At 42.0% G+C, this 288,358-nt stretch overlaps 5 protein-coding genes and 3 long non-coding RNA genes across 21 annotated transcripts in view; 4 read left to right on the plus strand and 4 right to left on the minus strand.

Annotated features, from left to right (window-relative positions):
- The first annotated feature begins 6,414 nt into the window (after window positions 1–6,414).
- Window positions 6,415–72,882, plus strand: CDKL5 (cyclin dependent kinase like 5). 4 transcript variants are annotated; one of them, XM_081199556.1, is made up of 18 exons: window positions 6,415–6,560; window positions 21,037–21,253; window positions 23,686–23,720; window positions 31,113–31,158; window positions 34,644–34,780; window positions 36,738–36,858; window positions 37,296–37,355; window positions 40,134–40,224; window positions 47,068–47,257; window positions 49,992–50,072; window positions 50,850–51,001; window positions 51,454–52,480; window positions 54,938–55,043; window positions 58,116–58,239; window positions 58,879–58,975; window positions 62,234–62,356; window positions 63,512–63,631; window positions 65,740–72,882. In XM_081199556.1, the coding sequence occupies exons 2-18, from the start codon at window positions 21,190–21,192 to the stop codon at window positions 66,127–66,129; spliced, it is 2,964 nt and encodes a 987-aa protein (XP_081055682.1). In that variant the 5' UTR covers window positions 6,415–6,560; window positions 21,037–21,189; the 3' UTR covers window positions 66,130–72,882. The 4 variants fall into 4 exon arrangements, with proteins under 4 accessions (XP_081055682.1, XP_081055681.1, XP_081055683.1 ...); XM_081199555.1 differs by having other exon boundaries at window positions 6,420–6,701; XM_081199557.1 differs by having other exon boundaries at window positions 6,420–6,701; window positions 58,134–58,239.
- A 7,241-nt stretch (window positions 72,883–80,123) lies between these two features.
- On the minus strand, window positions 80,124–117,417 carry RS1 (retinoschisin 1). 2 transcript variants are annotated; one of them, XM_081199474.1, is made up of 7 exons: window positions 117,278–117,417; window positions 101,987–102,096; window positions 89,591–89,616; window positions 87,511–87,616; window positions 85,352–85,493; window positions 83,685–83,880; window positions 80,124–82,143 (listed from the first exon to the last, which is right to left on the minus strand). In XM_081199474.1, exons 2-7 carry the CDS (start codon window positions 102,036–102,038, stop codon window positions 81,991–81,993), a joined length of 675 nt encoding a protein of 224 aa, XP_081055600.1. In that variant the 5' UTR covers window positions 102,039–102,096; window positions 117,278–117,417; the 3' UTR covers window positions 80,124–81,990. The 2 variants fall into 2 exon arrangements, with proteins under 2 accessions (XP_081055600.1, XP_081055599.1); XM_081199473.1 differs by lacking the exon at window positions 117,278–117,417 and having other exon boundaries at window positions 101,987–102,268.
- PPEF1 (protein phosphatase with EF-hand domain 1) lies at window positions 115,172–148,243 on the plus strand. 4 transcript variants are annotated; one of them, XM_081199439.1, is made up of 17 exons: window positions 115,172–115,640; window positions 119,242–119,464; window positions 123,073–123,200; window positions 123,731–123,791; window positions 128,317–128,474; window positions 130,985–131,099; window positions 133,987–134,033; window positions 136,443–136,609; window positions 137,465–137,501; window positions 138,323–138,472; window positions 139,418–139,747; window positions 141,046–141,231; window positions 142,767–142,909; window positions 143,369–143,475; window positions 146,324–146,487; window positions 146,681–146,765; window positions 147,700–148,243. In XM_081199439.1, the coding sequence occupies exons 2-17, from the start codon at window positions 119,413–119,415 to the stop codon at window positions 147,891–147,893; spliced, it is 2,124 nt and encodes a 707-aa protein (XP_081055565.1). In that variant the 5' UTR covers window positions 115,172–115,640; window positions 119,242–119,412; the 3' UTR covers window positions 147,894–148,243. The 4 variants fall into 4 exon arrangements, with proteins under 4 accessions (XP_081055565.1, XP_081055566.1, XP_081055568.1 ...); XM_081199440.1 differs by having other exon boundaries at window positions 119,258–119,464; XM_081199442.1 differs by lacking the exons at window positions 115,172–115,640; window positions 119,242–119,464 and adding an exon at window positions 120,805–120,849.
- A 2,030-nt stretch (window positions 148,244–150,273) lies between these two features.
- Window positions 150,274–154,494, minus strand: LOC308589915. The gene is made up of 2 exons (XR_014009546.1): window positions 150,920–154,494; window positions 150,274–150,880 (listed from the first exon to the last, which is right to left on the minus strand). It is a non-coding gene; the product is annotated as an uncharacterized lncRNA (long non-coding RNA).
- Window positions 154,495–158,320: 3,826 nt separating this feature from the next.
- On the minus strand, window positions 158,321–211,789 carry PHKA2 (phosphorylase kinase regulatory subunit alpha 2). Of its 3 annotated transcripts, XM_081199408.1 has the most exons (34): window positions 211,294–211,789; window positions 207,877–208,071; window positions 200,554–200,712; window positions 199,404–199,451; window positions 198,026–198,194; window positions 196,923–197,005; window positions 196,181–196,261; window positions 194,989–195,087; window positions 194,387–194,533; window positions 194,156–194,209; window positions 193,396–193,518; window positions 192,509–192,604; window positions 192,180–192,287; window positions 191,721–191,799; window positions 189,322–189,456; window positions 187,337–187,446; window positions 186,780–186,924; window positions 185,696–185,774; window positions 184,338–184,501; window positions 182,938–183,111; window positions 181,700–181,788; window positions 179,940–180,073; window positions 178,474–178,630; window positions 177,126–177,205; window positions 176,214–176,292; window positions 175,967–176,096; window positions 174,475–174,576; window positions 174,243–174,361; window positions 173,513–173,542; window positions 169,616–169,669; window positions 166,736–166,909; window positions 165,225–165,278; window positions 159,712–159,912; window positions 158,321–158,513 (listed from the first exon to the last, which is right to left on the minus strand). In XM_081199408.1, exons 2-34 carry the CDS (start codon window positions 207,952–207,954, stop codon window positions 158,340–158,342), a joined length of 3,708 nt encoding a protein of 1,235 aa, XP_081055534.1. In that variant the 5' UTR covers window positions 207,955–208,071; window positions 211,294–211,789; the 3' UTR covers window positions 158,321–158,339. The 3 variants fall into 3 exon arrangements, with proteins under 3 accessions (XP_081055534.1, XP_081055535.1, XP_081055536.1); XM_081199409.1 differs by lacking the exon at window positions 173,513–173,542; XM_081199410.1 differs by lacking the exons at window positions 169,616–169,669; window positions 173,513–173,542.
- Window positions 211,790–214,002: 2,213 nt separating this feature from the next.
- LOC308589924 lies at window positions 214,003–216,830 on the plus strand. Its single transcript, XR_014009559.1, has 2 exons — window positions 214,003–215,632; window positions 216,022–216,830. It is a non-coding gene; the product is annotated as an uncharacterized lncRNA (long non-coding RNA).
- On the minus strand, window positions 216,671–271,772 carry ADGRG2 (adhesion G protein-coupled receptor G2). 4 transcript variants are annotated; one of them, XM_081199406.1, is made up of 27 exons: window positions 271,638–271,772; window positions 259,401–259,519; window positions 257,506–258,123; window positions 251,718–251,771; window positions 249,948–249,980; window positions 249,579–249,632; window positions 249,284–249,325; window positions 248,504–248,574; window positions 247,158–247,225; window positions 246,170–246,209; window positions 246,032–246,066; window positions 245,399–245,493; window positions 243,907–243,979; window positions 243,020–243,483; window positions 241,465–241,645; window positions 240,543–240,699; window positions 233,601–233,744; window positions 233,389–233,511; window positions 233,026–233,068; window positions 232,481–232,584; window positions 228,886–229,013; window positions 227,084–227,352; window positions 220,193–220,292; window positions 219,272–219,555; window positions 218,569–218,670; window positions 217,627–217,779; window positions 216,671–217,535 (listed from the first exon to the last, which is right to left on the minus strand). In XM_081199406.1, exons 2-27 carry the CDS (start codon window positions 259,516–259,518, stop codon window positions 217,351–217,353), a joined length of 3,738 nt encoding a protein of 1,245 aa, XP_081055532.1. In that variant the 5' UTR covers window position 259,519; window positions 271,638–271,772; the 3' UTR covers window positions 216,671–217,350. The 4 variants fall into 4 exon arrangements, with proteins under 4 accessions (XP_081055532.1, XP_081055530.1, XP_081055531.1 ...); XM_081199404.1 differs by having other exon boundaries at window positions 245,399–245,496; XM_081199405.1 differs by lacking the exon at window positions 271,638–271,772 and adding an exon at window positions 270,770–271,206 and having other exon boundaries at window positions 245,399–245,496.
- Window positions 271,773–272,492: 720 nt separating this feature from the next.
- The window catches only part of LOC308589920, a 29,124-nt gene continuing 13,258 nt past the window's right edge, over window positions 272,493–288,358 (plus strand). For both annotated transcript variants that reach the window (XR_014009554.1, XR_014009555.1), the window contains exons 1-2: window positions 272,493–272,580; window positions 272,906–272,952. This is a non-coding gene — a long non-coding RNA (uncharacterized lncRNA). The remainder of the gene's footprint in view (window positions 272,581–272,905; window positions 272,953–288,358) is intronic.

Raw genomic sequence — 288,358 nt, forward strand, 5'->3', positions numbered from 1 at the left:
ACCAGAGGTACCACTGTAATTTTATTTCACATTAACACTTTAAAGTAGTGGTTCCCAACTGGTGGTCCGTGGACCCCAGGGTGTCCACATAACCCACCCAGGAGGTCCATAGCACCACTCACATAACGAAAACTACCACAGAGATGTCAACATTTTCAAAAGTAAGGGGTACATGGCTTGGCTTTTGAAAAACAGGGTGTTCATATTACTTAGCTAATTGGGAACCACTGCTTTAGAGCACAGGGGAGTGGTCAGCTTAGCTAACCCAGTGTGTTTCTCGGCTTGTTCTCCCCAGCTGTTCACATCAGCACCATTTCATTAGTGTCAGATTTGTTTCTGTGTACACTAAAGGGGGCATTGGTGGTTGGGAATGTCCATCCCCTATGCAAAGGTGTTCACAACTCAGTTTGAGATGAATTAGCAATGGCTTAAGGACTCCTGCAATCTGAAGCTGCTTTGAGAAACTCAACAAACTGTAGTATTTTATAAACAATGCAAGATACGTTTGCATTTTGCAGAACATCATATGAACATTGGAAACCCAGCACTAGAAATGCGGTGAGTGAGCAGTAAACTGAAGTGTGAGCACAGGCATGCAAGTACAGACCCATTTCTCCTGCTCACAGATTTAGCTTTCTGCTCTGCCCTATGGCCCCAGGGACTGTAAGATTATGTCCCATTTTTGTCCCTATTCAGCTGTTAGATTGTGTGCTGGTTTGGCTGTGCTTCCTAGCCAATACCACCAAGAGAGCAGTAGGCAGGCATGGACTGATTCACGTAGCTTAGGTTATGTGATGCTACACATGGAAATAAAATAGGCAGTTTTGGTCCTAACAGTAAGATAAAATCAGAATGTTTTGATATGAATGTAAATTTCCAGCAGATGCAATACATTTGTTCTATAGTGTCAAAGTGAACTGAACTCGTTTATGAACAGTGCATAAAAGCAGTTTGACGTCTGAATATTTAATGTATGTATATTATATACCTTAACCGACTTTCAATAAAACATTGCCAGTTTGTTCCAGTGGTTTAGTAAAGAACTTAAACTTCAGAGTACAGCATGTATGAGTACAAATATGAAATTAGTGCAGCTTTTATTAGTTTTTCTGTGAAAGCTATCTTTTAAAAACAAACAACAACAAAGAAAACAGTAATTCCCAAAACTGTAACCCTTCGAACTGAGGTATGCTAGTCCAGAGAAATAAAAGCTATGGAGTTGCTTTTTGTTTTATTGTGAGGTACCAAGGGGAAAAAAGAAACAGTGAGAACGAATAATGACTAGTTTGGTGTTGTCTTTGTGCCAAGTCCTGCTGCTTTTATTCATACAAAACTCCATTGATCTCATGCATTTAAGAATGATTTCACATGCAGCAATAGCTGTGATCCTTAAAAATGCTTCTTATGTAATTATTTTTACACCCGTGCAAAATAGACATCTAATTGGAGTTCTTTGATTAAAGTACTTTCATAATACTATGCTGTTCCCTGCAGGCATTTATTTACACACACACAGGGCTGCTGCTTCTGCTCGCTTGACTTGCCCACACTGCCCACCCCACCCCCTCTCCAAAACTATTCCCCCTGATCATAAAGCTCAGCTAAACCACCTCACATTTCCTTGGAGCTTCTCCAAGTCACCACCCTCCCTCTCCCATTACACCTCACAGCTGCTGTGGGAGATGGGAGAGAAAAGCCTCCCTGTGCTGCTTGCTCACTTTGCTGCCCACCTGCTGTTCCAGTGGTATATTGCAGTTTGGTGGCCAAGCGAACTGCAGCATGATGACATCCTTACACACACACACACACACACACACACACACACACACACACAAAATGTGCAAACTGCAAAAATAAGTTCAGACATATTAGTTGAGTCCAGATTAACCATTAAGCCACATACAGTGTGCTCTAGAGCTGTAGCAGAGTTCCGGCCAAGATGGATTAGTCAATGTCCCAGTATATGCCTTTCAGTAGGTCATCCCATTGGAAGAAGCCACTGGTAGCCAGAGGAGCTCTTCATCCTCAAAGCACCTGTAAGTAGCTATGGCCCAAGGTACCCCTCTAATGATCTCCTGTCGCTATGCATCAGGCAAGAGGAGAACTGCCACTCACACATCATCATGACAGTGTATGTACTGCCTTTCAGTTTTGGCTGGTGGAAACAAGGACAGAGATTTTGTGGTTCTCTTTAGTAAAATAAAAGAAAAAAGATGCTGTATCAGGAGAGTGATGAGCAGTGATGGTACTTCTTTGTGCCTGAAAAGCAGCTGGGACCTGACAGCACAGGTACCTTTTGTTTTGGCAACCAGAAGCTACTGCAGCCACTAAGAGATTTCATATTTTTGTTTGATGCCTTGTTAAGCGACAAGGGTAGGAACCAAAGGTAAGAGTGACTTGGCTTGCAGAATAAAAAAAATTCTTCCAGTAGCACCTTAAAGACCAACTAAGTTAGTTCTTGGTATGAGCTTTCGTGTGCATGCACACCACACGAAAGCTCATACCAAGAACTAACTTAGTTGGTCTTTAAGGTGCTACTGGAAGAATTTTTTTTATTTTGACTATGGCAGACCAACACGGCTACCTATCTACTACTGGAACCTTGGCTTGCAGAGTGAGCTTGTTCTGTTTCTCCTCTTAGGCTGTAGTTCCTTTTAGATCAGGCATAGGCAAACTCGGATCTCCAGATGTTTTGAGACTACAATTCCCATCATCCCTGACCACCAGTCCTGTTAGCTAGGGATGATGGGAGTTGTAGTCCCAAAACAAATGGAGGACCGAGTTTGCCTGTGCCTGTGTTAGATTATAGAATCCTTGAATACAGCCAGGGGTGATTTGATAATGATGTTCAAATTGCTATTTGCATTTCCTGTAGCTTTTCATAAGTGTGTCACTCTGTTGTACATGCTAAAAGTTAGTGTATTTGCATTCTTAATTGTACTATCAACACAATTTTCTGGTGTAGGAGAGAATATACACACACAGGTTTATAGCTGTTGTGCATCTGGCCCACAATAATACACATCTTTAAGACTGATCACAGAACACGCATACAGACATTTTGAATTTAAGACCTAATTTTCCAGGGTCTGTTATTTAATCTAATCCAAAAATGGCAGTTCCCAATATGTACCATGTCACACACATGGATAAATTCAAAATTAATGTGCACGAGAGACAAAAAAAATGCATTATTAATGTAGTTTTTGAAAGAGCCCAAAGGTATGATTAAAATAAGTGTATTGCATGTTAAAGCATATGAGAATGTATCTCTACATTCCTCTTATTATTAGTTTTAGATATTTTGCAAGGATGAGCATCTGAAAGTAGTTTTTTTGGGCGGGGGCAGGTAGGTAAATGCTAAAAGGGAGGATCATGCCAATTTCACACAAACACGTGAGAGTAGTATCTGTACCTTTTGCCTTATATCTCAGGTTTTACAAATGATAGAAACTTGTCCTTTTCTAAAATAAATGAAAGCTGGGAACCTGGGGATTATGGTTCATCCAAGGAGACCAGTTCTCCTCCCCCTGTGGACACCTGTGCTTGAAAGCCTTCCTACACACATAGGATCTATGCTAAAATTATGAAGACTATGTTATAGGTATCCTGGCAGGTGGCATACCCAAAGTGGATTGTGTTTAAAGGTTTTTTGGCAGCATTCTTATACTCATGTGGGAGTGCAATACAATACACATCTACTTAGTAGGAAGCCACATTGAGTTGTTCCCAGCAGGTGAGTGTTCACAGGGGCATATTCCTAGATAAGTGTGCCTAGGATTGAAGTCTTAGAAACACATTTGATATCCATGGCTGTGATCCAGATCCATAACCATCAAACGAAGAAGGAATGTTGCCCTAGGTCACATGAGAAAGCACCTGTGTTTTGTTTTTCTTGGGTTGCCTTAGTGTGTGGCTTGGCTACCTGCCACTGTTATCATCATCATCATCATTTATACAGCGCCCACCATGTACATGGCACCTTACAAAGCTTACACAGGCAATCAGTAATTACAGTACTGTTCTCTGTAAGCACCTTACTGCTCAAACCTAAGTATACACATTCAGAATACCTACTGAGTTCAGTAGGTCTTCCTAGTAAGTATGGTTAGGTTTGCAGTTGTGATGTGCCTTGGTTTTGGCTTGCTAGAAGGCAGATACTATCTTGCTGCAATTAGCTAGACTAGATGGCCTGCTGTTTCCATTATTTCCATGAGAGCTTGCACAACCAGTTGCTGGAAAAATACGGGTGGGTGGTATTGCCCTCATTTTCTTTTGTGGGTTCCCTAGAGGCATTTGGCAGGTCACAAGAGGAAGCAGGACTCAGCAGGACTCTCTACAGTGTCGTGGGGGGGGGGGCAAGCTGGGTTTTTTTTTGCCTCAGGTGAAGCCTCCAGAGGGGCACCATTGAGGCTCCCAGCCTCTCTCTCTCTCTCTCTCTCTCTCTCTCTCTCTCTCTCTCTCTCTCTCTCTGTGTGTGTGTGTGTACACAAATGCGTGGGAGGGGGGTATGCCAAACTGGGTCTTTGACCCAGGTGAAAAAAACCTTAATTTTCACCACTGCTCTCTATATGCTCTTAAAATTGTCTTTGACAAGCTGGTGCTCTCCAGATGTTTTAACTGCAACTTCAACCAGGCTGGTGGAAGTTGTAGCCCCAAACTTCTGGAGAATGCAAGCTTGGCAAAGGCTGCCTTTCAGCAACTTGTGTGGAACTGTCACATACTGAACCATTCAGACACATGCAGACTTAAATTGATATGATCATGTATCATGCAAGTCCTCTGGATATATATGAATTGTATAATTTATTTTATTGGTGATGGTGAGGTAAATGTTCTAGTTATCTAACTTGGGGGAGACACTATAGCTCATGCATTGTATCCAGAATACACAAATCCAGCACGCGCCCTTATAATTCTCACAATCTAATATTCAAATTATCTGAACATTTTGGATGTCAAACCCACAAACTACTTGAATAAAGGAGGCTATTCACTGATAGCTGCTTTCAGGTAAGGAGATTTCAGACTTTTGTCAGAGTACTGTGTTGAACAGGAGTTGCTTCCAAAGAAATGTTTTGAGGATTACACCCTCAAAGGTCAATCTTGCTTCAGTTGAAGTAACAAAACACCTATTACAATAAACAGGGAAGTTAATGACTGGAACCCTAAGTATCCAGACCCAAAAATAATTTCCACTGTTTATGAATTCAGCTTGACTTAACTTCCTAATTACTGTAATGGGTTTACAATTCAGTGTACTGATATCTGGTACTAGGGCTTTGTACACATTCCCATCCAGCGTGCTCCTCCTCCCACCACCGGTTTGGGAAGTGATGCACACACCACGGTTTGCCACAATCCATACTGAGTGTACCTATCCTGTCGTTTCTTACGAAGTAATACCCACCAGCTTCGATCCAAATGGGGAGGGCGCGCGCGCAAGAATGATCTATCTGCAATTTAAGTCAGTAATTTGTACACAGCCCTGTTTGCGAGCTACGGGGGGGGGGGGAGAATCCACCAAGAAAGGATGCATTAATGAGGAAAGCCTGTGCATACTACTGACCTACACTGCAAACATGCTTAGCAGTTTCCTGCACGTTGCATCCTTGGCGCCTCTCCCCTCCCCTCCTCCCTGGCACATGCAACACTAGTCATAAAATGTGGGGAGGGGGACGAAAGAGCATCCACCCTGAGGGGAATCCGTGGTAGAGATCGACGAACAAGATGAATATATATATATATATATATATATATATATATATATATATATATATATATATATATATATATATATATATATATATATATTCTTCTCCCCTGCCTGTTTTGAGCCCCCACCTGTTTCTGCCTGTGTCACATACGCTGCTTAGTCATGACAGCACCAGCTGCTGGTGCTGCTTATGCCTCCCTCACGAGCACCCAGCCCCCTCCCTGCCCCTCTCCCCACCCTTCCCTCTCTCCTTGGCAGCAGCAGCTGCTACTTCCCAGTCACGACTCCCCTGCTGCTACCAGCCCCCCTTTCCCCCTCCATTTCTCCCTCTCCCGGCTCCAGCTGCCAGGCAGCGGCGGCGGCAGCAGAGGTAAAAGCAGCAGCATTAGCCGCCGCCGCCTCCTCCGTCTCCATCACGGCCCCTGTGGTTGCTCGGGAACTGCAAAGCCAACCGAGCCTGGGCGTGCAGTGGGCGGGGCCAAGCCGCGAGGAAAAGGCGGGCGTGGGGGTGGAGTCACGGTGGCGAAGGCCGCGGAGACTCCCGCCCATCTCCAGCCCATCGTGGCGCAAAGCGAGCGCGGTGTGTGTGGGGAGGGGGGAGAGGAGGCGGGCGCTTAGCCCCATTGGTTTCCATGGGGCTAAGGGCGTGGCCTCCTCCGGCCCGTGCTCCTTTCCCATTGGCGGGGGTGAGTGTCAGTGGACCAAACGAGAGCGCGGGCGGTAGGCAAGGGGAGGAGGGAAGGCCCGTGTCGGTAAACACCTCCCTCCAAGCCTTGCAAGCGGGTAGCGGGTTTGGCTGAGAACGAAGCGAGCGAGCTGCGAGGCAGAGAGAGGAAGGCGTGAGGCAAGTGCGGGGAGGAATTTTTCTCTTTTTTTTCCACGCGGGCGGGCAATAACGAAGGCGGCGCAAGGGAGGCGGTGGCGGCGGCGATAGAGGGAGCAGCAGCAGCGCTGAGGGACGGAGCGGCGGGGGATGCGAGGCCCGGTAAGCCGCGGGCACTCGGGAGTGGAGGCGTTTACCTGCCCCACCTGTCGCCCACATTGCAGTTTCCCCTCAGCCTCCCTCGCCTCCTCCCCCTTCCCATAACCGCCCCCCCTTTTCAAATCCCACCCTCAGCCCCCTAGAACACGCCGTAGTTGCCACAGATGCCGCCTACTTCATCGCCTCTCTCTTCTCTCTCTCCCTCCCCCCCACAACCCCACCACCTCCAAATTCCCTTCCTGCTGTTCCCTTTCCCCAACCGAAGCGCAAGTCCCATTGGGCATTTCCCATCCCCTCACCATCCATTTCCCCACAGGGCTGCTGCTTCTTTTTAAAGGGGGGGGGTATTCTGGTTGTGGTTGTTAGGGGTATTTTCCCTGCCACCATCGCCACCCCACAAGTGCAGCCGCCACCGCCTCTGTCTTCAGCAGCAGCAAGACCAAGGGCTTGCCAGACCCCCGCATCGATTAATATGTTGTACTGGGAGTGATGGTGGCGTTGGAGACCTCGGCATGATCCATCTCGCCGGGCTGCTTTTATGTGCTTGGTATTCTCGTGGTGCTTTGAGATGAAGGCAAGAGGAGCCAGCCCAGGCAGCTTTTCCTCCTTCGCTGCTTCTCCTTGCCTATTTTTATTCTTCTGGTATGTCATACATGTGGCTTTCTTCCCTCTCTCTCCCCCCCCCCCGTCTCTTCTCCCCCAATGAGTTAGGTGTGAGCAATATTATGTATGCAATTTCGCTGCAGACTCATGTTCTGTGCTGTGGCTTTTCCTTCCCTGTCCTGTTAGTAAAAATTGCAATTTGGGCTGAAAGCCCCATTCTATGCCATGCTTTACCTCTGGGTGCTTGACATACAAGGTTTTGTGCACCTTTCCCTTGGCTCCCTGTGGAGATGTGTATTTGAATAGGCACAGATGTGGGGGAATGTTAATTCTTACACATCACAGGTTGGCTTCAGTTCTCCCCCCCCCCCCCGCACATCTTTTGTGATAGATTTTTTAAAAGTAAAGGTGTCAAAGATTGCTGTGAAGAGAATGGTACATGCAGCCTTAGGCGGAAGCTGAATGTAATGGCAAAATCCTGATGAAGCTCCGTTAAAAAATTCCCTCTGTAAGATAGGCTCTGGGATTCCCCTTATGGTGCCATTGCTTGTCTTTGCTTTATAGTGCAGCTTCTGTGTCCATCACATTGTGGTCAACTAACAGACCCAGTAGAATTGAAAGTATAATTGAGTAATCTGTTCTTCGTTAGAAATTTTTAAAAATAATTTGTCTGAAGCTATTTCTTGTGAAAGGATTGGGCTTTATAATAATGCAGGATATGTGTGTGCATTGCTTATATAGGGCAATATGTTTGAAATTTTCAAAAACGTAATTCTATTTATTTGGTCAAGATAAAGCATTGTATTTGCTAAACATACTCAATGTATACATCCATGACTGAAATACTGTAATTATAGTTTTAATTATTAAAAGCAGACAACATACTAAAAAATAGATAAAAACAGCCCTTTAATTACTCAACAGCCCTATTGCAAATTAAATTTGAAGTTTTGAAAGAACAGGATTGAATGAGATGTTTAATTTTCAGTTGCTCATGTCTTCTACCTTCTGTTGGGAAGGTTCAAAACCCCTGGCCTGCTTTTTCTACTTGTACATATATATTGTAGCTGCTGGCAGTTTTTAAGGATTGCTCTTATATGAGGCACTTAGAATGAAATCAACAATTGTTATATAAACTCATTGGTATAAGGTGAAATTTGGGCAACATTTACACAAATGCACACACATATATATATCTTCTGCTTTCTCCTTTTTGGTGAGGGCTTAGTTTAGGAGCTCTTTTCCTTGCCTTAGCTTATGTGATGAAATGACTTTTAAAAAGAATACAATTCATCATATAATAATTGCATTCTTTTGTGAAGAAAAGGTTATGTGAGTTTGTGTGTCTTCCCTGCCTCTCCCCGCTGCCCCCTCCCACAGAATGCTGTTTTGGATGAATGGTGGAGGCAAAGCTCCTAAGTTAGCTCAAAACAGCCATAGGTTGCATAGGTTGCATACCTACCTGGGGTAGGGACTAAACCTTTGAACTTAATGACACTTACTTCTGAATAAAAATGAACAGAATTTCAGTGGCAAAGTGTATAATTATTAGACTTTCAATAAAGTCTCAAAATTAGCACTTGGAAAAAGCAAATTTAAATGCTAAATATCTGTAGTTGCTTATAACATTAATTATATCTGATATGTATATATATTTAATATATGCATAGTGCTTTAATGTTCAAAGTACATAATTGATCTTTACAACAATCTTTTAAGGTTGGTAGAATTGTTGTCTCCATATCACTGCTGACAAATAGTATCTTTAAGTCAAGTAGCTGGATTTGAAACAAGGACTCTGGCTCACGGCTTAGATCCCACCAATCCTATGTCTACTCAGAAGTAAGTCCTACTGCATTGTATGCTGCTTACTCTCAGTGAAGAGGGGTAATTAAGATTAGGTGTCTTAATTAGGAAAGTGTTTGTAGTAGGCTTGAATTATGCAACCTTTGGGATTTGACGTGTGCTCCTCCTCAAGCAGAACCTTAGTAAGTCAATTTTAGATTGGATTCCTGTTGCAGAGATACCCTAGGCCACTGATTAAATTTTATATTTTGGAATTAAGTAAAAATTGAGTCAATGCTTTAAAAAAATGTATAAAGTCCTGTAGTAGCTTTTTACCTCAAGCTTTTTTATTTATTTAGTTTCATTTTCTTTTATTTCTTTTATTTTTACTTATGCTTGTTAATACTGACCACATTGTAGTGTCTTGGGGTGCAATCTATGCTCCTGTTGCTGATGGAGTGGCCCATGCTGGAAAGGGGGGCAGTCCAGATCAGATCAGATGCCATTGTGTGGTGGCAGTGAGTTTGGTTTGGGATTGAGCGGATTACATGTTGGTTTTCCCTTGCTCTCAAAAAGAGCCTTTTGAGGGGGTGGGGTCCGCTGGGCTCTGCCAGTAGGCCACCCACCCACTCATTCAACAGATGGAAGGGAAAGACTGGTGAGGATGAGAGGCTGACTCACAAAAAACCTGAATAAGAATATTTTTTAAAAAAAATACAACCACAGACATGGCATCATCAGGGGTTGGATTGCTCATCCTTTCTTATTTCTATGTGCCACATCAATATTGTAAGTTTTTATAATGACTAACTTTTCTGTATCATTCTAACAGTATTATGGTCAAATCTTTCTAATGTATTGTATGTCATGGTGGGACGCGGGTGGTACTGTGGTCTAAACCACCTAGCCTCTTGGGCTTGCTGATCAGAAGGTCAGCTGTTTGAATCCGCACGATGGGGTGAGCTTCTGTTGCTCTGTCCCAGCTTCTGCTAACATAGCAGTTATAAAGCATACCAGTGCAAGTAGATAAATAGGTACTGCTGTGGCAGAAAGGTAAACGGCATTTCTGTGTGCTCTGGCTTCTGTCGTGGTGTTCTGTTGCACCAGAAGCAGTTTAGTCATGCTGGCCACATGACCCTGAAAGCTGTCTGTGGACAAACGCTGGCTCCTTCAGTCTGAAGTGAGATGAGCACCACACCCCATAGTCGCCTTTGACTGGACTTAACTGTCCAGGGGTCCTTTACCTTTTACCTATAGTACAGTGGTACTTTGGGTTATGAACGTAATCCATCCCGGAGGTCCGTTCTTAACCCGAAACGGTTCTTAACCTGAAGTGCACTTTCGCTAATGGGGCCTCCTGCTGCCACTGTGCTGCCACCATGCAATTTCCATTCTCATCCTGGGGAAAGTTCTCAACCTGGAGCAGCTGCTTCCGGGTTAGTGGAGTTTGTAACCCAAAGCGTTGGTAACTCAAGGTACCACTGTATGTCATGTGTGGAAGCTATTGTATTACTGATGCACTTAAGTATGACTTTGCACTTTTCCATGGCTTGTATTCAATTCCTCATTTAAGACTATATTTTTATGTATTGTGTAGAAGTGTAGCTTGATCCTATGCATGTTCACTCAAACAAGTCCATTTCAATGAGTTACTTCAAAATTAGTATGCATGGGATTGCAGCCCTACTATTTTTTACACTGCCTTGTTCAAGATAAACAAGATTTCTTGTTGATAACATTCGTATCTTTGAAATCATATTTATTGAGATTTATTCAGGTTAAGAACAATGATTTATCAGAATCTCTTGCTCGGTCTTTCAGTAAACAGTTTCTTAAAAAAACTATTTTATAGGGAGCTGTGCTTGTTGTCTCATGTGACTACTGATTCAAAGAATACTATGTTACTTGATTGATGTAATACACAAATTAGTAAGCAAATATGTAGTGTACATACATAATTTCTAAGTTTATGCACAGCCTGATCTGTGAATATTTATCCATTGTATTCAATGCGACTTGCTTCCAAATAAGTGTTCTTAGGATAGAAGTTTGTAGTAAGAAATGCTGTTTAGTAAAGTAGTTCATCCTAGAATGATACTTTGGCTTTTGTAAATTGTCACTCCTAGGGCAGAGCTTATGGCTTTGTGTTAGCATATCTGAGTTGACAAATGGTGTTGAAATCTATCAGTAACACAGTGTGACTATTAGTTTTTTCTGTTAATGCATGGACAAAGACCAGCCAGCTGGGTAGGTAGGCGGAATGAGAAGGCAACCAACCTAAATTCTCTCCCTTCTTCATTTTTTTTTTTTTTTTACAGTCAAGTTAGGAGGGAAACACTAGTGGTGCATCTTATTCAAAGATGGGAATAAAATGTCTATAAACTGACCTTCAAAACCTATACAAGATGCTCCTTGATAGTAATCCATAGCCAAAGTATGCATGGATGAATATACAGGGCAGCCCAACTTTTCATACCAAGTGGGCCGCAAGAATACTTTGACATGGAACCCACAGACTGCACACTCCCTTGTTGTACTTGGGGGGTGGAGCGAGGCCAAAATTTGACACACACCCCCCCCCAGCCCTCATGCAGCCTTGATACCCTGTCACAGTTGTAGCATTCTTGGCAGGGCTTTCACTGCTGTTATCCCCTCCACACAAGCAAGGGGGGATGGGCAGAGATGTAGGATGTTGGTAGTTAGACAGAAGGCTGTCTTTGTGGTAGTGATCAAATTAAGACACTATTTCCCTAGGCACATGTGTGCATGATGCCATCACTGCTATTTTTAAACACCATGTGACCTCTGACCTGTTCTGCTATGTTTTTTGTTTTTATTTAGGATATGTTCTTTGGCTACTTTATCTACTATTCTCATTTTTATGTTCTTATTGGTACCTCTATACTGCCTTGGTTCCTAAAATAACTTAAGGAAGTCAATGAAATGAAAGTTTTGCATCTCCTCCTTCCCACTGCAGCTATGTGTGTCGCTTAAAAGTCTTAATAGAGGATCAAGGGACTCCTGAGCAATTGGGAAGGGAAGTGGTGAGCTGCAAAGGAGGGGATAATTGGGCTTGGATCCAGTAGCCCTCCCATTCCCACATCTGTTCAGCATAGACCTCTTACCATTTAGAGAGGGTTTTAGAGGTTGCAGGTGGCTTCACATGGGATGAAAGAATGCAAAAATGTTTTTTATGTGCACTAAAGTTACAGATAGGGTTTTCACTATTACAATTTTTTGTCAGTTGATTTCACATACATATGAATAAATACTAGTTTCTAATAAGAAACCTATCAATGCTGTAATGCTGTTAGTTGCTAACAATCCCCATGTTGCAGGTCTGGTTTAGGCTGCAAGGGATTGTTGTACAGCAACCCTATGCATACTCTGCTATTAATATCTCCATGGTTATAGATTATAACTCTCATATAATATAGATGATATATTATAATCTTGGCATTTTACAAGAAGCTTGAGGTTGCCAGTGGTTTATAACAACCATCTAATAAAACCATTTAAGCTCAGTTATAAAACATCTGTATTGCTGCAAAATAAAGTTTTATCTATCTACACACATACATACAGTTACAGGTTTCTCCTATGATACTACATGGTATACCTCAGTTTTTAAGTGGGAATTGTACCCTCTTCCCATCAATTGGGTTAGAGCTGCTATACAATAGGCAAGCTACCGGAAATCCTCTATTCTCAGATTATTGAAAGGGAATTGCCTGTCCTTCAGAGATTTCTCTTTTTCCTTCCTTGTAGGCAAATTCGGTGTAGTTCTGTTCTGTCAAAGTCAAGCTGCCAAATGCTCTTCATCCTCTCAGATAGATGGAGGGGGGAGCAGATGTACCACCTTCCCCTCCTTTTTTCTCACCCCAAGCAGGCTCCACCAAACATACAAAGTGTGTTTGGTGGAGCCTGGGTTTAGATGGGTATACTGTTGGGCTTGCTGTTATCTTAGTCATGGTCGGTGGGTTTGTTATTTCCTCTATATATCTAGTATCTTACCTATGTTTATTGCACTGACTTACTGTGCCTTATTAGAATACTTTATATATATTAATGTTTGTCTTTATATTACTTGCTGCCTTAAGGATTTTTCTAAAAGGTGGGATATGCATTTATTCAAGGAAATAAATGAATAAGTTTAAAATACTGCTAGAGGATGGGAAATGGTTCCACAGCTTTGGTTTGCCTTGGTAACCAAGCCTCACATACCCTGCCTTGATAGCTGCAAGTTTAAAACAGGAAAGTGGGGGCTAAATGGCTTGGATACTCTGCAATCTCATTCCCACTGTGGGCATTTGTCCATTCAGAAATGGTGAAGGCGCTGACCATTTTCTGGTTTGGCTACTAGTAGAGGCTAAACACTCTCCAGCCTTTCTGCTATCTTCTCCTTAGCCTTGAGGTTGGAAGTCCAGTTCTCAAGAAGTGGGGGCAGGAGGGTGTCACTGATGGTGCTTGTATCACGTTCAAGCAGCACTGACAATCAAGACCAGACAAAAACAATGTGTACCACTCTGTAATAAAAAATGTCCAAGATAGTTTTACAATAAGTTGCAAAACTCAGTGGATGGAACCCAGAGAAACGTAGGTATAAAGGAACTAAGGTAGTGGTAGCTAACCCATAGGCCAGATCTCCCCTTCCCCGAAAAAGACCCTCCCAGCACTTCTACTACCTCAGCAGAAACCAGGGAGTGTGAACTGTCATCTGCATGGTGATACCAAAGCCCAAAATTCAGGATAACCTTGTTCTCAAAGGTTTCAGGTAAACTTTGAAAAGCATAGGGAATAAAATGGAATCCTGTGGCATCAGTGCCATGGAGCATGGCAGAAGTTCCCAAGCAACACCTTTTGGAATTGATGCTATTAAGGCATGGGGCAGCAGAAACTGTGGCTCCCCCGTTCCTAATAGAGCCTATCTAGAAGGAGAGCATCCTTAGAAAACTTCTAAGAGAGAAATAGGGAACCTATGATCTGCAGGTCTAACTAGGCCTGCCAAACCTCCTTATTTGGCCTGCTAGGCCATTTTGGCTGAGCTGTTCCCACCTGCTCTATGTCAGCTGCTGGGCAGGTAAAATACCTGGTTTAGCCAAAGAGAGAGGTGCTGATCTGTGATGCTTAAAAAGTCCTTTCCAAGGGACTTCATAAGATAATGCTTTGTAAACTGTTCTGTAAGACCTGCGTAGGCAAAAAGGTTCTGCAAGACCTGAGTAGGCAAAAAAGTCACCTGATGCTATCGTGGCACCAGACGGTGGAAAGGAGGATGGTCATGACTAATCAAATCAGGGATGTAAGGGGTGGGATAAGATAACTTTGTAGCTTGCTGGTCAGATTCAGTTCTCTACTGCTGCTTTAAGAGATCCAGGTCACACTCCCCTTGTCCGTCTCCTATTACAGGTCAACCATTGTGACAACTGAGGCAGTTTCTCTGCCAAAGCTAGGCAAAGTTGAAATACAGGTGATCAGGTCCATCCAAGAGTGTCTGGAGTTGCATGGCAACCACTCCCTTGAGCAGCTTCCTCAAGAAGTGAATATTTGCAACTAGCAAACAATAATGTCTTCTAGTGTGGCATTACCATTGTTTTATTCAAGATAGATGGCACTTTCCCCCTTGTTGCCTCCTGAATCCATATGGTCAACTCTCCTGCTAGATGTTAGACTAAGAAGGTGAATGGTTGAGTGAATGTTGTAGGCCATAACTTGTTTTCAATACCTGAAATTTAATTTATAGCTCAGGACTAGACTGTCCACCAGACACCTTCATAGACTGAACTCCTATAGTAGTGGATGTTACCTGCTTAGACAAAATCTTTATATCTGATATTACCCTTAGTTTTAAGCTTTATTTGGGCTATTTGCTAAAACTGTTTCACATAAATCGATAAGACCAAGAGCCTGCAAGCAATTTTGTTCATCTTGTGCAGGTTGCTTTGACTGGTTTGTGTGCTTTTTGTTTGTTTCATTATACAGTGGTACCTTGGGTTACATACGCTTCGGGTTACATACGCTTCGGGTTACAGATTAACCCAGAAATATTACCTTGGGTTAAGAACTTTGCTTCAAGATGAGAACCGAAATTGTGCAGCGGCGGCACAGCAGCAGCAGGAGGCCCCATTAGCTAAAGTGGTCTTCAGGTTAAGAACAGTTTCATGTTAAGAACAGACCTCCAGAACGAATTAAGTTCTTAAGCCGAGGTACCACTGTAATAATATTGTTGTTTAGTCGTGTCCGACTCTTCGTGACCCCATGGGCCAGAGCATGCCAGGCACTTCTGTCTTCCAGTGCCTCCCGCAGTTTGGTCAAACCTATGTTAGTAGCTTGGAGAACACTGTCCAACCATCTCGTCCTCTGTCATCCCCTTATCCTTGTGCCCTCAATCTTTCCCAATAATAAGGATAATAGCAATTGCAATTTCTTGTTAAGTCGTGCATTTTTGTCTTTAAAAACAGTGCCTTTATATTTAAAGCTGCCTTTGTTTGCTGTTGTATACTGTAACCACCAAGAGTTGGTGTACAAAGAACTTTTGTTAAACTCGTTGAATTGTATTTATTGTTCTTGCATGAGTGTACAATACAATCAGTGGCTCCTAAGAATGTTTCTTACAAACCAGCTTTGTATAGTGTCAGGTGATGGGTTATCTAATTGAATATTGTGTCCCTTGACTTGATTGCCTCAGAACCTAAACAGATGACTTTTCTAGTGAATCCACCTGAGGTAGCTTGACCAGAGATACTAGGGACTGAGATGGAGACATATATAAAGTGTATGTTTTGCCAGAGACCAGTGTTTGAAATTAGCCAGGTGCCAGGCACATTTTGCACCTGGCTTTCGATCACTTGCAACCAAGTGACTATGCCTGGATGGTGTCTGATATCTTCACCATCTGGAGGTGCATGCCTGGTGATCATTGGATCTGGACTGTTTTCACACACTAATATCCCATTCTGTAGAATTCTATCAGTTATATTTTATCTGCACAATCAGAATGAATTTCCAGTACCAAAATGCTTCTCTAGTGCATCCTGAGCAGGAGCAGTCACCAGTAAGAAATAGAGGTTGGAATAGGCCAGTATATATGTGGACTGCCCCTGGATCAAGCGACTTTTCTTTTTAAGTTCTCAAAGCTCAAAGTTGTCATCTGAACTAGCCAGATGTTTAACTGAGAATCAACCACACTCAATCCATCATTTGAAAAATAAGACTTTAGAACTGTCTTGCCCAAAAATGGCAACTAAACATTCCGTTTTGGCAAATGTAACCTTGGTTTAAGGAGCCATTTGGCACCCGGCTTATATATATGAGTTTCTAACACTGCCAGGGACACCTTGTGAGATGGTGCAGATGGTAAAATGTTGCTGCCATGTGAATCCAGGCCTTTGCTTGCAGATATAGCTTGATGCCAATAGCAAATTGCAAATGAAGTCTAGTAAAGTTTATGATTAGACTAGGGCTGTGCCAAACTAAAACCCGTTCTCCAGTTTCTTGATGTTTTGTTAGCCTGTAAGAGCCTTCTGTTTTTCATTTGTGGGGTACATAGAATGTTATAATTTTGGTTGGTGCAGGGGTGTTTTCAAATTGGTGTTTTTAGGGGTTAGAATGCACATTCACCCAAAAATCGCAGAGTGACATGTTAAGATGCTCTCCTCTCAATTGGTTAATATTCATTCATATAAGGAGTTTGATAATTTGTGTTGACAGTCCCGTAAAACCAGTTTATAATTTGCTTGTAAAAGAAATATTCTGGAGGCAGAGTTGGAGAGTATACATTCAACAATGTTGAATAGATTCACATTCTCTAATGCATGCCAGTTTGAGTTCAGCTGTGTTGCATTACTAAAAATAAATGTACCCTCTCTGGATTGAGCATTCTGGAGGAGGGATAAAGAAAATGAATTATCTGTCTTGTTAATGTACTAAACATTTGCATTTTAAGTAACTTCATAATGTGTATTCCCTTCTGGTTTGAACCATAAGATGGCTTAGTAGAAATTACATGAAACAAGCTATAGCTAGAGTTGATCAAGTGCTTGGGTAGGGGCCTATGCAGATTAGAAATAACCATGACTAATATGGATAGAGTTGTATTTGTGAACTAGGAGCAGGAGGCATGAAGAGAGTTGGCTGACAGGAGGGAGTAAGTAACACTGTGGCCCATTCCCAGTCCAGATCAAGGGAACACCAATGTCTGTACAAGATTTGCTTCATCTTTTTGGATACAGAATTTTGTCAAACAGATCCCCATCTGCCATAAAATTCAGTGCAATTTTAAAGTCTCCTTCAAAAAAAGTCTTTTATCTTGATTAGCCTGGGATGATCAGTCTTTTTCACAACCTCTAGTTCAGTTTCATCAGCATATTGAAGAAACTGCATTCTATAAACTCAACAACCTACAGCAATTTCATGTAGACATTAAAAAAAAAGAAATACAGTTAAATAGGAAATTGTTTTAGAATTGGTAGCTGCTCCACTTCCATTCCACTCTGATAGTAGGAACCAGCAAGGCTTCATATGCAACAGTTGTCTGCTGCTCTGACCTCCCCCCGCCCCAGCTAGGATTGCTCTGTTAGTATGTTTTTATCTACCTTTGTTAATTGAACTTGCTGTTGATTATAATAAAAGGATTGGAGACAGAACTAATCCCTGAACAACTCTCAGGGGAAGAAGCAATAGTCAGCAACATTGTTGCATATATACTGACTGCCAAATATAACCAGTTCTAGCTTTACTGTATTAGGATAAGCACAACTTTGCAGGTTATAGTTTTCACCTTCCAAAAACAACAAAAAAGCAAAAGAAAAAAGAAGCCCCACCCCTTTTCTGAAAAGTGGGAATAATCTTAGACCTTAAGAAGAACATGTTAAAAACACAGCTGTTCTGGTATCTTTTTAATGTTTGTTTGTTTGTCACTTTCTTTTTAAAAGCTGCTTTGTCATTTTCATAATACGTAAACATAATCAAAAAGAAAAACTCCTTCCTAACCACCTCCCAAGCCCCAGTCCCATTCAAATACACACAGATAATTCTCCTTCAAATAAAAGTATATTTCCATATTTCCCCATAAGTTGCTGGTGGTCCATAGCTATGTTCTTTTGTAGTTGCTTAGTACAGTGTTTCCCAACCTTTTTTGGGCAAAGGCACACTTGTTTCATGAAAAAAATCTCGAGGCACACCACCATTAGAAAATGTTTAAAAAATAAACTCTGTGCCTATATTGACTATATATAAAGTAACTCTCTTTAATAGGAATCAATGAAGGCATATTCTACATATGTAGCTGAAATAGTCGAAAAAATTCTGAGTTGTAAGAATGGGCTTGTATCATGCCAGATGGGGAAAGGTCACTTTTTACTTATGTAAATAAAAAATAAAAAAATAGTAACAGCATAGAAGGTAATGGTTAGGCTAGCATCCCTCTTCCAAATATGCTAGGTTTTTATTTGCAGGGACTGTTCTACATGGGAAAGCATTCAGCACTGTCATTCTCCCATCTGCCATCTGAATTGGTACTATTCTGGGTCAACTTACTCTGCTGCATGTGTAGATGAAAATGGCACCAAGTGTGGGGGAGGGGGCAGAACAGGTTTCAGATACAGGATATTAAGCATACACGTACTTCAGATTGAACTGGTTGCTTGCTTTGCAAGTTTTCATTTCCCAAATGATTGCCTTGGCAAGCGCAATACCTACCAGGCTCAACACCGGTCTCGCGCTGCCGCTTCCCGCGCTCTCAAGGACCCGGGAGGAGGAAGGCGTGAAGGGAATCCCGAAGGCGCGAAAACCTTGCGCATGCGCAGGCCTTCCGCCTGCGACAGCCCAGTAGGCCGGCCGAAGCGAGCGGCGATGGGATGTGGGAGGGAGCTCGCTCGCCGCCCCGCGTGTGCCTATGTGGGGCACGTTACAGCCCCGTGACGTCAGCGTCACGCAGGCAGCCAGGCAGGCAGACGGCGAGAGCCCCGCGCTGGGCGGCCTCTCCTCGCCGCCGCCGCCCCGCCTCTCGCCGCCCGACTCGCCCCTCCTCCCTCCCACGGCACACCAGGCAACGTCTCGCGGCACACTAGTGTGCCGCGGAACACCGGTTGGGAAACACTGGCTTAGTAAATAAAGCTGAACCATGTTTATAAAATTTGTCTGATCGTGTGTCATTCCTTTGGTCTTCAGCTTTGTAAGTCAGTTTTTCCATTAATATCAAGTCCTATACCTGCTTAAACCACATTTAAAACAAATCAGCATTTAGAGTTCTCCAGTATCAAACAGTTGTAAGGTCTTCTTCCATCGTAAGGTAAGTTACAAGGTCCTTCTGAATGAGATCCACAATGTCTGTAGAGTAGATGGAACGAAGAGAAATCCTGTGGTCTATATCACTCATTTGAGCCATGATCAATTCAGTTTCCCAATAAACTTTATAATGACCACCACATATGAATAAAATACCCAAGCTGCAACCGTTTTTCCAGCATTGTGACAGGATGCTTTTGTTAAATTTATTAAGCAGGGAGGGTTGTTTTTTTAAAAAATAAATCCCAGATCAGCTAGGTTTTTATTTTTTTAAAAATAGGAAACCCGAGTGGTTTCAGCACAATAATTGAGCTTAAAAACATGTGAAGTACCGGTAATTTACCTTGAAGCATTAGTAAAGTGCTATTTTACTTTTAAGTAATATTAAGCAATCCTTCCAGGCCAGTGTAAGATGCTATACCTTATTGATACTGCAGCATTTCATTTAAAAAATGAAACGTTGTGCATTGAATCTCACTCCATATAAGTTACCAAAAAAATTATAAACCACCTACTGCATTATGTTGGTAACTGCTGATTTTGGTTGTATCTGATAGGGTTGTAAATAAATTGTAAATAAATGTGCGTAAGTTACCCATTACCTGTATTTGAGTGCACTAAAAATAGTAATGCAGCTTTGTTTTTAGGGTTGCAAAGCCCAACAGATTGGTTCATTGATCTATATGCATATGCTTATTTAATTATTTAGATTCATTCCTACCCTCAAGTCTTGTTTCACATGAGCTTCTCTGTTTCCACGGCAGATATGTAAAGATAATTTGTTCCTCAGTCAATTTGGTTGATTTCTTCCTTTGTGTAAAGCTTTACTTTAGCTTTGATTTTGTTACAAAGTGCCCCCCTCCCCATTCTGCGCTTAAAGAGGTCATATTGTATGATTTTATTGTTTTACTTTTAAAATTAAAACCATGGTATTGGTCCAGTTGTGTAAAATGTTTTATTGGAATGATGCTACATCTTATAGTTTTTAAAGTTAATTTAACTTAATAATGACACTTATCTTTATGTATTCTCAAGCTTTAAAAATACAGTATCAAACTTTTTCATGGTTTCTTTAAAACTATGAATTAATATTAAAACATTTTGGGATACTCCTAGCCACCTCCTAGGAGTAGCATGCCTTGCATATACCATGCAACTTCAGATGTCCTCTTTTCCAAAGCAACATTACAGTCTGCCTTCAAATACAGGTGGAATTTTAGGCGCATCCAACTGATGCATAATTTCCGACGTGTGGGTCCTTTTGGACCCAGAAGAGGGCAGAATGGGGTGTGGGTGGTATGGGTAGGCAGGAATGGAACCCCCACGTGAAATAGTTACTGCCTGTACAGGATGGCTAATGATGCACTTGAGGCATAAGCATCATGACAACATCTGTACACCCAGGCCTTTGTGCACTTCTGCAGGAACTCTCTAGCTCTTAACATCTTGAATGATCAAAGGACAGCATGCTGTGCTTCTGTTTTAACCACAGTGTAAAATTGGGCTGAAGCTTCTTGAATTATTTTTCTGTAAAAAGTGTGTGTCTCTCTTGATGGGGTTTGAGTCATAACTTCTGGAGTGCAAATAATTGCCGATATAGTGAATCTGCCATTGATTGTGTTGTGAAACAGTGTTAGCTGATGCCACTTATTTTATTTCTGCACAGGAATCTCCCACAAAATTAAATACATGACTGTAAGAAAGAAGAAATCTATATTGATAGACTGTACTATCAAAAACCTTCTCTTCAGTCTGCAAAGCCTTCAGCTTTTCTCTATGCCATGTTGTGTGACTGTTGTCCCATGAGGAATTTGTCTTCATGAAGATTCCTAATATTGGTAATGTGATGAATAAATTTGAGATCCTTGGGGTTGTTGGTGAAGGTAAGCACATGTTTTATTGTGTTTTTAATATTTTGTTGCGAGCCACCTAGAGTGCTTGGGGCAACCCAGTCAGATGGGTGGCATATAAATAATAATTTTGTTGTTGTTGCATCCTTTTTCAGTTCATTTTGGGACTAAGTGCATGATGGTGCACAGACATAACTAGAGGGAGAATATAAATAAGATGGTGTCTACAGGAATCTCTTTTGGACCTCCAAATATGGTTATAGTTAGGGACAAGCTTTTTTAAAAAAAAATTTTTTTATTGCAAATCACTTTACACAAAACATTAAAGATAAAAAAAACAATTAGGACATATAAACAAAAACAAAGAAATACCCCAATAACACCTCTAAACTTTAACTAATAACACAACATCTAACATCATGCACTCTTTTGATTTCCGAATCACCTCTTTGTGCTTTCAACGTATTCTTAATAGTTAGGGACAAGTTAATGCTTTTTTTAGAGAGAGCTAATGATGGTATGAGGAAGCTACTGGTGCACAGACTATGCAGACTCCTAGGTATCTGCCAAAATAATTTTTAAAAAACACTACAAGCAACCTACAAAATCTTTTTTCTGGGGAGAAGGAGAATAACTGTCCACTATGGGAAGCATTAACTATCATACAGTCTTCAATTTTTTTCCCCTCTCTCTCTCTAACGGTATCTATTGATAGCATATTCTCTTCTGACAGACAATGTTCTGTTACAACATTAGTGTGATAAGGCCCTAAACAGCTTGGGACCAGGTAGCCTTAGGTAGTCTCATCTTGGTCCTTGGGATCTCTGCAGGGAGGTCCTTTTGTCCATATCACCATACCATACATCCAGGAATGATGTGGAGGGGTTTTCATGGAGGTGGTAGCTATCATGTGGAATGATCTCCCCACTGAGATTAGACAGGCACTGATGCTGGCCTACAATTAAAACTATTTCTATTTAGTCCTGACCACTACTGCTACTTCTGGATGTCCCTCATTTACTGCGATTGATTTTTTTTTAAATAGAAAAATTGATTGTGTGTGTTATATCTTTATTGTGATTTTTATGGCTGTATAAAGAGCTTTGGTATATATATTAGAAATAAAAAGTGGTGTGTACACCCCCCCCCACACCCCCCACACCCCTACCTACATACCATAGTATATATATTCTAATAGCTAATAGTGTTTCTTTATTTCCCAGCTCTAAATCTTGGTGTATGAAGCAGGGAGGGAATTCCCCTGCTTCTCTGAAGCCTAGAAAAGGATGGGGCCTCTCCTTAATCATAATCACTCAAAACAAGCTGTCTCACTGTTTTATACATTTTCATGTAAGCTCAGGAAGAACCCGTCTGCTCTATCAAGCTTGCAAAGTATGCAGTGCTTGCCTAATGTCCAGAAACCCTCAAGAGACAAGGCTGTTCCTTTTCCTTTTGCAAAGAGAATGTTGTTGCCAAGTGCATTATTTTCCTGGCTCCAGTTTTGATCCCTAGCATTAACATGCATTTCTTTTTTGTGTAACAGTGTGTGCAAAGCACATGTCAGTAGTGAATAAACTAATTCAAATTTCTAGATGCTTGCTTCGCCAAACCTTTTTTAGGCATTACAAATATAGGCCATCATAAAGCATCCATATGTAAAATTTTAAAATATATACCAATAAACAGCCATGTAAAAATATGTAATAACGAGGATTTTCATTGGAGTTTCTTCCTGCTAACTAGTGCCATTCACCACTCTGAGAGATACTATTAATAAAAACTCAGCCACCCTTGCAGTTACTTCCGGGTTAATGTCAGACAGATAGAATCCGATATTTTCATTGTGCCGTGATGTTAGACTACCCAAGAAAGGGGACAGCACGCATTTGAGTTGCTGGTTGTACAATGGACAGTAGAAAAGGATATGTTCTACTGTGTCTGGCAGATTGATTTCTGGATGCAGACTCATCTACTTAATAACGTAGCACTTTGGTACTAATTTCTGAAATGCTTTTAGACACTTTTAATGTAAAGGAAAGTATATATTATTGTTGGACAGCCTAAGCTTCCCTGCGTAAGCGTTGCTGGTCCAACGTTTGCTCATTACTCCTTAAAAATAAAGCTGATGATATAACAGCATTTCTATCACCTCTGTATTTTTATGCTGCAGACATTTAAAAGTATATTTGTGTGCATGTCTTTATTCCTTTATAGAGTTCTGCTTTCTATTGAAAGATACAAGTATCCATGGTTTCAAACTATGTAAAAGAATCAAAGAATTTGAAAACTTACTAGCCAATTTTAAGTATATTCAGAGTCGCCTCATATTACTAAATGTTACAGCATTTGGTCTAAATAATGAGGAGGGGTGTATGGGTATATTTTATTTGTGTATGCTTGTATATATATTCCTGCCTTCTGGTGGCTAACCTCTTTTTTCCCTCTTTTTAAAAATGGTGATCTAGGAGCCTATGGAGTTGTTCTTAAGTGCAGGCACAAGGTAAGAAAAATACTTTTAAGCTGTGTAATTCAAGTTCCCATGATGAAATTGTATAGATGAAATTTAGAGTAAATTGCTACCATATGCAGAGCTGATTTGGCATCCCTTCTTCCCTCTCTTCCTAGTTTGAGGCAACCCATTGTCTACTGTTTTGTCTGAACCAAACTAATATTTGATTCTGGTTTGCAGAGCAAGCACAAATCATAAACTAGGGCTTGTCTCAGTAGAGGGAAGGGTTTTGCTGTGAGGTAAAGGCAGAAGGGAGTTCCTTTAAGACTTGTTTATATTTGTGTGAAGGTATCCCTTCCTTCAGGGACTTGCTGGGCAAAACACTCTTCCACTCTTTCCCCACATGCTGTCCAAGCCCTTGCACAGAGGACTCATTGCTAAGGGGACTCATTGATTGAATCCCACCTGTTGTTTTGATTTGTGTTGGACCAAATCCTAAGTCCTCCAGAGGATTTTACAGTAAGCTCCTTGTGGTAGCTAAGTTTCAGAGAACATTAGGGAAAAGGAGGAACCATGTTTTTAAAAAAGAAAGCTGTGTTTTATAAAGTTTCTGATTCATGATAAGGAACCATTGCTTTTTTTTTAAAGTAAGAAGTTCCACTTTGTTATGCAAGTCATCACTAGTCCTTAAAGGAGAATTTTCTTTTAATTGTGCACAAGCTATGTGTATAATTCTGAACCTTGTGTTCATTTTTTTGGTTGCCTTCTTTCAAAAGTATGGGTGAAATAGCCATGTATATCTAACCTCATAATATTGGGGGGGGGGGGGATAGAAACATAAGCCTTTTGATGTTCAATCACAATCTCACTGTTTGTAGTCTGATTTGCACAGACGAATTTTTCATGTCTTCCACCTGCTTAGCATTTAAGTTACTCAGCAGAAGACTGCTGAGTTGCCTGCAGTTCCATGAAAAATAACATCTCTGATTTAAAAAACTGCTCAAACCAGTCAGGCTCAAAAGCCACTACATATCTTATGTTAAACAAGATGAAAAGACCTAGTCCAAAAGCTAGCTCCTGTGAAGTTACTGAGAACATAAAATAATCGCATGCAGTGAATGTATTGAAGAGCACTGATTCTCAACATTTATATCCAGATCCTCAGCTTATTTATTTTGGATTTAAACTGGTTTTAAATCCCAATGTAATATTTTCTAAGCAAGTGTGCCTAGGATTGCAGCATTAAGGTGTGCGAAAATGTTTCCACAAACACAACTGGTGTTGCATGTAATACCGGAGGTGCTGCTTTCAGTAAATGTAGTTCAGTATACGTGAATGAAGCTTTAATCTGAAGTTCTGAGAACAATATGAAATACTGTGATTAGCACATATCTGCATCTAATCAGCACTAGTGTTTACTCTAGCACTTTGTTCTTTCATATGAAAGAACCGTACCCACTTTCTGCTTCTGAATGAAGCTAATATAAAAGAGTACAAATACTGGAAAGATAAAATGTTAAGTTTCCAGTAAAATAGGCCAAGAAAGATTTGAAAAGCAAATCACTAACAATATGAAAGCTAGAGATAAAACAGTATTGAAGTACATGACAGATGAAAATATGACCAGATAGCCACTAAAGACTGTAAGAAGACAAAGATATAAATTAATCTGTCATAGAAAATAGGATAATTGTTCAGAAATGTAGTGCATTCATTTGTAAGTTTAATTATTTATTTTTAACTTAAATTATTTTGCTGACTTCACTGTGCTGAGACAGCCTATCAAAACTTTTTGAGGTGTTTATATTGAAATTATTGTGTAATAGAAATGGCAAAAGATGAAGATTTAGAAATAATTTAAAACTAAATAGAAAGCCACTCAACCAAGGGTTGTAATTAAATGTAAAACAGAACAGTAGACACGAAGAAAAATTATTTCTGCACACTGTGCATAATCTTTTTACACCTTTGTTGTGTTATTCCCTCACCTCAATTGTGCTCCTTTTTTCTAAACTAGAAAGTTTAGAACCTTTCATTACAGGGGACTTTTTTGGCCCAAGGAGCCTTTTGGGTGCCCTGTTCTGCACCTATTTGAGCTCAACAATATCTTGAAGTCAAATCATTACTCTTTGAAGTCAAATATGAGTATGTTGGGCTTAAAATCCCGGAGAAATGTTTTGACTAACTAGCCTCAGGCAACAGCAGGATGCCTGGATTTTGAGCTAATGGAGGTTTACACGCAATCTTCAGAGGCAGCCCTATGCTCAGTACATTATAGTAGTCAATCCTCGGTATTGCCAAAGCTTGGATAACTGAGACCAGGCTCTCTGCCTAATGTGAGACCATAACTTGTTCAGTGTCTAAAATGATTGAAGGTGCTCCTTGCCACAGAGACATGTGGCCTCTCTTGGCAGTATTGAGTCCAGCATCGGTCTCCCAAACTACAAATGCAATCCTTTACAGAGAGTGCAACCCCATTCAGAACAGGTTGAACACCATCTGTCAGAGTAAAGAAACCACCAGCCCATTTTATCATGAATGAGCTGCAGTTTATTGGCCTTCATCCAGCCTCCTTCTGATTCCAGGCACCAATTCAGCACTTCCATTGCCTCGTTTGAGTGTGAGGGAACTGGGTGTTGGCACTGCCCTTTTAAATTTTATCCCTGTGAGATTTTGTGTGATTGGTAGTGAATAAATTGTAAGGTGGTTGGAAGAAGATAAAAATATTCACTGGGTGTGTTTGGTGTGGGTTGGTTTTTTTAGTAGGGGAAGAGAAGTGTGTATGTGACAATTTTACTTTTTATTGAGTCCAGTTGAGAATGTTTTATTATATGATGAAGAAACTGAAAAATATCTCAAGGATGTTATCTGGTCACTTTGCTAGACAGGGATTGTTGTGTTCTTGGCCTTCTGTTTTATAGAAGACATAATCCTTTTCTCCCAAGCCGCTTGATAAAACCTGCGTTTTGACTCTGGGAAAGACTTTGCATTGAAGTGCTTCTTGAGATGCTCAAGGACATTTGGAGCTGGCTTGTATATAGTGCTAAGTGTGCAAGCTAGAATGAGCTGTAGTGAAGGCTTGAACTCATGAGCTCCCTTCTCCTCCAGAAGAAGAATTTACGCCACGTTTAATTTCAGATTCCATAAATCTTGACTGCTTTCGTATGAATTGAATATTTGTGGCTTAAAACAGGTTCACAATCCATCGTTTGCAGTGGGCTTGTTTTAGTTGTAAGAGTTTGAACCATGGTCACAGAAGCATAGAATTGTAGAGTTGGAAGGGACGCCAAATCCAACTCCCTGCAGTGCAGGTATGCAGCCATTCTACTGTACATTATTGGTGTAAACTGAAAGTAGGCTAGGCAGAAATCTTTTGTCCTGCAATACAGGTGCTGAGGTGGATTTGGACTCTCACAGAGCACTATGCCATGAGACATGTATAACTGATACCTTCTTGCTTTAATCAATTTAAACTCATATAATCAATATTAATTGCAGTCTTTTCGCAATCTGTGTTCATGTTATGCCAGACCAAAGATACACTGGCAGAGTGGCCAGTGTCCCCTGTGTCTGGTAGTGGGGAAACTCACAACCAGAAAATGGCCTATATACCCCTGGGATCTATGGAAAAGAATGCAGCTGCCCACTGATCATAGTACACTGATCACAGCCACACAATACAGACAGAATGCAAGATAACATATAAGGCCCACTGCCACAGTTAGCAGTTACCCCTGTACAGTGGTACCTCTGGATGCAAACGGGATCCGTTCCAGAGCCCCGTTCGCATCCAGAAGCGAACGCAACCCGCGTCCGCATGCATGCACGTGCATGGGTTGCGATTCGGCGCTTCCGCACATGCGCGTGACGTCATTTTGAGTGTCTGCGCGAGCGGCGAAACCTGGAAATCTGTTACTTCTGGGTAGCCGCGGAGCGCAACCTGAAAATATTCATCCCGAAGCTACTTCAACCCGAGGTATGACTGTATTGCTAGCCTCTACCTTGAATACCCTTTATGCTACTCACAGCCACTGTTTTTGAGTAGAATACAGAGAGCTTACATAGCTCTCTAGGCAAGAGCCCTGGAGAGGTGCTTTCACAGCCCTCTGTGGAACAGGGGGTCAAGACCTACTGAAGGGGGAAAAAGATTTTTATCAAGCATCCATTGGGAGGGGGCCAGAATATACAGAACTCTTTCAGGAAGGGAGTCTGAGGAACCCAAGGCAAATAGTGGCAACAAGAGGCATAATTAACAATTGCTGGAATGCTACCTGGCAGGGCTGGCCTATCAGTCAAAATGAAGGAGGTGGCCTGCTAGGTGGCATTCCTACAGACCTAGACACCCAGGCACACCTAGGTCAATTAGTACTGTTGCATAAAATAATAGTCTGCCTCCCCCATGGGACAACCAGCCCTTTTGGCCCACCCCCTCTCTTGGCAACCCACATAACCAGCCCAGCCCTTCTCCACCAGGCTGGCTCATATACCCTGGCAGCAGTACCCACCTATTTGTGCACTCTGAGAGGACTGCTCCCTACTTTTTATGTTGAGATTCATAGAGACACCATTGACCCTTTGCTGAAGAGGCTCGCCAATCTTTCAGACAAGTCTAAACTTAATTCTCTCCTCTTAGGCAAAGATCATAAGATGACCTGGCTGGTAGCCAGATTCTGTGCCCAGATTTGTAGGCACAGATCATCCTCTAGAATAAAATAGCTCACTAGGGAAATGCTGAAGTTGCCCTTTGGGGCGCCTCAGGGTCAATTTTTTATGGTAGCCCAAATCTCAGTTGTACGGGTGTATGTATATATCTCAGTTTTAACTCATGAGCTATTGCTGCAATCTGTTACGACTGTATATTTTATCTTTATGAACGCTGTTTTTTATTGTGTTATGTTATGTGAGCTGGTCTTTGACCGTAATAAATTATCTAGAGGACTGCCCCCTCTCCTCACAGTACAGGGTACTTGATTGAGCATGGAGAAGAGGGACTACTACTTCTGAGCTCATCATGGTTCATGTTCAGTCCACCCACTCAGAATCCTATTCCGAGGCCAGGTGAAGCTAAATCATACTAGAGAGGGTGTGGGGGGAAAACCCATGTGTATCAGTGCCTGCTGACAGAGAAACAATACATGGGATGTTCAAAGCCTTTATTGGGTTAGAATCAGTATATTATGAATAGGAAATAACATGATCTGGAGCGTTGCCAACTGGTCATCTCAGCAGTGGTCATCTCCTGTTCCTTGGACAAGGGCTCTATAGACAGTAGAGTAGCAGGTGCAGTGTCTCTTACTACACTATTTCTTAAATGATATGTCTGTTCAGGGTGTGGCCCTTAAGAGCTGCAATTTCTTGGCTTTTTGGAAGCTGGGTGAATAGGGAAGCCTTTTAAAACACAGCTTGTTAAACAAAAAACTTTTTTGTTAAATGATTCTTATATGCCACCATCTTCAACCTGGATAAACACAGGGAAGTTATGTGTGGGATGGGCCTGTCTTACACTTGAAGGATCACAAGATTAGCACCAGAAGTGACCAAAAGGCCAGAGTGTATGAATTCTGGTGCCGGGGGGGGGGGGCGGCTCCCTAGCCAAAACAGGATTATTAAAAGTCAAGAGCTTGCCTACTAATTTACAATCTTCCATAGCTTACATCTTCACCAAGTGTAGAACTTGTCTTCCTGAAACTAATTAACATTTATTGCAAATATGGAATACTGCCATGATTATGTAAAGAGTAATTCACAAGCAGTGCCATCTGTAGATTGTTATGACTTTCTGGCTAGCTTCTGATAAAGTAACTTCCTGTGCAGTTCTTGTATTTCAGCTTTTGCAGGGAGTAGTTAGTTATTGGAACAGCATCAATAATATATATTGTTAATTGTTTGGTTTTTACTCTATATGCTTTTGATTCTTTAGTAAGAAATCACCTTAATTCTCAGTGTTGCTACTGTGCAACCTGTTTAGCATGAATAGAAGCTCACAGCTTTTATACCATAGTCTGTGCAATTTGAAGAGAAGACTCACTATTCAGAACTAGGTAATTAATATGGTAGAAAGTGGCAAAGTGATTCTGTTCAGTGTTAATATTAGTTGGATCATTTCTTTCGAATGTTCTGGTAGAAAGGGACGTGGAGCCACTTTTGGCCAGAGAGCTGGATCCTGTTGTGGTCAGCCTTCTACAAGCCAAAACTGACATCAAATCACCTGACATTATACAATGGTGGATCTGACTATGGCTTTGAGTCTTGTATTTGGCACCCACTTGAAACAGTGGAAGCCTTTTGTTTGCAAAGGAACAAACAGGAGCATACTCTAGGGTTCTGGGTTGTTGTTTTTTATAGCCATAGCTTTGCCTGTCCCTGATTGTGGCTGGGGGAGACAGCCTGGTGGGCCACAATAGGCCGACCTGGTGACTTCAATTTGGCCCAAGCACCAGAGGTTTCCTTACTTGTATTCTAGAAGAACCACACATACATAAAATAACCTCCCAAAGTGGCATCCTGCTTTATCCAAAGGATCTAGGATGGTATTTTGTTTTAGATAAGTAATCCCAATTGAATAAGCTTCAAATGCTTGTGATGCTTATCTCATATTATGAACCTTTATTTAATTCTCAAAAGATTGATTTAATGCCAGGTTTCAATATAAGAATAGTAATATATTCAGTGTATCCATATATTGCTTTGCACCTGGTGATTAAAAGTATTTTTTCCTTCTAATTTAATTTTTAATTTACTTTGTTTCTTTGAAAGTATGTTTACTATTGTTTTAATTTCTGTGCCACATCTCCAAGGCTCATGGTGGCTTACCAAAGAAAACAAAAACAAAAACCCAAACACCCTCCCATAACAACAGCAACCACCCATGGCATGGGTGTAAGTAGAGTTTTGGTGACATTAAAAGGCTTTCACACCTTCCTCCTCCTCCTGCAGCCCTGAAAGAGCTGGAGAGCCCTCATGTCATAACATGATATGGTGTGATGGCTGCAATGAGAGGAGGACTTGGTAAAAAGTCTGGAAGGAGTTCCTCCCCTTGCACTAGCTGAAAGGTGTTCCTGTATGCAACAGGCCCTTTGGATTCGAGCAAATATAAAACCTCTTAAAAAATAACATAATGTCTATTTAGTTGATCCAGAAAGACTAGCCAGCCAGCTCAGATGCCAAGTGAAAAAGCTGATCTTTACATTCTCCACTAAAAATCCAATACATTGGAAGAACTGCAGACCTCTGAGCGAGAATTTTTCTTGTAACCTTGGGGACAGCTATAAAAGCCCTGCTTTTAACTACAACATTTCTAGGCTTTCACAGATTTGGAACACAAAGTAGCACTAGATACTAACTGAAAGTAAGCGTTTATTGCAGAACCTTGATGTTTATTGGATGGTGGGATATTTGTGTGGTTTGACAAAGAGCTGATTTTGCTGCCTTTTTTATTTATAGGAAACACATGAAATTGTGGCCATTAAGAAGTTCAAAGACAGTGAAGGTATTTTTTTCCACTTGTATATATCAATGCATTGGTGATGAAATTCAGCAGGCTTTGTGTCTTAAGATAAAAATCTGTCCCATTATATAATGCTTATTTTAGTGTCGTTTGTGTTAAGCATTGACTATTTCCGAGACTCACAATAGCTACTTAAAAGCTAACTCTTTTGTGTGGCAAAGGGGACCTAAGGAGATTTGTTCCAAAGCTTCTGCTGAGACAATGCTAGATGTTTAATGTTAAACCTGTATGCTTTCCACATTATGAACAGATTTTAACTTTTATTTTTGGTACTTATGGCTCCCTTTAATTTATTCCAAGTAGTTAAAATTATTTTCAGGGAGGAAGGTTAAACTTTTTGTTGCAAATAATAATAATAATAATAATAATAATAATAATAATAATAATAATAATAATAATTATTATTATTATTATTATTATTATTATTTATTTATACCCCCATCTTTCTGTATGTCATGTAGATCTTCAAACTTACTAAGAATGATTTAACTGATGCAATTAGATCTTATAATTTTGAGAAACTTGCTTTCATATCCAATATAGAAATAAACTCTTGTCTTATTAATCTTCAGTTCTTGAATTTTTAACTAGAGAACATGGGACTCTTGATTTTGATAGGGCCGTTGATATGCTACTAGTTTATTTCATACAGATTCACAGTTTTTAACTACTTTGTATCATCTCAAAAGGCCTTTTTCATTATCAGTTTGTCATAGATGCTGACATAGTCTACTGTCGATGTCACACACACTCCATCACAAACATAATTCAGGGGAAAGCAGCAGGCATATAATTGATCGTCCCAGATTCACAGAATCATGAATTAAAGTTGTGACTAGCTTACTATGTTCCCGATTTCTTTGTGTAAATATTCGGGAGTGAAATTCTCTTTTATCCTATGTGAGATAAAATAATAATAATAATAATAATAATAATAATAATAATAATAATAATAATAATTTATTCATTCATTCATACATACATACATACATACATACCTGACCCATCTGGCTGGGTTTCCCCAGCCACTCTGGGCGGCTTCCAACAGAATATTAAAATACAATAATATATTAAACATTAAAAGCTTCCCTAAAGAGGTCTGCCTTCAGATGTCTTCTAAAAGTCTGGTGGTAGTTTTTTCTCTTTGACACCTGGTGGGTGGGCATTCCACAGGGCAGGTGCCACTACTGAGAAGGCCCTCTGCCTGGTTTCCTGTAAGACTGGTGAAGTAAGGTACTTTTTTACCTCCTCCAAGTGCAATGCCCAAAACTATGGAGACGTACCACCTGAGACCTACATGTGTATGAGAAAGAATTGCTTTTAAGATTAGGAAAACACATCAATTTGCTCATAAGAAGTGGATAAAGGCCTGTACTTAGTGTAGGCACTTATACATCACCAAAAAAGAGGATATGCACCAACAAAGAAGAGGACTTAAATGGGGATAGAATTTGCATGTGCAAATTTAGAAATAATGACTAGAATTCAAATTTCATTTAGATAAATCATTTAATTCCTATCCAGATCACCTGAAATAAGATTTTCAATTTGCAACCCACCCATATTTCCCTTTCAAATCAGACCTTTACAAACTACCCAATTGATTTCCAATCAAAATGATCCTGTTCCATAATTTTACTCTTAAATGGTCTACTTTCTTCAATTAGGCAGCTTTAAGAAACCATACTATTTTTGATAAATGGAAATTGAAACTTGGGCTGCCATCCTAAACACATTTAAAGCAATCTACACCTGACACCTTGGAGTTTCAGCCAGAGCTATGTTGGGATAAGTCTTTCACCCTGGCTCAGCGGGTGGAAGTTAAGGTGGTGTAAGCCCCCCAGAGGGGTGTTCTGAGGCTGTGGAAGGGTCATCTTTTAGCTGGGTTCCCTGAACTAGTACCCTAGTGGAACTTAACCTGCAAAAAAGAGCAGTGTACGTCAAATTCTTCCCAAATGGAGTTTGTAATGGTGGTAAATTAACCTGGGGTAAGTTGTGCCAGCTTACTGAAGCTAAAATTGCTCTGTTACTCAGGTTGGTGGTGTGTTGCTGTTCTCTCCTGCTGCAGTGGGTGAGAGGCAGGGTACATATTTGATGGATATTCATCAGGCAACGCCCCTCCTTCCTGGTACAGCATTTCCTTAACACATAAACTCGCCTGCTGACATTCCGCCTGTCAGGCAGTTGTTGAAAGTAGAACAGTAAGCAGTATTACTTGTTCTTACTCTCCACTTGAAAGCTCTCCTAGCTTTTCCTTTTCACTCAGACTGATTCTTCAGAGTCAGAAAGGCATGGGTTCTTCACAGCGAGTGTTTAGGGCAAAACAAAATGTGATGTTAATTGCATGATTGTGGTTTGTTGGCAGTAAACAAACCACAGGTAAGCCATTGGGAAAGGTTTGGATGACCGAAAAACTTCAACCTATTTCAGAGCATGTTTCCTTGGAAGTAGTTTCCTCTTAAGTTGAGTTTCACCTATCACAAGCATGTTTAACAGTGTAGCTTAGCGCAAAATTCAGCAGTTACATATAATGATAGACTTCTCAATCACAGAGCATACTTGGGAGGGAGTGTTCTAGCAGAGAATGGTTGTTTAGCCCTTCATGCTGTCTGCTTTCCCATCCCAAAAAAGTTCTTCTTGCAACTAATTTTTATTTTATTAAATTAATTATTAATTATTAGTTTAAATAAACTAATTATTTTGTTAAATTTGTATACTGCCCTTCATGAAGATCTCAGGGTGGGTGGCAACATAAAAATACAAAATGGGAACACAAAATACATAATAAAACAAAACAAAGCAATAACACTCTCCCCAACACATTTGGAAGGATATAGAGTTTTAATTAGCCAAAGGCCTGGTTAAAGAGGAATGTTGTCTTCTGGTGACTAAAAATGTATGATGGACCTAGCCGAGATGGACCTACATGGGGGTTTGTTCCATCTTGCCTGCCATTCCTGTTCCTCTAGTTTCAAACCCAGTTCTTGCTCCCACGTTATTTTAAGACCTTTTGTACCATTCACTTCTGATTTCAATAGACCACGGTACAGTATTGAAATTAATCTCTTAGTATTACCACTTGAGTGCTTCATAAAACCTTCAGACTCTGAAAGTTTATGTGTTGCCACGTCTCTAATACCTTTTGAATGGAAAAAGGAGAGTTCTCTACCTCCACAGTAGACTTGGCACTTGTATCTTTCTAGTTTTTCTTTAGTTTATCCTCCGAGATGCGAACATTGTCTATGTAAAAATCATAATACATTTCCTTAGCCCTAGTATAATAATAGTTTTTAAGAATATGCTTTCGTACTAACATTGATGGAGTACTTGTAATGTTATATGAATAGAGGATTGATAGTGGTAGACTTTCCTTGGTGTCAAAATTTTAATGAATCTCTTTCTATACAAGGAGGCTTTTGTTTTGTTTTTTAAAGTTAGTTTTACCAACTTTCCTTTTTAACTTTTAGAAAATGAAGAGGTCAAAGAAACTACTTTACGAGAACTTAAAATGCTCCGTACTTTGAAACAGGAAAACATAGTCGAGCTGAAAGAAGCTTTCAGAAGAAGAGGAAAACTGTATTTGGTGTTTGAATATGTAGAAAAAGTAAGTTTAAAAAAAAATTAGTTTGGGTGTTCCTAAACCTGAAACTAAAAAAAGAAGTTATTTTTATCCATCAAAAATTGTTACAGTTTTTATTCTTGCAGAAATAATATTATGAACAGCTCCTACTTGCTTGATTACATTATTCCACAAAAGTAGATCCATCTCTAGCCAGAAGATAGCAAAATCAGTTGGGACTAGGAGGATTTAAAGTTGGACATGTGGGCTTGCAGGAAATAACCAAATTATTAGTGCATTCTTGAACAATAAATGAAGATACTCTTTTCTGACCAAGTAATTCTTAAATTAAGCCACTATTCAAATGTGGCAAAACTTCTTTTTTCTGATCCTAACTAGTAGCTACTTCTACATTCAGTTATTTTTCTAGGAAATGTTTGTTTCTTAACCTGTAGTTTCACCACCTATAGATAAGATTTGTTTTGCAAGAACAGCTAGTATACAGGGTGAGTCTTTTAAAAGAGGATACTCTGTATCCACGGGGCCTCTTTTAAAGGACTCACCCTGTATTTTTACTGTCTGTTGGAGACTGATCTTACCTATTTGACGTAACCAATGACAGACAATAGATATTAATTGACAGACACTTCCAGCATCTTGTAAGCCTTTCAGTAAGGAAAACTAGAAACCTCTGACTAAAGTCTGGAGAACACAAGTTTGTAATATAAAATATAATTTGACTAAATGGTGAATACCTAATAAATCCATATCCAAAATCCTTCATAGGTTATTAACTAATTATTAATCATCTAGAGAGAAAGGGACCACTTTCTGTTTGACTTTATCCTGCACTCATTCCGTTCAGGAGGAGCATGTAGTCCAAGGCTCACCCCTGATCACACCATGGGTCTAATCCTGGCGACCAAATAATAGTCCATGGATGATTAATGTAATAGTACTTACTTCAAAGTAAGCATGCATGGGATCACAACTTTAACATGTGTATGGTTTTTACCGTTAACCAGAGCTGGTAACAAATTGTGATATGGGATATGATTTATAAAGTTACCCCAAGCAGTTTGCTAATTAAAAACAAGAGTAAAACCATGCACAGCAATTTGAAGCAAATATAAAAAAAGAGGAGGAACTAAAAACCCATTATCTACACAATTGCTTTCAAAAACCTGTTTAAGCAGACATAACAATGGAACAAAATAAAACTCTGCACTCTCTATAGAAAGCTGTGCAAAAGCACCTGCAGCCAGGTATAGGCAAACTCGGCCCTCCAGATGCTTTGGAACTACAACTCACATCATCCCTAGCTAACAGGACCAGTGGTCAGGGATGATGGGAGTTGTAGTCCCAAAACATCTGGAGTGCCAAGTTTGCCTAAGCCTGACTTCCAGCCATTGCTTCAACCTCACCATTGATTTTGTTCCTGGATGGTCAACTAGTGATCAGAATTACTTTTGCACAGCTTGGGCTGGTGTGCCAGCAGTACACTTCAATGGAAAAAGTAGATCTGGTCGCTATATGTGTCTTGATTACATTCTGACTGTTGCATTGTGATACACTTTATGTAAGGCCGTCTCTGAAAATTGTAGCTGGTACAGAATACCAGTCTTTTCAGACCCAGCTTTAGAGAAGTTTCTGCTTTGTTCTGCCGTACTGTAAATTTGTCCTTTTATACTATTTGTCTTTGTTTTAAGTTACAAGTAACTTAAACACTATTGCAAGTATTCTTGTTAAGTTTTGTGAAAGCAGAACCGATTTCTGTCGTCTTGTATCAGAACCAGAAGTCTTAACTAACTGCCATATTCTGGATTATTGTAAAAATTGAACGTGTGTAGACTTTTCTCTGAAATGAAGTTAGATTAACATATCTGTAATATTAATAAGTCATGATGTTGTTGCATAATTAGTTTTTTAAAACTTTGCAATTATGGTAGTAATCTAGATTAACTTTTTTTAGCCTCTAATATAATTATGCTTTCACTCATAGAATATGCTTGAATTGCTAGAAGAAATGCCAAATGGAGTTACACCTGAAAAAGTAAAAAGCTATATTTATCAACTAATAAAAGCAATTCATTGGTGTCATAAAAATGATATTGTTCATAGAGGTGAGTATATCAGAAATAAGAACACGTGTCAACAAACTTAGCTTTCCTCTAATGCATATTTTTGCCTCTCCTTACCTTGTGAACCTCATTACCCTGGCCTTGGACACTGAGATTAGGACCCATCTTATTTTCTGGGACTGTATCCCCCCCCCCCGTATGCCCCAAAATATGTAACAGTGAGTCTCCCAACCCTCTAGAGCAGATTTTGCCAGTGCATAAATGACTGCAGGGAAGGGCGGGGGAGGAAGGTCTGTTGCAAAGTCTGTTGCAGGAGCAGGCCAGCAGTATTTGATACAACCCCAAAAGTAGAATTTGTTAACATTTATTTTTTTGTATTTCAAATAAATAGTGTGAAAAATAACTAATAAATCAATTAATAATGCAGAACTAGTGAAATGCTATGATGCTAATTTTTTCCTACACATTTAATATTTCAGATATCAAGCCAGAGAATCTCTTAATAAGCCACAATGATATTTTGAAATTGTGTGACTTTGGTAAGGATTTTCATTTTTTTAAGCACACTCTTATTTTAAAAGGGTGTCTTGTTTTTATGTTCTGTATATTATGACTTTAAATTTGTAATTTGAACTATGTTTGTCTTTGTTTTGCTTCATCTGAAAAACTTTTCTTTTTAACATGTTTTGTAGGATAATTAGTTTCTACAATAAAAACAAAAATGTTTTCTCTTTTGCTAGTAATAAATAGTCCAGTTCTTTGAATGGTTTGCCAGTTAGCATTTCAGTGCAAAAACAGATGCATATACACTCATACGCACACATCCATTCACCCCACAGTAAAAGTTGGGGCATGAATGGCAGAAATTGTAGCTCCACCTGACTGGGACTCGACACCATTGAATTAAAGGAATTCTGAATATACATAGGATTGTGGCCTAATTTTGTTGTGCTGATACAGGAGAATTACTTGAGCTGCCCTGAAATGCCTAAGTGTGTGAAGATATAAGGTGGAATTCAACATCCGGCTATGGCATTCTATCTAGTATTCAGAGACATAGTGTATATGATCTTGAAGGTAGTAGGTACCATCCATGACTAATAGCCATTGGCAGCTTTAGTCTCCATGAATAGGTCTAATTATCTTTGAGAGCCATCTCCACCGCCTATGGAAGTGAGTTCCATAGTTAAAATACCCACTGTATAAAGTACTTCCCTTTCTCTGTCCTGCAAATCCCACCATCCATTGGATGTTCCTGTGGTTTTAGTACAATGGTACCTCGGGTTAAAAACACTTCGGATTATAGACTCCGCTAACCTGGAAGTAGTACCTCGGATTAAGAACTTTACCTCAAGATGAGAACAGAAATCACACGACAGCAGCACAGCGGCAGCGGGAGGCCCCCATTAGCTAAAGTGGTACCTCAGGTTAAGAACTGTTTCAGGTTAAGAACGGGCCTCCAGAATGAATTAATTTTGTAACCAGAGGTACCTACTGTATTATGAGAGAGAGAAAGAGAAACTGTTCTTTACCCACCACGCATGATCTTATATACCTCCACTATGCTCCCCTTAATTGACTTCTCCTAAACTAAAAAGCCCCAAATGTTGTAACTTTCCCTCACAGGGGAGTTACCTCAGACACGAAACATTTTGGTTGCTATTTTGAGAGCTCTGTCATATAAGTATTCCTGGAACAGCTACAATAGCCAATAATTGTGGTATTCTTAGCCAAAATACTCGTCAGTATTCTATTCATCATCAGACTCAGGATCTGAAGCATTGAATTTGAAAGCAAAATATATCAGTGTTTTTGAGCTTTTAGAACATTAAGGCAGTAATCCTGTACCTGAGAATAAGCTCGGTTGATAACAGTGAGACTTACTTCAGAGTAGACTTGTATAGGACCGTGCTGTTGTAAGTCTGTGTTTCTTAGCTTCTTTTGTAGAAGCAGTTTCCATTCTGTGATTCAGGAACACACACACACACCCAAATTCTTTGGAAATTTACCAGTTTCACAGTAAAAAGGACAGATAGGCTTTTCTGAAAGATTCCTTACAGATTTTTTTTTTGCCTGTGGGAAAGATTTTCTTTTTCCACTTAGTTTCTTACTATTATTAAAGAAAGAGTCCAAAGCTAACACATAAGTGCTTTTTAGAAGTGTTTGTCTGCTATGCCTTAAATATACTGTGCTTTGTACTTATACAATGTGCAGTAGCTGCTTAGACATGTATTGTGCAGGTGCGATTTCTTGCTAGTAAAAATGTTGAGAGAAGAGTACTAAGCATAGACTAATTGTGACAGATGCACTTGGCTATTATACTATGGTGTTTCATGCTCTAGTACATCTGCTCTGTTTTGAGACTGTTTCCCTCCCACAAGATTAGGCTTACTCATTTGGGCAGTTATGTAGAAGTATGCAGGGTTTTACTTAGACTACTGAAATATCAAATGTGTTTGCAAATTGATAAGTATCAAATAGTTCAGTTGGAAATCCATATCAGAGAAGTGGCCTCTAGCCCCATCCATAAACAAGAATTCATGGTAAGAATGCCCATGTTCTACAGCAGAAGCATATTAGGGCTAAAACTCACTATTCTGTAAGTTTGGCTTTTAAGAGAAGCAGCTCCCTTCCTAGGCAGTAGTGATATACTTGTTACCAGCAGTAGAATCCTGATAGAACGAACATTCGTGTTCCTACTTAACTGGATGACCCACTTCATACATTCCATAGAAGCAACAAGAAATAGAGCCAAATGACTTTAGCTTCCTTTCCCCACACTTCCAGGACTGTGACGAAAGCAAGAGATGCATACTTGAATCCCAGTTTGCTGCCTCTCCCCTTCCACAGAAGGCCTGGAAAGGAGGCGGGGCGTGAACTACTAATTATATTTCTGTTTATGCTGCTTCTTGGTTAGCATACAAATGCCTTCTCTGTGGATCTGTTTTTCTGCCACTTAATGTTACATTACTCTTCGTGGAATAACCTACAGGACTTGACTTAACTGGAAAAAGAAGATCCCTTTGCACAAAAATTTGAAGACTGCTAATGTTGAATAACTAGTGGCAAGGTGGCTTTTGTGTGGAATGCAGTAAAACTGACATGCAAATAGCTCATAAATTTCTTAAAAAAGAGCATTTAACTTAAAATGCTAAAATTTTCCTTTTCTGTTTTTGTGTTTCATTTTGCTTTGTGGTTTGTGTTATTACGGTGGAAAATTTAATAAAAAATTATTTTTAAAAAATGAAATGCTAAAATAAAATGCTAAAATAAATGTATATTCACATTCAAGTCATTTTCAAATTACCCTGATACAGGCTTTGCACGGAATTTATCAGAAGGGAGCAATGCTAACTACACAGAATATGTGGCCACCAGGTGGTATCGTTCACCTGAACTCTTGCTTGGGTAAGTAATCTATCTGTAGGTAGTGTACCATTTGCAAATCTTATCCACTAACTAGCATTTGGTTGCTAAAGTTTTAACCTTCAATAAGGAGCATATTTAATTATTATTTTCGTTGCTTATTTCCATTGCCTAGTTTCATAATCAGTACTAAATTGAAGCCTAATTTAGTCATTTCATCGTTCAAAAAAAAAAAAAAGCAAAAATGTTTTTATAGGATTGGATTCTAATGAAATCTGTTAGCCTTACATGTTTTGGGCCACAGATGGTCAACTTCTGCAGCAACTAGACTGTATATTTTGGCATCCGTTTGGAGCCCATTCATTTGAGCATTCCATAGAGCCCAGGAATGTGTGTGTGAAGAGCCCTGCCCAGCAGATATTCATGTGGCCTCCTGGTAGTCGAGCTTCTGATACCTCTGATTTATAGATTCGAAAACTGGGTCAGTTTTTCTCTCACTTTCTTGGTTTTTCTTTTATATACACATTCTCCAAGCATCTGGTCAGTTTGTGTGTCTTATTTCCTTACATGTTACCACATTATGTACCAATTACCAGCATCTGAACTTCCTGCATGCCTTATCCTCTTCCATTCTGGTCAGCGCTGTGAGAGTCACTATGAGACTGTCATTCACCATATGCAGTATTGTAGCTCAACCCTGGGGATTGTTCTGCCCCTCCCCATATTCTATTGTCTCTTACCTCTTGTCATTTCTTTAAGTCTTGGTCCATCTTAGATCTGACTTTAAATGTGTCTCTGCATTTTATTTATTTATTTCATAAAATTTATACACTGCTTTGATTGCAAAAACAAACAAACCTCAAAATGGTTTACAAAAAGATAAAACACTAAAATCAAGGAAAAAAATCACAACCATACAAAAATTAAAATACTAAAAGAAATTAAAATGATCTCAACTCAATTCAGCTAGCTGCTGCTGTGAAAGGTAAATTTAACCCCTTTCTGCCTTGCTGCACTCCTGAAGAAAATCTCTTCTCTGAAGTTGCCGTTTCCATCAGGGAAGAAATTCTGCATTGGTGCCATTGTGGGTTTTCCCCTCTAAGCTTTCAAATGGGGATTTTCCTCAGGGCCACAGCAGAGGAGGAAATCGTCCTTTGATACCTGCAATCCCATTGTTCCCATTTTTATTTGCACATAAAAAGACCTGTTAAATTGAAAGGTGCATTTAACATCACCATGCGTTTCTGCTTAAAGGCTGTTCAACTCAAGAAAAAATGGTCTGGGCAATAATTATTGTGAAATGGATGAGTAGGGCCCATAAAATCCCATTCTCCCCCCCCCCCCAAATTAAAATTTCTGGGTAAGGTAATGCAGCTCTTGAATAAATTTTAAATTCATTTGAATACAATTTAAATGACACATATAGCAGTGTTTCCCAACCGGTGTTCCGCGGCACACTAGTGTGCCGTGAGATGTTGCCTGGTGTGCCGCGAGATGTTGCCTGGAGGGAGGCGGGCGAGGGCGTTTGCTTCCCGGAGGACTTGTGGGAAGCCGCCCCTTCCCTGGGCGACGCGCCGCCTCGCGACTCCGGAGTCAGTCCCGAGGGCTCTCGGAGGGACTCGCGAGCGATGGCGCGGCGGCTCCGGGGCACGCTCAGCCGGGCCGCCGTGCGCCCCCGCTGCAGCTGCCCGGCGTGGAGCGCGACGCGGAGCCGGCCGGGCTTGGAGGCGCCCAGGTAGGGCCGGGCGGGGGCGGGGAGGTCTCGGTCTGCTGCGGGCGCAGGAGGGCGAGCGGGAGAGGGGGAGCCGTCAGGTCTCCTGGAAGGAAGCGAGGCGGCGGCTGAGGGGGATGCAGCCCCGTCCCCAGCAACAGGCGCTCCTCGAAGTGAGGCCACAAGTCGGGGCTTGGACAGGACCTGGAAGCAGCGGCTCCGGCTCTTGGGAGCGGAGAAGGGGACTTCGAAAGCGGCCTGGAGGAGAAAAGCCCCGATGCAGCGAGAGCGGGGAGCGTGCTGCCTTGTCCAGGCCTCCTCGCTTTGTGCCGTCCGCTGCCGGGAGCAGGACACGGGGGCTCCTCGTTCGCATGCTTTCCCGGGTGATCGGTGAGGGTTAGGGTTAGGGTCCCTCAGTCCCTCGCTTTGCTGCCTCCTCCCCCCCCACCCCCAAAGCTTGGAGGTTCCCCGGCAAGGGGGAGGGGAAAAATTGAAAACTTTCACTTTCGTGCGTCCCTCCCGGCGTGACGCTGCGCGCTGACGTCACGGGGCTGTAATGGTGGTGTGCCGCGAGATTTTTTTCATCAAACAAGTGTGCCTTTGCCCAAAAAAGGTTGGGAAACACTGACATATAGTATATGTATGCTGCAGTGTATATTAAGATACATCAAATTTCACTATTTCTTGAGTTATGTGCTTCCAAAGTGTGACTTTATTTTAATATGGATAAAGAAATAATTTTAGATGCACCAGGTATAGCCCACACATCTTTCTTTCTTTGTGGTTATGATTATAATTAATATGGGTCATTTTTTGCACTTTAGCTATTTTATATTTTTTTTCCTGAGTGTTGAAAATATAAGAGTTTTGAATTCCTTATATGCTACAGTGCCATTTTAATAAGCCTGAAAGAGAGCAGGGAAACCTGACAAATAGCTAATTATACTGTACTACCAAATATTTTATGACTTTTTCCCATGGTAATAACCTATAATTTCCCTTGACTTACAAGAATTGTAAAGCTTTTACTAGCATGACAATGAAGAGCTTCCCCTCTTACATTCCTGTTCATTCTTAAGATAATTTGTATTTTAATTATTTTTAAATAGCTTTCATGGTTGCATTTTAGTTGTATTTGTTTTGTGAGTTCACAGTATTATTGAAAACCTTCGTTACTCTGTAGTAATATAAACTTAATAAGAGATAGCTTATTCCACTGCTGATTGAATTGGACATCTGTGCAGATATTATCCTTAGGGGGGTGTTATCGGGAGTTGCTTGCTGTAGCTTCAATTTTAACATTTCTATCAGCAGGAGTAACTTCTTGGCTTTGGTGCATGTTTTGATGCGCTTTGCAGACTGTAGTGGGGATAGCAGAGCAAACCAAGACTAGTCCTGATTTGGCCTTTATACGCCTATATTTCTGTGTGGTAAATGTGAAGAAAGCAACTGAAAATAAACTTTCAGCATCAGGGGGCTAGTGTACTGCAGTATAAGGGGAAAGAGGTATACCCATCAACTGTTGCTGTTGATGTAAATTTGGGATTTATTTTTTGCAAGGGAAAAGAGAGTGGTTATTTTTAAATGTTTTTTTTCCCATTGAAGTAGAAAGCAGCAGTTACTTGTAGTTGGTTAGAAGGACAGAGGGACGACCAAGGTCAGATAAACATGGGCAGTGGAAGAACACTGTTGACTTTTCAAACACATAATGTGAAAGTAAAATACCGTATTTTTCGCCCTATAAGACGCACTTTTCCCCCTCCAAAAATGAAGGGGAAATGTGTGTGTGTCTTATGGGGCGAATGCAGACTCCTTGGCTTCAGCGATAGCAACGCGAAGCCTCCGAAGCCTGCGCTCCGGAGGCTTCGCGTTGCTTCCGCTGAAGCCAGGAGAGTCTGCTCTTTGAGGCTGGCGGCGGGGGGAAAGCAGCGCTTCCCCCATCGCCAGCCCCAGAGGATGGGGGGCAGCGGGAAGGCACGCAACACCTTGCCTCTACTCTCCAACCCGGCTTCGAGGCTGGCGGTGGGGAAAGCAGCGCTTCCCCCATCACCAGCCCCAGAGGATGGGGGGCAGCAGGAAGGCTCGCGACGCCTTGCTGCTACTCTCCAACCCGGCTTCGAGGCTGGCGGTGGGGAAAGCAGCGCTTCCCCCATCGCCAGCCCCAGAGGATGGGGGGCAGCAGGAAGGCGCGCGACGCCTTGCCGCTACTCTCCAACCCGGCTTCGAGGCTGGCGGTGGGGAAAGCAGCGCTTCCCCCATCGCCAGCCCCAGAGGGTGGGGGGCAACGGGAAGGCGCGCAACGCCTTGCCGCTACTCTCCAACCCGGGTTTGAGGCTGGCGGTGGGGAAAGCAGCGCTTCCCCCATCGCCAGCCCCAGAGGATGGGGGGCAGCAGGAAGGCGCGCGACGCCTTGCCGCTACTCTCCAATTCCCCCACCTCCTAGAAAAGCCTGCAGGAGCTGCGCACCCTTTAAAGAGCGTGCCGGTCTTGGGGGCTTTTCCCCGAGGAGGGAGGAGGGACTGACTGGCCGTTTCAGTCCCTTCTCCCTCCTGGTCGAAAAGCCCGCAGGAGTCATGCGGGGCTCCTGTGGGCTTTTGCGGGAGGTGGGGGAATTCCGCCACCTCCCGCAAAAGCAGGGAGAAGGTCTTGGAGTAGCGCACAGGCTGCGTGCAGCCTGTCCACTGCTCCCAGAGCTGCGGGGGGGGGATCATATTTTTTCCCTTGATTTCCCCCCCTGGAAACTAGGTGCGTCCTATGGGCCGGTGCGTCCTATAGGGCGAAAAATTACAGGTAGCAATAATGGTTACAGGTAGCAATAATAGTTACAGACAGCCATGCCTTAAAACAAAATCATTCCAAGCACAGAGGAAACACTGGCCATGGATTGTTATATACCAGATTTTCACCTTTTGAAATATAGCAACCCTATTAATGTAAGCTCTTGCCAGGTAATCACATAGTTTGCTCAGATAAAACTCAAGTATTTTGTCTCTTGGCTGTTTCTCATTTATGAGATCTACATACTATTTGCAATTCTGGCAGCAGCAAATTGAACATATGCACATGCATATTCAGTTTAAACATGAGTCTCTTTTGTATCATTTAAACAATATTTGCTAGGAAGACATTCTGGCCATTCAGGTTTTTATTGTGTGGAATGTACCCATGAGAGTACATTATGCTTTGGTCTTGCTTGCAAGCTTCCCATGTGCATCTAGTTGACCACTGTGAGAACAGAATGCTGACCTAGATGGACGAGTGGCCTGATTCAGCAAGGCTGTTATTATGTTCTTATTACCCAATGTTTTTTTTCTGGGAGTACACAGGGGTACGCATACCCCTAAACATTTTGGGAATCTTTGTACTTTTGTTCATTTACTGTATTTATTTTCCCCGATTTGAACTATAAAATGATGATTTTCTTGAGTCAAAATGAGAGTACCCCTAAACATTTTATTTTTTTTTAAGAAAAAAGCCCAGTTATTACCCATAGAAAATGGAAGGAGAGACCAGAAAGGCTTTCTTCAACCACCTCGATTCTCCTAAAAACACCATCTTACTTTATCCTAAAAACACTATCTTACTTTCCGGATATGTAAGGCTTGATGCAGTACCTTTCTGCTAAGGTTGCTGCTTATGGTTAAGAAACTGGAAGTATAGAGTAGGAATAAATGGACAGTTCTCCCAATGTATGAATGTAGAAAGTAGAGTCCCGCAAGGATAAGTTCTGGGACCTGTGCTTTTTAACTTGTTCGTTAGGAGTTAGGAGTGCGTTGTGAAGTTTGGTGACGATACCAAATTGCTCGAGGTAGTTAAAACGAAAAGATTGTGAGAAGCGCCAAAAGAATATCTCCAAACTGGGAGATTGGAAATAAATGAATGGGAGATAAGATGAAAAATGCAATCTGGTGTGAGTTTGTGGATTGAAACAACAAAACCCAAATCTCACATATATGCTAATGAAGTCTGAATTGACAGAGACTGGCTAAAAAATGGACCTTAGAGTCATTGTTGATGAAGATACCGCTTCTGCGGTAGTAACTACAGCTGTGGCACCCTTCTTGGAGGCCAGATCTGCTGCCTCCTTAGCAGCAGCACCCCCAAGCCACATCTACAGAGGCCTTTTGGTAAATAGGAGGCACTGCTGGTCTCCTCCCAGCCTTGTTCCCAATGAAGATATTTCTTTTCCCCTTGTTCCTGATGTGTTCCTGATGCAGATCTTCACTCACCCCTTCTTCTTTGGCGGGGGTTGTGTGTGTGCTATTTTGTGGTTAGCCTCAGGTGCCAAAATGCCTTTGCCTGCCTGGCCCGGATGCCTCTGAATACAGTCATACCTCGGGATGAATACGCTTCAGGTTGAGCGTTTTTGGGTTGTGCTCCATGGCGACCCGGAAGTAATGGAACACGTTACTTCCGGGTTTCGCCACTCGCACATGCACAGATGCTCAAAATGACGTCATGTGCATGCGCGGAAGTGGCGTTCGCATCCAGAGGTACCACTGTACTCCTGGCTGGGAATCATAAATTGGGAGAATGCTGTTGCACTCTGGTCCTGCTAGCAGGCTTCTCAAAGAGATCTGATTGGCCACTGTGGAAACAGAATGCTGGGCGAGATGGGTCTTTGGTCTAATAAACTAGGGTTCTTAAAAGGAAATGTTAGATTTTTTAAAACAAATAAATTTTAATTTTTAATACATTTTTGAAGAGTTTATTGCTGTTTGAAATATCATTATTGGGTTCTTTTAGCTTAATTAATGGAATAGATGTGACTAACATCCTGACCTACATGTTCAGTGTACCAAAGACATTTTGTTCAGTTCAGTTGTAAGATCAACAAGAGCATTAGTAATTCTGATTTTTTTGAGTGAATTCCTATAAAAAGGCTGGCAGGTTTTGTCAAATTCAAAACCAGTTTTTCAGTGGAAGCATGTACAATTACTATATTTTCCTCTGTATATTACCTTAACTATTGGTGCTCTAAGGAAAAGCCATCTATTGCAGCGAAAGGTGGAGGAGTGAGCAGAGAGCTTTTTTCTCTAAAGGATGAGAGACCCCTGATACTGAATTTCTTCCTAGATACAATACAGGGGGAAACATTAAAACATTGATTTGTTAAATTTAAAATGTGTATTAGTGTGCAAAGTAGCAATAACTTCCATGTGTTTTCTTTTCAGAGCCCCATATGGCAAGTCTGTAGATATGTGGTCAGTAGGCTGTATTCTTGGGGAACTTAGTGACGGACAGCCCTTGTTTCCTGGCGAAAGTGAAATTGACCAACTTTTTACAATTCAGAAGGTGCTAGGACCACTCCCTGCAGAGCAAATGAAGCTTTTCTACAGCAATCCCCGTTTCCATGGGCTGCGGGTAATGCTTAAATTAAGTTTTTCATCCATGTTTCCAGGTGGTGAATTGTTTGGACAATATGTGTGTACCAAAATAATCGCCCTGTTCAATAAATATTTTTGTAATGAGGTAGATATTTATAAATGTGTTTCCATTTCTGTTTTTCACTACTAACGCAAGTGTGTAATTATGATTCATTAACATAGGTCCCTATACACAAGGTCTAGTCGGTGGTGGGGAAGAGAGATTTCCTAGTATTCTGTTCACAGCAAATTTGAAAATTACAGATTGGAAGGATAAATAGTCCATACTATATAGTGAATTAAATATGTATATTTCACAGATAAAATATGTATGTTTCACATTTAAAATAATTAATTTAAGATAAATAAATATTTCTTTTTTTTAAAAAAAATGGATAAATATTGCTTGTTCTATACTGTGTAAGAGTTTCCAGAAGTGTCAACGCAGCAAGTCAAAACAAATTTTAACCTGTTAGCCTCTGTTAACCAGATTAGAAAGAACATAACTTTTGAGCAGGACAGGACAGGTGGCAAAAGTCAACTTACCAAGGGTAATTCTGGAGATTAATAACAAGAGATGGCAGCATAAGCAGTGTTTATCTTTGGCTGGGGGCAATCACTCCTTCATAAAAAGCCCATTATATTTATGATGTTTAGGGAAGTTTTTAATGTTTGACATTTTATTGTGCTCTGTTGGGAGCCGCCCAGAGTGGAAACCCAGCCAGATGTGCAGAGTATAAAAAATAAATTGTTATTATTATTAATTTATATTTGATGCAGCTTGTTTTACCATCTTCCATATAATAAAAAGTTCCATCCTCAGAAAGATTTTATCTGGACAGCCAGAAGAGCCCATCTGTTGGGGAAATCTTTTAAGATATTCTAAGACTTCACTGCATATTTAAAACATTAAAATAATCTGCAGTAGCATAGCAACTTGGGTCTGCTCTGAGTATGACTAATGTTGAACATCACCCTCTTAGTTAGGCAACTTGTAAAATTAATTGCAATTAAGCAGATACTAAGTTGCAGTAGTTCCTGTAATTTAAATGAAGAGTGCAGTAAGAGATCAAGCTCTTCACCCTTTGAAGTTTTGTGAAACCCTGCTATTTGAGATATATGATGACTCCCTTTCCAGTATGTCTTCTTACAACAGCTCTCCTTCAGTTTTTAACATTATTAATCAAGGGAGACAAGCAGTCTGGAATGTTGTATGCTAGTGCTGAAAAGTTATGTAATTAAAGCTATACTTGGGAAGAACTCTCACTATTAAGCTCTCAAACCATTTATATGACCTACTTTTGGATCTAGGATATTGTATATGCAAGACATCTTCCAGAGCAAGAAAATTAGCAGTTTGTAAACTCTGGTGGATCAAACAGAACCAAATATAATATTTGCTAGGAGCTGCCCCTCCCCCCACTTGCATTGCTCCCCACCCCTCACCTAAACTCCCATCCCCTCACTGCTCCTTCAGCACCCCCAACCAACCCCCGCATCGCCTTTAAATTTCTACTCCCACCTACCCGCTGCCCCACCTACTCCCTCACCCTGCCTACCTTCTACACCGCCACCTTGCTGCCAGCGTCCATCCCCTAAGAGCTCCCCCCTCTGAATCCCCTCACAGCTCACTCCAGTCCCAAGATCCCACTTCCGCCACTTCTTACAGAGGAGAGGTGAGACAAACAAACAAATAAACAAACAAACAGGAGAAGGTGTTTCACCTCATGCCACCACCAACAGAAGGAAGCATATATTTAATATTGCACACTTCCTTCTGGTAGCGACGGTCGAAGGGGAGAAGGACTTTCCTTGGCGGCGGCAGCCGTGACAATAACAAGGAGCAAATGAAGGCCTTCTTGGGCTGTCTGCTCATTCACTCTTCTGGACCACCTACTCGGGATCACTTGCTCAGCTGGGCCACCTGTTCACTCAGACCCCGGACTTCCTTTGCCCTCTTGTGCATGCCTTTTAGTGAGCGGGCACACAGGTGGCAATGACAGTGATAACAACGCCTGCCTGAACTTCCAGTTGGCCCACTTATTTGCCTCCTCTGCTGGCTTGCTCACTTGCACTTCCCACTGTTGTCATGCTGCAATTCACTTGGCCACCTAGTGGTGGCCACACAAACTTGCAGCATGATGACTTTTTCCTTACAAAAATATTATATAGAAAGCAATGTACCTGTGGAAGCTTACCATTGACATATTGTCTTTGTTCAATTCTTGACAAACAAAAAACTGAAAATAGTGCCCTGAAACTTTACAACCTTTAGTGGAATATTTTACCTATGTCCAAACTGCATTTTATAGCATTTTGTGGTTGACTATGTAGCTACTGTGTGATTTTTCAAGAGCCGAACGCTACACTTTGTAGAAACTTTTGCAGTTTGAGGGGAATTTTAATTGGAAAAAATAGGGGCATTAACCCATCTTTTCCTTCCCCTCCAGCACAATAGTCCTGGTCTGACTTCCTCCCTTTTCTATTCCTCCCTGACTGCACAAGTGCTATTAATCTTTTTCAAAACATAGAGTGCATTTAGTATGACCTTAATAAGGTGATTATCTTTGTGGTTTTCTAATGTGTGTGATTATTTCAAGAGGCCAATCTGTATTTAAGCTATCTATGCTATTGTATGTTGTCCCAGGTATTTTAGGCAGCATATACCACAAACAGTACTTTGATGACTTATAAATGTGCCTTCCTAATGTATGGAAATTATTTTTATACAGTTTCCTGCAGTTAACCATCCACAGTCTTTGGAAAGGAGATATTTAGGAATCTTAAGTGGTGTTTTACTTGACCTTATGAAGGTAGGAGTATTGTTATTCTATGTATTATTGTTTCTATGTTCCACTGCTGTTCTGATGTTAGTAGTAAATCTGTGTGATGCTGATTTCTTTTTCAAATCAGCTTCAAATATTTGAAACGGTACCAGGGATACTTCAGGGGAATTATGCCTTTTGCTGAGTATTACTCTGTTTTTAAAAAATAGAAAATTGTATTTTTCATTCATTATTTTTGTCTGTGAAAGCAGTGTAATTCTCCTATTTACCACAATGTAGACCTCTTTTCAGGTGATACAAAAAACTGAATTTAGTCCACATTAATATAAATAATGTGTTAACACATTAGCAATAGAGATAATGGTGTTTATTTCAGTAAGTGCCTTCTCCAGCTTATTAAAATAAATGAATAACCAGAGGAACAAAATGGTTTTGTGAAACTTAAGTTTTTTAGGAGCCAAATAGAAAATAAAATCTATTTCCTACCTTCTGCAGCAACCCAACTGCTTGTTATCAGGCCCAAATGTTATAGGTTCCAGTGGGTACTGGGCCCTAGGGTTATTCATGCTGAATACATCTACATCAGTTTGTAGCTTGAGTTTTTCACAATAGTTATAGCACTTAGAATCAATGTTTTAAATACAAGATAGAGGAAAAATAGGCAAATAGTTTAAAATAGTTTTCAGTTGCACAAAATACTTCTTAGAAATTGCAGTGTTTAAATATTAATTGGCCAAATACTTTTTGCTTCCAAATGGTATACAACTCAGCTTTATTACTTAAACCCGAATTTCTGTTCAAAAGAACTTACTGAAACTGGATCCAGCTGACAGATACTTAACAGAGCAGTGTCTGAACCACCCAGCATTTCAAACTCAGAGGCTCTTGGATCGTTCACCTTCACGGTCAACTAAAAGAAAACCTTACCATGGAGATAGTAACACCTTATCCAACAGGTAAGTGCAAACCATCTCTTGCCACCGGGATATTGGGATATTGATGCCCTAGCAATTCACATGTTCACTGGATTTAATGGAAACTGTTGCCTGTTAACTGGGCACAGTGACTCATGTGAAGAGTACCTTCTGTGTTGATGACAGTTGCTGTTCCATTTGTGTCTTTGAGCCTCCTATACCTGAATCATATCAGGAGTGAACAAAGTACTCTTCATTGCTTCTTTGTTCATTTTGATTCTGTGCATCTTTTACTTTTGAAAACTTGATCTTGTGGGTTCTCCTTTAATTGTTCTAACTTACTAGGCACTTGGAACAAACAAGTTAGCCATCTCAGTGCCAACAGTCTCCAGTCCATGCTGTATGTAAGCAAATCTTAAACACCAAGTTTACTGAAGCAACTGGTGTTTAAAGGTAGAAATTAACATGTGTTTTCTCTGTGTTTTATAATATAGAACTCAAGCTAGCAAAAGTACTGCTGTACAGTCTCATCACAGATCAAACAGCAAAGATATACAGAATATAGGAGTTGGATTGCAGAGAGAAGAAGTTATTCCATCAAATGAAAGCTTTCTAAATGGAAATATGCCTGTTGCTTCACATAGCCCAATGCTTTCAAAAAAGCCAACTAACGCTCCTGGATCTGGAAGCAAGGATCTAGCTAATAACAACATCCCACACCTCCTCAGTCCAAAAGAAGCAAAAACAAAAACTGAGTTTGATTTTAATTCGGATCCCAAAGCATCTGATGGTCCAGGTACAAAATACTTGAAGTCAAATTCCAGATCTCAGCACAACCGCCACTCATTTATGGAGAGTTCTCAGAGCAAAACTGGCACGCTGCAACCAGGCGAAAGGCATAGCCGTCACAGTTACATTGATACTATTCCTCAGTCTTCAAAGAGTCCCTCATATCGAACAAAGTCAAAAAGTCATGGGGCTCTGACAGATTCCAAATCTGTGGGTAATCTTTCCGAGGCCAGGGTTCAAGTTGCAGAACCAAACAACAGTAGGTATTTTCCATCCAGCTGCTTGGACTTGAACTCTCCTACCACACCAACACCTCCACGCCATGCTGACAACAGGACTTTGCTGAGTCCTTCTGCAAGAAATAACAGAAGTGACGGTACGCTTGAATCGCGAAGACCATCTACAAGACATTCCAAAACTATGGAGGAGCTGAAATTGCCAGATCACATGGATGGAAGCCATTCACACTCTTTATCTGCTCCCCATGAATCTTTTTCTTACGGTTTAGGTTATACAAGTCCCTTTTCTTCACAGCAGCGCCCTCATAGACATTCTATGTATGTGAGCCGGGACAGAGTGAGGACCAAGGGCTCAGAGGGTGGCTTAAGCGTAGGGCAAGGGATGGCAGCCAGAGCAAACAGCCTGCAACTATTATCTCCACAGGTGCAGCATAAGTCACTCACAAGATCTGTTGGCTCCTCCCGTGAAGACTGTACAGAAGATACCAGTAGGGTTAGTTTGTATTTTGACTGTTGGAGAGACTCCCCATTTTGTATGTCTGTCATGAGTGAGCATATAACTAAATTGTTAAATGTAGGAATTACCCCACCCTGGGAGCGCCCACTTTGATATCCATTTAGAACTTTTACTTTATTATAAAAATAGGTGAAACCTGTTGTGTGAACATAAATGCTTGAAATTATTTATTACATTTATACCCCAGCCTTCTTCCAAGGAGCTCAAGGTGATGTGCATTGTTCTCCGTAGCCTTCACAATCCTGAAAGTTGCATGTGTCATAAGGCTATTACTTTGTGTTGATAATAGTTTTACCCAGATTTTTGAATACATTTTTTTAAGAATAGTTTTGAACAGTAGTTGATCTTGGGATAAGTACAGGCAGATTTTAGATATGAGAAATTCAAAGAAATTATGGGTATTTCTTCACCTTTCCTTCGAAGAGCAAACAACTAGGCTACGCCTAGCATAGGTTAAAACAGCCCATGAAAACTTTGCCATATGTCAGGCATGGGGAAACTATGGCCCAACAAGGGTCCTAATTTGGCCTACAAGGCAGTTTTTCAGGTGTGGTCACAACTCCAAAGGAACAGTCGGGAAAGTTAGTGCACTCATTGTACATCTGCAAGCAAGGCTTGCATTTCAGCAGCCTTTAATTTTTTTGCCGTATACAAACTGACTAGGAAGAGCTCCACTTGAATTCAAGCCAGGGATTCAAAAGATCTTCCAAGCTGTGCCTGCAAAGGAAGAAATGAAATAATTGGGTGTGCTCTTGATTCTTTCCATTGAAGTTTAGTCACTTGATGTCATGGTGACATCAGGCGACTGACAGGTCAAAGTGGCCAATGGGGTAGGGGATCTGAGGATTCTACTTACTGGCCAGGTTCTGTTCCTCACTCCTGCCATTGGCACTTGTACTTAAAGAAAGGATAGAATTTCCACAGGTTTTTAAAAATGAGAGACAAACAGCAGGGAAGAGCACTTGGAAACAGGTTCACTAGCTGATACCTTGGTATTATCTAGCAGGGATGCTCTTACATAGTCATTGGTCTGGGAGTTGCAATATGCTGGAGAGGTAGCAGGAAGAGGAGAAAACAGGAAGAAAGGGGAAGCGATGGAGTCTAGATGATGGGAGCAGTGGGGGGTTTTATGTTTGGGAAAAATTGGTCTAGCTAGAGGAAACACTCCTAAAATAAAATCTTAAATCTGTAATTTTATGCGGTAAGCAGGCATAGCCAAACTCGGCCCTCCAGATGCTTTGGGACTACAATTCCCATCATCCCTAGCTAACAGGACCAGTGGTCAGGGATGATGGGACTTGTAGTCCCAAAACATCTGGAGGGCTGAGTTTGCCTATGCCTGGGTAATAGCATTTGCTTTATCCATGTACCTTGTGATAGTTTTTGAGTGGGGGGGGGGACTTTGAAGGTGTCTGATTTACAAAACAGCACAGGTTGCAACTACAAACCATTCAGAGGGGTGCTGTATTGACTTAAGATCCTTCAACTTGGTTAATTAGACAGTCTTTGTATGTTTAAGAAACGCATCTACTTCAGTGGGTAGAAACTGTGGGTTAGGAGTGCAAACAGTATCAGACTCCTGGAATTTTAAGTAGTTTTTCAAAATATATGCAGTTCTATGCAATTGCACTTTTAACTGGTAAACACAGCCAGTAAATGTGAATTGGCTTCAGTATTCAGGTGTTCCCATAAAACAATACCAGAACTATAAACAGGCATTGTTGTGAATACAGGCAACGACTGTTTTAGGCACGTCTAATTGACTGCACGCGGGCATCACATTGACCCCCAAAATGGCTGGAAAAGAGGGCGGAACGGGCTTACACATGTTCCGCTGATGTGCACAGGGACCAGGAACAGTACCCCTGTACAGAACGGTTGTTGTTGCCTGTAGAGAATATATGATGGTCACTGTAGCAAACTGTATGGCAGTTGTTGTCATTGTCATCATCTATTTTTCAACTTTTAACCAGCCTTTTCTCTCACTTATTAGTGGAATTTGTGGAGGTGTTAATATTTGTTCTAGTTCAGGCTGTTTTTAAGACAATATGGGGGCATATTTTAGATATGGTATTCCTCTGTTACCGAGCCTCCAGGTTGGGGTGGATTTAGTAATAAGTAATTGTGTTTTTCTTTCATTGTTGTCACCGGACTGTCCAGATTTGATTTCAGTTGCAAGAGCTCTAGGGTAGGTGCTGTGCGCTTTTTAATTCATGAAAAAATAAAATCTAGTCACTTTACAGTTCTTAACATACGGCTTTGGAACAAATATCATTTAACATAATCCTTTTGTTTTTTTGTGGAGGCAAGTTTCATTTTAACAAATACTCATAAATGTAGAATGAGGTTATGGGCAGATTCCTTCTTGTCCTGTTACATACCAATGGAGAACAGAGCTCTTTGGCTTAACAAATTGATTGTTCTTTTATTTAGGGTGGAGCATATCATGATCAGCACACAGATGATGGAGCATCCACAAAAGAAAATAGACTTCTATATAATGATCCTGTACCTAGGAGAGTTGGTAGCTTTTACAGAGGTATTTTTATCTCATGGAATTTGATCAATATTTCTTCCATTGTTCAGATAAAAGATACTACCTATTTAACTTGAGAACTGATTTCACTCTTTCCCCAGGCAGACAAACTCAGGACAGGTGGGAGGAGCCTTCTGTCCTTTTAAAGCTAGGCAAAACTTAAAGATGAAAGTCCCTTTTGCTTTAGTAGAGGTTCCTTCCCTTCTTCTACAACTTTTGCTTCTACTTGTGGGTAGATATGCAGGGTTTGGCTGCACCTTTAGACTTGTGTTCAGTTAAGTAGTCTTACAGACCGAACCTAAGCGTGTTTACTCAGAAGTAAGTACTATTGTGTTCAGGTTGCATACTCATAACATATGCATAGGACTGCAGCCTTGGTTATAGCTTTTTATGTTGCACCTTTTTGAGAGTGCAGCTTAGAAATAATACAACAGAGGTTTTTTGTATTAACTTACTGGCGACATTCAGAAATACCATCATATCTTGGTTTGCCGTTACGCGCAGTTTTTCACATTTAGATAAAATTGCAAACTGTGGCTTGCAGCAAATTAGAAATGGAAACGGCTAACGTCTGCTTTCAGGGAAGAGTATGTATGATTACAACAGCTCCTATGAATTGGGCCTTAGTCTAGGCTCTGGACCGATGAACTTCTTTTCAGACATGACTGCAGCTACAAGAAATAATTGGTGTGATTCATCCACATTTTTGAATGCTGAAATCCCATTGTCTTTAGAGGGAAAGGTCAGCCTGTCCCATTGAAATTAGTGGTATTTTAAAATACCAAACTTTCTATTCCTTCCAAATATATACTTAAATTTGAAATATTTTACTAATGGAATTTATGTATATGTGTGCAGTATTTATGAAATGGAATGGCTTTAAGCTAAAATTTAAAGTAGTCCTCTGAATTCGCTTTGGTTTTCCATCTCAGTATTTAGTTTATGCCTGCTTGTAACCTATTGAATATATTTGGGTCCTGTTCATTTGGTATTGGATACAAGGGTTGCACCCTATCTCTCATTTTTCTCTGTCACTTGTATATGCATCATTGGTAGGTCAAGATATTGTACGACTTCAGCTTATCCAGATTTTTTAAAATTACTCTAAATATAGACATATGAGCAGCTCTGACAGGTTATGTTTGGATAAAAATAATTTGACCATTCAAACTCATAGGTAGTATTTGTCCAAAACCATAAATTTTGGTTTATAATTACAGAAAGGAGCCTATGTAAGACTAACACATGCATGCTGTTTCTTCTCCAGTGCGGCTGCAAGGAGGAGACTGGAAGGTTTCACTTCCATTTTAAGTTAACCACAGTTTACCCATTATGCAGTAAATCTTAGTTATGGTTTATTGAAGCAAGCTAGCTTGGAGGAACACAATGACTTTTTTCAAAAACTGTTGCTACCCTTTGATACCGAGGGGCTTTATTCTCCCTATCCTGTGTCAGTATTGTAATACTTTCTAAGAGGGTGATATTAAATGTTGAATATCGAGACTGAAGTGCCTAAGTAATATAGGCTTGGAAATTACAGGCATGTCCATCTTAACTTTTCTAAATTGCCAACAATCACACACAGCATGGACACACATTAATAATATCCAGGAATTGACACTGTGCAAGAATCTGAAGATTCTTATTAGAGTTAAAATAGTGTAATTAAGGGACTGGTTAGACAAACAAATTACTAAATTATTGGGATATTGAAGAAAATGATTTTAATTTCTTCAACTTGAGAAGTTTAGTTTGCTTTTTGTGGCAATGTAGCAATGTCATCAACATCATAATTTATTAGTTACATTTCTCACCAAAGTGACCCAAAAATATTTACAGTGCCTTCAGATTTAGTCTAGAGGCCTGTAGTCCGTTGGAACCAAATTCTCTCTTGTATTATGCTGAGTATTTGAATAGAATACTTTGTCCAGCTGTTGGTGCTTAACGTTATTACAGATAAATTGCTGTCAATTGCCCATGTAAGAACCTATGCTCTACAGTAGAAGGTGATTCTGAATTCAGTCAGAGGCCTCAGATCTTGTTGATTCAACAGAAAATTCTGCCCGTTCACACTGGCCTCCTAACCTGTCTGCTCAAATGCGAGCTTTGTGCATATGTGTTGGAGCATCCCTACATGAAGTGAAATATTGTAGTAATTTTTCTTTATCCTTTTTCTTTCGGTTTTGCTCCATCTTTATGTGCACTTTCTACAAAGTCACATTTTATTGGTTCAGTGAGATTCTTTGGTGGCAAAGAGGTTGATACTTAACACACTTGAAATCCCTCCGTTCTTTTTGTTGAGCAGTGGGCAGAGGGAGGTCAGTGTGTAAGGACAAACTTACTTTATGGAAGAAAAGTCACATACAAATTTTATTTGGCAGAAGTATGGATTTGTTTCAGTACTAAAGCTCAAGTACTTCCATTAGTTTTTGATTTACCTACCTTTCAACTCTTTTTGTCTTTTGTTTCCTACCCTCTTTTCTTCTTTCTCTTCTCTCTACTGATGTGTCCTCCCTGTCCTCTTTGTAAGTTTCTCATTGTCTCTTGCATTGTTGTTTTGCTTGAATTGTATTCATTTGTTAAAGTTAAAGGAATAAATATCACCAACTTTTAAAAATGTAACTTCAGGGTTGTAAAAATGCACAAATCCATAAATGGCATTTACGTGCTGCTATATTAGTTCTATGTTTTGTTCATACTCATTTAAATGCAGTAAGTTGCTTATGCATGCTTATACATTTCTTATTATTAAGCCCTTCGTGTTTGTTACTAGTTTTATTTCATAGCTGAAATGCTTCTTTCAGAAGTAAACTTCTCTTGAAAGTTTTCAGCCGTATTTCCTGAAGAGGTTTCGGCTGCTATCCTCCAATTTGCCATCCGACTTACAGGAGCAAATTGAATAAGCCGGTTATGTTTTCCACATGCTAAAACCTAGTGACTTTTCATTCATTTCTCAATTCTGAAAGGATGTCATGCTTTGTAAATAATCAGCATGGTAAATAGAGACAAAAGCTGGTGAGAGTCAGATGATGATGGATATATGGCAGTTTTGTATTTATTTATTTTCAATTACAGTCCCATCTCCACGCCCAGAGGGAACATTCCTAGATAATAGTGCCTCAAACAGAATACCTTCGCTACCAGCAGAAAGTAGTAGTGTAACAAGCCACTCAAAGAGACAAACTGCTTTTGATCCCTGGTAAGTTGGTGTGTTTAAGGGATGTTTTAAAACAGAACAGGTGATGGGAAAGGGTTTCACTTAACAATTTCTATTTTCTTGAACCTTTTATTGCTGCGCATTTCATTGGTATTCCTATATTATTAACATGTTTAAGTCAGACTCATGGTGAATTATTTAGTTTCCAAAACTAAATCTTTTAAGTGAAACGGTCAAGTGTTTTTCTGAATTAGGCCTCTAGGCAAAGTAATGTTAATATAATCAGTCAACACAAAAAAATTATTGGTAGCACATGTAGGTTACACAAAACCCCTGAACAGTGGTCTGAGCTAATGTCGTCAGCCCTTACATGTGCCTAGAGTTCCTTAGCAAATGCACTGGGAACACCTTCCAGAACTCATTGTGGGTTTGGGTAAGTCTTACTCCTCACCTCTGGCCCCCAAAATTTGCTTTCCTTTTTGCACTGCTTATTTTCTATCATGAAAATCTAGATCAGAATTCAGGTGCAGCCCTATATGTTTTAGGACTTTTGAGGCCTGAGGAGATTCTTCATACCCATTCCTGTGAAAATGATGACTCCATAAGATAATCCAATGTAAAAAAAATTTTTTTTTGCTAAAGTTGGCTTTCTGTTTGTTTGTTTTTCCCCTCTGTGTTAAGGAAAAGTCCTGAAAATGCTCATTCTGAGCAACTAAAGGAAAAAGAAAAGCAAGGGTTTTTCAGGGCGATAAAGAAGAAGAAAAAGAAATCTCAATCTGTAAGTAATTTCAGTTTCCTATTTTTAAAAAGTTTGTTTTTATGTCATAGTTTTATCAAGCATCAGTTTTCCTTTTCAGATGTTTACGCTTATCTGCATATAAACATTTTAGGCTGAAATCTGTAGAGCTACTTAGACTTACATAATTGGTTTATGCTGACCAGCAGAATTTCTCACTTTAGAGAGTTGACTCCAAGATGATCACAAGTTGCTTTTGAAGCTCATAATATCAAAAGCAATTTACTATGTGGGCAAGGGAAGTAGAGTGCTGTAATTCAAGAAAAATACCTAAAGCCACCCCCGCTTGGGCTCAGGAAACTAGTTTCACAGTTGTCAGCTATATAATTATTCATATCTGAAAACAAAAGTATCTGAAGGATTACTTCCGTGGAAATATTTTCTTTTGAAGTCTATATGGCAAGACTAAACAAAGAATGCTAACAAGCTGAGTCTTCATCCAGACGAGGCAGAAGTACTGCTGGTCAATAGACAAACTGATCCATGAGTAGAAGTACAAAGTGTTCTGGATGGGCTTGCGCTCGCTCTGAATAACCAGTTTCATAGCTTGGGAGATGCTTCTAAATATGCTCTCTGTTCTGGCTGGTTGGTGTGGAGAGGAGGGGAATGATTGGTCTTATCATACCCACATGCATAACCTTCAATCTTATTCATTATCAGTACACCATAATAGTATCCCAGATCATGATGATATGCTGAACAGATTAAAATGCATTTGATAAAAACAGTAAATACCAGTTAGTGCAGTATTGTTCGAACAATAAATTCTTTCAGCAGATATAATGAAGGTAGCTTAAAAGGGGGATTTCTGCATTTTTTAAAATGTTGTATTTAGCATTGTATGCGTCTGATTTTTAGATATCTCCAATTAATTTACAAAGAAAGGCATTTATGCAAACAGTTGAGCAATAAAATAGCTAAACTAGAATTGGAATGAGGCAGGGTAGACACAGAAAATAATTTATTGCATAAATTTTACAGGGTAATGTTTTAGGAATTAACTAATTAAAAAGCATATTTTTCTATGAGAATGGGTGATGCATCTGCATGCATGCATATGCTGTTTTAATATCAAATAATGAGTGCAGTGAAAGCATGTGGTTAGAATTCATATTATCTGGTAAATGGTATTTAATTTACATAGAAATAAGTGGCATTAGTGTTTATAGTATTGTAATACCTGCAGCAATATAGCTGATATCTTAAATGATTATTGTATTTAGCATGCTGAATTCTCATTTGGAAACACAACTTTGAACATAGTTTGGTTGAAATTCCATTGGATTTCTTTTTTCTAACTGTTACTATATACCAATTTAAGTCTGGATAAAATGGATAACATGTTTAATATGGCTTCATAATTGCCATGTTTTGGGTGAGCATGCTACAAGTCACACTCATGTGAATGAGCATTATCTGGTCTTGTGATATCTGCATTCTCACATTTAACCACTTTCGTTAAACTCTGCAGTCTCATGTCCATTTCCCCCATTTTCTGCCAACCCACCTTTGTTCTTGTGAGCAAGTATTATTGCATGGATACAAACCCATAATGTAGTGCAGTTAGACAAAATTAAAGCTGGGAAATGTTTCCTTGGAAATTGCTGATGTGGGTTAAAAATGAGTTGAAAGGAGAATTTAGCTTCTGTTGCATGTATCTAACATAATGGAAATATCTATAGTTAGATATTGGCAAAATTTTACCTATTGTTTCAGTAAAGGATCATAATCTGCTAAGACATTGTGACTCAACCCAAGATACTGGTCTGTGAGACAGTTTAGATCAAAGCTTCTGTTCACCATGGCTAGATCAGTGTGCAAAGCTGTCATATGGCACAGAAATGAGAAAATAAGCAATATGCTGTGCATAGAATCTGGGGCTTTTTGTGTGCCAATCTGTAAAATTTTGGCCATTATGGAGCCAGCTACAAATCAGTGTGCCCGGTTATTGTAATGAATTATTGTACAGTAATAAAGACCACATAGCTGTACATAGAAACTGGTGTAAATCAACAGCTATAGGACGTCAGCATAATTGCCGCAACTGCTTCATATTCAGCAGTGAAAATATTTTGTGCTAGCTTTATTTCCCTATTTCAAGCTAGCAGAATGCTTTGCCATAAGAACATTTCTCACTGGTTTCTTTCTGAAACAGAGGCAAAGAGAGTGGCTTAGTTGTTAAAATATGTTGGAATAGCACTAGGGAGAACTCAGGTTAAATATCCAGTCTTACCTACTTCACAGGATAATTGTGAGTGCAAAATTAGGGAGAGAAGGGGGAATTATAGTATGGAATATATATTTGCAGAAAAAATAAAAGAATAACAAAACAACAACAATCACCTCTATTGCAGTCACTTTGGATCCTCCCTACTGCTATGAAAAGAAGATTTCAGGATGCTAAGTAGCAAAGCTATTTTTTCTGAGCAGTTTTATTTGAAACTGCTGGCCTGTGATTAAGAATTGGCACATAACACTGTAGTGCACCTAAGTTTTTCATAGCCTGCAGATAATTTATTTCTCCCATATAATTCCTTCTGAAATACATATGTCAGCTACAAGGCATATGCAGAGCACAACTCCTATACATATGTACTTCAGATTAAATTCACTGTGCTCAGTGAGGTTTATAGCCTAGGAATTAGGATTGCAGCCTTGGACATGCATTTTCATTGAAGGGTGTATTTCTCTTATTGTTTGATAATTAGTTTAGTTAATAAAATGAAACTAGCTATAACTTTAGTTAAGTGCATACTAGGAGTCAGTTGCTACTTTGCATGCAAGTAAACCTTTTCTAATTTCTCTTACCACTTGCTGCATCTGGATATAATGATCTTAAACAATAATGATATAAAACCCTACATTGTGTAAGTAAACTGATAAACTGATAAACATTTTATGCACCTTACTACATGCAAAATCAGCTATCATGATTCTGCTAAGAGTTCATATGCTAAATTCAAAAGCCTGGTTAAATCAATTCATTCTGAACATAAAATACATGCATTTTGACAGACACATTCTTGAAATGTGTTAAGTGGGCAGGTGTGTTTCTTCCATAGACATTTTTTTATTCAGCAGAGCAATTAATCTTCTCTTGCCACAATTATATAACAGCAGATTTGGCATAAGAAATGGCTAACTTATTAAAGTGTTCATATATGTGCAGATAAGAGACATGGGTAGCTCTCCTGAATTATACTGTTATTTATGCAATTAGTCTTTTATCTTATATTGCAGACAGAATCCAACAAGGCGGAGAATCCAAGCATCAAGAAATCACTCTTTCCACTTTTTAGTACAAAGAATCACTTAAAGCATAGCTCTTCTTTGAAAAAGATTCCTGTAGTCACTCTACCTATGGTATTGACTTTTAAAAATGGTAGCACTGAATTAAAAAAACCAAAACCAAATACTTCAGTAAATTTATTTTACTGACCACAACAGCATGTATTTTTCCCATGGGATCACAAGCCTCTTCATGCAAGCTAAGCATCTTGAGCCAGTTCCACAAATTCAAAGATTTTTTAAGTTTTCAAAACTTCCAAGAAGTGTGGCATGGTTATATTTTGAAAAATTAGGAATAGATGTTTGTAGCAAACCATTAAATGCAACATCATCTGAAATCAGTCACATGGTACTAATGTTCAAATTATCCTTTCTTTATATTATTTAGTTGAGTCTTGTTTACATGGTTTGCCATTTCTTTCCTTCGGCTTAAGCAAAAAGAAACCTCCTTTGAAAAACGAAGCAACCTCTTATTAACTTGATTTGCCACAGAACTCTATATTGGTCTGTTTTTAATAGCTTTAATTTCCTTAGGTTTTGTGGTAATTAGCCGCCTTGTTGTTTTGATTGGCAGAATAAAGGCTAAGCTCCCTACATTTAATGTCTTAACAAGTTTTTAATCCTAAAATTTAGTTGCTGAGAAAACACTATCTAGCCAATAATTTCTCGTCCCTCCCCAATAATTCTATGAATACTCAAACCATCCTGGTGATGGGTTCAGCCATCATTTCCCCTTGCAACTAGTGTAGCACTACTTAGCAACCTGTGTGATTAAAAACTTCATTTTACTTTGGTGGGAAATAAATTATGTCCTTGCACAAATAATGTACAACTAACAGCCTGATAACTCTCAATTCATATATTGATCTTTTTTCTTTAGAAGAAAGAAAACATGTTTTGTTTTTGTCTTTTGTGGAGGTGGCTCATGATCTTAAGAGCAGTATGGAATGCTATGGAAATGAGGATGAAACACAACAATGCACTTATTTATCTGCTCTTTCTCTCTTACAGTGATTTCACTAACAGCATGTGAATGCCTTAAAGGTGGAGGTTGTAACAAATCTGCATGGCATCTACAAATGTGATTATTAATATGGACATATTAAAGGGGCATTGCAATAACAGGCTTCACCTGCATTGCTTTGATCTGGGAAGCTGGGAGAAGGGAAGCAGTTTGGAACATCTACTGCTTAGGAATTGATCAGCCCCCAAAATCTTTCTGTGTTGCAGATGCCTGGGAGTGATAGTCAGGATCTTTTGGCATTACAGAAAGCTATGCACTCATCTAATCACCCTGGCAGCAGGCAGAAAGATTGGCATTCTGATAAGATGACAGAAATCCAAAGTCATGTAAGTGAAATTATTGCTTCATTCCAGTTTAAGGTCAGGGGAATAGTAGGTAGGTCTGCTAAGTTGCAACCCAAAGTACCAGTATATACCTTTATATCATAGGATCATATGAAGCTTATACTGCATTCAGGTCATTGGTCCATCCACTGAGTACAGTACATGCTGACTGAATCTACTGCTTCTCTAACCCACTTTTCTCTGGGTTTTTAGTCCAGCCCTACTCTCTCTTTCAAGCAAGTATCTAGGTATGCCAAACAACAGGATGGGGCGGATGAAAGAACCAGAGAAATGCTGAAGGGAGAAGATAAAGCTGCCTTGTGTTTTGATGTCACTGTCTTTCCTTCTCTCCAGAATCAACCTAGAATAGTTACGGTTGCCAGTCTCACAACCCAGAGGACCATTTTTGCTTTAATTCCCCTTTTGCTGCTACTCAGCAGTAGTGGACAGGTACTATCTCCACCCCTGTTCTTTACTGATGACATTGGCAGCTTCAAAGGAGAAATAGTTCCCCAAGGTTCTGACCTGGCTTCTTTAATAACTACTCCGTTTGCCAATTAGTGGCATACTTTTTTGGATGATTTGATGTCCTTTACATTCCGTGGTAAAATATAAGAATAGCCCTAAACTTCTGCTTCATTTCACTCCTGAAGCATAGGTGAATTATTTGCCAGATCCTATAACTGCTAGTGAGCTATTGGCCACATTCACATGTCACTCTAAACTATGGTGTGCAATGTGCACGATCCACACTGAGTGCTCCCCCTTTCTTCCTCCTACATGGCCAGTAAGATTCAATCAGATCCTTTCACTTCTGCTTTAGTTAGCCAGTTTGTTGTGTGATCCAAGCTTGGAATTGTGGTTAACACTAGCTGTGGTTAGTTTCAACAAGCCAGCTTCAGAAACCGTGGTTTAAAATTGCCTTGTTTGAAATGAACCGTATTTCCTGTTTGCCACATTGTGTTACACCAGCAACAAAAGTTTCTGAACTTCTTATCTCAGACTCATGGCCAGGAGGAGTCAGAAATCTCATAAGGATAGATAAGAAAGAGTACAGGAGAGGTTTCAGTTTCAAATGTGAGGTGATGAACTCTCAAAACACACATGAACTCCGTTCAGCTAGATGTAAATTGATTTGCCATCTGCATTCCATCCTGTCCAGCAATGCTAAAATGACCTCAGGAGAGGAGGCTAAAAGCACACCCCCTTAACTCATATGGAGAACTGGAGGTACTGGGAAGCCATAGCTTCTGAGAAGTTCAGAGCATGGCTGTTATGGTATTATCCCATATGTTGTACTAGATTGAAGTACATAATTTAGAAATGTCTTGTGGAAATTAGTCATTCAAGACAGATGGATGTTCAGGGATCTTACATTGGAAATATTTTGAGTCTTAGCAACTGTTTTTAAAAGTTTCATTATTTATAAACTTATTTCAACTGTTATTTGGGTATTTTTTAATTAATTGAATAAAATCTATATGAAGCTGTTGCATCTATTAGAAGGCAGCTAAAACTAACAATAATAAAGTGGTACTTTGGTTTTCAAACATAATCTGTTCTGGAAGACTGTTCGGCTTCCAAAACATTCAAAAACCGAGGCGCAAAGGGCGGTCTGCAATTGCAGTGGAGAAAATTGAAAAAAATGCAACGGAAGCCGTTCGACTTCTAAGACGCGTTTGAAAACAGAAGCATTTACTTCTGGGTTTCCAGCATTCAAAAACCAAAATGTTCGGCTTCCGAGAGATACCACTGTATAAGAAATCATCAAACCTGGTGGAAGAGTGAAGAATAATGTTTATCATTTATATCAAAATTTGAGCACAGAATCTTCAAGTAGAGAAATGTTCATTCTGCATGCAGATGCTGAAAATGCAATAGTGTTTAAAGCTATAGAATATTATAAAAACATACTGGGGCACTGTATTTCTAGACTATACTTTCTTGAGTGAAAAGCTGAAAGTGGATGGAAAAAGAAATATATTGTAAATAATATACTTACAGCTCAAAGCATTATTGAACAAAGGCTGTTTTCAGTGTTTATAAGCAGAAAAGGGAGTACAAATAAATAAAAATAACAAGGCCCATGAAGTTTTCTTCTTTTTCTCTAGAGCCAGCCTTTAAAATCCCTCCGCAAGTTGTTGCACCTTTCTTCATCCTCAAACCATTCAATTCCTTCTGAACCTCGATTCCAGCCCTTACCAAGTCAGCCAACTAAAACATCTTTTTCTGAAGTTCGAATTCATCCCATAAGTCAAGTTTCCTCCAGTAGCAGCAGCAACCTACGGCAGGAGTCCCAGTCAAAAGGCAGAACCACACTCCAGATCCCGGGCCAGATGGAACCCAGTTGGCATGTTTCCCCAGTGAACAGGAGTGCCAATGATGGGACTTCATACTCTGATCAGATGCCTTCTAAGAGTGGGCAAAATGGTCATACTTACAACCGAACAAATAGATCCCGAATGCCAAACTTGAATGATTTGAAAGAGACAGCTTTGTAATAATACTCCAGGAAATGCTATTGCAGGGATTTTATCAGGGGGCATGGCAGTGCTGGTGATCGTGGTGGTAACTGAATTCTCAGCTTTATAAAAGGTGTGCAATATTGAATACGTGGAGCTACTGTTTGGTGCCACACCAATAGGGATCTTGCAGTGAAATTATTAATTGCCATTCATCTAATCTCATGACAAAAGAATGTGCACTTCAGGGAGAATGAACTTTTTTGCCCTTTTCTCTCATTTTACATTCCAGCTTAGTGCACTCCTCCGTCTGTATAGGCACTTCGGAGAGTTGAAAGAAATGTCTTTAGACCTGTGCCCTTATGGAAAAAAAATTTGCTGCCTAGATTTAATTTTTTTTTAAAGAAACTGTGGGGTTTATGTGAAACACTTGTATCCCTAATAAGTTGTATGTTTTTATTTGTTTTTTAAACTTCCATATTTGATAGGGTTTGTAATATTTATTTATGATCTACTATTGTATTGTTATAATCATATCTTATGTTACAATGTATAGTTATTTTGAGCTGTTTGAAACATTGTGATGCAGTGCAACAGCTACAGTAGTTTCTATAAAAACTAACATACATAGATCGCATCAGGAGTATTTTATTATATACATAAATTATATATATGAATATATATATATATACACAGATATATATAAATGGTAAATAACTGTCTTTTTAAAAATATACTCATTTAAAAGAAAAGTATTGTTATGACACTATCTGCCATATTTTTATACATTTGTGATATAAAGTGCAGTATTATACTTCTAATAAAAGGGAACTGAATGTGGATTGAAGTGTGAACTGTAAGAAGTTTTGCCCAGCTAGTACTAGATGCAGTGTCGTTGCTGACAAACAAAATACAATAGTAATTCTCAGACTTTGCTCTTAGCTTGTTTCTGCAGGTAATGGCTTATCAAAAATGGAAACCCTTAAAGTCAATTGAAAAGTGATATATTTCCCCCTAAATGTGTGCTTAGCTTTCCCCATTACTCTTAATTGAAGATGGGCATCTGCATTATCGTGGTAGAATCCCACCTTGTTACAGTCGTCCATGCAGAAAAACTAACGTGTAACAAGTTAACGCAGATTCTCTTCTGTTCAATATGTGAGGTGAAGACCAAAGAGCCACAGCAGGAGTTGCAAGTGGCAAGCCAAAGTTGGCATGACTTAGCACTGTAAATCATGGTGAAAGGTTTTAGGCCTCTATGTATTCTTTGCACTTTGCTTGAAATTGTACCGACAAGAAAGTAAAATATTGTATTTAAATGTAAGAGAGGATGTGGCACTTCTATTTTGTTTCTAAGATTTAATAAAAACTGTGACATAATATTTGAATATGGAAAGCAACACTTTTTCTGCTAAGTTTGATTTTCCCCTATATCACTTATAAGAATATCTATGTGGACATTAAAGCTTCACTCTCTTCAGAGTGCTGGATGTTTTCTAATTTCCTATAGAATATTATTTTTAAAAAATCAAGTGGACTTATAGCAGAGTGTATGTAGAGTCTAATATTCCGTTTGCTCACAATTACTATAACTCAGGAAAAAAGATAATTGGAAAAATGTTGGCCCATTATGGAGCTGGTATAAATGAAAAAAGAATGAGACAATAGTGTCAGAACAATACATGTTTTAAGTCTTAACTCCTCAGACTTACACAACTCTTGAAAGCATAGCTTAGTCAACTAGTTGTTTTTCTAGCAGTTTACTGCTTTGTCCTCCAAAAGATTACCTGAAAAGCAGAAACTTGCTGGTTTACGCGGATATTTAGAAGTACAGACGAATGGAAGAGATGTACTCTTAGTTTGCAGTACATTAAAGGTATATGTGAATTTTTAAAAACAGCATCAGCAGACTTCATAGCAGGAACAAAATGTTTTTCATTGCAAAAACCAAAAACTTGAGTTGGAAGGATAGTATATGTGTCTGTTTCCTATTTAGAAAACAGGTATTAGAACAATACATGAAATAATGAGTGTGTTGTGGGGAATATGAGACCGTATGATGGAGTTTGTTTAGTAACTGGGTGTCAATTTGATTAATAGAGTATCTATCTTCTAACAGTCTCCTTCACCCACCAGCTGCCAAATTGGCCTTACTATTTGTTTTGAGACTGCAGCTCTGAGCAGTACTGTCTGCGTTACACTAGTTGTAGCTGTTTAATTATTGCTATACCCCATTTTGTTTACTAATACTTATTACACTGCAGGCAATTTGCACACACAATTTTTTGAAATGCTATTTCTAGCTCGTGTGTGGAAGCCCTCTGCCTTGAAAAGATTTAGCATCAAAGTTAAGTATATCAGAAAATCATTAATTGTATTGTTGCATTTAAAATTAGTATTGCCATTTTCAAGGATAAACCTGAAAGTATCTGTCTGACTTTCAGGAGAGAGTGAAGAAATAATATAATTTTCTCTTTTTGTTAAAATAAAAACTGTACACCATGCTTGAACACACACAGTTTCCAATCTGTTAATATAAAGAGTAAGTCTTATTTCAAAAGCCTTGCACTTAATTTGGTTTATGTAGTCAACTTGTAATATGTTAGACTTGTAAATATGCTAAGACATCCAAAAATCTTATTAGGCTAATGGAGATTTGCTAGCATCAGAAGAAGAGCAAAGCCTATTACACATTAAACTATTATTCAAGTGTGAGCTTTTCTCTTCGCTGAGATTAGAAAAGTAATTTGCTGTACTCTCTGTAGCTTTACCAAGGATAGAGCAGCTAAACTTAGGTATGTGTTTTGCTCTCTGATGGTATTCCTAGTGTAAAATAATCAGTGTCATGTATACTACTGGAAGGCAGCATACATTTTCCTGTGGGATTGTACGGATATTTTAAATAGGGAAAATAAAACCTTGATATATTTAACAATATCTGTGGAACAAATCTTTGATACTTTTGCAAAATTGTCCATTCAATAGCATTTCGTTTGAAAGTGCCCATATTCCAATAAAATGCATTAAAACCGGCCTAAACAGTTTATTGAAAGTAGAATTTGGTAAACATGCTGCTGAGATTTTCATTTTGGTAAACGTCGATGATAGTAAAAAGAGAAGCAAGTTAAATTTTGCTTGATTCTCAGAGAGTGGGGAATGAGCATATTTTTAAGTTATTTTTTTTAAAAAATTGTAAGTCGTGTTTAAAATTTGAAAGGTTACAGAGATTTATAACTGAGATCTAGCATGTTTAGTGCAAGAGGTTTGAGAGCTGACATTGCACAAGCATAAACGGACAAGCTTAACTGTGACCAACTATAATAATAATGGCAGTTGCGCTAGTTATCCTCAACCATCAGGCACCCACTGGATTTGGCTGTTGCACTACACTGCTAATGAGACTCCTACTAGCAGACTGGCTTGTCACGTGAGCAGGTTGCCACAATTGGATATCTCCCTTTTTAAAGAAAAACAACACCACTACTTTGAGCAACAGACAAGATCACTGGGGAAGGGCAATGGCAGTCACTCCTGGTTTCTTGGATTTGGCATACATTTATTAAAGCATTTCAACCCAAGATCAGGAGGTATGGTTTTCAGGTGTGTTTTTAAAAAAAACCATGTTCTGTTTTTAAACTCCTATATCAGAAGGCTTCCCATATAAATCCCCAAATAGTATTGGGATCAGCCTCCCGCTCCTGATTCGTAACTATTTTTTTAAATATTCAAAAAAAGATCATTTATGTCCTAGAAGAGAAGTATTGATACAGTCTTTAGTATTTCATTTGGCTTTTGTATAGAAAACATAGTTATTAAAATGTTCTCTTTTCCATTCCGCCATCCCCCCACACCACAAAAGTATGAGTAATTCAGTTTCCAGCTGCCTTAAATATATCCAACTTTTATTTTTTACACTGTATGGTAATTCAGCTAAAACTGAAGGCATTTGTAAAATAACCAACAGAGAACAACCAGGAATCTAAATATTTTAAGGCTCCTTAAAATACCAAATTGAATTATGACCGAGAGCAAATGTGAAATTGGCAGAGAACAGGTATATCTGTGTCACAGTTCTATTTGAGTATTGGACTAGTGTTTGTTAGTTTTGCTCTGAGGTAGAATAATAAAACTTAGTCAGACTTTTGCCTAAAACACTCTCAACTGAGAATGTGAATGTGTAGCCTGACTCTTGCATAACAGTAATGCTATGATAAGTTTTTGTGTATTTGTTTTGTGTGGTGGCGCAACTATTCAGGCATTAGATGAACATGCACAGGGAGTGTACAATGGTTCTGTCTTATAGTGCAGTTATTTGAGCTAGGCTTGGTGTATGTTGCAAGGAAAGCATATTACAGTAGTCTTCAATAAACATTCGAACAATATTAAAGTATCTGTAAAATTAAGATTATTTTAGAACCGCCTTCCTCAACCTGGTTCCCTTCAGATGTTTTAGAGTACACGTCCCATCATTCCTGATGATTGGCCTTGCTTTTCTGGAGCTGGCGAGAATTGTAGGCCTCAACATCTAGAAGACACCAGGTTGAGAAAATGTTCTAGAAGAAAAGGTGCCTTTCCGTATCCAAATTCATTCTCCTGTTATTTTTTATTATGCCAGCTGGCTTACACATGAGAATTAGTAGCAGATAAGGACAAAAGCCATTTTTCCTAGTGTCTAGTATAATCCAGCTGCTGTTTAAGAACTTTTAATACAACACAGTTGCATCCAGACAAATTATCAAAATAAATTAAGGTATCTTTATTTCCCAGTGAATTCTCTTCATTCAGCTACCGTAACAACAGTGTGAGAGCCTTTCCTCACATGTCCACTTGTGTCTGCTAACACAAACTCACTTATCAATATTCTGCATTATAGAATAAAAGTACCATGAAAACAAAACTGACCAGTTTGTTAACAAAATCCTTATATGAATTTTATATGTTAGCTGAACACAGTTCCATTTACTTTTAAGAGTAATGAATAAAAGTTGACGTCACTCGCTTCAGCGTAGCGGTGTAGAAGATTTGCCCACTCCTATGAAGTTTACCACTAAATGAGCAGTGCTTCTGGAAAATGTAGATTAAGTTCATTCAGCCAAATAAAGGTGACCAAGCTCTCCTAAACAAGCTGCTGCAATACAGTACAATTGCTTCTTGTGGCTGTTCGTAGAGCATGTTTACTGAATGTATAGCTAAATAGTTGTACACAGTTGTTGTTTGCTAGGACATTGCTCAACACAGGACTTTTCAGTTACCTCTCTTGGTCAGTTAATTACAAATTATAATATGGTGTTTGCTTTACTTTCTTTTTGAAGAGTCCGGTCTTTCGGAGTTTTGGTCAGGAATGGGGAACCTGTGGCCCTCCAGATGTTGTTGAACTACAACTCCCATCAACCCTGGCCAAATTCCAGCATGACCAATGATCAGGAATTATGACATTTGCAGTCCAGCACCATCTGGAGAGCCACAGGCTCCCCATACCTGTTTTTAGACCGTGCTTATATTAATTTTAAGCTGCTCAGTGCATGCCCATTGTTAAATTGCTTTAAGGTCTTCCTTTATTTCTTTATGCTGGATTGCCCTTTTTGTTTTGTTTTTCGCTCCAGGGGGGACGGACGTGAAAATATCTTATTTCCCATTCTGAAACAATTGTTAGACCATTGTTAGATTTTGTCCAGGATGTTCATTTGCTCATTTATTTGCTAGATTATCCAAGACATGCATTTTTAACTCTCATCATATTCCAGCATAACCATTATCTTAAAATGTGCTTTAAAAAAACACAAAAAAACACAAAAATTTAGTCCACAGGACATAATGTGGAAAATACATCATGTGGGGGTTATTATTTTTGAAGAGTCGGTAAAATGCATGGTGGCTTAAGAAATGTATGGAACATCACAATTTAATATTTGCAAATAGAATCACCTGAGATGTGTGCTAATTCTAAGACTGCAAAATATACATTGCTGTAATGAATTCTACTGGGAGGATTTAGAGTTCATAAGTGGCGGGAAATCTACCCCCTTTAGATTATTTTTCTCCAACCTCCATGTTAGAAGAATTAAAGTGAAGGACATACTAATTCCATAGTAGTACATTTTGACCTATAAATTCAGGTTCTCTGGAGAAGGGGGGGAAATGCCAAATAGAGGTCTTCAGGGAGAAATAGCTTTGGCTATTTAATATATTTAGAAATCCAGGACTGCTGAGATCTCCACTGTCAAAATATTGAAGAAGAATTGTAGATGAAAAAATAGGGGAGAGGATATCTCCTGGAGAAGTTAATAGCTTTAGGAAAGTCAAGGTAAACCCAAAAGATCTAATTAAAAAGGCAGATTTCTTGGCTTTTGAAGCATTATAAGTAAAGATTACCCACTTTCACTATCCCTTTTTTAGAAAATCTCAGATGTGCAAACTTAAAACCAACCTTGCTTTCTGTTATGAAAAAGACGTTATGTAAATCTTTGAATTAAAACTGATTTTGAAAATATGTTGGGTATTTGAAGATTTCATTCCAAGTTAATAAACCATCTGTAAAGTGTTTATAGAACTCTTTGTATCATGTTGTGCTTACACCGTATCAGATTGTTTTCAGGCATGTATTCCATTTTTAACTCCTGTATAATTTTTATTGTTTATGTAAATAGTATGAGAAAGAGAGAAAGAAATGATCCTATGTTAAATCTTTAATTATCAGCATGGGAATTATTCATTTTTACTGAGCACAATGTATTTTTGAATGGGCCTTCCAAAACATGTCTTTAATAAAAATGCAGGTTTTGCACTAGAAAACTGAGGTTGTCATCCCTCCAAAGCATTTCGTGCATCTGTAGTAAGTTTCCTCCAGCCTTGCTGATCTTTTATTTACCCTTCTGTGCTTAGCTTTTTTTGAACCTCTAGCTCGTTGAATGTATTTGCCAAGAAATATTTTTGACTTGTCTGAAACATTTAAATGACACCAGTTTATGTACATTACTTTTGAGTTCAGATAGTACCTGTTTTATCTCAAATGGACACTGACCTGCTTTTGGACATAGCCGTATAGCTGACATAATATGCCAGTGTTCCCTTTACATCTTCATCCCATGGGGTCACTGAGCTACAGAGGTCACTAGAAGAATCTGTCCTGGAAAAGAATATCAATTTTCTCTCTGCTTCATTCCAGAACAGCCCACAAGTGTTTCATCTACTTTATTACTATGATCTTATAATTTCCGCAAGCAGAAAAATTGCCAAGAGAACAGAAAGAAGTGTACAGATACATGTCAGCATCAGAATACTAGTATTCTTCTTAATTAAACTGACTTCTTTGGTTTACGTATGGCAAGGCTAGAGCTAGACCATGAATCTCAGATGAGCAAGTCACAGTAGGCCTATTCACACATGTACAGGAGGTCTGTGTGTGTCCCATTAGCCCAGCCATAGCCAGTGTCCATACACTGAGCAAGGTGTGCAAAAAGGAGCACCTATATGTGTACAATTGTATTTCCATGGGAACATTTTTTCATTCAACATGTGGGTAAGAACCTAAGAGCCTTCTGGAGCTGGCCAGTGGCCCATCTAGTCCAGTATCCTTTCGACACGGTGGTGAACTAGTTTCCCATAGGAAGGCTACGATCAGAACCTGAGCCCAACAGCGCTCACTACTGGCAGTTCCCAGCAGTGGATATTCAAAGACCTACTACCTCCCATAGTGGAGATAGGACATAGCCACTGATAGCCTCCTCTTCCAGGAATTCATTTACTCTTAAAACCATCCAAGATGGGGCCATCACTAGGACAACATCAGGAGTGGGTATGTTCCTGTTCCCCTCCACACATTAGTGTGAAGCATATGTAAACACAGCTTAACTTGCTGCCCAGCTTCAAAGATGGTTGTGTAGGAAAAATCAGGACTGTCAAACACTAGTCCAGACTTGGGCTTAATGTCCACAATTCCTTTTCTGTATCTGGGAGAGCCTTTTGTTTTCAATATTTTCTTCATCTCTTTGTCATCCTCTGCTTCACTGAGAAATAACTATTGCTCTCAACATTGATTTGGAAATGTTTGTCAGCTAATGTATGCTCACTGATTTTGTGTTTCTAGCAGATGAGCCAATTGCTTGTGGCAGCAATGCTGTGTTGCATATTAACCCATCTAGTTCGTCAAAATCTTGATAACTGCCATTCCAAATGGTATAATCATGGTCAGCGGTTTGTGTTCCACATCATTTCAATCATTTGGATATACAGTATGTTTGAAGTTTTCCATTTCCTTTAGGTATCTCTATTGCTTGTTGCCATCACTTTTGGGGGATTTTGGTGTGTTTAATAAAATGCATTTGCCCAGGGTGACAGATTTCCAGTACAGCATTTAGATAATTCCTCCTTTGCAAATGTCTTACGGAAAGAAATACCCACCTTTTGTCCTCTATAAATGGCTTTGGATGCAGATACTTCTGTTCCGTAAAGATTTCTTGCTTTCTAATTTGACTCCACACACCTACTTTGCTGCCAGAAACTGCCCAGTTAATGAAGACGATAGAATAAATGGATGGTATGAGCACACACCGAAAAGCCAAGTCTATCCTAGGAGCAGCTGTGTGAGAGAGATAGAATTTGGAGCTTCTGTGTTGACCTTTTCAGTAACAAGAAGAGTAAGATCTCAATGTATCTGTGAAAACTGGAAGGAGGCAAATATGAGTTAGTGCCTGATAATCTGCTCTCTAGGAACATTGGGCTTCCCCAAGTCTGCAGCCAGAGTTCCCTTTTCACTGGAGATTCTGGGAGCTGAACCTGACACCTTCTGCATGTAAAGCATGAGTTCCACCACTGCACTTAGGTCACCCTATCAGAATGTGAATTGTGATAGGAACTAGGATTCTATTGATGCCTATAGAATTGCACTGGCCTCATGGATATTTATTAGACAGAGTAAGTCAAATACTGAGCGGGTGGGTAGCACTGGCAGCACTCTTGAGCCTCTTGGCCATTCCTTTCTGTAGGAGATCAGAGCTACACAACCTGTCAGTCTCTCTCTAAACTTGCCTGCTGCCTTTCAATGCTGAAGAGGATGCTATCCCATTGCCAGCGTTGAAGTAATATTCAACTGCTAGTCAGTTGAGCTGCATACTAGCTTCACACCCTCCCTCTTTCTGCCTGCCTGCCTGTGAGAGCCAGTGTGGTGGTGTGGTTAAGAGCGGTAGACTCGTAATCTGGGGAACCGGGTTCATGTCTCTGCTCCTCCACATGCAGCTGCTGGGTGACCTTGGGCTAATCACACTTCTCTGAAGTCTCTCAGCCCCACTCACCTCACAGAGTGTTTGTTGTGGGGGAGGAAGGGAAAGGAGAATGTTAGCCGCTTTGAGACTCCTTCGGGTACTGATAAAGCGGGATATCAAATCCAAACTACTACTACTACTACTACTACTACTACTACTCTTCTTCTTCTTCTTCTTCTTCTTCTTCTTCTTCTTCTTCTTCTTCTTCTTCTTCTTCTTCTTCTTCTTCTGTCCCTTCTCCCTGCCCCTGAGGCCACTTTGCTTAACGTCCATCCTGATGAGTTATGGAGAAAGCTTGCTCACTCTTTTCTGACATTTCGGTTGGTCCTAATAAAAGTATTGCCTGTGGATTTTGGAATCCATCTATGTCTGGCATGTTTTGAGCTAGTTTCTCCCACTATTGTGAAACTTTCTAGTTATATGCAGTGCCTTTAAAAAAAAAAAAAGTTTAGGGGTAGGTACTCTCATTTTCTTACTCATATTGAAATACTGCCCCTCAATGATGCCAAACTTAGATTTACAAAATGTTTAGGGGTATGCATACCCCTGCGTACCCCCCAGAAAAAAGCACTGCTTATATGTTTCTTCATTTTAAAACAACAGCTAGCGTTGCCTCTATTTTCAGGTTGAATAACTGGTTGTATTTTTATCTCCACATTGCTTATGCTTTATGGGGAAGTCTATTAAGATGAGCCCTTTAATCATAGCAAATAAGCTTCCATCTTTTCTGGAAGCTTTATATGCAAAATCTTCTGCTGGTATGGCTATGTGCTTATTTCAAGTTTCTTCCTACACTTTTCCTGAGATGACTGTCACAGCACTTTTTAATCAGTCTCAATGGTAGATGATAAATATGTTCTGTATGGTATTTCACTGGAGCTAATACTTCTTGACACCAACATGAAAATGCAGTTCTGCTTCAACTTTCCAGCCCCACTTTCTGACATTTTCTGCAAGCTGTGTTCCTTTCCTAGATTTCCTCACACATATGCTGTTTTGGTGCTTTATAGGCTATTTTAATCTCTTTCTCCATAATGCATTTGCTCTTGTATTGAGAAAAGAACTGAGGCTTCTAGGTGCTTAGAAGATGAGACTGTTATGTGGTCTTGGCAAGCCCAAGTCTGTGGGAAGGTAGTTGCTACTTTGAAATGAGTGCCCATTTTGAGCCAATAGGCATATGAGGTAGACTCTGCCATTATCTGTAGTGCACAGTATCATGTATACCACCAGCTTTTCCTGCAGACACCTGGATACATTGGGAGAAAACCAATGATAAATTATGCACAATATATGCTTTTTTTGTTTTTTGTTTGCACTGCATGAATGGAGAACTGAATTGCAAACTTCAGAAAGGTTGGCTCTTTTCCAGTTCACACATTGTTTTGGAATGTGCAAATATGGTAAGTTTACCTTTAAATGTGAACCGAAATGAATTTCTGTCTAATATCTAGTGCTGGCTCAGATGAATAAAACATGATTGGTTACCTACAGCAACTTACTTTCTATATTTGGGTGCCATAATCCCAATGCTATTGGGGGAAAAGGTCTGTGTCGTATAAGCGTATATATTTTCCCCCTCAGATAGCTATCTTTAGAAACCCACAGCTGCTGCTTTTATTGCTCTATGTTACTTTTCTCTTCCTCCCTCTCTACATCAGCCATAGATGATTTAACCTGGAATTCTATAGCCCTTACATGGGAGTAACTTCTCAGTAGCCTTTTTAGGATTTTATTCTTGGGGGGGGGGGAGGTCCCTGTTTATGTACAATTGGATTTTATGAAAACTGCGTCACTAGGTGGCCAACTTCTCAGCCACCTGGGAGCTGCTAGCAGGGGCAGGCAAGTGGACATGTGCTGTATTTCCTTGTTTCTGTTATGGTATTTTTCTTCTTTATTTCATTCATATCCCACCTTTTTCTCCAAGGAGCTCAAGGTGGCAGATGTGCTTCTTTTCCTGCTCAATTAATCCCCCCAACAACCCTGGAGGTAGGTTGGGCAGGGCTTGCCGATCAGAAGGTCGGCGGTTCGAATCCCTGTGACGGGGTGAGCTCCCGTTGTTTGGTCCCAGCTCCTGCCCACCTAGCAGTTTGAAAGCATGTCAAAGTGCAAGTAGATAAATAAGTACCACTCCGGCGGGAAGATAAAACAGCATTTCTGTGTGCTGCTCTGGTTTCACCAGAAGCGGCTTAAGTCATGCTGGCCACATGGCCCGGAAGCTATCTGAGGACAAACCCCGGCTCCCTCAGCCTATAGAGTGAGTTGAGTGCCTTTTTAGTCTAAGATCACCTAGTGAGCTTCATGACCAAAGGAGGCAGGACACTGAACCCTGGTCTCCCAGGTCCTCATCCACAGTATCATCATTATACCACACTGGCTGTCCAGTAATTATAGTCCTTTGTCTTTTTCAGTATTGTCTTTTATCTTATGAGCTGTTCAAAGAACATATTCCGTTATACAAAAGTAGTTTGTATATTGTATGTAAAGCCATGTTAAACAATGATTAATTGACATTTAGGCCTAATTTGAACATGATGTGAGCCAGGTAAAAGAAGGTTGCCAGTGTTGTCATTCCATTTAAACCAAGACACATTGCTCAGGTTCAGAGTATTAGCATTCAAAGGATCCTGTATTGCAGGGAGTTGGACTAGTTGACCCTTGGGGTCCCTTCCAACTCTACAATTCTAGGATTCTATGACTCATAGTGGGACGCGGGTGGCGCTGTGGGTAAAAGCCTCAGCGCCTAGGGCTTGCCGATAGAAAGGTCGGCGGTTCGAATCCCCGCGGCGGGGTGCGCTCCCGCTGCTCGGTCCCAGCGCCTGCCAACCTAGCAGTTCGAAAGCACCCCTGGGTGCAAGTAGATAAATAGGGACCACTTACCAGCGGGAAGGTAAACGGCGTTCCGTGTGCTGCGCTGGCTCGCCAGATGCAGCTTTGTCACGCTGGCCACGTGACCCGGAAGTGTCTCCGGACAGCGCTGGCCCACGGCCGATAGAGTGAGATGGGCGCACAAACCCCAGAGTCTGTCAAGACTGGCCCGTTCGGGCAGGGGTACCTTTACCTTTACCTTTATGACTCATAGCCCAGGAAAGTGCACTGCTGTCGTCCTGCTCTTATTTACATGAATAGTGGGGGAAGGCTTGGTTTTACATTTGAAGCCATTCCACTTGCACCGATGTGTGGGTATGTTTTAAAGGGGCTATTTAAAATAGCCCAAGAACTGCCACAACAACATACCCATGGTTGCAATGTGCTAGCCCAGGGGTTGCTAAGATGGTGTCTTCCAGACGTTGTGGACTCCAACTCCCATCAGCCCCAGACAGCACGGCCAACACTCATGGATGATGGGAGTTCTAGTCCAGCAATGGGAGGGCACAGTCTTGGCAAAAGAAAAAAGCAAGCTGTCACTTCAAACCAATGAGATGGATAAATTCAGGATGGCTCCAATTCTCAATATCAAATCTTAGCTGTAAAAGTAAGTAGTAATTATTTCAGTTAAAAAAACAAACTTCCATGGGATGCTGAATATGAACACATTAAAGCAGCAACTGCAGAGTGAGAAGGGATAACTATGAGTACAATGTTCAATGGATTCAAGCAGCCTATTAAGGGAAGCTGCGATAACTGGAGCTTAAAGAATTAGTGCTTTTCCAATCCATGAATCAAATTCATTATTCATTACCGTTGATGCCCAAGAGCCTAGCCTTCAAATATTTTGCTTCAGCCACCTCCATTAAAACTGAAATGCATGCATATTTTTCACTGTTTTAATCCCTGTATGCTATCTGGGAAATCTAAACCGTACCAACATAATAATTTGGCTTTCCACCCCAAATCTGAACTATAGCTCTTTGCATTGTGAAGTATTTTTTTTTTCAAATTCCAAGTTCCAAAAGAAAAGCTGCTTTCTTATTTTCCAGCTTGGGGAACAAAGAAAAGGAAAAGTCCTGATAAGACACGCTATAGTTTGCCCTGTCACCTATGGGTAGAGTGGGTGAGTAAAAGCTATGTCACCCTACAGAACGCAACCCCTGTGTAAGTTGCAGGTTTAATGTACTTTTTTAGAAGGTGTGAACCAGGAAGATTCACATTTAAATCTGAGCTGAACAGAATTTATACTCCTTCCCTAGTTGAAAGCCTGGCCAGGGAGTTGCGTACATCCCTGCTTAAGATGACAGGTCATCTTACCAGCACCTGCACTGAGCAATCAAGGTTCGACAGGCAACAGACCCAGCCACCAGTGCATGCAGAGCCAGAATTCCATCTGTACCCAGCTGGACTATATCAAAGTCCAAAATGAAGATCACAGCTAATAGGATTGTTACTAAAGTCAAAGCACATAGTTATTTACTAATCACATGGAAGCTTATTTTGTAAGTTAATCAAGGCTATAGGCCCCAACCCAACACAGAAGTACAGTGGTACCTCGGGTTACATACGCTTCAGGTTACAGATTCCACTAACCCAGAAATAGTACCTCGGGTTAAGAACTTTGCTTCAGGATGAGAACAGAAATCGTGCTTCGGTGGTGTGGCGGCAGCAGGAGGCCCCATTAGTTGAAGTGCTTCAGGTTAAGAACAGTTTCAGGTTAAGAATGGACCTCCAGAACGAATTAAGTACTTAACCCGAGGTACCACTGTAATTGGTATAACGTGCATTTAACTCTGTTGAATTGTGGCCCATGGAGAGTTCTGAGAATAGCACAGGTTCACAGTGGCAAATCAGCTCGAAGAAGGAGAACTGAGTAAATCATCAAAATAGTTTTGGATTTATTTTTGAGTGTAGATTTAAATTTATTTTGAAAGCCCTTACATTTAACACATGTACATAAGGAAGGAATATAGTTATGTACACACAATTCTACATGTTTACATCACAAACAAATTTAAGTCACAATACAATGGAAATTTTCTATATGCTGACAGTGACACACATTGAACCATTGTGTAACTGGTTTTGTAAACCACAGAGAGGTTTTATTACAGTCGAACGGTATATAAACAGATAAATAAACACAAATTAAGATTTCTATTTTTTAATTTATAAAATGGGAGTGTCTGTAAACCTATAAAAAAGATAGATCAGAACATCCTAGCACCTCCTAAATTATGTATCTATATGGGGGTGACGCGGGTGGCACTGTGGTCTAAACCACAGAGCCCAGGGCTTGCTGATCAGATGGTTGGCGGTTTGAATCCCCAGGGTGAGCTCCTGTTGCTCGTTCCCTGCTCCTGCCAACCTAGCAGTTTGAAAGCACGTAAAAGTGCAAGTAGATAAATAGGTACTGCTCTGGTGGGAAGGTAAACGGCATTTCTGTGCGCTGCTCTGGTTCCCCAGAAGCGGCTTAGTCATGCTGGCCACATGACAAGGAAGCTGTCTGCGGACAGCTGTCTACTCGCTCGGCCAGTAAAGCGAGATGAGCGTCGCAACCCCAGAATCGTCCGCGACTGGACTTAACGGTCGGGGTCCCTTTACCTTTACCTATAGGGGTGACTGAGCTGAATGACAAGCAGTGTCAAATTATCAGTCGCAGTCCAGGTGTTTATTGCCTGCAGCTGGAAGAAACCCATGGCCCCATCTGAGCTGGACAGGTTGCATAGCATCTGGGATACTATCATGTTGAAATGAACATGCTAGATTCAAACCTGAGAGGATAGGATGATGCAGATTAAATCTGGTTAACATTTTCAGCCTTCCAGGACACAATTCATGCACATGCACTGATTTGTGTCATTTTGTATATATGGTGAAATACATGGTTTGTTTGCTGCTGTTATTAATGCTTAAAAATCATCATAATTTAGAGGAAGCAACAAAGATTTGATATTGCAAATGCTAGGACCTCCCCTCCGAGGTATGTCTTGTGCCATCACTGTATGTTTTGTCAACAATGAACGCCCCTTTTTTATCCAGATCTTTTGTTGCGTAGACACCTTCTCTCCTCCTGAAATTGCTGTTCAATGCAGCTGTTTTGTTGCTTTGTCGCTACTTGCCTTCTAGTTTTATTTTACTATTTTAATGTATATTGTAATTGTTTTAATAATGAAATTTTTGCTACCTGCCCTCAAACCATTCACAAACAACAAATAAATAAATAATGCTCAGCAGGGACAGGGAGAGAGACGACTCAGCAGTTTCCTTTGAACAACAACAGCAACAAACCAAAACTCTATAAAAATCAAGTCAAAGCGTTTCCCTCTCACCACCAACTCTTCCCACCCCCGGAGCTGAAACAGGAAATATAATGCAACATGGGGTCATGGACATGTGGATATTAATTTCATCTCAAAATTGGGCTCTTGGGTTCTATTGATTTAGACCAGGCTTCCTCAACCTCGGCCCTCCAGATGTTTTTGGCCTACAACTCCCATGATCCCTAGCTAGCAGAACCAGTAGTCAGGGATGATGGGAACTGTAGTCTCAAACCATCTGGAGGGCCGAGGTTGAGGACGCCTGATTTAGACTTCCACTAAAGCTTCCATAGTTGTGGAAGGTGCAAGTCACAGCAAAAGGGATAATGCTTACATTTATAGTACACTGAGATACATGAGGAACCTACTCATTCTATTCATTGTACTTCTATATCTTGCTAATGCCTCCCATCTCTTTCCCTTGCAATGTCATGTGGTGCTGAAGTTTAGCATCAAGCACACTTATTCATGCATACAAGCAGCTCCATCCTGATGGCAATGCGCACATGCCAGCCAAGTGGTATCAAGCGAATGTAGCGCGAGACAATGGGTGGGCGCAGAAGGTTCTGCACAGAAGATGATCTGTCTGAATTTCCATAGAAAACCTACAGAAGACAAAAAGAAAGGTCGGGGAGTGGGGACAGATTTTATTTCACAGAAGACAGGATCGAGGCCTTAACTTCCTTTAATTCTGCATTCAGTAAGTTGGAAACATATTTAGCGACTTAAATTATTTTGTGTCACTAATTTACCAAGCAATACTGCTGCTGGTTTCTGTCACTAGAAGCAAATTACTTGCAATTACATGGTGCATGTTGCCAAATTCTGCTTGGGAGATAAACCAACTTCTCCACAGCTGAATTATGTTTATACAATAGTAGGCTTTCCAGGGCGTGTAGTTTCATCCTGGCATGTAGCATGGCTAGTCAAATCCATGAAGAACCCACTAGTATAAATGAGGAGTAAGTGTCATAAATGTATTGGCTCTACATAGCGTAAAAATGTTTACGACTGAAATGTCGCTTGTAATTCTTGTCAGTTTTCTCTGTTTAGAACAAATGCAGACTTTGCTCCAATGTAATGAAATCAAGGCTAATGCAGATTCTTTTTCTCATCCTTTCCCATTCAAATTCTTTATTCAAATGTTGTCTATTAACACAGAATTTTATTCAGATTCTTTTTTCGTTTTTCTTTTGGCTATCGGTGAAACAAAAGGCATGGCAAGTCCAAACTTCAAGGAGATTTGGGGTCGACTGGCAATTAGCTTAGAAGCTCCAGGTTGTGAAAGCTTGTACAGTACTCAGAATTCCTCAATTCTGAACTTGAGTGCAGCAAAACTGACAATTGATGAGATGCTAAAGAGGTGGCAGAATATGGTATTCAGTGTGGACTTTGCCACCTTGGAAAGCAGCTATAACAAGTAGTGGATTGTATGAGAATCTATCTGCTTAAAAATATCACACTCATTGCAACATCCTCTATTATACATAGCAGTGCTCTTTACAGCCTTTGCCCCCCCCCCCGCAATTTACTCAGGAGAAAATAATATATTTCCAGTGCCGTAACACTTTAAAAGTTCTGCTTTTTTCTACAGTATATTTCACATTACAGAAACACCGTTTTTCTAAATAAATGTGGCACTGCTTAGCTCCCACTAGATTCCCTATCAACAGTATCAGGGAAACTCAACCCTCTAATCTGTTCTAGATGTAGGTAAGTTGTTGCATGTAGCAACTGGTTCCTCTGGACATTTCCATATCTGTCAAAACACACATGCAGCCAGTTCAATGGCAACCTTCCTAGATGAGTGTTGTGATGGCTGGCCACACACATTCAGCCTTCTGATTTATTTCCTTATCTATTTATTTACTGGGTGATCAACTGAAGTATGGTGCATAAATTTTTTAAGAGGGAATATTCCTTGTCCCGCACATGAGTTTAACAAAATGATTTTAACCACTAAGAAGTAACCCCAGATAAGTGGGTTTAGAATCTCAGCCTTGGACTCAAATTTGATTGTCAAGTACTGAAAGTCAATGAATACCAGGATTCATTTTTATTTGAATGGGATTATTCATCTCGACACACTCTGTTCTGAACAAATGCCAATGTGGGAACATCTTCAGAAAATGCATCTCATACTGACCCTGTTGTTTCCTGTCTGATCCTTGTAATAGACCCAGTTCAGGTTCTCGTCAGTCCTGTACTGCACGCTGTATTTTGTCATCCATTCGTCTGCATCACACCGTCCTTGTGTGATTATTCCTGAAATCACTTTGATTTCCTTCAGGTCAATCTGCAGCCACTGGTTTGTGTCTTGGTATTTGGAGAGCCAGGCACACCTGTTAAGAGTTGCAAGAGAAAGGCATAGAAGGTTATGTCCTATACTAAAAGAAACACTTGCCAGTGAATGAGATGTGTTCTCTGAGGTCGGAGGGGTATGCAATTACAGCCGACATCGGCATGCTAGTAGTAACTTCTCTGGGACAATTTGGCAGCAGCGCTCAGACTCGTTTGCTGCGGTTGCGCCTGTGCCTCTTAACTCCACATTTTGCCATTTTGATTTATGTGTAATACCCTCGGTGAGTCAATGTAGGTGGGATGAAAGGCAGCTCCAGACTGCCAAGAGTTTGAAGCAGGCCTGTGCAGTGCCCTGAGGCCTCAGGAGGGAGTGTTCTTAGAATAAAGTTAGAAACTCAAACCAAAAAAGGAGCTGGTCCCTGGTGCGGCCAACTGGCCAGCTTAGCCCTTTGAGGCCCAGGGCAAGTGTACCTGGCTGCGCCCCTTCCGCACCTCCCTCTGCATAGGGCCTAGTTTGAGGGAGGAGTTCAAGAACATACTATGGAATTTAGAATTGTACAATTAAAGCGGATTAAGATGCTCCATCACCCTAGTGTGGCAAAAACTCTAGAAACAGCCTGTTGTATTCAAAGTAGCGTTAAGGAATCATGTAATTATTTGGTGGACTGATGAGAATCATAGAATCTTAGATTTGGAAGGAGCCATGAGGGTCATCTAGTCCAACCCCCTGCAGTGCAGGAAACGTTTGCCAAACATGGGGCTTGAACCCACGACCCTGAGATTAAGAGTCTCACACTCTACCAGCTGAGCTATACCGGCTATACCAGAGCATGATCCATTAGCAAAAGGATTTCTCCTTGCACAACGGAGTGTTCTCCCCCTCTCCTCTGCCCTGTCCACCCCCTAAATCTGTTCTTGGGGTTCCCTTAATTCTCTGGAGCATATTTTGGGATGGCACAGGGCATATGGGGGGAAGGGAAGGAAAGGAAATCCTGTTGCACTAGCACTAATCCTTGCACTAGCACAACTATTTGGTTGCATTAGGAAAATGGCAAGGAAATGTACACTATATGCCTTTCTGGCACATTATATACACAACCTGCAAGCAAACCAAGAGGAATGCAGGGTGGATGCTCATTGTCATATAATCTCCCTGCAAACAAGTGAGAAGGAATGCTCCATAAAAACTAGCTATAATCTAACCTCTGCATAAACTTTGCACAAGCAAATTAGAGCAAATGCTCAAGAAATATGTAATTTAGAGGAGCCGTATCAAAATGTATTAATACAGCCAGCAGGAAGAATAACTTGTTGACATGGTGGCTGGCAGGAAGCGACAGCTGGGGGAACAAAAACCAGGAGGAAGTAGATCAGCACAACAGCAAAAAGCAGGTGAGACAAAGAGCAGAGGTAATTGAGCAGACTTCTAGAAAGAGAGAGAGAGAGAGTTTTACATAGTGTCTGGCTGACTCTTTGCTGGTCAAAACATTAGGAGGAAGATGTGCTGCTTACCCAAAACCTTGCCCGTTAAGCCGGGCCTTGTTTGCAATCCATGAAGTGTACCATCCAGTGTACTGCTCTGGACTGGAGCAGCTTATCTGGTCTGGAGTAACAGCTCCTGACTCAAAACCAAGTGGCTTGTGATAGGGACATTCTGTAATCGAACAACAAACATTTTCAAAAGAGTGTGCACAAGTACAAAAATCTCCTTCTCTATCTCAGGGCTGGGGAACGTCTGGCCCTCCAGATGTTGATGGATATCAACTCCGATCATCCCTGATCACTGGCCATACAGGCTGGGGCTGATAGGAGTTGGAGTTCAATAGCATCAGAGAGGCCATGGATTCCCTGGCCCTAAGGCTCTCTTACAGAGGGTGAGATGCAGACTTTGTTTTACTAGTAGACTGAAGCATTTAGGAAGAGTAGAAGTTGGGCTGCTTTGTTTCCTCTATTCCTTTTGTTGATTTCTGAGTCCGTAACATTGCTTTCCTAGCCCACAGAAAGTATGATGCCTGCATACTTTCACCAGCCAAACAAAGGTACACAAAATTGCCTTGGGAATGTGGGAGGCCACTGTCAGAATTGTGCTGTGTTGGACCTGCATGGAGTTGCCCTTTTGTATGAATTGCCTCTAGGGATGGAGGAATATGTCAATTTTGGTTTCACACTGTTTCTCAGTATCAGTTCTCCACATTTCCACATCAGTTGGTGAATTAAAAAAAAAAAAACCTCATGAAAACTCATCAGCATATTAGTGCAAATTTCATATTTGTATGTGATTTTGCCAAATAACTTTTGCAAACCCATTTTTCCCTAATGCAATGCATTTTGGAATGCTATGTTTATGGCTGGATGCATTTTTATTTTTTATTTTGCACAATTTACTCTGGTATACAAACTTTTGTATGTATTGCTTGGCTGGAGAAGCGCATTGCAAAATTCTGAGAAGTGTGAATGAGATAGGCTTGCCTTTAAATACAAACTGAATCCAATTTCTTACCCCTCCTTAATCACCACTTTCATTTTGATACTACCCATGAACTCCCTGTAATGAGGGCATATTTTGTAGTCTCCATCACCATGGAAATCACAGTGACGGTATGTGTTGAAGTCTTGCAAACTATGTTAAGTAAAACTGGGCTGAATTGCCTGCAATGTTTACAAGAAACGAGTGTTTTATTTTTAGTAGCACTAATCTCTAGCTAACACAATCATAATATACTTAGGAGGTAACCTTCTGTTCTAGAAAACTGTCGTGGAGAAAGAAATTACCAGACAGATGTCTGGGGACTGATGGACCAAGTCAGTTAAATTATTTAATGCTGTTACCATTGACCTTAGAAGTCTCTCTGTGCGCTGTGCATTAGAATGGCATCCCTGCCTAGTTTCTACCACCGTATATCTTTTCTCTGTAATATGGCATTTGAAGGTGAAACTCTTTCTCAGCTAATACTACTATGTGGTTTTAGTTATAATGAAGATGGTGGAAAATTACAGGGTTGCATTTATTTTTTAAAGAATCCTGCAAAATTTAACACAAGTAAATTTTGCAAAGACAAGAATCAAATTACTGTCATTAGATTTGGGGGGGTGAGAGAGAGTGAATGACACATTATCATTTAAGGGTTGCATTAAATACGTAACATAAAGCTTCATCTGCACCTTCCCCATCTTAAATGCTAAGTGTAGGTGATACAGCTTTTATCAGGACCACAGTGCACGGGGTAATAAGGTGTGATCATTTCCCAGCTACCATCCCAATGGAAATCCGCTTCTAAGCAGCAATTTAAACTTAGGAGCTTTTCTTTGTAATTGTCATATTGTGGGGCGGGAAGGTGCTCACAGCTGGGGAAGGGTTAAACCTCCTTCCAGATGTTGCTGAACTACAACTCCCATGGGCCATGCTGCTTGGGGCTGATGAGAGTTGGAATCTGGAGGGTGACGAGTTCTCCAGTTCCCTCATAGGTAGTGGTGTCCTCAGTGACTTTCCTTCAACATTGGGATTCTGTTCCCCTGGGTGTGGCAAAGCCCAAGCCTTCTCCTGAAAAAGTGCTGAAGATTTATTTATTTTAAATTAAAACTGGCTTTGGGTGGCTGCGATGGAGGCCTTACTCACAGGTTAAGTAAATATAGGCCTGTGCTAGAAGCCATGATCAGTCAAAAGTTCTTACCTGGCATGCATTCCAGATTGTTTGTCCCCGAGGACCATACGGAATTTGGACTTCCCTGACAATCACATTTGCAGGCTTTACTGTGCCAGTGTTCCAGTCTGTCATCCTAACAGAGCAGAAAAGAAGAAGGAAAGAAGCAAACTGGTGTAAACCCTGTTCTCTTAATCCCTGCCATTTCCACTGGCCAACACAGCAAGTCCAAATTGCCGCCATTTTGACATAGAAACAAAGGACAGCTCAAAGTGTAGGATGATGAATGCCAATGACTGCTATATACCTGAATATAAGTTCCTAAGGGGCACTATGCTTTTATGTAGAGGAGTCTCAGAGCTAATCTTCTGTGAAGAATATCTGTTGTTACTTACTAGGTTTCTCAATTTGAGTACAAATTGAGTACAAGCTTTTATTTTAGAAATATCGGGCAGATTCTCTGCAGTGGCCAAGAGAAAGTTGGGAAACAGTGCAATTCATCAGAAATCTGTTTTGCTCTATTTGCTAGAGAAGCCAAAATACTGAGCAGAGACCTATTTGCATATTAATTGGACTGACGGTATAAATTGACCAGTTCCCTACATTTAATTTCATGTTGCAAGTTGCAGATGGCTCTTTTGTATTACTTTTGATGATTTTTTTATGTTTCTTTAAGCAATAACAGCTTGAGGTAGCAATAGCTCTACGATAGAGCAACTGCTTTTCATGCAGAAGTCCCTAGGTTCAAGCCTGGCATCACCAGAATGGAATTCCAGAGAGTCACTGCCAGTTAGTTGCTAGATGAGGTAGGTGAGACAATGGTCAGACTCAGAGTTTAAGGCAGCTTCCTGTGTTGCTAGACACCATGGCAGTCGTTATCAGGCTTTGCTTCTCTCCTCCCTGCCCACCCAAAATCCCTCCTCTCTTCTTGCTTAAATAACTACCAAAGCTAATGTGAAACACTGCAGTTTGTGTGGGCAGGTGTGCAGCTCTCAGTTTAAATAATAATAAAAAAAGCTTCTAAAAGCAAGGGGAAGAACAAGATGTGAAATTAATCATGTACATTTAAAGAAATTGGCATTACTAAGATACCAAGTGCACCCTGATGGCATCATAACAAAGCGTGGTAGAGAATGGGCAGCAGGCCATACAACTTGCCCTCATGGCCAAGGAATTATCATTTAATCATTGCAGGCAGGAAAGGGAAGCAGGCAGATAGATGGCAGGCAGTATACGGCAACGTGCAGCAGCTTAGCTGTGGTACCTTGTGGGGAAAGGGCCAAGCATTATGCAAACTACTTGTGTAGGAAAGCATTTAAAGTTTTTATGGTATCATAAAAGCAAAGATGTTTTCAAGAGGCTGAGTGAGTCAGAAGGAAACAAAAAAATCAGAATGATATAAGATTTGGTTGTTGCAAGCATATGAATATGCACATTGCTGACATTTCCTTAGGTAGGATACAATCCAAGGTACGAATCCAGTGGTGCACCCCCCAGTCCTAAAAGTGGTTGTTCTGCAGGGGCGCTTTTGCAAGGCAAGCTGATAAAAAATATATATGCATGTGTGGATATGGGAGTAGGTAGGTAAGGTATGTCACTCTAGGTCCAAACTGTTGAATAAATCTCCATTCTGCTACAAAATTCACTAGATGACCTTGGGACAGTCACCATCTCTCAGCCTAACTGACCTCACAAGGTGTTTATGGAAGTAAGATGGAGAGTGGGGGAGAGACATGCATGTCACCTTGAGCTCCTTGAAGGAACGGGATAGAAATGGACTAATAAAAACAACAAAAGCAATAACGAAAGATCCATTTGGTACAGCGTCTCTGTCCAGTTGCACAGTCTATTGACATGGCATCAAATATGAGTTTGTTTAAAGCAAGTTCACAATATTGCTTCTGCGGTGGAAAGATGTGTTCTGGTACTATGCAAACACTGGAGGGGTGTGCTGTTAAATATTTGCCAGAAATCATCCAAGGACTAAATGACCTGAAAACATAAATACTAATACTATACTCTAATCAGTGAGTGCTGGAACGGTCAGCACAGGTCTGGATAACGCTCCAAAAATATTTGGATATTATAGAAAGAAGTTTAAAGGGCCTACCTCTGCTGGTGACAATGCCAGCACGGCTGTACAGGCGAGATAACGCAGCATGGTGGGAAACGACAAGAAAACGACAGTTAAAAGCATAGTGATAACTCGTGAGGCACTGAAATGAATGGGAAAAGGCATGGAAATGAATCACATGGTTGCTCATGCATCATGAAGTACCGCATTGCAATGGATGACAAACTGTGGGCAGAAGCAAAAATGGAGAAAATTGTACTTTGCATAAGCTGTTTGTTATGAATTAGCCAGAGCCCAAGGAAGAAGTGTACTCCAAACTCCCTAATGTTAATCAAATCTGGCTGGATATGTTTTCCTACCTGAAGTTTCTTAACTTAGTTTCTTACCTCTCTCTTCCCACACTATGAGGAGCTGCCTTAGCCAACCCAGGGCACTCCAGATGCTTTGGACTACAACTCTCAGCCTCAGCTGGAAGGTCCCAAGATGGCACCTGCCTCAAATCAACAATTCCTTCTAAACCAGGTGTCAGGCACATTTGGTTCTCCAGATGTTACTGAACATCAGCTCCAGCAAGCATGGCCAAGAGCCAGGGATGATGGGAGTTGTAGTTCAGCAACATCTGGAGATTCCCCATACCTGTTCTGGACCGTAGGGATCTGATATGCATACAGAGGTTCCTTGATGGGAAAGGTTTCCCCATTCATAGCAATGTATAGTGTATCTCCATCTACACAAAGACGACCATATAAAGGTGCGATCCTGCTTGTAGGGAAAACTCTGCGTGTGCAATCAGAGTACATAAGGAACTCTAATCCAGAGCATTTTGATCTTTATTTTTTCAACACCAAGTATCCTGCGGTAGCTTAAAGACTAACAAATTGATGGAGGTTTCATGGGTTACTGCCCACTTTGGCACAAGGTGGTTTAAAGGGAGATAAGAAAATCAAGAAAACTAAAGAGGCAACAGTAGAAGCTGCATAGCTCCATATCAAGGAAATCCAGTTAGCACTGATCCATGCCTATTGCAGTCAGAGACCACAGGTGCCATGCGGTTAGTGTTCACTGGTGATATGTTTACACAGCATGGAAAATTGTGCAAATACCTAAAGTGTGATGGTTCAGGCAACACGTAGATCTAGGTGGGTGATGTATCCTGTCTGCCTTCTCTGCCAACTCAAAACTTGACTATGTATTCCTCTACCATAAGAGTGGGCAGAAGGTAGATCTGAATCTACACAAGTATCTCTGTGTCATTTGCAGTAGATCAGCACAGATTTCTGAGTCTCATCTGTTTAACAACAGCAGCAACAAAAGAACTATTCACACCCCCAATTAACCAGGAAGGCAGATGTGTTTGTGGAAGGACTGAGGTCTGTTCAGTTCTGGGAACCAACCCTACATCTATGGGCTCAGAATTCTTTACTTCCACCTTTTGCACCAGGATCTGGTTGGTGAATCTTGGGGTTTTAGGATAAAAATAAAACAGATCCCCTAAGCTCAAAGTCTCACCCTCGCCCCAGCCCCAGAAAATCTACCACATATTCTCTTCAAATCCTCATACCCATTTTATTCCCCTCATGATCAAACCTGCTGGGCTTTATCATAACAATTGGTTCACATCTGTCTGAAGCCAACATAGATTGAGTAATACAAAATCCCAGTATAACAAAAAGTGGATTCAGACAAACAACAATTCCACAGTGACCTCTAATTTATTTTTAGTTATAATGCAGGTTGTTATCTTTCAGGCTCCCTAAGTGCTCTAGGGGAAACAGATACCCTTAAGCAAGTACATATCTTCAATTTCATTTGTTAGTGCTTCAGCACCAAGTCTTTTTCCACCCCCACAGCATTTTTCTTCATCAGGTGACTCCAGTCAATCAGGAATCACATGACAAATACCATGTTCCCATATCGGCAATCAGACCTTTCCTCACTATGAATGGCTGGGGAGGGGGGAGAAGAGAGTGTTTATCCCTGTTGCTAGGATCCTATTAATGCCTGATTTGTGTGCGCGCAGGAGATTCCGTTAATGGAATTTTAATGAGCACTAGAAGTACTTTTCCTATTCTGAGATCAATGAAGGCCATATGAAAGATCAATGAAGGCACACATTCACAAGCAGAACCCAGGAGTTTCCAGAGAGTCCAAGGGATATTTTTGGAATCAAATGGGAAGATGTCGACAATGTCCTTGTATGGCCTGAATCTTACAAATCAGAATAGATTGTAGGATTGTTGAGAAAAATAATATATGTAAATATAGTTTTAATGGACTCCCCCCTTCTGTTCATGAGCTATAAATATATTTACGTAATGCAAGTTGGACTGTTGTTTTTTCTACACACTCTCTCACACACCTGTGTCATTGTGCTGAATATTGATGTGAAAGCCGGGAGGACATGAACTGCCAGAGATCGTGTTTCTGGTGTCTCCAATGCAACTGACCTTGTCAGGTGGAGTTATTTTCCCCCACGATATTCAAGAAGTGGAGGTCAGCGGCTAGCACAGCATTTACAACTGTAGTGACACAAGGTGCTCAGCAGCAGCAAAGGACTACAAGATACAAATCAGACTTAAGATACGTCAACCAGTTGCCCAGCTGATAACAATAGCAATTTTACTGGATTATCTTTAGGGCCTCTCATCATAACCTAAGGGTTCTTGTCATAAACTAAATATGTTCAGAGGTCACCAACATGGGCTTCCAGGTACCCACGGAGTCTCCTTTCCTGCTACCCTCCCCCCCCACCTATTGCAATGTAGCCATTGCAATAAGTTGTGTTGTGTGCTTAGCTGCGGTGCATGTGTTGCTCATGATAGACGGTCCAGTTTTCCTGTGGGCTACAAAGGTTCAATACCTCTTCTACATAGTATGATACAAGCAAGAACAACAAATGTTCTTCAAAAGACAGTGCTTTAAATATATATACATTTTTTTAATGGCGGGGCTGGAAGCCTTACAGTTGATAAGAGTGGTGTCTGAGCATCATAGTGCCCACAGGGTTAGTATGTTTATCCATTAGTTCTGCCTTCCAAGCCCACCAAAAGCCATGGAGACTTAGGTCTGTACTTCTGCACTTTCTCCTGGTGCAATAAAATCCTGGCTCTCACTTTTCTTGAGCCTCCAGTGAGGAAGAGCTGTATTTAGGCAATGCACATCCTCAAGAATGTGACCTCAGATAACAGTCTGGGCCTCTCCATTTGCAGCTTCAGAGATTACAGCGGGAGGATGAATTGACTCAGTGGTGTGTGTTACCCAAGGGCAATTTTGTACTCTCAGTAAGAGTTAAGTGTAAATTGTGAGGTGGAGTTCTCCTCACAGCTTAAATAAGAAAGCTTGCCATTTCTATTCCCACCCTGTGGTTCTGCAGAGGCAGGAAACCTGGCACCACCATTCAGTCCATCAGTGGCTATCCGATTCCGAATGGAACATTATGTTGGTGAAAAGGAAGTACCGTATTTTTCGCTCTATAACACGCACCCGAACATAACACGCACGTAGTTTTTAGAGGAGGAAAATCCGTAGGCATGCCACCTGTAGGCATTCCCTCCATAACACGCACAGACATTTCCCCTTACTTTCTAGGAGGGAAAAAGTGAGTGTTATGGTACAAAAAATACGGTAAATAAGGAATTGGGGGTGAAATTGGGGAAAAAGTTTTTAAAAGAAGATGCATATGCATATCTTGCACTTCTTCCATTGTGGGGCTCAAGCTGGTATCACAGAAAGCTCGTATTCAGAGGCATTTTTTTAAAAAACAAAACTGACTTCATTCATTTTATTGTTGTATCATTTATAACTTTATGGTTTATTTGTTTAAAAGCACAACCTGGAATGTTCACACGAACATTCTTCTGAGGGGGGAAATCTTGTGTGGTAAAAATTGCTTCAGCAGAGAAATGTTACACCGTGTACCCCCTTCCTCTCTGTTCAAAAGTAGTCAATCGTAGCTTAGTGATAAATTAGCTGCACCCAATACACGTTCCAATCACAAGTCACATTAATTAACCAAGGGAAGCAGACCTCAGGCTAATGAACATTTTCTCAGTCGATGAGGTTTTCTTTTTCTTTCACTGGCTGCTTTTTCATGGAAAGAGTGTGTGTGCGCGCACACACACACACACGTACGTCCTGCCAGAATAAATGCTAAAATTACCACAGTCTGATAAAAGGGGGTCAGGACCTGAAGAGTGGCTAATTTGGGGATGTAAGGTCATGTGCTTAGCAGGGACAGAATCGTCAGTTTAAAATCTAGAGGACATGTCTCAATTAGATTATGAAATATAGGTCAGATGTGAGCCTGGGTAATTTATAATTGCCTCCATAGTACAGTACAGCCCTGCAGGCAGTTGGTCTTAAACACCCTCCGTCTTCTGACCTCTGGACCGCTTGCCCTGGCATCAATTACCTACAAAATAGACATGCCTTGAAATCCAAATGCTGTGGAAATTTGATGCTTACTTAAGTTGCAAGCAAGAGTCATGGCCGCTGCTGTGATTATCAACAGGTCACCAACTATGCCATTAGTAAATAAGTAAGGGGGATGTACAGTTCAATATACTTGCAAAGCATGTTATACTCTAGCAAACTAAATTGAATAAAACTTCGCTTGACATTGCATTAAACATCACTCCAGTATTCCATGACCAACAATCACTTTTCTATCATTTTGATGACTCCCTATACTGTCTCAGTCTTCATTCTCTTAATCTGATGTATATTCAAATATTTACATAATTATAAATTTAAGAAATTACAAGTATTGCATAATAAAATAATATTGCATGCAATGGACATTTCAGCAGCTATGGAGATAAATTCAAACTCTCAACAAAAGCTCTTGCTGAAGAATGTTCATAGGACAATTTCAGAGATGTTCATGTTCACCGAAGAATTCTCTTCCCAGTAATGACTGTGAAATGTGGCCCTGAATGTCTGGTGCAGATTGTACCAGCTGTTTCTGGAACATATCCAGAGAAAAACAGCTGGTACAGATGTTTCCTTACAGATCTAGAGATATAAGGACAAAGTCATGTTTGTAGCCTGACTTATGGAGACTCCTTAATTCAGTTCAAAATTTCCTATGTCTAACTTGGTAGTTTTTAGTTGAAAGAAAGCGTGCTCTCTCTCTCTCTCTCTCTCTCTCTCTCTCTCTGTGTGTGTGTGTGTGTGTGTGTGCTTGGAAGTAATCACAACCTATTAAAATATCACACAGCACTTCTTAGCTAATGACCTTTTGCAGAGTGGTATGTGTGTGTAATTTTTTAATGCCATGCACAATCTGCTACAATGATTTATAGAGTAATCTCATGCAAGTTTACTCTGAAGAAAGTCCCATTGAGTTCAATGGGGTTATTCCTGGGTGAATGGATATAGGATTCCAACTTTAGATTCCAGGAAAATTGCAGCACAAAGAGCAGCAGGAAAATAACTGTTGCTTGCCAGCAAGGGTTCAAATTTAACTTCACAAAATCACAAGCAACCTTTAATCTATTTCTAAATGTCCAATATCCCACCTGTCCAATTCAAATGAAGTGTTCAAGGCTCCTAATGTAAACAGTAAAAACCACAGAACAATTATAAAAAAACCAGAAACTGGAAGAAATAATACAGCTAACAGGAGGACACCAACAACAACAAAAAATTCAAGCAGAAGGCAGACGAAAAGCTTCCTGAAACAGGTGACCTAGACCAAGCAGTGGAGGCAGAGAGGGTGCATGATCTCTCAGGGAGCACATCTGATGTTTGTCCATGCTGGTTTCTTCCCCCTCTTCAAATGTTGCATGTGGCATGAAAGAGCACACTGCCAGCCTGAGCTAATAATAATAATAATAATTTTATTATTTATACCCCAGCCACTCTGGACGGCTCCCAACAGAGGACAAAAAAGTGAATAAAACATCAAACATTAAAAACATCCATAAACAGGGCTGCCTTCAGATGTCTACTAAAAGTCATATTTCCTTGACATCTGATGGGAGGGCGTTCCACAGGGCAGGCACCACTACTGAGAAGGCTCTCTGTCTGGTTCCCTGTAACCTCACATCTCGCAGGGAGGGAACCACCAGAAGGCCCTTGGAGCTGGACCTCAGTGTCTGGGCTGAATGATGGGGGTGGAGACGCTTCTTTAGGTGTACTGGGCCGAGGCCGTTTAGGACTTTAAAGGTCAAGTCCATTGCTACACAGCAGAGCATTCACCTCTGGCCATTCCAAGCCAGCGCCCCTGCTGTCTAATTTCGTTGTCCCCGAAGGGGGCAATGACAATAAAGATACTATCTTATCTTATCTATGTGCAAGGGCTTCAAGGACAGGGGGTGGTGACTACAGACTGCCTGTACGGCCTTACATGCCCAATGAGTGTTAGTGTCCAAGTTTCGTACATGCTAAATTCTTTAGCCCTGCTCATGCAACACGCCATGGACAGGGAACACATGGTATCCCCCAAAACCCAAAAATAGGAATGGAACATTTAGCAGGGACAGGGGACTGATAATTAGGGAGTGGTAAATAGGGACAAGTGTGGCATGTTGATGTTTAAAGGCAACCAATGAGTTAAAGGATAAGCTAGGAATTTAACAACCCAGCATGCTAACCATATACCCTGTGGAAGCTTCAGTAATCTTGGTGAGTCAGTTATCCATAGTTTCCAGCTACATGACAAGACCAATTTTACCTCTCTTTAGCATATCTGGATTTTGGAAGGCATAGTCAAATTCACCCAAGCATATGACCATGATGCCCCTTAAGTGATTGTGCCACACAGGGCTTTTAAAGGCAGCCTCCAAAACACAACTGATGAGTCGAAACCAGGCTTGATCTCCTGCAGTGGGTTTCATCCCTCTCGCTAACCCACAGTGTATGGCATAGAAATCAAAGCCTTTAAATGAATGAGCAATTTGGGCCTTTGCCATAGTCAGTGAAACGCAGAGGAGATGGGTTTGCAGGCAGGAAGCAGGTTTTATAGTATGGTTTTTTTAAAAAAGCGAAACACTATAGAAAGGGGAAACAGAGCGTGCCAATTTTTGGGTGCTACTTACTTCCCAAGTCCCTGCGCTTAATCAGACCGATATAGAAAGTGGCCAAAGTAACTGACACATAGAACAACACAGTGACTAATTTCTGTCTAACATAATCAGATGTACATTGTAAATAGCTTTTAAGAACCTGTTGGATTAGAAGAGCCTGTGTGATCAGGCCAATGATCCACGTAGCCCAACGTCCTGTTCTCACAGTGGCCATGCAGATGCCTGTGGGAAGCCTAAAAGCAAGACGTGAGGGGCAACCGTAGTCACGTGACTTGGGAATCCCAGGAACTTGCCTCTAGAGGCATACTGCCTCCAGCAGTGAGGACAGAACAAAGACATTTCAGCTAGTAGACAATGATAGCCTTTGTTGTTGTTGTTTAGTTGTTTAGTCGTGTCCGACTCTTCGTGACCCCATGGACCAGGGCACGCCAGGCACTCCTGTCTTCCACTGCCTCCCACAGTTTGGTCAAACTCATGTTCGTAGCTTCGAGAACACGGTCCAACCATCTCGTCCTCTGTCGCCCCCTTCTCCTTGTGCCCTCCATCTTTCCCAATGTCAGGGTCTTTTCCAGGGAGTCTTCTCTTCTCATGAGGTGGCCAAAGTATTGGAGCCTCAGCTTCAGGATCTGTCCTTCCAGTAAGCACTCAGGTCTGATTTCCTTAAGAATGGATAGGTTTGATCTTGCAGTCCATGGGACTCTCAAGAGTCTCCTCCAGCACCATTGATAGCCTTTATCCTCCATGAGTTTGTCTAATCAAAGTTGGTTGTCACCAATAATTCTTTTAGAAGATAATTCCGTAGTTTAAGTATGCACTGAGTGGAATTCTTTCTTTTATCTGTCCTGACTCTTCCAAAATTCAGCTTCAATTGATGTCCACTGTGATGAGAGGGGAATTTCCCCCCTCTATTTGCTTTCTCTACCCCATCATAATTTGATAGCACCCCAATGTAACCTTTCCTCCACCCCCTCGATTATTTTGGTTGACCTTTTTGGAACCCTTTCCAACTCTTTCTCTGGCCAGAACTGTACACTTTATAAGGGTGTTGGTGATGTTTGGAATTAGAAACAAAAATATCCAAATAACTGCCTCTACAAAATATCTGGTTGTCATAATTTTTTATTTTAAAAAATCTTCCATTACATAAATGTTCCTCAATAATTAATCTTTAGAATGTATGAAGTATACTACTTTGATTCAATAAAGCGCTTGCACAAAGCAAATGAAAAGTCTCATCTGACTCAATGGGGCTGCTGATATGATTACATTTAGCCGGGTCCTTGTGTATAATGCAATTTTCATATATAATGAGTTGAAGGAAAGAAGCGACGATCTTTTCCTTTTACTTCCCACTCACCTTCCAGCTTCCTCATCAGTGTCAGCACTTCTCAACCAGTGCTGAAAAGGTGGAATGCATCAGGATGGGATGTACGGTACTTAGGCAACATTTTACTCTGTCAACCAACCCCCGTTGAAAGGCAGATGAGTTGACAGATTATAATTTTGCCATACTTGGTCCCCAATTGCCTTGGCAAAGCTTGTTAGGACAGGAGGTTTAAATTTGATCTTTCATTTGCTCTTTCCATTTTGCACACAAAAAAGGCAAAGTGGACTGTCTCTTCCTGTGCCCCCCCCCCCATTTCTCAACGTATTCACCTTGGGAATATTGGGGATGTGGTATACAAATTTACTAAAACACCCTGCAGATATATATTTGTAAGCACTTTACATTGCTGTGAAGTGTGTTAAAAGCATATTTGTATCATCAAGTACTGCAAAAAAAGTAGGCACTCCTATTTAAAAATGTGTTTCCCTCCACCCTGAATGTTGCAATTATTGGCATTTATTTTTTTAGATGGGGGGGGGCAGAGCGTCGAAAGGTTTTGTAATACTTCTGTTCATTGACTACCATATTATATAGAAGCCTTTTAAACAAACAGGCAATACTCAGGTCAGTGGGTGGCATTCAGTTACGTTCTACTCAGAATAGAACTACCTAACTTTGCCAATATTAATTTCAATGGGTCTACTCTGAGTAAAACTTAGCCTAGCGTTCCTAGTTTTTGTTTATTTTGTTAATTGCTTTCTACCAAAGAATCTCAAAATGCTTTACAGTATAAAATTCATACAGCTATAACCCGTCCAGCCCCACGCAGAACCACTTGCACACCAAACTATCCTGACCAAAGAACCACCTACTAACCTGTTTCACTGCCTTATTTGGATTAAGCCTCAGTTTGCTGGGTCTCATCCAGTTGATTACCATGGTCAACCCCCAGTTCAGCACATCTACCCCTACACCTCCTTGAGAAGAAAAGGATGAACAAATGGGCATGTCATCAGCATACTGATGGCAACATACTCCAAAAATTTGGATTACTAGGGATAGCAGAATCTATCAGTTTTGTACCCCTCCCTGCCCGTTTCTCATTTCTCCAATATTAAGTTCAGGTTCATCTTTAAATGCAAACTGAATCTAAATTCTTTCCCACCCCTATTGACCCCACTCAGCAGTTTCATGTAGATATTGAATAGCTGGAGAATAAGACTGAACACTGTGGAACGCTAGACTGCAGGCTCTAAGGGACCAAACAGGAACCACCTTCTGGAATTCCCTCAACCAAGCAGGACTGGAACCAAAACATTACTGCCCACTCCCAACTCAGATGTTCTAGAAGGATGCTAGAAATATTGAAAACTTGTATGAGATCAAGAACAACAACAGGGTCACACACACACCCTGTATCCTTCTCAACAAAGGTATGATGTAACAACAGCAGTTTCAGTGCTCAAACTGGGCCTGAAATGGATGCAGAAAATCAGTCCCATCTCAGAGAGCCTGGCTCCAAGAGCCCTGTAATTCATTGCAGTTGCTTGGTGCAAGAAGCAGGCATTTCTGTTTTCTCATCCTTCTCATCCACTGTTGTTCTTTACCCAAGCCCATTAGACCTTTAGGTAAACCCACAACTGCATCAGCCAACACATTTTGGCTGCAAACTCATCACATATAATCGCCTTCTGCCATTTACTTACTTGGAAATGATTGTGGTGGCAGGATCCAGACAATAGCCTGGACTTAAGGATAGAAGTAGGAAATTTGATGAAATCAACCCAAATTGTTTTTCGGTTTATCTTGCAGTAGAATTTACAGTGCAGTTCTGTGCATGCATTCATAGAAGTTAAATCCCACTGTGTACATGGGGCTTACTTTCAAGTAAAGTGTGTGTAAGATTGCTGTCTTAAGTCTTCCACCAACCACAGTGTATTTTGTTAGACAATATATAATGTGCTGTCCTTAGGCCCTATGCTACCATAGTCTCAACCAATAAGATAATTTGGCCCTCGCACTCAATTAGCGTTCAGGTTAAAGTTTGCTTAGATACTGCTTGTAGCAGAAACCTCCCTTGTGCAGCACACAAAGCTATTTCGTGCATGGTACAGTAACACACCAGAAAAGAATTAATCTGAGGAGGAAAGCAGAAGATGGTTTCCTCTCTGAGCTGCGTGCCAAATGGAAAAGAACTCATAAGCAGGTTACTACAAAGAACAAGATAATTGCTCCCAGCTTATGTGAATGACCTGGCAGTACCTCTTGGGATGCTGAGTTAAAGTGATTATCTTTACATAAAGGAACTGCTGGGAATTCTAAAAGAATGTTGAATCTTTGGATTTGAATGTTAAGAAAAGCATATGATACCACAGGTAATTCAGTCAAAAATGATAGTCTGGTATATGAATGTATGGTACTTAATCGTGATAGTCATTGATGCATCCATCGAAACACGTCAAAATGTGGATAAGCAAATGCAGTAATGTTGAAATCACAGCAGTATAGAGCAGAGGTGAGCAGACTTCAAGCTGGGCAGATCTACTTTATTTTTAAAATTGTGACTGCAGGAAGGCTTCTGTTCACTTGCAATTTTGGACCAGGGTGCCTCTGAGGATATGCGCAGCCCAGTGACATTCTCATTACCAGAACTGAACTCAGTTCTTTCACACGCAGAAGTTTCAAAACCTGAGTGTTTTGTTGTCAAAGCAGCCTATTTTTAAAAACAACTAAACTGTCACTACTATTTAAACCTCAGAGAGTCAGAAACTCTTGTCGATCTACTGCAAACCCTACCAGCATAGTCAGATCTACCTTCTTCTTGCCCCAAACACAGAGAAAGTATCAGAGTAAAAACACAGGAAAAACAACTCCACATCCAAATACTTTGACAGACTATAACATTTGTTCACAGAGTTTCCTTAATAAACAAAACAAAATAAAGAATATAAAGATATCAAATAACTGAAGGAATACAATGTTCAGAGTCACAGAGATACAATAGATGTTTGTGCATACTAATCTAACCATTAGTTAGTTTAAACGTACTAAGAAAATCAGAGATTTTATCATCTAGCTATTCAAAGGCTAGACTATGATCTCCAGTGCACTTGTGCTGGCTCAGGACATATGAAGCAGATGATTCTATGCCAACTTATGTACATTTAGGACAGCAGCCAAGATCTATAAACATCTATACTAAGAGCCAGCACTGCTTTTATCTGGCACAAATAGGTGAATTAAGGTCAGGAAGGACCCCGAATCCATTTATTTTCACATCTGCAAATATTGAAGTTAGTGACTATTTTCGAATGCAATCAGATACTTCTCTAGGGACAAATTCCATTGGACTTAACGGGGCACTTCTAAGTATATATACGTTTAGGATTGTGCTGTTAATCACTGCACTGTCTACAGCTCATTCAACCCTCCACAGTTCATATGATTGGCTTTACCAAAGCCTTTTATTATTTTCAAACAGGCTGTGGAGAGATTGGGGGTTAGGGGGGGTCATCTAGAAAATGGCATGGAAAAGAGTACAGTTGCTAACAGGAGGCGCACAGCCAAACCTTTGGTTAATGATAAGCTAAAAATCATTCTTGCAGTTCAGCAGATCATCATAACAGTAATCCTTTTCTTAGGCTTTGGCTAGGACCCAAAGAACCATGTATCATGTTCCGTGATCCCAAGGAACGTTAGGCTTACTTTCTTGGAACAGCAGCCCTCATGGCACATAGCAAAAGGAGTTTCATACATCAGTTTGTGAGATAGCATACAATATAGCTATTCCAATAAAATAAACTTGTAAAAATGCACTGTGAAGTCTTTTGGATCATAGTCCCTCCCAGCAACATTCTGGCCTTTCCCTCTTATTCCGCAACTTTTAAAATGGCTGTTTGGCATTTGCACACAGCTATTTGATAAAACACACTAGAAGATCAGCACCCCTTCCTCTGGTGCAGGGTAACTACAAACACCAGCATTTATCTAGAAAATAAAATTCACCCTTTGAATTTCAACAAGAATCTTCACAAATTATACCAATTTAAATGCCCGACAGGCACGATTGGTGCTTACCTTTATACCAGAAAAGAAGACACAGAACCACACTTCTTATCTTGAAAAGCATCTTTATTTTCTTTCACCTTTCAGCTATGGCTGCTTATTGTGTGGCACAGCTTTCTCTGCTGAGATTAAGTTAAGCATAGTCTCGTTAAGCATCTTCCTCTTTTAGCTCTTAGGGGGTTTACCCAAGACACACTAATTCACTACAGTAAGCTACAATCAGCTTTGAAGGAAATATCAAGGGTAATGGTTCTTCTAAGCATCACAAAACATTTATTTCTTTAGAAACGGTTACCAACCACTTAATATTTTTAAAATATCAAAGTGGTATTCAATTTTAAAAAAATAAAAATTCATTTAAAAATATAAAAGGATATATAAAAGGATATATAGGGGATTCAAACACACAAAACATGGTTAAATCTTCTGGGTCTGACAGGTCCTTGACATGTGGATAATGTGAAAGGTCTAGGATTTTTATCTTTCTTTAAGGTTTTCCCTTAACAAACACACATTGCTCTGGAGATGATACACACAACAGCTGAAAATAATATGCATCCGCTTAAGAAATTTAATGGACCCACATAAAATAACTTGCCATTTGAATGGAAGCAGTTTAGAATGTGTTTTACAGATTAGAACATAATGCCCCCCACTCCCACCCCCCAGGAGGCAAAAGGGGATGGACCTCCCTTGTACTCTAGGTTAGCTTTAATAAGCCATGATGGAGAAGGCTCTAACAAGCAGGTGGTCAAATGCACCACAAAGTATCCTGACTCCACATTGACAGACTGCATTAACAGGAACTGATCCCATAACTCTGGATTAAACGTTGAGTTGGACACCTTAGCTGTCACAACAGCAGCATCAGCCTTGCTGTGGAGCCGAGTGACTTTATCCTCAAAGTGTTAAAGTTAGATACTGGATTGGTTGTGTCAACGGCCCTATGCTGCCTAAGAAGGTTGCAGGAGGAAGAGACACCATGCAGACTACCCAGAGCAACTTGGAGAAGGAAAGTTATAAATGTAATACACAGAAATAAGTATTATCATTTATTCAATTTATATAATGATGTATGGAAATGAGAGCTGGACCATAAAGAAGGCTGATCGCTGAAGAATTGATGCTTTTGAATTATGGTGCTGGAGGAGACTCTTGAAAGTCCCATGGACTGCAAGAAGATCAAACCTGTCCATTCTGAAGGAAATCAGCCCTGAGTGCTCACTGGAAGGACAGATCCTGAAGCTGAGGCTCCAATACTTTGGCTACCTCATGAGAAGAGAAGACTCCCTGGAAAAGACCCTGATGTTGGGAAAGACTGAGGGCACAAGGAGAAGGGGACGACAGAGGACGAGATGGTTGGACAGTGTTCTTGAAGCTACAAACATGAGTCTGACCAAACTGCGGGAGGCAGTGGAAGACAGGAGTGCCTGGCGTGCTCTGGTCCATGGGGTCACGAAGAGTCGGACACGACTAAACAACAACAAAAATACACAGTAATAAGTACATACATTTCCACTTTGCTTAAGTTTGCCAAGACTCGTATCTACAAAAACAAATTAGCCATGTTTAGGATTGTCTGATTATTATTTTTTTTAAAAAAATTGATTAAAGATTATTTTGCATTTTGGTTGTGATCCTTGTATAATCGTTCTTCATTCCAAGAGATACCTTTCTTACTTCAGTACGGCTCTTAATTCAGTAGCAACTGTGTAGACTTGCCCGTCGTTCTTTTCAGCATACCGTATACAGTATAGTATGATCACATATGAGCACAATGTACCATTTTGTCACAAAACAGTCCCAGATGAAAAACCATCCCTTCATCCATGCCATATGGCTTGACCCTCCCTGCAATCCAGCCTCCTTTCTCCAATCTATTTTTAAACCTCTGTATCATCGTGAAAACAGATCACAACTGCATTTCGTGCACTGGTGCGTTGCGTAAATATAAACACCGGCACGCGACTCTGAGCTAACCTGATTTAGGAAAATTTCATCCTTCAGGCCCATTCACAAAGAATCCCTAAAGAACCAGAGAAAAAACGCAGTCTTGCCCCCTTCAGTTCTAGCAGAGTGCTGTTCTTTCAGGAAGAACACTTGAAGCCACCAATACAGTGAGAAAAATACAAATCTTAAAAAGGGCCAGAGAGCAAAGGGCGTGATGTCATGTGAAGGGACGCTGAGCGAACGCGTGTTGTGCGTTTCCTCAAAAACATGTACCATATAGGCCTTACTCCCTTTATAAAAGCGTGTTTAGGGCTGCAGCCTCGCTGATCTTAAAATGCAGAGCCTGGTGCAGCAGTATAGTTTTCAATCAACCTGTCCGTCCCCCGTCCCCCGCTTCCTCCCTCCTCTTCCCAGGAATACGTGATCTTATGAAACAGGGAACACCCAGAGCAGCCTTTCTTTGTCGCATCCGCGTGGGACGCGCCTCCTGCGAGCTTCCTCGCCTCCCCCGCATCCTTGTCGAGGCTGCTCTGCATTTCTGCCGCACAGAGCCGAAGCGTGGGCGGCGGCAGCAGCCATGCAATGAAGGCAGGCGCGAGCAGAACTACATTGCTTTCGGCCGCCTCCCGCTAGTTCCTTTTCGGGGTGCGATTCCCTTGGCAACCCAGAGGAACGCGCGGCCCGGGAAGGCTAGGGATCGCGGCGTGCGCCAGCTTTTGCCTGCAAGCCAACTCATCAGCCTCTCTTTATTTCCCGAACCCCACTTTGCATGGGTGTAATGTGGGCGCAGTGCTCGTGCAGCCTACATGGATGGCAGCCGGTGGGATTAGGAAACCAGGAGGAAAGAGAGTAGCAGCATGAAGCGTGTTTGCGTTTCCACACGTTACAGTTGCAATGCAGTTGCGTGCCCACCCGAGGGGGGAATCCTGCCGTGGGGGAGGGCGATCGAGGGGCGTCACCGTCCCGTGTAGAAGCCGCTTCTCTTCCCTCCCACGCAGTCTCTTAGTTCTCCCCCTTTCGACGGCACCTGGGACGGGTGGGAGGCTGCCGACGCAATGATAAACGCGGCTCCTCCTTTTGATTGCTGGAGGCGTAAGGAAGAATTTTCCTGCGATTGAGCGTTTGGGCCCCCTAACTAGCCTTTGTTGAACGTCAGGGGCCGTGGCTGAAGAAGTAGTGTTGATCGAGGGTGCCCCTGAGCGCGTGCAGAGGGCCTTCCCCGCGCCACTCTTAATAAGCGCAGCCCACGCTTGGGTGCATTCTCCCGGGGAGATTCAGATTGAGGAGACGGCGGGACGGAGGCTCCCCAAGCTTCGCTCAGCTGAGCAACCCATTCACCTTTTTGGAATGCAAATAATTACGGGCAGCAAAAGTGTCCGGAACTCAGCCATCATAAAGAGGCGACTTTGTGCATTGGGTATCCTTCTCTCTCCCCTCCCCCCCCCTTCCTTTGCCATTAGTTTACCCAGAGGGGATTGGAGGAATGAGGTGAGATTTCTGCAACTCCCGCGGTTAGGACGAAGAAGGAGGCGCGGGGGTGGGAGAGAGAAAGAAAAAACAACTTGGTGGTTCCACTGGGGCTCGAACCCAGGACCTTCTGCGTGTAAAGCAGACGTGATAACCACTACACTATGGAACCGTCACGACGGCTCCCTTTTCCGCCAATCTCCTTCTTCGTGGTGTCTGCCGTTTCCTGCTCTGTCATTGGCTTCGCCCAGTGCAAGCGGAGACGCGCCAGGAGGAAGAGGCGGGGCTGCGTTTCCGCGGCAATGCAGAGAAGGGGGAAAAACAGGGTTTGCCTTAAGTTACTTCCACGTATGAAATGTTTGTTTCCTTTCCTTACGCCGCTGCCAAAATAAATCAAGGAAAGAATTACGATTGTTGCTCACGGTCCCAGGGGTGATTGCTGTGATCATTGGGGATAGATTAAAAAAAGCCAGGGACGAGCGTGCAGGTCGACCAGTTTTGGTATCCGAATAGCAAAGTTATTTAGCAGAGCAAGGCTAACCGGGTCTACTCGGAAGTAAGTCCCTTGGACATTAATGGGGCTTTCTCCCAGGTAAACGGGATTAGGGCTGCTGCCTTCATCATGTCTTCGGTAGTTCTGGTTTGAGTCAAAAACAAAACTAATTGCGCTTTCCTTCCTCATTGCAGCCTGTTCAACACAAGTACGGTTTTTGGAGTCATTTAGCAAATTAGCCACTGCTTGCATTTCACAATTTGGGAAAAGAAGAAAAGGGCCAAGGGTGTGTATGAATAGATTATATAGGATTCTCTCTTGAACTGATCTTGGGTTTATTTGCTAGCCAGTGTTGTTATTAGGCTGTATTGTTTATCTTTTTCTGCCCTGTGCTGATTTTGGAACTTTTGTAGAAAGGAGTGACAAACTCATTTGAAAACTGGTGAGAAAAGAGAGTCCTTTGCTTCAGCTTTAGAAAGATACCGTACATCACTATTATTATTATTATTATTAATTAAATATATATACTGTCCTTAATTTGAAGATCAGAGGGTGGGTCTCTACATAAAAATACAAAATGAGAACACAAAATACAATACAATACAAATACAATACAAAACCATTAACTGCCCCCATAACCTTTAAAATAGCATATAATGTTTAATCAGCCAAAGGCTTGGTTGCAAAGGAATGTTTTTCACCTGGCGCCTAAAGAAATGTAATGAAGACCCCAGACAAGCGTCCCTGGGGAAAGCGTTCCACAAACGGAGCCACTGCAGAAAAGGCCATTCTTGTGTTGCCACCCTCCATACCTCTTGTGGAGTGGGCACATGAAGAAGCCTCAGAAGATGATTGCAGGGTCCAGGTCAATTCATATGAGAAGAGGTTCTTGAGGTATTGGCACCTGTTGAATTCTGCACTAGCTTTCAGCTTTTAAAGGTGCAGGATCTTTTGAGCAAGAAAGGATCCTGAATCTTTTATAAGCTACTAACCATTAGGAAGTGGGGCTGCCCTACTGACTGAAGGGGCTTTGCCAACTAGTGCAGAGCTTTCCAAACTTTTCATGCTGGTGACACACTTTTCAGACATGCATCATTTTGCGACACAGTAATTCAGTTTTACTAGCAAACCGGAAGTTTAACATTTCCCGCCCTGGGAGGGGCGCGGGGAGCGTTCACGCGACACACTAACGTGTCACAACACATAGTTTGGAAAGCTCTGATCTAGTGGAATGGAGAATATCAGCTCAGCTGCTTCACAGAAGGAATAATCTTTCTGTTTGACCCATATAGAAAAACCTGGGATGCAGGTGCAGTTTAGGTTGCCCACTCCTGAAATACCACATGCTTTTATTACCAGTTATACATTCATGTAAAGGCCCACTGATATGGACTAAGTGAAGAAGAAGAGAGATGTAGGTGTATGTATATTTATAATACCTCTGCCACATCTGTTTAAAACTACTTGACTAGAATGAAATAAACATAATATGAATTGGGGGTCTGTCACTCTTAACCCCCCTAGAATTTTATAATATTGAACCCAGTGCTACCACATAACTTGCATACAGTATACGTACTAATGTTATAATAAATTTGCAAAAAATAAAAATATAATTCTGATCTGGAATAAAATGTGAAGGACAGTGGGAAATGTACCCCAACAGACCCTACAGTATTCAGACTAGATTTCTGTCTAATTACTCTTCCTACTGGACTGATCTTCCCATGGACTGCAAGAAGATCAAACCTATCCATTCTTAAAGAAATCAGCCCTGAGTGCTCACTGGAAGGACAGATCCTGAAGCTGAGGCTCCAGTACCTTGATTTTGGGAAAGATGGAGGGCACAAGGAGAAGGGGACAACAGAGGACGAGATGGTTGGACAGTGTTCTCGAAGCTACCAGCATGAGTCTGACCAAACTGCGGGAGGCAGTGGAAGACAGGAGTGCCTGGCGTGCTATGGTCCATGGGGTCACGAAGAGTCGGACACGACTAAACGACTAAACAACAACTCTTCCTACTGCTAACCAATAACAATAACTTTAGTCAAGCTAAGGAACTGAAATAAGAAGCATTAGTTAAAATGATTTAACAATCATCTTCACACTATCCACATATGTGGGTAAAAGCGCTATAAAATCCTCAGGAGAAATAAATAATAATAATAATAATAATAATAATAATAATTTATTATTTATACCCCGCCCATCTGGCTGGGCCTCCCCAGCCACTCTGGGCGGCTTCCATAAAAACCAAAAATACAGTAAAATGTCATACGTTAAAAACTTCCCTGAACAGGGCTGCCTTAAGATGTCTCCTGAATGTCAGGTAGTTGTTTATCGCTTTGACATCTGCTGGAAGGGCGTTCCACAGGGCGGGCGCCACTACCGAGAAGGCCCTCTGCCTGGTTCCCTGTAGCTTTGCTTCTCGCAGTGAGGGAACTGCCAGAAGGCCCTCGGCGCTGGACCTCAGCGTCCGGGCAGACTGATGGGGGTGGAGACGCTCCTTCAGGTATACTGGACCGAGGCCGTTTAGGGCTTTAAAGGTCAGCACCAACACTTTGAATTGTGCTCGGAAACGTACTGGGAGCCAATGCAGGTCTTTCAAGACCGGTGTTATATGGTCTCGGCGGCCGCTCCCAGTCACCAGTCTAGCTGCCGCATTCTGGATTAGTTGTAGTTTCCGCGTCACCTTCAAAGGTAGCCCCACGTAGAGCGCATTGCAGTAGTCCAAGCGGGAGATAACCAGAGCATGCACCACTCTGGCGAGACAGTCCGCAGGCAGATAGGGTCTCAGCCTACGTACCAGATGGAGCTGGTAAACAGCTGCCCTGGACACAGATTTGACCTGTGCCTCCATGGACAGCTGTGAGTCCAAAATGACTCCCAGGCTGCGCACCTGGTCCTTCAGGGGCACAATTACCCCATTCAGGACCAGGGAATCCTCCACACCTGCCCGCCTTCTGTCCCCCAAAAACAGTACTTCTGTCTTGTCAGGATTCAACCTCAATCTGTTAGCCGCCATCCATCCTCCAACCGCCTCCAGACACTCACACAGGACCTTCACCGCCTTCACTGGTTCTGATTTAAAAGAGAGGTAGAGCTGGGTGTCATCCGCATACTGATGAACACCCAGCCCAAACCTCCTGATGATCTCTCCCAGCGGCTTCATATAGATGTTAAAAAGCATGGGGGAGAGGACAGAACCCTGAGGCACCCCACAAGTGAGGGCCCAAGGGTCTGAGCACTCATCCCCCACCACCACTTTCTGAACACGGCCCAGGAGGAAGGAGCGGAACCACTGTATAACAGTGCCCCCAGCTCCCAGCCCCTCAAGACGGTCCAGAAGGATGCTATGGTCGATGGTATCAAACGCCGCTGAGAGATCCAGCAGAACTAGGAAACAGCTCTCACCTTTGTCCCTAGCCCGCCGGAGATCATCAACCAGTGCGACCAAGGCAGTTTCAGTCCCATGATGAGGCCTGAATCCCGACTGGAAGGGATCCAAATGGTCCGCTTCTTCCAGGCGTGCCTGGAGTTGTTCAGCAACCACTCGCTCAATCACCTTGCCCAGGAATGGAAGATTTGAGACTGGGCGATAGTTGGCCATCGTGGCCGCATCTAAAGATGGTTTTTTAAGAAGCGGTTTAATAACCGCCTCTTTCAGCGGGTCTGGGAAGGCTCCCTCACGGAGGGAAGCATTCACCACCCCACGAAGCCCATCGCCCAGTCCTTCCCGGCTAGCTTTTATAAGCCAGGATGGGCAAGGATCCAGGAGACAGGTGGTTGGTTTCACTCGTCCAAGCAGCCTGTCCACATCCTCGGAGGTAACAGATTGAAATTGATCCCACTCAACTTGACTAGACAGAACTCTAGCACTCTCCCGCCCCGGCCCTGCTCCCACGGTGGAGTCTACTTCTTCCCGAATCTGGGCGATTTTATCTGCAAAAAACTTTGCAAAATCATTGCAGGAGAACATGTGGCCCGTACTGGGCCCCGATGTTGCAGGTGGTTCCGCTAAATTGTGAACCACCTGAAAAAGTCTCCTGCTGCTGTTTTCTGCAGATGCAATAGAGGCGGTGAAGAAATTCTTCTTCGCCGTCGCTATCGCCACTTGGTAGGCTCGACGTTGAGCTCTAACCTGTGTCCGGTCAGATTCGGAATGAGTTATCCGCCACCGGCGCTCTAGCCGTCTCAACGATTGTTTCATTGCCCTCAGATCCGTGGAAAACCACGGGGCTGTCCGGGCTCCATGCAATCGGAGAGGGCGCTTCGGAGCCAAACAGTCAATAGCCCTGGTTAACTCCACATTCCAGCGGGCCACCAGGGAATCGGCTGAAAGGCCATCAACATGGGATAAAGCATCCCCTACCACTCTCTGGAAACCATTTGGATCCATTAAGTGGCGGGGGCGGACCATCCGAATTGGTCCCACCTCCCTGTAGAGGGGATGGGTCGCAGAGAAGTCCAGTTGCACCAGGAAGTGATCTGACCATGGCACTTCTTTCATTTCGCTTTTACTTAGTGTCAGATCACCAACATCCATAGAGGTAAACACCAGGTCCAAGGCATGTCCACGGCTATGGGTTGGGCCAGACTTATTCAGGGACAGCCCCATGGAGGCCATGCTTTCCACGAAGTCCCGAGCGGCCCCTTGTAAGGTCGTGTCGGCATGGATGTTAAAATCCCCTAGGACGACCAGGCTAGGTGTCTCCAGGAGAACATCCGCCACGACCTGAAGCAGCTCGGGCAGGGAATCCTTGGTGCAGCGGGGAGGTCGGTACACCAAAAGGAATCCTGTACTGCCCCTATTGCCCAACTTCCAGAACATGCACTCAGAAAACTGGGTCTTCCCAATAGGACGCCTGGTGCAAACTAATGACTTCCTAAAAATCACTGCAACCCCCCCTCCCCGCCCACGTGACCTGGGTTGCTGTGCGTAAGAGAAACCTGGTGGACAAGCAGCGGCAAGGACAGGCCCATCTGCTTCATCCAACCAAGTCTCTGTTACACATGCCAGGTCAAATCCTCCATCCATGATCAAGTCATGGATGGCAGTGGTCTTACGAATCATTGACCTGGCATTGCACAGCAGCACCTTCAGGTCACGTGGGTATCCCTTGCTGATTCTAGTATCCATTCGGACAGGACCAGACCCGGAGGCAGGGATAGTCCTCAGACAACGACTAAACCTGCCTCCTCTGTAATGACATGGTCTGGTCTTAGCGTAACTCCTCCTCCTACCCGTGATCACTGAGATCGGTTGTCCCAGTGCATCCCCCCCTGTGGAACATGCCCCAGCCATTTTGTGGGCTGGGGCCCACTCCCCGGCAGCCCTGAACCCTCCCCCTAAAAACAAAATAACACCTTAAACAAACAAACAAAACCAATAAAACAATACAAACAAAAAAATGTAAAAATTACAAAACCATCAAAATAAAAAAATAATAATTCCCCAAGCCCAACCAAACATCCATCCCACCCCCACCCCCCACATACAAAAAATCCAAAGAAAATTTTTAAAAAACATTTTAAAAACACTCTGTGCCTCTCCGGCAGTAACAACTGTCCTAGTGAGGCCTGTCAGGCCCCGCCCCGGGCCAGGTGGTAAGTGGCAGGGAGGAGCAGGGCCCTCAGGCACTCACTCAGGGGACTCCTCCTGGGCAGCAGGCAGCAAGCAGCACGCAGTCCTTGTGAGGCTTCAGGCCCCGCCCCAGGCCAGATGGTAAGTGGCAAAAGCAGGGCCCACAAGCACTCACTCAGGGGAGTCTTCCTGGGCAGCAGGCAGCAAGCAGCACGCAGTCCTTGTGAGGCCCCAGGCCCCGCCCCAAGCCAGATGGTAAGTGGCAAGAGCAGGGCCCACAAGCACTCACTCAGGGAGTCTTCCTGGGCAGCAGGCAGCAAGCAGCACGCAGTCCTTGTGAGGCCCCAGGCCCCGCCCCAAGCCAGATGGTAAGTGGCAAGAGCAGGGCCCACAAGCACTCACTCAGGGAGTCTTCCTGGGCAGCAGGCAGCAAGCAGCACGCAGTCCTTGTGAGGCCCCAGGCCCCACCCCAAGCCAGATGGTAAGTGGCAAGAGCAGGGCCCACAAGCACTCACTCAGGGAGTCTTCCTGGGCAGCAGGCAGCAAGCAGCACGCAGTCCTTATGAGGCCCCAGGCCCCGCCCCAAGCCAGATGGTAAGTGGCAAAAGCAGGGCCCACAAGCACTCACTCAGGGAGTCTTCCTGGGCAGCAGGCAGCAAGCAGCACGCAGTCCTTATGAGGCCCCAGGCCCCGCCCCAAGCCAGATGGTAAGTGGCAAAAGCAGGGCCCACAAGCACTCACTCAGGGAGTCTTCCTGGGCAGCAGGCAGCAAGCAGCACGCAGTCCTTATGAGGCCCCAGGCCCCACCCCAAGCCAGATGGTAAGTGGCAAGAGCAGGGCCCACAAGCACTCACTCAGGGAGTCTTCCTGGGCAGCAGGCAGCAAGCAGCACGCAGTCCTTATGAGGCCCCAGGCCCCACCCCAAGCCAGATGGTAAGTGGCAAGAGCAGGGCCCACAAGCACTCACTCAGGGAGTCTTCCTGGGCAGCAGGCAGCAAGCAGCACGCAGTCCTTATGAGGCCCCAGGCCCCGCCCCAAGCCAGATGGTAAGTGGCAAAAGCAGGGCCCACAAGCACTCACTCAGGGAGTCTTCCTGGGCAGCAGGCAGCAAGCAGCACGCAGTCCTTATGAGGCCCCAGGCCCCACCCCAAGCCAGATGGTAAGTGGCAAGAGCAGGGCCCACAAGCACTCACTCAGGGAGTCTTCCTGGGCAGCAGGCAGCAAGCAGCACGCAGTCCTTATGAGGCCCCAGGCCCCACCCCAAGCCAGATGGTAAGTGGCAAAAGCAGGGCCCACAAGCACTCACTCAGGGAGTCTTCCTGGGCAGCAGGCAGCAAGCAGCACGCAGTCCTTGTGAGGCCCCAGGCCCCACCCCAAGCCAGATGGTAAGTGGCAAGAGCAGGGCCCACAAGCACTCACTCAGGGAGTCTTCCTGGGCAGCAGGCAGCAAGCAGCACGCAGTCCTTATGAGGCCCCAGGCCCCGCCCCAAGCCAGATGGTAAGTGGCAAAAGCAGGGCCCACAAGCACTCACTCAGGGAGTCTTCCTGGGCAGCAGGCAGCAAGCAGCACGCAGTCCTTATGAGGCCCCAGGCCCCGCCCCAAGCCAGATGGTAAGTGGCAAAAGCAGGGCCCACAAGCACTCACTCAGGGAGTCTTCCTGGGCAGCAGATACTGTTGGAATGCAACAACATAAAACGCAATACCCCGAAGGATGAGGTCTGTTGAGATACTATTTTGCTCCAGTTTACCTTTGAAGCAGATTATGGTGTTCTGTCAGCAGAGGGCTGTCAATCCTCGTTGAGAGTGGAGAAGCCACTTGTTACCTTTGGTGCTCACCTTTCTCAAAATAAGGTGGAGATTTTTGAGGTATATGAGACTTCCTGCACTGTCCTTTGGGTGTATATATATGACTGCTGTATGTCAACTAAAGTTGTGGGGTAGTGGAGCCGGTTATGTTTGTGTATGCATGAAGAATTAAAAACAGACTTTTGAGGGCTCAAAGGCAGCAGGAATAACGGAGGCCTGCCATAATTGCAGCCATATTGGGAGTAATGGCAGCGGCATGTCTCAGTGGTAGAGCATCTGCTTTGCATGCAGAAGATCGTAGGTTCAATCCCTGGGATTGGGAAACATACTATACCTGCTTGATATATTGGGAAGCCACTGCCCATCAGCATAGAGAACTCTGATGGACCAGCGGTCTAACTCAGTACAAGGAAGCTGCTTATATTCCTTCAACGGCTTACAAATTGCTTAATTCTAAGCCTTGTCCTTTATGGTTGGTATCTGACAGCTGCTACAGTTTGCCAGTCCCCCTTTTGCCTTTGCCTGGTTCATTTTTCATGCTGTCTTGATGACAAGCTTCCAAATTGCTGCCCATCAAAATGATCTTGTTTCTTTCTTACATAGTATTACTCTTTTTTTGTTTTTTGTTTACTCTCTCCTATCCTCTCATTGCTTTTAAAAAGCACTTTCTGCACTTACTAAACTGATGACCCTGAAAGAAGAATGCTGCAATGTAGCTTATGAATTTCAGGTTTAGCAAATAGTATAAAAGGTTTTTAATTTGTTCAAATGATGTAGAAACCATTTCTACTCAAGGAGAAACATTCCCACGATCTGCAGCAATATTTTGCATCCCAAACAGCACCAATAATCTTTTTAATAAGCAGGGACTCTCTGTTTAACAGCTGCAGGATGAGTAGACACCAGTACTATGCCTTCTTCCATCACTACATCGCCAAGCTGGTGGAAAACCCACCTGTTGACCTCTGTCTGCTATGCAGATGTTAATGGCACAAAGATTTTGCTAACAGGTGTGTTAAGCCCAATGTAACTTGCTTTGTCCGGTTACCATATTGGGTCAACTGACTCTTGGACCACAAGGCAGAACTTTGTATGATGTGCGTGAGTCCATTTAATAAAAGTTACGTAGTTTTAGAATCTGTAATGTGCATTCATTTGGCCAATGTGTAGAAAACATATGTCTAAAGTTGAATAAGCACTAGCTTTTTCTTGTTTCAGTGTACATTTTGTTCCCATCTATTACCAGTCTGTATATTTTGCACTCACTGTGTTAAAAGCATATGTACGTTAGGAATATGCATATGATTCTTTGGTGAGGGCTGTCTGCTCCATCTCATAAAGTAGGTATGTTTGATGTCAGCTAAGGCCTGTTTCTGCATCAGACTGGCATGACTACCACTCTGGAAACGGAGAGAGAGGAAACTAAATTCACTGCTGTTTCCTCAGGTTGCATGTTATCATGATCCCCTTTGTAGGCAACCTGAGATGTAGCTCAAGTCTTCACCTTTTTCTTGTTCTCATTATCTACCACAAAGGTAGACTGACATGTATAGATTAGTCCAAACAGTCAAGTAATAGATTTTTGACTCAGGGAAACTTCCTAAGTTGCATTCACTGTTTATTCAAATAGAACTGGCCCTTTAAGCCATATGGATTTTTAAAAATTGTGTTGATGATATATATCATTCTGTTGCTTTTGGAAACTGAAGGCTTTATGATGTGGTATTGTGTTACAGAATGAGAAACTTGCAAAGTTCTTTTTGTTCCCTCATTGTATTTTCCCTTCTAATGGTCTTCACAAGCTCATTGAGAAGATGCTGTGGAAATGGCCAGGCTAATCGGGTACTGAGTATTAAATGGTCTCTGAAAATTTTATTAACTTGGAGTATGACCTGCATTGTCTCTGTCCCCCCCCCCCTTTTTTAAAATAATTCTAGTGCCTCTTCCCATGCTTCACCAAACGCTTTATCTTATGCCATAATGCTAGTTTGTGGTTCATTATTACTATAATGGCTGTTGCTGAGAAGCAGTTTCCAATGTGAAGCAGATAACTTTAGCCATCCACTTGTCTGCCTGAGATTCAGAGAGCCTGGTAACAACATAGGTTTCTCCAATACATCATTGTGCCTGCGCTGCTGTTCGTAGCTGCAGAACACAGCTCTTATTTCTGGCTAGAAGGAGAAAGGAGCTGTTCCTTGATAAATCTTCTATCTGCATAAATGTAAGAGGAGCACAAATATGAACCACCAAGAAGGAAGCTGGAATGTCAATTGATTTTATATCGCATCCTGTACCCTCTGCCCAGGAAGAAAGCTTGTTTACAACGCCTAGTAAACCTCTTTGCTGATGCAATGGAAGACATAAGGTAATTTCTTTGTGTACCTTTGTTTTGGTAGATATATTTTAACCATTTGTTTTTATTTTTAAATCAATGTTGGTGGAGAGAAGGAGTGCATGGTGTGACACAGATTGCCATTGCTGACACGCTTCTTTGCAATTGAGCCCATCTAAATAAAATTTATTTCTAAGTAAATACAATCATTTATAATCCATAGTTTGAGCCTTGATTTTATTTATTTTCAGCTTTTTCTAAGATCACAGACTCCAGAGTCACATATTGACTGCCTTTAGTTTGTTGGGGTTTTGTAAACTCCATTTTATGTTGGGGTAGAACTAGATTAAATATTTAGCTGCCCACGCATTCTTTCTGCCTGCTCATGTCCAGAGATATTGGGTGGCTACAGTGGCTAAAAACTGTGCAGAAGAAGGAGTTGTGGCAGGTAAAATTTGTCGTGACACAACACCTAGGTGCTGAGGGATGCTACACTCCTGAGAATTTCCTCTTCTGCACACCTGTTAAAGATACATGATCCCCCTTATCTGCTGCATCTGATCCCCCTTCTCACAGAGTGTTGGTGTTGCAAAATAAAACTACAATTTCCCTTAAAAAGAATTTGAAATCCCAGCACTCCAGTCTCCAGAATTGTGTTAAATGTAGTCTTGGATCCACATATGGGGTATTCACATATTTCCTAAACAATGCATAGTTCTTTCATGTAATGCATATTAATTGATTTCCGTCTGCACCATTTATTTATTTTCTAACAACCCTTCAGCAAGCATGGAATTATTTTTCTCCTTCATTTTCTATCAGGGTGGAGTGGGAAAATCATAGCCCCTTAGGAAATTACTTGCTTTTTAGTCATCCTCTAAAAACCAGAGGCATCTTTTTAATTGTTCAGTTTCAGCATAAACTTGGTCTTGAGTAAGGATGGGTAAATCTTATTTCAGTTTCTTGTTTTTTAAGTTCAGCTTACCACATTGCTGCATCCATTTGTGATTGATTGATTGATTGATTGATTGATTTTAAAATCCTCGTAGAAATTCGTCAGCATTTTATTGTGTACATCTCCCATTATGCACATTTTTCAAGCAAATTTCCCTAATGTAGCACATTCAGTATGCTATTTTCACTAATACACTTTTTGTACACTTCTTCTGGTTTGAAAACTGCAACACAACATTGGGGGAACTGCAAATTTTTAAATATAGCTGTATTTGTTTGTATATTGTTTTGGGAAGTACAAGTTAAGAAAGTTTCCTTTAAATTGTGAACCAAACTGAATCTCTTCCCCATTCCCAGCCTTGAGTATAACTTCCTAAACATGAGTATCGTTTGACACTCATGCTACCAGCTTTGTGTTTCATTTGTTTTCCTATTACACTTCCCTTTGTTACATTTTACACACACACACACACACACACACACACACACACACACACTACTTTAGCACTGAATATTTTTCATGTCTAAAATGAGTAAAGTTGGGACTCAAACTTGCTTTGAAATCAGACTTCCTTTGCTTTAAAATTTTCTTCTAGCTACCTAGGATAGCTCAGTTGGTAAGGCACGAGACTCTGAATCTCAGAGTTGTGGGTTTGAGCCCCATGTTGGGCCAATTTTCCTGCACTGCAGAGGGTTGGACTAGATGACCCTTGTACCTTCCAACTCTACGATTCTATGTACTGAATCCTGTAGTGACCAGTAGGTGAGAAACTGCACATGCTCTGTTGCTGTCTCTTTAGTAATATTCAAGGAATGAATATAACATTCAAAATAGGTTCAAGGCAAGGCAGTTTGTAAGTACAAACGAGGGCTGGGCACAAATGCCTTTCAGATTTCCCCACCCTATTTGTGGAAAGAGAACTGGTGGGAGGGGACTAACTTTTCCCAGGGAAAAGAGAAATTCTCCAATAGTAAGGTTAACTACTTAGCAGTGTTAGTAGGTCAGCGTCTTTCTTTTGCCCTAAAGTTGTTTCCCCCACCACCACTGCAAGTGGCAGCAGTAATACCTGTGTTGGCAGCCTGACTACCATATTGCATCTTCCACAGTGCCAGATGTGTTGTGATCATTCCCTGGATATGTGTGTGTATGTGTGACCAGAAAAAAATGACCCTTTTCTAGATGGGGTGAGAAAAAGGAAGTACTCTGAAATCTTGGCCAGAAAAATGTCTTTTGAGAAATGTGGACTTAGTTCTAGACCAAGAAGTGGGATTGCCACTGCCCCACCTAGTGAGACAACACCTTAGCTTAGCTCCTACCTCCTGTTTTGTCTCAGATTCACCTATGAAAGCCCTTCTTATCAACCATGACAATTAAATAAGTACCTATATATTTAGAGAGAGAATACATTTGTACACCAATGAGAGACAAATACTGAAGCTAGGAGCCACCATCTTCTGTTTCTTCTTCCGTGCATGCTTTGATTGTCAGCTGATCTCTTCTGCTTCAGATTGCTCCCTGCATTTTCAGGGTTCCCAATTGTGGTAAAGATTCTAAATACCTCCACCTAACACACACTTCAGATCTTTGCGTAGACTTTGAGTACATGCCCCTAATGTCCCCACTTTAAATGCACCCACATTGAATGCCTAAATTGGACTTCTCTCTCTCTTTCTCTCTCTTCCTTCCTTCTCCTTCTTAGTGTTGCAGTGCTGATGGTTGTATTACTTAAAAGCGTTAGAATAGACTTGCATAATACATCTAGAAGCTTCCCCCCCCCCCGTCTGTTGCCACAGACGCCGTCCCTATCTTGAAATCATTTTCATCTTGCTTTTGGCCGTCTGCTTGCCTAGTAATTGTAGTGCCTGAGCCAGACTTCAGAAAGGCTTTGTGCATTTTGAAAAACAAACAAACAAACAAAGGTTTAATTGGCATCCTTTTGCTTCTTTTCATTCCCTTTGTTTAACATCCTTATGTTTCTGGCTACATGATTTATAGCTGGACATGGCAGTATGATATGTGTGTTTGTGCTCAACATTTACTTACATGTAAATCAGCAGCACTTTATCACCCTATCCCCAAGATCAATGTTTCTGATGTATTATGGTGCTTTAGGTTTCCCCGCAGATGCCTCTCGCCTTTCTGCCTATGCTTCAGCAACTCTGGGTCTGGTAGTTCTTGACGTGGCATGTGACACATTGGGGAAGCACCAGTCTCTCTGTTTCTACAAGTCCAGGTGTAACTGCACAAGCCCACTCCCTTTGTTCTAGAGAAGCACCCAGGCCAGCAGCTCACTGTTCAGAATGTTGAGTGTTCTCTTCTAACGTGGCTTCTGATTGGCTCCATCAAATCTCACAAGATGGGTACATTGATACAATGACAGAGGTTTCCACAAATATCCTCAAGTGTGATTTACAATTGTGCCCAATGTTTTCCACTATAATGTGGCTGCTTATGCTGGATTGGGCCCCTTTGGATCTCCTTCCTTACTGCCCCACCCCATAATACAGGATCCCCAGTCAGGAGTGCTTGGCCAACAGTACCAAAAGCTGGAATGGTGTGCTTAGTGTTTACTGGCAAATCTCTGCACTGCCTTCACCGGTGCATAGATAACCTGGTTAATTATTTCTGCTGCTCAGCACTTTAGTGGCTATCAATATGGTATCTATTTTTGTCATGCAGTCTTCTCTGTTATTAGGGCCAATGGCAGGCGTAGTTTTCTCTGGGAATCGTTGTTTACTGTTGCATATTGAGATGAATATAAAGATGGTATGGTTGGCAACACCGATGGCTTGAAGAAAACCATCGCCCATGAGGAAATATTAAATCAGCACCCCAGTCTCAACTGAAGTCATGGGATGTGGCACTTCTATTACGACGAGGCGGGTGAACAAATCAGAAAGAGGTAAATAACCTGTGTGTGGTCTTTCCATTCTCTGATGTGCTACTTAAACAAACTTATTGTCTGCATTAATTTGGAAGATACTGATTGTAGATTGGACCATCCCAGGTGGTTCTGCTGGACTGGTAGGCTAGAGGACACACTATGAAGAAGACTCAATAAGGTGTTGAGATAATATAGCCATCAGTTCTCTGTTTAAAGAACCTCTCCCTACCTGATTCCCCTCCATATGGTTTTAACTGCAATTCCTTTCAACCTCTGCCAGCATATATCTACTTGCTGGAACTGATGAGAGTTTAGTCAAAATATGGGACCAGGCTGCTTTAAAGCATCAAACCTTGGTGCCTATTTTGAGAGTCTTGGTGCAAAAGGGCACAATGTATATTAACATCTCTTAGTGCTCTCCTAAATGTTTGGCCAGGGTGTTTCTTACTATCTTGACAAGAAAGGTTTGATTAAGAGAAACTTCACAGACATGGTACGTTTCCAGTGTTAAAATGGGCTCTGTTGTGACATGCAGGGGAGGTTTGAGAAGACTTGAAGGTTTAAGAGACCAGCAAGCTGTAGTTTTATATTTTCAATGCTTTTCTTAGTGTATGGAACTCATTCTCCTAGAACTCCTTCTCGACTGTTAGTCCAATGTAAATAAAACCTGGAATTCTTGCAATTACTGTAAGGGCATTCAGGAATATCCAGCAAGTTGTTTGTGTTAGGATATTTCCGTTACACCTTAAAAGGGAGCAGGCTTTGTGAGTCACAGAGTCTGCGTATTTCCTGTTCACAGGAAGTTTATGTTTTGTCTTTTCTTTCGTTTCTCTCTCTGTGCCTGAGACACCGAAGCAGGCAGTCATGTTTTCTTTGTTCTGACCAACGCTGAATAAAATTGTAAATAATGCTCTCCTGCGTGCATCTTTCGCTGTGCATTATCTGCTGATAGAGCGTGCATCAGCTCTGGAATGTGGCAGGCTATTTCTGGAGCTCATGTCGCTAATTGCTGATACTGCGTATCTACGGGAGATCGATGGACGTCCGGAGGCGATGAGTTTTGATGGATGATGTCTCCCTGGCAGTATCCCAACAGTTTGGGCATCTGACTACTAGCCAGGATCTGAATATCTTTGGGGCAATTATCTCCCTCTAAATTAGACTCAACGGGGGTTCACGAAAAGAGGGAAATAAAAGCAACCACTTACCAATTTCAGGGTGCAAAAATGATAGAGTGCCTTTTAGAAACATCATTTCCAATGAGCCATTGTTGGGGGATGGAAGCTAGGAATACTGCCACCACATGCAAGGGCAGCGGAACAAAAGCTCGTGGTTTTGTTTGTTTGTTTGTTTTAAACAGCCACTACCTATAATGTCCCATCATCAATAGTCATTGAGAAATGGTCAATGTATCTTTCCATTCATCATTTATGTTTGAGAAAGCCTGGATTGAATTTGGGATGAGAAGTAAAAAGGAAAGGAAAATTCTCCACCGTGGAATTGGCCTTGGCTGAGAGCTCCATTCCATCACCCATAGGTTTTATTCTAATCTGCCATCAGATGGTTGCCCCCATCAAAACAGATTCCCTCTCTGGATACTGTTGCTTAAAATCCCACCAGGAGACAGATATTTGTAACCTTGTGTAGAACACAAAAGCAAGTCTTTGTGGAAGGAAGACAAAGTGATGCATAGAATTGGATTTCAGGGCCTGTCTTAGACTCAGCTAGGCCTGAAGTGACAAACACAGATTTCAATTCCGTTTCTCAGCCATCAGATGGATTAGAACCACACTCGCAACGTTTCATGGATTACGTCAGGTCAACATCAGTCATCTACATCAGTCCTGTTTAAGTTCAGCAATCCCATCTCTCTCATACACTTTCCTCTATCTCTTCTGCAACATCTATTTGCTTCTTCTGCCGTAGCAAATAGATTCTGGAAATATTGACTGTTCCTTTTGGGAATAGCCTTGACTGATGTCATTGATTCTAAGTCTCTAGAGTTTCAATTAATTGTCTTAATAACAAAGCAACACTTCTACCTGAGTGAGAATTGCAATAATCAAATCAGGAGCTGTGATCAGTGTGATGTTCCTGTGCCAGGACTCGCATCGTAAAGGCAGGCTACTACTTGTTTAATATCCTATGATCTATGAATCTCTCAGTACCTTATTTTGGACCATATAGCAATCACTTGCACACAGTTTGCCTGGAGCTGAGTCTAACTAATGTGCAGTTCTTAGGCACTAATATGGTGGTGCTATAAAAATACTATCAATGCATATTTTATAGGTAAACAAATGTTTTAAATTTTGAAAAACAATTATCTACAACAATTTGTTTTTGACAAATTGTACAGTGGTACCTCAGGTTACATACGCTTCAGGTTACAGACTCCGCTAACCCAGAAATAGTGCTTCAGGTTAAGAACTTTGCTTCAGGATGAGAACAGAAATTGTGCTCTGGTGGCGTGGCAGCAGGAGGAGGCCCCATTAGCTAAAGTGCTGCTTCAGGTTAAGAACAGTTTCAGGTTAAGAACGGACCTCCGGAACAAATTAAGTACTTAACCCGAGGTACCACTGTACTCAGAAGCTTCTGCATAAAATAGTATTTTACAACTGTGTGCCTACTGTATAATAAAATTCATTTTTTATTGTAAAAAACTTGCATTAGTAAATCATAATGCAAGCACTATTTGTTTTATGACCTCATAATGCCCTTCCCTTTGTTTCATACAAGTTGCTATGACCCAAATACTTGGGATTTAGCAAAACTGGTACTCCAGGGCACACACTGAAACATATTTTGAGCTGCTGTGCATCACCTGAGACTTTAACCTACATTTGTTTATAACGAATGATATTTTGTATGTGCGAGCTTGAAAAATGTGTTTAAGATATTGACCCATGTGACTTTCATAGGCTTCTTGGCCTCAGAAGCTTTGGAATTTATTGTACAGCTGGCAATGTTTTTGAGCTGTACAGCAATGCTTCCAAAGACAATCTTAGCTTTGTATCCCCTCCTAAATCTTCCCAGTATTGTCCCATCTCAGGTGTATTAAGGGAGGAGGAGCATGCGTTAATTTAGACATCTGGATACAAATTTAGAAATAATTACTTCAATTGAAATAGAAACACACAGTGAGAAAAAAACTTCCCAGGTGGCCCTGTGTGCCTGACCATCTGCTCTCCAGGTGCTAACAGCTGATGAACAACTGCAATTCTCCCTTCTTTTGCCTTAAACTGGACCAGACAACCCTTCAGAGAAGAGGACTCCCAGGAAAGTAAGAAGAAACCTGCCTAAACCAAGAGTGGTATGGTCCATCATGCTGTTCCCATGGTGGCCAACCGGGTGACTGTGGAAAGTTTGTAAGCAGAGCATGGGCACACCAGCACTCTCCTGACCTGGCTAGGAGAGCACCAGGCTGCAGAAGGTGTCTCTGCCATGAGATTATCTCAAACTTTAAATGCAGGAGTGCTGGTAGGGTTAAAAGGGGAGCTATGATTAGCCTTCTGCGTTTTAGAGCAGGATTCACACACAGCATTTTAGAACCAAAGATCCAGAGATCTGCATAACTAGTTGTGGACAGTTAATCTTCTCTTTCTGGCCCCTTCATGTCTTGGCAGCGATTAAAGCAGCTGTCCTGATTCAAAGGTGGTATCGCTCTTACATGGCCCGGCTGGAGATGAGGCGGAGATATGCCCTGAGTATCTTTCAGTCAATTGAATATGCAGAAGAACAAGCACAGCTACAGGTTTGTACTCTGTGGATTTTTCTTTGACGCAAACTGTTAGTGAGGTAGAACATGCCGGCTTTTCAGATTATATTCATCATGGATAATGTAGCTTGTAAATTTTTATTCCCTCTCACGGTTGATGCTTAAGTTTTAAGAAGATAATATAATATAATTAGTACCGTGCCATTCATTTTTTGAAGCTGGTTAGTATCAGGCACATCTACAAACTGCGAAACATTATTTTCATTTATATAAGGCCTTTTTTAATAAAAAAAATAATGCTAATTTTGAATTGTGACACAAGCAAAGTAATGCACGTTATCATCTAAAGACACATACACCCCCCCCCCCCCGGTAAGACCCTTAAATTTAGAGCCGGCTTTGCTCAACTGTGTCACTGTCCCTATCAATGGAGATATAAGAGGCTTGAGATTTTGCCAGGGTTGTTACTGTGTAGATGGAGCCAGCGTGCTTATTTCAAATAAGGGGAAGACAAAGTAATATAATCATTTCTGCTTGTAAACTAACCGATGTCTTTTCTTATTCAGCTATCTAAGTTTTTCACATTCATGCTGGACCATTTTACTAAGGCCAATGAAACTGATCCAGGTAAGGATTGACTGAATACGTTTTCAGAGCAGTTACATGTGCGTATCTTGTAAAAAAATAAAATGGCGTGTGTATGTGTGCCAGTGCAGCCAAGAGCATATATGTGTGGAACTACTTATCTTTGCACATGTACCTGTAGCTAGTTGAGGAACTGTATGTTTCTCAAATCAGAAAAACCTGCATCTGTGTAGCAAATGCAATAGCAGTCAAATGGTCAATATGACTGTGCAGATGCAGCAGAATTGGCGTGGACAATGCCAGGATATGATGTAAAAGAAAAGAAAAGCATTTCGAACTAGTTATGGATAAGTAGAAAGACTAGGAAAACAGTTTAGGAAGGGGGGTCCTATGCAATTAATGTTTGCTCAGGAATCCAGGATCAATATAAACCAGGGGTAGTCCACCTGGTCCCTACTGCCCACTAGTGGGCGTTTCAGGATTCCAGGTGGGCGGTAGGGGCTTCTATGACACATATTACTGCAGCACTGGTGGGCAGTAAGGAAATTTCCCCATCAAGAAAAATGCATTAGTGGGCGGTAGGTATAAAAAGATTGACTACGCCTGATATAAACAATTATTTCTCTCCATCTAAAACTTTTCCTTTTTTTAAGAATATTTTTTTATTAACCGACCAATCACATCAAATCAAACCAAATTACATAAATTCCAAATTACACAGCCGAATTTTAAATTTTTGTTGGGGGTACCCATATTTCAAGTTCCGAAGGGGATCCAATCAACTTCTTGCTTCTTACTGCTGTTTTAATGTCCACAAATCTAACCTTATGATGTTCACAGTACTATCCAGTCCTTTCTTATTGTTTTTCCACATCTCTTGTTGTTATTTTCATATATTTTTCCTTTCTCTTTGTGACCTCTGATAGTCTCCACAAGCTGGTTAGAACAGTTTGTAATCCTGCGTGGATTATTTTTTTTTATCCAGTAGCCATATCCAGACGTTTTCCATATAACATCACTTCCATACATCGAAACAGTCTTAGCGTCATTAATCTTCACCAATCTGCCTCCTTTCTCAAAACCTCTGAGGAGATTCACCAGGAATGCAGTCTGAAAACAAGTCCGTTCTTCCTCCCGGCTATAAATCCTTTGGCAAGATGGCGACTCCGAATTAATTGCTGTGCCATTCCAAAAGCTCTTATTGCTTCTCGATCTCCATAAAGCATACTTTTGGTTAAAGTTTATCTCCACACAGACCTTAGTAATCCTGCTTGGGTCAGTTCAACCGACGATTCTAATGAGGAGGGGTTCTTGTAAATCACATAGAAGGAAAGTAAAAAAGGTCCCCCCCCCATTCAGTCCCGTCATCAACATACCCAGCCTTTGGTGTATCTTCATCGTAAAATATTCCTGTTTCTCCAACCCGTCTTCTTCTTCCACAGAAGTCACTTAAATTAGCAGACTTCACTCCCCTTCTTCACTTGAAATATGTGCATTTGCTTCTTTTGTAATTAATTATTCCAAATTGCTGCAGCTAGTGCGCAATCAGAGACAGCGTCCAGGAGAGCCGAGGTCCACACGGGGGCATTCTGCCTAGGGCCCTCACCACCTTATTTCGAATTAGGGGGTGATTTATGGGCACAGCAGGCAAGGACAGTGTTCCCCATTTCCTTGGGGCAACAAGGGAGGCTGCCTACTCCCATAACAGCCTCTTAATTACCCCATGTGGGTCGGAGTGATGGTATTGTCGGCCATCTTCCAATGCGCCCCTAGTGGCCCCCCCCATCTAAAACTTTTCCATTGGCATCTCTTCTCTAGCGGAAGATTCATGGTTTAGTCTGAAGGGGCAATTAGGATTTTTTTTTTAATGGAAAGAAAACAGACTAGAGACATACCAGGATTGGAAAAATATACAGACCGTTGAACAATCAAAGACTAAAGTGAAGATGGCTCCACCTAGATATCAGTATCCGCACACCGGGACTTTATGAAATGGACTGATCAGAAGCCAGGAGATTTAGAGAGATAAGACTTAGGTGGAATCTACACACATGTTAAATACATTGTGAAAATGCTTTTTAAAAAATCGTTTTGAAAAATGCATTGAATTTGCTATAGCTTAGTTACCATCTAGTGTCACAATTGTATATTGCACTTTACAACACTTTCAAAACGTTTTATTTGCAGCTGTATAGCTGAGTCCTGAATTTGAAACATTTTATATTTTAAAATGTAAGAAAATAGTCTATAACTATATGCTGAGATGGAATAAACATATGAATAGAAAAATCCCAAGAGAGGCATGGCAATGTCTGTTTGAAAATGGTTCAAGTTTCTCGACAGCTATGATCCATAAATAAATTTGCTTTAAGATTGTGTTGGACTTCATTGAAAAGTAAAATGATCAGTAAGCCAGAAGAAAGTAAGTCCTGGATTTATCCATAAGGAAAAGGTGATTTTTTACCATATGTCATGGGTTGTTGTTTTTTAAAAGCAGTCGTATTGACAAATGGTGGTGGGAATTATGAAGGAAACATTTCAGAGACAAAGAATTAACTGATGATGTATCGCTATAAAATTATTAGAGAAGAAATGGCCAAACTGGTCCCAGTAGAAACATATATTGAAAAAGAACTGGGCATAACAGAAAAAGAATCAAATTATATGCTGCCATTAAGAGTTTAAATTACATGGTATATATGAAATTGGCTTTTAGAATGCCTCTTATATATTGGTATATGTAGATGTTATGTATATATTATGTATATGTTTGTATGTGTGAAGGTATGTGGGAAAGTTTTGCTTTCGTGTTCTGTAATGCCAATTTTTCAAAGTAAATAATATATATTTTTTAAAAACTAACAATCCCATTTTTCAAATAGCAGGGAGTGCACATTTGCAATGACTGATGCTGAGAAACCAGGGACTGTGGCTCTTGTTTGGGGTTGTTAGCAAGGAAGCCAATAAATAACTCGAAATAATGTTTACTTTTAAGAAGCACTCCAAATTCTTATCACACTTAGCACATTTCAATTACAGTGTGCTCTTACGCAGAAAATGCCTCTTGGGGCAATATTTGTTCCTGACAATATTTTATAATTGTGATTTTAATGTAGGCTGCTGTGACTCAGTCTGTTTGCCATAGTCCTTGTTCCTTTATAAGTAATTAGTGGTTTTCCCTGCACAAGCTGGCATGTCCTCCAGTAAATGCCAAGGTTGGTTGATAGTTTTCTTTTAAGCCATACTTGTTGAAGCTTTTCCCCTGTGGGAATTGCACATATCATACACAAAGCATAGGTGAAACATTATTCTTTAGTCCTGTGGATGACAAAAGAGCCCTGAGTAGGAAATATTAGCATGAGTGGGAGGCATGGAGTCAAGCACACTGGCTCCAGCCGAGTGTCTCCCACTTCCTCAGTTATGAGCCTTCCCTTCTTGAGCAGAGAAGGTCTGAAGAGGAAGATCAACTTGTGTTTTCTTGAACCCGAATTGGACCCCATCACAATCAGAAGTCCTGTGGTTGTGGGTGGGAGGTTTATCTCTGAAACATCTGTACAGCAAAACAGTAAGATTCCAGCAGCAATTTAAAATTCTCCTGTCAAGAGATTTTAACATAGAAATAGATGGAAGAATTGACATTCAGTAGGGAGAATCGACAATTAATGAAGGTAAAGTTAATATTAAAGGGGGAAAACCATGGCAGACATTTACCAATAATAATAGTTCGGGAACCGCTCTTGGACTTTTTGTGGGGAAAAGAAATGAATGACTCTGAGACACTTTGACTTAAAATAAATATTGCTTAACAGAAAGTGGAGAAGATCGTGGACTGAATGTCTTAAATAATCTTTCTTTTTAAAAATGTAACTGGCAGATGGAACATCAGAAGTTCTTTTATTTTTCTCTAAAGTTTCTTCTCCCTTTGTCTTTTTACTTTTCACTCTTTCTCTTGTCTCTCCTTTCTTGTTCCTCTCTCTCTCTCTCTCTCTCTCTCTCTCCTCTTCTTGGGAGTCATATGTTTGGGATTGTGTACTCATGTGGGGTGGTAGATGTTTGATGGAGAGCCCTGGGTGGGAGACAGGGAAATGTTGGTCTCCAAAGGAAAGCGGCTTGAAGGAGAAAGGAAGGTGAGAGCTGGAAGGGCTGCTACCTTCTGTGGGTGGTGGGGACTGAAAATTGCCTTTAGGAGAAGACTCCATATTTTACAGGATCTGTTTGTATTTTTTTTGTAGCTTTTATCGTACTGTATTGTGAAAAACTTTAATAAAAATCTTATTTTTTAAAAAAACATCTGTCCTGTCACTTTCCTGATAAAGGAAAGGGCAACCAAGGAGGTTTCAATGCCAAAACTGGGCCCAAAGTCAGAACAACACTGAGCATGACAAAGCTCTTCCTTGTTCTTACAAATGCCCAAAAGGTTCTTTGGATTTTAGTGTCTGTTATATTTGTTGGCGTTACGCTGAATATATCATCAATTTAAACAAATGTTCATGAACTCGTTATCCAAAGGCACATTTGTTGACAACTAACTAAAATTTTGTAAGTTGCTTTTCTGCTTCCTTTATAGACGTCAGCTCTAACTTTTTCTCCACCACCAGTGATTATACAATGAGAGAATATGAACAGACCATTGAGGTCCCTGCCTCCTACTACGGGCCCCACCTTTGTTTCCCCCTCACTGTTGCTGACACTGATGTTCTTCTTCAGGCTTTCAAGCACCGACAGGCAAGCTCAGACCAATGGTTAAATGGATTTCTGTTTTATTTTTATGGGCTCTCTAAAAGTGTCAGCTGATAATCGTAAGGGCATCTTAGACACCATTAAGACAGCAGGGCGTGGAAGGCTAATGTGCATCATGGTGGGGGGAAAGGAATTTGTAAGCACTTGATATGCGCATATTGAAAGCGATGAACAATGGTGCATTTAGTTATTTACCAAAATAATGGTATGCCAGTTTTCCAAATGTTCAAAGGAGCTTACGGTACATTGAAAACAATTACAAGAAAGCACATGTAATAGCAGATGCAATACTGAGGAGTAGGGTTGGGGTATTACTGAGGGGTCTTTTGTTAGGGGGTTGTTGCTATTTTTGATACTATTTTTTGTATATTTCTTTTAGTTCTTATTATGATTTATGTGGGCATTATTTAATTTGATTGTGCACTTTTTGATGTTTTACTTATTATTTATTACTACTTTTGCTAGGTTTGTAACTATGTATTTTTTCATGTAGCTGCCTTGAGCATGGTTTTAATCAGGCATCCCCAAACTCAGCTGTCCAGCTGTTTTGGGACTACAACTCCCATCATCCCTAGCCAACAAGACCAGTGGTCAGGGATGATGGGAACTGTAGTCCCAAAACAGCTGGAGGGCTGAGTTTGGGGATGCCTGGTTTTAATCATGGAAAGGTGGCATACACATAAAATTATGTATGTATGTATTCTGCCTGGGTAGCTCAGTGAGTTAGAGTATGGTGCTGATAACGCCAAGGTTGCAGGTTCGAACATCGTATGGAACACTTGCATATTCCTGCATTTCAAGGTGTTGGCCTAGAATGATCCTCAGAGTCGCTTCCAACTCTACAATTCTGTGATCCTATTAAACACAACAGGCCTCAACTGACAGCTTTACGAAAAAGGTTGCTCTGCCAGCCCTGTTCCTGTTGAAAGGCTGTTTATTCACCCCAATACATTCATCAGAGAAGAAAACATAATTCTTTCCACTGCCACGCTTTTTTAGCAATTGCTTAGTCATTGTTGGCACTTGCTGCTGCTCTTGAGAGCATTTGGCGCAGGAGACTCACACAGCCCTATGCTTTCCACTTCTTTAGCTATAATGGAATATGGTTTAATTTGAAAGACAGACATTGCAAAGCTGGATATCCCATCCCATGGCATTTCTGCTTCCTTTGATCTGTTGGCCGCTAAAACTGAACTCCACGGTCTCTGGGTATACCTGGCAGTGTCAAGAACCGCACTAAAACAATAGGGACAGCGGGATACATTACTTGAACATAGGAAGTTGGCTTATGTTGAGCCAGACCACTGGTCCATCTAGCTCAGTGTACACACTGACTGGCAGCAGCTCTCTAGGGTTTCAAACTGGGGATATTCCCAGCTCTACTTGGGGATCCTGGGAGTTGAACCTGGGATCTTTTGCAAGCAAAGTGGATGCTGTACCACTGAGCTACATCCCTTACACACACTTACAACCCAATATTGATACTATGATCCCTGCTTTGCTTGCCTTTGTCCACCTGACCTGGGAGGGTGGGGCCTGGACTGACTCCAGCTACAAAAGCTGAGGCTGCTGTAGAGGCCAGAGGCCATCTTGGCTGTGAGTCCTGGAAGGCCTGCTCCTTGCCTTGCTGGCTCCCCGCCCCCTTGCCTGGCTGAGGAAGGCAGTGGCCTGACTGACTGACTCCAGCTATGAAAGCTGAGGCTGAGTTTTGCTTAGGGGTTTCTGTTTCTGTTAATTGATATCGATTTTTTGTATCTTTGCTTTAGATATTATGATTTATGTGGCACTTGTTCAATTCGGTTGTGTGCTTTTTGATGTGTTTTATTCCATGTTTAAGACTACTTTTGTTATGTGTGCAGTCATGTAAATCTTGTCATGTTGTAAGCCACCTTGAGCATGGTTTTACCTAGGGAAAGGTGGCATACAAATAAAATGATGATTCTTAATATAGTATGGGCACCAACGCTGCTACTGCATTAGAGATCATAGAATCATAGAGTTGGAAGAGACCACAAGGGCCATCAAGTCCAACCCCATCTCCATGCTCATCTGTGCAGTGACGATCCTCCAAGTCTGCAGTCATGACTGGAAAATGTTTGTCACGCTGACAAGAACTGTGTACAAGCACAAAGCTCACTGGGTTTTGGTGATGGAGTTCTTCCAACGACTCTCTGTAATATATCATTTAGAGCCAGTGTGGTGTAGTGGTTAAGAGCGGTAGACTCGTAATCTGGTGAACCAGGTTCACGTCTCGGCTCCTCCACATGCAGCTGCTGGGTGACCTTGGCCCAGTCACACTTCTTTGAAGTCTCTCAGGCCCACTCACCTCACAGAGTGTTTGTTGTGGGGGAGGAAGGGAAAGGAGAATATTAGCCACTTTGAGACTCCTGAAGGGGAGTGAAAGGCGGGATATCAAATCCAAGCTCCTCCTCCTCCTCTTCTTCTTCTTCTTCTTCTTCTTCTTCTTCTTCTTCTTCTTGCATGACTCCGTACAGCACCTCCACGCCCGATACGTTCTTCAGCTGCTACACGAGACCAGGAAGGTCCTTCAGCAGATGCCAAACATCACACACCTCTCCACCTCTTATACCAAGGAAATAACCATCTGTGGTGAGTTCTCCTTAAGAGAAATGTGGCACTGGGTTGATATCTAAAGTATATTGTGAATCTGTAGGACTGTCTAGCATTTGTGGTTGCAGGCCCAGGCGCTGTAGGGCCAAGGCAATATGTAGGTGCAATAAACACAGGACAACCAAAAGGAGATTTAAGCAGGCCACAGCTTTATTGATTACAGGTGTCAGCAGGTTTGGGCGTAGGCATTGGATGTGTATCCTGACTCAACCAGCCTGCCTACTGGTTGATTTTTGGCAGGGATAACCAAGGTTAAGGGTCGCCCTCTGGCATACATCAAATTGGGGTGAACCCCCTCCCCGCAACCACCATTTTGAGGGTGCTATGGCCCATCAGCCCCTGTCTGTGCATCCGGACAGAAATGAACCCCTCCCCCAGCTACGCCTAAAGTAAGCCTTAACCCACCTTGGCCAGGCCAGACCACAACTCCCACTCCCCACCAGCCAGTGGTAAGTGGTCTTTATAGCTGTCATTGGAATGTTACACTTCCCCAATCCCCTCGCAGTACAAATCCTTCCTGTCTTCCCTTTATTATTGGGGGTGGGGGGGGTGGAAGGCTGATGACTCATTGCCTGGCATTTTTAAAGTAAGCCGAACACTTCCTCCCTCTTTTTCCCCCTGTCAGATGTTGCTGGGTGAGTCAGTGACTAAATCTGGCAAACTTTTAAGAAAAGAGCTGCTTTTCCATCTGTAAAATGCTACTTTGTGTGGTAAATAATTTCTTTCACCTCTTGCCTTCCCGCAAGTGCTTCAACAAACGGTTCGTGAACATGATCATGATAGAAGAAAATCCCAGTCCATTGATGCTTCTTCTGGGGGGACACACACACAAACACACACACACACAGAAAAACAAACACATATCCACACTGTGATGAAAATGAGCAAAGCAATGATGCATTCTCTCTCTCTCTCTCTCTCTCTCTCCCCCCCCCCATATATGGATGTCTCAGTGGGGAAATGTTATGCAGTCTTTGTTCTGAGGGGGTGTATATTTAGAGAGAGAGAGAGGCCGAACATTAAAGTGCATATTCTTTCTCTAATGCAGAAATTAAGAAAGCAATCTTTTTTATTTTAGTTTTTGATTGAAAGTATTTCAGTTGAGCAAAAGAAAAGAAAAAGAAAATGTGCATAAAAAGAGAAAGAAAAGTAAAGTATGTATCACTAATATATGCAAACAACTACAAATTCATATGTGGTTGTCTAGTATTTGGGTATTATAAGCAATCTTCCTTTTCTTAAGAAGAAAAACCACATAGTGAAACTGGAGGCAAAATGTTTTGTCCTGAGCTTTGTGGATCCATTTGGAGCCCAAATAAAATTGCTTTGTGGCCATGGATCACCAATTGGCCACCTGCATGAAGAATCAGCTAAAGATGGCAACATCTAAGTGCCTCTCAGTCATCTGGCCTTGATTACACTGCCATACATGGATGAATGGATGGGATTGGACTTCCTGGATTTGCTTGAGGAGACCCACTTGCAAGACAGCACTAAATGGTTACTAGTAATAATTAGTCTCTCTCTTCAAATCAAGAGAAGACGCGCACACAAAATAAATTAATTGTACTGCTGCAGGTGCAGAGAGAAACCAAATTTTAATAAAAGATGCTCCAAGCATTCAGTGCAGTAATAGATAAGATGGCTTTTATTTACAGGTTTATACCATTGAATGAGCTTTAGTAAGCAAGAACAAAATATCCTTAGACTTCTACACACACACGTGTGTGTGTGGCCTTGATAATCAATGTACATATATCCTCCAATGGGTGTCCTCATTTGCACAATTGAAAAAGCATCTGAGAGATTTTTTGATGTGTCCTTCAAGCAAATAATAGTCTTCATACTCAAAACATCCGTAATGACAGATGAAAGTGTATTTTTTTACTGAAGTTTGAGCCAAAATGTTGATTGCCACAAAACGAGATCTATGTCACTTCCGTCAAATCCTTTTTAACTTTCTACATTGAAACAGGCATTAAATATTCATCTGGTTCATGTGTTGCATATGTGAGAGTTCCTTTAATGAGCGTCATTTAAACCCCACTAAATCCAAATCCAATTTATTATTTCATAGTAATATTTGTTGGGTTTGGTCTTAAAGGGCTTAATATGTTCCATATTACGAAGCTAATGCCCCCCCTTTCTGTTTTAAAGTCCTAAAATAGCTTCTTCCCGTTTTAAATTCCTTTAAGACTCCTTTCCATTTTCAATATGATCCCCCTCCCTTTTGAGAGCTTTCTCACCCTGGTCATATTTGCCTAGAAAAGAGCAGCGTAGTGTTTAGGATTCAATTGCATCGTCACCAACAACTCAAGTGTGGGTGTTAACTAGTATACTATAGAAAATTTTTAAAAATTACATTTGTTGTTCTCCTCATTTTTGCCTCTGACCTTGACCACCAATTCCATGTGGCACTCGAAAGGTTGCCCATCAAGGAATGTAGCCCTCAGAGTGAAAAGGATTTTATAATCTTGTTCTTGAAATAGCAGTTTGAGAGGGACCATTAAGCCTTGGCTGCTTCCTCCTACCTTCCCTGTTGCTTCCAACACAGCTTCCCAATGCTTTGGGGCAGTGGGTGGGCAGTTAACCAGTTGCACCTGCTGTGTTTCACATTATGGTTTCATACATATGTGTGCATATTTTCACAAAATGTCTACTGTAAGCAGCTGGTCCACAGGGAATGCTCCCCTGGGGAATCGGATTCAGGAGTTGACCACCATGCAGTTAGTGCTTCATACCATTGCTTTACAACACTTCTAAACATGCATGAGCTCTAGAACCCTGCCTAGGGGAGGAGGAAACAATAATCACTGTTTGCTTCCAGTCTTGCATATTCTACCTGCCCGATTTGTGTTCTTTCTAGGCGATCTTCATGGAAAGCTTGATGACCTTTTGCTGATTTTCTACAAAGTAAGTAAATTTGGCATTGCTGTTTCCTCACGGTGCCTCAATGCTGCTGGATTCCGTTAGCAACTGTGTGTGTAAATATAGAGAGAGATCACCAGCACTTTGTGGTATCAATTTTTGGCCTATGGCCATCTTTCCGTTCTCCACACTCAGTTAATCAGGACTGAATGTTGATTGAAGGGCACAATCTGCAGGAGACTGGAGAGTATCAAACCTCAACGACGATACTCCTTGCGATTTTTGTGAAGTATAAACAAAGCAGGGGTGGGAATCTCCCCAAGCCTCAAGTGATCTGTTGTCCAAACTGTTCATGAGGGACAGAAGCTTAACCTTATCCATGCTGTGTAGCGTGATCTCCATTGGGAGCTTTCAGGGAAGACAACTTCCCCTAACTCTCTGATAATAACATATGTATCATATTGCTACTGCCCTTTAAGCATGGTGTATTGATGGTCTGCCCACTAGAGTTTATAGTCCCAGGTTCAGATTACAGTGTGGCTTGTATTTCTTTCATTTTGCTTCCTCAAATTGCACCATGTACAAGCCTTTGGAGGGGATGGGGAAGGGTGGGTGGGAAACAGCTAAAGGCCGCAAGTGATGACCTTAACATTGTCTGAAGCCAGTTAAACTAGATAACATGCCTTTAATGCTTTTTAATGGCTTCTCTTAAGAATAACACCTTGGCTTAATTAAAGTAGGCAGTTTGGAGACACTTCCATTCACTGCACTAATCATTGTTAAATGATGCCGTTTCCCATCATGTTCCTCAAAAAAGAACCCCAAACCCGTAATATTTTAAATTGCCAGTTGCTAAATTAGCCTGTGTTAAATTGATTCTATGCATATAGACATCCTGGAGCGGAATTAAAAGGCAGATTGACAAAGGGAGCTAATTAAGCGCAAACCCAGAAGGCACTCTAATGAGGCAGTGGCAGCAGCAACCCCCTATTCCACTCACCATTGGAAAGCTGTCTTCACTCTCGTTGCCTGCTGCTATGGATTTTCATTTCATCCCCAGCCTCGAAAAGGGCATTAGCAAAAGCCAGGGAAGTGTTCGAGGAAAGCAAGGGGAAGCAAGCATGCTGTATAATATATTGTATTTTGAAGTAAATTGGATTTTCACATTTGAAATGTAAATGCAATGTCAAATGTAAAGGTGTATTAAGAGCTGGCACTGAAAAAAAAAAAGTTTTCCAGGCTACATAAACGTTGATTGCAGGCATTTTGAGAACCTGCTAAAATTCATTCGACAAAATTTCATTCTACTGCTCCTCCTTGGACTTCTGGGCGGCTTATGATATATATGACGTCTAGGCAGGGGGCAGAGCAATTGGAACAGAGTTAGATACGTTGCATGAATAGGGCTCAGCTTCATCAACATTCCCTTCCTTTCAGCCTCAGATTTGTCTATGATCATTAAGGGAGATTGGAAGAGGAGTCCAAAGAACCATTGCGGTGTAGTGGTTTGAGCAGTGTGGCTACGTCCAAGCCCATGGGCCTGAGATGTACACACACACAGAGAGAGAGAGAGAGAGAGAGAGAGAGAGAGAGAGAGAGAGAGAGCAAATGTTTCCGGCTTCTCCTACTAATTTTGGCAGCAGCAGAACATCCTCCCTCCCACCAAAAATGTGGACACAAAATCCTTCCCTCCCCAGACATCAGATTGATCACTTTATGAGTGGGGGAGAAAAATCAGATCAGCTGAGGAAGGGAGGCTCCCCTGTATGTGTGTTGATGACTGCGTGTGTGTTGATGTGTGTGTGTGTGCAGGAGTGTGTGGAGTGGCCACATACACTTTTTGTCAGACCACCCATGGGCCCACAGGCCCTGGAGGTATAGCCCAAAAAGGTTCATCACTGCTTGGTTAGAGTATTGGACCAGGGTTTAAATGCCCACACAGTTGTACAGCTCACTGGGTGGACGACCATGTACCAGCCATTCACCCTCTTAGCTTAACCTACCTCCTATGGATCTTGTGATGATAAAATTGGGGGATACGGGGAGGAAGAATGTATACTGCCTTGAACTCCTTGGTCATAGGGTAGATGCACATCTAACCATTGTTTTCCACAATTGGTTAGGACAAGCATAATAAAGAATTCCTAAATGGTTCCTATAAAAGTAATATCAAATGAATAGTTTTATGAACTGTGCGGACATGGCAGCTCAAGGTAAACATAAGTAAAACTATCCCTGGTGTCCTCCGTCTGTCACCAAGGACCTGATGCTCACCTGGGCACAGGTGCAGCTACTAATGTGATATGGCAGTACTACAAAAGAGATGCTGGCATCAGTGAGGAGGTGAGGCCACCTACAGCTCTGCATTGCCCTGTTGACCGGTCGACTCTTGTTTTGCGATAATTAATATCTGTTGTACTTGCACATGTTGTTGTCGTTTTTCTTCTTCTACAGAATGGACTTCCTTCAGAGGAAAACCCCTACATTTTTAATGGGGATTTTGTGGACAGAGGGAAAAATTCCATAGAAATACTCATAATCCTGTTTGCCTTTCTACTCGTCTACCCTAACCACTTGCACTTGAACCGAGGAAACCATGAGGACCATATCATGAATCTTAGGTATTGCCATTGTTCAGCTAGCTAGATTATCTTTCATTCGCCTAATCTACATATGTTGTCTTCCCAAAGCCTCCAGTTGAAACAGTTGATCTGATAACTGAGAGATGCACTTGTAATTTTTGCTCAGATTTCAGATCAGTAGATACTGTCTATGAGCTCCCTCTACACATGTTACTGTAGCTTAGTATAAAGGAAAGTAATAATCAAATTATTGTGCATTTTGGTTAGAATTTGGACTCCGTTTACTCTTTAGAAATGGTCTTGGCATCTGAAGGTTGTGGCAGCATTATCTTTAAGTTAAGGCAGAAGCATTGTGCTATTTTATGGCTCAGCATTTCAATATACAGAAATACTGGAAAAGAAAACCTTATTTTTTATTTCTTTTGCTTTAGATAAGAGGTGGGAAGGAAGGAGTTTGGAACATAATGGTAGATCTCTGTAGCATTTCAGCAAGGACTCTAAGTTAATTTACTATGGCAACAACAAAATTAATCCGCCCACCACATCCCTGGCTCTGTCTTATACTGCTGAAAGTAGATCCCACAAGCCTGAAATCTGTTCACCCCTGTTTCAGACCATGCACTGTACCAGAGTATGGAAACTGTACCAGAGTATGGAAAAGTTCCTTGATGCATACTGATAAAATAAGTGGGAGATCTGTATCTGGGGTGCAGATACAGAAATATGCAACAGAAATTTCCTACAATTCAAATCTGATTTCTGTTGTCTTGCTATACTCTGGTAATGGATCTCCCCTCTGTTATAAACCTATAATAGATAAGAAAGAATTATCTCTTACATATAGGTACATAGAGAGTGCGATCCACTATTGAAATGACCTTTAACTTGTTTCAGATATGGTTTCACAAAAGAAGTTATGAAGAAGTACCAGGTAAATATTTGGCTGTCTTTTGGTAGTGGCATCAGGTTAGCAACCTCATCTTTTAGCTAAGTGATACAGACTGCATTCCTTGCATTTCAAAGCCCTAACCTAATTTTATGGACCTTAGTTCTGTAAAGAATATTGAACTCAGAGATGTTTTAAGCGTTACCCATGAGTAAGTATGGGGAGTAAACTGAATTCAGTTTGCATTTAATGGTGAACTTACCCAATTTACATTTTCTGAAACGATATGTGAACTGAAACTCAGCGATCCTTCAAAATTCACATGTTCTTGACTTTTGCTATACAGTTGTCCAGCCAAGTAATGTGTACAAAAATGCATATACTAGTGTAAAGTGTGTGTGTGTGTGTACATGCATATATTAGTGAATATAACATGCAAAAGTTCCTTAAAACAGGGAAATTTGTATATCAAGTAAAATATGTATATTATGCAAAATTGCATACAAATGTGTAAAAAATTGCACTAAAATGATGAATTTTCATGAGCACTTAAAAAATGAATGTGGAAATGTGGAGTATTGAGCTTAAGAATGGAAAAGTCAGAAATAGAGAGAAACCAAAAGTGGTAGATTCATTCATCCCTACTCACAAGAACCCCTTTATTTTTCCCCATGTGCTCAGCGGTGTAGCTAGCCGCTTGGGTACCTGGGGGGCGGGCCAAGGCGACTCGGAGATGGGGCAAGCATACATAGATTTACAAATAGTTTTCACTTCATTATTTTATGGCTTTGAGAAACCACCCACGAAGCACATGGTGCTATTATTTCAGGGACCTTCTGATTGTTACCTTTATTTTCACTTCATAGTGCTACGGAACAGCAATTTTACATCTTCTGGAAGATGTCTATAGCTGGCTTCCTCTTGCAACTATAATTGACAGCAAAGTTCTTATTTTACACGGAGGGATATCGGACACTACTGATTTGAATTTCCTTAATTTATTTCAGAGAAACAAGGTAAGGTGTTAAACTCGCAAGACACTCTTTTTATTTAGTTCTGCTCTTTTTGGTTCCAATCCATCTCACCAACACACAAATGCTATTGAAATCAATGAGAATTAACCTTGTGTATCTTAACTCTTTTACGTAAACATGCCATTAGCATTTTGAAAATTTAAAGGAGTAAACTAGCAACACACAACGGATTTAAAAAAAATGCCTTAGTTTGTTCCATTATGTGGCCCTAGTACATACTTTCTCTAGACCATACCTTAAGGCTAATAGTCACCTTAACAATATTTTAAGGGGTTAATCATGATTTTTAGTCTAGGCACATAATGGCAAGAGCTGTGGTTTGGCTCCATCATGCTGCACTGCACATCACCTAGTTCTCCATGCCTTATCCCTCTCCTTCCAGTACACACCAGCAACATAATGTATTTGGAAGCTGGGAGGGCAGTGGTGCTTCACCTCTGAAGCCCCAAGGACTGGCACTGCCTGGGGGAAGAAGCAGTGCTGCAGCAATAGCCTCCCAGCAATGAGATTGCTATCACTTACTGGGGAGGTGCGGAAAAGGGGCAAGGTGAAGAGAAGGTCTGGGCTGCATCAGCAGAGAAAATCCAGTGCTCATATCGTTGTCCCTGCAACCCTGGTCTCACTGCTGCTTCCCTCCTTCCAGTAACTGGGAGTGGTGCCCCTGCCAGGAGACTGTTGCTGCCTCACCGGGTGAGCTGCTCCACTCCTTGACCATTGGCCAAAGTTCATTAAAGATAACACACTTTCAGGGCTAAGGTAATTTACTTTTGTGCAGATCTCCATTGTGGTCAACACTTGTTTATGAATTGCTTCTCACCTATACCTGGTAGATCAGCTACTATATTTTCACTTTCATGGTCAGAATTCAGCAATATCCCTGTGCTGATCTAGACCAATAAATGGTGATCATTCATTTTGTCTTTTTAGCTGAAGTCTGTGCTAAGGCCAGTGAAGTCAAATGCAGAGACAGTCTGTAAGCCACGTGGAGCTAGCCTTGTAGAAACCTGTTCCCACCGGACGGAGGCCACGAAGTCCCTTTCCGGGCAGGACATCTCTCTCAAAGAGGCCACGAGGTCCACATCAGCACCTAGCAAGAGAAGGCGATACAGTAGGGATGTGTCTGATGGCAAAGAGCATCTTGGCAACCTCCCTGGCAGAGGCAGTTCTAGTCTTCTTCCAGAGGTGCAATATCTTAAGCCTGGCAGTGTTACCACACCGCACACATCCTCAGAATTAACAACAAAGGAGTGGAAGCAAGTATGCCAAAGCTGTATATAAGAGTCTTTCCCCTCCTCCACAAATATTGGCTATTAAAATGTTAACATTTGAGAAATAATTTTAAAAACAAACCAACTCGGAAACAAGCTTTTGAGATAATGTAATGGGCATGCTAATTACTTTAATATCAAATTATAGTTGCTAGAAGCTTGCAGACAAAACAAAATGGCTGGTTTGTCAAGTCAGTATGTGAGCGCTTAAATGAACACCCATTCATGCTTTGAGAATGATGTTGGGCTGAATCAAAAGGGTATAAGGGTCCGAGTTCCTTCACAGAATGGGTTCTCCAATGGTATACTCTATAGGTGTGCTCCCCCTCTCTCATCATGTGAGGGGTGATTGTTTGAACACCCCTTATATAAAACACAGTCTGAGTTTAGTATTCCCCCTGCCCTCACCCTCAATCCTCTTTCATCTACCTTTGCCTTTTTGCAATACAATGCCTATTTGAATACTTCCTTTAGCTCCCTTGCCTCAGGGCTCCTTGCACTTTAGTTTCCTTGCCACCTGGAATCCCTTCTCAGATACCAAGGCACTTCCTGACCATCACTGTTGAGATCCAGTCACATGTTGGCAAATTCAGCTGCACAACAAACTGTCTTCCCCAAGAGATCAGAATTTTTGCAATAAGGAAAATACTGTAGTGGGAAAGGCCCTTGTTTTGATATAAGGTCATCTAATCTCCCCACATACAAACTAGAACGAATGTTTATTGAATTTCCAGTGTTGTCTAATCTTCCTTTGAACAAATTAGGACATATGCTCAGCAAACAGGTTTGTCTTGATGCCCTCCTCAGGCAACCTCCCCCAAATCCAAAGACTTTGTGAGGTTTAACTGCAGCCAAACAGATATCTTTTCCTTTCCCTCAGAGAGACTGAACTGCAAACATTCCTTATGTGAGCCAACATTCTGTGCCACCATACCAACTTACCTATTCAGTGTCATAAGGTTTTACCACCACTAGTACAATAAAATTATATTGTTTTGAACTAAACCCAGTTAGGATCCTTACATCCCGATGATTCATATTTCTTTCTAATGGTTTTATTCAACATAGTGCTGTCACAGCAAGGGTTTCCAATAGGGCAATGCGACTTTCCAGTCTTAGGAGTTCCCCCAAGCCTCTGGAGTAGATTTAGGGAGAGGACGGGGAGGGAGTCCCATTACATGCTGTGATGGGATGACCTTGTAGATACCCGCCAAACTCTGCTTTTTATTATTTACGTTACTCCAGCGATGGATGGTCACTAGCATTTTGTTTAATTGCTATTGAAAGGTGGTGGATATTCTCTGGAGTGACCCGAAACATCAGAATGGATGCACACCAAACAAATTTCGAGGAGGAGGTTGTTACTTCGGACCAGATGTTACTGCCAGGTTGCTAAGACGTTATAATTTGAAAATGCTCATCCGGTCTCACGAATGCAAGCAGGATGGGTATGAGATCAGTCATAATGGAAAGGTAACCAGAAATTTACAGATTAAATTTCAGAGTCTTCACAGCTTCATTTATTGTAAGTCTCTCGGCTTTTCTGAGTAAGGCAGGAGCTTCTGTCTGCCAGATACAAGTCACTAACCATATCTGTGTGGTACTTGTGATCAGCACAGAGTCTTTGTCGTCTACTAGGCCCCATCTGCAGTATACATTGAAGGCAGTCTTATACCACTTTGACTTCCCCATAAATAATCCTGGGAACTGTAGTTTAAGGGTGCTGAGAGTTGCCAGCCACTCCTAATTTTTGTCTTCACCTCTCCCTCCTTATTTTCCACTGAGCCATTTCATGGCTCAATCATGGGCACCAATCCATACTTCATTAAATGGCTTGGGAGATCATCTACAGGAGTGTCATTGGTTGTCCCCTGAGTTGGTGAGGCTCATTTGGCATCAACACAAAATAATAGACCCTTCAGTGTCATTGGCCCAGCCTTGTGCACTACTCGGCCAGTAGACATTCAGCAGGTGTTTCAGCCTTTAAATGCAAGCTGAGAACTTTCCTATCCCACTAGGCTTATGCAGGCAATACAGTATGCATATTTCCAAAATAGCTGATAATAATCTGATTTGAATTTTTATTATATATAGATCTTACTGTCAACCTCTTTGATATTTTTATGATATAGTGGTATATGAATATCTGTATGTATGTATAAATAAATAAATAAATAAAGTAAGTAAGTACTTGGAACATAAAGAAGGCTGATCGCTGAAGAATTGATGCTTTTGAATTATGGTGCTGGAGGAGACTCTTGAGAGTCCCATGGACTGCAAGAAGATCAAACTTATCCATTCTTAAGGAAATCAGCCCTGAGAGCTCACTGGAAGGACAGATCCTGAAGCTGAGGCTCCAATACTTTGGCCACCTCATGAGAAGAGAAGACTCCCTGGAAAAGACCCTGATGTTGGGAAACATTGAGGGCACAAGGAGAAGGGGGTGACAGAGGACAAGATGGTTGGACAGTGTCCTTGAAGCTATTAACATGAGTTTGACCAAACTGTGGGAGGCAGTGGAAGACAGGAGTGCCTGGCATGCTCTGGTCCATGGGGTCACGAAGAGTCAGACATGACTAAACAACAACAAACAAACAAACAAACAAACAAACAAACAAAATTGTTGAGGACAAATGTAGGTGTGGAACTAGCCCTTGAACTCAGTAGATGAGCTGTGCATGTTTATCACATGGAGTTTCTGCTGGACTGTTTTCTCCAGTGTCCTAGAGAAAGACAATGTACCCAGTACTTGAATTAAGGTTTTGTTTTGTTTTGTTAAAGGCTGTTGCACAAAGAGACTCATGACCCTGGATGTAATCTTGAATACAAAGAACATTTCAGTTTCCTAGTATCAGCCATGGAAAGGGTGCTTTCATTCACAATATTAGCCTTTGTCATACTTAACACATATTGCTTCGTTCAGTCTACAACTTGTTTAAAATCTTGCCAGATCAAGCTTGAAATCCTCATTACTTAAATTGCATTTTTGTTTCCTTTTAAAAAACCAGGTTATCACTATTTTTTCTGCTTCAAACTACTATGCAGAGGGAAGTAATCGCGGTGCTTACATCAAACTAAACCCAGATCTGATCCCTCGTTTTGTTCAGTATCAAGTCAGCAAATCTACACGCAAAGTGACTCTTCATCAGAGGTAGGATAAGGAGAACACACATATTAGTTTTTAAAGATTTATGAACAGAACTGAAAATGCAAAACTGTCCCCAATGCTCTGGCCCACCACCAGTGGTCACTGAGCTTCATTCATGGCAGCTGGTGTGGATTTGTGGTGTGGATTTGTGGGAGACAGCACATCCATCATATTAAATAGTCAAATTTATTTTTAACTGTATTGTTAGTGCTTCTTTTATTTTTATGTTGCATTACAGTCTGAATTCTATGGAATTGCAATTTATACAATGGGCAGAAAAATCATTAAATGGTCTGCCAAGACCATCAGCAGTTTTAAAGTAGTTCATGGTTTGGGAGCTACTCTTCCAAAGTAAAGAAAGTTGACAGAGGAAGTTAGTAAATGCTAAGTTGCTGTTAAACAGCTCAGGAGAGATTTTTTGATTCTTTAACTGTCCATTCTAATCACTTTCTTCCCTTGTAGGGTGACTGCAATTGAGCTGTCTGCTTTGAGGTGCTTGCGAGAGAAACTTTACACACACAAATCGGAACTGATTGCTGCTTTTAGACAGTACGATCCAAATTATACAGGTAACACAATTTGAAAGCAGCACTTCGCAGTTGCTCCATTTCAATGTAATGTAAATGACTGTATTTATGATGGATCAGTGGGAGGCAAATCAACAGAAAGCAGAGGTTGGAAGCAGATGCGTAGAGTTTGTAAGAGAAGGACATAAGCGGCAGCCCCCCCCAAGATTTGCATTTCTTTCTTTTTTTAAAATAACTTTTATTAACCGACCAATCAAATCAAATCACATCACATCACATAAATTCCGAATTACAAAGCCAAATTTTAAAGTTTTGTTGAGGGGACACATATTTCAAGTTCTGAAGGGGGATTCCGATCATCTTCTTGCTACTGCGTTAATATCCAAATCAGTCCAAATAATGTTCATAATTCTATCTTGCTGTTTCCACATCTCATCTTATTCGTATTTTTTGTATTTTTTTCTTTATGATCTCTTCTGATAATCTCCTTAAGCAGATAAACACCAATTATAATCCTGTGTGAATTTTTCCGTTCGTCCAATCCTCATATCAAGATGGTTTCCATATATCATCGCTTTCATAAATAACATCGCTCTTTCCATCATTAATCTTACAAATCTGTCGCTCTTAAGTCCCTCTGAGGAGTCTCACCCACAATATAAAAACAGCTCTATTCCTCCTCCCAGACTTAAGTCTTCCGACAGAACTTGCCAACATGGCAATGGTATTTTTAACTGCGTCATTCCAAAGCTCTTATACTTTCCACGATCTTCTCCACACAGTCATAAATCCACAGCTTAAGTCATTAAAACGGCATTTCTGACTTGGGGGGGGGGATTCTTGGTTAATCACATAAAGAAAGGAAAGTTTTTTCCCCCTCCCCCATCCAGTCCCTTTGCCATACTGAGCCTTGGTTATCTTCCCATGATTTATTCCTGTTCCTCCGACCCGTCTTGTTTCTCAGAGATCTCTTCAGTTAGCAGTCTTTACTCCCCCTCCTTCCTTGAAATATGTGCATTCGCTTCCTCCTAATTGTTTCTTTCGAAGTTATTGCAGCTAGAGGCGCGGACCAGAGACAGCGTCCAGGAGCGCCGAGATCCACAGGAGGGCTTTCTGCCTAGTGCCCCCATCCCTACAAATTCGGGGGTGGTATAGGGCACAGCAGGCAAGGGCAGCCCCCCCCACAACCTTGGGGGGGTAGGGAGGCTATTTACTCCCATCACAGCCTCCTAATTACCTCGTTTGGGTCGGAGAGATGTTATTGTCAGCCATCTTCTGATGCGCCCCTAGTGGCCCCTCCAAAGATTTGCATTTCAGCAATACTGACAATTAGGTAGCTGAGAATGGTGGGTTACATCAAAGGATGTATGACAATGGACTATGCTGCCCAAGACATTCTGCCATCTGAAGTACAGCCCAACAATGCTCAACACCACCACCCCTGCACTGAAAGCCAACACTATTCATTTACACCAATTTCTGCCTTCATCTATTCCCCCTCGCCCTGTAATGCTATCTGAAGAAGGTTGTGTCAGGGCTAGCCCTGATGATGAAAACCCAAGCAACTCCTAAAGGTTTTTAATCAGGCAAGAAAATAGCAAATGGGGTTTAATAAGTGGGAAACGATGCACACTGGAGTTCAAAAAGGTCGGTGGGAAACATTTGGGCATATATTTGAAGGCTACACACTTTTTTTGATTGGCTACACACTTTTTCTTAGCAGGTAGCCAACTTTTAAAATAAGGGAAGTAGTCTCTGATAGTAGAGGTTTTGTAATTGTGATTGGAGTTTCCAGATAAGCATCTTTAAAAGAAAAAATCTCTAGGACCGATATCTTTTAGATAAGTACTGGAAATTGCACAGATGGCATCAGTGAAATAAAGTCTGTCCATCAGCTGAGGGATTGGTGCCCTCTATATGCAATTTAGTCTAATTACATGGACAATCATAGCCAGATCCAGAATCCACTCTGCTAATCCTGGGAGCTGCAGGATGTTCAGCTTGTGTACATGAATGTACACAAAAAAAATTGGATATTAAGCTACCCTCTTGAGTGAGGTGGCAATTCTTAAAGGCATCAGAGCTCCCCCCCCCCCATGTGTTTTGCAGTACACATATGCAAGAAAAAAATTGTATTAGAGAATTAATTTTTCAGTTTACAGTGTGATCTTTTGAAGTGAGCAAGTTTCTCGTTAATATCTTATACATCTCTGATGTAAAAAAATTAGATAATATTATGAACCGTCCCCCTGGCAGGCTCCAGTCTGATGTCCTTAAAATAAGTAATTGCTTTGATCTCAAATCATGTTCATCTAGGCATATCAGATGGAATGAATTCTGTTGCAATTCCTCATCTTGCATTTCAGATGGATAAGACATTTCTTGTCTTGCATCTTTTAAAAAAAGTTAACTTGCAGATCTTCACAGAAGGAAGGTATCCCAAGAAAGTCTCTCTGGGCAGTCATGGAGGCTCCCCTGAGCAACATGGGATGGGGATATGTGCGGGATCAGCCAAAATTAGGCTGGGGTTCAAAGATGGTAGGTTAAGGATGTTCATGGCAGGAAAGTTTGCAGCCTTTTCTCTCCACTCATGTCCCATTCCATGTGGTTCAGCGAGACCCATATGGCTCCAGAGAAGGTTCTCAGGGAGGTGGTGTTGTGGTCCAGGACATAAAAATTGCCTTCTGTACCTTACCTTGTTAGGATCCAAGCCATTGAGTTTTGCAATTTATTTTAAATTAACAGTTTTAACATTCTGCACATTTGAGTGTGCAGAACTCTAGAACTTCTCCTGCAATCATATAATCTATTCTCAGCGTAGTGACTCAATAAGAAATGCACCTGTTTCCTTTTGACCATAAAATGCTCTTTGTTTGTTTATTTTTGACAGGAAAGATTTCTCCTGGTGAGTGGGCTTCAGCAGTGGAGTCTGTCTTATGCCTCGATCTTCCCTGGAGAACATTACGTTCACGGCTGGTTTACCTGGACCAGGATGGTAGAGTTGAATACCTTTCATCTTTTGACAATTTTGAAATCCAGCTACCCATCAAAGAGGTGAGATAGTTTAGGAAACAGCTGACCTTCACAGCCTTGTTAAGATGTTTTACAATAAGATCTTGTAATAGCACTTAATTCTATTTAGATTCTTAACCCGAGGTACTATTTCTGGGTTAGTGGAGTCTGTAGCCTGAAGCATCTGCAACCCGAGGTACCACTGTATTCTGATTTCTGATAAAACATTTTTCAGGTCCAGCCATTTTTGGTGGAAACCCTGTGTAGATACAAAGCTGATTTGGAGATTATCTTTAATATGATTGACAAAGATCATTCAGGTATGTTAAAATCCAGTTTCCCAAAGTGGTGCATTGGAAGTAAACATAGATAGGGGGAGGGGGAAAATTTGAGGGATATTTGTAGAAGCTGCTTGATTTTCATCAGTATTAGAAAACATAAGCAGTGGATATGTGTGGGAACAAGGCGACTGAAAACTAGAAACATTTGTTGTCCTCCCTAGCTAGGTATTGTGTACCGATGTACTGATTTGTCCCTCTAGATCAGTGTTCAGCAAACTTTTTCAGCAGGGGGCCGGTCCACTGTCCCTCAGACCTTGTGGGGGACTGGACTATATTTTGAAGGGGGGAAATGAACGAATTCCTATACCCCACAAATAACTCAGAGATGCATTTTAAATAAAAGGACACATTCTTCTCATGTAAAAACACACTGATTCCCGGACTGTCCGTGGGCCGGATTGAGAAGGCGATTGGGCCGCATCCAGCCCCCGGGCCTTAGGTTGCCTACCCATGTTCTAGATAGAAGGCAGGGGTACCATTTAGCCAGGGAATGGGTGGTTCTTCCAGTATTACAGACCATAAGTGACTATGGTTTTGCTGCTTCTTATGTCCCCATCTTGGTTCTGTACTCTGAGGGCTGGTTCATGGTTGTACTGACCATTGAGACTGATATAGCTAAGTACACACACTCTCTCCCATTCCCTGGTCTTGGCCTGTACAGTGATTTGGTTTGGACAGCTATGTGAACACTTTTGGGCACATCTACACAACAGTTAATTGAAGTAGTCTGTTTATTATCCAAAAAAAATGCGGCCAAGGCTTGTTGTAAGATGCTAAGGCACCCTAAATTCAAGTCCAGAGTCTTCTTACATTTCCAGATTTCATTAACTCTCCAACAGTTATGTGTGTGTTCATGTTTGTGTGTGTGCGCAGTACTTTCAGTGACATACCCCTTCCTTCCAATTCTTTTTAGGTCTTATCTCTGTTGATGAGTTCCGTCAGACATGGAAGCTCTTCAACTTGCATCTGAGAATCAATGTGGATGATGAATCCATTGACAGCTTAGCCCGAAGCATTGATTTCAACAAAGATGGTAGCATTGACTTCAATGAATTTCTGGAAGCTTTTAATGTGGTCCATAAATTTGAGAATAGGTACAATCACTAAAGAAGCTGAATTCCTGACAAGCCCCTTCCCCCCGCACTGCACGTTTGCTTAAAATAAATTGCTGCCTTAATACTGTTAAGTTTGATTGAGCAGCGTTCCTAGAAAACAAACTGCCTGAGGAAGGCACTACTTTATGATATGTAAGCGTAGCTATTTGACAGAATGCTGCTAATGAGATGTATAGGTAAATGGAAAAAAGATGGTTAAAACACATATAAGCTACGCTGTCTACAATAACTGCTGTAGTGCCATATTAATAATCTCAGGGTTACTCTAATAATGGTTCCTTTAGATGGCTTTTTCATATGCAGTGTTTTCTTTCTTGCGAAACATACAGTTGTGTCAGACAATTTTTTTTTAATCCAATCATGTTTCAGGTTTGAAGAACAGTGTAGGTCTTGCTGGTTATACATCTCTAATGGGGCAAAACTGATATTCCGTGATCTAGAAAACTAGCAAAAATTAAGCGGTCCTTTTTGTGTTGTTTCTAGAAAAAGTCCATTTGCAACCTCATTCACTTGGAAAATCATAGTTTTACATTGTAACTTCCCCGCAGTTTTCATGATCTCAGCACTGCTGCTCATGTGACAAAAACTGGGGCAGTGTCCCAGCATACAGTTCTTCTCCATGATTTAAAATTTACTACAATATGGCAGTATATTGATTTAAAAGCCACTGTTTCATATTGCAGCGGGTAGCGCAGTGTAAAAGGAGTGTTAGAAATTGGGACAGAAGTGCTAGCATTATAACCAATAAAATTCACACTTCAGCATGGAGCCTTAGTTTCAAAAACAACTGATAAGAGACATCTAGGTGCACTAGTATAAAAGAGTTGTTGCTAGTGGTCTTGTACTCAGCATCCCTCAGCCCAAAAAATCAGTGCAGGAGTATAAGACTTAATCCATCCCTTTAATTCAAAATGGCATCCAGTTGTAGCCAAACATAAAGCAAAATACCTGCTTCTTGATTTCATGACCTATCATGCAAATTTGGTCACAATATCTTAAGGTTACACAGAGAACAGGTGAAATACTTCCCAAACTGCATAGATTATTTGATGACTTTCTCTAATCTGCAGTATCAAAAGTTCATTCCTTCCAAATGCTCTGGAAGGAATCAAGACTACGGTACATTCTTACATCGTAAGCATTTGTGACTTTTACATCATGCGGAACTGGCACCTGAAGTCTTAGCAGCATGCGCCTAAGATCATGAAAATGAATGAACCAAAGAGTTGCCTTAACTGCTGAACAACATGAAGAAATGCATGGGCAATAATAAAGCATTGGGAACAAACAGCTGTAGGAATGTTAATCAGAACAGGGAAACATTCCCTTCGTTTTAAATAGCGATATGGGATGATGTGATTATCTTGTATTAATAGCATTCATTCTTAGATTAAAGGTAAAGGGATCCCTGACTATTAGGTCCAGTCATGGCCAACTCTGGGGTTGCTGCGCTCATCTCGCTTTATTGGCTGAGGGAGCCGGTGTACAGCTTCTGGGTCATGTGGCCAGCATGACAAACCTGCTTCTGGCGAACCAGAGCAGCGCACGGAAACGCTGTTTACCGTCCCGCCAGAGCGGTACCTATTTATCTACTTGCACTTTGATGTGCTTTCGAACTGCTAGGTTGGCAGGAGCAGGGACCGAGCAACGGGAGCTCACCCCATCGCGGGGATTCAAACCGCCGACCTTCTGACCATCAAGTCCTAGGCTCTGTGGTTTAACCCACAGTGCCACCCGCATCCCATTCTTAGATTAGGCTAATGCTTATTCATCCTTGTGTCCTTCACATAAAAGTAACATCCTCATTAGAAATTTGTTAATATTTTTTTCCAGTGGGGAAAAGCTGTCACTGCAGCCCAGACATCCATGGATGCAGCTGAGCCGAGGGCCAGGCCTGCTTCCTTTTCAGGGTCAGAATGGGACAAAACTGGTGTGCAGCCAGTGGTGGAGCATCCAGATCTCTAGGTCATTCCCAGAGCTATCCATAAAAGATGATCCCTATTCACAAATGAGTTTTCATGCACAGGTTGCCTGTTGCAATTCGATCCAGGTGAATGGTAGTTTGCTGATAAGGAGGCCACTTCCATATGGCGTATATATTGATCGTTCATCCTGATTTGTTTGCACAAAGGATGCAGGGAGGTCATATGACATTGGCTATTTACTGAGTATTCATTCTGATTTGGGAATGTTATGTAATGTTGAATTAAGCGACTGGAAGGCTGGAAGTTCCCACTGTGTTGTGCCTCTAATTTTTGAAACCAATACATCCAAATGTAGCTCAGTTTACCAAAGGGTATCAATATCTTTGTAGAGATTTTGTAAAAGAAAGCACTGTTTTCCTCTTAAATCTTAAAAAAAACCAAAACAGATTCATCGTCCAAATAGATACTTGTTTATTTGTAATTGTATTTGTATATCTGATGTAGCTAAGAACAGTCATAGAAGCATCTTTCACTTAAATCCCAGGGCATGCCGTCTTTCTGAAGTGAAACACATTTAGACCTGGTTAGCGCCTGGAAAAAGACAGCCAAAAACCCCTATATGAGCACTACCACTTCCCTGATGGAAGAATATAATTAGAAAAGAAAAGAAATACACAAACATGAATCCATACTTGACTCTTAACCCTGTTTATTCCCACCCCAGAGTGTCCGGTTTGTGCAATTGTCCAAATTTGACGCTATCCCAAAACAAACTTTTTGCACACTTTGAGGCCTTAAGGTAAGGGCAGCTTGTGGTGTCTGGGCACTCCAGAACTCGCACTGTGCAGCGCTGTACACTTTGTGCATGTGTTTGTGTCCCTAACCTGCTTTTCAAAAGGAAGAGGCAGGGTGTGTGTTGCTTGTTGTATCAGTGTCTCAACTTGTATGTAGCCATGTAATTCACCTTCTGTGCCTTTAACCCCTGCCTTGCCTATGTACTGCTCATATTTATGCATTAAAGATTTGGACAGAAACCTGAGTTCGAGTTCTTCATCTGGCAGTGAGGGCCAGGGGCAGAACACTTTTACCTTACCCAAATGTCTGGGTTTTATTGCTTCACAGTTTCTCTCTCATACGACTTCATACCAATATACCATCCCAGTGCAATGGACCTGTAATATTTGCTTCTAGTAACATAAAGCGTCTGTCCATTAGACCTGGTAACACAAGCTCAAGGCCTGTAATATCTTTGGCGGCGGCAGCAACCTGGATCTGAACATTTGAACAACTCTCTCTGGCTGGATTTGCTATCTCATTTGCAGTGCCGTGGATATTTTTATTTTAGTGTAGCCTGAATTACAGACTGGATTTCTGCATGGGTAAGAATTCTACCACAACCAATGGTACTGACAGCTGATTCAACCATATATGGAATTAATGGGCTCATGTAATTTGGATATAACTTGAATCCATAGTTAAGCTAAAATATGGTTTAAATGAGACCATGCAGCACTCTGGTACAAGCCAGTGAAATAATGGGTCGTTTGCTTCTCCCATGCTCCTCCTACTGTTGTGTTGCCCTGAGCTAAGCCATGGTATGGCTTATCATTATGTCCAAACCCAGGCGTGTTCACATTTAAACCGCAGTTTAGTTAAGCTATGATTTAAAGCGCTGTGCAAACCAGGTCTACAACTTGCAGGTGAATGGTTGAACTGTGCCCATTTAAAGATACTGGATCTTTAAGCAAGGATGACAAATGAGGAGGAAGATGTCTGGCTCAAGAAGCCAATCCTACTCACGAAGGCTTAGGGACAGGCTTGATACCCAGGCATACATAAATGAGCACAAGCTGCTCTTCTGTTAATGTAATTCAAAATAAAGGGGAGGGATGTGTGTCTGTATTTACCTCAGAGCAGGCTTCCTCAAACTCGGCCCTCCAGATGTTTTGAGACTACAATTCACATCATCCCTGACCACTGCTAGCTAGGGATCATGGGAGTTGTAGGCCAAAAACATCTGGAGGCCCGAGTATGAGGAAGCCTGCCTTAGCGGTATCTTTCCTACAAGTGGCCCATTCACACAATCATTTTGCCCCCCCCCCATTTGCTGATACAGTGGTACCTCAGTTCTCGAACGTAATCTGTTCTGGAAGACCATTTGAGTTCTAAAACATTTGAAAACCAAGGCGCAAAGGGCTGTCTGCAAATTCAATTGAGAAAATTGAAAAACACGCAGCGGAAGCCATTTGACTTCCAAGGTGCATTCAAAAATGGAAGCATTTACTTCCGGGTTTTCGGCGTTTGGGTTCCAAAACGTTCGTCAACTGAGATGTTCAAGAACCGAGGTACCACTGTACACATTATAAACACATGCTGGTATGAGATATTAGGGATTCCTCCCCATCTCAGCACTTCTAGAACTTAGTAACTCAAATCAGGAACAACTTTGTTAGCGAAGGAAGTTTCTTTTTTTATATCTCTCTCCACACAGATATTTAAAAGGAATATAACAAAGCCATTCAATTATTCATGTATGTGATACATAATTCAATACAGCATTAAAAAGCGAATGCCCAGACATCTAACTATTGGGCAATTGCACGCAGGACACCACGTGCTGTGAATGTATATAACATGCAATTTTGTGCCATGTGTGCTGTGTTATATATTGCAGTTGCTTGCTGGCATGCTGAAAATAAAACATTTCTAACATAGAGCTATAAAGTGTCCATCCACAGGTATGTGAGAAAAAAATAGTTTGTACCAAAGTAAGATTAATGAAATATTCAGAGGCCTAGTGGGAAAACTAGGCAGTCTACAAAAGCCGCCTAAGCACTCAAAAAGCAAGTCTGATGAGTTGAAAGGGGAGTGGGATGGTTGAGTGAGTGGGAGGCTCCACATGGCTGAACATCTGATGCCTGTTTGGAAGAAATCCAAGCTTCCTGCAGTTTACACTCTGAATTTACACTGCAGCAGTTGAGATCTCTTTAAGACATCTGGAAACATTGACCCACTTGCTCAAAATTGCAAATAATAGACTGTAGCCACTAGCCAGTTAAAGCAACGACATTTTGTATGAACTGAAGTCAAAGGAAAACACATGCTTTCTTGCATGGCTGAAAGTGCAGTTCCGGATCGGACTCACTTCATTTGGCCCTTCACTGTGTGTGCTGGGAAGAAACAAGTTCACAGGGCTATGAATGGACGTAGGACAGGCGCCTACTGCTTGATTCTGACTTGGTCTGGGCACACAATCTTAAACAAACACACAAGTTTCATTTGTTCATAAAATATGTATCTGCTTTCTTTCCCAATAAAAGTACGGTACATCGAAAGGCAATAGACATGGACAGATTGGTAAGAATGAAAGAGTGGATCCTGTTGACAGCAATGAGTAAGTGTCACGAATAAATTAATAAAGCCAAGTGCATAAATATATAAGCCAAATCCACTGATGTCATAGCCCGTGGTTCTTGTCTGTGGCTTCATTACAGTTCCAGACAGGGAATGAAGCATGCACAGTTCCCAGTATGTGACTGCACAGAGAGCAATTAAGTAAAAGCCCTGCTAACTCACAGAATCATATAGGATCTTGCAGATCAACCTTTAGATAGGTTCAAATTTTTTACAAGAAATTCAGGGCAATGGGCAAAACCTTTAACAATATTTTTAAATATTATGAACCCCGCAAAATAAAAATAAAACTGTCAAAACAACACATAATACCTGAAACCATAAATGCAGGAATCTGTGCTCTGATTGTGCTTGTGGCCTGTGTTGCAGTAGGCAATTTATGAATGGATACCCTGCCCACATTTAGTTGAGTAAGATAGTATTTTATGTCTCTTCCTAATATGGCCTTTCCAAGTCCCAATTTTCTCTCTTCCTCTGTAAAGCAATCTGCTCCTCTAAGTTTCTTACCCAAAACATAAAATAACACATTCCAGAGGTCTAGGGTATCTATCCAGTGTCAAAAACAAGCACTGCAACATGTTCAACGCCCCAGAGCTCCTTGTTTTTCATAGCTAGGTAAAATATTAGCAGATTGGCGTACTTGGAAGTTATTTCCTGCCAGGTTCCATCCTTCCTAGTGAACAGGCCAAGGATGATTAAAAGTTGCTGGTTAATATAAAAATTGGGTGATACCTAACTAAGTCACATAGTCTCGTGAAGCAACAGTCTTCCAACTATCTACCTGCTTTAACAGCTGTCTGCACAAATATTTACCACGGTGTAGAAGAAGAGTTTGGATTTGATATCCTGCTTTATCACTACCTGAAGGAGTCTCAAAGCAGCTAACATTCTCCTTTCCCTTCCTCCCCCACAACAAACACTCTGTGAGGTGAGTGGGGCTGAGAGACTTCAGAGAAGTGTGACTAGCCCAAGGTCACCCAGCAGCTACATGTGGAGGAGCGGAGACGCGAACCCGGTTCCCCAGATTACGAGTCTACCGCTCTTAACCACTACACCACACTGGCTCTCTCTTGATTGTGTGGTTCTCTCTTGATTCGACAGCATCAGAAAACTGGAATCATTCCTGTTAGTTACTCAGGATGGGCAGAGGCACAGACACTATACCCTTCATGTCACCAAATGGCCGATGGGAATGGCTTTCTTATTTTCCAACAGGGCTAGGAACAAGGACCTGTACCATCAAATGAAGAACATATCCTGCAGGTTCACTTGGAAGTAAATTCCCCTGTGTCCCAAGAGGCTTACTTCCTAGTACAGTAACTGTGTTTAGGATTACAGTCTACACTACCTTTTGCCAGAAATGGAAAATTACAAGTAACTGTCATGAGTTTCACATACAAAAGAGAGCACTGTGTCTATGAATCTCCCTACCAAGAAGAACCATATGGTAAACACTTCTGAAATGGAGCTGAATTTCAAAACCCCTTTATAATACAACAAAGGAGTATGTGTGCCATTTAAAAATATAGATAAAAAACCCTACTAGGCATATCCATCCCTTTTGCAACCACAATGTTTTGGGGGTTTGGGGGGCGGGGGTGAGTGGGTGAGTGGGAGAGTTCCCAGTCATATTCACCAAATTTATTCAGCATTTAAAAGCTTAAGAAACGCTTCTAAAATGCACATAGAATAAAAAAGATAGTGTGTCAGTGTTGCATTTATCCATTGCCACACAAGTATCTCAATACTAATTCCAGATCTATAATATGGAATATATATTTAAAAGTTAGGACGAGTGACAGTGCTTGGCTTGTAAGATTTCATTATCCTGGTTAGAACCAAACCAATTTTCCTTTTCTAGACATGTCTGGCTTGTCAAAAGAGCAGCGTAGGTGGTTCCTTCCTAGCAGCACAGCCGCTTTGCTTGACAAAGTGAGCCTGTAAATCTTGGTTGGTTCTATTTTCATTCGCACAGGAGCTCTATTTCTAAGATGCTTAATGTGCCTGAAACTCTGCTCTCTAAATGACTCTCCAAGGTAGTCATTCAACACTGAACATCTCCACTCGTTTTTGAGTCCATGCAGGTGTCTGAAAAGCTGAGGAGTCAGTTGCCGCAAACAGACTAAAAATACAGAGTACTAGCCTAGACAGCATCTTAAAAAGTAGAGACATCACCTTGCCAACAAAGGTCCGTATAGTAAAAGCTATGGTTTTCCCAGTAGTGATGTACGGAAGTGAGAGCTGGACCATAAAGAAGGCTGATCGCCGAAGAATTGATGCTTTTGAATTATGGTGCTGGAGGAGACTCTTGAGAGTCCCATGGACTGCAAGAAGATCAAACGTATCCATTCTTAAGGAAATCAGCCCTGAGTGCTCACTGGAAGGACAGATCATGAAGCTGAGGCTCCAGTACTTTGGCCACCTCATGAGAAGAGAAGACTCCCTGGAAAAGACCCTGATGTTGGGAAAGATGGAGGGCACAAGGAGAAGGGGACGACAGAGGATGAGATGGTTGGATGGTGTTCTTGAAGCTACCAGCATGAGTTTGATCAAACTGCGGGAGGCAGTGGAGGACAGAAGTGCCTGGCGTGCTCTGGTCCATGGGGTCACGAAGAGTCGGACACGACTAAACGACTAAACAACAACAACAACAAAAGCCTAACTGGCAACATTTTGTGTGGAAAACTTTACTGTGAATTTATTATGGTATAAGCTTTTTTCTGGACTCAAGCCCATTTCGTCAGGTGCTGTAAGACATTAGTTAAGACTCTATGGTGCCACAAGTCTTTAAGTTTTGGCTGTTGGAGACACTAACGCAGCTACTCCTCTGGAAACTTGCTATTTCTTCTTGCTATCCTTGAAGGTGGCTTATTTGGAAGCTCTAAAATAGTTCAAAGATGAAAATATATATTTTTTTTACATTTGTGATATGAAAACAGCTTTACATCTTGCTGAGTTGGTCAGGTCCCAGAGTTCTGTAGAAATAAATTTATCCTTGCCTTCTTCCCTGCAGGGGAAAAACAGCTGGGGCCCCCTCTGGTTTTTGTAGATGCCAGAGGCATGAGGTTTAAGCATTGTCTTCTCTTGGACTGCATCCTCTATGGCAGGAAATACTGTTTTAGTTTCCTCTGGTTATATATTCTCTGAATTATCACATCATAACTTGAGTTGTATATAATTTTATAAACTATAACTTATATAAAGACTTACTTACAAAGCCCCTTGTGTCCTATCACTCTAGTCTGCAATGTATTTGACCCTGAAGTCAGCACCTACATGCAAGTGCTATGCAGGAAGAAAGAAAAAGCATCACTCTTAATCTTACAATTGCTCAGGGAGCGATTCCAATTGGGATACACTTGTTACAGCTTCATGTTCCAGTGATAACTATTTTCAGGGAGCTGCTATCGGAAGTCAATCTTAACAGAACAATTAAAAAAAACCAAAACATTTTTGTGTTAGTACTTTAGCCAAGGGCACTATTCTTAACAGTCACTTTTGATTAGGAAGTTAGTTTGCTCCAAACTTCATGGAGTCAGCACTTATTACTACATAAAATATGTTAAAAGCACTATGAAGCAATATAAGCTTAAAACCAAAAGATTACTATCAGTGGAAACCAGTGTTGAGTGGCCTTCTTTTTGAAGATTAGGACTTCACCTTCCTCATCCCTCTCCCCCCCAGCCCCCCCCCAGCTCCAAAATATTCTCCAGAGAGTCCCCTAACCCCCTGGAGCAAAATAAAAATAAAAATGGGGGGAAGGAGCTGCAAGGACAGGAGAGGAATGTGGAGTCCTATTGCATGAATGGAAGTTCACGCTCCTTGTGACATTGGATGAAGACCCAATTTCAAAACAGTTCGTCTCTAGAAACCACCGGAGGCAAGTTTAGCACTTGGGAAATTTTCTTCTACTGCCAGGTACACATTGCTAAGTAGGTTGTGGCAGCAGTCTCACACAACCATGTTGTTTGCAATAATTAAAATGATAGGAACAGAGACTCAGGAAGAAGTGAGAGCTATTAAATATGAACCACCTTGGCAAGAAGTTAGAGAGAAACAATTGCTGCCACATTTCACATGCACCTTATAGCAGATGTGCTACCTTTGAAGAGGCTGAGAAGTTGCCTGCAGGCAACATTTAAACATGCAAACTTCAACCTGCATTCTGACACTGGGATTACTTCACACATTTACAAAATCTCTAGACAGTGCAACATGAAAGCAGAATGTAGCTCTTCAAGTCAGACAATCTTATATGTAGGTTTTCACCCTCTGTACACCTCTTACTGTGATTAGCCACTGACAATGCATTATAATGAGAGAAAAAACAACGTCATTAGATATGTACTTAAAATGTTTATATTTACCTTTTCTAGGCTGATGTATGGATTTTCCTCAATGTGTGTCTTCTGGATTTTATTGCTTTAGAGATTTCAAAATAAATCTTAGTTTCTGTTTCCTCACCTTCTTGTTTCTAAGTTGGTAGCCACCTTCTCTATGACAGATTTCCAGTTAAAACTGCAGTAGTTGAGATATCCCATTTGCTTTGCTATAGTACCTCTGGTCCTCTGTGTAGGACAGGGATGGGGAACCTGTGGCCATACAGATGTTTGCTGGACTCCAGGGGCCTATCAGCCCCAGCTCCTACAGCCAGTGGTTGGAGATGATAGGAAGTACAGTCCAACATCTGGAGGACCACAGGTTCCCCATTCTTGGTGCAAGAGAATAATCATATTCAACCTATTACAAAATGTGTTGATCTCATATGCATGGTGTGAAATGTGAACAGAATATATCTGAGTGTTTGTGCTGAAGAAGTTATTTTGCCTCTGGCATTTAAGGATGTACAAAAGGTTGTAGTCAGTTTCGCACTGATACACATTATTTAATTTCATGGACCCACGTCTGAGCAAATGCAGATTGCCATACAGTAGTGATGCTCACCCAAATGCCTATGGCAGTGTCCTTTCTAAATGGCTAAATGATGCACGAAGTCTTGAGGTAGAGTGAAGTGAGCAATCGGGTCACTAAGGGAGAGGTTCAAGGGAGGGAGGGTGGAGAAGAAGGTTTTTAAAACTGATCCTGGTGTTTTAAACCATTTATTGCATCAGGCAGCCTGTGCTTGGAAGAAATTCCTGAAGGTAGCTCGTTACTGCTTTTGTCAGATAAGTCATTGTCCCATAAGCCCCGCTTGGGGCACTGTCATAGAAGAAGCAGCAGATCCCCGTGGCTAGGTCTTGTTCCAACATGACATCAGTTGCTCCAAGAGATTTCTGGAAAATACGAGGATGGGGGGAAGCAAATGTTTAAACTTGTATAGTGCAAATTGGGGTGGGGTTCTCTACTTATTTTTAAGTAGGCCTGAGACAGTGGTGGAGCAGGGAGTTTCTCAGTCAGCAGCTGCAAGCAGGCAGCTTTGGGCTGCTAATATCAGCTGGGTGACTATCCAGACAAACATTCCCTATGGGGTCCCTTCCAATTCTATGATTCTATGTGCTTGCACAGTGCTGATGGAGGGAACCCTGCACCTACTTTTTACTCCTAGTACTTAATGTTGACTTTCTGCTGCTCTTTTGTCTGAACTGTATTTTAATTATTATTTTTACATTGCTTAAATTCTATTAGAGATTGTTGTTTCCATTATTATCTTTTATGGGTTTTATCTGTGTTGTTTTAATTTGTGTAAGCTGCCTTGAGCCCCCATCAGGGGAAAAGGTGGGATATACACAACAGCAACTGATTGCTGCTCCACACCAGTGAAATGGTATGTGACTTTCTACTGCAAGGATACCCAGTGTTGTACCCTCCAGATGTTGCAGCTATTACTCCTATCTACAGTAGCTAGTGGGGCCAATGATCAGGCAATATGGGAATTGCAGTCCTAGCCCCCTCCCCCACCTGGCAAAGGCTCCACATTGGCTACCCCTCTTCTACTGGGCACATTCTTGCTTGGCCCCAGTGTTCGAAACCCCCATCGTTCTAGGTGCATTTTGCAATAGGGAAATTCATTAGCGCCAGCAGTTTCAGAGCTCAGGGCGCAGTACTGCACCTAAGATTTCAGATTAAAACTGCAGAATGGAAGGAAAAGAGGACCTTTTTCTGCCTCCCCACTTCCAGCTACTCTCTGAAGACTGGAGAAAAGACCCTCTTAAGAATATTAGAGGGGTGAGTAGGGGAAGGACTACTAGACCATGTGAAAAATGAACATAATTATTTTAGCTGCAGTTCATCCATTTTCAGCTTTGTATTCTTGTTATTAAGAAAAAGCATGCCTAGACCTTCTGTTGTTATGCCCATAACCTAGGTTTAAGGTGCCATTTAGTTCTTAGTTTTCATATCTCAGTTTCTAACACTGCTTGGCCCTCCAACCACCTGCCTGCTATTGCATATGTTTCCAACTCTTCACAGTCACTTGGAACTGTGTTGAGGATTTGTTGCTTGCCTTTTTAGAAGAAAATCCGCCATGCATACCTGTTCCTGAAGAAAGAGGTCATTTGCTATGTGCACTATCCGGTCCACATGAATGATGCCTCCAATGCTGTTCACCTCTACTTCAGATAACAGGGTAAGTACAAGAATGGCCTCCACCAGCAGTTGCCTATATTCAGGCTGGGGTACATGGTTCAGCACCGACTCCACGTGGACAGCGAACTTGATCTCACAAGCTGTCATCTTGAAGAGAAAAAAGGGAAACAAAAACAAAGAAGCATAAGGGGTACTGTATTCCAAGTTGGGCACATAACTTTAAACTTTTTGAAGGCAGTGAGACCTCTTTCAATCCAAGCTATTAAACAAACAGCTGTGGTGCAGGAGACTTCTGTAAAAACAAATCAGTTGACAGATGTCACCGTCTCCTATGTACATCCTGATGAAGCGTCCAAGCTTTTAGGTACTGTAGTTTATCCACCCACAGCACCTTAAACCCACACTCCACGCAGGCAGCAAGCTAAGGATGCCTTTCAGTGAGGTACGTGGCTTTTGTCCAGCTGTTAGAGGAAGTGTGTATATGCATCTGTTGTCGGAAAAGGTGTTCTAAGAGGATATGGCGATTCATGGAGTGCAGATGCAGGTACAATTGGAGGCTTTGATGCAACCACATTCACAAGGGGAAACGTTACTGCCCTCTCCTGACTTTTGACAGGCTTTCGTAGGTTCAAGGCCACTCTAGGCTACGCTTGCATGCAGGGACCCAACGAGGCACAGAACCTTCCTGCAGTCCCAGGGTAAGGTGACAAGGCCCACAGGAAGACTGTTTTGCAGCTGCCGACTACACTGGAATGGTTCAGCATAGCTGTCTCAAATTACCACAACAGTGTGGGAAAGATGTACACAGTAACACCAGGTGTAAGTGGGCAGGTAGGCGAGCTGCAGATAATATAGACGTGGGAAAACACAAATATTTAAGAATAGTTCTGAAATGGCTTTGCTGGCCTTATGATTACAATCAGTTGCTAGCCTTATGCTGGAGGTAGGAATCGTAACACTACATCAAAACATAATACTGCAGAGAATTTTATTTTTTTAAGCCGCTTGCTACCAGTGATGTGGGAGATGCGATGCTCCCCAAAGAACCACCTCGTTATTGCAAGCACAAGCCGAGCAACCTAATTTGCACTGGCAAAAATGCTCAGATGTCACATGGAATCACTTAGCCTCAGGAGATCTGGCGCTTATTACTTTTGATTCCTGTTAAGCAACAAAATTGGATGTTGCCAAGTTCTGACAGGCCTGTTAAAAGGATTTGAGTTTTTATAAATCTCTCTTGATAGTGAAGATAATTTATCATCTCCCCATAAATTACATTACACAGACAGAAAAGATGCCAGAGCACATTCTCACTCCTAGCTGGTGCCCTCTCAAGAGGATGATTGGAGTGGAGGAGGTTAGTCAAAACGTGTGTACACTGAACTTTCAGTCTAGTGTTTGGGTGCTGGAAACTTGCAACAACTGTGGAGACTAGAGTACAAATCCCCCCACTACAGAGTCATGAGAAATTGAAGACCAAAGTACGAGATTGGCTCCATTATTATCAAATAATGGAGGTTTACAAACAAGACAGGAAAATTGGCTTCCAGGTGGAGAAATCAAAGTTAGAAACAGAATTGTTAGAGCCCAATGCTAAGAATTTGTCTAGAATGTATAACTTGTTGCTGAAATGGAATACACAAGATGAAACAGTTAAGTCAGCTATGATTAAGTGGGCACAGGACATAGGTCATAACATTATGTTTGCTGACTGGGAACAGTTGTGGACCACCGGTATAAAATTTACGGCATGTAATGCCTTAAAGGAAAATATTATGAAAATGATCTATAGGTGGTACATGACCCCAGTCAAGCTAGCAAAAATCTACCATTTGCCTGATAATAAGTGTTGGAAATGCAATGAAACTGAAGGTACTTTTTAATCACCTTTGGTGGACGTGCCCGAAGATTAAGGCTTTCTGGGAAATGATATATAATGAAATGAAAAAGGTGCTTAAATGTACTTTCCCTAAGAAACCAGAGGCCTTTCTCTTGGGCATTGTCGGCCAATTGGTGCCAAAGAAAGATAGAACTTTTTTTATGTACGCCACCACAGCAGCAAGAGTACTCATTGCAAAGCATTGGAAGACTCAAGATCTACCCACTCTGGAAGAATGGCGAATGAAGGTGATAGACTACATGGGACTGGCTGAAATGACTGGCAGAATCCGTGACCAGGGGAAAGAGATGGCGGAAGAAGACTGGAAGAAATTTAAAATTTATCTTAAGAAATATTGTAAAATTAATGAAAGCTAAAATGTCGAGGTTTTAGGGGGAAAAAGGGGTTTACAGCTGTAAAAGATTAAGTAAAAGAAAAGAATAAGGGATAAATCTGATAAAATTAAGTGTTAGGATTTGCTGAAATAATTTTGGAAACTGGGATGTAGAAAGGGGAGGTTTGGGGAAGTCGACGAAGTAAGGTTTATGAAAAAAAAGGATATGAAATTATACATGTTTGTTTGTTTGTTTGTTTATTTGTTTGTATGTGTCTATAAAATTTTTTGTAAAACCAATAAAATTTTTATATATATAAAAAAATAGAGTACAAATCCCCAGCCAGGATGCTCACTGGGTGACCATGGGTCAGTCATACACTCACACCCTAACTTCCTTTACAGGATTCTTGTGAGGATAAAATAGACAGGGGAAAGAATTAGATACTATAAGTAAGAACAAAAAAACCTGATTTTTGTTGGCTCAAGGCAAAAAACAAAATCACTCTCCCCTCCGCAACCAATAGATAAATCCAGGAATTTCCAGTCAATGCCACCAATTACAGTAATCAGCTCACACGTAAGAGCAATTTTCAGTATGATTTAAGTCCTCTTCTCACATTATGTTTGTGATATGGGAGCTTCTGCGATACAACTCCAGAACATATCATGAGACAGTCACAAGCATAACAACTTACTCAGACATTTATGGGAATATGTGGGAGAGTCTTCTCATGAGACTAAACCACCAGAGTGCTTTTCTAAGCCCAGTGTCATGAAGACAAACTCTAGCAGCGACCAACAGTCTATGACTGATACTTGTGAGTTGCCAACACAACAGCAACGAGACAACTCTTGTCTTCATAGGTTTGTGAGCTTCTCAGGATGATGTACAAGACTTTGCTTTCAGTAAGAAGAATGAGTACTGAAAGATGTGTCCTTTCCTGTAACTTTTGAGGATTGCCAACAAAACTTGTAGCTTCCTTGGTCCTTGGAGGAAGTGAAGGACTTGTGGAGATAATTATCTTCTGAGTAAGGTAAGGGGAAAACTTACCGGTACCTTAAAACTTTGGATTCCACTAAATAATAAGATGAAAATACTTGGCACCTACACAGGAAATGTTAACATTGTAACCCTGGATCTATCCTCAGCTGCACTGAGGATAGTACCAACATAAGATACCATATTATTGGGCATAGCTAAATTAAACTACAGCCAGAGATTATTCTTCCAAAACGGCTGCTACCAATGGAAGCTTCCAAAGTTGTCCTCCATCCGCCTGACCATAAACAGATCCTTCTAGGAAACACAAAGTTTAACTCTGATGAACTCAAGTTTGCAAAGGAGGCCTCAAAAACGAATCCAAAAGCTAATTCAAAGCATTTGCTGAAAGGACCTCAGAGTAAGTTGTCACTGTCTGGAAAATTACAAATGCAGAATTTAAGTCTAGCATAGGAGAATTCACTAAATGAATTTTGAACAGGACAGGATGGCCTGAAGGCTCTTGTCTCCTTGGTGTCAATTGAAAGCTTATCCTGTCAGTGATCGAGAGGATGCACCAATCGCAGAAATAACCACTGCCCTGGCACCACTGGTTTAATGCAAACATTAAAAAAATAAAATCCCCTGAACAGCCAGGTGGTTCTAATGCTCTGGAAGCCAATAACCCCATTTCCATCTTCCATGCAACAAAAACTGGAAAAATAGACCTTGCCTCTAAAATTAGAATGCCCCATTAAGCAGTAATTATGAGCACTTGGCAAGTACAGAGCTGATAACGCACTCGGTGCCTATTGCTAATAATAGATTCCTCCCCCCCCCCAGCCCCTTTCCATTGTACTCTGGAAACAACACATAGAGGGAACCAGTGCCAAAAGGGCTATTTGATACTATGCCACACAAAAAACAAGCTGTCGCTTTGAACAAGGACCCAGCGTTAGTTTTTGTTCTAAATACCCGCATGTAAGAAATCCTACTGTAACTGTCATTAATGTTTAAAAAGGCACTGTTTCCATCAGTTCCCTTTTACAAATTGCAACCCCTTCCGTGCTTTTCTGGAGTCTGCCTTGGTGAAGAGTGCAGGGGAAATTGGTGGAGATTGCTTCCCCTTCCCTTGTGAGAGTGGGTGCTTCAAGAATATCAAAAGCTGTTCTATGCAGCATTGGATATCCTCCATGATAAATTAGTCAACATTTGAGAAGATAAACATTTGCAGCGATGATCCCTCATATTGAACTCTGAAGACCAATTGTTTTTCAGGAATGGTAAAGGCCTGCAAGACAATGACCCTGGAACCCAAAGTAGGCAATAAAAGCTCTTCAAAATCAATGGGTATTAGCTGGATTCAAAGCAAGATTATTATTTTTCACCTTGCAAGGCAAGATGAAATGCAAAATGTTCTGTAATGTGAGCTGCAAACCCCTAGGAAGCTAATTAAGAAAAGAAATATGTTTGGTCACGATGTGCAAACGAAGGCTGCAACCTTAGGCATACGTATGTGGGAGTAAGAATTTCAAAGTAAACATGCAGGATTAGAATAGGATTGTAAGATATTTTTTATTCATAACACATCATTATTTTCTGCCCAAAGAAGAGTGTTATGTGACTCTATAAAAGGCTTGCATTTTCTAAAATTAGCCGAAATAAAAAGGCTCCGTCTCATTAAATCTACATTTAGTCCATCCATGGTTAAAGTCAATGACAACATGGATTATAATGGCTCAGATATGCCCTCTTCCTCTTGCCCCAACAGCTTCCTTCCAGTGTATCTCATTCTGGGCAACATAGACAGGAACGATTCCAAATGTTAATGTCTTCAAAGAAGTGGCATTATAGTTCAAAGCATACCTGGAACCGTATACATTTCTGACCTGTTCTCCTAATACAAGAAAAACATGATGGCTGGCTTTAAGGTAGAGATGTGAAAGCCTGGGGAAAAGTGTAAAATTTGGGGAAGAAAATGCGCCCCATTTTTACACACACACAGTTTTAAAAAGAAAAATAATGCAGGCATTTTAAAAAACCTCTCTCCCCCCCAATCTTACCACCCCACCCCCAGTCATCAATCTTTACTGTGAGTTAATTATTTGCACTCAGGAACATTTTATTTGCAATGTTGCACAACAGGCTAATATTGAACAGACATGGCTGAGCATAAGTACAATATTTAACCTTATATTGAACTAAGCTGCAACTCTTTGTACTAAGGAATTATGTTAAAACTTAAGAGCTTCTTCAAGTCTTACCTCTCTTGTCGTTGAAGAAGGAAGGACATAGCCATCAATGGAGAGACCGTGACACTGCAATGTATATGAACATTTCAATATTAAAACATGGTAAATAGTAAGAATTAAATGAATCAACATTTAAGGAAATTATGTGGATTTGTTGGAAGGTGGTTGGCTTTTAAACAAGTTCTTCCGGGAATTGTTTTTATGATATATGGCAGGTTTTAAAAATAAACAAACCAGCAACTGTAAAATTATTTCAGTACCTCTGCCAAAGAAAAGGTTATCATTCTATAGTAAGAACAGATGACGGTCTAATTATGCTACTCTCCAAAAAACATCCTTCACCAGCACGGAATTACTTGTGTGAGATCAAAATACAGGATAAATCTGGCTGCAAATTAGTCATGAATGTGGAACGCTTGCAGGGAATTCAGAGGTATGGATTCAGAAATGTAATTATGCTTATTCTGGTGCAGTGACTCAAGGACACGTGGAGCTTCACGTGTGACGTGTGATACAGAAGGCTAATAAACCCCTAACTAGCCACATTTTTGCTTTGGAAACAAAGTTTATCTGCTCCTTAGTGGCCCCATCAAATCTGTAATCAAAGGGTGATAAAAAGTGGACATTTGGTGAGAGTAACAAGCAACAAACAACAGAGGGATCTAGATGGAATTGTTGCTTCTAAGGGGAAATGAGGCAGCATATTGTCTTTTATGGTTCAAATTGTAAGCATAGAATAGTAGATTCAGTTGATTCTATTAAATAATCAAAGCAAGTTTATATTGAATTGAGCCTGGGCAGTTTAATTTCTAGGCAGAAAATGATTCATGTCGTTTCATTTGGTACACTATGGTGCCATTCCTGAAAAAGTTAACGTTTCTTTTTAGGCAAGCTTTGAATTGTAAGACACGTCAGCCCTGCTCATAGTCCTGTCTATGCTATGGAGTCTTTTCAATCACGATGTTTCATTGAGTTTTGAGTATTACTGGTGCTCTCTTTAATAGCATTATTGTATTCTGCTGCTTTTAGGGTTTTAATTCAGCTTTTAGTCATATTCTTACTTTTTATATTGGACAGTCTTCCCACCATGCTCTCCTTTCAGAAAGTCACCTCTGACTACTTTAACTACCAGTGCTCTGGAGAAACATGTTGGGCAATTTTGTTCTGTGAGTTCTGGGAGGATTTTTTAGCTACAAAAGGGGTCTCCCCCACCCCTTCTTTCCCCCATGCACCTCCTAAATCCCTTCTCCTAATGCTCAGGAGCAGATTTGGGGAGAATGCAGAGTGCATATGAGGAAGGAAGGTGAATTCTGCTGCACAAATGGAAATCCTTGCACTATAGGAACAAGTGTGTTGGTTTACCACTCACTGTTATTTCAGAATATTTGAACGGAACACCTATGAGCTAGAAATTCAATAACTGTTTCTAGATATAATCCAAAGCAACACAGTGTACTCTAAAAGTTAACCTAATCAAAGAATGCATGGCATTTCCCTCCCCCTTCTGTTGCTTCCAAAGGTACCTTTTGAAGGATCTTCCACACTTTAGGATAGAAACCCACGGGGACTCTGTTAATAGCACCATCCAGCCTCCTCCTGCGAAGCCACTGCCCTTGTCGGTCACCCCAACTGATACAGTGCCCACCAGACCCTGGCAAGGATGATGTACTAGTAGGAGACGATGGGCTACTGCATCTCTGAAAAAAAGGACAAAATTTCACCAAAAATGTCAGAAGCTCCATTTCAATCCCCACTGGAGAAAGACTGATTAAGGTAAAGGGTTGCAAGCTGCCCACCTGTTCTTCAGCAGGTTACTGCTTATTATACATAACAATTTCGCTATATATATTGGTGTGGGTAGCCAATCTCTACAATAAGAGAGCAGATTGTTTTCCAACAGAAGCAGCACAACCCTGTCTATGTTCTATCAGAAGAAAGACCCACCAAACTTTATTCAATGGATCTTACTGCCTAATGTATTCAAGATTAGAGCCTAGTTCATTTGCACAACTTCCAAAATTCTTTATTCCAGAGATGTCATAAATGTCTTAATGGGGTTCTTTCTGCCTTAGGGGATCCCAGTGAGCAAAGGTGATGGCGCTCCTTAACCTTGCATAGTAGAGGCAGTTGAGATGCCTGCAGTTTTCTCACAAGCTACACCAGCTGAAAAAGTCTCTTCTACACAAGTAGAAGCCATGAATCCAACGTGGATAACTGTGACAGTCATTTGTGAAATGTAGCTTACATAGCTATTCTCAACCAGAATGAAGATTGCATTGCATTGGTACCTCTTGCTTCCCCCCAGATTCTTTTCAAAGGCCAGCCAATTTGAAATCTATAAGCACCATGTGATAGATATCCGTCAGGAAAGTCAGATGTGTGTGTTTGTGTATAATGCTTTAAAACCATTTTATTGGTCTATTTCCATTAAATGTATGTTAAAGAAATTTCCCCCTTTGCTATATTAATGTTCATTTGCAATGCAGAGGTTCTGGATATTGAATGAGTCAGGCTGTAACCCATTCAGCAGAGCTGACATTAATCACACCATGGTTCAGTGGAAATGTCAATGCTTGGGCAATTAGTGTATCTGTACTGTGGTGGTTTTGTCACCTGTGTCCACAACGATAAGATCCCTTCCGCTAATAAATCACTGCAAATGACTTGTGGGTCCCGGCAGCTAGCCTGCAAAGTGTATAAAGCACCATAGTGTATAAACTGCAAAGTGTATAAAGTAGCATAGTTCTTCACACAGCCATTTAACAGGGGGAAGCAGGAGTGTTATAGTGTCAAAATAAATGGACCAGAGCACATTCTTAAGTGGCTTCCCTTAGCTCTAATAAGTCCTAAAAATGTGTTATCAATTTTTCTTCAAGGCTTCCTAACTAAAAATAGATTTGTTGGGGTAGGCTTCAGATAGCTTAAAAAGGTACTGGCGGGTTTCAATCACCAAATGATAAAGCAGAACCTGTATTGCTTGGTGATAGGAGTCTAAACTGACTCCTCACCTTCAGGCATCTCTGCTCCTCAACTGGATTGCCGTAAGCCACTGTTGTTCCTGGCTGTGCCTTAGTAGCTACTCTTGTCTCCTTCGGTATTAGGTGTGTTGGCCTATTCATTTTTTCCAGCCCTTTAGTCTTCCAGAGACACCCCTCAGGCTTTTCTTGAGATTGGTTCTTGCCTGAAAATGTGTCCTGTCAAGTCACTTTTGGGTGTGGAAGGAGTGTTGTGGAAAAATAGAGAAAAAATGTCTTCCTCTCCCGTAATATCAGAACTCAGGATTACCCGGTAAAATTAATAGATGGAAGATGCGGAACAGACCCAATAAGGTATTTGTTTGCACAGCACACAATTAACCATATGGAATCCGATGATATGGAATGTGGTGCTGAATGACCATAGACTTGGATAGCTTTTTAATAACGGATCAACAAAATGCCTGGACGACAGTTCCATCAATGGGCATTTGCCTTGATGGTTAAATGGTAAACACCAGGTTCAGGACCAAGAACGCCTCTGAATACCAGTTGCTGAGAGGCACATGGCAAAGAAGAGTTGCTGCCTTCATACTCTAATATGGGCTTCCCAGATGCAGCTGGCTACTCACTCAAAACAAGATGCTAGACTAGCCAGCCTCCTCATTGGATCCATCAGGACTTTTCTTATGCTCAGTATGGGATTCACAGTTACATTTCCCTTTTGCAACATCTACATTTAACTGCTTTAATTGGACATTTCATTCATAGGTTTACCAACACACTGGACACAAAGCTACAAACAAATGAATATACTGACAATGTAAGGACATGGAATAATTCTATAGGGTTGTATCCAACAGTGTCTTTCAGCTGACAGTAAGCTGACAGGAAAATTGCTGAAAATGGCTTGCTTTCCTGTTCTGCTGACAGAAGCATTGCCATCACCTAAGCAATGACGTTGGATACAACCCATAGTCTTTTAATAAAGCAATGTTTGTGGTTTGTGTGTGTGTGTGTGTATGTATATATGTACATATATATGTACAGTAGCACCTCGGCTTACGTTACCCTCAGGTAACATAAACTTCAGGTTGCGAAAGCGGCAAACCTGGAAGTGTTTCACTGCGTGAGCATGCACAGAAGTGGTCCCTCCGGTTGCAGAAACCTCAGGATGTGACTGGAGCTCTGGAACGGATCCCGTCTGCAACTGGAGGTACCACTGTATATATATGTAGACACACATACACAAAGCCACAATTTTAAATATAAAATACATGTTTATAAATTTTTGTATGCCTTATATTGTAAAAGACAACTGAAAAAAACAAGTTCTGTAATAAATGAGAGATAAAAGCGAAGTAAACTTAGACATGTTTCTGTCCCTACAAAGAGGAAGTGATTTTAAGTTACTGAATGATAGATTACCATAGACCTGGAAGAATGCATGCTGCTGGATGTGGAATGGCCCCCATAGAAGAACTACAAAATAAATGAAAAACAAAGGGGGGGAGATGAGTAAAAACAACACCACGTGGAAAACAAATAAAATGATATAGGTATGAGCAGCAAGCTGTAAATGTCCCCATGCTCTCATGTGTTGAAATCTGCAATGAAGGTCATTGCTGTAACTTTTCTGGCATCAAAGAAAACAAGGATAATTTGCACCAGTCCCCAATCTGTGCCTAAATAAGAAACCATCTAGACAGTAGTTTGGGGAAGTGTCAGATTTTGCACCCAGTGTTGTTACTTGAAATGCTGACCTTCAGATAGCAGCAACAATGAAGTAAGAGGAGCTTTTCAAATACATGAAGCATGTTTGAGCTATTGTTAAGGTTACATTTCCTATGCAATGAGAGCCATTGCATCAGCCCCATTCCATGCAGCTGCATGCAAGCAAGATGCCAAACAAGCTAAGCAATGGAAAGCAAAACAACCAATACATCATCTTAGTATCAAGAACAATGTTTCTGAACTGCTTTCCTTAATCATGATGTCTTGGTTTAGCTTTGAAATTGACCAAATGGTCAAAAATGCAGGAGAATATATTCTAGCTTTTGAGTATTAAATCAGGTAGAACTCTGAAACTATGGTGGTGTGCTCCTGTTCAGGGTTCCAGCCAGACAGCTATGCCCTTTCCCACGATACTCCATTCCATTCCTCGTCTATTTTCCATTTAACTTACACACACAGAGTCAATAGTCTGTGCCCACATAGCATGCTCACAACTGTTTGAGATGGCTCCCCCACACACTTAAGATTTTTTTCCATAAACCTTTGTGTTTTCCCCAAGCCTGCTGATTCCTCCCTCTTGTATTTGGATGGTACCATTTTGGCTATATAAAGATCCACACTTAACAGAATGGGGCACAAAATGACTCCATCTGTCAAGGTGGCATTTACAAGATCATGTGTACACACCACGCTTCATTTTACAGTCTCCATTTTGGTAGCCATGAGTTGGAAAACCCAGGAGGTGCTTTCTTGTCCCCGGCCCTTCTCCAGAATTCAGCAAATGCTTTTCAGCATGCATTTCAAACAGCCACAGGCAGTGGCAATTTCCCCTTATGTTTCAAGAACAAGGCTTAGTTAAAGTTAGGATGTCCTCTCTACCTTTGTGGCCTATGTCCACTTTGCCAGGATGCTGAGTGCAACTGCAGCAACACCTGAATAGTCCAGTGGCCAAAATGCTGAGCTTTGATGTGGGGGGAAGCCCCCGTTCAAATCCCCACTGAGCTACAAAGGCCACCAGATGACCTTTCACTTAAGGTGGCTCACAGGGGCATTGTGGCACTAAAACACTGCTCTGAGTCCCTTGGAGGAAAGACAAGAACCAAATCAAATAAATAGCCACAGCTTAATCTATGGCTCAGCTGCCTGCCCTATGAAGAAGACAATGGAGGATTTGTTGCTAGGCAAACATATGCTAAGCTAAGCCCTTAAAAATATCCAGAGACACAAGTCATTTGGGTTTAGAGAAATGCCAGGATGAAGGGCTGTTGGGTACTTCTAGGTTGGTGCGTAGCCTTAAACAGCTTAACAAGAATCCATGTTGGTATTCAATCCCTTATGTGATTAAAACACTCAAATATATTTTAGATTATTCTGGGATTCTGCACCATTCGCTACATCTTTAAAAGAGGAGACAATGCAATACATAAAATAAATTTGCTGTTAGGTTTCTAAGCCTAGCTATCTATATGAATATACCCAAATTTAATGAGTTTTGAATGTTTCTATATTTACAACCACACCCCTCTGAGAAATTTTGTAGTGCAATGCATCTTTTATGACATCGTATTAATACTGACCTCTAGTGGGCAGTTGAATATACAAAAAGAAGCACACATAATTTGCGCCCTGAAAGCAATGAGCTGAGGGTATAGAGTTGCAAAGGCATAACAGTTTCAGAGCAAAGTCAATTTAACACACAGGCTTTCTATATAATCCTATAAAATGCTTCAAGGCTTGGCTGGGGCAAATCTAAGATATAGCAATGTCTAAGTGAATAAAACATGCCTTACAGCACAATCTTGCATATGTTTAGGCTCTGCCACTAGCACAGTGATGGAGCACATGCACAGTCTCATGTTCAAGTCCTGACATTTCTTGGTAGGGTTGGGAAAGAGCCTTGAAGACCCACTAGTGTAGAGAACTAGGGTGACCCATGGTCTTGCTCAGTAGAAGGCAGTCTTCCTATATCTCACTGTGTTTGATGGGCCTTACTCCATAATGGACATCTTTAGAACACCTCCATAAACTCTTAGGATAACTTTTCTTGCCTGTCAGCTTCCCCCAATGTTGTAAACACTTACAGAACAGCACAGAAGTAGTCAAAAATCCCAGCAAGCGAATAGTATTTATGGGCTATTTGGTACATTAGAACCTAAGTTTCACACTGAGTGAACGTGCAGTACAACTGCCATGAATCCTGGCTCTCTGTTAGAATCATAGAATCATAGAATCATAGAATCATAGAGTTGGAAGAGACCACAAGGGCCATCGAGTCCAACCCCCTGCCAAGCAGGAAACACCATCAGAGCACTCCTGACATATGGTTGTCAAGCCTCTGCTTAAAGACCTCCAAAGTAGGAGACTCCACCACACTCCTTGGCAGCAAATTCCACTGTCGAACAGCTCTTACTGTCAGGAAGTTCTTCCTAATGTTTAGGTGGAATCTTCTTTCTTGTAGTTTGGATCCATTGCTCCGTGTCCGCTTCTCTGGAGCAGCAGAAAACAACCTTTCTCCCTCCTCTATGTGACATCCTTTTATATATTTGAACATGGCTATCATATCACCCCTTAACCTCCTCTTCTCCAGGCTAAACATGCCCAGCTCCCTTAGCCGTTCCTCATAAGGCATCGTTTCCAGGCCTTTGACCATTTTGGTTGCCCTCCTCTGGACACGTTCCAGTTTGTCAGTGTCCTTCTTGAATTGTGGTGCCCAGAACTGGACACAGTACTCCAGGTGTGGTCTGACCAGAGCAGAATACAGTGGCACTATTACTTCCCTTGATCTAGATGCTATACTCCTATTGATGCAGCCCAGAATTGCATTGGCTTTTTTAGCTGCCGCGTCACACTGTTGGCTCATGTCAAGTTTGTGGTCAACCAAGACTCCTAGATCCTTTTCACATGTACTGCTCTCAAGCCAGGTGTCACCCATCTTGTATTTGTGCCTCTCATTTTTTTTGCCCAAGTGCAATACTTTACATTTCTCCCTGTTAAAATTCATCTTAAGTTCATCTGAACGATGCCACTGTTTTAAAGCACATTACAGCCCTACCACATATTACAAGGGCTTTTTTAAAGCTGGAACTCACTGGAACTCAGTTCCTGCACCTTTCAAGTGGGCGCCATTGCCACTGAGAGAGAACGAGGGAGGTGTTCATGGTGAGTTCCAGCACTTCTTCTTCTAGAAAAATAGCACTGCGCATTACGCTTTCTAAGCGAGCACTTAAAAACAAAAAGTGTGACACGGCCCCAAGGATGTCACTGCTATGTTAAGATGGTGATGCTATGGTAGTGTTTTGTTTTTGCTTTCTGGGGGCGGAGTGTGTTGCTGGGGTTTGGGGGGAGTTACACATGATTATTGATTCAGGATAGCAGTCTTGCTTTAGTAACCTTGGAAACCACCCTGGAACTCATGCTACGGAGAGAGTGAGCCAACAAATCTTTCACACAAGCACATTAGTCATTTTCAACTTGACGGTTTAAATATGTGTTCTAACGCCTATCCGTGCACTCGTCTCAAAATGCATATATGCACTTCCAGCATGCAAATTTAGCAACTTGATATGCACACACGTGTCACTTTCATTTCACCTGTTCGCTACTACTTAGCCTCCAATGTCTCTAGAATGAAAAACGAAACAAACAAAAAAACCTGTAAATGGTGAAAGCAGATGCTGCAAACAAGCAACACAAACAGACACAAAATAACGTGAAATGTTTTCGCTGCTCAGTACCGGCAATTAAGGTCTCATATGGATGAAAGATGTGAGCTACTACCTCCTAACTAAGATATAAAACCACCACTAGTGCCTTCCTTTTTCAAATGGTTTGTAAGAAATATGAGATAGGGCGGGCTGGGCTTTATGTGTATTTTAAGGATAGAGGACTTGACAAGTGTCTTCTGAACATGCCTCAAATGCATTAAGTGACAGGCCATCCTTCCTTTCCCTTCTCTTTCCTTTCTTATTCAAGCTCAAGGTGCTGCACGTGGTTCTCTAATTCCCCATGTGATCCTCACAACACCCCTCAGGAACAGGTGAGTGGCCATTCCCTGCTTTTTATTAATTATTATTATTATTATTATTATTATTATTATTATTATTATTAAGGAGCAGCTTTCTAGCAGTCATGACAGGCTGAAATATCTTGGGTTGGCTGTGGAAGCTCTCGCACAGCCCCTTTGGACCCTAGCAGGATATGCTCTCAGATTAAGCAGAGGTAGATCAAAGTGAGTGGTTCGCTGTAGCCACCAGAGAGAAATGAGCTCTCACGAGCTAGTCCCTAAAGGTGCCTGGAAGGAAATGCAGAGACAGGAGCTCACCTGCTTCATCTCACTCTTCAGCCTAGTGATGCCACTTCGTTCCGTTTTCGTTGCTCCCGTATGACCCACTTCATGGATAGATATAGCAGGGCTTGATGTTGAAGAATCGAGAGGACGCACTTAGGGAGAGGGAGGGGAAGGAAGAAGAAAAAAATTATTTTTTTGTTACCAAAAAATGAAACACGAACAAAAGTAATTTTGAAAATGGCACTTAGAAGAAAAAGTGTATTACTGCTCCTTTCGACTCCAAATTCTTTCCCACTGAGAATATGATGGAGGAGATTTTTCATATCAAAGGGGCTTAGATTCATTAAGCTTTCGGAGGCTTCTTCACCTATATAAGGGAAAGCAATAAGGACAATGCAGTTGCTGTTGCAGGAGAGCAAGTTGTCAGTAGCACAGATCACTTAATGAACGGCTCCATTATTATTTCTCAGCTTACCAAATTAATGGCAAGCTCTGCCTTCAGCCCATATCACTTAATGAAAGGTAAGTAGCCAGTGTGGTCTTTTTCAGCTGGGTACTTTTCCTGGCTTTCTCCCCTCTGACAAGCCCACATAAATTGCATTAGTACAAAAAGGCTTTGTTTTACACCGAAGGGGATAAATAGCACCCTTTCTCCTCTATGTATATCGCTGCAGCATTCTCACTTCTGAGTCACAGGTCTCAAGTTCATCTACAGAACCACAGTGAAGATAATCATCTATCTTAAAATATCTTCTTTCCCAGCTCCTGAAAGTGGGATGGCAGACAATGAGCCCTTGCTGTCAATCAGCTAAATGCAGTTTAACATGATTGTTTTCCTGGGGCTTTTCATACTTAAAGAATAAAAACGCATGGCATCTGGAGCAGACTTTGTTGAGCATACGGAAGAAATGCAGGAACAAAAAGCAAATCCCTGAGGGTGCTTTTTAAGAAAATGATACCTGCCCAATTCACAGACACAAAACAAAGGCAAAATAACCAATAGAACAAACTTAGGCTACAATTCTATGCATAGTTGCCTGGGGAAAACTCCCATTGAATATGGCAGGACTGACTTCTGAGTAAACATGGATCAGATTGCAACATTTAACTCTAGCATTATGCTGCAAATTCATCCTGATTTCTATTAAAACAATCCTACAGATATTCTGCTGGTGGAAGATCTTAAAACTGTAGCAGCTTATTATATATTATTACTATTTTGTACGTTTATTAATGAACGTGGCATTAATATCACCATCTCTAGCTACTGTGCACTGTCTTCCAGCAGTGCTCTGAATCAAATCTGCTGCAGAGGGTCCCTTAGCCCTCCAGAGCCAGTTTTGAAGGCTTGTCACTTGCACAGCATTGAATGCCATCCTCCCTCTCTCTACCATCACCTCCGATTCCCTTTCAGAAGCGCACACACAAACTCTCTATATACCGTATTGGCCTGAATATAAGCCTCACTTTTCCCCCAAATTCCAACCGTGAAAAGTTAAAGTGCGGCTGAAATTTGCAACCTTACAAAAATAAGCTTTTACGATATCGCTGCTGAAACAGACATGCGGTAAAACTGAATGGGTGTGAGTGCCTGTGGAATTTTAAAGGTGCGGCTTATATTTGGGTGCGGCTTATATTCGGGCCAATACGGTATCAATCACACCTACAGTCATCCTGCTTTGGATTCATCCACTGCAAGTGGGGCATCACTCATGGACTGTTCTGTTATTGGCTTGTGGCAACAAAACTGGTCTCACCGGAACAATTCAAGCTGCGAGCAAGTTCTGTGGCCATCACTTGAATGATGAGTCCAATGCGGAGCCTGAGCATCTCTGCAAATAGACTGGGCTGTGACCGGACATACATAGCCAAGTACACCATGATTTCCTGTTATGGGGGATGAAGATGGCAGAAGGGGAAAAAAGAGCATTTATGAAAACTGCAACACGGTGAGAGAAACAAAGCTGTTTCTTCAAGGCATCCAAAGGCTTCCTTTTGCATTACCTGAGTAAGAACCGCAATGCTGATGTCTTGACCACTGGCTTCATATATGAGTTTGCTTAGTTCCTCAGGTGGCAAAGGCCTAGAGAAAATGGACCATTGATTAAAGACTGCGAGGATGCTATATTTGCCACCAACAATCCTCTCTGGTGTTTATGTGTGTATATGTGCCATTCTCCTAGGACAACTACCCAGTGGCTCATGAGAATGTTGTGGTGACTTCACAGTTACATCCACATGGAGAAAAATGGGGATCCTCTTCATGCGGGTTATTCCTTGATCATCTAGTCACAACCTTGCTGCTGATCCCATTCCCCCAGATTGCCTTTACTCTTAGATTCCCACTGTACCATTCCCACATCTAAAGATTTCTAGCAAACTTGCTAAGGTCCTGCATAATATATTGTTCGGGTCCAGCCTTGCCAAAGAGGACCAATGTCTCTTTTATAATTACCGTATTTTTTGCTCTATAAGACTCACTTTTTCCCTCCTAAAAAGTAAGGGGAAATGTGTGTGCGTCTTATGGAGCGAATGCAGGCTGCACAGCTATCCAAGAAGCCAGAACAGCAACAGGGATTGCTGCTTTCACTGTGCAGTGGATGGTCCCTCTTGCTGTTCTGGCTTCTGAGATTCAGAATATTTTTTTTCTTGTTTTCCTCCTCCAAAAACTAGGTGTGTCTTGTGGTCTGGTGCGTGTTATAGAGCGAAAAATACGGTATTTAACTACATTTCTATTTGTTGTTTCTCAAAATCCTGTACAATTTACAACTAAAAAAACACACATTAAAAATACCCAGTAAATTAAGGCTGTGTTATTCATTCTAACTATATTATTTCACAATATACAAGAAGACGACAATTAGAGAAGCCACAGAAAGTGTGATAAATAAGGCTATAAAGGTGATGAATGCTTACGCTGTTATTGTTTTTTCACGTGGCTCAGGTGGCAGTCCTACTGTAAGTTGCTTCTGGTGTGACAGGAGGTCCGTGCATGCCTAGCACAGGATAAAAGGAGAGAAGTGGTGAGATTGATCTCTTAATTACACAACAACCAACACTGTCTTATTTTAAATTCAAAGATATTGCAGGAACCCATATATGCAGCAACCAGCATAGTCTTCTTTTAGATGCCTATTCTGTAGCACTAATTAGATAAAGAGGAAGCACCATTTATTGTACCTGTAACAAGGACAGAGAAACTATAGCGAGGTGACTGATCAATCATCCTGCTTGCTGTCAGTCAGGAAAGATGTAGTGCCCAGTGAGGACATTTTAAGGTGTTTCAGTGCACATGTGTACAGTTCTAAAAGCAAATGTCTCAAGATGCAGTGTGTGTGTGTGTGTGTGTGTGTGTGTGTGTGTGTCTAAATATGATTTCCACCCGCACTTAAAACTGTTATGACAGCCTTTATTCCATGGGTCAATTTATCTACTTATAGTAACAATAATTGCCAGCATAAAAGCAGTAGGAGAAATTCAGCGGCAACAGTGCAATCAGAGGCATACCTTCACAAAAAGCAGATCTAAAATTCAGTGGATTAAAAGTGTACATATCTAAAAAGATCTGGCCTTAGGAGCTGAAGTGCAAGCTTCCTATAGCTCAGAGATGCGGGGACACACACACACGCGCAAGTCAGGGATATATATCTGTGGCCCTGCAGATGATACTGGACTAGAGTTCCTGACCACTGGCTGCTTGAGGCTGATGGGAGTTGGAGCGCAGGAGTATTGGGGGGGGGCACTGGCTCCCCATCCTTGCTACAGTTAAACTGGGTGTATGAATCTGGATGGGAAACTGCTGGGAGTCCACTGTAATAGTAAAGCAAATGAGTTGCTCCCAACTAAGTCACGCACACAATAGGCTAAGTGAAATTAATGTACTTAAGTTAGTAGCCTAGTTCATTGATTTCAGTGGGTCTACTCTGCGTGTTACTTAGTTGGACACAACCCATCTTTTTTAGAATAAATAAAACCTAGCAACGAGTTGCAAAACATGTTGCAGGCACATTCTTCCAGTAGCAAAAGCATACGTATCCCCACACCCAAAGACAAAAAGAAGAGCAAATGGAACAGGTAAGGCCTTGGGTTGGTTAACATTTTATGGCCTTTTAAATGTGTTTGTGGGAGGTGGGGTATTTTTTGTTTTTGTTCTGTTATGTATTTTGTATTCTCATTTCATGTCTTTTTTATGTCCTGTGATCTTTGGATGAAGGGCGGGATACAAATTTAGTAAATAAATTAATGCTATATACTTGTTCCGCACCTCAGCTAGGACTTCCACTCTTTTTCGCAGTATGCCAGAGATGTAGCGGATCAGCCCCCATTCTTGGTTCAGGCCTGCTTTGCTGTAGAGCTCATTGAGAAGACAATGAACTGTGATTCCACACTGGCCATAGAGACATGTTTCCCAGTCAAGGCCTCTTAAAATATAAAACCATACATGGTTAGATGTACTTATAAACTAATACATATCTATTACACACACACACACGACATTTTCATTGTAGAAATAAGGGAAATAGCTGAAAGTGTGTAGAAGTTGCAAGAACTCTATATTAGACTGGAGTTCTAAAGCGATGCTTCGTCATTTTGAACCTAATGACCCTGGATCCCTCCATGATGGGAAAGAGGTGAAACATAAATGTAAGACATTGTTTAATTTTATTACATTTATGTCTCTTCCTGCTTCCTTCATGGAATCCAAGGTGACATATGCTTGGTTCCCAAGTGATCTGCCACCCAGACACTGCCAAACTCAGACCTGCATAGCTTCAGCAACGTAGTAGCCTCAAGTGCCTTCATAACTTTCTTAAGCAGAAATATATAGCAGTCAAGCCATGTACAGCATATAACTGGAACTCCACAGCAGCAGAATAATAAAAATCGAGAGACTGTGATAACATACAATGATTATTCAGCCAGCTAAAAGAAATGAAGCAAAAATTAAAAATAGATATTATGGCATCATGATTCCCACTTATTTCTACGAAGTTGCCCTTCAAGCTTCTGATCAAATTCCAACCAAGTACAGAAGCCTATACTTTTCCTTACTATGATATTTAAGTCATCCTACAAACATATGCAAGATATGTTAACGAGAGTAATCATCACGTTCCTTAATTTTTAAAGTACTTTTGTTATGTGTGTGGTTTTTTGTAGCCTGTATTTTTTAGTTTATTGCAAAATAAAATCCCATTTACCGCTCAAAAGAACTTTGCATGAATGTAGCATCAACCCTAAAATAGCCACATACGAAAACAGGAGCCAGATGTCCTGCTGCATCTTGCACTGTGACAAGTGGAATGATCAGCTCTGCAAACATTAATACAGAAGATCTGACTAGAAACTAGACAGCACTTCAAACAATTTTGTGGGTGTGCTAAAAGGCAAAAGAATGGGAAATGAAAACCTTGTAATAAAACATTAGGAACACATAACAGTAATCTGAAGGCTGAAACCCATGTCAGAAGCTGGAACCCTGTGGCACTCCAGATGTTGGAGTCCAACTCCCATAATCCTAGACTGTTGGCTATGCTGGCTGGGACTGACGGATGTTGGAATCATCCATCTGGAGGGCCACTTTCCCTGCCGTAAGGGAGGTCACAGTTGTCAGGGTCATGAACAACAACAATCCCACATAACATTAATACAGCTGGGCGCTTTTACTTCCTAGAAATGCCACCATTTAAAAATAAACAAACTTTGCTACAAAGATACTAGGAAACTTACTTTATTAGATACAGGATGTACAATATATCTGCCTGGTCATGTAAAGTGGGACATTCCTTTAACTGCTCTACTAATTTCACACAGTCCAAATCGCCGTGAGCATCTTTTGGCAACTGAAGAACAGCCTCCGGCTCCTATTAATCAAAGACAAACTTTAAATGACCAAAAGTCAAAAAAGGCCTGAGTTGCTCTGTAACTCATTAGCTATCATTACTCCCTGGGAAACGATGGGGCACATAAATGCAATTACAGTGGTACCTTGGGTTACAGATGCTTCAGGTTACAGACTCCGCTAACCCAGAAATAGTACCTCGGGTTAAGAACTTTGCTTCAGGATGAGAACAGAAATCGTGTGGCTGTGGCACGGCGGCAGCAGGAGGCCCCATTAGCTAAAGTGGTACCTCAGGTTAAGAACAGTTCCAGGTTAAGAACGGACCTCCAGAACGAATTAAGTTCTTAACCCGAGGTACCACTGTACAGAATTGAGACATAGTGTTTCTGAACGCTTTTTACATTTTGTTTAACTAACTTTACTCCAGGTATGTGGATGAAAAGGGAGTCGGCTGGAAGTTCTAAAGTGTGTGCTTAAAAAAAACAAAACACCACTGGGTAACTAAATAAAAAAGAGATTCAAACAATATTAGTTTTGTCTTTTAAAATAATATTTGCATTTAATACCCATGGGCCTTCAAACAGTAAGCAGGCTGGGCTATACATGTGTAGGGTGACCTCCTTGCTTTGAAGCAGAAGAGAAGTGAAAATCAAATGGGGAGGGAGTCTCTAATTCCAAAAATTCCAAAAATATAGGGCTGCAATGTGTACTCAAGCCATGTGTCTGCTGTTTTGCACGCCCCAAATAAATGAGCTGTGTGCTGAGCAATTCTGCAGGAGCTAGAATGCAGTCCTCCTGGACTCAGGGAATCCAGCCTGCATTTGCTGCAGTTACGAAGATTCAATTATGTATCATTAGTCCTGGTGTGGTCTGAAAGCAAGGAACTAACAGCTCTTTTGTCAGGAAGCAAGGAACAAGCTTTCTGAAGGCTGCCTCTGCTTCTTGAACTGACCACTGAATTAACATCCGAGCAATAGATTACAACGCTGCAATATTTCCACTTACTTCCCACACCATACTAATGTGATTCCACCTCCTTTTTTCAGGCATTCTTGCACTTTTTTAATACTCCTTTTTTGCAGGAACAATTTCGGTTCAATAACTATTGAAGAGCCTTCCAGAAGCTAGTAATAATCTTCCCTATGAAAAAACCTTCTGGTTTGTAGATGGTTATTCTAGTGTATTGGATTTAATCTGCTGATTTCAATGGATTGGAATGGGTTCCCATGTTGTATGAGCAGAGTTCCAATAACACAATGGGGCTTCCCCTTCCTCTCCTCCCCTGTACAGTCCCTCAAGCACCCCCCCCCCAAGTCTGCTCTGGAAGAAGAATGAGCAGAGGAAGAAGTCCCATTGTGCATGGACACCACTGGATGCAACCCAGTAACTTTGATTGCTGCCGCCATATTTTAGTGTTCTTATGTTTCTGGAACCAATATGTTGCATTGTTAAATTAGGGCTTTATTTTTCTGTCAGTCACCTTGGACTCCTTAAGGTGGAGTACAAATGTTTTAAATAAAATAAACTGTTTCAATGATGCACAAGTGAAACATTATATATTTGTTTTTCAGCTACTTCTATTGATTAAAACGGTAAACAAAGAGGTAGGTCACTATGCTATCCAAATGTGAACATTGCAATGGCTTACTTCGTCCACCAGTGAATGTGGTGAGTCAACAAGGTTCAGAGATTTCCGGTGGGTGTTCAAAACCTTTGTAGGCAAAGACATCGAAACATCTGGGAAACAAACAAACCAGGTCATTCTAAGTACACAGAAGTGCTATTGTAAGAGCCCACAGTGTTTCGGATACTAAAACATTATATTAAGGACCTAGTTGTGCAGTACAAGAAAATACGTGTAACCAACACCACTGGAACAGAGAAAGATACTTTGAGGGGGGCAATTCAGAATGTTGATATATTTCATTAAATTTATACCCTGCCCTTTATCCCAAAAGAGTCCAGGGCAGCAGCGCTTAAGAAGGAAGTAGGGAAAGGGCTAAGTATCCTTTCCCCTCCTCTTCTCCAACTCACTTCCTTCCCAAGTAGGAAGAAAAAAAATATGTAACATCCAGTTAATCTCTCTATTTCTCCCACCTGAAATCAGCAATCATTGTAATATGCTAACACGTCTCAGGTCTGGAGAAAGATAGTATCTTAAAATGCAGAAGTTAATGTCAGCGTGCTTTGGTTCAACACAGGACAGAATGCTAAGCATCAAGTGTGTATACCCTTTAAAGGCATGTTCACATTGCAGAAAATTTCACTTTTTCTCCCTAGTATATCCAACTAATACTCTGTGCAATTTGCAGTTAATTATCAAGTTCTGTCCCAATTTTCACTGTATTTCTAGGTTTTAGCACCTCGCAAATGAAGTACAGCACCTATTGACCCATGATGTCCCTTGGCAACAGTAATGATGATTTTTAGAAATATTTCACGACATATTCTCTCCTTCAGATTCGTGTTTTTTTCATCATTTACAATCTGATTATGCATTTATCTCCCTTATTCATCAGCTCAGTAGACTAGAGAGTTCTCTGTAGCTTTCAATTTTTATTCTTGACTTTACACATGTGGTCACAATGTGATGCTTATTACTGAGAACTTTTGACAACTGAAATTGGTTGCAAATTGTCCCATTTGTACATGCCATCATAATGTCCACTTCAACTTCAGAGCTTCAGTGATGACAAGCTAATTGTCCGTTACACAGAAAATTAAACATTATTTCAAAGGAATTGTGCTATAAGGAATATTTCTTGGTAACTACAATTAGCGTGGACTAACCGTTTTAACACTATTCTTAGCTTTAGCATCAATTTAGCATTTACAGGCATTTCATCTGTGAAATGTTATAAAACTCAAAATGCTGTAAAAACTTACTGGGAACATCCAGACCCTTCGTCTTGGCCATGATTGACAGTATTTCTCTGGTAGAATGAGCAGCACTAAACACATAGCTTGAACCAGATGTTTTTGATATCGGAGGCAAGTGTGATTTAAGAGCAGTGCTCTGTAACATTGTGTTTATATACTGGTCCAGTTCGTCCTGGGATTCTGTCAAAACAGGTTCAAAAGGAAATCAGTTTGAAAGAGACACTGGAACTTTACTTCCTTCTGACTGACATCACCTTTTGGCATTGGAAAAACAATATAGGTAAAACAATAATAGTAAATAATCACTGTCATTTGTTAAAGAAAACAATACAATGATTAAATGTTTCAGGCCATGGCAAGGCAATGCAAGGAACTCCCCGTTTGCACGGGGTTGCATTCCGGATCTTCGTGCGTGTCGACGAGCACATGTAAATCCACCTCAACCCCCCCTCCTGGGCCGAAAATAGCCCCCGTGTTGACAGTTGTGCACGAATCTCACACACCATTCACATGTACCCTGCTCATCTACAACTGCTACAGATGCTCACAATATCATCATCATCTTCTATTGTTCAGGAAAAGGTTAACTTCCCAGCCCTTCCTTAGTGAAGGAATTAGGAACAGGACAACGAATCCAACATAATTCCCAGGCTTCTCCTTTTCTCCCTCGGATCTCCATCTCTGTTCAGTCTCATTTCTTCCTCCCTGTGGCCTTCTGCAACTCCTGGCCTCTTCTGTCCCACTTCTATCAGTGTGATTCCTCCATCACTCTGGCCCTACTGTGTTGCTACAGTCTATACACTTCTCTCTAATCACACACAGAGGAAGGGGGGGAGGGTCCTCAGAAACAAGAGAGATCCTACAATGAGACTAGGATATAAGGAAATTGGACATAGCAGCATACCATGAGCCTCATCAGAAGGCTGCAAGGCAACAGTTTCCCCCGCAGCAGTACAGAACAGCATTTATAGCAAATTCAGTAATAAATACAATTCAACAATACATGAATATAGAAGACATATTCTATATGCAAAACTTATCCCAGGCAGCTTGAAAATATGCAAGCATTTAAATAACAGTGTTTGATTATTATTATTTTAAAAATATGTCCACTGTTAGTTAGATGAAACATGAACAGTACTGTCCTCAGTCAAGAGAAATGCCACCAAAAATACTCAGCTGGCTTTTGTCAGGCTGTATTTGTACATTTCAGTTAAAACATGCTGTTAGATATTCCCCAAATACAAATTTCAAGAACAGTATGGGCAAATCAATCTTTCCAGAAAGCCAACGATTCCTTTATGATCCGATTTAAAATATATTCCTCTGACACTGGCTTTGAGATGTGTTCACCTTGGCAAGTGTGTGTTTAATTTGAAACATTAAAAAACCAAAACCAGTACTACCTTTGCTGCCGAAGTCTGCATAATCTAGTTCATATCCACTTTCAGGGCTGGAATAACCTTCATTGTCATCATCAAAGAGCTTCCCATCAGAATCAGGGTCCAGAAAGCTGAGGTTTGTATAGAATGAAGTGGTCAGGAAGTCTGAAAACTTGCCCAACTTCACCCTGAAGAGCAAACATCAAAGCAGCCAAAGAAGAAAAGAACATCATTTTATATGAATGCTTATTGCACTAGATATAAAAGTTTTCCCACTATAATCAGCATTTGCTATGTTTTTGACTATTGTTGGCACTGTGCAGAAGAGGGAAGCACAGCTCTACACAATCATAGCTAAATGGTCTCCATACTGACAGACACTCTTTCTTTGATTACTAGATGCTATTACTAGATGCTATGGGAAACAACAGGAATAGCCATCAAGACCACACCCTGCTTGAGAGATACTCAGCCTGCAATCCGATACAGGCAACCCCCCAATTTGAATGGGACTTGCCTTCCAGGTCATTGTGCATGTCAGTAGAGTATGCATAAGCCCACCTTTCCCCCATTGCAACCTCTTCCAGTTCTGAAGAAAGGCCCACGTGTGCATAGTTGTGTGTTCTTTGAATGCGTGCAATACAGGGTTTGCCTGTGCATGCTTAATTGAGAGCAACTTCCATTGAGTAGATGTGCAACCTGCCAAGTTGTTGGTTTTTTTAGTAACTCCCATGCCACAAACTTATGTGCATTTATACAAAATTAAATTCCATTAATGCAATTTGCTCTCTGGTAATGCATGCTAGGGACGCAGGTGGCGCTGTGGGTTAAACCACAGAGCCTAGGACTTGCCGATCAGAAGGTCAGTGGTTTGAATCCCCGCGACGGCGTGAGCTCCCGTTGCTCGGTCCCTGCTCTTGCCAACCTAGCAGTTCGAAAGCACGCAGTACAAGTAGATAAATAGGTACTGCTCCGGTGGGAAGGTAAACGGCGTTTCCGTGTGCTGCTCTGGTTCGCCAGAAGCGGCTTAGTCATGCTGGCCATATGACCCGGAAGCTGTATGCCAGCTTCCTCAGCCAATAAAGCGAGATGAGCGCCGCAACCCCAGAGTCGGTCACGACTGGACCTAATGGTCAGGGGTCCCTTTACCTTTAATGTGCATGCTACTTTTCCTGCCCTCACAACAGCATACAAAACAAACATGATTAACGCACAAGTCTACAATGACAAATGACTTGGGAAGCACAGTGACAACCTCAAAAGAGACTAGTGGGGCAAACCTATGAAACACTAGACAGAGAACACAATAGTCTGATGATATGTTTTTGTGAAACCAGAGAAAGAGGAATATCCTCAGGCGTCAATGGGATTGTGGCACCTACCTGGCCCCTCCAAAGTAGCCATCCCCAAGTTTTCTCACTGTGGCAAGAATTGCTGGATCAATGTCAGACCCATCATTGGCTAAAAAGGAGGAAAACAAAACATGCATCATGGCAATAGGTTCCTTTATCAACTCATTTTAAAAATAAGTTAGCATATCCGATGTGGAATACTTTGTAAAAATAAAATAACCGAAAGAAAAAATGGGGGGGGGGACTAGCAACTCCTAAAGTGTATTGCTGACTGGTTTGAGTTTCCCTTTCATAAGATGGGGAGGGGGGAAAATCTTGACTATAGGCATTTTAACTCAGTCCTACTGAGTTCCAATGTGCACCATATACTGGCATTCTGTTTTACTACCGCTTCACTTATTAAATCTGTTTGGGAACAAAGGAAGCTGACTTATACCAGACCAGTGGACCATCTAGCCAGTCATCATTCTAAACAGACAAGCAGCGGGTTTCAGAAAACCGTATTTCTCCAGACCCACCTGGTAAAGGAGATGGTCTCCCATTTTGGTTCTATAAAGGAGATGGTCTCCCATTTTGGTGCTATGCTCACAGAGTACTTGTTCACTACATGAACTGTATATTTTTATCTTCACTCTAATCTGGTGTACCCCTATGAAGAGCAGGGTAAGGATACACAAGGATATCTCAGTAGCTATTTCCATAAGTGGGGAACACGGTTGCTAGGGAACTCCAGCTCAAAGAGGCTGCTGCTATTTGCAGCATCAAATCTAAGGCCATGGATGAGAGGAAAGCACTTTAAAGTGAAACAAAATAATAATAATAATAATTTTGGAACTTAAATACACACGCCACAGCTTCAAATTTCCCCCATGTGTTTTTTTTTAAAAACGCCAGATTAATGTAAAATTTTATCCTGAAAAGTGGTCTTGCATATTCAGAAAGTCATTTGTTTCTATGTTGGATAGAATCTATCCCTGCCTCTTATTTATCATCCAGTATGGAATGTAAAACCAATAACAAAAAAGCTTCTATTGCAAATGGCATGAACATTCAGAAAAAGCTGGGTCCAACCATAATATGCAAGGTCATATGATAAAGGTCACATGTTACTGACTGAGCATTGTATTGGTTATTGGGAAAGTGAGGGTTGGTCTTCCTGTAATCCTCCAACATGAAGTGAGATAAGCCAACTCTGTTCGTAGCATCTCCACAATCATCCGATTGTCTAAAGCCAAATAGAAGTGATGCTGATCTATAAACTGGAAGGAAAAACAAATTGAAGACAAGTGCTTATAGATTTCTTTCTCGGCAAAAGCTTTGTTACCATTAGTTCTATGGAAGCCCATCACAACCCAGGGATGAGGGCCCCCATGACTTCACCTGCAGCTCTCCTCCATCCTTGATGGGGAGATGTTCTCTAGCTACATCAGGAAGATCCCCATCCCTATGTGCTCACTTCTGGCCTGTGTAATTAGCAAGACTAGTTTTAATTTTTTTGGAAAGCTGATGAGCTTATCAGTATTCCTATTTTATTTCATTTCCGTGTGTAAATGGCTGGAATGAGTTTGATACAAGTTTCATCAGTTCAGCCTACATAACATCAAGGAGGGATATGTAAATAAGCAAAGTGTTTCACCAGCAATTGGGAAACAGAAAGCTTTCCAAGCTCACCTGTGGGGTAAAAGTAAATATTTGATTTCTTATAACATAGAGCTTAGATGTTCCCAGGACACCAATATGTCGGTAAGGTCTTCCACTCAGCTTCATGCTCTTGTTGCGGCCTGGAAGGACAAAAGAATACAGCTAATATTTACTTCTGCTCTTATACTGTATTCAACACAAATTAGCCGTAAACATTTTGCTGTCGGAAGCAAAACATAAAAATCATGAACATTTTCCTTATATTCCAAAAGGCTTTAAGGCTTGTTCTTTTGCAAAGCAAGTAGTGCACTGCTTCAGCATGAAATTTCGTGGAAAGGCACTGCCTAATTCATGAAATCAGTACTGTGATTCCTCTAGTTATGGACTTAATTCGTTCTGGAGGTCCGTTCTTAACCTGAAAATGTTGTTAACTAGAGGCGTGCTTTTGCTAATGGGGCCTCTTGCTGCCGCTGCGCCGCTGGCACACAATTTCCGTTCTCATCCTGAGGCAAAGTTCTCAACTCGAAGTAACTCTTCCAGGTTAGCAGAGTTTGTAACCTAAAGTGTTTGTAACTCGAGGTACCACTGTAGTACCCTTTTGAGTGGAATTAGCAAGTAGGGTAATGTTACTAACATTAGAAAAGCTTTGTATTGGCCGCGAGCCTATATGTAGGCATAGAGAAGAGGTGCATAAAATTTGCAAGCCTCTCCCTAGTTCTTCTAATACCAATTATTTTTCTAACAATTTGCACACACGACACAGTCCCAATTAGAACATTTTTGCCCAATTCCGTTACAATTTCTTGTCAGATCAATGAAAGCAGTGCTCTACTTATTTCGTGGCCAAAAACTTTTTACATAAATAGTGTTTTGATATTTTCTTCTGGCTTTATTTAGATAAGTTTAAGAAGAATGGTTAAAATCTCTATGGCTAGAATTTTCTTGGCCAACACTCAACAGCTTTCTTATCTGCTTGATCATTAAATGGTAACAGAAAAGCTTATGAAAGCATATCTACTATAGAAGTCTGTACTGTTGCAAAGATTTGTGTTGGTTTTTTTTAAAAAAAGCAATTGCTATAATCCAGCACACTGGTGTTCAGGCCTGGGCTCGGAACTACAGGGGGAGCTTCCTGTGTACACAGGAAGGGGCTTGATGAGATTGACAGGGGGTGGGACCACACAGGTGTCTCACTGCCAATGTTTGTGCCCATTTTCCCGGCTCCAACCTGACTTCCACACAGTGAATGAAAGTCTGAAAGGAGGAGTGGCTGTGCTCATGGAGGCTCCTATGTCATCAGGTGCCTGCAGAATGGAATTGCTTAACTGCATGAGGGGAATTTTTTTAATTTTTTTTAAAATTACATCAGCTCCCTCTTCAAATCTTGTTCAAGATACAGAGGCTGGAGGAAAAGGAGCCAGGAGGCAAGTGCAGCATTGGTGGAGAAGCCAGAGGCATGCTTCCATTCCCCTTTAAATCATATGGTGTGCCTTACAAAAGGAAATTCAGGAGGCAATGAAACTGAGTTTCCAACAAAGCATATAAGGGGCACATTATGAGTCACAGAGAATGTGGAGGTTGTGCTTTGGTGACCTACATAACTTAGGACTGTGCTAACATTTCAGAATTAAAACAGGTATATACATATACAGTGGTACCTCGGGTTAAGTACTTAATTCGTTCCGGAAGTCCGTTCTTAACCTGAAACTGTTCTTAACCTGAAGCACCACTTTAGCTAATGGGGCCTCCCGCTGCTGCCGCACGATTTCTGCTCTCATCCTGAAGCAAAGTTCTTAACCCGAGGTACTATTTCTGGGTTAGCGGAGTCTGTAACCTGAAGCATATGTAACCTGAAGCATATGTAACCCGAGGTACCACTGTACTTCCCCACAATTTCAGAATGGCATGTGATTTTAAACTTGCATTCCAAACAAGAAAATGACATGGGAATTGAGCAGCAAAAATGGGTAAGCAAATGATAAGGTTTCACAATCCCTTTGTTACATATCACCTACCAAGCTTGGCATACAGATTGCTCAGAATCCGTGCTGGCTGAACTCTGGTCGGGTTAATGTCAGCAATGCTCTGAACATGGATTCCATGGTGTTTCAACAGCTTCTTAATTTCATTTGTCTCTGCTATGACATTTACTGCACAAGAGAAAAAAATTATAATAAAGAGCAAAACTTCAATATCTGAAGAAAAAAAAAAGTCATCTGGAAATACTATACTATAGATACACAAATCTTCAGGAAGGATATAAGCAACATTTTTTTTCATTGCACCTATCTGCCTAAGATAATCAAGGAAGGATGAAAGTTGTTATATAGCTATCCTACATGGGTGTTTCCTTTCCTGAGACTTGGGAACATTAAAAAGACATGTTTGGACATACTGAAGTTTATCTAAAACTACAATAATAGAAGCTCAGCTTAGAATGGATGCCAAACTGACCAAGAAAGCTACCATTGAGTCTAAGACAACAGCAACTTACTGTATTTTTCCGTGTATTGGACAAGGTTTTTTTGACTAAAAAATCACGTCAAAAAACTGGGGTTGTCCAATACACGGATAGTAGCATGGCGGGGGGTGGGAGAAGCACCGCGCCACCAGCCATTCAGTTGGTGGAAGTGCGGCTTCCCCAGATGTCACAGTGAGTGGGGAGCAATCTGGGGGGTGTTTCCTGCCCCCAGCTGCATGGAGGGGAGAAACTGTGAGCCACCAACCAGCTCTTTGGGGCGGGGGGGGAGCACAAATTCACCTGATGCCACTGCGCACGGGAAACGATCTAGGGAGTGTTTCTTGCCCACAGCTGCGTGGGAGAGGCTCAACAACATTGGGCCATCTCCCCTCATTTTCTTAAAATTTAGTCCCCCAAAATGGGGGGGGGGGGTTCTTATACAAGGGTCTTATAGACAGAAAAGTACAGTAGTTAACAAGCAGAATCAATGAAGGTTTCCTTCAGAAAATGGAAGACTTGCGCAAGTGAAAAGAACAAAAAGGGAAATAAACTTGGACACTAAAATGCAAGAGGACAAGAAATAACTGTAAAGAAGTTCGGAAGCATATCCCTAAAAGAAACAACAACAATACAGTAATACCGTTTGACTACTTCAGAAGCAGGGAACCAGTTAGGGAAGTGGCTGGAGCATTAGACAACAGGAAAGTTAAAAGGTGTGCCAAGGAGATTGCAGAGATGAATTCCCTGCAGCTTTTAGTTTTATTATTTTTATTAGTTATTTAATAAATTTTACTGCCCTTCATCCAAGGACCACAGGGTGGTTTACAATATAAAACACAAAAAATACATATCATAGTAACAAACAGAGAGAGAGAGAGGTGGAAATATTCTGAAAATGCTTTTTTCAAAGCATTTTTAAAAATACATTGAATTTTCCATAAGGCTCACCATTGCCATCTAATGTCACATTGCATATTGCACTTTAAACATTTCCTTTGCAGTCAAAGTTTAAAGAGCCATAGATTGCTTAATTAAGCCAAAGGTCTATTTCCGCTGCAAAAGACACAGGGAAGGTAGCCATGTCTGAACTGACATTCTGAAGAAGGGAAGCTAAAGTAGTAAGGCACACAACAAAGATGGTTTCCTGACAAATTAAAGAAATCAAGAAATAGCTGAGCTTCGATAGTACCCTTCTGAGAGCTCTTGATGAACTCAAATGTGAAACTGCTGACCTTCCAACAAAAACAGGTAACTGCACAACATCAGCCTGAGAAAGTATCCACACAGCAACATATGCTTTGCACAGTGCTGGCTGCAACACTCAGCATCTTCACTACTGCTTAAAGGTAAAGGTAAAGGTAAAGGGACCCCTGACCATTAGGTCCAGTCGTGGCCGACTCTGGGGTTGCGGCGCTCATCTCACTTTATTGGTTGAGGAAGCCAGCGTACAGCTTCCAGGTCAGTGGACTAAGCCGCTAAGCATGACTAAGCCACTTCTGGTGAACCAGAGCAGCGCATGGAAACACCGTTTACCTTCCTGCCAGAGCGGTACCTATTTATCTACTTGCACTCTGACATGCTTTTGAACTGCTAGGTTGGCAGGAGCAGGGACCGAGCAACAGGAGCTCATCCCATCACGGGGATTTGAACTGCCGGCCTTCTGATCAGCAAGTCCTAGGCTCTGTGGTTTAACCCACAGCGCCACCCACTTCCCTCACTACTGCTTACCAGCACTGAAAAGTAAGGACGGCAATTTCCCCCAGGCAGTGACCTCCAGTAGTTTTTCCTAGCAAACGTTCTTACTGGCTGCCACTGCTATTTTATTTATGTATTAGAACACTGACGAGTGTGAGATCTGCTTGATGGAGAGGTAAAAGCACATCATTTTTATTTCCTTTTTCCTTTAATTTGTGCTGGGGTTAAGTAAAAAATTGTGTAACAATAACCACCAACCTTGAACAACAACATCGGGCTTAAAAGCGGTTGAAAACCTTCTGTTTAATGGATCGATTTCACCAGTAGCCAGAAATCCCTGCGAAGGTGAGGAAAATTATACAGATTTAAGCGAGTGCATTCCTGGACAATGGCACAGAAGAAGGAAGCTTCATGATTGTGCAAAACCATTGAGGTTTCAGGCAGCCTTGGGTACCAAGATGTTGTTGGACCACACATCCCTCACAATTGGCTGCACCGGTTAGGGCTGGTGGGAGTTGGCATGCAACAACAGGTGGAGTCCCCAAGTTAAGAAGAAGGCTGGTCTAAGTGGGCAGAGTTGGCTCCGATAATTTTCCAGTTTGAAAATTATTTCCAGCCACTGCTGAAAGAAATCTGATCTCTAATGCAACTAGAAAAGGGGACGATAAGGTCAAAGGAACCTGTCATAATTGTCAAAGCTGTGTCAAACATAGTTACCTCTGCTAGGAGGGCGCTGAGAATGTACAATGACTGGCCCCACAGATGAGGAAGCTTTCCAGCTGGGACACGGTCCACTGTGTGAGGATTCTCATATTCTTCATTCACCTAGCAAATGAAACAAAGAATGCGAACAGGTTCACACATCACACGTACCAAGGATTTATGAGGGTGTAGCACTTGTTAAAATCTAAAGCTGAATACAATCCCAAAGGTTAAAATATATCACAGAAAATGGACAGCACAACATTCATACATAATTGGGCGAAACACATGGTGTGTCAGAGGTCGACAATTTACAAAACCAGGCATGTTCCACATTGTCTTACCTTATCTGGAGGAACAGCGTATAGTTCTGGCATCAGAAGAATCCCGTTCTTTTTCCTAATGAGTATCCCCTCCAAAGCATCTCTGTACTCTTGTACCTACAAAGTGCAAGACAAGGACCAAGGAACTGAAGCTCATGGGTTTTTGTTTTTTTTTAACAACTGGAAGAGTACCTATGCGGTGCTGGGAACACTGGCAACATCCTCTTTGTGAAAAGTGTCCGTGTCAGAGACCCCATGAACAAAAGAACATAAGAAGAGTCCAACATCCCTTGCATACAAAGACGAGGCCTTCTCTCGTCACCTTCAATGAGTGAAGCACCTGATGCTACAATGTTAAGGCCACAGGGTTGAGTTTAGAGCTCCCATCTCTGGTGCCACGGGCACTGCTACTGAGTTAATGTGAAGTGCTGCTGTGCAGGAGACCTTGCAGGCGGGAGGCGAGGCAGCACTGTGTGAGGAGAGCAGCACAGCCCCGCAGCTTATAGTGCTGTGGAGCAAATGGGGGTGAAACTGGAGAAAATGGGGGGGGGGGAAACACTCTAGTCTTTCTCTCCCTTTCTGGCCACATAGATATTATAGTTGGTGCCATGATATAAGCCTGATGAAAGGGACCCTATGAAGCTGTATCATGCTGAGTGAGGTCATCATTTAGTCCAGTTTGGTGGCAGCTCCTTAAAATCTTAAGCAGAGATTACTTGTCCTCTCAGCACAAGGACATTAATTCCTTTAAACAGAGATGTCTAGGATGCCTCACGGTAAGTGCAAGAGCTGCAGGTAGGGGGAATGATCAGATTGCCCATCCTCTTCTACCCAATTACTGGAGCTTAGCTGATTCATAAACACCTGCTACAATAATTATTACAGTTTCAACTTATCATGTCCCTTACCTGAATTCTGTCTCCATTAAACACTCCATCAATTAGGAAATAGGTCCAGAATACAGGCCACTCACATTCTATGTTCTCAAATAACTTGAGCTCAGCAGGATCGTAGTGTAATCTATTCGGATCCTAGAAATGTAATTGCTCATGTCATGCTTTATTATTACAGTGCTATTTCACAATGTATTATGCTTGTATTCTGCCAAATCTCCAAGGAGTTTCACCTAGCAGAAGAATTCCCTTCTCTGTTCCATTTTGTTGCACACAGCACTTAGCTTTTCAAAGGACTGTGCCAAACCTGAAATTAGCTTAGAAGCACAGATATACCAGCTTGGCACTGAGGGCCAATCTAGATGTCATATCAATTGAATGATTACAATTAATGTGCAACTTAAAAAAATTAAATCAGAATGAGAACAGCTGTCTCAGGGTGGTCAGTTTACTCTTTCTCCCCATGCTACAGTTCTAACAAAAATCTTCCGCCATCTGAAGTTAACCCCGAGTGGAAAGCTCTCACTGATGCCTATGGAAGCATAACTTCCAGGGCTAACATCAACCTTGCTGTGTGTGTGAATAGGAAGGTAAAGCAACTTTCCTTGGGACCACAGCAGGGATGGAAAGGGTTATGCTTATCTCCTTGTACATTCCACTCCTAATGAGGTCCCCCCCCACAGGGTTGCTATTTTAAAAACAATTCTGATATTGGACGTTCACCATGGAAAAGTGGCATGCAAATAAAAATGAGTGACAGTTTCAGAAACAGTACTTCTCTTGGTGTTTTGTAGCCATCTCGAATAAAACGGCAGCAGCCATACCGTCCCTGTAAAAAACAAATTAGTTGTAGTATAAAAGCATTGTTATATTTTATATAAGCATCTTTTGTTCTTAATCAAACAGAACATGCTTTCTTCATCTGTTAATAACAAATATGGCCAAGCTTATCATCTATAGATAAATGAATGGAAGATTTGTTCAGAAGCCAAAATGAAACTCTTACCTGCAGCTTGGTGATAATTTCGTTTTTCGTAGCATTCACAACATTCATATCCTCTACAGCAAAGGCTGGGTAAGAAATAATGGACAAAAGTCCAGCATCAATCTCTTTTGAGGTGGAGGCCCTTGGCAGCATGGAGTACAGAATAGACTGAGTGGAATATACACAGAGCACCAGCAAAAGACAAGACAAAGACAAAATAAAAACATTTAGTTTCATGCCAAAGTGTTTTATCAGACCAACAAAGAGCACCCTGATCACTTTTGATATAAAATCTTACAAACTATTTTCTAATAAACTATGGTAATTCACACGGGAGGGGAATTTGCTGCATTGGCAGGATACAGCAATGGCTGGCCCATCCGGCAACAGAATTAGGCTGCTATCATGAAAAACCGTGAGAACTAATAGGAATTTCCCATCAGTTATGAAATGCTGGTATTCCCAGATCTTCAGCTTCCATAGCTGAAAATAGCACCCAGTTGAATTTGGTGGTGCAACCATAATTTGATGTCTATTTCTAGGGGAGGGGGCTAGTCAGAGCTTATAAGGGGGTGGGTGCTTTGCTGTACTTTCTTTGAGATAGAAAGGAGAATTGGATTTACCTGACAATGCTCAACTTCATCTGGAAGGACATGAATAACTGACTTGTGTCCTCCTCCAGCTCCAAAAAGGTCCAGTTCATCAATTGCTTCCAGTGCAGCCTTCAGAAACATATGTGTGTGCTCAGTAACTTTTTAAGTATTGAAAAGTTCAAGTATTGGTAATGAATGAGATGGCAATTGAATAACTATTAAAACAATCACACACACGTATGTATGTATGTGCATATAGCCAAATGGCACAAAATCTTTATCTTACTTTTCTTCATAAGAATCCCTTAAGAGAGATTGCAATATTTTCCTATTGCAGATTGACAGTGGACTTTAATAGCCTGCTCCAACCAAATTCACTTGGAAGAAGAAACAGTTAAGAATGGCTTCAAAGTGCTGCATATTTTCTCAAGATCACTGAATTAAGCCTGCTTTTAACTTTACTTGGGTGGTGTAGGCTGAAAATCACTCCCACGTTATGGAAGCTTGCCATAGCAGCTACGCTGAATTGAAGGAGCTCAGTACATATAGCTGAATATCACACAGAAAATCATCATACCAGCACCAGCTCCAGGAAATTGTGATACTATTTACTGTTTAAATCTATAGCTCACCTTTTCTCTAAGGAGCTCAAAGTAGCAGACATGATTCTCCCCACAAGAACCCCGTGAGGTTGGCTGGGCTGAAAGGCAGTGACTGCCCAAAGGTCATACAGTGAGCTTCATGGCTGAGAGGGGACTTGAACCCTGGCCTCCCAGGTCCTAGTCCAACACTCTAACCACTAAAGGTAAAGTCCACGAGTGGCACTGTAGTCTAAACCACTGAGCCTCTTGGGCTTGCCGATCAGAAGGTCGGCAGTTCGAATCCACGTGATGGGGTGAGCTCTAACCACTACACCACACTGGCTCTGTGTGTATGTGTGTGTTTAAATCAGGAAAATGAATTACCATCTCTTAGTTCAAATTCAAAATATTCTATCCATTGAACAACAGCACAGTGGCTGTTTACTGTTGGGAAAAGTACAATCAAGACCCATCAGAAATCAATAGCAAACCTTCTATTTATTGCAATAGTCCTGGATTGCAACACTGAACTGGAAGTAAGTTTCACAAAAATCAACGAGTAGAAGTATTGCATTTATCATTATAGCATACTATTGTTAGTTTACAGTAAAAAACAAAAACAAAAGCAACAACCATCTCACCTTGGCCATTCCTACAGAGCTTGCATTCAGTTCAGGGATGCCCTGGTTCGTCTTATCACCACGTTCCCACATGCCATAATCCTGAAACAAAAGAAAGAGGAAAGCAGAATTAAAAAGCAACTTATCATATCCAGAGACACACATATGTAGATGTGGACTGCGCATACACTATTGTGACTAAGAGAGAAGAACTAAAGCAACACTACTCAGTGGGTTTGGTTCACACATTAAGCTGACATATGCGCAAGGCTTTTGCTTGCATACTCCTTCCTCGTTCTACCCCTTCTTCCATCCTTCATTCTTGTCACACCACAATTTTATACTTGTTGGATTACTTAATCATAGTTTCCTGTTATAGCCAAACCAGGAAACTATGGTTACCACTAAAAGAAAAAGTCAGAATCTTAAACCACTGCCACAGTGTCCTTTCTCTTGGCAGATCAAGATGAGCAGGTGACAGCAAAGGTTGCAAGGTTTTTAGCTGGGGAAATCAGAATAAGATCCACTATTTGACTATTGATTCAAAACCATAAAATGTATTTTATATAATTGACCTTTTATCTCTATTCTTTGTATATTGTATTGTTGTTTTATTGCTATGGCCGATTGCTGATGCAAATAAAGATTCATTCATTCATTCTTAAACAATGGTTGGGAGTTAGTTTAAGATCCTGGTTTGTTCCAATACATTATTTCAATTTTATTTGAAATAAATAAATAAAATGACCTTCAGCATACTTACAGCAACTTTGTAGGCAGCCTCTATGTAAAACACGAGATTCTGTACAAAGGCAACTTCATCAAGCGTAAATATAATACGCAATCCTAAATAAGAAAGAGCCACCATTAGGGATACATATTACCTTAACTCCAGTCAATAGTTCCATTTGGGGGTTCTTATGCTCCTGGTAGAGCACTGAGAAAAACTTCTGCATGTAAATTGTGTGTTACACTATAGACAACTGCTGGTTGAGGACCCATTCGCTCCACCCCATAGAACAATGGCCTAAACAATGATAGGTGTAACCAACTGCACAAGACAATGTTTAAAATAGCTTTTAATTCTGTGAAAGGTGTTGTCTAAAATAAAATGCATGCTCAGTTCTTAAATGGAGATGGGCTTTTCCAGTGATAACCTTATTCCATAATCTCAGACTCCCATGAGTGCCATACATCATGCCTGTGATTTAAACACTTAACTAAAGCAAAATAATTCTTTGGCAATAAGAAGCATTTAAAGTACAGATTGTTAAGTACTGAAACAACCATCTGTTGGTGGGCAGTCTGTCAGTCATCTATAGGATGAGTGTCCTTGGTAACACATTGCAAATACGAGTTGCCATGTACCCTTGCACAAAAATGAAAAGGATTCATGAATGAGTAGGTGCTTTCACTGAAGGAAGAGGTGGTCACCCAGAAGTTGTTGGACCACAACTCCCCTTCATGCCTAATCATTGGCCATGCTACATTGGGCTGATGGGAACTGAAGTCCAACAGCATTTTGAGGGCCACTGATTCCTCATCCCTGTTGAAAGATGTCCCTTGCAAAACAATCAACCAAGAACAACTTAACAAAACCATTTTAGAGTGTTCAGATTCAAAACCAGATAAAAATGGAACACAATAGTAAGTCACTGTCATTCCATAAAAGGTCAAGCCATTCAAACAACTACAGGAGATCTGGAAGGCAACTTGTCCACTCTAATCTGTAACTAAGCAGACATATGGACTATATTAAAAGGCAAGTCTGATACTAAATGTGATTTTTTTTGAGGGGTGAAATGTTGCTTGCTGATTATAACTGTCCTAAGTTAGAAAAGAACAATGAGTTCCACAGTAGCTTACCTGATGCTGTCATCTGAGCCAAGAAGAGAAGGTAAAGGGAAGTTGCATCTACTTGCAGATGTCCCCACTCATTGTCTCCAACTACTGTACCACAAGTGGCTGTATTATATTTGGCATGCAGGCAGTCCTTGGTACTCTGTGTGTGCTTGAACTTCTCAACCTTATCTACCTAAGAAAAACAAGCAATATTCTGAAAGTAGTTCTTTAGTCATAAACATTTTCAAAATAATAATTCTGACTCAGTCTAGATTTTGGTACAGTATAATTTAAAGGGGGTGGGCCTCTTAAAACAAATTATTTCCTCTTCAACAAACCAATGAAGTCTCTTGAATAGAGCTGTGGAAATTTACTGTAAACAGCCAGTCACGTTGGCTTGCCTCTTAGATTGTTTCGAAGACTGACACACAGATAAAAGCTTCTAACTGGGAAACAGAGCCGCTAAAAAGAAATCAGGCATCCTTTACACAACATTATACAACATTGGACTTATATAAAGGAAGGAAATATCCAAATGGACATCATCCTAGCCAATATTTGGGCCTGGAAGAATTAGGTAGTGTTTTTAGTTCTCAGCAACCACACAAGAAAAAGAAAGTATTCCAAATACACTGCACTGGGGCTAAAATGTCGTGGATTCTAGCCCAAGGATAAAAATGTCAAATTAAAAACATTGAACACAATCTCTCAATCACTGATCATGTACAGTAAGTTCACATGTGTACCTATAGTGAAATTGCTAGGGAGACGGAAACAGGGAGATTATGTGTTTTTTGTTTTAACCACTTGAAGCGCCCAACTATGCACAATGTTAATCACACCATTTGCTCTCAAGTGCAAACTTTTTCTTGCAGAAACAGCCAGTGTGGGAAGAGGATGACGTTTGCCAGAACCTAGGCATGGGGGGTGGTTTAAGGTCTTCAGTCATTTGCACTCTGGTGCAATAAAGAGAGTGGGGGGTCTTCTCACATCTGCAATTTGCATGGGACAATAACTCCCACTGTTCCTTAGGCCACTAGCGTACTGCAATTCCAAGAAGGAGGATTATTTCATTTATACTAGAGAGGTATGCTGTATAAATAGAACATGCACTTAAAATAGTTTTATATGTAAGATCCATTTCATGGCAGGCTGCCCTTAAATTCATTTTAGTTGGACTCATTTTAGCTTGCAAAGTCCAAAATGCATTTTCCCTCCCACGGGTGGAAATGGTTTCAGAGGAGCAGCTAGGTACTACTTTCAGTATGCCGAAAGTACTACTTTGTTTGAACCTGCCTTCTGCAGTGTGTCGCATTCGTCACACCTAAAATTGCATTGTTATCATTAAACCTGGTCATGCCACTGAAAATAACAGAACACAAGTCATCCTGTTTATCATTACCTGTCTCATCATACATTGCAGAAGTCCCCGCATCAGTTTCACAACGTTCTGCAGGAATATAATTAAAGAAGCATGCAAACATTATTTGGGGTCTTAATAACTAATGATAAATGCTCGTGTAAAAAAAAAAGAACATTTACAAAACTAGCCTATACATTTAAGAAAATTTGCTCAGCTGCGTAACCTGATTTTATGACAAAGATACAAGCTAGAACAATAAGCAATTGCTTTATGTCACGGCTAAAGTGATTGGGTGGTCACAGAACCAAAAGAATTTTTTTAAATAATCATTCCTACGCTATAAATAGAAGCTCAGAGTTTTCCTCAGGGACACAGCAGGCAAATGTTGCCAATTCAAAATTGGCAAGCTAATTACAAGGCAAATCCCAAATATTTCTGGTTTGTATTAAGATCATGATTAGCTCTGCACCAGGCCCAGCATTAGCTCCCTCTGCCATTTCAGTCACCCTCTTCCTTTTTGCCACTGAAACTTACCAGGTGGTGGTGGTGGCAGTAGCAATAAAAGCAACAGGAACAGCATTCATTATGCTTTGCAGCACCCCCTAAGACATAAAGATTTCCTGAGTTTCTGGGGCCATAGCAAAGAATAAGACCGAGAGAGAGAGAAAGAAAGAAAGAAAGAAAGAAAGAAAGAAAGAAAGAAAGAAAGAAAGAAAGAAAGAAAGAAAGAAAGAAAGATTGCTATTGCTGCTATAAAAGTCAGATGAGATTTGAGAAGTGGGCATCAGAAGGAACTTGTGAGGAAATCTGGCTTCCATGAAGCTTGAAATGCACCCAAAATGTCAAAATTTGAGCCTGTTAGGAATTGGGCCTAAAATTGAGCTTGTTTCAGGTGAGCCTGTGAATGGAGCTATAGAAGCTCACATATCATTACTGTACAAAGGGGGACCCTTAATTGTCCTTTAAACGTGGGTAATGGATCTATGAAGTCAATCATCAAACGGCTGCTTCCCCCAAATCTCATCCATTGCTTTGATCTTACCACTTTTCAATTTTTTAACACCACCCATAAATTAAGCAGGATTCACTATGCACTGAAAATGACAGTATGTTTATTCACTTGTAGAGAAGTAAATAAATTCATCTTTACATATCATAACAGAAAGTAAATAGTGATCCAAAGACATACCTGCTCCAATTCATATGCTTTGGCTTTATCTTCATCCCGATCTGCATTCTTCCTGTAGGCCATCCCCAAGCCCCACACAGCCAAAATGCTGTAAATATTATCTCGTACCCAAGCATCCTTTTGCTCAGTACTGGCGGAGAGCAGTCCTGTAACAGGGTTCTGAAAGAAGAATTTTTTTTTAAGGGTTAAACAGCCTGAGCACTTCTAAGCACACCTTACCCTAGCGTGTGCATTTTTGTACACATTACTTGGCTAGAGAACTGTACCACAAAATTCAGAGAAGTGCGAATTTCACTGGGGAAACCATAGAATCATAGGTTCAGGTACTGTTTCAGAAAGTATGAATGAGGTAGATTCACCCATTTCTCATGGGTGTTCTTCCTGCATTTGGCCGCTACATCGCCAGCGGTCCAATGGAAACTATGGTTGGGCCTGGATTGCAAAGCGATGAGGCCCCTACAGCTGCCTGAAGAAGCCATATGCTAGACCAAAGCAAAGGAACTCTTTTAAACTTTTCCATCTGGGATGTCCCCCACGCCCCTCTCAAAACCACTCCTCCATTGCTTTTCACCTCACAAGGAAACATAGCCTCATCTTTTTTCCTGTAAGCTAAAAATCAGCTGGGGTGTGTGTGGCTTTTTGAGAAGAGAAAAGGTCAGAGAAATACTGTCTGAGCAGGCTTTTTACTCCTGCCGCTTCTACACTGAAATTTGCAGTATTGGAAGCTACATTCAGGGGTTTTTTAAAGGGGGGGAGCAAACACACACACACACACACACACACACACACACACACACACAGGTTCACATGTCTGTATGGAACCTGTACTTTTGTCTAATATTGCATGTTAGACGTAGGTCAATTACAGCACTCATTTCTGTGCTATGGGAAGAAAAAGAAGGAGGGTGTGTGTTTTAGCAGCTTCATTCTGGGCTCAGAGCCAGAGGAGTAATGGAACATTCTAAGGAGGAGGTTTCTGGGGAACTGACTGTGCACAGGAACAGAGAATGATCTTTAGGTTTTGAAACGTTGTGAAATATTACAGAGCCACAACGGCTGTTATCAACTGTCCTTATGCTTCAAGGTCACAGGGAGAGCTGGGTTGTGTGTGGACTATTTTTATCCCTAAACCTATTAATTATTAAACTTTTGAGGGAATAAAGTCTTAGTAAAATACAGTATAAAATAAGGGGTTAGGGGGGTTTGCTTACCTTGGGCAAAACCATGGCATTTAAAAACATTTCTTACATTTTAAATGAAGATATACAGGAGTTCACACAACTTATTTTGGAATTGGATTTGGAATTGGAATTTGCTCTTGCGTGGTAATGAATCATCTAAGGCTTTAATCCCAGCCCCACACACCTGGGAGTAAGCCCCACAGAATTCAATAGGGTTTACATCTGAGTAAGACATGGTTAGGGCTGTGCTGTAAGATACAAAAATAAATAACTAGCACGTAAACATAAAGACTGCCCATGTGCTTGTGGAAGACACCGACTCATAACTAATCATACTACCCAAATTATGTCTTGGTGCCAAAGGGACAAGGAGTAAAAAGTGAGAAGGGTGTGGTGAGAAAGGAACTGAGCTTAGAAGTCACTCTGTGCTTTTGCACTGTTGGTTTCCACTCCCTGCAATAGCATGAAGTTGTGAATGCAAAGAGAAGTATTCTACAACTCCCTGTTTTCACATCCATGGTACTAAGAGCCAGGCACGTGCAGAGGGACGGGTAGCCTTGCCCCAGGCCTCTGGGGGCTGAGCTGGCCTGGGGTCTCTGCCAGGAGCCTGACAGCTTTACACTGTCAAGCCAAGAATAAGATTCCTGCACAGGCCTGCTTAAAGCACGTAGGTAGGAACCTTCATGGTAAGTACACTGGTGAAATATCATTGTATTCTATTTGTTTATTTCATAAAATGTATATACCGCTTGATTGTTGGGGAAAACTCAACAGAAAAGATAAAGCAATGAAATTATCACTAAAAATTTACAACCATACAGAAAGGTAAAACCACAATACAATAGACTAAAACAAATTAAAACTCATACGAAGTTTTAACATATAGACTTGTCTATATAAGAATGCCTTCAGCAGGCACCAAAAGGAATACAGTGGAGGTGCCTGCCTGATATCAACAGGCAGGGAGTTCCAAAGGATCGGTACTGCCACACTCCTGTGCAAAAGGCACAGATCAAAGCAAAGTTGGAAGGACGCATTGCATCTTTTCAGGATGCTTTTTCGGTACTCTGTCTCAGGACTCCAAAAACAAACACCCAACTGGTTGTTCTCAAGGTTTGTAGATCTCATACTGTTCAGAGTCCTATCGTTCAATCATTTTCTATTTTGGACAGATGGGCCCTTCAAGCTGCTAAGTGAAGTTGGCAAGTCCAAAATAAGGTAAGTCTCTGGTCCCATTAGTATCTTACTGATGGATGGGAAGTTCCTTATGTGCCATCGTGATAATGCTATTTGCTGGGCGCATGCCAACCCTCAGTAGCTATGATAAGGAACTGGAGTCTCATAAATTGCAGCAAATGGGAATGAAGGAGAGCAGGCAGAAGGCACTATCACTGTGGCAAGCGTGGAGCAGGCGAGAGCAAAGCTGCCCTCTGGCTCAGAAATCTCCACTTACTGATATGCCTTACTGACCCAGTGCCAAGTTCACACATAACGATAAGCCAAGAAACCTTATTATACTGTGCACAATACTGATTCCTTCCACCTCACTCCCCACCTGGCATGAGCGGGTAAATAAAACAGCTTGGGGTGACATCCAAATGTTGGACTGTGGTTTGTTCGTCCCTAACAAGTCAGGATTTATAAGCCAACAGCACTGAACCCTGGCCAGTGACTTGGCAGGTGGGACAGAAACAAACCAGGATTCTGGGTTTCGATTTCATGCTACACTGGCTCACTTGCCCCCTCATGCCAGGGGAGGGCTGAGGTGATGAGCAAAGCAAGAGTCATGCACCAGAATGCATGCACAGAATAGTTTATTAAGCCAAGGTTCTTGGCTTCTGAATGAATGCAGCCATTACATGATCAGACTGTGATCACAAAACTAATGTGCCGTGGTTCTGGCACTGAAAATAACTCTGCATGAACAGATTTTGTTGCAAAGGAATCTTAGTGAAATCATTAGGGATTCACCTGGGACGAGGATTTGGCTGAGACTGTACTAACACAGTTTACCAAAGCTGTGTATCTACCATCATACTTGCAGATAAGCATACACAACATGCAGAATTGTAAGGTTGTAGAAACCTGCACATTTGTTATCTTTTTTCTGTATGATGAGATTCAAACTATGTGCATAATACCAAAGAAGAAGAAGAAATGTGATCCTCAGCTACACTGGTGTAACCATTCTGCAGCTCTAATGTCTTTGTTAGAACAATTAACAATTTAAGAAACCCATTTAAGCTGGAATCAGAGTCTAGCCCACAGTGCAGTTCTGGTAAACACGACAGCTTACATAACATCAGATTCGCTGTAGCTGTGCAGTGATGCTAGAGCCATCTCAGTGGTGAAATAAAACTGTGCGGTTTTCTCATAAGAATCAGAATACAGATAGCGTGCTTTGTTAAAAACAAACAGACAAACGGTGAATGTTTGGTTAAAACGCACACACAAGCAGAGTGTGATCCACTTGTGTTGCAGGCACATTGCTTGCACAACCCAGGACACACACAAACCATGTCTTAATGCAAATGAGCATATCTGTGGGTTCCCAGAGCAAAGACTGTGGCAACAGCACTCCTCACCCAGTCCTCCTGCCACTGCCACACGGTTTGGCTTTGTGTTACACCCAAACCCAGGCTCATAGTATGTCTCCCCCAAGCAAACCAAAAGCAGTAAACCAATAACAAACCTTGATTATAGCTTTTGGTATGGAGCCACAAAAGCTACAAGCCCAGGTTCAGGTGCAACATTAAGCCAAATAACAGCTTAGCCACAGGTGGCAGAACAACAGCAGAACTGGGGAAAGAGCACTGCAGCCACGATCTTTGCTCCGGGAAATTTTGGTCCTTCACACTAAACCATGGTTTGGTTTAGTTAAAAGAACTAATTGGAGTCCTGTCTCCTTCTCCCGCACTACCTATGTATACATGAAGGCAGCATAATGGGACTGAGATGGGGACCAGAGAGGAGCCCACAGATGGCCCATTCCCTCCTAGAATCCTGTTGCACTGGATGCATGCACAGGCTAAAGAGATGAAAGTAGGAAAACAAGGCATTTACTGTGTGAAAAGAGTTTTAAGAAGGATGGGAGGAAGAAAAGAAAGATGCCACTCTCAAAAATAGATTTGTACCCACCATGTCTCATCCTAAAGAGGTTCTATTGACTTCAGAAGGATTTCATAAATGCACATACACACACCACAGTGGATCTCTGGCACGTACAGTGTGGAGTCTTCCTAATTCTATATTTCAAGGTTTCCCTCAAGTTAAGTAAAATGTGACTCAGTTTTTGGAGTTGCACTAGACTTGTTGTGGGACATCTTCTTCAGTTTTCTACTGAGGTTTGCTTGGTGTTGTGATGTCTTATTCCAGCAGACAATATTAAATACAATACTACTGTAATTGTCTTCTTTAGAGTCTGCTCCTGACATAGTCTGGTGTCAAAGTTGCCAATGACCTTTAGGGTCTGCAATTTGCATTATGCCCTTTATTCTGTCCTACTCCAGCATACACTTCTATGTGAGAAGTATATTTGGAAAGTGACTCATGGAAAAAATCCTGCTCTCATCACTATAGATTAAAGTATTTTAACTGAAGGCTCCCTCAAAAGACGCTGCTGCTCTCTCTCATAGGGTGCCTTCAGCTCAACAAACTGGAGAATTTGAGCATTTTGTTATTCTTATCCAGGAGCCCAAATGTATCCAATGGCTCCAGTTATTCTTTACCTAAGATTTTTGCAATGCTCATGGTTTATTTCTTAGCCACAACGTAATAAATACTAGCAGCCAACCACATGCCTACAATTATAGGCACATCTATCCTAAGAGTCACAGAGACTATTCTCTTGTACCTGTATCATTTCCATGTAGCAGAATGTATCCAAACATGACAAATGTACTATTATACATTTAACAAATATATGTGTGGTTAAAAGACACAGGTACTTGTTAGCCAAGTTAGTATTACTGATATCTGTGGCACCTACACATGGAAACCGATGGTGCCAATTTTGTGCTATACTGCTAAAAACTTTATTTGCTTCAGAAAGCCTAACAAAGCATGTACTTTTAGCATGCAATATTAAGAATTTAAACAGTGATTTAAGAATTACTGTTTTAAAATAACTGACTATATCTATATATAAACTCCCTGGTTTTTAATGTTCGCTTTTATTGGTATTTTTAATGAATATTTTACTGTCTTTTGTAAACCACTTTGAGGTTCTTTATTTGAGTAAGCGGCATATAAATTTTGTTAAAATAAGAATAAAATGGAATAATCCACATGGGACCTGCAGCAAAATGTTTCACTGGGTCAAGTTCTACTGTTCAGGATTCTATTCCAGTCCTCTCCTTGGTTTTCCTCCCAACAGTTATGCACATCCACATCATGCATTTATAGTGGTCTTATGCCACTTTAAACAAAGATGGATTCCCCCAAAGAATCCTGGGAACTGTGGTTATTTCTCACAGAGCTACAACTCACAGCCACCTTAACAAATTTGTTGCCAGAATTCTTGGGAGGAAGCCATGACAGTTAAATAATGCTTTAAATGGATGTGACCTCCATATTTCATGCCCACTGAGCAAGCTCAGCCCTTATCAGGCTATTTAGGGGATTCCCCTCAGTTCCCCCCATAAGATTTCTTTACACTCTTGCAAACCTTGGGGTTCCCCCAAGCCTTCTTATGGGTGGGTGTTATGTATTAGCTACATGAGAATTGGCACTCACAGCGTGAATGTTGGAAATGGAGAGGAGGATTGACATGTCAGGACTCAGAAACTTTGGAGAGATGTACAGGTGATCTTAAAGAAAACTTTACATGTGCTGAAAAAGCAGCAGCAGCAACTACTACAGCAAAGCATCACTCCACACAGTCTGCAAAAGGCCAAACATCTTAACCATGTATCAGGCTTCTAAGGTGAGGAGTAGGCAGAGATGTGGCAGACAAGCTAGGAAGGAGAAAGTAAGCTCTTGGGGAAGCCTGTGAGCTAGGAAATTCCCTTGAAGCATCTGTCAAGGGTAAAAACACTCCATGCATTTTATTATCAGCTGCTCAACTCAGCTAAAATTTGATAGGAAGGAACAGGGGGGATATAAGCTCGGCTGGTAAGCAAAATCCCAAAGCAGCAGAAGCCAATGACTTTGTCACCAGAGATAGACATGTGGAGGCCTGAGAATGAGAGAGACCCCTGCCCACATTCTGCATTACCTTAAAAAGGGGGCAATATGCCCTTCTGATCACTGGAATCTGCCAGTCATTTAAAACTATTTAAAGCCTTCTCAGCCTGCTCAAAGAACTTTGGAAGGGAGCGGTAGAATTACATAGGCATCTAATAAGATGGCCATTATGATGTCTATGCTTGGGACTTTATGGAAGGTAACTCACATAAAAGTGAGCTATTGCAGACTGCGTCACCAACGTTTCTTGGTTGTTTGTTGCCACCCACCCAGAAATAATGTACCCATGGAAATCAAACACCTAGACTTTAGTCCCACTCTGCCTTGGTCAGACCACACCCGGAGTACTGTCTGGGCACCACAATTTGAGAAGGATATTGACATGCTTGAATGATTGCAGAGGAGGGTGACCAAGATGATAAACGGTCTGGAAACCATGCCTTATGATTGAGGGACTTAGGTATGTTCAGCCTGGAAAAGAGGACACCATCTTCAAATATCAAAAGGGCTCTCACATGGAAGATGGAGCAAGCTTATTTTCTTCTGCTCTGGAGGGTAGGAAACCAATGTGTTCAAGTTACAAGAAAGGAGATTCCAACTAAACATCAGGAAAAAACTTTCTGCTGGCAAGAGCTGTTCAACAGTGGCACAGATTCCCACAAGAGGTGGTGGACTCTCCTTTTTTGGAAGTTTTTAAGCAAGGATTGGCCACCCATCACGTATGATCTACTTGAGATTCCAGCATTGCAGGGTGCAGGACTGAATGTCCCTCGGGATCCCTTCCAACTCTGCAATTCCATGAATCTGTGATCCAAAATATTCTCTTCACATCTAGCTAAAGCAAACATCTTACAGGTCAGAGCAAATGCAAGCAAACAATGATTGCTAAAAATAAATATGAAAAAGAGGGTTGTTAAAAACAGAAACAACCCTTTCACCTGTAAGTAGTGGCACTGACCTGATAACTCAAAATGGTCTGTTGAACAAGCCGGGCGTAGCCGTCTAAACGGACTCCAGAGTTGCTTCTGCTCCTCATTTTTCAAGAGAAAGGCTGGGTGGCTGGAGGCGCCAATGTCTTTCTAGCAGCTTTTAGCACTAATAGCTCACTCATCCATCAGCGGGCTGAATTGTAAGTCTTGATGGTAGCAGGCATCTTTGTTCCAAAATAAACAGAGTAGTTGTCAACAAAATAGCCAGGGAGTTTCCCCTTTTGCCTACATATAATTCACCGTCTCAACTATATTCTTGAAGCAGAAACCCTATACACAGTTACATGGAAGCAAACTCACTACTTCTCATATTAGCTGTTCAGTATATTACTGTACCCTTGAAATGATATCCATACTCCATAGGCACATACAATCCAGCTTCCACCCTCATTCAAATTCCATTTTCTATGCTAAAGGTCATCAACAGTATCTTATGTCCACGTTAGACATCTAGCTGTGTATATAACAAAACCAAGAACCATTGTACATGGATAACAACTGCCCTCATAAAACCCTGAGAAACATAAAAGGTAAAGGTAAGATAAAAGACCCCTGGACAGTTAAGTCCAGTCAAAGGTGACTATGGGGTTGCGGCGCTCATCTCGCTTTCAGGCTGAGGCAGCCAGCGTTTGTCCACAGACAGTTTTCTGCGTCATGTAGCCAGCATGACTAAACCGCTTCTGGCGCATGGAGGACCATGACGAGTGCCAGAGCGCATGGAAACGCCGTTTACCTTCGGGCCGCAGCGGTTCCTATTTATCTACTTGCACTGGCATGCTTTCAAACTGCCAGGTTGGCAGGAACTGAGGCAGAGGAACGGGAGCTCACCCCGTCGCAGGGATTCGAACCAGCAACTTTCCAATCAGCAAGCCCAAGAGCCTCAGTGGTTTAGACCACAGCGCCACCTGCGTCCCAAACTAGGAGCAAACTTGCCGAATCAAGCATTCAACCAAATCTGCAGAAATGCTGCTGCATTCTTTCAAATTAACAGTTTCCAAAGCATTTAAATGTAGGGAGGTCTCCCCTGTAACTACCACCATCTCTATTTCTCAACCCAAATACTGTAAATGTATCTTGAAATCAGCACAACAAAATGTGGCTTCAGGAAGGACCTTGCCATACATGCAAGCTAAGTCCAAGGTGTCCAAATCCCAGAGTTGTCTAACTCAGAGAAGGAAATGCCCTGGAGGGAGCTACTGTCTGCCCATTTTGCCCAATGCATTTACACTGAGTTCAAAGGGGCTTACGTTGAGTTCCAAGGTAAGTAAGCGTACGCATAGGACTGCAGCCTAAATTAGCAATAGTGGCCAGTAATTTGCGGGGAGCGGGGGAGCATTTAGTTCTGGTTAAGTAATGTGAAGCACAATAGTAGTGCCAGGGTAATTAAAAATGAAAATAAAAATAGTAACCAGCATGGGCATAGCCAGGATTTATTTTAAAGGGCAATCCTTATGTAACGGGGGGGGGGGGGCAGAACTGAGTTATTAATGATGCAATTGGTCAGTTAAGTATTTTTATTTACTTGATTTAGGGGGGCATTTGCCCCCGCTGCCACCCGGGTACACCCATGGTAACCAGGTCAACTTTTATCATTTGATGCACTATTGATGTAACATGACAGTGTTACACTGCTGAAAACAGAAAACAAACAGAAGGGAGGGTACAAAAATGATAGTTTGACTACGCTAGCAAAAAAAAAAAAAAGGCCTTAGAGTATTACAGTGTCTTGCTATTTGTGGTATTACTTTAGCAAAACTATTTTACTTTTTTAAAAGCAGGTGTCCTCCTCAACTGCTTGTATCTGAAAGTTGCTAGATGCTTTTTATTATAAATGAGGGCTGCTGCTCTTTGGAATTGTCTTCTTTAGAACATAAACAATGTGCTCTATCCTTGAACAGCTGTCCTTGGATGACCTTCACAGCAAGCTGGACAAGGGGAGTGCAACCTTGCTCCGGCTTCTTGATCTCTCCATGGCTTTAGATACCACCTACCATAGTACCCTCCTGGACAAGCTCCATGGAATAGGAATTGAGGGCATTATACCACAGTGGTTCTGGTCCTACCTATGGGAGAGAGTCCAGAGAGGGGCATTGAAAGAATGCTTCTCAGCCCCTGGCAGTTATGAAGCCGCTGGGAGCAGTCATTAGGAGTTTCAGGGCAAGATGCCTTCAGTACCCTAATGACACTCAGCTCCGTTTCTCCATAACATCTGAATCAGGAGGCCGTGTGGGTTCTGGACCAGGGCCCAGACGGTGGGTGGATGAGGGAAGATAAGCTGAACCTGAATCCTGACATAACGGAGACGTTGTGGGCGAGTGGTTCCCATGTTGGAGAAATTGCTCAATTGCCTGCCCTGGACAGGGCTGAACTTCCTCTAAAGGAGCACATTGCTGGAGGCCCAGGTAAACTTAGTGACTAGACATGCCTTTGACCAGCTGCACCTGTTACAACAGTTATGGCTGTTCCCAGATCAGAATAGCTAGACCACAGTAGTGAAGGCACTGGTGACTTCAAGAACGAATAGCTGCAATACACACGTGTGTGTGTGTGTGTGTGTGTGTGTTATGGTTCTGTTTTTTATTATGTATTTTGTGTTTTTATGCTGTGAACTGCCCTGAGAACTACAGATGAAGGGCACCACACAAATTTAATTAATAATAATAAAATAATAATAATACACTACGTGGGGCTTCCCTTGCACTTGGCTGCATTTAGTATAGAATGCTGCTGCACAAGTGCTGACAGGTGTGAGACCCTGCCAACACATAATACTTCTGATCAGAGATCAGCACTGGTTCCCAATTTGTGACCAGCCAAGTCCAAGGGGTTAATATTCGTATATAAAGCTCTCACAGGCTTAGGAACAGTTTACTCGTGAGACCACCGTACCCAATACATGCCCCCCTGACTTTTTCAATCTGTGGGTGCTGCAAGCAGCACATCCTTCTGCAGTTTTAGTGCAATGGCACCTACATTCTGAAACTCCCCGCTTACTGATACCAGGCAGGAGCCTTCACTTAGCACTTTGCTTAAAACATTTCTCTTTGGAGAAGCCTATCTTGACACACAGAGGCTGATATTTTTTAAATCTCTTTTTAATTTTAATTTTAAATATCTACAGATGCTTTTGATCGTTTCTAACGGCTCCTACTGCTTCTTTGAATACTTTTAACTGAGGTTTAACTACTGCAAGCAAGCGGTATATAAATAAATAAAACAACTGACAAAACAAAAGGTGCCTTTTCCTAAGATTAAGCAGCCTACACAACCGAAAGTCTAGGAGGAAGGGCTATAACGTCCTCCGATTCTAAAGCATCGGGCAGCCCCCACCCCCCTTTCACTTAACGCACATCATGCAAGTGCGCCACAAACGGAGATGCCCTTACCTGCCAAGGATCTCCCCCGATTCCCATTCTCCGGGATGGCGCGGTGCTATTTCTTCCTGCGAGCTCTACAAAAGGGAGCGGGAGCGCAGCTCTCGCCCCTCAGCAGGGAAGCCCCATTCCTTGCCCAGCTGCTTAAGCTCGCTTGCCTGACCTGGCAGAGTTGTCGCCCAGGCACCCCACCGCCCCGGAATGGAAGCTCAGGGTCGCTTTCGGGACGCGGCTCTTCTTCCGGGAGCCTCGTCAGTCCCCCGGGAGCGCCTCCCTCGGCGAGGGTGAGGCTCCTGCAGCTCCCGCAGCGGCCAGCTCCCGGGGTCAGGTTGCAGCCAGGCACGCGCCGCCCGGGCCCGAGAAATAGTTCCTCCTCTTTATTAGACTGGTTACGGGGCCGGCGAAATCCCGAAGACAACCCGCCTCTTATTGCAAGCAGGTCTGCGAAGATATATATATGTGTGTGTGACAGCAAAGACGTGAGCCGCAAAAAATAATAATATTTACATTGCTCTTCCGGTAAAAGGAGGTGGGGGGAATGCGAGAGGGAGGAGGAGGGTTTCATTTTGCGCCTGCGTGTTATGTAACACAGTGGGTGCATTCTGCCCGTTCTGTTTGGCTTTTAAATGAAGCCTCTTTGTAAGCCTGTCAGGACTTTCTCGCAAGCTGTTTTGCTGTTGCGCAAGGGAGCCGGACGCGGGGCAGAGCTGGGCTGAGCTTTTACGCGCGCTCTCTGCTAAGATGCTCAGCCTTGCTGCATTGGAAGTTCCTGGACTGCTAATAAATCGTGTAATGGTACAGTTGGAAGTGACCTCGAGGGTCATCTAATCCAGTACCCTGCAATGCAGGAATCTCAGCGGCAGCTATCCAACCTCTGCTTAAAAACCCCCACAACCTCCGAAGGGAGACCGTTCCACCGTCGAAGCTCTTAACTGATGTTCCGTCAATCTCCTTTCTTGTAACTTGAACCCACTGGTTCGGGTTCTACCCTCCAGAAAACAAGCTTGCTCCATCTTCCATATGACAGCCCCTAGATATTTGAAGATGGCTATCATATCTCCTCTCAGCCTCCTATATTTCACAGGCTAAACACACCCAAACTGTTCCTCATAAGGCTTATGTTCAAGACCCTTTATCATCTTGGTCACCCTCCTCTGCACATTCCTGCTTGCCAATATCCTTCTTAAATTGTGTTGCCCAGAGCTGGACACAGGCAGAATAGAGTGATGCTATGACTTCCCTTGATCATGACACTACGCTTCTGTTGATGCAGCCTAGAAGAGCATTAGCCTTTTTTGCTGCTGCATTGCCTTATACTCATGTTAAGCTCGTATTCCACCAAGACCTCTGGATTCTTTTCACAGGTTTCCCCTCCCTATCTTAGATTTGCACATCTGGTTCTTCCTTCCTAAATGTAGAACCTTACATTGCCCCTATTGAAATTCATTTTGTTGGTTGGGGCTCAGTTCTCCAATCTGCTAACGTCATGCGGAATCCTAATTGTCTTCAGCAGAACCTATCCTGATGACACCACCTGTGCAACAAGTAGTTTACTTCCAGAGCAATTCTCAATGTTACTTCCAAATTGTACAATTTAAATACAGGTAAAGGGTATAAAACTGATTTTTGGGAGGGTTTTCCAGACACTGTACTGTGGCATTTTGTGGAACCTGCATCACCTAGTATGCCAGTATTTACACACATTTAAATAAGTTCAAAAGAAAAGCATGGGGTGGGTGAATGTCACTTGCTTATTGGGGAATAATGTGTTAGTTGTTGCAAAAAGAAATAGCCATGTGGCACCTTAAAGACTAACAGCCTTATAATGCTATAATTATGATTATGGCATAATGTTTCTTAGGCTAGACATAACTGGCAGAAATACGTATTTGTTTATTTCTCTCCTGCCACTGAAGATTAAAAATTAAAAGCGTAAGCAAAATTTCATTTTTTAAAAAAACAACCCAGCAAAATCTACTAGCCAGCTAACAGAATTATTTACTAAAAAAATGTAATTACAAGACATTTGCTGGTTTCATTATCTTTGTACAGGTTACGTGTCAAGAATGCATCTGTCAAGAATTTGCAGCTAAGGATAAACAGTTCTATTACTCATAACGAAAGTGTTCCAAGCATAAAATCAGCATTCATTCTAGAAGGTTAAAGGAGAGGCCTGTGATGCTATGCTAATTGTTAATGAGTGATATTAACGCGGTAAAATGAGGATGCACCTTTTGGAGCTTCCCTGACCATTGGCTCCAAGCTCCATGACCATCACCTGTCAGTTAACATATTTGAGGAGGTTGCAAAATAGAACTGCCTTTTTGATTATCAGATATCCAAGGCACTTGGCCACTTTTGACTTTGATGAAAGCTATGTGTGTGCTAAACTGCACTTTACAGAGATGTATTAAGAGCATGCAGGACTGGTATAGCCCACTTGTGAAAGACTGCTTGTCAAAATGTCCCTTGATTCCCCAAACTGATTCCAACCATGAATGGTTTGTGTGCACATATATCTGCTGCTGGAAAACATCCCTGGCAGAAGTGGATATGCATAACTGTTAGGCCTAAGCAGGGATGAATAGTTAATAGTGTTTGCTGAAGGACTTGCGGTGATATAAAGGAACTACAAATCCCTCCCCGAAGCAATGCTTTAGGGGCAACAGGAAGATTATCCCTTCCCTTCCCCTCTGAAGCAGTCCTTCAGGAGAATCCCTTCCCTTCCCCTCTGAAGCAGTCCTTCAGGAGAAGGAGATGGATCATATATATATGATGCTGACCTTGAAAGCCCTAAACGGCCTCGGCCCAGTATACCTGAAGGAGCATCTCTACCCCCATCGTTCTGCCCAGACACTGAGGTCCAGTGCTAAGGGCCTTCTGGCGGTTCCCTCACTGCGAGAAGCCAAGTTAGAGGGAACCAGGCAGAGGGCCTTCTTGGTAGTGGCACCCGCCCTGTGGAACGCTCTCCCACCAGATGTCAAAGAGAAAAACAACTACCAGACTTTTAGAAGACATCTGAAGGCAGTCCTGTTTAGGGAAGCTTTTAATGTTTAATAGTTTATTGTATTTTAATCTTTGTTGGAAGCCGCCCAGAGTGGCTAGGGAAACCCACCCAGATGGGCGGGGTATAAATAATAAATTACACTGGACAACAATTTTTTACTTTTTGAATGTTGTCTAGATTTCTACAACTGATTTAGGGTATTTTTGCACTGCTGAATCAGGAAATGGCATCCGTTTCTCTCCATCAGGTCAGGTTTACTGTAAACTGAATGGTGGGCATTGATAAAGGTAAGTACACGTAAATTGCATGTTGCTTCACCATTTTTCAAACTTCAGGGCTTGAACTTCCGTTTCTTGGAACTCCTGGAATGCTCAGCGGCAGGGAGGTCTCTCTTCAGAGTCCAACAGTAGTCAGCCATCATGACTGCGTCCCAGCGACCCTGATACCTGGTCTCCATCTCTTTCATGTCCTGATGGAATCTCTCCCCCTGCTCGTCACTCACTGAACCCAGGTTCTCAGGAAACCGGTCCATATGTGAAAATAGGTAGTGCATCTTGATGCTCATGTTGCAGCCCAGGTTTCTGAAAGCAGTCAGCATGTTGTTGACAAGTTCTGCGTAGTTTCTGGCCTTATTGTTGCCAAGAAAGTTCTTCACTACCAGAACAAATGCCTTCCACGCTTCCAGTTCCACTTCGTTCATTGAGTTTCCAAACTCTGGATCTCTGATGAGCTGATGGATCTGAGGACCGTCAAAGATGCCAGCTTTCAACTTCTCCATGGTCAATCCTGGAAAAGCCTGGCACAAGTAAGTGAAGCAGTCACCATCCTTGTTCAGAGCCTTGGTGAACTGCTTGATTAAACCGAGCTTGATGTGCAGCGGTGGGAAGAGTATTCTGTCTCTGTCCACCAGAGGGTCGTTGATGATGTTCCTTTTTTTGCAAGCCACCAATTCCTCCCGCACAGGCCAGTCCTTCTTCGTGCACGGTCCCTACTATCCCACATGCACAGAAAACATGGGTACTTGGTGAAGCCAGACTGTTGTCCCAACAAAAAATTCACCATCTTCAGGTCAACACAAATAAACCACTTATGCTGATCATAACCAATTTTCTTCAGCACATACTTCACCGCTTCATAGTTCTCCTTCAGTGTACTCGAGTGAGCCAGGGGTATAGAGGCAAACTGGTTGCCGTTGTGTAGAAGAACACATTTCAGTGATCGCTTGCTGCTGTCAATGAACAGTCTCCAATCTTTGGGTTTGTACTGTGGCACTCCAAGCTTGAGCAGAAGCTGCGCAATATCTGCACAGTACACCAAGTCCTTCTCTTCCGAGAAAAAACGGAGGTACTCTTGATGCCTTCTGCGGAAGAAGCTGATGCGAGCACTGTCAGAGAAGAGGTTTTCTTCCTTCAGTCTGGATGCCAACAGTTCGGCAGAGTCCTTTGACAAGCTGAGGTCGTGAACTAGATCATTCAACTCCTTTTGGGAAAATGGATGTGGAGCATCATCTTCAAGAACCACTTCTTCTTCTTCATGTCCTTCAACACTGGAGGCATCTTCATCACTAATGTCAGGAAGTTCTCCAAAGATAGGCACTGGAATTTCATCACAATGAGCTACAGGACGACGTGCTGATCGAAGATCAGGATACTTCGTGGGGCGGTTGCCCCATTAACTTAGTTTTGATCCCCCAACTTTATGCTTTGCTGGACCAATTTATGGAAGATTTTGAGGTTTTATGACTTCAAACTGATCCCTTTTCGACATAATCACCCAGAACTATCGGACCTGAATACTTCTTGTCATTAAAATAATCATTTCCAATCAAAACAATTATTCGACATGGCATTTTACCCCCACCAACTTGTTCTAAAATGCTCCACACAAGCGTACATGTGAACAAAAACGTAAAAAAATGACATGTGGCCATAGCTCAAAAACTTGACCTGATTGAGCAAAACCAATGTGATTTTTGGATTCAGCGCATCAGATTCATCCTAAATCAACTGAAAAAACGCAGACAACAAATTTGTTGTTGACCAGTGTTATTATTATGATTATATCCCTAGTAAATGACATGGTGTCACCAATGCTTGAATAATTTGTTTCAAGCCCAAACACCTGTGAGTGGTTTTCTTTTAACATGACATCACCATTCTGGGGAGAAAAAGTGGTAGATTTTCCTCTAACCATCTTTAAATTCGTGGTTTTTAAAAAAATTCCCAATAGGCTTTCATGTGTTCTTAAACTGTGATGAGCAAGCTCACCAACAGAAGTCATACTTGCAATCTAATGTCTTCCCAACTTGTATATGACCATTTTAAATTATTTCACAGACACATTTTTGTATATACTTACACAAGTATTCGAGGATAACTGAAATAATTCACTTCATATAAATTTATAATTACAATAAGGCTTCAAACTCTGCACAACTATTTTTTTTTCTATACAAAGGAATATTAAACTTAATTTACAAGAAATAAATATAAAGGATAATCAAAGGTAGTTGTTGTTTTGTCTATATACAATACTATACCTGTGACTACATCCTATTAAAAGATGCAGACATCACATATTACTATGTAGGCAAACCTACACACAAATCTAGGAGTAAGTTCCTTTGAACTCAATGGAACTTATTTCTGAACAGACATGTAAAGGATCTCGCTGTTAAGCATCTTTTTCAGTTTCGCATCTAATTATCTATAGTAATACAACATTACTGTACAATGTTTCGAGTTACTCATAACTGTAAGTTGAACTTGTAAAAGGAACTTGTAACATCCACTGTTAAAAAACCCCCACACAATTTAGCTTGTAGTGTTTTCCAGTCACGATGCTACGTCTAACGTACCTTGTCAATTAATTTCACCGACGTTAAAAGAAAAAAAACAATACAAACGCTTTCGATCATCGGAGGCTGCCTTGAAGCTTTGCTATTATATATTAAATAATGTCCTTTTCTGGGGCGTGGGGGTGGGTAGTCTTCTCACATTATGTAAAACGGTTAAAATAAACCTATATGTCGCTGTGTGAAACAATAGCAACTTTTAATAATGTCACATCGGTTCAATAAAGTGCAGGCTCCCTCTCTTTGAAGTCCTTCTAAGTGAAATGCAAGATTTCTTAGGGCCTGTGTCATGGTTCTCTTGAAATATGAGCTGTTTCCCTGAAAAGTCAGGAAGTCGCACATCGCCATTCTGCACGTTGAAAGAAACGCCGTTCCTCTCACTGGAGACATTGCCTGAAATGTTTATTAGAAAAAAGTTTGTTAGAAGTCGAGCCAGTTGACTGGTTCAATATAGAAGCTGAGTATCTCAGTCCTGTATACATACCATTCCCATTTGCTTGCGCTGAGTAATCATTATTCATTAGCATTGAGGTGGAATTGGTGGAGTTACTGTTGGATTGCAAAGAATGGGAGGAAGTGGATACTGCCTGGTTAACATTCTGCTTCTTTAATCCATTTGTAGCAGTTCTACTCCAATCTACAGCAAAATAAGGATTACAAAAGAATGATTATGTATGTTAAAGCTCCATTCAAAAGACAATTAATAAGGTAATTTAAACCTCATATCTATAAATCCCCTATTCCCCCCCAATGGTTTTATAACTATAGATTTTGCCAATACTTTACATTTTTATATTGTTGTTTTATCCTTGGTAATTTAGAAAATGTTGACTATCCAATTTCTCTTAATACCAAAGTTCTCTAATTTCACTAATAACAAAAACTCGGTTTCATAAAATTGATTTTTTATCTGCTTCAAATAGCATGCCAGCTTGCGCTTTGATAAACACTGCAGAACAGTTTCTGCTGATTGCGTAATTACAGAGTTAGAAACAGTATATAAATTACACTAACAAACCTATATAGGGTCTGAAAATGGTTTGTTTGACATTGGTAAATTTATTTGGCAACAGTGAAAAATATAAATTCCTGAGCTCAGAGTTCATGCAAGGGTGTCTTCCCAGTCCCTTCTCTGCACAGCACAGTCCTGTCCCCCCCCCCAGGGGACCATTTGTAACAGTCTGGGATCTGCTTTGTAAGCATTTTCTGCTTACAAAGATACATAGAATCTGAGAATCTGAGAACTGTAGAGTTGGGGGTCATCTAGTCCAACCCCCGGTAGTGCAGGAATCTTTCGCACCATGTGAACCCTGGACCCTGAGATTAAGAGCCTCATGCTCTACCAACTGAGCTATCCCAGCACCTTTAGATTCAACTCACTGTGACTACACACATTTTAACATTTAAAAAAACCAAACATATTTACCAGAATTTTCAGCCAGTCTGTACTTTCCACAACACAGATACCTTCTCCACTGCTTGCGGACATTCTCCTTCGCTACACAGTAGAAAATAAAAATGAAAAAACCTGCAAAAAAAGAATGTGTTAAAGTTTAAGGGACGCACTGGATTTACCTGGTTTTTTAATTATTTATAAAACTGCTAGATCATCAAAGAGCAGGATTCAACTGATCCTATTGCAATAATAATAATAATAATAATAATAATAATATTAATAATATTATTATTATTAATAATAATAATAATAATAATAATAATAATAATAATAATAATAATAATTTATTATTTATACCCCGCCCATCTGGCTGAGTTTCCCCAGCCACTCTGGGCGGCTCCCAATCAAGTGTTAAAAACAGTACAGCGTTACATATTAAAAACTTCCCTGAACAGGGCTGCCTTAAGATGTCTTCCGAATGTCAGGTAGTTGTTTATCTCTTTGACATCTGATGGGAGGGCGTTCCACAGGGCGGGCGCCACTACAGAGAAGGCCCTCTGCCTGGTTCCCTGTAGCCTCACTTCTCGCAATGAGGGAACCGCCAGAAGGCCCTCAGTGGGACCAAAGGATTGCATCCAGATAGTGCTTTGTGTGCATTGTACAGAGTGCTATAAGTATTCTGTTAATTATGTCTTAATACGATCTACTTTAAAAAAAATAACCAAGAACATACCTTGCAAGGTGTTAAAGATGGCAAAGAGATACATAAATGCAAGATTTACAGGACCCCATGCAAAAAAGGCAAATCCCCAAGTAATTCCCAGTAGGAACGTGAGGCCAGCAACACTCCTGAGATCTTGGATGCTGGTTTTTCGCTGGGCACCAAGTTGCTTCTTCTTTTTGATTCGGCAAAGCTGAATCAGCACTACTATGAACATGCTGATATTCAACAAGAATATTGTGCAGAAGTATCCCACAACCGTGATGTAAAACACAATATCATTTTTAATCCAGCAACTAAAAAAAAAAATACAAAACGGGACATAAAAAGTGACAGTCAGTTCCATAAACATTTTGAAAATGAAAAGCTCTAAACTGAGAAAGTCACATGACTAGTTCCACGTACAGTAAAGCCCTTTCTCGCCCGCCCCCCCGGCAGAACAGCATCCCATCATGCAACAGAATAAAAAAAAATGGCCATGTAGTCTGCAGTTTTGATGAGACCGCTACACATCTACCTTACTTGCAACTGAAGTTCATAACCAGGCCACAAACTATCTTTACAGATTAAATATATATATATATATATATATTTAATCAGATTTTCACTTGGTTTAAATTTTTAACTTTTTCCATCAATGCAATCAAGTGCATTCAAAAGGATATATCACACCTAAAGTAACACAATGAAATATCTTGTTTCTTTATCTTCAGGGCACAATCATGTTTTAAATTTATGCTTTTAATTTTACATCCGTATTTTATATCATTTCTTTTTCTTCCATCATTCCAGAGATATGTATGGTACTAACTCAGTCACACATATGGCATAGGACCTTAAGAATGATTATTAAGAGGAGCAAAAATCATCCCTGTATGATTTGTACTTAAGCAACTTCATACTTTCAGCATATGGTGGTTGTTGCTGACTTACAATTCATCATTTGAGTCATTGGGAAACTTTCCATAAAAGCCAAGTCCATAGTTATCTCGAGATATTATCAGTACAATGGCTACTACAATTGCCGGTACCCCTGAAAGATAAAAAGGCATTAGGTATATGGAAAATATAGCAAAAACATACTTAGGTTGTTGGAGAGGTGGCAATGAGAACAACTGTATAGAAACAACAGTAAAACATGTATTTAGGATGAAATACAATGTCGTGGGAGCAGACTTTGCTTGCAGAAAGGACTGGAATGGTTCCTTCCACTGCACAGCCCTGCATGTCGCTCCTCAAATCTACTCTAGATGATGCTCTGACCTTCCTGAGCAGATTTTGGGGACCTGCAGGGAGGAATGCAGGGGGCTAGGAATTTGAAGACACATCGTGCTGGTGGATGGGCACTACTTGATATTACAAATATTCAGAGCAATACTTATACATTTATAATCTTTACAACTGCACTATGTAGTATAGCATGTTTCCTAGAAGGAGTTGAAATCCCACAGATTAGCGTACTCGAAAGCAGTCTGCTGACATTACTGTCAGAAGAAAAACACATGACTACATATATGTATAAACAAATCTTTTTTTCTGAGAGCTCAGACAGATCTGTTTCAGCAGCACTCCTTGCCTTTGGAATGCTACCATTGCTATCATTTCAGCCAGGGGTAGGTAAGCTATTGCAATGCTGCTTGGAAACTGAAGGAAGCGATCGCAGGCAGCAACACATTGCATTTGTACCTATGCAATGCTCTTGTTCACTATTGCAAGCCATAACATCCTGGTTCCCTCTGAATATTAATTGCTGAATAAGTTTCCAAGAAATTGTGCCTGACTTTTTTTTTATAAAAAAAAGACAAGTATTATGAGCTGCAAAAAATTGTATAATGATCCTATTATTTTAAAATTCACTAAGCATACATGACAATATATTACTTTATCCTTACAACAATAATAATAATAATAATAATAATTTATTATTTATACCCCGCCCATCTGGCTGGGCCTCCCCAGCCACTCTGGGCGGCTTCCATAAAAACCAGAAATACAGTAAAATGTCACACGTTAAAAACTTCCCTGAACAGGGCTGCCTTAAGATGTCTCCTGAATGTCAGGTAGTTGTTTATCGCTTTGACATCTGCTGGAAGGGCGTTCCACAGGGCGGGCGCCACTACCGAGAAGGCCCTCTGCCTGGTTCCCTGTAGCTTTGCTTCTCGCAGTGAGGGAACCGCCAGAAGGCCCTCGGCGCTGGACCTCAGCGTCCGGGCAGACTGATGGGGGTGGAGACGCTCCTTCAGGTATACTGGACCGAGGCCGTTTAGGGCTTTAAAGGTCAGCACCAACACTTTGAATTGTGCTCGGAAACGTACTGGGAGCCAATGCAGGTCTTTCAAGACCGGTGTTATATGGTCTCGGCGGCCGCTCCCAGTCACCAGTCTAGCTGCCGCATTCTGGATTAGTTGTAGTTTCCGCGTCACCTTCAAAGGTAGCCCCACGTAGAGCGCATTGCAGTAGTCCAAGCGGGAGATAACCAGAGCATGCACCACTCTGGCGAGACAGTCCGCAGGCAGATAGGGTCTCAGCCTACGTACCAGATGGAGTTGGTAAACAGCTGCCCTGGACACAGATTTGACCTGTGCCTCCATGGACAGCTGTGAGTCCAAAATGACTCCCAGGCTGCGCACCTGGTCCTTCAGGGGCACAGTTACCCCATTCAGGACCAGGGAATCCTCCACACCTGCCCGCCTCCTGTCCCCCAAAAACAGTACTTCTGTCTTGTCAGGATTCAACCTCAATCTGTTAGCCGCCATCCATCCTCCAACCGCCTCCAGACACTCACACAGGACCTTCACCGCCTTCACTGGTTCTGATTTAAAAGAGAGGTAGAGCTGGGTGTCATCCGCATACTGATGAACACCCAGCCCAAACCTCCTGATGATCTCTCCCAGCGGCTTCATATAGATGTTAAAAAGCATGGGGGAGAGGACAGAACCCTGAGGCACCCCACAAGTGAGGGCCCAAGGGTCTGAACACTCATCCCCCACCACCACTTTCTGAACACGGCCCAGGAGGAAGGAGCGGAACCACTGTATAACAGTGCCCCCAGCTCCCAGCCCCTCAAGACGGTCCAGAAGGATGCTATGGTCGATGGTATCAAACGCCGCTGAGAGATCCAGCAGAACTAGGAAACAGCTCTCACCTTTGTCCCTAGCCCGCCGGAGATCATCAACCAGTGCGACCAAGGCAGTTTCAGTCCCATGATGAGGCCTGAATCCCGACTGGAAGGGATCCAAATGGTCCGCTTCTTCCAGGCGTGCCTGGAGTTGTTCAGCAACCACTCGCTCAATCACCTTGCCCAGGAATGGAAGATTTGAGACTGGGCGATAGTTGGCCATCGTGGCCGCATCTAAAGATGGTTTTTTAAGAAGCGGTTTAATAACCGCCTCTTTCAGCGGGTCTGGGAAGGCTCCCTCACGGAGGGAAGCATTCACCACCCCACGAAGCCCATCGCCCAGTCCTTCCCGGCTAGCTTTTATAAGCCAGGATGGGCAAGGATCCAGGAGACAGGTGGTTGGTTTCACTCGTCCAAGCAGCCTGTCCACATCCTCGGAGGTAACAGGTTGAAATTGATCCCACTCAACTTGACTAGACAGAACTCTAGCACTCTCCCGCCCCGGCCCTGCTCCCACGGTGGAGTCTACTTCTTCCCGAATCTGGGCGATTTTATCTGCAAAAAACTTTGCAAAATCATTGCAGGAGAACATGTGGCCCGTACTGGGCCCCGATGTTGCAGGTGGTTCCGCTAAATTGTGAACCACCTGAAAAAGTCTCCTGCTGCTGTTTTCTGCAGATGCAATAGAGGCGGTGAAGAAATTCTTCTTCGCCGTCGCTATCGCCACTTGGTAGGCTCGACGTTGAGCTCTAACCTGTGTCCGGTCAGATTCGGAATGAGTTATCCGCCACCGGCGCTCTAGCCGTCTCAACGATTGTTTCATTGCCCTCAGATCCGTGGAAAACCACGGGGCTGTCCGGGCTCCATGCAATCGGAGAGGGCGCTTCGGAGCCAAACAGTCAATAGCCCTGGTTAACTCCACATTCCAGCGGGCCACCAGGGAATCGGCTGAAAGGCCATCAACATGGGATAAAGCATCCCCTACCACTCTCTGGAAACCATTTGGATCCATTAAGTGGCGGGGGCGGACCATCCGAATTGGTCCCACCTCCCTGCAGAGGGGATGGGTCGCAGAGAAGTCCAGTTGCACCAGGAAGTGATCTGACCATGGCACTTCTTTCATTTCGCTTTTACTTAGTGTCAGATCACCAACATCCATAGAGGTAAACACCAGGTCCAAGGCATGTCCACGGCTATGGGTTGGGCCAGACTTATTCAGGGACAGCCCCATGGAGGCCATGCTTTCCACGAAGTCCCGAGCGGCCCCTTGTAAGGTCGTGTCGGCATGGATGTTAAAATCCCCTAGGACGACCAGGCTGGGTGTCTCCAGGAGAACATCCGCCACGACCTGAAGCAGCTCGGGCAGGGAATCCTTGGTGCAGCGGGGAGGTCGGTACACCAAAAGGAATCCTGTACTGCCCCTATTGCCCAACTTCCAGAACATGCACTCAGAAAACTGGGTCTTCCCAATAGGACGCCTGGTGCAAACTAATGACTTCCTTAAAATCACTGCAACCCCCCCTCCCCGCCCACGTGACCTGGGTTGCTGTGCGTAAGAGAAACCTGGTGGACAAGCAGCGGCAAGGACAGGCCCATCTGCTTCATCCAACCAAGTCTCTGTTACACATGCCAGGTCAAATCCTCCATCCATGATCAAGTCATGGATGGCAGTGGTCTTACGAATCATTGACCTGGCATTGCACAGCAGCACCTTCAGGTCACGTGGGTATCCCTTGCTGATTCTAGTATCCATCCGGACAGGACCAGACCCGGAGGCAGGGATAGTCCTCAGACAACGACTAAACCTGCCTCCTCTGTAATGACATGGTCTGGTCTTAGCGTAACTCCTCCTCCTACCCGTGATCACTGAGATCGGTTGTCCCAGTGCATCCCCCCCTGTGGAACATGCCCCAGCCATTTTGTGGGCTGGGGCCCACTCCCCGGCAGCCCTGAACCCTCCCCCTAAAAACAAAATAACACCTTAAACAAACAAACAAAACCAATAAAACAATACAAACAAAAAAAATGTAAAAATTACAAAAACATCAAAATAAAAAAAATAATAATTCCCCAAGCCCAACCAAACATCCATCCCACCCCCACCCCCCACATACAAAAAATCCAAAGAAAATTTTTAAAAACATTTTAAAAACACTCTGTGCCTCTCCGGCAGTAACAACTGTCCTAGTGAGGCCTGTCAGGCCCTACCCTGGGCCAGATGGCAAGTGGCAGGGAGGAGCAGGGCCCTCAGGCACTCACTCAGGGGACTCCTCCTGGGCAGCAGGCAGCAAGCAGCACGCAGTCCTTGTGAGGCTTCAGGCCCCGCCCCAGGCCAGATGGTAAGTGGCAAGAGCAGGGCCCACAAGCACTCACTCAGGGAGTCTTCCTGGGCAGCAGGCAGCAAGCAGACACAGTCCTTATGAGGCCCCAGGCCCCGCCCCAAGCCAGATGGTAGGTGGCAAGAGCAGGGCCCTCAGGCACTCACTCAGGGAGTCTTCCTGGGCAGCAGGCCGCAAGCAGCACGCAGTCCTTGTGAGGCCCCAGGCCCCGCCCCAAGCCAGATGGTAAGTGGCCAAAGCAGGGCCCACAAGCACTCACTCAGGGAGTCTTCCTGGGCAGCAGGCCGCAAGCAGCACGCAGTCCTTGTGAGGCCCCAGGCCCCGCCCCAAGCCAGATGGTAAGTGGCCAAAGCAGGGCCCACAAGCACTCACTCAGGGAGTCTTCCTGGGCAGCAGGCCGCAAGCAGCACGCAGTCCTTATGAGGCCCCAGGCCCCGCCCCAAGCCAGATGGTAAGTGGCCAAAGCAGGGCCCACAAGCACTCACTCAGGGAGTCTTCCTGGGCAGCAGGCCGCAAGCAGCACGCAGTCCTTGTGAGGCCCCAGGCCCCGCCCCAGGCCAGATGGTAAGTGGCAAGAGCAGGGCCCTCAGGCACTCACTCAGGGGAGTCCTCCTGGGCAGCAGGCCGCAAGCAGCACGCAGTCCTTATGAGGCCCCAGGCCCCGCCCCAGGCCAGATGGTAAGTGGCAAGAGCAGGGCCCTCAGGCACTCACTCAGGGGAGTCCTCCTGGGCAGCAGGCCGCAAGCAGCACGCAGTCCTTGTGAGGCCCCAGGCCCCGCCCCAGGCCAGATGGTAAGTGGCAAGAGCAGGGCCCTCAGGCACTCACTCAGGGGAGTCCTCCTGGGCAGCAGGCCGCAAGCAGCACGCAGTCCTTGTGAGGCCCCAGGCCCCGCCCCAGGCCAGATGGTAAGTGGCAAGAGCAGGGCCCTCAGGCACTCACTCAGGGGAGTCCTCCTGGGCAGCAGGCCGCAAGCAGCACGCAGTCCTTGTGAGGCCCCAGGCCCCGCCCCAGGCCAGATGGTAAGTGGCAAAGGCAGGGCCCACAAGCACTCACTCAGGGAGTCTTCCTGGGCAGCAGGCCGCAAGCAGCACGCAGTCCTTGTGAGGCCCCAGGCCCCGCCCCAGGCCAGATGGTAAGTGGCAAGAGCAGGGCCCTCAGGCACTCACTCAGGGGAGTCCTCCTGGGCAGCAGGCCGCAAGCAGCACGCAGTCCTTGTGAGGCCCCAGGCCCCGCCCCAGGCCAGATGGTAAGTGGCAAAGGCAGGGCCCACAAGCACTCACTCAGGGAGTCTTCCTGGGCAGCAGGCCGCAAGCAGCACGCAGTCCTTGTGAGGCCCCAGGCCCCGCCCCAGACCAGATGGTAAGTGGCAAGAGCAGGGCCCTCAGGCACTCACTCAGGGGAGTCCTCCTGGGCAGCAGGCCGCAAGCAGCACGCAGTCCTTGTGAGGCCCCAGGCCCCGCCCCAAGCCAGATGGTAAGTGGCCAAAGCAGGGCCCACAAGCACTCACTCAGGGAGTCTTCCTGGGCAGCAGGCCGCAAGCAGCACGCAGTCCTTATGAGGCCCCAAGCCAGATGGTAAGTGGCAGGGAGGAGCAGGGCCCTCAGGCACTCACTCAGGGGAGTCCTCAACAACATTGACTTCTATTGTGGTTTCATTTCAGTTAAACTGAATCAATTAAATTCTTAATAAAAAAGCTACTGTGTAGTAGGCTAAGTAGAGAGAAAGTGATTTGCCTAAGGCTAGATGCATCTCACAGCTGAAGGCAGTTTGAATCTATGGCTAGATCTACACAGCTATAAAAAACGCTCTGAAAATGCTCTGGGGGAAAAACCATTGTAAAGCTCACAATGGAAAATATCACCGAATTGCAATTTCAGCTCTACAGCACCATCTGGTGTCACAGTGTTATAATGCATTTATAATGTACCGTATTTTTCGCTCTATAACACGCACCCGACCATAACATGCACATAGTTTTTAGAGGAGGAAAATCCGTAGGCATGCCACCCGTAGGCATTCCCTCCATAACACGCACAGACATTTCCCCTTACTTTTTAGGAGGAAAAAAGTGAGTGTTATGGTGCAAAAAATACGGTAATTTGATTAATGTAGCTGAGTTCAACATCTCATGGAAATCTAAATCCTAGTCTAATTCTATCACACTGTCTACTGCAGCACACTGGCTCTGTGTAAAGATCTCCCTTTAGCTAATGACAGTGCAGTCTTATATATGGCTATTGAGAAGTAAAGCCCCACTGCGTTCAATTGCTGTACTCTCAGGTGAGTATGGGATTCCATCCTTCTGAACAAGTTAGAAGGACATATATAGTCTCATTTCAAATATAAATCCAGAAAGAAATACTTACCCCAGCCAACAATGCAGAACTTTAGGATGTATTTCCTAACGTAAGTATTGAACACTTTGACAAGGGCCAGATACATGTGAAAGGCTTCGAGGCCCATCCAAGTGAAAGAAACCAAAAGGAAATAATGAAGAAATACAGCAACTGAGATGCACAGGCCTTCGTTCTTATACAAAGCAATCCAGGAGTTCAGGAGAAAAACCAGGTTCAGCAGAAGCAAAGCAACACACAACTGAATGAGGATTTTAGAAGGATAATCTCTTCGGATTTTCCTATAAAAACAAGTAAATGAACATCGCCTGCATCAATATCAATCACAGTATTCAAGAACAACACAGGTTAGAACACAAAAGGTGGGTTGTAGGGTTAGTTACTGTCAGGGGTTCAGGAGCAGAGGCAAGGGCAAGGGAGGAAACAGAGAGCGAGGGGGAGGAGGCAGAAGAAAAGATGAGTGATGACGACGACCCGAGATCTCCGAGTCTTTCCAGTGAATCGGAAGATTCACAGAAAGGAGCACCAGTGGCCAGGGCAAGGGGGGAGCCTAGGGGGACACCCCAGCAAGATAGAGCCAGAGGGGACTCAGAGGAGAGCAGTTGGAAATCGGGACCAGCGTCACCGCCAGAGAGCAGGGAAGAGGAAGGGAGCCAGGGATCAAGCACTGGCAGCTCACAACAGGGGGGAGGGCATGAGTCAGGAGTGGCCACACCTCCATCGGGGAGCGAAGAAACGGTCAGACGGAAAGTGGAAGGTTGGGCGCGCGCGCCAAGTTCAAATGCACAGGAAAGTGACGCAGTAGGCAGCCCTGAAAGAGAGCCAGGTCCTAAAGCCCGGCGCAAGGAGACAGGAGGGTCCGGGGGGTCGGCGTCAGAAGAATCCAGGAAGGAAGAGACCCCGGGGGGCAGAGGGACCCAGAGGAGAACAGTCAGGCGGAAAAGGTGGAGCAGGGCTAGGATATTAAGTTGGTGCACAAAGGGCGGAGACTCAGACGGAGCTTCGCCGATCTAGCCACTAGACGTAGAGTTGCACGCAGCAGCTTGAGAATGGAAACTGTAACTCAATAAAGACTTTTACTTAATGATCGCTGGCTAGCGTGATCCTCTGTGAGCTAGGATCTGGAAGCAACTCTGACAGTTACGTTTTTGTATGACAACAGGACAAGAACTTAAATTCCAGATCATATCAATTGTTCTCGAGAGCAATATTTTTGGAGTCTAACCAGTCCAACAAGGCATGCCACGTACCGCAAAATTTGTTCAATGCGTTTCTTTGTATCAATGTCAATTACAAAGACAATACAATGTTATTAAAAATATGTGTATTGTTTTATTCAGTATAAGGCAATTTCTATCCCTGACTTCACATAAACAAAACTTTATTATAATCCAAGGCTGTTTTTAATTTTAGCTGTTTCTTTTCTGAAATTTGCTCTCAGCTATAGCAAAATATCAATGTCCTTCAATATAGCATGATATCCTTCAATGTGATTACATCTATGTTTAAGCCACATTAAAGAGGCTCTTCCCTAGTCTGCCTGCCACACAGGGGCTTCAACAGAACCATCTTGCCATGAGGGGAATGAGAAGGAGCTGCAACAGCTTCTTCCAAACAAACCAAACAAACAAGTTGTCTTTTCCTGTAACTTTTTTTTTAAAAAAAATCAGCACTTATTACTGTAATAATCCTATGAAAGGTACTCTGTGAGGTCCACCTGAAAACTGGTATATAAATACCTTGAATAAATAAATAATAGATGCAGTAAATAATAACCATCTTTATGATATGATTAGAATTGAGCAGGTACTTACTCAAATGCAATGTATGTAACAAGAGTAACAGAAAGAAAAATGGCTGAAAGGCCACAGCCTATGTACGTGATGAAAGTTAGAATCAGCCTTTGTGTGGGAGATATAGTAGTGGTGTTTCTTGATAAATCCTGCAAAGGAAATAATAAATGTTTTCTTTTGAAGCATGAGAACAAATTTCATTTACAAGCCACGTTCTGGTTATTCACTGCCGGAACAACCAACGCCTGGATTTCTACAGTAAGGTGGCTCTAGATAAATAATTTCTTTTTAAAATGCTACATGTTATCTATATTTTTACAAAGAAATTATAAAATCCAACTTAATCTACCTTAATCTCTCTTGCTCAGTTCAGGCATAAATATCTGGTTTTATCAAACTGAGATATCTACACAAGCCATGCACCCGTATGCTGTGTCCTTAAGCCACACCTTCATCTTCTCAGCGTACCAGCATCAGTAGACTTCCTAAGTAAATTAACCATAATTTCCAATCACATCCTAATTGGGAAAGAAGTCTTCCATAGAACACTTGGAAAAGGAAGGAAGCAGCAGCAAACAGGTGGAGTATATGGGGACAAAGCTTGTGCATGTCTCAGCTTAATAAACTGATATACCGTATTTTTCGCACGATTGGACGCACCGGACCATAGGACGCGCCTAGTTTTTTTGGGGGGAAATAAAGGAAAAAAATTTTCCCTTTATTTCCCCCCCAAAAGCAGGTCAGGGAAACCGAACCAGGTCGAGGAACAGCGGGATAGTGGCGCTGCGCCTCCCTGCTGTCCCCCGAGCTTGTGGGGCTGGCTGATGTCTGCCTAGCGCGCGGGGCGCTCTGCTTCAGGGCGCCCTACCCGCCGGGCGGCAGGCTGCTATCCGCAGCTTGGGGAGCCTTGTGGGGAACTGCTGCAGGGCTCCCCACGCTGCGGATGTATGCCTGGCGCGAGGGGCGCTCTGCTTCAGGGTGCCCCACCCGCCGGGCGGCAGGCTGCTATCCGCAGCGTGGGGAAGCTTGCGGGGAGCTCCTGCAAGGGTCCCCATGCTGCGGATGTGTTCCCAAAGCGCCGGGAGCTCTGCTTTCAGGGCGCCCGACGCTCCGGGAAGCAGGCTGCTATCCGCAGCCTAGACACGGCTAGCGGAGCGCTAATCCCGAAGCTTGGGGCGTGCGGAGCTCAGCGTGCCCCAAGCTTCTGGGCGCCGGCAAGGTCTCCGCTAGCCCTGGGAGAGCCCCGCGACGTCGCGGGGCTCTCCCAGGGCTAGCGGAGACCTTGCCAGCACCCAGAAGCTTAGGGCGCGCTGAGCTCCGCACGCCCCAAGCTTCGGGATTAGCGCAGTGGTCCGCTAGCCCTGGGAGAGCCGTGCGACGTCGCGGGGCTCTCCCAGGGCTAGCGGAGACCTTGCCAGCACCCAGAAGCTTGGGGCGCGCTCAGCTCCGCACGCCCCAAACTTCGGGATTAGCGCAGTGGTCCGCTAGCCCTGGGAGAGCCGCGCGACGTCGCGGGGCTCTCCCAGGGCTAGCGGAGACCTTGCCAGCACCCAGAAGCTTGGGGCGCGCTCAGCTCCGCACGCCCCAAACTTCGGGATTAGCGCAGTGGTCCGCTAGCCCTGGGAGAGCCGTGCGACGTCGCGGGGCTCTCCCAGGGCTAGCGGAGACCTTGCCAGCACCCAGAAGCTTGGGGCGCGCTCAGCTCCGCACGCCCCAAACTTCGGGATTAGCGCAGTGGTCCGCTAGCCCTGGGAGAGCCGCGCGACGTCGCGGGGCTCTCCCAGGGCTAGCGGAGACCTTGCCAGCACCCAGAAGCTTGGGGCGCGCTCAGCTCCGCACGCCCCAAACTTCGGGATTAGCGCAGTGGTCCGCTAGCCCTGGGAGAGCCGCGCGACGTCGCGGGGCTCTCCCAGGGCTAGCGGAGACCTTGCCGGCACCCAGAAGCTTGGGGCGTGCTGAGCTCCGCACGCCCCAAGCTTCGGGATTAGCGCAGTGGTCCGCTAGCCCTGGGAGAGCCGCGCGACGTCGCGGGGCTCTCCCAGGGCTAGCGGAGACCTTGCCGGCACCCAGAAGCTTGGGGCGTGCTGAGCTCCGCACGCCCCAAGCTTCGGGATTAGCGCAGTGGTCCGCTAGCCCTGGGAGAGCCGCGCGACGTCGCGGGGCTCTCCCAGGGCTAGCGGAGACCTTGCCGGCACCCAGAAGCTTGGGGCGCGCTCAGCTCCGCACGCCCCAATCTTCGGGATTAGCGCAGTGGTCCGCTAGCCCTGGGAGAGCCGCGCGACGTCGCGGGGCTCTCCCAGGGCTAGCGGAGACCTTGCCGGCACCCAGAAGCTTGGGGCGCGCTCAGCTCCGCACGCCCCAAACTTCGGGATTAGCGCAGTGGTCCGCTAGCCCTGGGAGAGCCGCGCGACGTCGCGGGGCTCTCCCAGGGCTAGCGGAGACCTTGCCGGCACCCAGAAGCTTGGGGCGTGCTGAGCTCCGCACGCCCCAAGCTTCGGGATTAGCGCAGTGGTCCGCTAGCCCTGGGAGAGCCGCGCGACGTCGCGGGGCTCTCCCAGGGCTAGCGGAGACCTTGCCGGCACCCAGAAGCTTGGGGCGTGCTGAGCTCCGCACGCCCCAAGCTTCGGGATTAGCGCAGTGGTCCGCTAGCCCTGGGAGAGCCGCGCGACGTCGCGGGGCTCTCCCAGGGCTAGCGGAGACCTTGCCGGCACCCAGAAGCTTGGGGCGTGCTGAGCTCCGCACGCCCCAAGCTTCGGAATTAGCGCAGTGGTCCGCTAGCCCTGGGAGAGCCGCGCGACGTCGCGGGGCTCTCCCAGGGCTAGCGGAGACCTTGCCGGCACCCAGAAGCTTGGGGCGCGCTCAGCTCCGCACGCCCCAACTTCGGGATTAGCGCAGTGGTCCGCTAGCCCTGGGAGAGCCGCGCGACGTCGCGGGGCTCTCCCAGGGCTAGCGGAGACCTTGCCGGCACCCAGAAGCTTGGGGCGCGCTCAGCTCCGCACGCCCCAAACTTCGGGATTAGCGCAGTGGTCCGCTAGCCCTGGGAGAGCCGTGCGACGTCGCGGGGCTCTCCCAGGGCTAGCGGAGACCTTGCCGGCACCCAGAAGCTTGGGGCGTGCTGAGCTCCGCACGCCCCAAGCTTCGGGATTAATGCAGCGCTCCGCTAGCGGTGGGAGAGCTGGGTCTCCCTCTGCTAGCAGATAGCTTCCTGAAGCCTGGAGAGCGAGAAGAGTCGGTGCGCACCGACCCCTCTCACTCTCCAGGCTTCAGCGAAAGCCTGCATTCGCTCCATAGGACGCACACACATTTTCCCTTGCTTTTTAGGAGGGAAAAAGTGCGTCCTATGGTGCGAAAAATACGGTATGTACACCTGAACTGAACCTTTGTCTTTCTCCCACGCATGAACCTAGAATCATGTGCCTTAGCACATACTAGCTTTTAAGCACATATTAGTTTCTTTTAATACCACAACTCAGGTACTTTAACCAACAATCCAAAGGACCTTGCAATCAGGTATATTCCCGTGATTTCCCCCACCTTTCTATGCCACAAGGCAAGCTACTTTTAAGACCTAGTGGCATAAGGAACCGCTTTGCAGGTTATATACTACAGGCATTACCAGTAAAACGCCAAAGCTTGTGAGATGGTTGCAGCTGCAGACGGTTGCATTTGGTCTTCTCTCTTTAACTACACAGCCATCATAGGACCAGCCTCCTTTGCCACCTGCCAGGAATTAAAAGGTTCCATTGTTAATATATAACTGGTAGAGTTTTAAACTACTGCAAAGTTAATGCAAGTTAAACCATTAGTTGCTATTGTTGGATTGTTTTGTTTTGTAGTAGTCTTCCATATACAGCGGTACCTCGGGTTACATACGCTTCAGGTTACAGACTCTGCTAACCCAGAAATAGTACCTCGGGTTAAGAACTTTGCTTCAGGATGAGAACAGAAATTGTGCTCTGGCGGCACGGCAGCAGCAGGAGGCCCCATTAGCTAAAGTGGTGCTTCAGGTTAAGAACAGTTTCAGATTAAGAACGGACCTCCGGAACAAATTAAGTACTTAACCCGAGGTACCACTGTACTGGACAGATGTAAGAGTTTTTGTTGTTGTATATAAACTTATTGAATTAATAAAATTTAAAAGACAGAACCACACAGGCATACCATTTTTACTGAAGTCCCAGAAGGCACATCTGACAAAATTCCCCTGTTTGGAGAGAGGGGGAGAAAATATTATTTATCTCCAAGACACCTTGAAATTAAACCATGTACAATGAACAATACAATAAAAAGAAAATCAGCTTTCTGTTTACAAATATTTCTCATTTATAGATAAATGTACACACACACACCAGGAATTTTTCCTTTCTTGCTCCTTTACCACCATCAAATCATATCTCAGCTGTTCCATGTGGCTATTTTTTCTTGTCTGCCTAATGTAAATTAGACCCTTTTTATGACAAGACCATTTCATTTCTGTGTTCTGTAGCAATAGAAGCTTGTTAACTGGTCAAATTGCATTTGTACCTGAGTAGGGCTGGCGTTTTGTAGTGTGACAGTAACATTTGTCTTCAAGTCGCTAATTGTGAGGTTAGCAACGCTTGATGATATAACATGACTGATCAGGGACAAATTGTCCAGTGAGGGATCCTGGGGAGAGAGAAAAAACACCCTCATATTAATTGTATCAAAATGTATTTATAGCCACAATACACTAAAGCTAAAGTCTGAAGGCATACCTGGAAAAGAGTTGTCTTCTCAAAAAAGTTGAAGGTAATTCTAGAAGCCTGATGCTGAGCTTCTGGAGACAAATTTGTCATGACTGATGATGGAAGTGTAATGGATCCAGCACTTTTTGTAGGCACTTCAGATCCAAGAGCAACCTTAAAAAGAGAGAGAGAGAGAGGAAATTATTATGCATACAAAATTGAGAGGCAATTGGACCCTGTGCTTTGTGTTAGATTTAGCCTAGTCTGGAGCTGTGCTTTGTGAAGAGGATTACTGGCATTGACTATATCAAATTGATCTATCTACCCCAATCTGACTCCACTAATTATGAACTTCAACCAACAAAGAGAAGCATCAGCTGTGGGGCAGGGGAAGCATTTCCCTCTTCAAGCCCATTCAGTCTAATTGGTGAACAGATGGATTTGTGTGTGCCCTGAATGCTGCAAGTCCTCTTCTTTCAGCTCCTAATGACTCACATATAGGTAACATAAAATTACATTATTAAGAATGACTAGCTGAAATTGTGCCTCAAAAGGTTTCAGCATCTCCTGGTACGGCTGGGAGATGCTCCTTGCCTGAATCCCTGGGAAGCTGCTTCCAGCCACTGTAGACAATATAAATTTGTCTCACTCAATGTAAGGCAGCTTCCTATATATTTGTTTTTCCTAGTTTAAAACAATTATGAAGGATTTTTAGGTTTCATTATGATTTCATCTTATTTCTAGTGTTCACAGAGGGCATAAGCATCAAATTATTCTATGATCTCCTCTAGAATGCTTGTGACAAGGCAAACACATGGCAGAAAGAAACACCAGAGCCAATTGCAAGAGAAAAGAAGCAATTCTGTCAGCCTTCGTCAGATCAGGAACTCTTTGTCATCATGGTGTTATGTACTGAGCTTGGATCCTAGAACAATAGGCAAGTAAGATCCTAGAATGCAACAACTGATTGGCTTGCAGGAAAAGACCAATCAGGCTCCAGGAGGGAAGCAGAATCAGCCAATGAGAAGGAACTCATTGTGTAAATAATGTATATAAAAGCCTGAGGTTTGGGGAGAAATTCAATCACTGTTTTACAAGCTGCAATAAAGAGCATGAAATCACTACAGGACTCCGACTATATGTCACATTGTTTAAAATCATATTTTAAAAATAAGCTCCTGCAGTCCTCCATGTCACACTCCATTCTATTTTAAAGGGTCTGACAACTCTTAGAAGCAGCTTTCGTATGGGGCAGGAGGACTTAACGGTGGCGGCAGCTGAGGGGGTGTTGTTCAGTAAAAATTAGCTGCTCCAGCTTGTGCAAGCAGAAGCACTCTATACTAAAACAAAGCTACTATTGGATAAACCAGTGCTCCCCCCCCTAAAAATGTTTAGGGGTACAGTGGTACCTCGCAAGACGAATGCCTCGCAAGACAAAAAACTCGCTAGACGAAAGGTTTTTCCGTTTTCGATTTGCCTCGCAAGACGAAATTTCCCTATGGGCTTGCTTCGCAAGACGAAAACGTCTCGCGGCTTTGTTTCCTTTGTCTAAAAACAAAGACATGTTTTGTTTATAAAGTTAATTTATTTTCCCTTCAATTTTTGAACTGCTCTTTACAGTATGTGTGACTTTAAAGAGCAGTTAATAAACTGTTGTTGTACCAAATTTGGCTTTGTTTCGACTTTTTTTGACCATAGGAACGCATTAATTGATTTTCAATGCATTCCTATGGGATTTCGTGATTCGTAAGACGAAAAATTCGCTAGACGACAAAAAATGCGGAACGAATTAATTTCGTCTTGCGGGGCACCACTGTACTCTCATTTTCCAACTCATATTGAAATACTGCCCCTCAATGAGGCCAAACTTAGATTCACAAAATAATAATAATAATAATAATAAATTTTATTTATATCCCGCCCTCCCCAGCCGAAGCCGGGCTCAGGGCGGCTAACAACAATAAAACAGTACAAAAGTACAACATAAACAACATTCTAAAATCATTCATTATAAAAATTAATTAATTCAAGCCACTGGCAACCATTGGGCCAGAGCTCTGCGAAGATTGCCGAGGGAGGGAGTCAGGCTGTGCCCTGGCTAAAGGCCTGGTGGAACAGCTCTGTCTTGCAGGCCCTGTGGAAAGATGTCAAGTCCCGCAAGGCCCTGGTCTCTTGTGGCAGAGCGTTCCACCAGATCGGAGCCACAGCCGAAAAAGCCCTGGCTCTAGTTGAGGCCAGCCTAACCTCTCTGAGGCCTGGGACCTTCAAGATGTTTTTATTTGAAGACCGTAGGTTTCTCTGTGGGGCATACCAGGAGAGGCGGTCCCGTAGGTACGAGGGTCCTAGGCCATATAGGGCTTTAAAGGTTAAAACCAGCACCTTAAACCTGATCCTGTACTCCACCGGGAGCCAGTGCAGCTGGTATAGCACCGGGTGAATGTGATCTCGCAGCGAAGACCTCGTAAGGAGTCTCGCTGCAGCATTCTGCACCCACTGGAGTTTCTGGGTCAGTCTCAAGGGCAGCCCCACGTAGAGCGAGTTACAATAATCCAGTCTGGAGGTGACCGTCGCGTGGATCACAGTGGCTAGGTCAGGGCGAGAGAGGTAAGGGGCCAACTGCTTAGCTTGGCGGAGATGGAAAAATGCCGCCTTTGTTATAGCTGCAATCTGCGCCTCCATGGAAAGGGAGGTGTCGAAGATTACACCCAAACTCCTAACGGACGGTGCTGGCACTAATTGCGCCCCCGCAAGAGATGGGAGTTGCCCCCCCAATCCCATATCGCCCCGTCCCAGCCACAGGACCTCTGTCTTCGAAGGATTTAGCTTCAACCGGCTCCCACGTAACCATCCAGCCACAGCTTCCAAACATCTGGTCAGTGTGTCTGGGGCCGAGTCAGGATGGCCATCCATCAACAGATAGAGTTGGGTGTCATCGGCATACTGATGACAGCCCAGCCCAAAACTCCGAACAAGCTGGGCGAGGGGGCGCATAAAGATGTTGAAAAGCATCGGGGAGAGTATCGCACCCTGAGGTACTCCACACACCAAGGAGTGGCGCGATGACAATTCCCCCCCAAGCGCCACCCTCTGTCCCCGACCAGAGAGAAACGAGCGCAGCCATTGAAGGACTGTGCCCTGGATCCCCACGTCGGCAAGGCGGTGGTCCAGAAGTTCGTGATCGACCATGTCGAAAGCTGCTGATAGATCTAGAAGAATCAGCAGCCCCGACCCGCCTCGATCCAGCTGTCTACGAAGGTCATCTGTTAGGGCGACCAGAGCCGTCTCGGTCCCATGACCAGCGCGGAAGCCGGACTGGAATGGATCCAGAGCCGATGTTTCATCCAGAAACCCACCAAGCTGTTCAGCAACCGCTCTCTCAATCACCTTACCCAGGAACGGAAGATTCGAAACCGGGCGGTAATTGGATAGATCTAAAGGATCTAATGATGTTTTCTTTAAGAGCGGGCGCACCACTGCCTCCTTCAGTTCCCCTGGGAATGTCCCCGTGCCAAGGGACAAATTGATGATATCCCCCAGGAGGGCCCGCACCTCGTCTGGACACGCTCTAATCAGCCAAGACGGGCACGGGTCGAGAGGACAGGTGGTGGGCTTTCCAGCTCGGAGGAGTCTGTCCACATCGGCTGGGGATATCTGGTCGAAGTGGTCCAATACTGGACCCGAGGACAGTCGAGGGGCCTCCAGTTCCTTTATTGTATCCAAATTGGCAGGGAGGTCATGGCGGAGCGACAAGACCTTCTCCGCAAAAAAGCTCGCAAATGCCTCACAGCCGTGTGTCAATTTATTATTTAAATTTGGCTGTCCTTCAAGGGACGTTAAAGACCTGATTATACTAAATAATTGCGCTGGGCGAGAGCTAGCGGATGCAATGGAGGCCGAGAAGTATGACTTCTTAGCAGCCTTCACCGCCATCTCGTAGGTTTTCATAAAAGCCCTATAAGATGTTCTTGAGGCTCCGTCACGGGCACCCCGCCATACTCGCTCTAGCCGTCTGAGGTCCCGCTTCATTTTCCGGAGCTCCTCGGTAAACCAGGGAGCCCGGTTTCTGCGGGGTCGCAGAGGGCGCTTAGGTGCGATCTCATCGATGGCTGCCAGGAGCTGGGCATTCCAGCCCTCAACAAGCTCAGTCAATGAGTCGCCAGGGGGAGCAAGGTCCCGCAAGGCTTGGCGGAATCTCTCAGGGTCCATCAGCCTCTGCGGGCGAGCCCAAATTGGCTCGCCACCTAAGCAGGGTGGGGGTGGAAAGTCAATCCTGGCTTTCAGAGCGTAGTGATCAGACCATGGCACCCTAATCGAAGGAGACATGATCACATCTATACCGACGCCAAAGATCAAATCCAGCGTGTGGCCTGCTTGATGTGTGGGGCCCGAAACAAACTGGGAGAGCCCTAGTGTCGCCATGGAAGACACCAGGTCCAGAGCCTGTGAGGAGGGAGTGGCATCAGCATGGATGTTGAAGTCCCCCAATACCAATAGGTTAGGGAACTCCAAGGCCCAGCCGGCCACCGCCTCCAATAGGCCTGACAGGGTGGCTGCTGGTGCGCTAGGTGGCCGGTACACCAGCCAGACAGCCAAGCTCTCCTCGGAGCCCCACACTAGGCCAACACATTCGATGCCGGGGATCGATGGCGATGGTAGAGCCCTGAAAGGACAATCTTCCCGGATTAATAATGCCACCCCTCCCCCCCGGCCCACAGTCCGCGACTGGTGGAGGACAGAGAAACCCGTGGGCGCCATCTCTCGTAAGGTAACTGTTGCCCCTTCGCGCACCCAGGTCTCCGTCACACAAGCCAGGTCGACCCCCTGCGAGATAAAGAAATCTCGCAGGGTGGCGGTTTTATTGCCTATAGACCTGGCATTGCACAGCACCAGTGACGGAGGTGAGTAATCCTTGCTCACCCTACCCTCGTCCCTCGGGATGGGGCGCAGATTGGAAAGGGTACGAGCGTATCCATATCTCGATCCCCTTCGCCTGTAACATCTGCCCCCACCGCCATACCTCCCTCGCCCCTCCACGGTAGCAATCCCAGGCCTCATAGTGGCCTCCATTGATGGCAATTAATATTATTCTTTCGCAGCCTAGAACAATAAAACCTTAAAACAATAAAAACAAAAAACAAAAACAACCCAGAAAACAATAAAACAATACAAACAAAAACTGCAAAAATTACAAATTCATCAAAATCTAACAAATTCCCCAGCCCACCCAAACATCCATCCCACCCCCATATATAGAATCGAAAGGGAAAGGGAAATATTAAAAAACAAAAACAAAACAAAACATGTTAAAAAGAGCTCTGCACTCCTCCGGGTCCTCCTGGGCAGTAGCAGCATCAATGGCAACAACCATCCTTGTGAGGCCCCACCCTGGGCCAGATAGTAAGTGGCGAAGCAGTCCTTGTGAGGCCTGTCAGGCCCTCCCTAGGCCAGGTGGTAAGTGGCAAGAAGGAGCAGGGCCCTCAGGCACTCACGCAGGAGAGTCTTCCTGGGCAGCAGAGCAGTCCTTGTGAGGCCCCAGGCCCCGCCCCAAGCCAGATGGTAAGTGGCAAGAGCAGGGCCCTCAGGCACTCACCACAGGGGAGTCTTCCTGGGCAGCAGAGCAGTCCTTGTGAGGCCCCAGGCCCCGCCCCAAGCCAGATGGTAAGTGGCAAGAGCAGGGCCCTCAGGCACTCACCACAGGGGAGTCTTCCTGGGCAGCAGAGCAGTCCTTGTGAGGCCCCAGGCCCCGCCCCAAGCCAGATGGTAAGTGGCAAGAGCAGGGCCCTCAGGCACTCACCACAGGGGAGTCTTCCTGGGCAGCAGAGCAGTCCTTGTGAGGCCCCAGGCCCCGCCCCAAGCCAGATGGTAAGTGGCAAGAGCAGGGCCCTCAGGCACTCACCACAGGGGAGTCTTCCTGGGCAGCAGAGCAGTCCTTGTGAGGCCCCAGGCCCCGCCCCAAGCCAGATGGTAAGTGGCAAGAGCAGGGCCCTCAGGCACTCACGCAGGAGAGTCTTCCTGGGCAGCAGAGCAGTCCTTGTGAGGCCCCAGGCCCCGCCCCAAGCCAGATGGTAAGTGGCAAGAAGTAGCAGGGCCCTCAGGCACTCACGCAGGAGAGTCTTCCTGGGCAGCAGAGCAGTCCTTGTGAGGCCCCAGGCCCCGCCCCAAGCCAGATGGTAAGTGGCAAGAAGTAGCAGGGCCCTCAGGCACTCACGCAGGAGAGTCTTCCTGGGCAGCAGAGCAGTCCTTGTGAGGCCCCAGGCCCCGCCCCAAGCCAGATGGTAAGTGGCAAGAAGTAGCAGGGCCCTCAGGCACTCACGCAGGAGAGTCTTCCTGGGCAGCAGAGCAGTCCTTGTGAGTCCCCAGGCCCCGCCCCAAGCCAGATGGTAAGTGGCAAGAGCAGGGCCCTCAGGCACTCAGGGCCCTCAGGCACTGTTTAGGGGTACGCGTCCCCTCAGGAACAAAGCACTGGATACAGCCCATTGAACCCTGAAATCTACTGGCCAGTACAGTCTGTTTTTTTTATTTAAATTATGAAGACTACACTGCAATCCTTTACATGCCTTCTTAGAAGTAAGCGATAAATAAATAAATAAATAAATAAATAAATTATTTATTATTTATATCCCACCCATCTGGCGTTCAATGCCCCGGCTGCAATCTTGTATTCAGTTCCTGCATGTAAGTCCCATCAAACATTGGCCCCAACTGCATTATACATTTAAAGGAGTATTGTGCCACTTTAAACAGTCATGGCTGTTTTTAACACGTCCTTGTTAGAAGATCCTTATTCTCTTCACAGAGCTTCAGTTTTCAGAATTCCCTGGGAAGAGAGATTGATTGATAACCACTCTGGGAACTGTAGGTTTGTCAGGGCAACTCTAATAACCCTTAACAAAACTCCCAAACTCAAGCTATATTTCCAGGTTCTCTTTCCCTTTCAGGTTTACCGAAGCAAAAAGGAGAGGGGTAGCTTACCTGAAGGTGTGGGGAATCTTCAACAGCGAAAGAAACTCCATTAAACGAGGTGCTGTTGACTTTCTGCACAGCCAGAGCCAGAGAAGGGAAGCTTAAATTAATGGATTCTGCCGGGAAGCTCAATTTTAAGCCAATGCCATCCACTATTTTTATTATTCTATTAAAGTAAAAACAGGAGATGACATGATGATGTTCCTGATGTAACAGGTTTGAAAAAAATTATAAGCATTTAATGAAAAGTAACTTCACTCGAATAACTTGAAAATATAGAAATGCTTAGAAAAGGTATCACTAAAGCTCAGAAGTCACGGACAAGTTCAATTTTTGAGTGAAAATGAAGTATTTATTTATTTATCCATCTCATCTCCAAAGGCCTAGGTAAGTATCAACCTCTTGAATCCTATAATCAGATAACTGAGCTTCTGGGGTCTTTTATGCATCTAAAGAGGCCTTCTGCTCATCCATGGCCACATAGTGGCCACATGTGTTTGTGCATAGAAGGGCTGTAACTCAGTGGTAGACCATTGGGCTTTGTATGCAGAAGGTCCGAGGTTCAATCTCTAGCAACTCAAAGTAGGGCGGGATGTATCTCTAGTCTCACATCCTGAAGAGCCAGCGTCAATCAGTGTAGACAATTGTGAGCAAGATGGACAAATGATCTCACTTGGTATGTGGCCCTTCTCTCCTCATCATCAGCAGTAAGATGTAAAAGCAGGGGAAGGATGGGTAGCCTGGGCAAACTCTAAGGGGAAGGGGGTGATTTCTGTGGGTGTGGGGGGTGAGAGAAGCAAATAGGGGCAACAGCCCCTTGTATGTGAGACACACACACACACACACACACACACACACACGGCTGATTATATTAGAATCACACACAACAGACAAGCCTTATCAAAATAAGAAAAATGTACAGGACACCTACCTTTTAGACAGTGGAGATATTTGTTTTGCGGAAATGTTTAGAAGAAAATCAACAGTGTTTAGCATTGCTTTTGCAAGCACAGGTGATATTGTTTGTGCAGTCAAATTGTGCTCCAGTTCAGAAACTATGTTCTCAAAATCGGTACTGTTGGCACTGTTGGTCTTGTTGTGGAACACTGGTTCTGCAAGAGATGGAAAAACACAAAGTATGTAATCCAAAGCTGAAAACAAGAAAATGAAGCGTTATATTCACATCACACTAAACCAAAGTTTTGAGTACTCATTCATACCGTTTTCTTCCTAAGAGGGAGAATATGGAACATTTATCTTCCACTTTTCATTAACCACAGTTCATTGCAGTGCCCGACCGCAGAATCGCGATTAGTTGTAGCTATGGTTTGTTTCAAGAAGCCAGCTTAAGAAACAACCGCTTTGTTTTGAGATGAACCATAGTGTATTAACCACAGTTTGTCAAACCGTTTGACATATCAAACTATGGTAAATAGTAAACAGAAGTTTCTGAGGGGGGGGGTGTACAAGTCCAAGGCTCACCATGGCTCATTCCTGCTCATGCATGTCATGCTAAACCATGGTTTATAAAGATATCTTAACACTGCTATTGGAATGGAACTGGTGTTTCCCCCCCCCTTCAAGAATTGCTTCAATACAGAAATCAGCTGTCATGAAATATATATTTAATGTAAAATATCTTCATATTCAATTCCAGTGACTTAAAAGATCTTATGACATAGACTGAACAGAACTTTCTAAAATTCCTAATCCTATCTTTGGGAGATGTCAGTGAGTATGATGTATCAGGGGAAAGCCCCAGGCTATCATTACCCTTTGGCTAAAATGGCCAAAGCACTATGGTGAGTGCGCGTCACTCTCCTCCTACCATGCAGATTCAGCATGCAGCATGTGTCAGTTGCATGAATTAGAACGGCTGAACAAGTGCACCCAGTTCTTTAAAGCTTACATTTGAAAACATTTCCCAGGTTTCAGCATTATTTGTGACAACCCTTTGAATGCCTTCCCTTGACTTACACTAGGATGCAACTGGCACATGCAACATTGGAATAGTTGCGGCCAGGGATGCAAGTCACTAAAACAAGTGGCCGCACCACAACAAGAAGGAGGAAAGGGAAAATCCTGTCCTTACCTGGTGGTACAAGGCAAGGTGAAGGGGGGCAGGTGTTGCTGCAGCCAGTAGCATACACATACATGATTGCTTGACGGACAGCTGCCCCTGCAGATGTCAGCAACCTATGCCCACACTGGAGAAACTGTCCACACAGCAGTTGTGCATTGGCACAGTGTTGGCTCACATCCACCTCTGCTCCAGGTGCTGCAACGTACTGACTGGATTTCTATCGCCACACTAGCAAACCACCTACTAGTCACTACTACATGGTAAGTTATTGAGAATTCAGCTTGCCAAATGGAGCAAGCTCCATAAAGATGCATTTCTAGTCTCACACCGCACCACAAAGTGCATGTGTAACCCATGTCTAGTAACAACAGAACTTCACTATGCGTTTAAAAATAAGGCTTACCTTTGCTGACTGTTCTCGGACTTCCCTCTGTTTCAGTAGTGGAAAGAATATCCAAAGTAGTGGTCATGGCAGTTGAGGTGGCTGGGGAAACTGCTACTGTAGGTTTGGAAGTAGTCTGAGGTACTGCATCCACTGTGGAATGCACTGTTGTAAAGACTGGATTAGTTGTTTCAAAAGGAGGAAGAACTGCACTGGTAGGAGTTGTAGAAGGAAGCACAACGCTGTTTTGTTCAGTGAGAGGAAGACCCGTATTTGTAGCAAGGTCATTTGTTGTAAGCTCAGTCAAAGGTGGAGGTGAAACAATGGTTGGCTTAGTCAAAGGTGGAGGTGAAGCGGTGGTTGATTCAGAGGAAGGATACCCATGCAGAGTCACAACATCAGAAGGCATAGTGGAAGGAGTAACGGGTAAAACGGATGTGTCAGGAGATCTAGAGCTTGTGCAAGGAAGTGCTCCATAAATACCACTACAGGAAGAACACAGATAAAATTATGCACAGGTATTGATATCAGTTTAACAGCAACTTGCATTCGGACAGAGATATGCAAGGTTCCAAAGAAACGCGGTAATTATTATATGGATAGATTTAAGGACAGATTTGGTTTTGCTAATATTCTTAAGGTGTTTCATGAGTCCAGAGGATTTCTTTACCAGCCACTATCATAACTCAGGTATGTTAAGGGATTTCGAATTCTGCACTAAAAAAGGTGCTAAATATGACGTCAAGCTTATTCCACAGCCATTTAGCAGACAGTCCTTCCTAACACGGACACAGTGGTTCATAGGCAAAGTAAACAACAGAACAATGCTCTTTCACTTCCATAGAGCATGCACATGGTTGCAAATACAGGCAGAACCTGGACTAAGCCTCGTTTTATAACACATTTACCATTGCAGTGATTTTAGCTCTTCAACAGTTGAGGGACAAGAGTCAGGCCAAAAAGCTGGACAACAGCACAACTCTAGAATAACAAAAAATTAAGAACAATTAGCATTTTAATTTGCCAGTTAGATATTATTATGAAAACAACTAAATCTTCTATAACTTTAACTATTTTTGTCAGACAGAGCAGGTGGGCAGATTTCAGGCTTATTATACCTATTGTGTTTATTAAAAGAACTCCAAGGTACAGCAACCAGAGGCAAAATAGTGACTGGGGGCAGCAGCACACATAGAACAAAAGACATAACATGCCTCTGTGTTCAGCTCAAGAACTTGTTTTCAGAAACAGAACTGTGTTTACACTCATCTGCACAAATCTTTGCTTTCCCCTAAACTTTCAACTGTCTAATTTTTCACTTGCAGGAGAGTCTGTTGGTCTTTTCAAACAACTGGGGATCAGAAATCCTTACAGGTCAACTGCCGGTCATCCAACAGTCTACTATCAAATCTACCTTTTGCCCAACCCCAACATAAGAGTATTTTGAACATATAAAATGCAATACAATCACTCTGTCGTTCCACTTCACAAGGAAGTTCAAAAATTAGCTGCTCTGAGAGCTTGCTTGAAGGGTTGAGTGGAAATTGATTAATACATATTAATAAATGAAAAAAAAATAGATTAATTATTTAGTTGTGTGAAGAGGCTTGGGGAAAATGCAAAACACTTCTTGCTGGCTATACCTAAACAATGATCAGTAGAGAAGTTGTGCGAGTACAAAAGAAGAGTCAAGACAGTGTTCAATATTGCCTATTGTTTTTTAATGTTTGATGCTTTGTTGTGTTTGTATATATGTTGTAAGCTGCCCAGAGTGGCTGGGGAAACCCAGCAAGATAGGTGGGATATAAATTTAATAATAATAATAATAATAATAATAATAATAATAATAATAATAATACTGCAAACTGATGTCATGAATGGCCTGCATTGGGTATAATCTATTAGCCACCGGAAATTCTGTTGTGGTATCTACATTATACACAGACCCAAACAATTTCCCTTACTTAGCTGTGCATCCTAGTAGGAACATGAGCTCCTTTCATTGAATCCATAGGTGACCAGGGAGTACAGGCCCCACCCATCCCAAATGCACCACATCTTGTGTTGAAGGCCCTTCAAATCAGATATCAATCCACACTAAATATTGGCACTGATATAAAACAGAGACAGCTTGCACATTCTCATCCATTTATCATCTCATCCTATTATCATCCATGGATAAAAGGACTGAAGTGAGAAAGTGGTTAACATACAAACCAGAAGTAGACTTTTTGATTTTTGGGTTGTCAAACACTGTTTCTCCTTAGCCCAGTTTTACTAACAGTTTTCAGATACTTTTTTAAACCCCCTCCTTGCAAAAGGCTTAAATTCTGGAATTTAGATGAGACCTGTGCCATTGGTTATCTCAGTCTCTAGAACAAGAGATTATTGGTTACTTACCTATTAGGCTAAGTTCTGCCTTCCCTTCCAATTTTGACAATATGCTGCTTATATCCATGTTTTTCTTCACCTTTATTGTGAAACTGCACTCTGATCTGCTACAATGTGAAAAGAAAAATCTAGTAAATGCTATTAGATTGAATGTCAGCATATGAATTATTTAAAGCAGTGTTCCTGCTTAATTAGTTAAATCACGTTATTCTAAACTATATAAGTGTGCACCATTATTTGGTTTGTCCTGTTAGACAAATGAGGACCAAACATCTGTTACTACTTATTGGATCTAATTAAACTAATTTAAAAACAAAGCAAAACCCTATTTGTAGGAACAACAAACATCAATAAGAGTTTAATTTTTCCAATATTTTCAGAATCTATGGGGATTTGAAGGTGGGTTTAAAAAATAATAATTCAAGAATTAATGGCTTTCCAATTGAGAGGTTAGAAGACTGAGATGGCACACCCTTCCTCAAACATTTCTTCAGAAGTGGCTTTGCTGTTTATAAAAGTTATTCCGGGTATAGCACTTCTGAGTTGGATAGCACTATAAAATGTCTATTAAAGCATTGAAGTGTCTTTCCACTTTTTAATATATGTGCAGCCAATAAAAGAATCACTAGGAATATGACAAACCTTTGGATTACTTCGTGACACTGTATGATGGATGACTATAAAAGAACAAATTTAAAATAAATTACTTGATCATCAAGTTCAAAATTACACAAGTGTCCACAAATAAATATCTATAGTAATAACTGAATGCTTACTTACTTCACTTATGCTCTGAAGGGTTTGGTTGAAATCTGAAATGCTAAAAGGAAAGTTTTTGCTAGCTTAGTTAGAAATGCTATATTTGATTTTTACTAGTAAATTATCCCTGAGCCAGTTTAGTTTCCAGCAGCTCCCATCATATCCTATGCCTACAACAGAGGCTTTCAACCTTTCTGAATCTATGGTTCCCTGGACCAGCTACATTCTTTCTATGGCACCCCTGTGGGGCCCAGGAGCCCAGTTATGCCACCGCTTTCCTGAAGAGCTGGCAGCCTCTCACCCTTTTTAAACAATATCCCTTGTGGAGTGTTCCTTCAGCTTCCTCCCCTCTCCCTGGGAGTCCTCCAGGCAACTGCTGCTGCCATCCCTGGTCTCTGAGATCCCCACCCCCCACCCCACAGAGAGGTGCCTCTCAGAGGCACCATTTGCCTGCAGAACTTATAGCCAGGGCTGCTACAACAAACAGCTGTGCAAGCCTTTGGGAGCCTTTGTTGCTGAACTACAGCTCCCATCAGCACCAGCAAGCATGGCCAATGGTCAGAAATTATGGAAGCTGTAGTTCAGCAACATCTGGAGAGCCAAAGGTTCCTCACATATTTCCTAAACTCAAATTGTATTTGCATCCAAACCTGGTATCATAGTTTCACTAACTATGGTTAGTTTCAACAAGCCATGGTTTGAAGTTGGCTTGTTTTGAAATGGCTCATAGAGATGTATCATGGGCCCTGTTTCACATGTAACAAACCAAGCTTAAGGGAAACTAAATGTAAGAGCTTCTGGCATCCTACAAGTAATGTGGGAAGAGGAGATCAGTGTGTAAAACATGCAAACCTGGGAGACTAAGTACTCTGATGTTGCATTAAACCATGGTATAGAATGCTGGGCAAATGCAGCCACTACTATGTGAGAGTACTCAAAATGAAATATGACCAAACATTCAATATCATGTAAGGGACAAAAACCTAATCAAGAACTATGGAATGCTTACTTTGGTACTTTTAGTACTGGTGAAGTATCTTGCAATTGGTACTGACTGGTGCTGTCCCCAGGATATTGCTAGAGAAGAAAAAGAAAACATTAACAAAGTACAGTGGTACCTCGGGTTAAGAACTTAATTCATTCCGGAGGTCCGTTCTTAACCTGAAACTGTTCTTAACCTGAAGCACCACTTTAGTTAATGGGGCCTCCTGCTGCCGTTGCCCCGCCGCCAGAGCATGATTTCTGTTCTCATCCTGAAGCAAAGTTCTTAACCCGAGGTACTATTTCTCAGTTAGCGGAGTCTGTAACCTGAAGCGTATGCAACCTGAAGCGTATGTAACCCGAGGTACCACTGTACAGTCTTGTGTACTTTGCTAGGATCTCATTAAAGAGTACAGGACAGATATAATAACAATGTAGGTGGCGTGGCGCTTCACCCAGGAGGTATGTTGCTTTAAGAAACCTTATCCCTACCCAGAAACCCTACTTTAATTATCTTGAAGAGAGCGAAACAAGTTGTCCCTGAATCTTTTACCACAACACACTGGGAGCATCTGCCAAAAGCTGCTGGGGGAGGGGTACATTTCCTCAGGTTTTCACCTTCTAAAGCTACTTCCACTGACAAAGCAAGGGACATAAGTATTCACATCCATGAATATGTGTTGGACCTGGCAAGTTCCAAGATTCTATCTGACTCGATGACCCCCTGCCAAATAAGTCAATTAATATCAATCATAAAAAGAAGGTTTTTCATTATGTCCATCTCTTAATGATCAACTTTATTGGTAGCAAGCAAGAATTTCCTGCAGCCTAGATTAATGTTCCTTCCCATTCACTTCCTACGTCAAAGCTGCCCAGTGCCGGATTTATGTATAAGCTAAACAAGCTATAGCTAAGACCCCACTCTCTTGGGGCTCCAAAAAAATTTAAAGGAAAAAAAACTGGATGTACATTTCCAAAATATAAGATAAAAACAAATAAAATAAAACCTACATGCAGCAACAGTGTTTTGTGTTGTGTATGGACCTATTAGGTCCATAAATTACTATATAGCATATATTCAATACAAAAAACAGCGTCAATTTGTTGTTGACAAAGGACAGTTGGACATATAAAGGGCCCCATTACCTTCAGTAGCTTAGGGCCTCATCAAACCTAAATCCGGCCCTATACCCACTTGATATCAAAAGTTACCCAATCAATCACACAAGTTTTTTCTAGGGGACCCGCCTGGTGGCTCTTTCCTGATACAAGCATATAATTTTCCCAATACCATCACAGGATATAATCATAATATTAAGATTGCAACCAAAATTGGATCACAGAATAGCAATTCATCAAAATGAAGAGACTTACAAGTGTTAAGTTATAGAAAGCATTAGAGCTGTTTCCCCTGGACTGAAATTTCATAGTGCCCGTGTAGAAGACTGAAAAGTAAAAGTCGTCATTATTAATAGCTTGGTTTAGAATAATTTTGACAACAGAAAACATATACTACCTCTGCTTGTACTTTTAAGCTTCCTTGTGCAAAAATCATTTGACCCTCTGTTCTTTTGCACAGATGCAAAATTTGGATGACTATTCCACACAGTCTTTGGCCACACCACAAGCCATCCTATATGAATCTGCCTCCTATATAAGATCTGAATGAGTGGCCCTTCTCCGTGCCCCATCTTGCTGAAGCAGAGTTGGGTAGGACTAGAGATACCTAGTTATGACCACACCCAGATTAGGGAACACCTGGCTCCAGCTCTCACTTTTTTTGCTGGTTGTTGAAGGTTGTTGCTAATTCTGGCAAGTGTTTAAGAATAATCACATGCTTTTATGATCTTATTTTATCTGTCTTCTTGCCCTGTCTCATTTTACTATTGCTTCAAAAAGAGGCAATATTTTTAATTGCCGTATGCCATACCATTTGCATTAGAATGGTAGGATATAAATTTCTATATGAATAAATTATGAAAATGAGCCTGCATCAGCCTTGGAGGTAACAAAACGCTCCTTTCCATTTCTTCCACATGTGAGCGGACAACACAAAAAGTTTCTGTTTCAACTTTGGAACTAAACACAGTTAAACTCTACAATTTCAGCTGAAAGAAAGCTAATCTAAAATGGAAGTAAGAGAAGGTCACTAACCTGAGTCTTGGCAGATAGATGATAAGTTGCATGCATGATTGTCTAGAATTTTAAAAAAGGGAATGAAAAGTTTAATTCAAACATTATAAAATAAGTTTATAATAACTTTCACTCATTATCCTACCTACTTCTAGTGCAGCTCCTAGCATGCAATCAAAATGGGAGTGATATATTTCTGTCTTTAGAAACTGAGCGAGGGCCTACATTTAGTGGAATAAATGTGGGGACAGAACACATAGCGAAGACAGAACAATGTGACACTAATATGTAATAGGTTTTAATTTTGATACCTTACCAACCACAGTTGTAGAAGTTGACATAGCTGTGTTTCCAGTGTATATTGTTCTGTCTACATCAAGGGAAATTCGTGTTCTTAATAGACAGGTCTTTGCAGATCCTTCCTCTGCACACACTCCATACATCATTATTATTTTGATTTTAGCAATTTAGTATAAAATAATAATTGTAACGGAATTGTACCACACACACCCCCAAATCCCATTGCTGGCTTTAACAAAGAGAAAGATGCTCATTTTACATCAAAATATGACTGTGACAGTATTTTAGCTTTTAACAAGAGGCAAGGCCTATTTCTATTCAAACTAAAAGCACTGCAAAAAGTTAGCTACAGTTTACATACATCCTCTGTGCAAGCAATTCTTACCTTCAGTATTCAGAGCTTCCTCTGAAGATACATCTAAGAATATAAAACACAAAATCATTGCAAACCGCAAAATTAAAGAGGAAAAGTTAAAGAAGGCAAGCCTACTCTATGTCAAAAATATGAATGAAATCTTGCCTGTGGCACTGTTAGGGTAGGTGACAAAAGTGACAATGGATGAGTCTGCTGCAAATAAAGAATTTTTTGAATTAAAATTGAAAATATAGAGAAGCACAAATAATTTTTAAATAGTTTACCTTTCATTTATAAACCTAGAAATGAATGGATTAAAATATGCTTTGGATATAACTTTGTCTACTATGTGTATGCTATAAGACGAAAGTTTGTTCCCTATGACCAAGATCGAAATAAATGTGAAAGCAGTTCTGTGAGCAGGAGGGAATTTTAGACTTGCTTTCCTAAAAATGCCTAGCGGTATGAGAAGCTGCTTTTGCAGCTGTGGGGGGAGTTCCAGAAGCAGTCTGTAGTAAAACACAGGGGTCTGCTTTTCAAAGATGTCAAAACTTCTGACAAGCGATTGCAGTGTCTTCTATAAGCTTAAACAGTTCTTTGGATCTTCTAGCAGTAGAAGCCTTGTTGGGTTGTTAGCACAACAATTAGTAAAGATTTTATTAACACTCTTTTGGTTTCATCCCACCCTGAAATGCAATCTCACGTTTTGATTGCCCTACACCTTTATTTAAAAAAAAATGTAATGGAAAAGTGTTTTAGCAACAAAAACAGGGAAATAAAATGATACCCACCACTAGGGTTATTATAGTAAATGTGTGCTGAGTTGCACAACAGTTATGTCATGCCCACAAGTGCGGACAGAGCTTAGTGGGATATATACACAAAGAAACAAAATACTCATTAGTGTGGAAAGCCAGTTGCAATATACAGTGGTACTTTGGTATATGAATTTAATCCGTTCCGGAAGTCCGTTTTCAAACCAAAGCATTCTTAAACCAGGCCGTGCTTTTCCATAGCAGCCGGGGACTTAATTTACAAATGGAACACACTCAACAGGAAGTGGAACATGTTCTGCTTCCAAGGCAAAGTTCACAAACCAAAACATCTACTTCTGGGTTTGCAGCGTTCTTACTCCAAATTGTTCATAAACTAAGCTGTTCTTAAACCAAGGTACCACTGTAAAGGCAACAGTGCTAGGGGTCATGCCTCTAGAGAAGGAGCCTTACTCTTGTGTCAGCTGTCAGTGTTTCTTTATCACTCGCAAAGATGTCCTTGTAATCTACATAAAATATTTATACTGATTATAACACTGAGAAGCTGTGATTATTGTGTAGCTTGGAGGTGTTTTTCTTTCCAGAGTTATTGCTTTTAACAGAACAAGACAAAATAACATGCAAGGTAGGTAAACAAATAACATGACTAAAAATGATTTATATTCACCAATATTCATGAAATGCCTTAGAAATTAAATCATCTGAAGTAGAAATTCTTGCTAAACCTAATTATGATATACTAACTTCTTTCAACACCATAGATCATTCCTCTTTGTAAATCCTTGAGTAAAAGCAGCACACATTTAGCACCTAAGTATGGAAATAATTTATCTAGTTGTATAATAAAATGAGGAATGTACATATCCATGTATAGGAGCAGATTTTTTAAAAGGCTGACACCAGATACAGTTTGCAATCTGTTGTAAACCAATGGGGCGTCAGTTGCATCTTTCATCTTCATTATGGTGTGTTATATTTTATAATACTTTTCTTGAAGTAAAGTTTAAAAAAATAAAAATAGACATACCTGGTGTACTTCCTGGAGCTTTTCCAAATTTTGGTGAGATACGGCCAGCATTGCCTGAGTGGGAGACAGTTTAATACATTCGTTAGGCTAAATAAAAGTTTTTGTTTGCCCTTTAAAACAAAACAGAATACAATTATTGTTCAGCTACCACTATTGACCACAAGATGGCAATATGAAACTATTTAACCATATTGTAACTAATGTTCAAGTTGGACAGGTACAACAAACACTCCCCCCGCCCCAAAAACACCCCATCCTCACACAGAGAGAACAGTTCGGGTACATATCATGGAATAATACATAGCAACCCAAAATTAGGTTGTGTGTTTAAAGGTAAGGTGATATTGAAGAAACACACAAAATTTGTTAAACTTTTATACATTAAAAACAAAACATTTCCAAACATTTATTCTTTCATATGCAGAAATTCATAAAATGGAGTGACATATGTATCAGTTGTTCGCTCCAAACAAAGGAGTTGATTTCAAAATAAAAATAAAAATCACCTACCAAAACCTAAAACATTCTGGTCTTGTTTGGACGTAACTTTACAGGATAGTTTAGTGCTAGAGGACTAGGCCTGAATAAGCCTTGGGCTCACATATTTCAGCCAACTCTGATTTGTCGGACTCATCCACCTTCAAACCATGGTTTATAATTCTAACTTGTTTGAATAAACCTATTAAAACTTAAGTATAGTTCCCAGTTTGGACATAACAATAGACCATAATTAGTTTAAATTGGTAATCAAATGTTTCCATTCTACTTTCAGCCATTACCAGGGGAAGAGAAGGGATAAAAGAATGCATGGGACCAAATCTCACTGTAGTGCTAAAATATGGTTTAGTCTTACCTCTGAACGAGGCCACTGACTACTTTGCATACATGGATGTTACAAAAATAGCACTTTTGCCATCTACTTAATCACTACAGTAAAAAAAAAAGTCCTGATGAATCAGGCCAATGACCCACCTAGTCCAGCAACCTATTCTCACCGCTGCCAGCCAAACATACAGTCTTTTTTTAAAACCCAAAGAAAGATAGGAATGCAAAACCTCCATACTTCTCTCAAACCTGAAGACAGGCACACTTTTATGCCTACAGTTCTAAACTCCCCCGCCCCCCCCCCACACACAATCATCTCTTGGTAATTAGATGTTCCTGATAATTCAATGCAAGAGGGAGGAAAAAAGAAAAGTTTGGCAATAAAACAAAGCGCAATTCAGGATCCGGGTATAAGTATAATAAAGGCTCCCCCTTGTCAAGTAACCGCATGGATCCATCAATCACAGGGATGGATTTTTTTAAAAAATCCTCCCCGGCGTCCCCTATGGTGATGCCTGCACAATCTCAGCACAGTCGTACCTTGGTTCTCGAACAGAATGCGTTCTGGGAGTCCGTTTGACTCCTGGAACCATTCGAAAACCTAGATGTGGCTTCCGATTGGCTGCAGGAGGGTCCTGCAGCCAATCAGAAGCTGCCAAAGCCGTGCCGGATGTTTGGTTTCCGAAATTCGTTCAAATACCGGAACACTCACTTCCAGTTTTTGATCGTTTGGGAGCCGAAATGTATGAGTTCCAAGGCATTTGGCAACCAAAGTACGACCGTATTCCAGGATATTGGTTGTGCGCTCATATTTATTTATCATCATCATCTGCAGTCCAAGGGCATTCAGTGTGGCTTAAAGTTTTAAAAAACAACCAACCTCATTAATCATTTAAAAACAACAACATCAGCACATTTAAAAAACCTAAAACACCAGCGTTTAAAACTGGTCTAAAATTAACCTTAAAAGGCCAGGCAAATAAAAAGGTCTTAACCTGGCTCCAAGAAGACATTAACATTTGTGCTATGCAGGCCTCCCTGGGGGGAGCATTCCACAACTTAATCATTGCAAAAATTTCACTGGCTGCCAATTAGCTACAGAGGTAAGTTCAAGGTGCTGATTTTGGTGTATAATAAAGCCCTATACAGCTTGGGACCAGGAAACTTGAAATATTCATCTCATGCCTTAAATATGCAGCTAATCAATGTGTTCTATACATGAGGGCTTCCTGCAGATGCCATCTTTTTAGGAAGTCTGTACTGCACAATATAAGGAGCTGTGAGACCTGACCATTGGAATTTACTTCCCTTAAATATTAGACAGATACCACCTCTGTTGTCCTTTCAGCACCTTCTGACGACCTTCCTCTTCCCGCAAGACTTTCTGTTTTGGAATTGTTTTTAAGATGTTTTCATTGTTTTATCACTTGTTGATTGCCACCCTAGGCTCCTTTGAGACGGTGGGATATAAATTTACTAAATTAATAATATATATAATAAATAAATAATGCAATACAAATTAATTAAGGGACAAAAACTTTTGTTCAGATCTGTTATACTAGCAAGGAACATGACATTTCCGAAAGAAAGAGCCTAACCTCTCTCTAATATTTTCCCTCCAACATGGCTGTGAGGAACAGACTGCTCCTTTTAAAAGTTAACTGTAGTTTAGGGTGTCATTTCAAACCTAAACTGTAGCTGATTTAAGCATGATTAATGAAGACAAGCAAGCTTTATAAACTATGGTTAGAAGTTGGCTTGTTTCCATTAAGCATAGTTAAGATGAACCATGGTTTGTCTGTTTATATGACACAGCAAACTGCAGCTAATCTAAAACATTTCCAAACTGCTTATTACTTCCACACTTGAGGGGAGGTGGGCATCCAGACTTGGTGGTCACAAAAGAACATCCTCATGAAGCCAATGCAGTCAGAGTGTGCCACATGTTGTTCAACTTGTAGTTAAAACTCAACAGGAACAGGAACAGAATCAAAGTTTCTCACTTTCTTGTATTAGTTTGGACAGAAATTAGTCAAAGCTAACTTGTGTGAAAAATCTGGTTTGAATACTTAAACAAGACATCCATACACCTTTTTGTAGCATAAAGGTATTGACTATGCATGGCTGAGGTAAACACTGCATAAGACCTATTTGCATGTTCCACAAAGACAAGAGGGTGAGGTGCTTGTTACATTGTGCTCTCCAGCAGAGTGATTTCTAGGCAGTAACTTCAGTATGAAAAATACAAACAAGGAAAAAGAAAAAGGTTAAATGATCAGAGCTCTTTCTTATGATAACATGCAGATAGAAGTAGGTATGTGAATCAGCAGGTACGGTTTCTAGAGCTGCAGCATTCTTCCTGTGATTAGTCATTCTTCTGAGATATATATATATATATTTCTTAATTTCTAAATCCAGACGAAGGGACAGGAAAACAGTACAGAGCACTTTCATTGTGGTGCACTTGCTACACAGCTGCTTGTACTAGATAAAAAAAGGAATAATTTACCATAGACAGATGACAGTCACGACTCTCACTTTCATTTCTCCCCTTTTGTCATATTCTGGGCAGAATCATTTTACAACTCTGCATGCAGCATCAAATGGGACACAAAGCAACCAACAATGCAATTTAACACCCTTCAGACTAGCCTTACTCAATAAGTGGGTTCAGAGCTTTGGGGTTTCACTGTCTTTTGTCCCTGGTGCTTCTTACAGATCCAGAGGTGTCATTACTTATTACTCTGGTGTCTCAGACCTTCATCCTCAATCTTACCCACTCAGTGGTACTATACGTGCTGCATCAAGGGAGCAGTTGGCGCTGTGGTCTAAACCACTGAGCCTCTTGGGTTTGCTGATTGGAAGGTTGGCAGTTTGAATCCCCGCAACGAGCTCCTGTTGCTCTGTCCCAGCTTCCGCCAACCTAGCAGCTCGAAAGCACACCAGTGCAAGTAGATAAATACGTACGGCTGCGGCAGGAAGGTAAACAGCATTTCTGTGCACTCTGGCACTCGTCATGGTCCTCCAGGCGCCAGTAGCGGTTTAGTCATGCTGACCACATGACCTGGAAAGCTGTCTGTGGACAAACACCGGCTCCCTCAGCCTAAAGCAGGATGAGCACCGTACCCCATAGTGGCCTTTGACTGGTCTTAACCATCCTTTACCTTTACCTTACCTGTCACATCTCCTATTGCCATCTGCCATGGATGCTTTAGTTGAGATTTCTGCATTGCAGCAGGTTGGACTAATTGATCCCCTTCTAACTCTATGATTCTATGATTCTATAACACTGTTATGAGTTTGGGGGAAGGGAAAGCCTGTAAGTGTTAAAATCTAATCAATGATTCAAATTCCTAGAATAGCCAGGCTAGCTTCTTGGCGATGGGTCGGTAAAGGAACAAAGAAAGAGGATCTGTACTAGACTGGTAGTTAGAAAGACAAAGTTGAGAATTGAGCGGTGTTAGCTAGAAGCTGGAAGAAAAGCTGCAGGCTGGGAAGCAATGGGCTGGGAAGCAAGAGATGTTTGATTTTTGTTCAAATCCAAGGCTACAGCTAAGGGAGAAGCAAGGTGTTAATGTTGTGAACCCCTCCATTGTAGGCTCAGGTTGTATATATGTGTAAAGAAACCATATATCATAAAGACACCACAATCTCTGCTGTACCTCATTCCAAAGGAAATGTGAACCCTGAGTAAATGCCTGGAACCCCTGGAATCTCACACCACTCGAAAATTGGGATGGCATGCAACAATATGATACAATACCACCACATTCTGTGCATTAGTTTAAAGCTTCCATTTTTTATTTACAGCTGCAATTGCATCATGCACATTTAATTGTAAGCCATAATATGAGGAAAGGCAATGGCAGGCTGTAAGGGCAGCACGGAATTCTGATAATCTCAGCATTGTTTCTTTTATCAAAGTATTTAGCTGCAGAAAGATATTTTTGGAAACAGGAAGTCTGGGTCTATAAATGGGTATAGGGCTCGGAGGGAGATGTATGTCTGAACCTCACATGGTTACATACCCTGCCTTCATAACTTCCTGGCACTCTTCCCAAAATATACAGCCCAGATGCCTATCATTTATCCATACCTCTTCTCTTGTCATCTTAGCAATCTCAACTGAAAAAATAAGTACCTTTGTACTTTGTACAGTATCTCTGTTGATACTGCACAGGTGAACATTACAAAAATGTAGTAAACATTTGAAGAGATTTGATAGGAAGTCTGTATTGTGCAGAGACAGCATGTTTTATTTAGGTCCAATCCATTACATTATCCTGCACATGTACCTCCTTCCATTGTGTGTTTTCCGAAGCACCTGCATCCTTCTGAGCCTCTGCAGCACCTCTAGACTCTGAATATCACTTGCAAGGAGAGAATACACATTCCCTCCCAATTAGTGAGTCAGCTTGCAAAGTGTGCATGCCTTGTTGAGCATCTGCCATACCCCTTATCCCATCTACAGCTGCCTTTCAGAGAAAAGGTGTATTCTTTCCAATACACAACAGCACATGAAAACACAGTGAGATGGTACTGAGATAATTCAGCGCCAGACAATTTAAGACCGTTCCCTCCTTCTCCCTGACCATAGTCTACCCAGTTTCCCATTGTTATATACCAAGTCAAGCAGCCCTATGGGTGTGCTACCTGCCCTGATGCCTTCACCAGCAGTTTTGGTACTGATTTCAGCTGAAATCATGTCCGAAATCATGCAAGATCTTTTGGTAACAACTTGTCCAAATTGGGCAATATATTTCATGAAATCGGCACCGATGCTGGTGCTGCTCCTCCACCAGAGGCGGATGCAGCAGGACAAGCGGAGAAGCAGCGGCAACAGTTTGGGAACAACAGGGCAAGGAAAGGCAGCGCTTCCCATTTTGCCTCAAGTGGATGAGCTACCGCTTACAGTAAGACAAGGCATCCCCGTAAACAGAAAAAAGGGCACAGTATTACTTACCACATGGCAAAGAGTTGCTGTACAGTGCTGTCTTATTATAGACCCAGTGATCCTTCCTCCAGCGAACAGTGGCACCATCTTGGCAATTTTGAGTACGGAATAGTTCTCCTTTAGGCCACATTCTGAACAAATACAGTTCACCAACCATTCCACTTGAAGAATTTGAGGGTGTGCCAGGCTTCTGTGAGCAACCAAGTAAAAGCTGCCCACCTGCAGCAAGCGGCCGAGTTATATTTATTTTTTCATTTATTTTTTCTGTACCATTTATATATATATTCACTTGCTGCGGTTCACTTCGCCATCCTGTGCATACCTGGTACCAGGTGTCCTCATCCAGTTTCTCTTCCCAGGTTATATTTTCACCAAATAGCCAAACAGTCAATTTGCCTTGTCCTCCTGTAAGCCCAATTTCATAACAATCTGATGCTGGTAGATCGCAGTCTGGTTCTTTTTTGTAGACGAATGCCGTCCAATCGTTTTTTGGGTCATATAGTTTAAGATGAATGCAGAATGTGAAGTTCATAAGAGCAGGCACAGACGTTGCAGGTGACAAAGTCCATACTTCTTCACATGAGGTATTGAACACAGCTCTGTAATTTCCTAAGAAATTATTCTCAGCTGCAAGAAGAAAACAAACTTTTAAAATCATTTTATACAAAAATGATTAGTTTCTGCAGCACTTTTATGACTTCCTGTATCTGACTTTCTGAAATCTTATGACAAAGTAGCACTATGTTTCAAATTCACAGATTTCCTCATATCATCTGGGCATTCCTAGCATACACATCACCTTCTGATTTCTTATGCTATCTGGCTGACATGGGAGCATAGCACCATTTCTTTCCATACAGATGGCAGTGCTTTTTTCTGGGGGGACACAGGGGTACACATACCCCTAAACATTTTGTGAATCTAAACATTTGGCCTCATTGAGGGGCAGTATTTCAACATGAGTAGGAAAATGAAAGTACCCCTAAACATTTTTAATAGAAAAAAAACATTGCAGATACCACATGGATAGAACCTCAGCTTCAGTTCCTTTGCACATCATCATTAACCCTTAGAAAATTGCATTCATATTGGCATGGGAAGGAGTTACTGTATAGACTTCTCCCAGGGAATTTGGGCTCTCTCATGTACAAAGCCCAGGACATCCTAGAGGCAAACGTAAATCCTGGCACTAACCCCTATCTGCATTCCCAATATGCATATATTTTTAATAATTTGAAATATGCTAAATAGTGATCTACTGAAGCAAAGAAAAGGATTAGACAGATTAACTGTCATGTTTTCAGGTATGATTAAGTGCATGTAAATCACATCCAAGTGCAATACTCATGGCCGAAGCATAATTAGAACCATTTTGTGACTGAGTTACACTGCTTATATAAGAGCACAATTCAAATGTGCTCCATGTATTTAAGAGACTGGACAGACATTACTTTGTGTATCTGGAATGAGAACTAACAAGCCTCAGTCATAGCCTGTCCTCTTCACTTCACCCCATTTCTGCCAGACACAAAGCAACATATGACCCACTTGGCAAAATGTTGGCGTTATCTGTTATCATATTTCCCTGAGCTATCTGCCTCTGCAGTTATGGATATACAAATATACCTGGTATTTAGGATAGATCAGGCACTGTGTTGTATCCAATGAGAAAAGAATAGTTTCGCGTTGTATATTGAAACCATAAGCATTTATCTTACCATAGGGTTATGGTATGACAGACAGCATACTTTGAAAAGTGCTGTAGAAATGTTTGGATTGAATTATTACATGTATTCATTTCACTGGTTGACTTCTGTGAAAATACAATTCATTCAAGACTATTGTAAAAGAAAATATAACTGACATTTTTTTCCAGGGAAAAATAATGGAAAATAAAATCTTACCTTTGCCAGAAGAAGCCAGAAACAAATGCAGGAAAAAGAGAGAGAGAGAAACCTTACATTTCAGTAAGATTTCATGAAATCCTGTAGCACAGTTACGATATACTCCATGGACAATCATCCTAGAATGCAGAAGAAAACATCTGAAAACTACTAAATACTTGGTGCTAAATACTTAGTACCTAACTAAGTCATACTCAGAGTAGGACCACGGAACTTACATATGCTCTGAGTATGGTTTAGTCAGGTCTGGCTCTAAATATTAATTATCCTACATGAGAAAGATTTGCCCCCTTTACTTATGTCTGTGTTTCTCAAACTTTGTTTTGGGGTTCCCAGGAATTTCTTCAAAGCATCTCTGTAACAATGGGCCTGCTTCCTTGATAAATAGGCTGTTGTTATTTTCACCTGCAACATTATAGCTCATGGTCTCAGTTCATAGAGGGCACCAGTGAAGCACAACAGGTCTGTCTTAATCAGTACCAACCCAAGACACACTGATGACAGACAGAGAAGCAACCACTAAAGGGGCATGGTAACACTACTCAAAGCTGGCCAACTTATTTTAACACCTGGTGCAAAAAAACCTCTCCCCTGTGCCTATTCCATTCCCTGGCAGCAAAATATAATAATACAGTAAATACCTAATAATTTCCTGCCCAAGATCAGCTCCCTGAGTTTGCCAACCCACTCTAACTAATGGTAATGTCCACAATTTCTGCAATGTGCTGGGTTTCCATGACGGAACATGGGGGTTCTCAATAGTTGTGGAAAGAGTTTCCCCAGATAAAAGTATGAAAACAAAGTATTTGTATAGAAGACTGTTAAACTAACTACAACGCAACTGAAAATAGCAGAACACAATAATAAATTGTGTATTCACAGGTAATGAAATGTAGTCAGATTACCAAGAAGCAATCTTTTTTCTCCTACAACTATTTTATTTAGATGACTGTAAAAGAACTTGCACACAGTTTGTCTTAAAAATTATTGGAAGCTTACTGTATATGGCAAGGATGGAAAATGGGGATCAGTTTTATTCACCAGACTAGGAGACAGGAATGTCAAGAAAATGCCTCATCCGTTTGATAAGAAATTGATATTTTTTGCACCCATTAGGTTTTAATTTTAGCTCACTGTTAATGCTATATAAGCAATGCTAATTTGTGCACTATGAATTTTTCTTCCTATGAGATTGCAGTTATAGCACAGACTGATTTACAGTATATTATATTTAAAGGTAGGTCATATTTCCACTTAAAAACCACATATATCTGATACAAAATCACTTTATAGTACAGAGCATTCCAGAGCTTCCTGGAAATCAAAACCAGTTAAGTAAATCCTTTGCATAAGTAAATCCTTTGCATAGAGCCCAGAATTCTTGCTCTCTAGGCTACTATCTAAAAACCATAGCTAACACAAAGCTTAATAATTTATTATGATTTGTTAATATTAATAATAATATTAATAATAAATGGTAGCATACACTAGACTAACATTAGCCTGTGTCCTTGCAAATGTTGTTGGACTCCAGTTCCCATCAGCCTGAGCTGGCAGGGCAAATGGTCAAGGATAACAACTTGCTCATAAATACAAGGAAGACAAAGGAGCTTGTGGTGGACTTCAGGAGACAGAAGAGCAATGTCCAGCCACTTTTGATTGATGGGGTCTGTGTGGAGAGGGTAACAACGTTCAGATTTTTGGGCATTGAATTACAAGAGGATCTGTCCTGGAGTGTCAACACAAGGGGGCTTGTGAAGAAGGCGCAGCAGAGACTGTACTTTTTGAGAATTCTAAGGAAAAACCATCTTCCGCAGAAACTGCTGCTTGCCTTCTATTCTATCACTGTGCCATTGAGAGCGTGCTCACTTATGGCTTATGTGTGTGCTACGGAAGCTGTACTACCCGGGACAGGTTGGGGTTGTGCAGAGTTGTTAAGGCAGCAGAGAGCATTGTTGGCTGCCCACTCTCCACCTTGGAGCAGATTTATGCCACAAGGTGCCATAGGAAGGCACTGGGCATAGTAAAAGATCCATCGCATCCTGGTCACTGTCTCTACGAGCTCCTGCCGTCGGGACGGAGATACAGGACGATGAAGACAAGAACGAGCCGTCTTAAGAACAGCTTCTTCTCCAGAGCGATCTCGGCCCTGAATGGGAAGCCTGGACTTTGAAAGTCATCTAATCTTCCTTGCTGTATTATACTGTATTGTTTTAATTAGTGTTTTTATAGTTGTTTTGATTTTGTGTGGAGTGCCCTATCTGGGTGGATGGAGCAGCCAAGTAATTTCGTTGTCCCCGAGAGGGGGCAATGACAATAAAGATGATATTATTATTATTATTATTATTATTATTATTATTATTATTATTAATGGGAGTTGTAGTCTAACAACCTTTGGAGGTCCACCAGTCTTGATCTAGCCAAGTGTGTCAGTTCTGACCAGCAGTAATGTTCTCTATGGTTTGAGGCAGAGGTCTTTCACATAAAATGTCAGGGATTGTATTTCTCACATACAAAATAACCTGCCCCCTAAGCAATAGTCCCTTCCTTAAGTTTAATGTAGGATAGTACTCTTAATAGATCATTTAATAAGAAAATATTGAACCTGCAAAGCTCATAAAAGTATCCAAGATCATTGGAGAGCATCCATAATCAATGTTAACAAATAAATACCAGCAAAGCCCTCCCCAATAACATCCAAGATGAACAAATAGTCTGATGACATGCAGCTTCCAACATTGCTGTGTCTAAGTTATCCTACCAATAATGAAATCTCAGGTCATGTTCTTTGTTGTTTAAGTTGGGTACATACAACATTTCATTCTAAAGTCAATGGACACTGAGTACTTGTTTTTTTCTAGGTAGTCCACAAACAATCTAGATTTATAGTTTATTGCCCCTGCCCTGAAAAACACTTTTTGAGAACCAGGTTTCATCTGAAAACAAAAGCTCATTGCAGCTTGATTCTGCATTACACCACAGTGTGTCCATTTGAAAACAAATGAAAACAGATGTAGGCAATGGGGGTGAGGATTATACACCTGCCAAATGACATTGTGGTTCAATGCATACCAAGATCACAATCATCGCTATATTCTAAATACCCCTGGGGCACATGCAGGGAGGAAAAGGTGTGGATGACTGAACAAGAAGAGAGTTTTCAAACATGTATCAAGTAACCACACCAACCCTGGTGGATGACAGGATCTAGAATCAATCTAGATTGAAAGTAGCTTGAGGATGATCATGAACAAGTACAGGAGGAAAACTATATTTTTATGCTACAAATGGATTAGTGGGTATGTAGACCAAGCAACCATTGTGGAATGTGAAAATTTGTGATTCTGCACACTTAGAATAACCCAAAAACAAGAGCATTGAAAGGTTACTTCCAAATGCTTTTTCTGTCTTGGTACTTGACAAATGGGACTTGTCAACCTAGGAAGGTAGCCCATCTAGGAGAAGGAAAACTCAGTTCATAAACCTCTGCTGCCTTCCAGTTACTCATTCATGAGAAACACTTCAGGAGTAAACCAAGGAAACATCTGTACACACTTGCCTTGAAGGTCATCTTTGGGAGAAGAAAAGGCTAAAAAGTAAACCCTACACAGATCCCAAATGGAGTCCTTAAAATTGTTATATGCATGTCTCCTTCAAGCAACTCCTGCAGCCAAGCTGGTGCCAAATGTATCGCTCAGCTTTCCTTTAGACCACATCAGTAAGGCAGAGAGAAGGGTCTTGTTGTGACAGCAGCACCATAATGTCATTGATTGTCTCCCTTCTTCAGAGCAACTAAAGAAAGGTCAAGCCCTAAGGTTGAGAGCTGGCAACTTCACGAAGTCTGAATATTTGTACTTGGTTTAATTGTGTAACAGTAAGGTTTAATGTATGCAAGGTGCTCATAGTTCTATCATTTTGGTTATTCAGCTAGTTTGCTTTTTTAATATTAATTTATGTTTAAGAATTTAAGAAGCACCCAACTGGATCCTATCAAGGTCCACCAATTCCAACATTCCATTTCCAAGAATACTGGCCAGCTGATGCTAAGTGGGAAACCCATAAGCAGAACTAACCAGGTATGGAACCTTCAGCCCTCCAGATGTTACTGAACTACAACTCCCATCAGCCCCAGCAAGCATGGCCAAAGACAATAATAATAATAATGATAGTTCAGCAACAAGTAGAGGCCCAAAGATTTTCTATACCTGCTATAAGGCAATAGCCTCCCTATGTTGTTGGTACCAAAAGCATCAGGAATTCAGGCAATTCTTGTAATTTTAATGTCAAGTCTGAGTGAAATGCAATATGATAGAGCTATATGATTTTAAACAAAGCAGAATCTTTTGATAGCAGTTAATTAAAAATAATTCCAGCACAATCTGCAAATGTTCTGTTGTAGAAAGGTTCTCTTTATATCTCTTGAGTATTTTAACAGCATTGTTAACATTAATTTTCTTCCATGAATAAGATAGCAGTATTAGCACAGTGATGTCTGTTTACCCACACTGTGTTGTAGCAGTCGTTCTCTGTTCAAATCTAAGTCAATACATGGACAAAAACCACAAGGACTCATCCAACAATTAGTGCTGCATTACATGGCTCCCTGCCTGTTCCTCCCATTAATTGCTGTGGTTATTAGAATGTGAATCTGCTTGTGTGTGTCCAGATTGGCATACAAAAATAGTAAAAATATTTTTTTAAAAAAAAAAGGTTGGCACAAGAAAGTATATGTAATGGGGAAGGTATAAACACTGGAAAGTTTTATGTCACTGTGAAAACTAGCAACTGGTTTAATAGAAGCAACTTCTTTATAAAATATCCTTTTTTTCTGTAGGTTTTTCCAGGAGGCAGTAAGGAAGCAAGCCACATCACACTGAAGTCAAGAGAGCTGTTCCCATGCACTAATGAAGTGCCTTTCTTGAAGTCCTTTACTGGCTTACTGGCAATATATCAAATATATTTGTAGCAAATGGAAGACAAAATATGGTGTTCCTTTTTTGAAGTTTCATGGTATTGCACAGAAACTTTCTGGCGCCTTAAAAAATAATAATAATAAAGAGTGTTAAGATTCCATCATGTAAAATTTGCTGGTGGAGGTAGGTGACTCTAAATCACTGAAAGGATTTTTGTTTATTTGCTATTGTTTTTTATGGGAGTTATGCTGTATCTGGAACACTGGTAAAGTGCATTCTAAATCTCCCTGCCTACTAAATCCTGCACTTTACAAGCGGCTATGAAACACCGTCATCTAGTTAGTTGATGCTACAGGGATCGTTAAAACAAACTTTGGTTTAACTAAGCACAGTATCAAAAAGCATAGAGGAGGAGCAAAGCAGCTGAAATTTACTCACCAGGAACCCACACAGTCTCTGTAAACCATAGTTTGGCTTACCATGTCATGCGAACCAGGCCCCTGTGTTGTGCCTCAAATGTGCTTTAAAGGTATAGTTGTGTGCAGCCGCAGTTAGCATCTTACGGTACCTCTTTACCCTAGGACAGGTAATTTAAGTTGAAGGACCCAGCGAGCAGCCATTCACCACACAAGCAGGCACCTTGCACATGGAAGCAGTGCAGGCAGTACACTAGCTTTCTTGCTTTTACTTGTATTCAAAATGAATTCGAAATTTAAGAGGAAGATGTGCTGTCAGAGAGGTAGACGGGAGTTTGACATATTGTTCACATGGCATGGGTAGTGAAATCTTATCTTAAATCAGTACTCTGTAGCTCTTACAGCTCATGGCTAGTAAGGAGAAAGCTTAACCACAAATCCCAGTTCAGACACTTTGCCAAGCCATCACAACAGCGAAAGAGACCAGAGGGGAGCGAAGCTGCTGCAAGCTCCTCTCTAGGAGTTTGTACAGTTGTGTTGTGTTGCCCCAGTAAGCCATATTTTGGCTTGCTGTTTCATGCAAACCAGCCCATGCAGAGAAGTACAATTGGAGGAAGGTGTTGGGAACAAACACCAAAAACAGGGATGGAAATCCCAGTGCAATCAGATACAGCAATTACGATGCTTTGTGCTGTAGGTACAACATATATGCTAAGTATCTAGAATCCAGGTTGCTGTGAACTGCAGTCCCAAATATGTATATGCAGAAATCCCACTGAAATCAATGTAACAAGCCTCACTCATATATTGCTTAAAAGAGTTGGAAGCCCTTATCCATGGTAATAGTGATTTGTGACTATGACTGCCATCCTATTCTAGTTTTAATTCTTATTAAACTTCTGCAGAATCTAACTGTGGTAGGAATATTCCCCACAATGAAATCACCGGCTTCCCATCCAGATAAAAATACCAGGTCATGAGATATACAGATACATTGAGAAACCAGGTAGACACACCTATGACAAAACAATTCCTCCAAGTTAACCCATCTTGCCTGTGTCTTGCTGCTGATGCAAGCCAGGGCAGACCCTAACCTACAGTGAATTTATGTAAAATCTCCTCTCTGCTTGGTCCTCTTCTCTCAAAAAGTCTGTGCTCTACCCTTATCCATTTTGACCTGTCTACTATCCATGTCTCCAGTGTCTTCCTTAAATACAGTTGATCACTCTTTCTTGCTTAATGCTCTATGTTTCTGTGATTTTGTCCTCAGCTTGTCCCACCATATCTGCATAGTCTTCCAGTGTTTCCGCAAGGGGAAGCTTTCCTTCTCTTTCTGTCTCCTCGTGGGGTTCCTCGTGGAACTGCTCTTGCACCTTTATGCAGATGACATTTAGCTCCACTATAGAACTTTCTCCCTCCTCCAGGTTCAATCCTTGGCATCTCCAGGTAGGGCTGAAAGAGACACCTGTCTAAAACCACAGCCAGTTAGGGTAGACATTACTGAGCAAGTTAAACCAATGTTCTGACTCAGTATATGGCAGTTTTTAAATGTCCCCGTGTCTGATATTTCCACTTTTATGTTTCATCCTTGTCTTAAGACTTGCTTTTCTTTCCTCCAAAGCCCTTCTTTCTTTTTTCGCAGTCCATGATGTCACCATCCTTGCAGGGACAAAACTTTGATACCTCTCCCTTTTCTTCACTTCCTATATCTAGTTACAGGTTGGTAGCCATGATGGTCTGCCGTAGTCGAAGCAAAAGGGTCACCAGACCCTTATATATAGTGAGAAGTGGGGAGGGGTATTACTCAGAAGGTTGGTGGGAATGGGTGATTGGCTGATAGGTGTGGTAAACCTGTTGACGACTCTAACGACTGCAATTGGTCTTACAGGAAAATGCAAGGGGTGAGATGGCTAAAAATAGCTTGGATTCTTATCTCATTATACATGATAAAGCTATTTTTAGCTATCTCACCCCTTGCTTTTTCCTGTAAGACCAACTGCAGTGGTTAACAGTCGTCAACAGGTTTACCACACCTATCAGCCAATCACCCATTCCCACCACCCTTCTGAGTACCGGTAATACCCCTTCCCACTCTCTCACTATATATAAGGGTCTGGTGACTTCTGTTTCAGTGTATCTGAAGAAGTGTGCATGCACACGAAAGCTCATACCAATAGCAAACTTAGTTGGTCTCTAAGGTGCTACAGGAAGGAATTTTATTTTATTTTGTTCCTATATCTAGTCAGCCAGCAAAGCCTGATGCTTCTCTCTTTACAACACTGAGAAAAGGCAGGCCTTCCTATTGGCAAAAACTGAGGTTCATGCTCTCACCTTAGCTACTACTATAACCTTTGCTCTCTGGTCTTTGGTTGCCATTGCTCAGCAAAACATCCTTCACTTCTACCCAGAACTCTATCACCAAAATCAAACTCAGCTTAACCGTGTGATAATTAGACGCTTCATCCTAACTTTCAAACTCCCCCATGTGACTTCTTTTTCTACTCTCATACTGCAGTGCATTGGTGCAGTGGTGGTTGGTGACCATTGGGACTGGAAGGGTAGAAGGCAGGGAGGCCAACAGTAGGTGGAACCAGAGCCAACAACAGGCACAGCCAACAAATTCTAATCTTGTCCCCATGCTCCTCCCTGTTGAGTTCCAGAAGGGTAACACTAAGATTGCTGAGGGAGCTGACATGCAGTGCTATACCCTGGACTGATGGCAGTAAGAAAGCAGACAGGTGGGGGCCGGGCTGAGGGCAGACTGAAATTAGTGGGCAGTGTCCCATTAGCCTTAACGGACCAGCCTCCACTGCATTCGTGATCATGACTTTCACTCCTCCAGCTCCATCGCCATCAACCATTCAAAGGTTTCCTGCTTCTTCAGACAACTCCACCTCTTCTCTCTTGCTGACTCTTATGCTTGGAATTGCCTCCTTGCAAGTTGCATGGTGCCACTCCTTCCATCAACTCTCTCTTCTCCCTTACACACTTTTTCCACTGAGTTTGGCAGAACCCTTTAGCTCACATACCCCAATGTAACTAAGACTAAGTATAATAATAGGCACTTATTTGCAGAAAAATTCTCGCCACTGAGTATCAAGGAAGTTTTGCTAAAGAAATTAAGGGAAACTGCAGAGCTGACACAAGCTAGCCATGGAAAGTAACTACTACCCTAGTTACTACTTGTGAACTCAAAAATCAAAATTTGCAGGGTATATAAGCAAACTTTATACAAGTTTAACCTGCTTCTCAAAGAATAAGTCAAGGAACCAGGGCTGTAGCGATGGTGAAGAGGGGGAAACTGAAGAAAACTCCCTTAATTTGAAGCTCTGGGTATTTAAAAGCCTGTAACATTTTACTTTGCAAAAATATAAAGTATGCAAGCAGATTCTACCTAATTGCTCATTAAATAAACAATTTTCTCCCTTCCGGTGTTCTTCTCCATGAGCATGAAGGCACCAAGAAGACTCGCAAGCAATATTATTATTATTTATTAATTTTGTTAGTTGTTTTATCCAGCCCAGGGCAACCCAAAGTAACATATAACCAAGCGAACCAAACAATAGGACACTTGGCCTTTTTGGTTTTAAACATCAAAATATTCCACAAATATGAGCAAGAGAAATCTCACAATTCCTAAAACCTGCCATAATATTAGTAATATGATATATCAGGTCCATTTCTTTTTCCTGGTTTGCAGCACTGCCATATACTATTCCCACTCTTGCTTGTTCAATAAACTACCATCACAAAGATCCAAAACTGTGAGTATGCCCAATAGTGAAGTCTTCACCTGCATCCAGTGACCCTAGTCCCAGATGTACAACAACAGAACTGAACACATGCCCAGCAAACAAAAAAATCTGCATTAGACAGGAGGATGATTTAAGGTAAGTGCACTGAGAGTAAATAATGAAACCCAAAACCACAGAAGAGACCATTTTAATACCAGTGTGAAACACACCTGCCATTAGAACGATGCAGTTTGTACAACAATGCAGTGTACAACATCTGACACCATCTGGTAAATTAGAGCATGGTGCTGAGCACTTTTCAATAAAAAAAATTTAAGAGTGAAAAGTAACATTAATTCCTCCCCCAAATCATAAAAGGGTGAAAGGTGACAGGATGAAAGTCATGTCCCAGCCAAAGTTAATTTCAATATGTCACTGGTTTCAATGGGAAAGTTAAACATGTGCTTAAAAATACCTGATTTTGAAGTGTTTGCTGGGTGCATTTCACCCAGATTGATTCTGCTAGTAAATCATTTGGTTTTTTTCTTTCATAAAAGATTGAACTTGTATTACATTTCATTAAACTGAGGAACTCTTTCACCTTATCCCTAAACATACTGAAAAACCTGTTCAGCCAGCCATGCCTTCTGTATTATTTGCAGCCTAATCTTCATTATTTTAAAACAAATGTATTGAGATTGGGCAATGTGCTGTCAGAAATGTAAAAGACAAGCATTATAGGCCCTTTTAAGTGCTGTTCATCACATGTCCCACAGAAATTACATTTACACCGCTCTGGGTGTTCTTCTTTGTAAAGAAAAACAGGGCATAACTTGACTTTAAAAATAAATAAAAAATAAGCAAATATGAAATGCTCTTTACATGCACTTAGCAACACACTTCCTTCTTTTTCTTGCTCCAGTTTGGTATTACAAAGAATAAAAAATATGTGCCATGCAATGGTAAAAGTGCTGAATGTTGCAGTTCAGTATTTTCTACACAGGAAGTCATGAATGTGGTTCCTGTGGGCACACAAAGCCTACAAGCCCCTCGCTGTCCCCTTTGTCTGGAGGTGGTGAGGATGATTCCTTTTTCTTGTCAAGTATATAGAGCTAAGGGAGGAAGCTGGAAGTGTGGTACTGTTCCCTACTTCTTCCAGCTCTTCTTTCAGATTGGGAAAGAGCACCACTCTTCCAGCTCTATGTGCTTGTCAAGGCTCACATTAACTCTACCGAACTTGACTTCCCCCAATATCCCCCTGGAAAGTATGGGTGTGTACATGCATTCATTCTTTCTGTATGTCAAGGAGGGGGCTGATTCAGGGCAGGTGGGAAAGAAGCAACCAGCAGAGTATTATCCACGGCACAACCTCAAAAACCTCAATTTGCCCACAGACTAAAAAGGTTAGCAACCCCTGGTCTACACTGACTGCAGTAGTTCTCCAAGGTTCGACACAATGCAGTCATTCTGATCGACATGGAGATGACAAGGGTTGAACATGGGACCTTTGCCTACACACTGCCTCTGAGTAACCTCCTGCTAAGCACAGGTATCTGCAAGCAAGACCCCTTGGATAAGGTGGGATTAAGTCTTGAATAAACATACAAAGGATTGGTTCCGCTGATTTAAATTGGAGAGTTACGCTTGTCTCAACTCTTCCAATGAATGAACAGGGCATAAAAGTGTCCAAGTTTGGTTAGAAATATATTTTAAAAATTAAAAAAAAAATGTCCAGTAGCACCTTAGAGACCAACTAAGTTTGTTCTAGATAGCATTTCAAAGGACGATACTATAGTCTAGTAGCTGAAGTTAAGCACTTCAAGCAAGGATTGTTTTATATATACTGACCCAGAAAAAAGTCCTATTGATTAATTCAGTGGACTCATTTCCTAGCAGGGGAAGTTTAGAAATGCCGCCTTAACATGTTTAATTCTGTCCCACTGAAATTAATGGGCCTGAAAAATGCTTTAACTTTGCATTGTGCTAATGCATATGACTAATGGGTACAAGGTGACCTATTACAGTCCACAGTAACAGACACCTCCACAGTTACCTCAGGTAAATTAGTTACACCATAACACACTTTATATTTGCAAGATTAGATTAGATTAATCAAACAGAGGTAAAAGACAGGTCTCTTCTTGTTCTTACAAGGCATACTGTGGGGCTGTTGTTACAATCTATGCTACCTGGTTCTTTTTCCTTTGTTATTTTATCTCAAATGGACTAAAAAAAATCAATAACACAGATTGAATTCCCAGATCCATTGAACAATTCTGGAAGAGTGGGAAAGCCGGTACTTTTACCTCCTCTCTCCAAACAACTTTCAAACACCTCTTAGGAGCAGGTGTGACAAGAAGTAAGTGGATTTTAGGAGATGGAATAGCTATCCTTTTCACTGGGTATCCACTTCTTTACTTCCGACTTCTTGCCTGCCAATTCCTCTTGTTACAGATTTAGCATTGTGTAGACAAACCTTACACCTGTTGATCATTCCATGACCACAGCAAAAAGCACATTTCGCTTCTAATCGAATAAACTAAACTGGTGAGGAATCTTGAAACTACTTTGCCTTTTCTTAAAAAAGAAAAAGAAAACGTGTCATGTGTCTGTGGCTCTTTGATTCCTGGCTTGACTTCCCTTCGTCTTTCTCTGGAGCTTGACTGACGGAAAAACTGAATAGAGAATTTCCCTCTGCCTCCCCAACACAAGCATCTTCCTCATACGAGCTAGTCCTTGAACCCTTCAGCGGTTGAAACCATTGCTACTCCTCTGGGGGAACTTCCCCCGCTCCATTCATCCTTTGTCTAATTACGCAGCCCAAATAATACGCTCTTTAAAAAAATAAAAAAGACAAGACTCCTCCCCCCGCACAGATGGCAAACTTGTATGAGCAACTCGCTCTTTTTGCCTACGGTGCCTCCCTGACCCACCTCCTTGCCCCGACGGCAGCTGGCGACGTCTGGAGGACGACAAAGCAGCGAGTGCCCCTTCTCTCACCGCAGTCGCTCCAGCAACTCGTCCTGACCGTCGGCAGCCTCGGGGTCCCAACGAGGCGTCTGCCTGAGGCGGGAGTTTCCCTCGCCGCCTCTCCCCTCTGTTTGGGCGCCTAGCAGTCTCTCCCCACCGCCACCCCGCCCTGCGCGCGACCCCTTTAAAGACGCAGACACGCACCTGCGTCTGCCCGGTTCCAGCGCCCTGAGCAGAAACTTGGTCCTTCTTTCTCCTCCTTCGCCCCTCGTCGCCGCTCTGTGGTGTGGAGGCACCCGGGCGCTTTGAAGTGGAGGCGAAAAGGCGCGGCGCAGCAGTGGAAGCGGCAGCGCGGGGAGGAGGGGAGGGGAAGGAGGGGAGGCGCGGGCGGGAGGAGGAAACTGGAGAGCCGGAGACGACGCGGGGCAGTCCTAGCCGTCAGGACGGGGTCTATGTTCGTGTCGGGGTGCTGGTGGTGGTGGGCGCACGTCTTTCCCTCCTCGAACTTTCTAATGTATAAGGCGGAAACCGACAAAACTAGTCAGAATGAATCAGAGAGGAGGATGCTGCCCGGCTTGACCATCTGCCCCCCTCCGTGTTGCCCACTCTGACTGGCAGCAGCTCTTCGGGGTCCCAGCCAGAGAGATGTCTTCCTTCCAAGCCACCTGCTGCTGCTACCTTTGCCAGGCGTAGATACAAGTGGAGGACTCTGCACTACTGAGCTGAAAACTTCAGCACATACATACCACAGGCCTCTTAGTGGCTTGATTTAGGTGCACCACAGCTTCCCATACTAAACTGCGGAGGAACACAGTGGAAATAATGTCAACTGCATGGTGCCACTAGGGAATGGCCATTATACGGCCACGTGTGCAGGGAAAGAGGAGCTGGGAATGCCTATAGGTGCTTCCATGGAGAACTATGTGTTCCCCCCCTGGCCACCAGTGTTTTACAGAAAGGATTCACGTGCGTGCTGGAACTTTAGGTTTTGCAGTATTAAGGTGGATTAAAGCGCTCTAGTGCAGGAAATCCACTTTTTTAAAATGTATGGGCTTCTCGCCATGATGAGGAAATGCATTGAAAAGTTTGGGAAGAACAGATGATGAATGGGAAAACATGCAAATACCCTGACAGTAAGGAGATCAGGGTAAGTGCAGAATGAATGCTCATAAACAAATCAGAACGAATGTTCAATAAAAAGCAGACATCGTCTACCCACTGAATAAGCTTTGAGCAAGCAAAGGAGAATTAATGTGGAGTGGAGGAGCTTTCCCTCTCTGTCACTTGCCACATCCGTCTCCTCCTCTCCAGTTTGAATCTTTTTTTGTATTTCCTCCTCCCAATTAATTTTCTCTGTGTCATGTCATTTTAAGAGTGTAGGCCTGAGGGCAGGGACTGTTAAGTTTTTGTGATCTGGAAGCTACTCAGAGAGCCTTTTCTGATCAACCTTAATTATTTCCTTTTCCTTTTAGGTGACTTTTGCTTAATGTCAGGTGACAGCAGTTTTGCAATGAAAAAAGTAAGTAACCCACTTATTTCACATCACAGTCTTTTGGCAGTGGTGGGGAAGCTCAGCCCCAGGGGCCAAATGCAGCCCTCCGGGCCAATCTCCCTGGCTCTCTCAGGACTCTTCTCCAGCCACACAGCCACTACTAGCCATGCCTCAAACTCTCCCTGAGCATTTTTGTCTGCCTGGAATGCATCCTTCAACCGTGATGATGCTTCCCTGGATGGAGGATAGAGAGCAGTGTCCTAGGTGAATGTGTGTACAAAGGTAAAATTTGCATTCATCACTCCACCCACTTTTGCCTCTGGCCCCACCCATCACTGCCACATGCCCCCTGACCCCAAAGGTTGTGCAGGAGGGACTGTTGCCCTTCAGTTGAACAAGATATCCCTCCCCTACAGCATGCTATGTCCTATTCAGCCGCCCCCTTTGTTTTATAGACACACACTTGCTGCTCTTATTTTAGATTATCACATTAGGCCTGTCCTATTACACACATGGGGACGTGGGTGACACTGTGGGTTAAACCACAGAGCCTAGGGGCTTGCTGATCAGAAGGTTGGCGGTTCAGATCCCGACAACTGGGTGAGCTCCCGTTGCTCGGTCCCAGCTCCTGCCAACCTAGCAGTTCGAAAGCATGTCAAAGTGCAAGTAGATAAATAGATACCTCTCTGGTGGGAAGGTAAACGGCGTTTCCGAGCGCTGCTCTGGTTCGCTAGAAGCGGCTTAGTCATGCTGGCCACATGACCCAGAAGCTGTCTGCGGACAAATGCCAGCTGCCTTGGCCAGTAAAGCGAGATGAGTGCTGCAACCCCAGAGTCGTCCGCAACTGGACCTAATGGTCAGGGGTCCCTTTAACTTTATTACACACATAGATGTGCTTGTGGAGCTTAGCTAGTTGGGAATCAGCATTTGTCCTTGTGGTTTTTATCTAGACATGATGCACATATTTAATTTTTAATAATTATTAAATAAAAATGTTTGGCATCATTTTGAGCAAAATAAAAAAATCACTGATGTTAGAACTGCAGCCTCCAAGCTGCTAATGCCAGATGAATGTCAGTGATGCAAAGACTGCAGAGGTGGTAGATATGGAGAGCCTTAAAATTCTCTTAAAAGACAGCTCTGTGCAATCACATGCATGTGTGTTGTCATGTGTGGTGGGAATCTAAACCACTCATTTTAGTTTTGTAATGTATGCCATTGGTTTCTCTGATATATGTAATTTATTGTTGTGAGAGTTCAGTCAAAGAATAGTGGAACCAAGTTGCAATCACATGCATATGCTGGAAGTAACTCCAGTTGAACACAGTGGGATCTGCTGTATATATTGGATTGCACTGTTTCACACATTTCAACTGTGAAAACTCTTTTTGGTATGTTATGCAGATGCAAACAAAGAAAGTTTGTTAAATAATAATAATAATACATTTCAAAACATAGAAGCCAACTCCTAGAGTCTGAGGTCCCTTCGGCCCCACCAATAAAATATTTGATGGGACCAAGAACCCCCAAAAGTTGATAGGCATTGCCATTTGAATGGTGTGCACACACCATGTCTTGTGAGCGATTATATGGGGCCGAGCTTACCTGCCCCGCATATTTATTCAAGTTGGCACCCCTCTTTCAATGTGAGGAGAAAAGGATCATTGTAGTACTCACTGTAAACCCCACTCCCTTTCAAATATGAAGCAACAATAATCAAACAAGTTTGCCCAAGAGAGCTCCATAGAGTACTCTGCAGAGTAGGCACTTCAAGGAGAATGGCCTAAGGATCATCTTCAAATGACCAGTTTAGTCCTGGTGATCCTAAAACTGCCCTGGAACCAATGTGCTAGTACTGCAGTGATTAACCCAAAGATAATAAGGTGATATTGTAAACCTTTCTGGGGATGTGTATAGTAAGAGTAATATCTTATCATGATGACTAGAGGCAAAGAACATTATTAGTGTGAGCTGCAATTCATATAAACCAGAAAATTTGTATATAAAGCAGATTAACAACACAATTCAGCAATCCAAGTAAGTTTTACTCATTGTAGACCTATTGAATTAGTCATGTTCATTAATTCCAGTGGGTCCACTCGGTGTAAAACATAATTAAGTATCACCCAATAAGCAGTTTATATGCAGACATTCTACGTTAAGTGCATTTCAAGTCACAATGGCATATAAACATAATGCTTTGCATGTTTCCTGTGTACAGATGTACACAAACCTCAAGATCAAAGGCAATTCACATCACTACTTTTTGCATATTGGTCACAATGTGGTTTTTGTGTTGTTGCTTTTAAAAATGACTTAAGTTCCTTTAAAAAAAACTTTTATACATACTGTGACCTCTTTGTTGTTCAACCTGTGTTTCATAGATTTTCAAAGACATGATAATAAACCCATTGGTCCAGTTTGGATGTAATATTTAACCTTTTGTTTTGCAAAAGAAAAAGAAATATGTAATTCACAGAGCAATTGAGATGTTCTGCTTTCTTGGGAAGTGTTCCTGATAACCTGAAAGTTGTAGCAGTTCTAAAGAAAAAAAAAACTTCTACATAATCACTAATTGTGTCACAACACATCCACAGTGATACTTGCCATTTAGCTAAGGATGGTCTTGGTGTACCACACTTAGTATTTTGTGAAACATTCAGGAGCTGTGATGCTATGGATTCAGCAGGTCAGTAGACTAAGAGCACCATGTGAGAGGCTATTTTAATTAGGGTTAAAGTGGCCCTAATAGGTCCTTTAGGGCAGATGATACTCTGCACAGCATTGTTTCTTCCAGGAAAATTTCTTTCCCTTCTTGTTCTTTCTTACAAAGTGTGAAGCTAAATCTTGTCCTTCTGGACAGAAGTTTAAATTCTGGTTCCTGCAAATTCAAAAATACTTACTTTTGCTGATACACTATATGTTTATACTGTATTCAGATTGCAGTTATAGAGGACAGGATCCTTTTGTGCTCTTTCAACCATCCTGCTGCTCAAGGCTGAGATGAATATTCCATTGGGTCCCCACACACAACCCCTAGTTCTGAATGGGCAGAAGAGACAATTCTCAGTGAAAGCAACACCCGAACCATGTAGAAGGGCAACTGTTATTCTCTGACAAGCAGCACTGTGTGTATTGCAAGGATTAATCAAGAAGGATTAATCAAGTAGAATTGTTGTAAGCATGGCACAAGTCCAAAGTATGAGAAAAGCCCACCAATGTCACAACTAGTCATGCCCAGGAAAGTCTCCAAACTTCATTCACACACATACCCCTCTTGAGACTTAGCACCAGAAAACTTAGCTAAATGTATGTCCCATGTAAGGAACTTAAAAGTGTAAAATAGGAGTTATCCATAGCCTGCCATTTTGTAGAATGATTAAGAAAAGTTTGGTCAAGTTGTGAGTTGCTGTGGACATTTCAGGGTGCTGTGATGAAAACTGGCTGTGTTTAAAAATAAATAAATGAGGCAACTAACTTGAACTGAATCAGCCCTAAGAGATAAAACAATAGCAGCCCATCATTCTGTTTTGATTGATTTTGAAGTCCTCTTCAGCCTTTCAGTCTCCATGGATGCCAAACACAAAAAGGGGTTATTGAGAATGTGCAGGCTAGTCCCATCCCCTAGATGCTGACACAAATGTCAGCCGCATCTCCTGGCCAACACATGATCAAGAGAAGGTTTTGCTTCAATTGCCATATTCTGTGTATATGCGTACCACATGTGTAGATATGAATCCACTTAGATTCATAGCTGTAGTTTTGTCTCTAGTCTACTGAGCTAGAAAAAGAGGCAGGCAGCATCAGGAGAAGTAGGTAAGAGGCCTGACCCTGGCATAGCTAATATAATGGGAAACCCAGATGGGCAGGGATATAAATTTGTTAATTATCGTTATCATCATCATCACCATCTCTTTGACCTGTCCACCTGTACCATAAATCCCTGTTGCCTGTGGCACAAGCTGGCTGCCCCTGTCACAGAACAGAATTCTTATAATACAGTCCCTCTCATAGCATAAACTTTATTGATGTCATGTAAAAATCCAGAAAGAGAGAAACGAGTGTGCAGTGGAGTCTTGATGAATCATAACAAGGAGGAAAACTTTAAGCAAGTAACCTTCTGACTAACAAAATACCCTGCTAGTTGTCAAAAGTGGGAGAAATCCACACTTTCCAAGACAAAAGCTAAAGTCTAGTAATTTCTCTTGGCTGCAGTAGAGTAAATCTTTAGAACTGGGCGGTGTCCAGTGGAATTACTGGAGTGAAACCAGGCATGGTTTGTCATCAGATTCCAGGTTTTGGAATGACAGTACTTCAGTACATGATCTCTCTGCAAGTGAAGCAGATCTAGAAACAGTAGTTCATATCTAAATCAGATCCTGAAACTGAATGCCATTTAACTTTTATCTAAAAATATAGTGTGTGCATTTTGTCTGAAACAGACTGTGTAAATAAGAAATGACATCATATTAGGTTTCTAACATTTTCTAGAAAACATCCAAAAAATTATCATAACTTATTTTTTCAATGCATAAAACATTGGCTGTGGAAAGCATAATGTGGTTTACAACCATCTAAATATTTTCTCTCTATAATCTATGCAGTAAAGCACAGTAAAATTACAGTCCCAAACCTATTGGTTAATAGTCAAATGTATAATTGTTTGCATTTTAAAGTAGATGATATATGCAGTCTGATGTGTAATTAGTACTGCAAAGAAACATTCTGTTTCAGTTCTTACGTTAAATAGCAAATTAATGTTTCGGATGGGTCGCTGCAGTGACTGCTGCAAAGGCTGAACTGGCACAAGTAGCATGAACTGATATTTATGTGCTATGAAAATTTCTAAGTCTTCCTTCGTGTGTGTGTGTGTGTGTGTGTGTGTGTATTTGGGAAAGTATCCACCTGTTCTCTATGCATTCAGACGCCTCTTGAAATATTGTCACCCAACTTAGCATGGTGGTTCTCAAAACAGAGGAGGCAGTTTTTATCTATTTATTTTAATACGGGTGCCATTTTGAATCATGTTGGCAAACCAAAATGTTCTAAATTGGAAATTTCTGAAGTTATCTTCACCCAGTTTGGCATTATGGTTTCAAAATGTGCTGATTTGGATATTCGGGCATGACGGAAAAGTGGGCCTTTGGCCTGTGGTTGGATGCTATCAGATGATATTTTGAATCAAGATGGTGCACAAAACTGTTCCAAACTGCAGTGCTTTTAACCAAATTTGAAAAGAAAGAAATAGGACTGTGCATAGGATACAGCCAAAGTTCAAAGCTCGAACCGGATCAGGCCAAACTGGGCAGATCTATGGTTCATCCAAATCACGTTGAGGCAGCTGTTGGGGGCAGAGCATTGTACAGGGAGGAGGAGTGGCACAGCCCCACACTGTGCTTTGGCTGCATGTGCCTGTTCCCAGCAGAGGAGCACACACATGTAATCAAACTGAGCAGGACTGAACCCTCCGTGGAAATCCTGTTGACTGTGGAGGTCTGGTTCACTAGTGTTATGCACAAGGAAAGTATTAGGAAAGAATGAAAATGGGGTGGGCCAAGATTGCAGAGATTCTAAGGTGGGAAGACAAGACCCAACCCTGGGAGTAGGGTAGGGGGTAGGGAAGTGACTTGTAAGGGAAGGAGAGAAGAACTGGCTACCACCCCACACAAGTACTTCTGAATATGTAGAGTGCACTTTCCCTTCATCAATGGGCAGCCAGCAACATGTCACTATAATGTGATTTTTGAGGGAACTGTTCCCGTTTAAGATTATATGATTGCCAGCAAGCTTGATCACCCACCCCATCCTAAGATCTCATAGGAGTGAGGGATTTTGAGTAAGTTCACAACTTCAGTTTAAGTAGGTCATCATATTAGTGATAACGTAACCTACCACATCATAGGCTTATCACATCCCTCATTTGTGTCTGACTGTTGAGTAATTATCTGATATGACTCCTGAAAAGAATCTGGCTCCACCCAGGAACATTCTGCCGCTGGAGCAAAACAGGAGAGTCCCTATTGATTCAGCTTCAAATCAAATATTATAGACTGGGAACAAACTGTAACCAGTGGAGAAACACTTGGGACTGCCTAGTTAACCGTGCAATTCATGACAAAGTGAGAAAGCTTTGACAAATAGGCTGTAACAGGTTAATAGCTAATATTATAAATAATTACGTATAATTTCAACAGCTTGTAGCCTTTGTAGGACAAATTGTTATATAATGCTGACACAGCTAAGTGTTCTTGAGGTTTACCAACTCAAAAATATATCCACTTTCCCAAAAGAGAGAGGGAAATGAATTATATGTGATTTTTAAAAAGAAAAAAATTGTCTGAACTATTTGCTTGTTTTGGAAGGCATGCTGAAAGCTAGGGGCTTTGCATCACACCCTATATTGGCAGGACTTTAATCTGCCTTTTTATTTCTTCAGCTTTTGTTGTCATCACCCTCCAATTCCAGTTTCTTTTTCCAGGCCCCATATTTATCTCTGAATTTAATGTGGAGGTAGGAAACTGCTTTGGTCTCTTTCCTCATAGCTGCAGTATTTAGAGTCAGACAGACACCCCTTCCCTACTGATTCAGTGATCGTAGTGAACAAATACTGAAATTTAAGGCAACTATTGATAGATATGTTCTTCTAGCAACTGGAAGGTTCTTGCATGAAAAACAAAATCTGTGGTTGACAACGCAATCAGGACTTCATCTGAGCAAGAGAAGTTCATCTGAGCAGGGAATTTCTGCTGCCTTGTAATCAATTTCTGCTAGCCATGAGGGCTATTTTCTACCTCCACTGTTGGAGGCAGTATGCCTCTGAATACCAGTTGCTTGGAATCGCAGGTGGGGAGAATACCATTGTGCTCATGTCCGGCTTGCAGCCCTCCATTGCACATCTGGTTGGTCACGGTGAGCACAGGATACTGGAGTAGGTGAGCCTTTGCCAAATCCAGCAGAGGAGATCTTCTTATGCTTAATACCTAAGGTCATAAATAGATCTAAGTACGTTTGTGGTATCTTTCTTCTCCAGACTGGTAGCTACAGTATCATGATTGAGGAGCAGCTTCTACTAAGAAAAAAAATGAAACTTCCATGATCCTAAAACCAGGCACCTCCCCTTTTAAATGAATGACATTTGCTGACCAGGCAGCTGAAACAGATGTGAAACCAACACCCAGACACCTGAGATTCAGTTAACTCAGTGTTTCCCAAACTTGGGTCTCCAGCTGTTTTGGGGTTACAATTCCCACCATCCCTCACCACTAGTCTTGCTAGCTGGGGTGATGGGAGTTTGGTCTCTAGCTGTTTTTGGACGACAAGGTTGGAGAACACTGAGTTAACTTATCTGGGTTCTCCACTTGCATATGTATCAATAATATGACTTGCCTGCCTCTTATTAAATTTCTGTTGGACAGGAGGAACAATTCATTGGAACAGATTGGCATTTGATGAATATTCCTTGGGACCCTAATATAAGCTAGGGGACTTGCAGTTCTTGGTTTTATTCTCCAGCAAACTGGAATTCAGTCTGGCTCTGGCTCACTTCTGCTGTGAATTTCCTTGCAACATCACAATAAGTCTGCAGTTTGTGGCAACAGCAGTTGGTACTCAAATGAAGTAGCACTGTGCAGTTTCTTCAAGGGTACAACGTTTTGGATAATAACACAAAAGGTTGAGAATTGTCCCCAGAATTCCCACCTTTCTTGTAAAATAAGTAGAGATGAACCCACGGTGAATGTCAAAACAGCCTCTCATTCTTTACAAGTTTATTACCTCTGGCTTTTAAACCGTATCCTTAATGCCAAGCAACAGGCAATTTGCAGGTTCCATGTTTTAAATTAACTATGCAAATTGACAGCCTCCCTTTTGTTTGGTATCCAAGAGAGGTGACAGCCCTAAAAATAAAGGAGCTTCTATCAGGCCAGGGCCAAACAGACTGCAACGTTTCTAACACAGACGCCAAGGTGCTGAAAGGCTGACATCATCCAGATTCCAGTGGATGGTACAAACAAGATTGAAAGGGGTGGGAAAGAAAGTTGCCAAAGCCTAGGAGCTCTGAAGATAGTACCTGAGTAAAGCTCCTAGTTATAGCAATAGTTCTTTATAAAAATTTGTCAGCATTTCTATTTTGCAAACATATTTTCAAGGAGTTGTAGCTTGGCCATAAAAGTTTGTTCTGGGTGGAACTTGGCAATGTGTTTTCATCCTGGAACACTTAGCATTCTGCAAATTCAATTTTTTAAGATCCAAGTTGCAAGCAATCCAGCTATAATAACTCAAAAAAGCTGTTTTACTCTAACAGGGGCTTTTATCTTAATATTAGAAGCCATATCCACAGCATGTTGCAAGACCCATGGTGACCACCCCACAAGTAATGCTGTCAGTTCTGTAGCACATCTACAAAATCCACAAACAGACAGAACTGTCTCTGCCTGTAGATGGACAGCAATTTCAGTGGTGGACCTCTTCTTGATGTGTACATGTATGTCCAAAGCCCAAATAATATCCATCATTTTGTTGTCACAATGGTCCAAAACAACTTTCAGGCAGGCAATACACTTGCTATGATGTTGTTACATTAACTAATACAGCTAAATGGATGAACTTCATCAAGTGATACTAGCTTTTCAAAATCTGATAGTCATTGACACATTCAGCATCCTCTTGTCTCTTAGCAAACCCCTAGGTAATCCCACCACCTACTTTGAGAACCATTGTGCTGGACCAACTGCCTCAACTGGTGCCCTGCAGGTGTTTTAGACCACAACTGCCATCATCACTGACTAATGATCATGTTGGCCGAGGCTAATGGAAGTTGTAGTCAAACAACACCAGGAGGGCACCAGGTTAGGGAAGGCTCTGGAAGATCATTTCAGGCACACACAAAAACCCAACCAATATGGTTTTCCTTCTGAAATTTTAAAGGGAAAAAATATTTTACATCTCTGCAAAGTCTCTGCCATTTATCTGTTAATGGCAAATTCTTACACAATGCTTCCTAGAGATAATAGCCAGGATCCAAGAGTTTCAGTAGGTGTGTATCCAAGGACTTAAACATGTCAAAGGGATTTTTAAAACTGTTTTCCTTTGAAGAGCAGAACCCACCCCATGCCAAATCACAAACTGCCTTTGAATCTTCACTCAGTCACAAAAGAGATTATCCACTTGGCATGACAACAACCCCAAAGCCTCTTTGAGTGAGTTTTAGAGTAGATCCCTCCAGTGTGAAGTCAGTAGCCCAGTAAATGCACAGGATAAAGCTAAAACCTGTAATGTACTGTAATTACTTCTGGTCCTGTGATTACATTTTCAGTGGAGAGTATCACTGCTTTTGGAAAGAAAAATAACATTTTTCAACATAGTTTGAAGCAGAGAATGTGTACACATTACCAGCTTAAAACACAGCTAGGTGGTCCTTTGTCTCAATTCAGATCAAAGTTGGCTGGGGGGAAATGCATCAATACTACATTGTCAAGAAATAACAGGATAGATACAGAATTTGGCTATGTATGCTGCTTTCCAAACCAACAGTGGGAGCACCCTGGGTGCAGAGTAAATGGGAGTGTGAACACAGCTAGAGTTCTGTTTTGTCTCTTCATGTGTGGCAGTTACCCCAGTTCACTCCCAACCCCTGCTAAAAAAAAATAGATCCTGCCAACATTTCTTGCCTGCTCACTCCTTTCCAGTAGTCAGAGCCCTGATCTGTTTTTTACCTTAACTTCTCCATTCACCTGCACATTTATTCCCCATTGTCTATTCCTTTTCAAACCATTTCCTTTTGCCACATAGGGCACATCCACACCATACATTTAAAACATTTCACTCACATTCAAAGCACATAGCTTACCCTACCCAAAGAATTCTAGGAACTGTAGTTTGGTGGAAGCCGTGTGCTTTAAATGTGTAAATGCACTTTAAACATATTGCATTGCCATGACCTCAATTTCCAGTGGGCCTGCCTAGCACATCCTAGCTTCCCCCACCCCGCCCCCAAAATACAGCTCCTCTGACATGAAGTGCTGTGAGATTGTTCAAAGGGAATTAGCCTTCACTAAATTCCCCATCTTGTATTGTGAGCCCTTTTTTCTTAAACATCATTCTCTGCCTCCATGTGGCTCTTCAGAGATTGGACCACAGCTTGAATCACCCCAAATCATTGGCCACGCTGCCTGGGGCTCATGCAAGTTGTAGTCCAACTTCCATCTTTAGGCTTTAGGTTCTCCTTTCTTGGTCTGTTATCTTTTCTGCATCCTTCCTTTAGCTCCCTTGGCTCTGTATGTCCTGTCCATTTTGCTTCCTGATGCCCCACGACCTCTTCCCAGTCTTTATCCTTGTTGTGTGTTCCAATTTTTTTTCTCACACAGCTGACAATATCTCCTTCCTTCACAAAATTTGGACTGAAAGCTCTTCATTGGCCAGGCCAACTGAACATTTCATGGCACCACACTTCTTTAGCAGTCAGGTCCCAACTACATATGACATTAACATAGAGAGTATCCAACATTAGTCATACTCAGAGGAGACCTGAGTATGACTTAATTTGATTTCACTCATAATAATTGCAAGGGTTTTAAAAAAATCATTTTGCAGTGAAAACTCTGGCACTGAGGGCCAAACTAAATAGAAGCTTTGCTGAAAGCCCCTCCCATGGCCCAGTCCCGATCACACATAACTTGCTGCTATTTGCATTGGGAGAAAAGCACCCATTTGGTGCAAGTAGGTACTTTCCTTCCAATGCAAATGGAATGTGGATTTGGACTGTAGCAGATACAAAGGGTTAAAGCCATTTTCATACATCCTGCCCCCACCCTGGATAGGGTCCCACAACAGCTGCTATTTGCATGAGAACACCATGTCTAATTTGGTCCATGCTATCAGAGGTTTCACTGTAGCAGGCGCTGTGAATTGTATAAGACATTGTAGCAGTGATGCCCAGCAAAACATTCTAAGATGGTACAGAAGTAAATTTGGTAACAGTTGGGAGGGGCTGTTAAACATTATTTTTGCACATATACGGTGATCTTGTAAACCAAAATATAACAGACTGGAACCATTTGCATGCAGGAGATCAGCTGGACTAAGGATAACTCAACTGAGATATTTTCAAACTAATATTCAGATTTTAAAATGACAATGTATAGCGAGCAATTAGTCGGCTATTGCTAAACTGGTATTAGCAAAAAAATTGGAGACACAGAAGACTCTTGAAGATTTGGGTCAAAAGACAGTAAGCCAAAGAATACAAAAAAAAATAAATGCTCTTATTAATCTGGAAACAATTTGTGAATTAAAAAAAAAAAAGCTATATGCTGAATTTCTTGTATTAGATCATGTGTTGGCTTCACGTCTTAAAACTGGAATTAACATGAGGGAGGAGGCGCAAGTTCAAGTTGGGAGTGCTGAAAACTTATGGAACAGTGTGGGTTGTGCCAAGCTATGCTGAGTGACATTGTGTACATCCATTAAACAGCTCAGCCAGCCAAGTCTGCACAAACAAAACTTCACATGTATTGGCTTCTATACATTAAAAATGGTGCTGTGAATTAATACAGAAGGTCAAATTAGACATGGCAAAATTGAGTCATGCCTAAGTTATTGTCACTCTTCATATTTTGGCACAAATCAATAGGACCTAAAGTCACACATTTTGCCTGCAAACCACTGCATCTGGCTGTTCCCTCTTCCCAAGTAGACTTAATTCTCACTAGGGGGAAAAGCAGCTAGAGTCTACTAGTTTGGGGGCAACCAGCAGCGATGGGGGAAAGGTTCACTGCAATCCATAGTGATGTAAAATCACATGCTTCTGTGAAATGGATATCATTAATATCTAAAATATGTTTTATATAAAAAATTAAACATTAATAAAATTATTATTCTTTTATTAAAACTATTTATTTAAAAACCATTGAATTTTTTCCTCAGTATAAATGACTCAGTGTAAGGAAACCTGTTTTTTTAAATAATTGAAGGCATGATAAATTATGCCAGTGAGAGCTATAAACAATATAGAGACTACAGTTTTTTGGATAAAATGAAATGATCAGGACTAGATTCCAAATTTCTCAGAGTTTAACATTTTTCTTCTCTTTGTGGTGTGTTCATGTGTGTGTTCACTTTTGGTCTTGAGTCACTGAGACTCAAGCCTGTCTTCAGAACACTCAAAGCCGTTTATATCTAGGAGTCTTGGTTGACCACAAACTTGACATGAGCCAACAGTGTGACGCGGCAGCTAAAAAAGCCAATGCAGTTCTGGGCTGCATCAATAGGAGTATAGCATCTAGATCAAGGGAAGTAATAGTGCCACTGTATTCTGCTCTGGTCAGACCTCACCTGGAGTACTGTGTCCAGTTCTGGGCACCACAGTTCAAGGAGGACACTGACAAACTGGAACGTGTCCAGAGGAGGGCAACCAAAATGGTCAAAGGCCTGGAAACGATGCCTTATGAGGAACAGCTAAGGGAGCTGGGCATGTTTAGCCTGGAGAAGAGGAGGTTAAGGGGTGATATGATAGTCATGTTCAAATATATAAAAGGATGTCATATAGAGGAGGGAGAAAGGTTGTTTTCTGCTGCTCCAGAGAAGCGGACACGGAGCAATGGATCCAAACTACAAGAAAGAAGATTCCACCTAAACATTAGGAAGAACTTCCTGACAGTAAGAGCTGTTTGACAGTGGAATTTGCTGCCAAGGAATGTGGTGGAGTCTCCTTGTTTGGAGGTCTTTAAGCAGAGGCTTGACAACCATATGTCAGGAGTGCTCTGATGGTGTTTCCTGCTTGGCAGGGGGTTGGACTCGATGGCCCTTGTGGTCTATTCCAACTCTATGATTCTATGATTCTATATCTTTCTATGCCAGATGATAGAACCAGATGCATATATCAAAAAGGGCAAGGATTTTATCCTTTCAACGGCTTAGGGAAGTGGTGGTGTTACAAGGTGCCAGTTCTCTCTTGATGGTATTGCACTGACATGTCACATTATGCTGCTGTTCCTCAATACTCTGAAAAGCCCTTGTTTCTGTTGGTAACCCCGTCACTATAGATATCTATTTGTCATTCTGTTTACAAGCCCATTTGTCCCTTCCATATTTACTAGCTCCTGCTATTTTATGTGTACTTCTAAGCTTACACCACATTGTGTGCAAGGTCACTGAGTGGGAGAGAATGCTGTGTGTGTGTGTGTGTGTGTGTGTGTGTGTGTGTGTGTGTGTGTGTACTTTAAAAAAGAGTTCCCATGCTCTTACTAACAACTTCAACCTGTAGCTCTTCATAACTTGTGCAGCATTTAACATGGCCAAGTTTGTTACTGAAGTTTGGGGACTTGGATCAACCATTTAACTGTAATATTTTGCTATCAAAACTTGGTAATTACTATGTGTGGAAAAAATGCTGTGTAGTGCAAAAATGATACAACCACTCAGATATTAGAAATATGGTTTATGAGCTGTGTCCTTTTGAACATTGCCTCCTAGCCTGTTCTGTTCCAGACTGTTGCTCTTTATAACTCTAAACCTAATTACTAATGGTGTTTTAAGGTGCTACCACTTCAGACAATATGGTGCTGCTACAGCCACAGAAATCTGGTTGATGCTGGTCTGTGGAAGCAACTTGTCTCCATGTACTTGGAAGAGTTGTTTTTTTGATCACGATGGGCTTCCTGCTGAGATTTTGTTCTGATTAAGTCAGGGGATCCATTGTCTGCAAATCTAAAGCAGATTTTGTTTTGCCAGCAATAATTCCAGGGAGAATAACAAGATTTGGTATTAAGTGTAAATTCATGCCAAGAGACAACTGATGAAGACATTTATAGTTTGTCATAGTTGGACAAGGACCCAAGTTTGACCAAAGGATATCACACAGTTTATTTACATTTAGGTACAAACATGAACGAGTGGGTTTTTTCTTCCTTCCTTTGCTACTCATTAAAAACAGCCCTGGTGGATTAAGCAAAAGATGCATTGAGTCCAGAATCCTGTTTTCACTGTGGCCAACCAGCCAAATGCCTATGGGAAGCCCCCAAGCAGGGACTGAATGCAACAGCACTCCATGTGTGATTCCCAGAAATCTGCTTCCAACGATGGAATAATAACATAGCCAACATGACTAGTAGCCATCAATAGCTATTCTCCATGCCTAACCCTCTTCTAAAGTCATCTAAGCTGGTGGCCATCACTACATCTAGTGAGAGAAAATTCCATAGTTTAACTATGGTGTTGTACAAAAAAGTGCTTTTTCTCTCTCTGCCCTGAATCTTCCAACATTCCACTTCACTGGATGATCCCATGTTCTAGTATGATGCAAAATCTATTACACAACTATCATGCCCATCCTTGTTTGAAAATATAACACACTGTTTTGCTACACCAGTCAATATACCACACTGTTCTTATTAGTGTGTGTTACAGTATTTCTGAACACCGATTCTGCCACACTTACTCATGACAAGTGCCTTTCTCAGTAATCATACTGAGACATTCATACTGAGACCCCAACACACACATCCAGTGTTAAAATCATTGAGTTGGGTGAGGGGTTTAGACCATCTAATAATGTCTTGCCCAACCTGATGCCCTCCAAATGTTTCTTTCTTTCTAGGAGGATTAGAGACTTTTTTAAGAAATGAAAGCTCAGAGCCTGGGGCTCCTGCTAGGGGTGCCAGTGAAGGCCTTTGTGGGCATCATGGCACCCCTAGGTGCTGGGGTGGCAACTCCTGCACCAGGCACTGTACATTTTTTGGAAAAGGCTTAGCATGAAAGACTGACAATCTAAGCTGTATCTTCTAAACAGCCCTGAAAAAAATACAGAAGTGTAAAATACAGGCATAATATATTCAGCTGTGCAAATACAGCCACGCCAAGAACGATAAAATTAATATCTGCCTTCTTAACACCATTTCTCCTAGAATAATTTTAAAACATACAGTTAAAGAAGAAGTCAGAACTAATGCACAACCTATCTGGAAAGCGCACTATTTTAAAAGAATACAATATATTGAGAGTCCCCAATATAAATGTGCTCTTTTTTATTTTCTTGTTTCCCTTTTATAAATATCAGCCAAGGCCAGTTTGGCCTACGGAAGTGGGCCTAGAAGACAATAGTTTAAGAATTATGGCTTTCAAAATGCCATGGACTTATTTGTTTGTTTTCAGCAGTGCTTTTTTTCAGGGGGACGCAACGCAGGGGTATGCATACCTCTAAACATTTTGTGAATCTAAGTTTGGCCTTATTGAGGGGCAGTATTTCAATATGAGTAGGAAAACGAGAGTACCCCTAAACATTTCTTTAAGGAAAAAAGCACTGGTTTTCAGTATCATCACCTGTCAGCTAAGCTGGCATTGCACAGTGTGTATGATCACCAGCTCTTCAATGTTCACAAGTTAGTTTTAAAGTAGCAGTAACAATATGGAACACTTAGGAATTCTTATAGTAGCTGTA

The sequence above is a fragment of the Podarcis bocagei genome (assembly GCF_964188305.1).
Source record: "Podarcis bocagei genome assembly, chromosome: 6".
In the NCBI taxonomy this organism is placed as follows: domain Eukaryota; kingdom Metazoa; phylum Chordata; class Lepidosauria; order Squamata; family Lacertidae; genus Podarcis; species Podarcis bocagei.

What these genes read in the sequence shown, in the direction of transcription:
- CDKL5 (XM_081199556.1), top strand. Translation starts at nt 21,190, where the DNA reads ATGAAGATTCCTAATATTGGTAATGTGATGAATAAATTTGAGATCCTT. An exon ending in TGTTTGAATATGTAGAAAAA is followed by an intron (nt 34,781 to 36,737) that starts GTAAGTTTAAAA and finishes TTTCACTCATAG; the next exon opens with AATATGCTTGAATTGCTAGA. An exon ending in TTTGAAATTGTGTGACTTTG is followed by an intron (nt 37,356 to 40,133) that starts GTAAGGATTTTC and finishes ACCCTGATACAG; the next exon opens with GCTTTGCACGGAATTTATCA.
- RS1 (XM_081199474.1), bottom strand. Translation starts at nt 102,038, where the DNA reads ATGCTTTTCAAGATAAGAAGTGTGGTTCTGTGTCTTCTTTTCTGGTAT. An exon ending in CAATCTGGAATGCATGCCAG is followed by an intron (nt 85,494 to 87,510) that starts GTAAGAACTTTT and finishes GTTCGATTACAG; the next exon opens with AATGTCCCTATCACAAGCCA. An exon ending in ATCAGACAGGAAACAACAGG is followed by an intron (nt 82,144 to 83,684) that starts GTCAGTATGAGA and finishes TGTCTTCTGTAG; the next exon opens with GTTTTCTATGGAAATTCAGA.
- PPEF1 (XM_081199439.1), top strand. Translation starts at nt 119,413, where the DNA reads ATGGGATGTGGCACTTCTATTACGACGAGGCGGGTGAACAAATCAGAA. An exon ending in AAAGTGACTCTTCATCAGAG is followed by an intron (nt 142,910 to 143,368) that starts GTAGGATAAGGA and finishes CTTCCCTTGTAG; the next exon opens with GGTGACTGCAATTGAGCTGT. An exon ending in TCCAGCTACCCATCAAAGAG is followed by an intron (nt 146,488 to 146,680) that starts GTGAGATAGTTT and finishes AACATTTTTCAG; the next exon opens with GTCCAGCCATTTTTGGTGGA.
- PHKA2 (XM_081199408.1), bottom strand. Translation starts at nt 207,954, where the DNA reads ATGAGGAGCAGAAGCAACTCTGGAGTCCGTTTAGACGGCTACGCCCGG. An exon ending in AATAACCAATACAATGCTCA is followed by an intron (nt 185,775 to 186,779) that starts GTCAGTAACATG and finishes CCTCCTTTTTAG; the next exon opens with CCAATGATGGGTCTGACATT. An exon ending in TGTGGAAGATCCTTCAAAAG is followed by an intron (nt 165,279 to 166,735) that starts GTACCTTTGGAA and finishes TATACATTGCAG; the next exon opens with TGTCACGGTCTCTCCATTGA.
- ADGRG2 (XM_081199404.1), bottom strand. Translation starts at nt 259,518, where the DNA reads ATGATTGTCCATGGAGTATATCGTAACTGTGCTACAGGATTTCATGAA. An exon ending in TCCGAGAACAGTCAGCAAAG is followed by an intron (nt 241,646 to 243,019) that starts GTAAGCCTTATT and finishes CATCTCTTGCAG; the next exon opens with AACCAGTGTTCCACAACAAG. An exon ending in AGAAGACAACTCTTTTCCAG is followed by an intron (nt 233,512 to 233,600) that starts GTATGCCTTCAG and finishes CTCTCTCCCCAG; the next exon opens with GATCCCTCACTGGACAATTT.